Here is a 288358-nt window from a genome sequence, read left to right as displayed (position 1 = left end):
TGAAAAATAACAATTCATTGTAAAATTTACAGTGAAAAACCGTAAATTGACATTCCCACAATTCCCTGCGTGACACTTGACATTTTATATATTTTTGTTGAAATAACTCTGTTTCTTCTTAGTTTTTCTCATTTTTTTCTAATCAGTTATGTACATTAGGTTTTTATGTTACATCTAATGTTGTTAAATTAATGTTTATTGCATTTTTAAAATTTCATGCATCTTACCATGATGGTGTTTAGTGTGTGTGTGAATGACACTGTGTGCACCTTCTATATATGAGTATTGTCCTCCTCAGTCTGTGGAAAAGCTGCTTGTGATGAACTTTGATTCATCATGTGACTCTTATCACCACTGTGTTTGGTGACTGTCAGTGTATTATAAAGATACAAAACAGATATTAGTACTTCATTAGGTTGGTAAATTAACATTAGGTCAGTTAATGAAATATGTTATTTTACCGTAAATTTTACTGGGATTTTTTTTTACAGTGTACTGAAATCCAATGTTATATATGTTATAATGAAATATACATTGTGGCGACCAGGGCGGGCGACAGCCGTGAGGGAACGGCGCGAGGCCGGTGGCGCAAGTGTTAATGAGCTTCACCTGGGAGGCGTACTGGCCTTGAGTCCCTCACGGAGGAGCTCCGGGAGCATAAAAGGAGGAGCGACTACCGTGGAGGACGAGAGAGGACCAGGCCTGGACTTTATTTTATGTTTTATTATGTTTGTGTGGCCGGCAGACGTCCGCGAGGGTCTGCCGGCATTACTTTCGTTTTGTTCTATGTTTATTTTGAATTAAAAGTTTTGTTGAATGTTCGCCGGTTCCCGCCTCCTTCTTCCCACATCTACTAACCTTGTTACATACATATTTAAAATGTAAAATTCACATGTAACTCCGTAAGTATGTTTACGGTTTGATGTCATTTTTACAGTATTGTTCTGGTAACCACAGCTGCCGGTATTTTTCCGTAGAAACAACAGGATTTTTTTTACAGTGTAGTTATTTGTCATTGTGTACCCTTGTGGAAAAAAAGTGCACTTTAGTATACTTTTATAAAGTGTACTTATTGCAAAAATAATATACTTTAAAAGAGCACACTTAAGTGTGAATTAAATGTAATGTTTTCATCGCTTAAGTGCATTATATCTGTACTTAATTTCAAATATATCACATATTAAGTTCATATTAAATGCAATAAGTTGAACTTAAGAGTGATTTTTTTGAACAACTTAAGTGGTACTTTAATACAACTTTATGACAACCTTCGTAATTGCTTCTAGTACCTTTAAAATATAGTTGAAGTGCACTGCCCAATGCACTAACAAGCAATTAATGTGAACTAAAATATATTTTAATATCAGATATCAATACACTTAAGTGTGAATTAAATGTAATGTTTCATCCGCTTAAGTGCAATCTATTTGTAATCAATTTCAAATATATCACAGATTAAGTTCATATTAAATGCAATAAGTTGAACTTAAGAGTGATTTTTTTGAACAACTTAAGTGGTACTTTAATACAACTTTATGACAACCTTCGTAATTGCTTCTAGTACCTTTAAAATATAGTTAAAGTGCACTGCCCAATGTACTAACAAGCAATTAATGTGAACTAAAATATATTTTAATATCAGTTATCAATACACTTAAGTGTGAATTAAATGTAATGTTTTCAGCCGCTTAAGTGCATTCTATTTGTAATTAATTTCAAATATATCACAGATTAAGTTCATATTAAATGCAATAAGTTGAATTTCTGAGTGATTTTTTTAAAGCACTTAAGTAGGACTTTAATACAATTTATGTACTTCAAAATATGGTAAAAGTATACTTCAGAATGTACTGACAAGCAATTAATGCAAACTTAAATATACTTTAATGTAATTTACATGTACAGTATTATATAATTTAATACATTTGCAATTACATTTTTTGTACATATAATAATGAAGTTACAATTTAGTATATTTCAAAATATTACAATCAACACAAATGCAAATTGAAACCCTCTACATTTACTGACAAAATAATCTCTAAAACAAATGCACAAAAACCTTTTTGTTGATGCACAAGAAAAACCCAAGAAACACTATACACAATCACAAACAATTACAACACTTTAACTCTTATTTAGAAAGAGTCTGGAGGACAGTGAGGCTTATATGCACTATAATTTTCTCCATCACATACAAAGGTACCTAAACCTACCATCACAATCTTTCTGCATTTTTACATTTTCAGATAAAATCATTCTGTATAAGATGATAAATAAGATAACACCCATGAATTAATACAAACAAAATGTAAAGAAAAGATTCAAAACTTTGGGTAACACTACAATAATTTTCTATTAGTTAACTACTTTAGTTAACATGAACTATGAATGAAAAATACTTTAAGCATTTATAAATCCTAGTTAATATTACGTATGCATTATTAAAATCAAAAGTTGCATATGTTAATAGATAATGCACTGTAAACTAACAGGAACAATAACTATACATTTTATTAACTTGAGAAAAAAAAAAATTATTGCCTAATGTTAACAAATATTGATAAATACTGTAAAAAAAAAAGTCAATGCACATAGTTAGATAATGTTATCTAATATATTAATTGATGTTAACAAGCAAGACCTTTTGTAAAGTGTTACCTTTTGTAAACCTTGTTACTTATAAGCTCTGCAACCCTTACTAGCACAAACATTAAACAGGACAAAAAGGTTTCTTCTAAAATCTTACTCCAGCATTACAGTGAATGTAATTTTGAAAAGAAAAAACAAAACAAACAAAAAAACAATGAATTCCAAAGACACAAAAACAAGAAAACCAAAATTGTCTGTCACCACCTTTTTTTAAGTTGTATGAAAAAGTGTCAATGTCCCAGAAGCTCTTCATCGGCAGAAAACCTTAAATGTCCATGAAGCTGCGAACCACCTCTACACAGTATGCATAAATGAACATGTTCCAAAGAGGCAAGAAAGTAAAAAAAATAAATACCTGGAGCAAAAAAACAAACAAAAAAGAAGTTTGAAGAGTCAGTCCATTATTATAATTGGTTCAATCGAATGAAATCAATAGATATAGATATATATACAGAATTCCAAAGTTTATATACACCTTTGTAGGTTTGAAAATAATAAAAACCCATTTGGTATTCCCTAAAGGCAAAGAGTTGCTGATAGTGATTGAAGCCTGTGGCCAAGATGTTTACTGTGTACTGATAATGTCCTCCACTTTAATACCAGTTACAGTGTGAAATAAATATGAATGAACATCTGAAGGTATGTTACAAGATACAGTACAACTGATCCATAACACGTCACATTTAATCGCTCAATCAGTGTTTCAACGCGTGGAAAGACGTCAATAAAACAGCTTGTAAACAATGTCATGTAACATCACATTTACTTCAGAAAAATCATATTCAGCATAAACTCATTAGTCAGCTATAGAGAGGAGCGTTCTGCTAATTATATGCACCACGTTACATATTCATTATAATTTTATTTTAAATATTTTTTTTTATAATTAATTTATGTATTTAATGATTGAATACATAATTTATGACAGCTACAATTTAAATGTTTATATTTCAAAAAACAATTTAGAGTAGAAATATGATTATGTAATTCTAAAGTTTCTAATTCTTAATCATAACTTTATTATAAAACAAACAAATCATACAAATTAGCATTGTATTTGTTTCTTTATTTAGTACTTCCCTGATGAAGCAGTTTATTCTGCAAGGTGTAAGTAAACTTTTGACCGCAACTGCATCATCCAAGATGAATTACCTCACAGAGAGAAGCTCCTTCACATTTCCCACAAACACCAGGATTCCAGTGACCACACCATCTTCACTGACACTGGCCTTTCAAAATAGAGAACATTTTTATAAACATTTTTATACTTTACAAGGAATTAAACATAACTTTATCAATTACACAAATATAGATAAATAACCCAAGGCCCAAGCAAATTGAGGGGTTTTGCTTTGAAAATAATTATATAATAATATCATTCTATATAAATATAAATATATAATGATTAGATGGGGATTTGTAAGTGCACAGGTGAGAATTTATTACTTGCAAACAGAAAAGATTCAAAGCATTTAAAAGCTATAAGGACAGTTGATGGCAGTGTTTTAGCTTAATTAATGGAAAAACATGGAACATCACCTCATCAATACAGGTCTTTGATTCCACACAGCTTGCACTGTATCTCCAATAACAAATCTGTACTGATCCTACAAAATGAATATATATAAAACAACAGATAAGCACAAAAATATTACATATTACAAACACAAACAGTAATTGAACAACTAACTTTTCAAATGCAAAAAGAAAAATAGATTATAAGCATTAATGGTGGTTATAATAGCGATTAAATGTATATAATTGTCTTTAAATGTTACAAGATCAGATCTTTGAATTTAGTTCTGCAAATTTAACTTAAAGTCATTTAAAATGATTTAAAAAGTCAGAGTTCAGTGTTCTTTAAACACGCCCACACACGCGACCACGTTCATATTGTATAAGAAATTATTATAATGCAATCATAAATAAATTACAGGAAACATGATTAATTCACCTCCATATTGCGATTAAACTAAATAATTTACACTCATAAGAACTGCTATGTTCCGGTGAAAAAATAAAGATAAAGGGAGCATATATCAAGATACTTACTTGCTTCTTTATTTGTAATACATAACGTCTCATTTGTAGTCATCCAAACGTGCGCTCTTTTGTTTTCTTCTTTGATCAGCAAAGTTGCCTCGCGCATCGCGATCACAGAAAGATGGCTGAAGGTGCATTTTTCAAACTCTGGTGAAGTAATGCGCCGTCATGACGTAGTATTGTGGCGCATGCGCATGATTAAATTTGTTCAAGTTTTAAGTTTTTCTAATTCATTGTTGTAGTTAGACTGTAAGTTTACAGAACGTGACTCATTCACCTATCTGAAATTAAATAATTTTATAGTTTAGTCTGATTAAAATTAAATGTATTTTTACTGAATATGAATTCAAATTATTTTTTAGATCTGTTAAACTTTTGCTTGCAATTAAATAGGTTTAATCAACTTAGAACAACAATGATATTATAAGTATTATACAGATATGTAAAGTACAGCACTGTTGCATTAAGTATCACAAATACAGCACTCCGTAAAAAAAACAAATAAATAAATAAATAAAAATAAAAAAAATTTATGTCAAATATTATGTAGAAAACTGACACTAGTCGAGTTTAGAGCAGGAGCTGGTGATAAAAATTTCAACAATAAGTTGTACAGGATTATACACTGTAGAAGCAAGTGTTTTGAAATTCAGAAAAATAAATTTCAAGTGTATTAATGCACACAGTATTTATCAAAGACTAAGCACATTTAAAATACATTAACAAATGTCATCTTGGACAACACACTTAAGTTGAAATTAAAATAAATTATTTTATTTTATATTATGTGCTTTAATATATGTCAATACATCAGAATAAGTTTACTTATTTAAAACACTATAAAGTCATAATTAGGTAAAAATTAAGTGCATTTTTAAAAAGTGCTCTTAAGCATGTTTAGAAATATTGTCATGAAAGTGTACTTTCTTCAAGTACAACTTAATAAGTCATTGTTACAAAGTGCATTTTTAAAAAGTGCACTCAAGTGTGTTATTAAACATTGTCATTAAAGTTTACTTTCTGTAAGTACAATTAATAAGTCATTATTACAAAGTGTATTTTTAAAAAGTGCACTCAAGTGTGTTAGTAAATATTGTCATTTAAGTGTACTTTCTTTAAGTACAGCTTAATTTGACATTATTACAAAGGGCATTTTTAAAAAGTGCACTCGAGCATATTAATAAATATTGTCATTTAAGTGTACTGTCTTTAAGTACAACTTAATTTGACATTATTACAAAGTGCATTTTTAAAAAGTGCACTTAAGCATGATAATAAATATTGCCATTAAAGTATATTCTATTTAAGTACACTTAAGTGGCCTTTAATTTTAATTATATTGTATTATCTGCAAGTGCACTTTTTAAAAAGTATACTAAGTACACACAAAGTACACTTTCAATACAATTAAGTGCACTTCTTTTTCACAAGGGTAGTCCTGGGCTGTAGTAGGCTAGCAGGCTAGACTACATTTGGGATAGAAAGCTAACACTATTATCGTCAGAGATAAAGACAGAGACAGAGACCATGTTTACTTTGAAAATCTAGTGAGACTATTTAGGCCTGCTAATACTATACTATACATTCTTTGTGTGATAGCTATAGTTTCTAGTCAAATGATTTTGACTTGTTAACTTTATGTGTCTAATTGACATTACAAAAAGCACTGTGTTTTAGTTGAAGATGCAAAAAAAACTGTGGAAAAACCTCAGGGATACCTATGTGAGGAAAAGGAGAGAGGAAAAGGAAACTAAAAGTGGACAGGCTGGAAAACAGAGGAAGAGGTGGAAGTATATGGAGTGCATGAGCTTCCTCGAAGCTTCTACTTCTTTCAGAAGGTAGCTGTAGCCTGTTCAGTTATTCAGATTTATAAGCTTCTTCTTTTTTCAAGTTCTTTGAAATACAGCAATGAAGTTGAAAAATAATGCAGAGTTTGTACAATGAGGTGGCACAGGAAAGTTTACAGAATGCTTTTGAACAGGGTCTGCAGCAGTCTTGAGGAGGAGCAGCATTCGGTAGATGATGCAGGTCAGGGCACATCTGAGAGCGAGGGAGAGCCTTCCTGTCCACCTCCTCAGAAAAGGAAATCTAAAGATTTTTTTGAGGATTATTTAATGAGGAAAGAGGCCAAGGAGGAGCAGAAAGTCAGGGAGCAAGAGGAGAAAGATGAGACCTATAATTTTTTAATGAGCCTGGCCCCAGCCATGAGAAGGCTGCCTTCAGAGAGGCAGTCCTGGCTAAAAATTAAAATTCAAGAGATGGTTCATGAGGTGGAGTTTAGCTTTCCATCTACGTCAGCGTACACTGTCCTATAAGTTTATTTTTTTTTATATTTTGTGGTTAGTTATTCTTATTTTGTGTCCTCATAAAAGTTCTGTCTGTACTTGTTTAGTTATACATTTCAACAAATAAATTATAATCAAGACATTGGTGTTTTTTCACTGGCTTTAAAGGTCTTAAATGATACAGTATACAAATACAAGATTTACTTTCATGAAATACATTTACATTTAACAGAAAACTCAGATGATTTACTTTTTGAACAATAAAAAGTAATCATGTTATGTTTACGTTTTTTTTTCAGGGCCACCTGCGCCACCAGGAAGAAATTAAAATTTTGGAACATCTCAGTTGGACTATTTAATTATGCAACCCCTTTAAATTAAACATCTCCCTTTGATTGCTTTTTATCAAATAATTAAAGTTGATTATTTTTAAAATTAATTTTACCCTAGACCAAGAATTACAAAACATTTTAAAGTGAAAAGCCTTTAAAGAGTAGAAAGTTATAGGCCTATATGAACTACAACTTTTGATGTTTTATAGACTTTAAAAGGGAGTAAATTAAAGGGATAATTCACCCAAAAAATGAAATTGTGATGTTTATCTGCTTACCCCCAGGGCATCCAAGATGTAGGTGTCTTTGTTTCTTCAGTAGAACACAAATGATGATTATTAACTCCAACCGTTGCGATGTGAATGGTAGCATGTCTAGCATCAGCTATCAGATTAAAAAAAACATGCACAGACAAATCCATATTAAACCCTGCGGCTCGTGACGACACATTGAGGTCTTAAGACACGAAACTGCAACGGTTGGAATTCTTCTTCATCTGTGTTCTACTGAAGAAACAAATACACCTACATCTTGGATGCCCTGGGGGTAAGCAGATAAACATCACATTTTCATTTTTGGGTGAACTATCCCTTTAAGAACTGGGGTTGTCAATAGAAAAGGAAAACTGTTGTATAAAATGGATTCACAATGATAAGCGTGCTGTAGCGTGCTTTGTTAAATGCAGCTTTGGAGGCAAATACAGTGTGCTTATCATTGTGAATCCATTTAATGCAACAGTTTTCCTGTGTTCAGAAATAAATCAGAGCCATGTCATTGAGGGAAGCCTCAGTTCACATGAGAAACCTGACATGGAACTTGGCCCGCAGGTGAGTTAAAATAACGTCTGAATGTGTCCCACACCCTCAGTGCCTCAGCTGATGCCCTGTTCCCTCGAAGACCTTTAATGTAACCCAGCTCACTGCCCTCTGCGCCATCAGTACTGTCAGGCTCTGCACCGTGGTTCCCATTGGCCCTTCGCAGGAAGTTGTGCAGGATGCAAGTTGCCTTCTCAATGCTGTCAACTGTCTCTGGAGCCACTTGCAGACGGCGCTGGTAGACTCTCCAGCACTGGCTGAGAATGCCAAAACCATTCTCAACTACACATCAAGCCCTGGAGAGCTGGTAGTTAAACACACGCTGGTCATGTGGCAGATGTCTTCCAGGGTAGGGACGGAGGAGAAAAGTTTTCAAAGGGAATGCCTCATCTAAAATACCTTGTGAATGTTTATTTAAACTATAGGTCTAGCAGTTAAACTTCTATCTGTAGTCCATAGGCATACAATTTCCCCACTGTGGGACAAATAAAGGTTTTCTTATCTTAGACAGAAGCCTATTTATAGCCTGGGCTACTCACAGTATATGTGAATGGGTTTCTTTTCTGTAAACGAAATGTCCAGTAGATGTCACTAGCTATTCAATCAACATTAACCTTTTTTATTTTTATTTTTTATTTTTTTATTGACATATAAAGACAAAAATGACAGTTCAAAGAATTTAACAACAATAGAATTATAAGCAAACACAAAAACAGTAAGGAAACAAACGAGAAAATAAATAAATATATGAACAATGGAGAAAACAAACAAACAAAAAATAAATAAATAAATAAAAATAATAATAATAATACAAAAAAAAAAAAAACCCTATGAGCCAGAGGTAATATTAACTTAAATTATACTGAAAAAAGAAGAGAAGGGTCCTTTTTTTTTCTTTTTTCTTTTCCCTTTTTCCTTTTACCTTTCCTTCTTCTTTGAACATCATAAAAAGACATAAATATTATACTTTGTGCACAACGAATTGGACTTTAGGGCTTTGACATTGCTGGAAGAGGAAATAGTGCCCAAATACCATTTCAAATCTTGACAAAAAATAATAAAAAGAGGTTTAAGAGACAAAAAACACTTACACTTATGTATAAAAAACTTGGCAAGAAAAATAAATAGATTTATAAGAAAGTACTAGTCTTTTAGATTTTTATCAGAGTTATATAATCCAAATAATACATCCTTAAATGTCAAAGAAAATTTTTCAAAAAAAGAAGCATGTATAAATAAACTAAATTTCTTCCAAAAAATAGCTACATGAAGACACTCCCAGAAAAGGTGAGGGATAGACTCATCTTCCGCCCCACACAAAGAGCATAGAGAATCCTTCTCAGGAAACATTTTTTGGATATAAAGATTGACAGGGTAGAAACGGTGTAACAACTTAAATGAAACCTCTTTAACCTTATTAGTGATTAAATATTTGATGGGTAAAGACCACACTTTCTTCCAAGGAATATTATTAAAACAATTACTCCAATAAGATATTACAGAAGGGACAGTGATGATATCATTCTGAAAGAGTTGTCTAATCCTTCTATTCCTGAGAGAAGGACTGGACAAAAAACAAACCTTCCCTATTGTTGTCTCAAAAGGACGAGCCCAAGAGGTAAAAAAAAGGTTTAGAGTCTCCTGAGTTTTTTAAAAGAGCAATATCTCCACTAGGGATAGCTGTTACAGACACGTCAGGTTCCAACGTCACCCAATCACAACGCACGCTGTCTCCAGAGTACTGATCACCGCCACCTGCACCTCATCACCTCACTCATCAGCAGCACTATTTAACACACACGCACACAGCACTCGATGTCCAGTCTCGTTCGCATATACTCAATGTGATGCTTACCTTAAGGACTCCTCTTCGTATACTCACCTGTCTCCAGCGTCTCTCCTTCCCTTCGTGTGCCCTGTCTGCTGTGTGGGTGTGTGTCAGCCAGCTCCAAGTACCTCCAGCAATCTCCAAGCTCCAACGTACGTTCTGGAGGATTCCACCGCTCACGTGGTTCTAGGGCGCCCCTGGTTGGAGCAGCATAACCCAACCATCTCCTGGAAAACGGGCGAAATCCTGAAGTGGGGCGACACATGCTTCTCTCAATGTCTGACTGAACTCCCGGTTCCACCGTCTCCTTCGCTTGATCTCTCTCTATACGCCACGTCCATCGAAAGTCCAATGGAACAACGCTCCATCGACATCCCCAAGTGTTACGCCCCCTTCAGCAATGTCTTCTGCCCGCAACGGGCTTCCAAGCTGCCTCCACACCGGCCATGGGACTGTGCCATCAACCTGCTTCCAGGTGAACCAGTGCCAAAGGGTAAGATATACCCACTTTCCATCCCGGAGGAGAAGGCCATGGAGGAATACATCAAGGAAGCCCTCGCCCAAGGTTACATCAGGCCGTCTACTTCCCCTGCTGCGTCCAGCTTCTTCTTCGTGGCTAAAAAGGACGAAGGCTTGCGGCCCTGCATTGATTATCGCGCCCTCAACAAGATAACAGTCAAGTTCCGGTATCCCCTTCCTCTCGTCCCAGCGGCCCTGGAACATCTCCGTGGTGCTACTGTGTTTACGAAGCTGGACCTCCGCAGCGCATACAACCTCATCCGGATACGTGAGGGGGACGAGTGGAAGACCGCCTTCATCACCCCTACCGGCCACTACGAATATCTTGTCATGTCGTATGGTCTGGTCAACGCCCCCTCCGTATTCCAGGATTTCATCCATGAGGTGCTCCGGGAGTTTCTCCATCGCTTCGTCTTGGTGTACATCGATGACATACTCATCTACTCCCGGAGCCAGGCCGAACATCGCCGACACGTTGCGGAGGTCCTCACCCATCTTCGCCAGTTCAATCTGTTCTTCAAGGCAGAGAAATGCTCCTTCCACCAACCTTTCGTCTCCTTCCTGGGTTATAACATCGACCACAGTGGCATCCGGATGGACAAGAGGAAGGTGGAATCCATTACCAACTGGCCAGAACCTACCACCACCAAGGAATTACAGCGCTTCCTCGGATTCTCCAACTTTTACAAACGGTTCCTTAAAGATTACAGTTCCATTGCACATCCACTCACCAGCCTGCTCCGTCATAAGCCCAAGTCTCTGTCCTGGAACTCAGCAGCAACCAACGCCTTCAACCGTCTGAAAGAGGCTTCACCACCGCTCCCTTACTCATCCATCCAGATCCCGAGAAACAGTTCATCGTGGAAGTGGACGCCTCGACCACTGGAGTGGGAGCGGTGTTATCTCAGCAGCAGGGGACGCCAAGTAGACTCCATCCATGCGCCTTCTTCTCCCGCAAGCTCAGCCCGGCGGAAGTCAACTACTCCATCTGTGACAGGGAACTTCTTGCAGTTAAGCTTGCCTTGGAAGAGTGGAGGCATTGGCTGGAAGGAGCCAAACATGCGTTCCTGGTGCTGACAGACCATAAAAACCTTGAATATCTTCGGTCTGCTAAGAGACTAAACCCAAGACAAGCTCGCTGGGCCATGTTCTTCTCCCGTTTCAATTATACCATCTCCTACCGTCCAGGTACCAAAAACATCAAAGCAGACGCCCTCTCTCGTCTTCATGCTCCAGAAGAAAAGACCGAAGAACCCAAACCTATCATTCTGAGCTCTCACATTGTGAGTCCCATTACCTGGTCAGAAGAGACCATCCCCTCCTCCAATGCCTCCACGAACCCTCCGCCGGGCTGTCCACCCGGCTTGCTGTACATCCCACGGACACGACGCAGTCCCACCATTCACTCAGCTCACACGTAGCTTGGCACTGGTCACCCGGGGGTCAATGAGACCCTCTCGTTGCTAAAAGAACGCTTCGGATGTCAGAAGGTACGTGCAGGGGCTGTCAGGAGTGTGCCATCTCAAAGAGTCCTCGTCATCTGCCATCTGGGAAACTCCTTCCGCTGCCCGTTCCAGATCGCCCAGCTGACCTTCGACGCTCCAACACCCTGGTCTTCCAACCGGTCAGATGGTTTGGCTGTCCACCCGGGATATCAGACTGCGTCTGCCCTGCAGAAAGCTGAGTCCCAGGTTCATTGGCCCATTCCCCATCGTTAAGCAGGTCAACCCAGTCACCTATCAACTCCGACTTCCACAAGGGTATCGTATACACCCCACTTTCCACGTGTCACTACTGAAAGCTCACCACCCTTCTGTTCTTCCCACAAGACCTGACATGGCTCATCCTGGAGGACGGAGCTGCGTATGAGGTCCATGAGATCTTGGACTCCCGGCGTCGTGGTGGTCAGCTGGAATACCTAGTGGATTGGGAAGGATACGGCCCCGAAGAACGCTCCTGGGTCCCAAGAAACGACATCCTGGATCCCAGCTTACTCCAAACGTTCCATGACAGTCACCCTGAGAAACCGGCACCGCGGGGAAGAGGATGACCACCACGACGTCGGTGCGGGCCGTGGAGGGGGGGTACTGTCACAGACACGTCAGGTTCCAACGTCACCCAATCACAACACACGCTGTCTCCAGAGTACTGATCACCGCCTCCTGCACCTCATCACCTCACTCATCAGCAGCACTATTTAACACACACGCACACAGCACTCGATGTCCGGTCTCGTACGCATATACTCAATGTGATGCTTACCTTAAGGACTCCTCTTCGTATACTCACCTGTCTCCAGCGTCTCTCCTTCCCTTCGTGTGCCCTGTCTGCTGTGTGGGTGTGTGTCAGCCAGCTCCAAGTACCTCCAGCAATCTCCAAGCTCCAACATACTTCTACCTGCAAAAGAAAGGACAGTAACTATTCCTCATATCACCTGCTCAAATTCAACTATTACTAGTTCACTCACCTGTTTGTTGTTGCACGCTCTACTGTGGTCAATAAACCAACCATTACCTGTTACCTCTGTATAGTGTCCCATACGGAATCAGAATCAGTCAGAAATTGCTTCAACCAATTGATCTTAAACGTATTATTTAAAGAAGCGAAGTCAAGAAAGTTAAGACCTCCCTTATCAAAGCTATTTATGACAACAGATTTTTTAAAGTAATGTCTCTTGTGTTTCCATAAAAAGTCAAAGAGCATTCTATCAACCTTCACACAAATTTACTTATCTACATACAAGGAAAGAGCAGGGTAGGTCAACACCTTCGGCTTTAGCGAGAAGAGCCCTTCCCCGTAAAGATAAGTCCCTTTGGAGCCAGGAGTTAAATTTTTTATCAGCTTTAGTAATTACTGGATCAAAGTTTAATTTTCCTCTCATTTTACCATCTTTACAAACAATCACACCCAAATAACACACTTCGGTCTTAACCGGAATACTATGCAGGAAAGAAGCAGAACAAGACTTTAAGGGAAGGAGTTCACATTTATTTAAATTAAAAAATAAACTGGAAGCTTTAGAAAATAGTTTAATTAGATCAAGAGCGATAGGGATCTGTGAGTCATTTTTTTAAAAAGAGTGTAGTATCGTCGGCTAATTGGGTTATAAGAATCTGTTTATCAGCTATATTAATACCTTTTAGTTGACTAATCAACAGAGAAGTAGTAAGGAGCTGAGCAGCTAGTAAGAACAAGTAAGGCAATACCGGACAACCCTGGCGAACCCCTCTAAACACATTAAATCTGGGAGAATCTGCCAGATTTAAGATTAATTGAGCAGTTGCCATTTTTGTATAAAGTTCGGACAATTTTGCAAAAGAAAACACCAAAACCAAATTTATACAGGGATTGTAAAATAAAATCATGTTCAAGGGAATCGAAGGCTTTATAAAAATCTAAAAAAAGAATAAAACTTTCATCGCTAATCAGATCATCATAGTCTAACAAATCTAAAACTAGGCGTATATTATTAGCAATATGCCTGTTAGGAATAAAACCTGACTGAGTTTCTTCTATTATTGTACCCAGAACACGTTTCAGTCTTTTAGCCAGTAACAAAGCTAATATCTTATAATCACAATTTAACAAACAGATTGGACGCCAGTTATCAATCAATAAAATGTCTTTCTTAGGTTCAGGTATTAAAGTAAGTAATCCCTGTGATAAAGTAGGTGGAAGTGTTTCGGAAGCAATACTCTCCAAATACATATTAAGCAAGAAAGGTGCTAGCTCTAGGGAAAAGTGTTTGTAAAGTTCGGCTGTCAGCCCATCTGTGCCCGGGGACTTATTGTTCTTAAGAGCTTCAATAGACTCACTTACTTCATCAATGGATATATCTTTATCGCAGGCGATCTTATCTTCATTAGATAATGTCCTAACATCCTTCAAAGACTGGAAAAAGAACAGAGCTGAGTCCTTGCAGTATTTGGATTGGTAAAGATTAAAATAGAAGCTTGCACAAAATGTGCCAATTTCCGTAGGATCAGAAATAACAGTACCATTGATATTTAAAGAATTAATAGTTAAACTTCTATAATTATTCTTTTCCATTCTGAAGAAATATGCTGTACTTTGCTGTACCAAATATCATTTTATAATGAAAGTATTGAGAGGCTTTGTTAATCACATACCTTATTTCAGGCGATTTAGCAAAAACCCATTCAAAAAACCCATTGACTTGACGGCGTTGGAACCAGAAGTCCTAAAATGTTAACTCGCTTCCGGATTTTGCCTACAAAAATGCATCATCCCTGAGGCACTCTATTGCATTTCTCAGGAGATTACAGTTCTTGTGGGAGTACATTCAAGTCGCTGTAGGCTATAGACTAGGATAACATAACCATTTGAGGTAAAACTTGTTGATTTTTTTTTTTAAACCTAATTGTGTCCGTGACTATGGAAAGTGAATGTGCTGCTGTCAGTTTGACTGTGGCACTTAAATTTTTACATTGTGACTGGAAACATCATAATATCAACACTTGAACATGACAATCAGTGACTTGATATTAAGAGGACAGCTCACCTTAAGCAGACTGCCAAACGCTGCTCCGGATCGATTGGTTCCCAGAAATTTGTGGTTTGTTTCGTCAGATGCGGTGCCACTGTCTGGAGGAGCTACTCAAATTGTCCCATGGACATTCTAAAGTAAGTACAGAACCGGCCATGATAAAGTTTTAGCTCCTGTACAAGATTAGCGTACTCCCCCTCAGACTCTCTGTTCTTTAAGACTGGGTGCACCCAAAACCTTCTTTTCGGTCTTTGAAAAAAAATGAAAAGCTCGTCTTCACAGGATGATGATGTGTCCATGTTGTTTGTCCTGAGAAGTTAAAGCGGAACTCAGTAAAATTTGCGAAGCTCCCCCTACAGGTTCCTCGTAAATACTCCAAGCGCAGCTCTGGACTACAATGACTACAACGCTCACCAGCGCAGTAGTTTTGCAAATACAGTACAAGAAATCTCGATGGAGGTGGGTAATTTTCGAAATTGTCTTATAAAGTCATAATATATACATTGTTTTTGAATTACCGTAAAACATTTTGTCACTCTCGCGTGAACGTGAACATGAGGCGAGATTGTGTCGGGTCGGCGCAGCTCAACTTGCAAGTGCTGTTTTTTGGCGTAGATGTGCCAGAGGGAGTTAGTGCTCGCCTCAAACACACCACTAAAAGTCAATTAACCATCGTAAGGACTTAGAAAACTATTTATGAAGGTAAAAAAAGTTACTTAGTTCTGCTTTAAACTGACCAACTTTTTCAACAGGGTGAAGATTATTTTGTTGAAATATTTTTTTTTTTTCATTCAGCTGTCGCTGTGAATGTTTTGTAATCTTTCAGAGCACAAACGTCGCAAATTCGCGTCGCAGCTGATGTGAATGGTTTTGCAAACTTGTAACAGTCCATAGTTCTGTTCCTATGGGTTTAGAAGGTTGCAGTACTACTCCTGGCCGCTAGGGGCCCTAAGTGCTCTGCTCCTCTAGTTTAAATCCAGGTGAGGTAGTAGAGGAAGGGAGATCTGTTTTGTGAAAAGGAAGCATGGCGTTCTCTTCCAGTATTTCCAACACAGTAGAGTCCAGATTGAGAAACAGTTGTTTCAAGCTCAATCAAAAGGACTCTTTATATTTGGTAGTTAAATACTACTAATATGTACAACAATGATGTGAGGAGCATTTCCACTGGGGGTCTACTACACAGAACCTTATAGTGGATCTTTTGGGATTATTCGCTACTCAAGGACTGAAGCGTTTGTGGAGAAGCACATGGTGAATGGTTAACATTAAGCCTGTATATTTGATACCTTAACCTGTATTCATCTCACACAGAAAGGTCAGTCAGACTGCCCTGGATGGGGATGAGGCCGTGCCCAGTGTAGACTTTTCAACTGAGCCTTTCACTGTACTGAGAGAACCCCTGAAAGATCTCATCAACACCTTCAGTGACCTATATATTGATTCAGATGAGGAAAGTGAGAGAATTATGGACAATGTACATGACATTCCAGACGATTCTCAATTTCCACCTCCACCACCACCACCGGAGATGGATCATGAATCAAATAACGACCCATCCAATTCAGTCACATCCAAGATCGAACACCTGTCTGAACGGTTCACTTCAATTGAAGACCAGCTAGCAGATTTCAGCCAGCGGGTGAGTGAAAATGTTGCTTTTAATGAGTTTGAAAACCGATGTAAAATCATATAAGAGAGAATGTCATATCGGTTACAACGTGAGTGTGATAAAGTAAAGAAACAATTAGAATTGCTTGTCCAGGAGTTAGGTCAATCTGTTGTAGACTGTTTGAAGAGAAGAGATCGTCAGTTGGAGTTAAGATTTCAATCACTGGTGCCATCTACATCCACTCCAGACACCAAGTCTACAATTTCGTTTCTCCAGTCCAAACAAAGAAATGTAACTTACAGTATGCAATCCAGTCATTTACCGACTCAGAATAGCCAAACCACTGTGCAGTATAACCCCCCAGTGAAATTGGATTTTCCCAGCTTTAGTAGTACCCAAGAAGATGACCCTGTGGTATTTATTGAACATTGTGAAGAGTATTTTGCTGTGCGTCCCCTTAGTGATGGTGAAATCCTCGCTTCACTCTCTGCTGTACTCAAAGGTACCGCCAAGGACTGGTGGATGGCAGAGCAGAGAAATGTGCACAACTGGAGGCAGTTTAAAGAGAGTTTTCTGCACTCTTTTTTAAGTGAGGATTATGAAGATGTTGCAGCAAGGAAATTGTTGGAGAGGAGGCAAGGTACAAAAGAAAGCATCAGAGATTTTGCATTCCACTATCGTGCATTGTGTCTGAGGTGGAGAAAAGAAATGTCAGAAAAAGAAGTGGTGCAAGCAATCCTGAGAAATTGTAATCCACGACTCGCTAGTCTGCTACGCGGAACCATCAAGGAAGTAGGAGAACTAGTCAGGATTGGAACCCAGATAGAAAGAGATTTTGATGAATCTAAAAGATATTGGAATCAGGCTAATGTGGAAGAGCAGAGGAAGAAAGTCACCACAGTTCAAGAACCTCAGTGAAAACCTCTACATGCAAGCAATCGAGTAGTACAATCCTTCCAAAGTTCAGTACAACATGACTATAAAAATATCGCCCTTTCTATAATTTTACAAGATCGCCATGGTTGACATAGGAAGTACTTTCTCACTGATCCAAGAGTCTTATTGGAGACAGTGGTGTCACCAAGAGCAGTACCAACCCAGCGACGGACAATCCTTTCTATTGGCAAATGGACAAAGGCAGACTGCCAGGGGTAAGGTAAAATGGAAGTGTGAGGTGCAGGGACAATCGGTAGACCTGACCCTTTTTGTTATGCAAGACGCTGACCTGACAGTACCGATCATACTGGGAATGGATTTTTTGTTAAAGACTGGAATGGTGTTAGATTTTCAGAAAGCCCAGTACAGCTTACCCATAGCAGAAGGGGCTATGAAAGCAAATTATTTCCCCTTTCTCCACCATGACATCCACCCCACTATGCATTTTTACCTCGCCATTGCCTCACCTACCTGCAATGATGAAACTCGGCAGAACATACACCAACTTGCACTGGCAGCAAACACAGATCAACGGATAAGAACAGAGTTGGAGAGTCTGATGTTAAATTGGCCTACTGTTTGTACCCAAGACATTGGTCGGACAAACCTTGTTAAACACTGCATCATTACTACTGATGAAATACCGGTAAGGCGACGTGCATACAAGGTATCCATTGAAAAACAGTAATTCATTGAAGCACAAATACAGGATCTACTGAACAAAGGGATTATTTGACCATCAATATCTCATTGGGCTTCTCCGGTAGTGGTAGTTCAAAAGAAGGATGGAGGATCCAGACTTTGTGTTGATTACCGGGGAATGAATGCCAAGACAAACTTGGATGCCTACCCCATGCCCCAGATACAAGATATTCTGGAATCACTAAATGGAGCCACTGTCTTCAGTACGCTGGATCTCAAAAGTGGCTACTGGCAGTTGGAGATGGAGGCTGACAGCATTCAGAAGACCGCTTTTGTAACTTCTACAGGGCTATATGAATTTCTTTGTCTTCCTTTCGGCCTGAAAAATGCCGCTGCTTCTTTTCAAAGGCTAATGGAGCATGTACTCAGAGAAGTCAAAGGCAAGTGTTGCATGGTATATATTGACGACATCGTTGTATATTCCAAAACCATGGCAGAACATCTGCAACACCTCCAACAGGTCTTCACTTGTCTCCATAAAGCCGGACTCACACTTAACCTTAAGAAATGTAACTTTATCCAGAGATCACTTGCATTTCTTGGTCACATAGTTTCAGACGAAGGTGTAAAAACAGATCCCTCTAAAGTTTCTGCCATCAACTCATTCCCCATACCTCAATCCATTAAGAACGTCCAAAGGTTTTTAGGATTGGCAGGTTGGTACCACCGCTTTATTTCCACTTCTCAGAGAAAGCTGCACCACTTCATGCACTCAAACAGAGAAATTCAACCTGGATCTGGACAAAGCAATGTCAGCATGCATTCGATACAATCAAGAAGGATCTGGTACAAGCACCTGTCCTAATAACACCTGATTTTAGCAAGTCTTTTCGAGTTCAGACCGACGCAAGCAATATCGGCTTAGGGGCCGTTCTTACACAGGATGTAGAAGGAGAAGAGCATGTAATTGCTTATGCCTCCCGACTGCTCAGAGGAGCAGAGAAAGCATATGCAGTATCTGAGAAAGAGTGTTTGGCCGTAGTCTGGGCCGTAGAAAAGTGGCGACCATACCTTGAAGGTCGACCCTTTGAAGTAGTCACTGACCATGCTGCCCTGACATGGGCTTTCCAACACCCAAAGCCATCCTCTCGACTCATTCGTTGGACAATACGTTTACAAGGATTCCATTTCACCGTGAGATACAGGAAAGGACAGTGCAACATTGTACCGGATGTATTGTCCAGAACCCAAAATCACAATGCTCTGCCTGATACGATCTTTATGGTGAATACTTTCAAGACCATGCCAGTGTATCTCACTCAAATTGCCATATCACAAGGTAATGATAGTGAAATTCAAGAGTTGATTTCCAAAGCACAGAACCAGCCAACGCCTGCTGTTTCACGAATTCAATACATTGTGAAAAATGGATTCTTGTTTCGCAGGGTGCCGGATGGCCAGAAAGGACAGAAATTCCAACTGGTTATTCCATCCATTCATCGAGAAGCATTTCTGCAGTACGCCCATGACAACCCACTCAGCGGGCACCTGGGAAAACTAAAAACACTTCTCCGACTTCTAGAGACAGTATACTGGCCTAACATAAGAGTTGATGTGTGGAGATATTGTAAAGAGTGTCACATTTGTCAAAAGTACAAACCTTCATTGACCAAGTTGTCCGGATATTTGCAGAGTACTCCAGTTGTTGAGTCTGGGTACATGATTGGTGTTGACCTCATGGGTCCTTTCCCCAAAAGTGCCAAACAAAACGAACATCTTCTGGTTACTGTCGATTACTGTTCCAAATGGGTGGAATTGTTTCCTTTGAGAAAAGCCAAAGCACCTCAGATAGCCAAGATTCTTGTAGAAGAGATCTTCACCAGATGGGGAACTCCGGCCTATCTAGTTTCTGATCGAGGGGCGCAATTCACTTCTCACCTTATTAACTTGTATGCAAGCAGTGGGGAGTGGTCCAAAAGTTGACAACGGCTTACCATCCTCAGACAAATCTGACAGAGCGGGTTAATCGTAACCTGAAAACCATGATTGCATCTTATGTTGTAGAGCAACACCGGCAGTGGGACAAATGGTTAGCTGAATTCAGATTTGCCATTAATACTGCTTGGCATGAGAGCACAGGACTTACACCAGCAGAAATAGCTCTGGGGCGTAAGCTCAAAGGACCTATGGAGAGAGCTCTTCAACAACCACCTGACCCCAACAGCCCTGCTTATCCCATTCTCGACCGACAAAAGGAACTCATTAGCTTAGTGAAAGAAAATGTAGAACGAGCCCAAGCCAAGCAGAAACGGTACTATGACCAGTGACGAAAGCAGACTCTATTCCAGGTCGGAGATATTGTTTGGGTACGGACTCACCCCTTATCCAGAGCAGATGATGGTTTTATGGCCAAGCTTTCCGCAAAATGGAAAGGCCCTGCAAAGGTGGTTAAACGCTTAGGTCCAGTAAATTACTATGTCTCGGTTTTATCTGATCCCACTAATGTTGATACTTACCATGTCCAAAATCTCAAGACATATCATGGTTATGACAAGTCTTCCACTGAGCCGCGGGGTATGTAACAGTCCATAGTTCTGTTCCTATGGGTTTAGAAGGTTGCAGTACTACTCCTGGCCGCTAGGGGCCCTAAGTGCTCTGCTCCTCTAGTTTAAATCCAGGTGAGGTAGTAGAGGAAGGGAGATCTGTTTTGTGAAAAGGAAGCATGGCGTTCTCTTCCAGTATTTCCAACACAGTAGAGTCCAGATTGAGAAACCATTGTTTCAAGCTCAATCAAAAGGACTCTTTATATTTGGTAGTTAAATACTACTAATATGTACAACAATGATGTGAGGAGCATTTCCACTGGGGGTCTACTACACAGAACCTTATAGTGGATCTTTTGGGATTATTCGCTACTCAAGGAATGAAGCGTTTGTGGAGAAGCACATGGTGAATGGTTAACAGGTTGGATTATTGGTTGAGGCTCACTGAACTATAAATCATCGTCATTTTTATCCTCATCATTAAGTTCAACGGTCATTCACCCAAGGACAGTTGGGAGTCTGGAAGGACAATGGACAGATAAGGGTTCTTCATTTCAAAATTCACTTTGTTTGCAGTGTTGATTGCCTTTATGCCTACTGTTGTTTTTGCCCATTCATATTGTTCAATAATAGTCTGGTATTACGCATTTATCTGTGTTGGTACGAACTTTATTTCATATTTTCGTTGATCATGATCGAACAGTATTTAAGGTGCTTATATTAAATGTGGTTGGTGGGCCCCTCCCTTAACTTATCATTAGCTGTGCCTTTTAAATAGTGGAGGACAGTTATAAACTATTCGCTTTTTTGTTTTGCTTTTCCGTTACATGTCCGGTGTGAAACGGCTTCCAGACACTCCTAACAAGAAGTCAAGTCAAGTCAAGTCACCATGCACCTGTAATTGACTAATTCTCTAGGATCAAGTTGTGGTTTTTTAATAAGAGGTTTAATAACAGCCAGCTTAAAAGTTTTTGGTACATATCCTAGTGATAAAGATTAATTAACAATATTAAGAAGAGGATTTATGACCTCCAGAAGCATCTCTTTCAATAGCTTAGTCGGTATAGGGTCTAACATACATGTTGTTGATTTTGATGATTTAACAAGTTTAGACAATTCTTCCTCTCCTAAAGCAGTAAATTAATTGAATTTTTCTTCAGGGACACTACAATGCACTGTCTGACACAATACTGTAGTAGACGGTTGCATGGTTATAATTTTTTTTCTAATATTATCAATCTTGCAAATAAAGAAGTTCATAAAGTCATTACTGCTGTGCTCTTTGGAAACATCAGAAGTTGAAGCTTTATTTCTTGTTAATTTAGCCACTGTATCAAATAAATACCTAGGGTTGTGTTTATTTTCTTCTAAAGGTTTTGAAAAATAGGCAGATCTAGCAGTTTTTAAGGCCTTTCTGTACTCAATCATTCTCTCTCTCCACGAAATGCGAAATTTTTCTAGTTTTGTTTTCTTCCAGCTGTGCTCCATTTTTCTAGTTGCTGTTTTTAGGGCCCGAGTGTGCTCATTGTGCCATGGCGTTGGATTAATTTCCTTAATCTTTTTTAAAACGCAAAGGAGCAACTGAATCTAATGTGCTGGAAAAGACAGAGGAAATAGTTTCTGTTACAACATCGAGGTATTCTAAGCTGTCTGGTATGCTAAGACGATGAAACTGATCAGGAAGATTATTTATAAAGCGAACTTTAGTGGTAGAAGTGATGGTTCTACCATATTTATGGCAGGGAGGCAGTTTAGCCTCTTTGACTAAATGTAGTATACATGAGACTAGATAATGATCTGAGATGTCATCACTCTGCTGAAGAATTTCAACGGCATCAATATCGATTCCATGTGACAATATTAGATCTAAAATATGATTATGACAATGAGTGGGTCTTGACACGTGTTGTCTAACACCAATAGAGTTTAGAATGTCTGTAAATGCCAAAAAAGTCTTTTTTACTATCCACATGGATATTAAAATCACCAACAACAAGGACTTTATCTGCAGCTATAGTACTAATTCTGATAGAAAATCGGCAATTTCTTTGATAAAGTCTGTATGGTGTCCTGGTGGCCTGTATACAGTAGCCAGCACAAATGTCAACTTACATAATGTTATGTAAAGCACCATCACTTCGAAGGAATTATATTTGAAAGACTTCTGGCTGATACTGTAAATATTACAAAAAATTACAGCAACACCTCCCCCTTTGCCTTTCTGATGAGGATTGTGTCGATAATCATAACCTTGAGGACTAGACTCATTTAAAGTAATGTAATCGTCCGGTTTTAGCCAGGTTTCTGTCAAAACAGCACATTTAGATTATTGTCTGTGATAATATTGTTTACAATAAGTGCTTTTGAAGAAAGTGATTTAATATTTAACAACCCAAGCTTTATCATTTGTTTATCATTATTATCTCTATTTTTTATTTGTTGAACATCAATTAAATTTTTACCATTAAATGGGTTTGGAAGTTTTTTGTTTTTACTAATTCGTGGTACAGACACAGTCTCTATGTGATAATATCTAGGTGTAAGAGTTTCTATGTGTTGGGATTTATCTGACTTCTATAACGTGAGGCAGCTAGCAGACATCCAGGAAGTCCAGGTAAGAAGGGCGGAGGTGAACAAGGGGGTGGGGTGGAGGGCCAGATCCATGTAGTGGAAACCACAGATGCAAAAAGAAACCTAGCAGACAGCCAGGGTGGAGCAGGTTAAACAAGTGGCCAGGGCGGAGCAGGCCGGGCAGATGGCCAGGGTGGTGCAGGCTGTGCAGATGGCCAGGCAGACCGGCTTGAAGACCCCTATGGCAGAGCAGACAACCACCACGGCAGTGCAGACGGGCTTGAAGACCACCACTGTGGAGTAGACGACCACCACCACAGTGCAGACAGGCTTGAAGACCCCCATAGCGGAGCAGATGACCACCTCGGCAGTGCAAACAGGCTTGAAGACCTCCACGGCAGAGCAGATGACCACCAGGGCAGATCTGGCAACACTGGAAACCACCATGGCTGATCAGGTAAAACTGTAACATGAAGCACAGAGAGATTAGTATTGGCCACTAGGGCCATAACAGGACAGGCAGAGAGCTCAGGAACGCCCTCCAAGGTTCTGACAAGAACATCCTCTCTGGTTGTATACAGGCAGGCAGACAGTTCAGGAACGACCTCTGCAGTCACGTTGAGGCATACAGGAACCCCAGGGACCACCTCTGTGGTCGCACCCGGGCAGACAGGGAACTCAGGGATGACCTATGTGGTCATATCACGGCAGACAGGGAGTTCAGGGATGACTTCCATGGTCGTATCAGGACAGATAGGAAGTTCATAGATCACAAGGCTGGGCTCTGGGACAGAAGTGAACTCTGGAGTGGACTCATGGACTGAGGTGGACTCTGGAGCAGTCTCATGGGTTGGAGTGGTTTCTGGAGCTGACTCATCTACTGAAGAGCAGTGCACGGCCCAAACACACAAAATGGCCATAGCCGTAACGGGTAACACAATTGACAGCAGCAACACCTCAAACTCCCAGACTTGACATTACCACTGGGATGCTCGCTGCTCACACCAACGTCAGTGGTGTGTCCTCCAGACTTGAAGCCAGTCTCCAGAGCTTAGGGAAAGCCTTACTGTCTACATGTGCAGTGCACCGGGAACACAGATGTGGCACCCATGATGGCTGAAGACTCTGGTGAGGCACCTGTGAAGGCTGGAGACTCTGGCATAGGGTTTGTAATGGCTGGAGGCTCTGGTATGGCGACCATCTTGTCTGATGACACAGGTGTAGCGGCCATGACAGCTGGAGGTTCAGGCGTTGCAGCCATCTTGTCCGAAGACACAGATGGAGCGGCCATCTTGTCTGAAGACAATGGCTTGGTGGCCATTACAGGACGAGACTTTGACATGGCAGCCATCTTGTGAACAGGCTTGGAAGTGGGAGCCATCTTGTGAACAGGCTCTGATGCAGGAACTAGGACGAGAAGGTACATAAAGCACAGGAGTGGCAAAAGTATTATTACTGGGCATGGTGGTGATCTTGATGTGTCAAGCTCCATTGCCATTGGATGAGTGCAAAGTCAGGCAGGTCAGTAATGACCAGAATGACCAGAAACAATGGATGCAATCACCAGAAACTTTTGTGGTCTTCGAGGGTATGATTAACTTGACATAAGCGGACGAGACGTACTGCTGGATCCATGGTGGCGAAGTCTTCTGTTACGAACTGCCCAGGGACACGGGTAAGGTAGAGGATCCAAATTCAGGTTTTATTTAAAGGGTAATCCACACTCAAGGTCAAAAACAGGCAAAAGGTTATAAATCCACAGGAAGGCAGTCCAAAAAAACATAAAGCAGAAACACAGAGGCAGACAGGGAAATCCAGGAAACAGGCAAAGATCAAAATCAAGAACACAGGAACAAATGAAAGAATGCTCAGGACTGCAGTTGAAAACTAGACAAGACTTTGCAGGGAATGGATAAGTTAACCAGACTTATATAGGCAGAGTGAACAAGGCTAATGAGCTAAACAAGGTAATTGTAGAATATGTGTGTGTCATATTTATTCATGCATGTTCAGGAGCCAGATGTTTGAAAATGGACATGGTAAGGGGGTGGAGAGCAGGTGTTATGTTCTGTGGAGGTCACACATTAAATTGGTTCATCATAAAGTTATCACACGACTCCTCTGTTTTCTGCACATCTACGTACATGGTGTCAGAAGCTGGAACGATTCAATTTTCAATTCAATTCACATATATTTGTATAGCGCTTTTCACGATACATATCATTTCAAAGCAGCTTTACAGAGAATGCATGTCAACATCACAATTTAAAGAATGCAGTTAGCAAATAATGTAATAGTTTAGGCAATTAATTTTATCACTGTTAGCAGTTTAACTGAACTTAGAAGCAATGAGCTCCTGGAAAAATGAATTACATGAACAATAATTAGGATAGAAATTGTGCAATGTGCATGTTGATCCAGATGATTGCGTCTTCTGAAGTCCTCGCAGGAGTTCTCTTCATAGGTGTAGGTCATCTGAAGTCTTCTTAAGAGGCTGGATCCAAACTGAAGCTGATGTCCTCTCTAGTCACCGAACAAACAGAAAAGCAAATGGAGAATAATTAGCATAGCTGCTGTTCATAACATTAAGCAAAGATATGTGCAATTGATCTGATATGAGATGCATTATGTGAATGCTTGGCTAAAGAGATGTGTCTTTAATCTAGATTTAAACTGGGTGAGTGAGTCTGAGCCCCTAACATTATCAGGAAGGCTATTCCAGAGTTTTGGAGCCAAATGTGAAAACGCTTTCCCTCCTTTAGTGGACTTAGATATCCTAGGTACAAAAGTCCAGAGGTTTGTGATCTTAAAGAGCGTGAAGGATCGTAGGGCGATAGAAGATCAGTTAAGTACACAGGAGCTAAACCATTTAGAGCCTATAGGTCATTAGCAATACTTTATAATCGATACAGAACTTAATGGGTAACCAGTGTAGAGATGATAAAATTGGTGTTATATGATCATATTTTCTTGACCTGGTAAGAATTCTAGCAGCTGCATTTTGTACTAATTGTAGCTTGTTTATTGAGGAAGCAGGGCAACCAGCTAATAATGCATTACAGTAATCTAGTCGAGACATCATGAAAGCATGAACTAACTTTTCTGCATCAGAAATAGATAACATATTCCGTATCTTAGCAATATTTCTGAGGTGGAAGAAGGCTGTTTTTGTAACATGAAATATGATTTTCAAAGGACAAGTTGCTGTCTAATATAACACCCAGGTCTTTAACTGTCGAGGATGGAGTAACAGTACATCCTTCTAAATGCAGGTTGTAGTCTGAAAGATTCTGTGTACAGGTTTTTGGCCCAATAAGTAATACTTCAGTCTTATCTGAATTTAATAGAAGAAAATTACTAGTCATCCAATGTTTTACTTCTTTAATACATTCTGTCAGATTGGATAATTTAGAGTATCATCGGTATAGCAGTGGAAACTAATTCCATGTTTTCTTATATTATTGCCGAGTGACCTAAACCACCGTAATGCCTGTCCCTGAATACCAGTGTAATTTTGTAGTCGATCTAGGAGTATTTTATGATCTATAGTGTCGAATGCAGCACTGAGATCAAGTAACACTAGTATTGAGATACAGCCCTGGTCAGAAGCTAGGAGTAAGTCGTTTGTAATTTTAATGAGTGCAGTTTCTGTGCTATGATGAGATCTGAATCCTGACTGAAATTTTTCATAGATACCCTTTTTTTTGCAAGAAGGAGCACAATTGGACGGACACCACTTTTTCTAGTATTTCAGACATAAATGGAAGATTTGAGATGGGTCTGTAATTTGCTAATACGTTTGGATCTAACAGATTGCTGACAAATCATGGCTCAAAATCTGCAGCTCATAGATCCGCTCGTATTTGATGACGACATCGCTAACAACTGGCTGAAATTCAAGAGGGAATGGGACATATACTGCAAAGCAGGGCTGTCGGTCAAATCAAAAAAGGTGCAAGCTTACACTCTCCTCAATTTAGCTGGTTCATATGCCCTAGATAAATATTCATTTAAGTAATTTCACTTTCATGAGGGTGAGGACAAAGAGGATCCTGACACGTTAATAAAAAAATTTGATGAGATATGCTTGCCAGAACGAAATGTGATAATGGGCAGACATGCATTCAATATCACGGTGCAAAAACCTGACGAAGGTATTCAATCTTACATGGCCACTTTAAGACTATTGGCTAAAAAATGCGACTTTGGCTCGCTAACTGATGAACTAATAATGACACAGTTTGTGCTCAACTATTAAAGGAAAAAGACGACATTAGAATCAGCAATCAGGCTATGTTTGCTGTTTGAGCATTCAGAAAGGAGTACTAAGGAGCTCAAGAGAGAGGCTGAAGTGTGTGCAGTGCAGCAGAACAAAAGGCGATGTAACAATTGCGGGGGTGAGTACTCTATGGAGCGCAACAAATGCCCAGCTTTTAACAAACACTGTAACAACAAATGGAATCACAACGCTAAGTTTTGTAGATCCAAGCCTCAAAACATAAGTGGGCGTATGGCACCATTTAGTGGAACTGGTGAAAAAAACCTACACAGAGTAAATGAAGTGGAAAGTGAGGTCCACCAAGATTATTTTCATTGTGAAAGTGTTGACCTGCTTGCAAACAAAGAAAAAATATTCACCACTCTCTCAACAACCTGTAACAAGCAAGTCAAGCTAAAAATAGACACTGGAGCTAAATGAAATGTTATGTCTTTATCCACTTTGCAGTATGTTGACCCACAACGCCAAAATTGACAACTCAAACAAAGTAAATCTGATAGCCTATGGTGGTCAAACAATTCAGACACTGGGCACTGCCACCCTTTCAGGGGGAAAATTTTTATTCCACATAGTGGATAGAAATGTTAAGAGCCTGTTGGGTCTTCCAGACAGCATGAGGTTAAATCTCATACAAATTAGCCCAGAAGTACATGCAGTACAACAACAGGCTCCTGAGATAAGAGATTATTAGGACTTGTTTCATACTGACACTGTTGGTAAGCTTCCCGTCATAAATCATGTGCGCCTGGATGAATCGTGCATCCTACTGTGTGTGCCCCCAGAAGGATCCCGCTGGCCATGAAAGACAAAGTTGCACAAGAGTTGAAAAGAATGATCGGACTGGGTATTATCTCGCCAGTGGAGGAGGCTACTCTGTGGGTACAGTATCTGCCATGGCAGCTGCAGTCAAAAAGGATGGTACGGTACGCATATGCATTGACCCTGTACATCTTAATAAGGCTCTCCTGAGGCCTCATCACCTGTTAAAGACTGTAGCGCAAGTGATTACTGATATGCCACAGGAAAAGGTCTTCAGCATTTTAGATGCAAAGTGTGGATTCTGGCAGATCCCTCTGGATGAGGAATCATCGAAACTCACAACTTTTATTCAATATTCAATTTGAAATGTAATATGCAAAATGGCAATGCATTTCTGTATTTAACTTTACATTTTCGTACCCCAAGTGCAATCATTTCTGATTTGCAATCTCAACAACCATTAAAGGGATACTTCAGGATTTAGCATTAAGCTTTGTATTAGTAGAATACCACTAGTATTCTCGAAATACCATGCTTTCCCCCTTCATATCAGCCCGAGATGAGAGATTTATGCATTTTTATTCTGTAAAAAAGCCTCCGATGACGCAAAAATCGTCATTTTGCGTCATCGGAGGCTTTTTTGGCCAGAGGCTTAAAACTACAGCCAGTAGTTCCACATGGAGGAACAAGAGACGGTTAGAGCAGCTGCTGCAGAACTGCTTGGAAGTCGGGAGGAAGAGCCCAGGCAGACTCAAGCTGGGGCGGACTGGTGGTGTCAGTGCTCTCGCTGTGCGCCTATGGACAGTGAAAGAGAATCCTATTGCTGTCGCGAATTTCAACGATGCCATTTTCTTCTGGACGAGATCACCGAATCCGTTGATGAAACGGCACCGCTAGCATGCGTAACCGAGCACCCTAGTTGGCGTGGTTTGGGCGTGGCCTCGCAAGGGCAGCAAAACAAGTGCATTCTGGGAGTTGTTGTCTTTCATCCACATTAGTCAAAAATACATTTTCTGCCTTTTCTCAGTCTAGAAAGCTCCAAATTCAAAAATAATTTCACATTTCTACTACATAAATGACCAATTTTAAATACACATTCATCTTTCCAGGGGTGAAGTACCCCTTTAATGAATAGTTGGTGAATTCAGTGATATTAAATAGAAATCACAGTATCTGAGAACCTAGACTTTATAATATCATGTCTGTTGCATGTATGTTGTGTAGAATCCATTTGTTCATTATTCTACTCTTTACAGTCTTTACTGTCAGAGTTATTCAATATGATTATAGCTTAAAAAGAATGTTAGACACAAAGATTTACTCCAAAAAAATCTACACTGCTCAAAAAAAGAAAAAAATTAAAGCTGCAAGCAGTACGGTGGCCGAGAGAGCTCAACGCGCTGCAAATAAAGAAAACATCTTCATCAGTTTGACAACACACGCGCTGCAAACTCCACAACACTTCCCAGATAGCAACAGACTCCGGGGCGGATCCGCCTTCAAGTCGCCAGCTCCGCTGTACGCTCAGATTCAATTCGGCAACGCGCACAGGATATGCCCCGCCTCCGCACAGCGCACTGTCAACTCGCGGACTCGTTACAGATGCTGGGCGGATTCACTTACCGGACGCGCCTTTTTTCAACTGTCGTCGTCACTGAATCCTTCTCCTCACCGTGGAAAAGCTGGAGCCGGCAGGTCGGTGAAGACTAAACACGGTAAGAAAAGTTAAAATATGGTTTATTTGTTCAGCTGTATCCAGTAACATTACCGTTCATTGCTTTGTTTGATGTTTTTAAAAATGACTGTGGCCAAGTTAGCGCTTAGTGTCATTAGCGTTACTTAGATTTGAGTAAAAAAATAATTTGGCTAATAACCTTTTTAGTAAAACGCTATTTGGACAGAATTTCTTTATCTTTCTGGGAGGTGGGCTGATTTTAATAAGCTGTTCGGGTTTCGGTCCAATCCTAAACGCAAATTTTCACTCCTTTCCAGTAAAATAGCAAGCGAGATAAGCTAATGTTAGGCCTAACGTTACCTGTTCTTTTCACTGAACTTCTAACTTAGTTGTTTGAGTCTATTTTTTTGTTTACATGAGGTGAAGAATATATGTAAAGTTGTTTCAGATAATTATTTCATATCCTATTAATTCATGATTAATAAATTGCCGTGTGTGTGTGTGTGTGTGTGTGTGTGTGTGTGTGTTCTGTTGCAGCTTACAGCTCATTCAAGTGCCGCCAGTGTTTTTGGAGTATTTCTTCTTTCTATTTCATCTTTCATCTGAGGAAAGTAAGATTAAAAACTGTTTTAAACTTGATTTAGCTAGTTCTTTTGTCAAATACTGATAATGGTCCACAACTACAGCTTTTAACATGTAATAAATGTGCCGTTTTAAAAGATTTATACCTATAATTGATGGGTTAAAGTTTAAAAACCCACTTGTATCAGTAAACTTTAGTTGTAGTATACTAGTTTGAGTCTATTTTTGTTTACATTTGACAATTCTCCACCTCATGTAATGTTGTTTCAGATCACTATTTCATATATTAATTCATAATTAATAAGTTACTGTGTGTGTGTGTGTGTGTGTGTGTGTGTGTGTGTGTTCTGTTGCAGCTTACAGCTCATTCAAGTGCCGCCAGTGTGTTTTTGGAGTATTCTTCTTTCTATTTCATCTTTACCAAACGTCTGAGGAAAGTAAGATTAAAAACTGTTTTAAACTTGATTTAGCCAGCTATTTTGTCAAATACTGATAATGGTGCACAACTACAGCTTTTAACATGTAATATTTGTGCCATTTGAAAAAATTCATACCTATAATTGATGGGTTAAAGTTTAAAAACCCACTTGTATCAGTAAACTTTAGTTCTAGTATACTAGTTTGAGTCTATTTTTGTTTACATTTGAGAATTCTCCACCTCATGTAATGTTGTTTCAGATCATTATTTCATATCATAGAGAGGAAATGTCATTTCCGAGCCATGAGATTCAATCAAAATATCTTAATTTGTGTTCTGAAGATGAACGAAGGCATTACGGGTGTAGAACGACATGAGGGTAAGTAATAAATGACATTATTTTCATTTTTGGGTGAACTAACCCTTCAACTATAAGAAATTGACAAGATTTTTGTTACATTTTCTATTTTATCCCGTGCAACTGTTGGGGGCCATGACACAAAATGTGTCACAAGGAACATCCTTTCCCGCATTCAACCAGATGGAGTCCAAGAAGTTCCTCCTGTGTAAGTAAATGTAATAAGTTTTGCCTGGCTAAAAAAATTTAAGTACATTTATTTTTTTTGCCAACACATAACTTTTTTTGTTGTTGTTCAAAATGTATGTAACGAGTGAGTTCATATTGGGACTATTTCAGACTGGTTCTGGTCGGCAGCGCTGTGGAGTAGCACTGTATCTGTGTGACTCGTCATAGACATAAACAGAGAGAAGTAGCTCCGGCTATAATGTTCTTCCGCAAGATGCATGTAGTTCTGTTTATTAACCGCTAGAGCACCAAAAGTTACATAGTGTACCTATAAATGTCAGATAGTACACTTTTGTTTTTAAAGCAGTGGTTATGTGTATCCTTTTTAAAAAAAAAAAAAAAACTGGTAGCTTCAATGTGAATTATTTTTTAAATGAAAATCTGCTTGTGTATTACAGGTGCTGTGAGAAAGAGCCATGTATCACGTACCACCACTGATGAAGACATTACAAAACACAATACGAAGTTTCAGCCTGGCAGCTGATAGGGGAAGCTCCAGGAACCGTCCCACTGTGAGCACCCAACAGTAGAGTTTCAGAGTATCATTGGCTATGTTTACATGCACCGATTTTCGTCAATCTGAATTAATTGAATCTGATTGCAGATCTGTTTACATGTACTATAAACATTGTAATCTGATTCAAATATCCGTTTATATTTGTTTTATATACATTCCGATTAAAACTTTGACGTCATGTCAATCACACTTGCGGTAACCCGGGTTTCGTCAACAGAGTCAGAGATATTGTCAAATGCAGCAAATCTTGGCAATATTAAGAGGATTTGGTATTTCCAATTAATGTAGGCCTGTTACATACTTCTAGTCTATTATTATTACTATTAGGTTAGGCTTCTTTCTTTTATTATTAAATTAATATTATAATAAATTTGCCCCACAATTTCATAGCGCATCGCCGCATAACTGACGTGCTCTGAGGATAATATAACTTATAAGATTAGGCTATTAGCTATCTTTGAAAATGATTTAAACTTTTTTTAGGTCTGATATAATGAATTATAGGCCTATAATTAAAGTTATTAAGAATGTCAATGAAAATTAAGCGCAGCTTTACTTCAAGCACTGACTTTAAAAAACAAACCACCTGTTTAACACGAAATACTATTATTCTCATTTGTTTCACTAGCCTATATGTACGGCCACAAGTGAAATAATGGAATAAATTTAGACAGTTACATAGGCTACCGTTACCAGCATTTTATGTTGAAATTAGTCTCTGAGAATATGCTTTGTTAAAGCAGCCTCAGACAGCTCCGTCACTTTTTACTTTCACTTTTGTGGTGAATTCTGACCGAGTTTGAGGCTTTTTCATCAGCATAACTCTTGCGCAAAGTTTGGACGTTGCTTCTTGTGTGATATCCACTGGCTCCCCGTCTTGTCTTAAAACGGAAGATTTCCAATATTGTGACGAAGGGATACATACGCCACTGCCTGTTGACATACATCTTTACAACTAAAGACGTGAACGTTAACTTTAAATGCTTGTCAGCATTGCACTGTTGTGCCCCAGAGGCTTCTGAATACTATTGAGAAAGTAGTCGGATTCAAGTGTTTACATGGTTATTTTTTGCTGTTTGATCGGATTAGAAAAGGAATAAACCACCCCTTCCAATCCGATCGAAATTTCATTCAGATCGATTAAGGTGTTTACATGAACGTTTTTCAATCCGACTGAGCAGTCAATCCGATTACAAATGGATTATTTGGGTGCATGTAAACGTAGCCAATGTTAACTTCAGTATTTTGAAGTGTTCATTTAAAATTGCAACAGTTACAATAAAATAAAGAAGGTTCAAGTTTATTTTTAAATAAATGTTTTAATTGTTTTTATTTCTATTCAAAGAATCTAAAAAAAAAAAAAAAAATCCAGTTTCTACAAAAAAATGAAGCAGTACAACTGTTTACAACATTAATAACAAAAATGTTGCTCGAATATTTACTCTTAAGTGTTATTTTTCATTAAATAAAAAATGTTTTTGGTACAATTTATGGTTGCATTTCATTTTCTGTAATTCTATTCAATACCTATTAATGTACATAAATAATAAAACTATAAAAATAGTAATAGTAATTACATACTGTAAATATATTTACAAACTATTTTTATAGTTTTATTGTAACTGGCTAAAGTTTTGAATGATTTCATCATGTTTTATTAATATTAATAAAGGTAAACATTAAATATTCAAGCTTTTATAGAGCAATCCAGTCTGTCTGATGTTGGTCCATTAGATTTTAAATATTTCTGTGTAGCCAGTTTTGGCCAGAATACTATTTCGAGAGAGATCTGAAAGGTATCCAGACCAAATGAACCACATAAACGGGTCCAGATCGGATCCGCGGCGGATCAGCTGCTTCATAAACGGGTCCGTATTGGATCCGCGGCGGATCAGCTGCTTCATAAACGGGTCCGTATTGGATCCGCGGCGGATCAGCTGCTTCATAAACGGGTCCGTATTGGATCCGCGGCGGATCAGCTGCTTCATAAACGGGTCCGTATTGGATCCGCGGCGGATCAGCTGCTTCATAAACGGGTCCAGATCGGATCCGCGGCGGATGAACTACTTTATCGGTGGACACGGGGCGGGCCTGTTCCGGATCTGAACTGGATCCGCAATCCTTATCTGTTCCGGATCCGCTGCGCTGTGCAAGTGGACTCCGTTCCGGACCCGTTTTGCGGATCCGTTCCGGAGCTTGTGATACCTCCGGGGCGGATCCGTTGCGGAGTCAGTTTGCTATCTGGGTTACAAATAGTGAAACGCGCTGCAAATAAAGAAAACATCTTCATCAGTTTGACAACACATGCGCTGCAAACTCCACAACACTTACAAATAGTGAAACGCGCTGCAAATAAAGAAAACATCTTCATCAGTTTGACAACACATATGCGCTGCAAACTCCACAACACTTACAAATAGTGAAACGCGCTGCAAATAAAGAAAACATCTTCAACAGTTTGACAACACATATGCGCTGCAAACTCCACAACACTTACAAATAGTGAAACGCGCTGCAAATAAAGAAAACATCTTCATCAGTTTGACAACACATGCGCTGCAAACTCCACAACACTTACAAATAGTGAAACGCGCTGCAAATAAAGAAAACATCTTCATCAGTTTGACAACACATATGCGCTGCAAACTCCACAACACTTACAAATAGTGAAACGCGCTGCAAATAAAGAAAACATCTTCATCAGTTTGACAACACATATGCGCTGCAAACTCCACAACACTTACAAAAAGAAAAACGCGCTGCAAATAAAGAAAACATCTTCATCAGTTTGACAACACATGCGCTGCAAACTCCACAACACTTACAAATAGTGAAACGCGCTGCAAATAAAGAAAACATCTTCATCAGTTTGACAACACATATGCGCTGCAAACTCCACAACACTTACAAAAAGAAAAACGCGCTGCAAATAAAGAAAACATCTTCATCAGTTTGACAACACATGCGCTGCAAACTCCACAACACTTACAAATAGTGAAACGCGCTGCAAATAAAGAAAACATCTTCATCAGTTTGACAACACATATGCGCTGCAAACTCCACAACACTTACAAAAAGAAAAACGCGCTGCAAATAAAGAAAACATCTTCATCAGTTTGACAACACACGCTGCAAACTCCACAACACTTACAAATAGTGAAACGCGCTGCAAATAAAGAAAACATCTTCATCAGTTTGACAACACATATGCGCTGCAAACTCCACAACACTTACAAATAGTGAAACGCGCTGCAAATAAAGAAAACATCTTCATCAGTTTGACAACACACGCGCTGCAAACTCCACAACACTTACAAATGGTGAAACGCGCTGCAAATAAAGAAAACATGTGGAGTTTGCAGCGCGTGTGTTGTCAAACTGATGAAGATGTTTTCTTTATTTGCAGCGCGTTTTTCTTTTTGTAAGTGTTGTGGAGTTTGCAGCGCATATGTGTTGTCAAACTGATGAAGATGTTTTCTTTATTTGCAGCGCGTTTTTCTTTTTGTAAGTGTTGTGGAGTTTGCAGCGCATATGTGTTGTCAAACTGATGAAGATGTTTTCTTTATTTGCAGCGCGTTTCACTATTTGTAAGTGTTGTGGAGTTTGCAGCGCATATGTGTTGTCAAACTGATGAAGATGTTTTCTTTATTTGCAGCGCGTTTCACTATTTGTAAGTGTTGTGGAGTTTGCAGCGCATGTGTTGTCAAACTGATGAAGATGTTTTCTTTATTTGCAGCGCGTTTTTCTTTTTGTAAGTGTTGTGGAGTTTGCAGCGCATATGTGTTGTCAAACTGATGAAGATGTTTTCTTTATTTGCAGCGCGTTTCACTATTTGTAAGTGTTGTGGAGTTTGCAGCGCATGTGTTGTCAAACTGATGAAGATGTTTTCTTTATTTGCAGCGCGTTTCACCATTTGTAAGTGTTGTGGAGTTTGCAGCGCATGTGTTGTCAAACTGATGAAGATGTTTTCTTTATTTGCAGCGCGTTTTTCTTTTTGTAAGTGTTGTGGAGTTTGCAGCGCATATGTGTTGTCAAACTGATGAAGATGTTTTCTTTATTTGCAGCGCGTTTCACTATTTGTAAGTGTTGTGGAGTTTGCAGCGCATGTGTTGTCAAACTGATGAAGATGTTTTCTTTATTTGCAGCGCGTTTTTCTTTTGTAAGTGTTGTGGAGTTTGCAGCGCATATGTGTTGTCAAACTGATGAAGATGTTTTCTTTATTTGCAGCGCGTTTCACTATTTGTAAGTGTTGTGGAGTTTGCAGCGCATGTGTTGTCAAACTGATGAAGATGTTTTCTTTATTTGCAGCGCGTTTCACTATTTGTAAGTGTTGTGGAGTTTGCAGCGCATATGTGTTGTCAAACTGATGAAGATGTTTTCTTTATTTGCAGCGCGTTTCACCATTTGTAAGTGTTGTGGAGTTTGCAGCGCATGTGTTGTCAAACTGATGAAGATGTTTTCTTTATTTGCAGCGCGTTTCACCATTTGTAAGTGTTGTGGAGTTTGCAGCGCATGTGTTGTCAAACTGATGAAGATGTTTTCTTTATTTGCAGCGCGTTTCACTATTTGTAAGTGTTGTGGAGTTTGCAGCGCATGTGTTGTCAAACTGATGAAGATGTTTTCTCATTTGCAGCGCGTTGAGCTCTCTCGGCCACCGTAAAGCAGAGATGAAAGGGCCCTCGCACCCGGACTCACCGCCACCCAGTGGCCTTAGGAAAACTGTGAACATTGGGTGATATTCATTTAAGCGGATGAATAGAGGAGAAATATGACAAAGTCATTTTGATGGTCAAAGTCATATACAAATGTGTTTCTGGGAATGAATTGCAGTGAAAAGCATGCCATTTCCTGTTTCCAACAGGTAGCGCTATGACTAACTGAATATTGGCATATAGATGTCTTCAGGCCAGGATTCTTATCACACATGTAAAGTTTGGGGCAGATCAGACACTGTATGCCTGAGTTACAACAGTGTCCTCTTTCATGGCGAAAAATCAGATTTTATCAGGCCGCCACGGACACGCCCTTCAGCAAAAACTCAAAATCTTTGCAATATAACATCGTTAAGGCGTTAAGATTAGACTGACCATATATGATGTGGTTCTGGTTAAATCTCTATGAGGAATTAATCACAGTGTGAAACAAGTCATTTCCTGTTGCCAACAGGTGGCGCTATGACTGTAACTGAATATTGCCATGTAGTTGTCTTCAGGCCAGGACTCTAATAAAACTTTTTAAGTTTGGGGCAGATCGTACATTGTATGCCCAAGTTATAACAACATCCTGTTTCATGGCAAAACTTCGAATTTTTCAGGCCGCCACAGACACGCCCTTCAGTGAAAAGTAAAGATCTTCGCAATTTAATGTCACAAAGGCCTTTAGATTAGACTGACCAAATATAGGAGGAATCCGTTAAAGTAATGCCAAAAACTGCAAAAATTTTGCAGAGAAAATTCTAAATATTTCACTTCCTGTTGGGTTTTCAGATTTTGCACCCAGGGGCACGAAGGGCGCTTAAAGGGTAATTTCACCCAAAAATGAAAATTCTGTCATTTATTACTTACCCTCATGCCGTTCCACACCCATAAGACCTTCATTAATCCTCGGAACACAAATTAAGATATTTTTGTTGAAAAACGGGGCACCAATGGCAGGGGCTCCGTGAGGCCTGCATAAGGAGCAATGACATTTCCTCTCTCAAGATCCATAAAGGTTCATGTGAGTTCATGTGAGTACAGTGGTTCAATATTAATATTACAAAGCGACAAGAATATTTTTGGTGCGCCAAAAAAAACCCAAAATAACGACTTATATAGTGATGGCCAATTTCAAAACACTGTTTCAGGAAGCTTCGGAGCATAATGAATTTGCGTGTCGAATCAGCTGTTCGGAGCGCCAAAGTAACGTGATATCAGCAGTTTGGTGGCTTGACCCGTGATCTGAATCATGATTCGATATGCTGATTCATTATGCTCCGAAGCTTCCTGAAGCAGTGTTTTGAAATCGGCCATAACATTCCCTATGGCATCTCCAGAATATTTCATGTCTGTCACATGTGCTCAGTGTGAACCTGCTCTCATCCGTGAAGAGAACGGGGCACCATTGGCAGGGCACAGGTCACAATAGAAGACGTCAAGCCCTCATGCCACCCCCATGAAGTCTGTTTCTGACAGTTTGGTTCGAAACATGGACACTAGTAGCCTGTTGGAGGTCTTTCTGTAGGGCTCTGGCAGTGCTCCTCCTGTTCCTCCTCGCACAAAGGAGCAGATACCAGTCCTGCTGCTGGGTTGTGGCCTTTCTACCTCCCAGCACTCCTTAAATTCATAAATATCCACATTACCGCCTCAGAAATTACTAATTTTTAATCAATAAATATAATTAGAATAAGACACAGAGCCGTTACAAATCAAATGAAATCATTAACAACAAAATTCATCTTTGCACTGCAGAAGTGGCACAGAAGACGCATCTGAATTGCTAAATTACAAATGCATAAATACCATTGAAAATAATGTTTTAAAAATATTTTTTTATTGAATGTTTGTATAAAAGCAATATCATGTTTGCAGTCATGCTCAAATTTGTGAAAACATCTCTCTTGTGATATATCACATTATAATACAAAATCCAGTATGAAGTACTTTTTTGCAACTATATCTTGAATTTTTTGAGCATTTGTATTAATTTTGGTGAATTTTTTTGACTCAATCCCTCATTAATTTCTGAACCGGCACAATAAATAAATCAAATTAGAAGTAAATTATTGATTGCATTTGAAGCAGTAAGTTTTACATCCAATCACATTAATGATGTTAATAAATAAATCAGATAATGCACTAGCAATTTTTGCAATATCCCAGCAGTTGTGGTCTTGACCAGTCTTGAAACAAAATCCTGAGCGCTCTTAAGCCGAGTTCAGACTGCACGATTTTCAAAGTAGTCGGGTCACTGTTCTTTTCACACTGCATGACTATCTTGGCCAGCATTCATTCGCTGCTGTGTTCAAACTGCACGATGGATCGGCGATAGAAGGTTTCACACTGCATGACTTTACAATAGGAAGAATCGCCGACAACTCTGTCTGGCATGCAAACTATGTTTCACAACCAAACACACGCGAGATGTGACAAGGAAACAACGCGATATCACGCGTGCAAGACCGGAGTTATTATTATTATTATTATTAAAAATGGTAGCCCACAAGAAGCTTGCAATACAAATTGACTGTGCGCTGATTTGCAGCGAAAACAAGAAAAAGAAAAGAAGAATATGGAGGAGGAAATGGTTAGGGAGACTGTGGATTGTGTGTCCTGCAACGAGAGTTGGAGGTAAATAAATAACTTTTCAATGTGCTGCTGTTGTGGATGGTCAAGCAAATGTTTGTGCTTTGTTTCTGTTTGATAGAATTGTAATGTTTATCTGAAACGAAGCCATGCTTGCTGATATTTTGGTCTATAATTTATATATAATATGTAATAATAATATAATCTATTAATTTTTAAGTTTAATCATACTGTGATAATTGAGTATTTCCTTAATTTTTTTGAGCAGTGTATTTCAGAAACACATTTGATTGTTTTGTTGTTGTTGTTGAACCTATTCTTCAATGTCTCTATCACAGTCTCCTCTACACTGACACAGAGCTGTGCACTTTAAGGAGGCTTTTTTTGCAGCCACAACTTAAGAGTGGACTGGCTTGCCTGTGGAAGAGTTGACCTCAATGGTCTCCAATCGCTTTGGTCCATCCAACCCCAGACTGAGATGGCATATTTGGTGCCATCACAAATGTTTTTCCCCAACAATGTCCCAAATGCCACCCACAACTGCTCAATGTCCAGCTCTGACACATGTGTAATGGCTAGGACCACGACATCTGTGTCCACAGTGCACAAGGTGACCTTTTTAAATCCTTTCCTTGCAGAATCTGTCACATGGAGTAGCATCCTTCCCTCTGCCTCTTCATGTATGAAGGCAATCTGATTTTATTCTTGTGCAGGCCAGTGTGCCAAAACAGAAACTGAAGACTTTCTTGCTGTCTCATGGTACACCAGTTGTCAATGGTGACACGCAGATAGTCTTGAATCAGTGTACTGATTGTAGGTCCATATCATAAGGATGTGGAGACTACTGGCAGTTACAAATCCAAGGCCCTTCCTGTGTTCTATGCCTTCACTGGGTGTGACACAATATCTGTATTTGCAACCAGGGGCAAGAAGATAGCATGGGATACCTGGAATGCAGATGACAACAGACTAAGGATGTACTGGTGCAGCACCTCAAAAAAGCAGTGTACCAAGGAGAACAAGCACTTGAGGTGGCAACAGACTGGGGTTGGTTGGACCCAACCATTTGGAGACCATTCCCTCCAAACATGCCCCTGTGGGGCCCATGCTGGATTTTTGCTGGACAGTGGGCTAAGGCCAGCCCACACCAAACTTAAACAGGCCCAGTGCGGGCTTGCCCAGGCGAATCCCACAGCTTTGGGCTAACTGCGGGCTCTCTGTGAGCAGTCCACACTAGCAAACTGCCCACATTAAGCCCATGATGGCCCAGTGTGGGCTAGCCTCTTCAGGCCTAGAGCAACTTTTGTACCTCTAGGCCCATAATAAGCTGAAAAACACTGTCACATGACTAGCAGCAACAGAACATTAAACGCTAACAGATCTGTCTAGATCTCAACATCTTTACATATTACAATCCAGTTTGACTATTTCTTTCATACAAAACCTTTAGATGTTGAAGTTTTATAGAAAATAGTACATTTTGAAGTCACTGTTATGGATATGAGTGTTTGCTTTAGTTGGGCTCTTGACCCTTAACTTAACAATCCAACCCTTACCCTCTCCATTGACTCTCCATTGTATTGTGTGAAGCTGCCTCCTTGTCATTTCTGACTTATAACAAAAAAAACGAACAATGTCTAAAAGCTGCTATATATGTGACAGAGTGTACAGCTGTTGAATGAAGAGTTTGTGCCACACAATTCATTTATGTTGTTCTGACCTCTTTATGTGCCTGTCTTGATATTCAAGAAAAAAATTTTTGGAGGAAACATGAAATATTTTTAATGTTATTATAGATTATAGAAGATTTTATATCTACATATATCTGAAAAGTAATAACAAGTCTTCCCAACTAGAGTCCAATAGGGTATATGTCGAATGGAAAACTGGTCTCATTGCATCCGCTTGTCAGAGAAAGTGTTAACAGCAATATGAACTGATGGCATATTTATGGACTTTTAAGGTAATCAGTGAAACTACAAAATTCACATTGTAATAGGTGTTTTATTCTATTAAATATCTGAGGAAGAAAAATTAAAAAAGTTTTTAAATATCAATCTACATGCGGGGGACATCAGTTATGCTCATCTTTGCTTGCTCCTTTTAATTTATCTTGAAATAAAACAACAATTATTTTTAATGAAGCACATGCAAAAGACATAAACCGGAAGTAATCTGATCTGTTTTACAGAATATGGAAGTGAGATTGGGCATAACCCCTATAGAGTCCAATATGTAGGTTTACTATAGAAAAGCTAAATGTTATTAAAATGGTGACTGACCAAAGCCATTGGCTTGGTCTGCCAGAACAGTTAGCACAGTTCCCTATTTTTATATCCTCACTGCTTATTTCCATATAGTGAAAATGAACTGAAATCCAAAAATGACAAAACCTCTAAAAGAGCAACACTCTGCTCAACATTTTCTTTTGTGCTCCACAGCTAAAAGACCGAAAATCATGAAAGGCAGTGAGTAAATAATAGCATTTTAATTTTCTGTAGGCTAAAGAAAGTTAGTCCATATTTGGTAAATTAATGCAATACACTGTTTTAGTTGCACACAGAAACTCAGAGGCCTTCTTTCATTGTAATTTTAAAGACACAAGGGCAAAAGGAAGAAAACTGTATAGGCTACATTACAAGGTAAGTGGACTGAGACCAATTTTGGACCAACTATTGGACCAAAAAGAAAGTCAACTTCTTGGGATAGATGGAATGTAAAATGAACTTTTATTAAGTTCAGTTAAAAAAGGGAAATGAAGTGGGAAGACGCCTGCTAGCCAAAATGCTGTCTACATAGGGTAAATCACAAGCGATTGAGACACAGCCGCAGACTACGTCACCGCTTAATTTCCTCGCTTCACATGTAAAAACACACACCTGAGCGCTGAAGCAGGAAGACATCAGATGAATGTAGACATCTTTCGACAGGAAACCCGTGACGAATCGTTGTGACAAGAAACGATAATAAGCGACTGATCTCGATTTTTACCAGTCAATTCGGTTGACACTACAGCTAAAGTGGATTGGACCGCATGCGCGAGTATCTCACATCAGGATCCCTTTAAATCCATCAGAAATGGGTTCATGTTTTTTTCTTTTCGCGTTCTTTCTTTTTATTCTCGGTGATTTTGGCGGAGAAACCCAGAGCGAGATATCTGCACAAGACCAACAGTGTGTAAGAACTTTCACGGCTGGTCGGGAAGACTTTGTTCTGGACACGGAAGAGTCGATCAAGGATGGGGCCGTTTTCCTGGCGAACCCGAGCGTAGAGCGTACGCACGAGTGCACTGTTAAGTGCTGCAGAGATCCAAGATGCAACCTTGCTCTCGTTGAGGACGGAGACGAGAAGATATCCAACAACAGCTGCTTTCTCTTCAACTGCTTATATAAGCATACATATGTCTGTAGATTTATTCAAAAGCAGGGGTTTACAAATTATATATTGGATTCAGTCTATGAACATTACCTTAACGGCCGCAAAAGTGGTAAATTTTATTCTATGCATTCATATTTTTGATTATGTTGTGAAACTTTCGTTTCATGCTGACTTTAACACAAAATGAATTAATTTTTTTCAGCCTGTTTTGTCCCAGTGCTCCAGCATCAGTGTACTATAAGTGTTACAGTAGTTAATATTAATAAACTTGAGGTCTCCTTCAAACATTTTAAGAATCTTTGTTTTTTTGTAATTTTGTATAGGGGTACATTGACTAATTGCATTCATCCACAAATACTTAAGGCACTGTTTGGGGTCCCTCAGACTGCCACATTAGTGGAACCCTCTGGAGAATCTCTTGGCATCTTTTGAAAGTGCCTCAGTGTACTCATGATGTATTTTCAGGTTTTATAGGTTCCATTTTGGCAGGCCCGGCGTCAAGGGGGGGCTTGGGGGGCTTAGCCCACCCTGCGATGATCTCAAGCCCCTCCTTTCCCAAGCCTGGCAGAAGAGAACGTAAAAACGTAATTAAATAAGTACAGTGTGACATAAAATGTGATTTGTAATTTCAATTAAAAACAAAAAACAAAACGTTACTCATTTTAAATTGAATCGAGTTTTAATCATACCATAACCACAAAAAAAAAAATCAGGCAAAAATATGACATGACTATAGGACTGAAGGGGCTCGCACACCGGACGCGAAGCTCAGCGCCGCGACACGTCTTTAAAATTCGAACGCATTGTTTTCTATGAGTGTTTTCTATCGTCGACATTCGACGCCTGTCCGCGGCGCCCAGCTACGACTCGCGTTCGGTGTGCGAGCCCCTTGATGATAGGCGGAGATTTGCTACGACTCTACTGAGAAGTAAAGAGTAAGCGCCGCAGACTCCAGCTGTTCTAGCAGGTTGGTGTTATTTTATTTATTATTAGAATGCGTTTATAACGTTTATCACGTCATCTTATTTTAATCCTGACTTTTAAAAAAAATGTTTGTTTAAAGTTTGAACCAGTTCTGATGGCATCGGCCCAGTGCAAAATCATAATACATTTTTATTCTTTGCGAATAGTGACATAATTAGTAATACTAATCACTTTGTTTTATAGGCAAAATTAAATTATATCGATACCAAACGCCCACTGACACTCACGCTATGTGCACCCTCGGGCAGAAGGGGTAGCCCGCCCTGCTAAAATGTCCTGGCGCCGGGACTGCATTTTGGGTGCCTAGAGGTTCTCTTAAGGGTTTTGATCTGAAGATACCTGAAATGGTACCTCTGGTATCTTTTCATTTTTAGCTATATGTTAAAGATGTATTATTTGTCTTTAATTAAGCAAGGTGCAATTATGTTAATTTTATTCTTATTGAAATCGGAGTGATTGTCATTTCAACAATATTATGACTATGACTATTTTTCTTCAGATAAGAAGGACAAACCTCCTATTGCCAATGCTGGACGGGATGTGGTGGTCCAGCCTCATGAGGAGGTATTTCTGAATGGCATTGAGAGTTGGGATGATATGAAGATCGTAAACTACCATTGGACCCTCATCCGTGGAGCTGAATCTGTCAAGGTGGAGGTATGAGAATATGAGCAGTCATGTTATGATATTAATGTTGATGTGGTTATGTTATGTTTCCAGTTATGATGGTAAGATTAATTTAAAAAGAATTATCCCTTTAACTACGACTAATGATTATTTTAATTCAGCAATTAGGTGGAATGAAATGTCAATTTTTAGAGCATGTTACCCAATGTGATTTAAACTGCTTTAGCTACAAGACCCTGATCGGATGTCAAGTGGCAACAGACTTCCGTTCATTTACTTTGTGCACAAAGGTCATAATACCCAACATCTGATCTGTTTCAAAACAACTGCTCCACAGAAAACAGAATTGCCGGACCAGATAAAGGTGTCCAACCTCATACCTGGGGTGTATGAGTTCAAACTTACAGTGACGGATTCAGCAGACCATTCTGATTCAGCTAAAGTCACCGTTTTGGTTCTCACTCCTGAGCAATCTGAGCGTGAGTGTTATCTTTGATTCTTCTTTTCCCAACCACTCCCAGACTTTTACCTTTATGAATATGGCTCAGGGTTTAACTCACTGTAAATGAGAAACAAAGCTATTATTATTTCATTCCTCTTTTATGGAGTTGTTCTCCTTCCTGTGATGTGTGTAAATGTTTAGGAATACCATAGTAAAATAGTTGAGCCAAATGGAACCAATTGTAATGAATCATCATTCAGGCTGGGATCTATTTGCATGCTTTATTGAACAAGATCGTAGTCGTACAGGCAGGGTAGATCAGGAGCAGACAGATATGATACAGGACAGACAGAATCGTAATCAGGAAACGGGCAACGGTCAGGGCTGGCAGAGAATACTCACAGGTCAGAAAACAAAGCACAAGTCAGGGATAGGCAGCAGAGGTTCATAAACGATGATCAGCAGGTTCAGCAACAGGTAAACAATCAGACAATAGAATAAGTACATTGTACACCAGAATTGTACACCACGGCATAGGGGTGTAACGATACGCTCAGGTCACGATACGGTACGTATCTCGATACGGAGTTCACGATATGATGCGTATCATGATATTTTGAACAAAATGAAACTGAAATTCAAACAAGATTTATTAAAAAACATTAACAAATTTCAATAATTTTCCTTGTTGTACATACAAGATCACATTTCAATAAAATAAATAAATATAAAATTAATAAAAACCTTCTGTATTCAAATTAACAGTTGAATAGGGCTGTCTGTCACTGAAAAAAAAATGTTAAATTTAACATGAACTTAGAATTATGAAAAGGGGCCATTCACATATCGCGTCTAAAAACGCGTGGAAGGCGCGGCCGCTTCTCCTTCTTTCCAAAGCGCTTGCGCTCCAGTGGCGTCGGTCGTTGCAACCATGAACTGAGCTCTCCAAGAGGATCAGGATGTTTCTGCAAAGGATAAATGATTTCTAGCCCTTGCATTAGTTTTACTACGAGATATATTGATGGAGATAAGATATAAAAACCACCATGTACAGCTATGATCAGCTGTTCAGCTGAGCTTTTGATGTTTTGTTACGGAAAGGCCGTAGCTGATCGGTTGATTCGTGTCACACGACCTGTGGTGCGCTTGCGGCATTCTGAGAAGTTGAGAATTGCATGCGCGTCGATCCCATTATGAGCGCGCCTGCCGCGCGGCTACATTTAAAAATAATAACTGACTTGCATGCGGAAAAGACGCAATATGTGAACGGCCCAACTGAATTTCTTAAAGCAAAGCATCGCAAGCGTCTTTTGCTTTTCTGTGAGCACAGCTGTTGCTGTGCACTGCGGTGAAAGAAAGCCACAACTTTTCTCACTCGACCATGCAAGAGACTGACATGAGAAACGTTTAAACCTGCTTGCAAGATTTAATGTGTGCCCGAAACACTTACTGAACTAGAGAGCTGATTGAGACACACCATCTACGATAAATCGTTACACCCCTAATACTTATAGTAATTTAAAAATGTGATGGCATTGGATCTGGACAGGAAGGATAACTCTGAGAGTTGGAAGGGGTGTGTCGCGATTCTGCCTTCTCACATCGCGATACAGGTTCGTGGACCTGCGTATCGCGATTTCGGTTTCATATCGTTACAGCCCTACCACGGCAATACAAGACTTCGCTTCTAACTGTGGTGACAGAGAGTCTTTAATAGTCTTGTTAACAAGGTACAGCTGGTGGGTAATTAGTTCAGGACAAGGGCTGATGGGAAATGTAGTGTGAGAGAATGTTAGTACTCGGGTGAGGGCTCCCTCTGATGGCCAGAGGAGGGAGTTACGGAGTTCGTCTCTGTGACACCAATAAGTAGTCGATTAACTTGGAAAAATTGTCTACTAATCTAGATTATACTTTTTGAACTTGTCATTGTTTACTATGAATATTGTTGGCTGTTATGACAAACCACTTGTGACTTTCCTTTTTTGTTAGTCGTTTTGGATAAAAGCATCTGCTAAATGAATAAATCTAAAAAGGAAGGAGATAAAGTTTTCAGACGTCTAAATGTTGTAGGCTTACAAATAACTCCATAATGTAGTGATATGTTAGAGATGACTCTCTGTTTTTATTGTTTGAGAAGGCTTACCGCTCCCTCTATGATTGTGCAGAACCGGTTTGACGTGTTACACGCTTTGAGTCACAGTTGCGCAGTATGGATAACTGCTCTGCGTTAACACACAATTCAGCAAGGACTTAATGAATTGCAGCAAATAGCAAAGATTAATTAACATGTGGCATTCTCAGCCTTCTGTAACCTTTCTAATATAAAGGCGATGGTCTTCATTGTGTGGCAGCGTGACAGTGTGAAAAAGATATTGATAATGCATTTTATAGTAAATTGCAATAAAACACAAGGAATGAACTCAGTGAAGAAACAGTACATTTACAGTACATTTAGTAAAACCACATGTATACTGCAGTATAAATGAGGTCAGTTTTAGCAACTAGGTATTGAATCATCACATAAATTCTTTTTACTCACTGTCTAATTACACTGTTTATGTGATGTATCCATGTCTGGTTCATGAATACAACAGCACATTTGTGTGATGCAATATGTAATTACATATTATTGTTTTTTTTGTTGTTGTTGTTTCTTCTGATTCTTCTTCTTCTTCTTTGCTGTTTTGATGATATTCCTCTACTTTGATGTTTTACCAGCGAAGACATAATATCAGAGTGACCCCAACATCTATGAATATATTGCATTGCAAAAAATATTTTAATTGGTATTTTCATCTTGTTTTCCAGAAAAAAAATGCATAAAACATTTACTTTACACAAATTTATTAATATTGGGGAATTGTTCGTTCGTTCGTTCTTTCTTTCTTTCTTTCTTTCTTTCTTTCTTTCTTTCTTTCTTTCTTTCTTTCTTTCTTTCTTTCTTTCTTTCTTTCTTTCTTTCTTTCTTTCTTTCTTTCTTTCTTTCTTTCTTTCTTTCTTTCTTTCTTTCTTTCTTTCGGCATAAATCATACAAAATTTAGTGAGGGTTACAAATTTTGACAAATTTTTACAAATTTTAGAGGGTTATGCTACATAATAATACTACTACTACTAATAATCTGTACATTTTCTGAAGTGTTGCCGATCATGGCAGTATCTAGGGAAATGTCACTTTGAATATCGGGTAGAAGTTTGCTGTGGAGCACTTGCAAGCACCCTTCTGAAAACTAAAATCCACGGTCTTGTGGACTGCACGTGTCGTAAAGGGATAGTTCACCAAAAAAATTAAAATTCTGTCATAATTTACTCACCCTCAGGTTGTTCCAAACCTGTATGAATTGCTTTGTTCTGTTGAACACAAAGGAAGATATTTTGAAGAATGTGAGAAACTGAGCAGTTCTGGGGACTAGGGGGACTTAGTTTTTTTTTTTTTCTACTATGGAAGTCAATGGTGTCCCAAAGCAGCATGGTTACAAACTTTCTTCAAAGTATGTTCCTTTCTGTTCAACAGAACAAATAAATGTTTACAGGTTTGAAACACATTGAGGGTGAGTAAATAACAGAATTTTCATTTTTGGGTGAACTATCCCTTTAAGTCCACAAGACTGCTAGTTAATATGAATTGTGCTGTTTGGGAAAGGGCCATTCTCTTTTTCCTTTTGATGGTTGATTACAATTAAAGGATTAGTTCACCCAAAAATGAAGTTTCTTTCATTAAGTATCGTTCATGCCATTCCAAACCCGTAAGACCTTCATTCATCTTTGTAACACAAATTAAGATATTTTTTGATAAAATCCAAGAGTTTTTTTTTTTTTTAATCCCCCATAGAAATCAATGTAATTACCATATCCAGGGGCCAAAAAAGTAGTAAAAACATTGTTAAAATAGTCAACGTGACTACAGTGGTTCAACTTAAATGTTACGAAGCGATGAGAATGCAGTGCAGGCTTCCGGGTTTTACGTCACAACTCGTTATTGGCCAGCTTCTGCAACAGCATCACACGTATGCGTGTGGTGCTCACCAGGGTTGCCAGGTTTTCATAACAAAATCTGCCCAATTGCTAGTGTTGTGGCAAAAATCAACCCGACTCTACTGCATAAGAGATAAACACGTCCAACTGTCTTTCGAAAGTTTTATTTCTTGCAAGAAAGGTCAGGCAGTCATACAGGCACACAGGTAGCTGCAGAGTGTAAGACAAAGAACGAAAGCTTCCCCTCACTTTTATATCTCTAACCTCCAAGGCTGAAGCCTCTGTCCTTTTACCATATTAGGATCATCTCTTAGCAGCTCTAACTTTCCACACATTGTTAGCACAGACATGTTTTTAACATACATCTTGCATGTTCCCATACCATATCTTGCTCTTTCTATTTCTAACATCTACGTTAAACACTGTGTTAAACATTACTACTTAAGCCAACATCATACCATGTTCCATAAGCATTATTTCATAAGAATACAGGTAAAAATGTTATGAAAAATTAAAATTTCCACAACAGTTCCCCCTTATTAACATTCATTAATAATCAGTCACTACATGTTTCACTAGGATCAAATGTATAATAATAAAAATATTAAAACAAGCAAATCTAAGTTATCACATCACCTTTATACTCTTCATCTCTGATCTTTATACAAACAACAAATTAAGATACAGCCACCCAATCATAGAGCTAACAATACGGGGTTCCCCTGGTAAAATTTGCATTCCACGGACTAAATATCAAGTTATTTGGAGTCACTTCAACCAGCGGACATGGAAAAACAACCCACGGCAACAGTTTAGAGTAGCCCAATTCTGCGGGAAACGTGAACAGCGTTGGCCAATTGTTGAAAAGTCATTATTTTGTTTTGTTTTTATGCACAAGTATTCTCGTTGCTTCATAACATTAAGGTTGAACCACTGTAGTCACGTTGCCTATTTTAACAATGTCGTTACTACTTTTCTGGACCTTGAATGTGGTAATTACGTTGATTTTCTATGGGGGAAAATACCTCTTGGATTTTGTCAAAATTAATTTGTGTTCCGAAGATGTTCTTACGGAGGTCTTACGGGTGTGGAACGACATAAGGGTGAGTAATTAATGACAGAAATTTCATTTTTGGGTTAACTAGCCCTTTAATTGCTCACCCTCATGTCGTTCCAAACCTGTAAGACTTTTGTTCATCTTCGAAACACAAATGAAGATATTTTTAAATAATGGTGTTAGTTTTTTCTGTATCAATTCCAGTGCTAGTCCTCATTCTTTTGAAGTGTATGCAAGGTCAATTTGCAGCGCTAAAAACAGTGTGTCGACAACACGACCAAACTCTTCCAGGCCTCAGCTACAACTCCAGTGTCAAAGTAGACATTGTTTGTGGGCAGCCAATGAAGACCATAGGCAAATTTGTTACATTGTTACGTAGGTATGTAACAGAAAGTCAAGTCATCACCTTTATTTATATAGCGCTTTTTACAATGCAGATTGTTTCAAAGCAGCTTTACAGTGATAACAGGAAAATAATGTAACAAAGTTTGTTTTGGCTGTACAGCAGCTCAAGAAGAAAATTGTCATTGTCCAGCTTAAGTTCAGTGTTGATTCATTTCTGATGTAAAAATCATTACTTAATTTATCTATACAGCAGCTCTGGATAAAACAGTGATGTCATTATTCAGCTCAGTTCAGTTCTCATACAATGGTGTCAGTGCAGGCAGATCAGTAATATTGTTGTTGAATATTAAGTGTACCCGACTAAGCAAGCCAAGAGGCGACAATGGCAAGGAACCCAAACTCCACCGGTTCAGAAAATGAGACTGGAATTGCTGACATCTCGTTTTGGCAGTTCATAATCTATTCTTTCTTTCAGGAAACAATAACTTTATTTGTTGTGCACTATTTGTTGTGCACTTTGATCTTTAAAACTTTGCAGATTACAAAAACCATTATATTACACACAAAAAGCATGATTTGGCCACTTTAATACAAACAATGCCTTGAGCACATTAGGAACTTTGTTTACACCTCTGCATCTTGAACATGTGCCAAAACCGTTGTTCCCATGTGCAGGTTTCAACAATATCTTGAAAATGAAAAAAATTAAATTTAAAATGAACTTGCAAATAAACATGTCATGTCATGTTCTCAATAATCTTGCCCCTTCATAATTATCTGACCTTCTTCATATTTACACTCCTGCTCGTACTTTAAAATCATCTTCTGCACTCACTCTTGTTCTCCCTCGAACTCGGACTACTTCTATGGGGTCATGTGCCTTTAGTCATGCAGCTTCTTATTTAATCAACTTGTTGCCACAGGATGTGCGAAACAGTGAAGGTCTTCATGTTTTTAAGTCTGGCCTTAAGACCCATATTTGTAGGCAGGCTTTTATGTGATTATTTTTATACTTGTATCCAGTCTGTCCAGGCTGTAATAATGATTGTGTAATGATAATTGTTTTATTGTGCTTTTGTAAGGTTGGGTTTAATAATAATAATAATAATAATAATAATAATAATAATTATTATTATTATTATTATTATTATTATTATTATTATTATTATTATCATTATCATTATTATTATTATTATTATAACATGGATAACATTATTAAATATTATTATTATTATTATTATTATTATTAACAACTACACAAGCAAGTCAAGTCGCCTTTATTTATATAGCACTTTATATAATAGTTTCAAAGTAGCTTTATCATACAAGTAACAGGTATTATCGACAACAGGCCAGAATTTTGAGATCACAATAGACGTGAAGGACTATAATTTGTTAAGCGCTCACTCAAGCACTGAGGAGCTAAACCATTTAGTGCTTTGTAAGTAAATAGCAAGATTTTAAAATGTATACAGTGTTTAATAGGGAACCAATGCAGTGCTGACAGAACTGGACTAATATGGTCATACATCCGGGTTCTAGTAAGAACTCTAGCTGCTGCATTTTAGACCAGCATGCAGGGCAATCACACAGTACAGCATTACAATAATCTAGCCTTGAGGTTAAACTAACTTTTCCGCATTCGTCATTGAGAGCATTTGTCGTAATTTAGAGATATTTTTAAGTTGGCAAAATGCAATTTTACATATGCTAGAAATGTGGCTTTCAAATAAAAGGTTGGTATCAAAGGTTCCTAACTGATGATGATGAATTGACAGCAGTCATCAAGTGTTAGACAGGCCGAGGTTTTTGCGCATTGTCTCCTATGGCGAATTGATACACAGCTGCCTCCTCTCATTCACTTGTCTCATTCACTCCGGTTGAATAGTGCTTGTATTGTGCATAATTTTAGTCATTATGGCAGGTTTCGTGCTCACACCAAAAGTGTGCGAATCACTGATCAATATGAGTAGCGGTCTCATAACATATGGCAGATTCTCAAACACCTCACGATTACCAAATTGACTTCTTTTTCATAGCTTATTGCGCTTAAAAAGATTCCTGTCTTGAGTAAATACTTGAGAGGAAACGCATGTTGTGTAACAGGTAAAAGTATGTTGGATCATAAACTCTTAAAGTGACAGAGGTCTAATATTCCTGCTTCTGTCTTTCATGTTAATCAAAGAACAAATGATAAAGAGACAATCACTCACTGCTCTTAACTGAGTATCTTTTGTAACTTTAATTGTAAGCATGAATATTTTATTTTTTACAAAAAACTATTGTTATTTTACATTCATTTCTGTAGTATTTCTTACCTGAATACTACTGCTAGACCCACATGAAAAACTTAAAGCCATGTTTATTTAATTTGTCTCTTTATTCTATTGTATTTATTTGTGCAATCATATCATGTAGTTTAATGATTTAAATAAAGCTTCCCTGTGCTGTGTGCAAGTTATTGAAATAGAATTACCCAAATTACCCAGATATAGTATATCAAAACACATTTTAGTTCATATTTCATGGTGTCTCAAAATGGCATAGTTGAGTACACTTAGATGTTCTTAAGATTATCTCAAGAAGTACTAAAGAATCATTTTTAGTATATTAAGTACAAAATTAGCGCTTGAAAATAGAGCACTTTAAGTACATTATAGAAGTGTACGTGTTTTGTTTATTTTTTAACCTGGGTTTTGGAGACTCCAGGTCGGATGCCATTCTAGAAAATGATGGCCTCCACATAGGCGTAATTTACGGGTGGGACATGTTTTTGCCAGCGTCAATATTGTCCCCACCACTTTTTGAAACGTCTTGCGGCATGGTTGTACCCAATACAAAAGAAACATGTCCATTTGATAAGCAATTCATTCATTTGTTAAATAAGAAGCAATTTGGCACTGCAATGTTTTTTTATTTATTTTTAAATCATGTTGAGTGTTTGTTGCCGCTGTTATCAGTGGCAGGACAATGTTCTCTTGTTCTCTTCTCAGTCAAGTCAAGTCACCTTTATTTATATAGCGCTTTTCACAATGCAGATTGTGTCAAAGCAGCTTTACATTGATAACTGGTACATTATTTTGCACACCAGCTCTTAAAGAATAGTGTCAATGCAGGCAGATCAAAGCATTGTTGAATATCAAATGTCAAGTCAAATGTCAAGTGTCCCCTACTAAGCAAGCCAAAGGCGACAGCGGCAAGGAACCCAAACTCCAATAGGTGACATCAGGTGGCAAACAAGTGGCAAATAGGTGTTAAAATGGAGAAAAAAAACCTTGGGAGAAACCAGGCTTAGTCGGGGGGCCAGTTCTCCTCTGGCGAACAGTGCTTTGTTACGACTCCGGTTGCTATCATAAGTCCGATAGGATCGCAACATTCAAAGTATTTATTTCAGTTCCATCCAGTTGAGGATCGTATTCATCATGCCGGTATGGACGGTTGTTGAGGAGCTGCGCCACTGGTTGTTGTGTTGATGAGGCCTTCACAGTGGATGATCTAGTTGACTCAATTTCTGCTGATACTTCAGGGCTGCGTTGTGGTCGTGTCAAGGCACAGGTCCTTGGTCTCACCTGGATAAGGCCCAGATCCGGTTGACTACGGTAAACCTCGGGATAAACAGAAAGACTAATATTAGCATAGATGCCATTCTTTTTCTGATGTAACAAGTACATCTGGTGTTATAGGAAGTGCTCCTTGTTCCGACTGACCTAATTTATGCAGCCTAATAATCCTTTAACGGATTTGAAAAAATAAATTGATAATGTGTTATGTGTGTGCCAGGTTAAAGAGATACGCATCTCTTTAACCTGGCATACACATAACACATTATCAATTGAACCAATTTTAAGTCTATTTTAGTCTAGATTTAAACTGACAGAGTGTGTCTGCTTCCCAAATACTGCTAGAAAGATTGTTCCAGAGTTTAGGTGCCAAATAGGAGAAGGATCTACCGTCTGTGGTTGATTTTGATATTCTAGCTATTATCAGCTGGCCTAAATTCTGAGATCGCAATGGACGTGAGGGACTATAATGTCAGGGTTCTGTCACTTCGGTCTTGTTTATTTCTTGGTTTTGTGACAGAGCTCTGACACTCCCGTTCTTGTCGTGTTTTTGTGTGAGCGTACGGTCTCGAGTGTTCTCGGGGCTGTGCGCTCTCTTGTCTGCGTGCCTTGTTTCATGTTGGGAGCGTGGCGTTCGGATCCCGGCACTCGTGTCTAGTTTGGTTTCGGTTTCGTGTCGGGATTCGGACACTCGCGCTCCCAGTCCTGTCTTTATTGTGAGCGCACGGTTTGTGTGTATGTTCACTTGCCGTGCGCTCTTGTCTCATGTTTTGTGTAGCACGCGGTGATTTCCACCTGCCGCGTGCTTTCATGTTGTGGTGTTGTCTTGTGCAGCACGCAGTCTGTGTTTCACGGGCTGCGTGCTCTCATGTTGTCTTGTTTTGTGTGAACACGTGGCTTATGAGTTTTCATAGTCACGTGTTCATGTCTCGTCTTGTGTAAGCTCATGGCTTGTGATTTGTCTTCATTGGCCATGTGCTTGTGTCTTTGTTTTGTTTTGGTGTGAGCACATGGCTTGTCATGTGTTTCTTTGTGCCATGTGCTCTCATGTCTATTGTCTTGACCCCGCCCACCTTGTTACCTCATTATTGGTTGATTTGCCCCACCTGTCCTCCCTCATTACCAGCCTTGTTTGCTCTCCTATTTATTCTCCTTGTGTTTGCAGTCCTGTGCTGGTTCGTTGTCGTTTATTCTGTCGTATTTCTCCTTGTGTGTCTTCAAGCCTAGCCTAGCCTAGCCTAGTCAAGTCAAGTCCCTGTCAAGTCAAGTCAAGTTTAAGTTAGTCTGTTTTCCCCCTCGGGGTTGTTTTTGTTGTGTTTTTTGTTTTATTTTTTATTATAAATAAAAGCCCTCTTCCCTGCAATTGAGTCCTCGTCCTTCCATACCTGACATATAATGCTTTAAGAGCTCGCTCAGGTACTGGGGAGCAAAACCATTTAGTGCTCAGACTGAAGCGCTCATCTTCGTATGAGAAGACTATCACTAACTCCGTTGCGGAGACTGGCTATTTGTTTCTGTGAACATGCACACAAATGTGACCCTGCTCTTGATATACAATCACTGATGAGAAAAAAGTAATATACTGTTTGAGGGTGGATTAGAACCCAGAACCTACCTGTCTGTTGTAATTCTCAAATCAAATATGGCTTCAGTTGTTGCAAGTTGAATGTCAATAAGATAAAACATCTATAGTTCTTGTATGTCTTGCTACCATAAAGCATAATGTCAAACCCGCAGCATATTTTATTGAAGAGCTGCTGCAGATGGGAAGATTCTAACCACATTTATGGAAGTTGTGAATGCAAACGCATTTTCATTATCTGCATTCAGCTACATATATTACTTGTGATGTACACTGCAAATAATTGTAAACTGTATCACTCTGCGTGGTCATTCAAGGGCTGTGTTGAAGGTTTTTTAGCTTTTTCTTTTTATTCTGTGACAACAGACACTATGATACTGTGATCTGCTCACCCAAGTTAATCAACAGTATCTTTTTATTTATCATATTTCATTTGATTACATACAGAACTTTTTCTCAACATGTATGCTCTTCTAATCTTTATTAACATCTTTAACTGAAGGGTTCGTAAAGAAGGAAATGTCAGAAAGCATTCTGAATTATGCCTTAATACTTTGGTAAGTATTTGGTAAATGATAAAAGTTTGTTTACACAACTGAAGGTATAAAAAGGTGGAATTCCTGGCTTAAAAATAGTATTATCCGAAAATGAAATGCATGTTACATTTCAGTCCCTGTTCATAATGTGGGGAAGGAGGAGGTGGGAACCGACTGAATTTAAACATAAATTTTAATCAAGAAATAAAATTTAAAACAAACCAAAATGGGTGGCAAGCACTTTTTAGCCCACTGCCGCACACAAACATAAAAGATCATCTGTTCTCATGGCTCTCTTCCCCGTCCTGCTTGCCAGTCAAGAGAGAGTTTTGGATTGGGCCAGTGGGACAGCTATGTTTTCTTTTCTATCTTTTACAAAATCTTTTTTTTCTGTTGTTCTTATATGTCATGACTCTAATCTATACCAATTCCCACTAGGTCACTGTTTGATCCCTAAAAAGGAGGGACCCTGCCGAGGTTCTTTCCCTCGTTGGCATTACAATGCTGCATCTAGCAAGTGTGAGCGGTTCTTCTTTGGTGGGTGTAAGGAGAATAGCAACAACTATCTCTCTGAACAGGAGTGTTTAAATGCCTGTAAAAACACAAAAGGTAATGCAAATCTCATTGTTTTGTGGCAGTGTTGTAATATAGGTTTAAAGGAACACTATAGGAATAAAGGAAATAAGTCTTCATTTATGTATGTTATTCCAAACCAGTATGCAGCTTTTTTTCCTTCAATGGAATACCTAAAGAGAATTTTTAAGAATCTTAACTTGGTGATTTACTACACCTCATGAAAACGTCCATACTACTCTTCAACTCTTCTGAAAATGTAATGAAATTTTGTTCTTTATTAAATATCTTTACCTCTGCTGCAGTTCTTCAAATCAAATGTGTCGTCAGTGCTTATATAGCATGACATCAAAACTGTAGAATATTTAATTTAAAGAGCTGCTGCAAATGGGAAGATTTTCAATACAAATTCAAAATTCCCCTTTGGTGTTTAACAGAAAAAATTACAGCATATGAGTGCAAAATGAGGGTGAGTAAATAATTTTGGTTGAGCTGCTCTATATGGCCATGCAGACATTTTAGAGAATGCTGTGCATGCAACTTTTTCTGTGTTCTAAAATAACATTACCCCTGTGCACAAAGCAGGTCCATAGAAAATAGTCGTAACACTGTACTTAAAGCCTTTATATATATAATGCATTATTAAAGTATTTTTGTAATGCACCTTATAATGCATTGTATGAGCTCATGAATGATTGTAACCACAGTTAAAATACAACATAATACTTGTTACGCTTTTAGAAAGTATAATACATTAAAACACATGACAAACAACCATTTTCAGATGTAACAAGGAATCTGCAAATATTATAATGCATATTATGGTTACAGTTATTTATGAAAAGATATAATGCATTATAATGTACATTATGAATACCTTCATGATGCACTATACATTCGGGTGACTTTAGAGAAGAACTTGACTGGCCCCTACTGAACCCTTCCAGAACATCTTTGGGATGAATTAGAGTAGCGGCAAGCTCAAAACCTGACCTCACTGATGCTTGTATCTTGCACATTTAATTAAATTGCACATTAAATTAAAATGTTCCCATCATTTACTCGCTCTCATGCCATTCCAGATGTACAGTGGGTACGGAAAGTATTCAGACCCCCTTAAATTTTTCACTCTTTGTTATATTGCAGCCATTTGCTAAAATCATTTAAGTTCATTTTTTCCTCATTACTGTACACACAGCACCCCATATTGACAGAAAAACACAAAATTGTTGACATTTTTGCAGATTTGTTAAAAAAGAAAAACTGAAATATCACATGGTCCTAAGTATTCAGACCCTTTGCTCAGTATTTAGTAGAAGCACCCTTTTGATCTAATACAGCCATGAGTCTTTTTGGGAAAGATGCAACAAGTTTTTCACACCTGGATTTGGGGATCCTCTGCCATTCCTCCTTGCAGATTCTCTTCAGTTCTGTCAGGTTGGATGGTAAACGTTGGTGGACAGCCATTTTTAGGTCTCTCCAGAGATGCTCAATTGGGTTTAAGTCAGGGCACTGGCTGGGCCATTCAAGAACAGTCACGGAGTTGTTGTGAAGCCACTCCTTCGTTATTTTAGCTGTGTGCTTAGGGTCATTGTCTTGTTGGAAGGTAAACCTTTGGCCCAGTCTGAGGTCCTGAGCACTCTGGAGAAGGTTTTCGTCCAGGATATCCCTATACTTGGCCGCATTCATCTTTCCCTCGATTGCAACCAGTCGTCCTGTCCCTGCAGCTGAAAAACACCCCCACAGCATGATGCTGCCACCACCATTCTTCACTGTTGGGACTGTATTTTACAGGTGATGAGCAGTGCCTGGTTTTCTCCACACATACCGCTTAGAATTAAGGCCAAAAAGTTTTATCTTGGTTTCATTAGACCAGAGAATCTTATTTCTCACCATCTTCGAAAACTCCATCCATATAGACAGGTGTGTGGCTTTCCTAATCAAGTCCAATCAGTATAATCAAACACAGTTGGACTCAAATGAAGGTGTAGAACCATCTCAAAGATGATCAGAAGAAATGGACAGCACCTGAGTTAAATATGAGTGTCACAGCAAAGGGCCTGAATACTTAGGACCATGTGACTATTCTAGTTTTTCTTTTTTAATAAATCTGCAAAAATGTCAACAATTCTGTGTTTTTCTGTCAATATGGGGTGCTGTGTGTACATTAATGAGGGAAAAAAATTAACTTAAATGATTTTAGCAAATGGCTGCAATATAACAAAGAGTGAAACATTTAAGGGGGTCTGAATACTTTCTGTACCCACTGTATATAACAAAGGTTTTTAGAAGAATAATCCATCTCTGTGCATCCACATATTGCAAGTGGATGGGTACTGTAACACAGTTCGTAAATGTGGGAAGAAGGAGGCGGGAACCGGCGAACATTCAACGTAACTTTTAATTCAAAATAAACATAGAACAAAACGAAAGTAATGCCGGCAGACCCTCGCGGACGTCTGCCGGCCACACAAACATAATAAAACATAAAGTCCAGGCCTGGTCCTCTCTTGTCCTCCACGGTCGTCCCTCCTCCTTTTATGCTCCCGGAGCTCCTCCGTGAGAGACTCAAGGCCGGTGCGCCTCCCAGGTGATGCTTGTCATCACTTACTTTACCGGCCTCGCACCGTTCCCTCACGGCTCTCGCCCGCCCTGGTCGCCACATACCCCCATCGCCCCTCGCAGGCCGGGGGGTACCTCCGAGACTGCGCTCTACACACTATTCTTTCTCGCGGTGCCATGCGGTGGCACTGGACGCTCGGTGGACGGCCCGATCCTCGACCGCCTCCTGGCGGCCGGCGATGGCTCCTCCGACTGAGGGCAGCCGGCAGCGAGTCCCCCGTCCCCTGCTCCTCCCCTTCATGGCGGACGGCAGCAGGCTCCGGCCCACGGCAGACGGCGGCGACTCCTCCGCTCCGCTCCCTCCAGGTCCAGGACGGCAGCCACCCCACCTCGTCCCAGGAGCACAGCATCCGGGTCTCCGTCCCACCTTTCACAAGGCTCCAGCCCCACCGCCTCGGGCAGCCTCTCGTGGTCTTCACTTCCGCGCTGCCCGAACTCCGCAGCACCGCGATCCCCCTCAGCAGCGAGGGCTCTCCGACAGCATGTCCCTCCTTCCTCCCGGGTTTCGGCACCAATGTAACACAGTTCGTAAATGTGGGAAGGAGGAGGCGGGAACCGGCGAACATTCAACGTAACTTTTAATTCAAAATAAACATAGAACAAAACGAAAGTAATGCCGGCAGACCCTCGTGGACGTCTGCCGGCCACACAAACATAATAAAACATAAAGTCCAGGCCTGGTCCTCTCTTGTCCTCCACGGTCGTCCCTCCTCCTTTTATGCTCCCGGAGCTCCTCCGTGAGAGACTCAAGGCCGGTGCGCCTCCCAGGTGATGCTTGTCATCACTTACTTTACCGGCCTCGCACCGTTCCCTCACGGCTCTCGCCCGCCCTGGTCGCCACATACCCCCATCGCCCCTCGCAGGCCGGGGGGTACCTCCGAGACTGCGCTCTACACACTATTCTTTCTCGCGGTGCCATGCGGTGGCACTGGACGCTCGGTGGACGGCCCGATCCTCGACCGCCTCCTGGCGGCCGGCGATGGCTCCTCCGACTGAGGGCAGCCGGCAGCGAGTCCCCCGTCCCCTGCTCCTCCCCTTCATGGCGGACGGCAGCAGGCTCCGGCCCACGGCAGACGGCGGCGACTCCTCCGCTCCGCTCCCTCCAGGTCCAGGACGGCAGCCACCCCACCTCGTCCCAGGAGCACAGCATCCGGGTCTCCGTCCCACCTTTCACAAGGCTCCAGCCCCACCGCCTCGGGCAGCCTCTCGTGGTCTTCACTTCCGCGCTGCCCGAACTCCGCAGCACCGCGATCCCCCTCAGCAGCGAGGGCTCTCCGACAGCATGTCCCTCCTTCCTCCCGGGTTTCGGCACCAATGTAACACAGTTCGTAAATGTGGGAAGAAGGAGGCGGGAACCGGCGAACATTCAACGTAACTTTTAATTCAAAATAAACATAGAACAAAACGAAAGTAATGCCGGCAGACCCTTGCGGACGTCTGCCGGCCACACAAACATAATAAAACATAAAATAAAGTCCAGGCCTGGTCCTCTCTCGTCCTCCACGGTCGTCGCTCCTCCTTTTATGCTCCCGGAGCTCCTCCGTGAGAGACTCAAGGCCAGTGCGCCTCTCTCGCGCCGTTCCCTCACGGCTCTCGCCCGCCCTGGTCGCCACAGGTACATACCTAAAATCTGACACTTCAAAAACCATGCAGAAAGAAACAATTCAACCCCGGTTGATTAATCTTCTTAAGCAAAACGATAGGTTAAAAATATTTTTAAACTCTCATTTCCATACCATGGGTTCATGCTTGATGTAACACATTGCAAAGCTTGATTTTGCAATTTGATGCAAAGCTGAGTTTTCTGCTTCTGCATCACTTTACGCTTCGCAACTTTCTGCCATTTACATCAAGCGTGAACTCCTGAACCCACATTTAAAAGTTGGCCAGAAGTAGTGGCTTATACACACACGTCTGGTTCACTATCCTTGGAGGGACTCTCCACGCATTTGACGCATTTTGATGTTAAAAAAAGGTCCTGTATACTTGCATTATATGGACTTTTTTATTTTTGGTTGGAGTTTCCCTTTAATTTCAAAAGCATGGCATAAAATCATTATTTCCTCTCTATGCTACTGTAATAGTTCACACTGTTTTGGTCTTAACACTATAAGCTGGCACATGGATGCAGAGATTTGCCCTAATTCCTATGCCAGTGCATCAGTGAGGTCAGGCACTGATGCTGGGTAAATGGGCTTGGCTCAGTTTGTGTTCCAGTTGGGTTTCATGTCCATGACTTTTGCAGGCCAGCCAAGTTCATCTACACCAGACTCCACACAAAACATCTATAGGGATCTTGCTTAGCATTCAGGTGCATATTCTGTCCATAATAGAAAAGGGCCATGGCCAATCTGCGGCAGCAATGTTGAAAGGACATCGTTTTCTTGGATTTGTCCTCACAGAAATTATTAGAATAAACAACCCCATTAATTAGAAGGTGCCCACACACTTTTAACCATGTGTATTCCTTTAATCCTTTAAAGGGGCTATATGTAAGATTTTTACTTTAATAAAACATAAAAATACCCCAATATGTTTGCAGATATTTAGGAAACATGCTAAGTTCACCTACATGTTTCTCAGAAAAACAATGCTACAGCCAGATATTCTACTTTGAAATGTGCGTTCTGTGTCGGAATGTCTGTCTTTGTTTTGGTCTGTGCGAAACCGTGTGCTGCCAGTTTATCCAATAGTATTTCGACATCACAGGTTGCCAGTTGGCGGAAAACAGCCATGGAAACCAGCAAACAAACTGGGTCAGAGAATCGCAGATTCTACCCAACCTAAAAAGCCTCTGCATCCATCAAAAAATCTCTATGAACGACAGCATATTAAAACAGATAAATCAACTCATCAGCTTACAGTGTGTAAGTCTCCTCAGCTTTCATTGACAATTGCGCTCCCTCTTGTTGCGTGTCCTTGGCCACCCGCGTCTTTGAACGAGGGGGCGGGGCAAACAATATTTAGAATTTGGACTGCAGTACCTATTTTGACCACTGGGTGTCATTCCTACATAGAGCCCCTCTAAGACATTTCCTTGATTAAATCCTCAATTTCTCATGGACTATTAGTAAGTAATGTCTTCTCAAATGTTGTCTGTCTGCAGTAAACTCTGGTGGAGAGTCGAGAAAGGTGGTTACTGAAGGTATATTTGCTATCAATCTCCCCTCAGCCAAATACTGTACTGTGTATATAAACTTTCCCTAGAGCAGTAGCCTCAAACTCAATTCCTGAGTTTACAGTTATACAGTTTTGCTCCAACCCTAATCAAACACACCTGATCCAGCTAATCAAGGTCTTCATGATTATTAGAAACATTCAAGCAGGTGTAAATTGGAGTTGGTTGGAGCTAAACTCTGCAGGGCTGTGGCCCTTGAGGAACTGAGTTTGAGACGACTGTCCTAGAGTTTGTTGCTCATCTCATTCTGTGTTTTTGTCTTTGTGTGATACAGACTGTTCTTCTTCATGTGGAGAAGACCAATTTAAATGCTCTAATGGCTGCTGTGTGAAGAAAGAGTTTGAGTGTGATGAACAGCAGCAGTGCAGCGACGGTTCTGATGAGGAGAACTGTGAGCAATGTGAGACACTGCACCATAACCACACACACAAACATGACTCATGACGTGCTCAATTTTTATTTTGACTTCTTTGACTTTTTAGTGAATAAAAGCCTGAGTCGACTACTTCAGATTGGGGTGAATAAAAAAGGTGAGTTTTATGCATCGCTGAGAAATTATAATTGAATTGCCATGACACACCAAGCCAATAGTGGGCCATCAATGAGCGCCTGTCGGGTTTGTTTTTGCAGTGTGTTCCACACGTCGGCTGTAGTTGGGCTCATGTTGGCAGCAGTTTGTCCGACTGAGCATGTTGAATCGCTGTCAATTAGAGAGATCACTCTGATTGTTTTTTCAGTCTAATTAATGAGTCCGTGCACGAGAATAAAAGCACAAGTGATGAAAAGCTTAGCGAAGAACTCAAGACGGCACAGACAAAGGCTGGTCTTATTTTACATCATCTTACCTGAGCATTACGCAAATATTTTCATAACAACATGAGTTGACTGGAATGAAGAAAGTGATCAGAAATTATTGATATTCAAAATGGTAAGCAAGAGCTGCATTGAGTAATTCACTTCAAAATTTAAACCACCATATGTAACTCACTCTCATGTCATTTGGAAACTTTATGATTTTTCTTTCTTTCATGGAACACAGAAGAAATTTTAGTAGAATGTCCTGGCTATTCTTGTCTATATAATAAAAAGTGAATGGGGCGGTCAAGCTGCATTGAATATAAAACAAGACAGCCCATACAAGTCTTTTGAAGCAATTTCATTGCTTTGTGTAATGAACAGACCAAATTTCCCTCCATATTTGCATTTGCATATTTTATGAAATATGGCTTTTAGATGCATTGAGCAAAGTTTGATTCTCTCACATCACATAAGTGATCATGACAGCATTTTGAATAAGTGGAAATGCTTATGAGATATGAGAGCTATGGCATAGTGGAATTTTAGGGTAGACTATGTCTATATTATTTATTATTGTTCCATATTACTATTGATTCTAGATAAACATGTTTTCATTGATCAACTTCTAGTGTTTTTTTTTGTTTTGTTTTTGTTATCCCACAAACAGTTTGTGCATTTAAACAAATTGCTTATTTCTTCATAAGCTTTAATTCTCTTCTAATCCTGATCTCCTATTATGATGGTGTAGCCCACTGCACAGATCCCCCTGTTACAGGCCCCTGTCGAGCCAGTTTTACTCGTTGGTACTATGACCCTCTTAACAAAAAGTGTCATCGCTTCACCTATGGTGGCTGTGATGGCAATGACAACAACTTTGAAACGACAGACAACTGCATGAACAACTGCTCAGGTGTCACAGGTAATGGTGTTCAAGTCTAAACAACAAGATATATTAGTGATGATGGCTGAAGTATAGATTTGATGTATGTTTCTGTTGTCTGTCTTTGTAGAAAAGGATGTGTTTGCCAGAGGATTGTTTGTAATGGGTGACGAGGAACTAGGGGAAACCCGGTCCGGTAATATCTAATCATATCATATATATATTACAAATGGGTCATATATATATATATATATATATATATATATATATATATATATATATATATATATATATATATATATATATATATATATATATATATATATATATATATATATATATATATATATATATATATATATATATATATATAATCTTAAAATAATATTCTTGTACCTCATTGCTTTTTTTATTAAGCATAAATACATTTTTGTGAGGTTTATAATTAAAACCTAATTTGAGATATGCAGGGTGAAGCAAGGAAAACTACACCTTACCTTACATTTAGATAACAAGGTGATATAATGGATGGCACTCCTCACTTTGTGGAGGTGGAAAAACAAAGTTCTTTATGACCTGCAGTATTTCTTGTATAAAGATTTAAATGCAAAAGAAAGGCAGGAGAGTAAGCTGTTTTTGTTCATTTTAAGTTTAACTTAAAATGTTTGAAATTTTTACATAAAAGTAGGCTGTTTAAATGTTTTGCCACTTGCTTGAGCTACTTAATATATCCCTATAGAAGTAATGAACTGAATAATCTGTTTAAATTTAGTGCATTTACATGTGTATGTCTATGAAAGACTGTGTAACTGTACTGTGTACAAAGATAATCACAATGCTGAAAAAACATTTTCAGGAGCAACTTTTGAAATAAAAATAATGAATAAAGATGTGTTTGTGATATACAGCCATGGATCAGTTGCACACTGCAAATGCGTCATATGTGAAAGCACGTTGAGCCTGTGCTGCTTCTGCACCGCATACTTGCAGTATACTGCAAACTGAGTATGTGTGAACCTGCCATTAGTTCAAGCAGTGCATGTTCTAGACTATTCTTTTTTTTTTCCTCCCTCAGCTTCTGTTGCCCTGGCTGTGGTTTTGGTTGTGGCCATCTTGGCCGTTCTGGCTGTGTTGGGTTACTTTTTCCTCAAGAACAGGAGAAAAAAACATCAGCATCAGCGCGTGGCCACCAGCAGTCCTCCAGTAGCATACGGTGAAGAAGAGCAACAGATGGTCTACAACAGTACCACTGCCAAAGCATGACTCTATCATCTTTAAAACATTATGGTCTGCCACTCAGATCTACTGTAGGCTGGCTGCAGTGTAGGATGGGTCATATGAATAATTCCTTTATTAAGTATCTCAGTTACGGGTTCCTGACCTTAACGTGAAGCCATATTACATGTTTGGTCACTGAACGAGGTCTTTTATCTCAGGCTTTAATGAACAAGGTGTTTCGTTTTAATGTGGATATTTAGAATTAGTGTATTATGTTACATTGATCAGACCCAAGTGTCTGTGTTTGTGAAATGGCATAAGAGAGAGTTTGTAAAGTAGATATTGGATCTTTGTAACTCCTTAAAGATGGTCTTCTACCATCAGAGAATTTTATATTCTGGTTTTATAAGCACTTGACCAAAGATAATCTTTTTGTTTTATTTGTCTTAAGATTTTTGAAGGGAGTAGAATTTCTTGAATTATCTATATTGAAATTTGTTACATTTTTAATTACATATAATTCATGGTTTGACATTGTATATTATTTGTCCCATGAAACAATAAGTTCTTGTTGCACCAAATGTAAAATGTCTGCCAGGTGTTTATTAAAGAGAACTTATTAATTTGTGAGCTTTTTGCGTATTTTTGCTTGTTTCTCAATATGGGTCACATTTCGATGATGACAATGACATCACTGTTTTCTGTAGAGCTGCCTTATAGCTGAATTGAATTCATTTCATAATTGATGGACTTTACACCGTTATTAAAGCTAAACACTGACACTATTTTCCTTTTTAGAGGTGTTTTACTACAGAATTTAACTATTTGCATCATTGAATTTTCCTCTTTATCCCTGTAAAGCTGCTTTGAAACAATCTATAGTATAAAGCACTATATAAATAAAGGTGACCACTTGACAATTCATAGTTTTCAGTTACTGACTTACATGGGGGACATGGAGGGCAAAACAGCCTTAGAACTGCAGCACAGGCCTGTACATTTTCCATCTCAAAAGAAAAACAAACGTGTGGACAAAATGCAAGTTTTGGGCACTTGTGATCCATATACAGCACATACTGCATTATTTCAATCACTAGACAGTTGGATATTTTAAAACGCTTAAGGTGAAAAACACTTAAGGTGACTTAATGTACTAAATCAGCATTTAATTTCTATTTCTAAAAGTTATGAGATTGTGCTAACCTAAATATTAATCCACTGGTAGACCTCGTTATGTTTGGTAGACAGCACAATAGCGACATCTATTGGCAGTAACGAGTCCCAGTTGGCAGTAAACATGCTTACAGGACAAGCAGCAATAAATTGAATTTAGTAAACATTTCCATATAAGTACTAACGTTATAACGGGGTAGAATGAGCAAAAATAAGGCATAAGAAAATGGGCCCATCGCTGTTGCTTGAAAGTTGGTTGCAAGTTACAAAGGGATTAAAAGGGAATCTAATTCTTATGTTTGTTCATATAGCTGCAGAAAACGCATGTGATGATGAACCTGTTACTTTTCTTAGCGCTTATCATACTGGTCATCACATTTGTTTGTGGTTATAGATGGGGATTTTTATTGAATATTTTATACATATTGTTGACACAAATTTACATTTGCATGTCAGATACTTTGGAGTAAATAAAATAATAATAAATAGATTAAAATGTATACATTTACAGTATTCGTGTACAAACATGTAATTGTTTCAGTGTACAAATAACAAGAACGCTAATAATAATGAATGGGGATCAGTATGAGACGTCAAGCTTGAGGAAAGATTTCCTGCATAATTATGCATATTTCCTTGATACTGACCTGGTTTCTTTCTTGTCCACTACTAGAAGACACAATTTCTCCAATATAAAAGTTATAGCTAATCACCTCAATGTATGCTATATACCGTATGTTGAAGGCTAGTGTTTTGTCAAAATTCACCATCATGTTTGTAATAATTTTGTAATAATTAAAAATATAACTACTAATCATTTTTTCTCACTAGGATTGTATATCATAATAAAATTACATTAAAATTATAACATGCCAGTGACCTTTTCTGTTGTTATGTCTTGTATTTTTTCATTTATTTATTTATTTATTTTTTTGTTAACTTCTAACTTAATTCTTCACCTTGAATTACTTGATCAACACAATGGTTTTAGACAAAAGCCAAACATCCACCCAATGTTTCCATGGGATCTGTCACTTCAAAGCAAGTCCTGACTTGTTCGGTCTTGTCTGAAATGTCTTAACTAAGAAACCAGCCATTATAATATCATCACTGATCTCTCAGTGACCATACTGAATAACAAAGCAATCTGATTTAAATGATAATGTTTGGCTCTCAACTCAAAGGGATAGTTCACCCAAAAATGAAAATTTTGTCATCATTTACTCACCCTCAAATTGTTCCAAACCTGTATGAATTTATTTCTCCTGCTGAACACAAAAGAAGATAATTTGAAGAATATGGGTAACCAAACAGTTGATGGACCCCATTGACTTCCATAGTATGGAAAAAGAAATACTATGGAAGTTAAGGGCCCCCATCAGCTGTTTGGTTACAAACATTCTTCAAAATATCTTCTTTTGTGTTCAACAGAGCAAAGAAACTTAGTCAGAACAACCTGAGGGTGATTAAATGATAACAGAATTTTAATTTTTGGGTGAACGATCCCTTTAAATATCAAGGTTAATTTATTCATTAGGGAGTGGCACGTTTTATAAATTTAAAACACCAACAAAACACTGTATAACTCAGATCAGGTTGATACAGTTCACATGATGGTTGTCATTCTTTTTCACCCTGTTGTTCCATTTTTCTTTTGCTTGATTTTTTTGGGCCAGGATGTGTGCATGCTGATTTGTCATACAATGAGGCAGAGTCTAAGGTTTCTGAAATACCATGTTTACATTCTTACTTTTATCGATTCCCTAAAATGAGCGAAAGTGTGTTCTTTAAACAGATGTCCTTTCTTAATGTGGGGTGTTTTGTTTGCCATGAGTCATGTAAGAATTAACTTCAAGACACATAGTCTTCCAGTTTTTCTGGTTAAGGACAGTTGACATGGGAACAGAATTCATACACCTGTCCTGCTGGTTGCGTTGGTTGACAAACACGTTTGTGGCATGTCTTGGCGTGTTTTGTTTTAATGTTCATCTTAATAATGACATATTTGTAGACTGTTATGTGAAAAGACTGTATATTTATAACATGAGTAAAATAACGGTTGCATATAAGGCTACGTTCACACTGCAGGGCTTAATGCTCAATTCAGATTTTTTGAAAAAATTCAATTTTTTTGCAAGGCCGTTCACATTTTCAATTAAATGCGATCTTTTGTGATCTCCTGTGTGAACGTGAATACATGTGGTCTGGCCGTTCAGACGGAGGTCGCATTTCAAAAGATCGGATACGTATCGGATTCAGGACCACATACCCAAGTGGCCTGGGTCACATTTGAAAAGATCGGATCTGTGTCGTTCAGACTGTCATGAAAAGATCAGATACAGGTCGCATAGGGGCAAAAAAAATCGGAATTGGGTCGTTTCAGCCTTCAGTGTGAACGTAGCCTAAGAAAGCTGTGATTAAAGGGACAGTTCACCCAAAAAAATATCCCATGATTTTCTCACCCTCAAACCATCCTAGGTGTATATGTGTATATATTTTCTTTCAGACAAACACAATCAGAGATATATTTAAAAAATATCCTTAGTCCTCCAAGGTTTATAATGGTTGTGAATGGCTGCCCAAATTCTCTATGTCATGACATAATGTAGAACGTCATGGCATTGTGTACTACATCGCAGAAGTTAGCGCTTTTTGGATATATGTCGAATGCATATGGCTGCCGTGCTGGATGCTCGTTATTTTACTTTATAGTTTTAAATAAGGATACTTGTCTTACACAAATGCATCGTTTCACTTCAGAAGGCCTTTATTAACTCCCTGGAATCGTATGGTTTAATTTTTTAATGAATGGATGCATTTTTTGTCTTCAGTATTTGGGCAGCCATTCACAACCGTTATAAACCTTGGAGGACTAAGAATATTTTTATCTCCGGTCATATACACCTGATGGCTTGAGGGTGAGTACATCATGGAATAATTTTCATTTTTGGGTGAACTATCCCTTTAAGATGACTCATGAGACATACTTCCTGAGTTTTATCTTTCATTAAAGCATAAACTTTTGCATCATGCATTTTTAAGTCCCAAGAGTCATAAATGTCTGTTTGTCAATCTATACATAAACGTTAGGACATTAAAGGGACATGGTGCCATTTGTGCCTGAAAATTTCAGTTGCTACTTTCTAAAAGTGTCAGAAAGATCAAACTTTTATTTTTAAAGTTGGAAAAGTGACATCTCAACAGGGTTGAACTAAACACCAAATCAATCAATCAATCAATCAATCAATCAATCGATCAATCAATCAATCAATCAAAACAACGTATAGTGAAAGCAGAATGTTTTAATTTAAAAGCTACATTCAGGTATGTTTCATTTCTTTATTCTAATTAACCCATTAAAATGTAATGATGATGAATAATGTGGACATGCAAATTGAAATATTTAAAAAAAAATTAAAAAATAAAATTTTAACAATAAAGAAATAGTATGCTTTAAATGTGTATAAAATATTAAAAATCGTAAAAAAAATATTTATTTAAAATAACTAATTACTGTTTCAATACAGTTAAGTAATTATTATCGTATGCTCTGTTAAAAGAATTTCATGAGCGCGCAAACGCACATCGACACTGACGCGCACACATCCTTAAACAGACGCGCATGCGCACTCGTTGACTTTCGAAAAAAGCGGAGTGTTACAGGAGGCGAACATGATCATGCTGTCATCATTACAGCTACAAGCAACAAACGGGGGAGTTTGAGCAGGACAACCTTTTTTTATTGTCCTTTTGTACCTCGACAAGTCTTTTTTTCGTGCCACAGAGACTTTGTTAACATAAATGCAACTTTATCACGGACTGTTTGGCTGAAGTCTTTCGAAGCTTTTAAACTTTATTTCTCTTGTATTGGTAAGTGCTTGTATGAGCTATACCTTACGTTCCTAAACTTTATTTTATGTTAAAGGTTTTAGTTTTTATCATGCTTTCATTTTGTAAATGTGTAAAAAGTTATCTACCTCCACTGATGTTTTCCGGGAGGAATGTAAAGTATGTGGGCATTGTATTCACAAGCAAACTGCAAAAGTTGAAAGTGTGCGTTAAATGCCATATGTTCGTCACCCGAAAGCGACAGTCACTTGGATTGTGGATGACAGCTTCGAGAATAAATATTTGCATGTTATATACGCTATATATTTTATTCTTTTAACTCACCTCTTAGTTTAAACCTTTGATGAGATGATTTGAAGCTTTGAAAAAGGTGTTGAAAATAAGACGATTTAAAAACCTTGACTGACTAGATATAGACCTATATGCAGCTCTGTCGAACAAGAATATATAGCATACACAGTGTGGATTAAAAGTCTGATACAATATTGAATATTTTAAACAGAAAAGTTGTGATGTAAAATCAAGTATTGCCTATATTTCAAATTCTGCACTAGGTTACTCAACAAAAGAACTATTTCCTCTCTAGTAGATTAAGCAAACACTTTAGCAGAAAAACCACAGAGGTAGAAAAACCTCTGATCGAAAGACTTGCCACAGCCTATCAGTCTATCAAACAAGATAACAGTTGTTTCATAAGTTTCTACAGGAAAGAAAACAGATCTGCAGGAAGACCTTCAGTTGTATAATGCATGTAAAAGATACATTTCAGCCAGAGAATTGTGAAAGAGGCAGGATTTGTGACTCAATCTCTGAGGAATGTTCTCAGTTATTAGGACATCTTTACAAATATAAAGCTCCTGCCAGTTTTTATCATGTCACTATGGGCTTTGTACATTTCATTATGTGTTGTAGATGCAAAAACAAAAATGCCTTGAACTACCATTAAAGCTCTTTTACCCACCTTCACTGCTAGGCACATTTGCGCGTCTACTGGATGTGTCTAAGGCTATGTTTACATTAATCCGGATACATTTGAAAACTGTGTTTTCAATTAAAAATGCTCTCCATCCACACTAGCGTTTTCCAAAAGTTTCTCATCCACACTGAAATGTCGGGAAACACTAAGTTTACCTGACTGTGCATGTGTAGAACCTCTTAAAAGTTCACTGAGATCATACAGACAGAACAGACATAATCAAGTTTTCATGCTATTCTTCTGGAAGGATCATATTATTTAGCAAAATATCTCACCATTCACTGATTCGTCCAGGTCACACTCAACCACCATTATATGTTCAGTCTAAAATGTAACTGTCCTCATGTTTTGCCACAGGACAAATTAATTGCAGGACTGTGATATTTAGAGTGAACAAAGTAAGATGTATTTAGCAACGATGTGAAAGTGAATAGCACATAACATGCTCAATACTGAGATATCTGGCAGTACAATGTACACATGACATGACTAAACATGCATCATCATTTTCGAATACCTCTGTTTTCAAAGTCCACACTACAACGCAAAAACTGCATTTTCAAATGTATACACTTCCCGTTTTCAACAAATTCAATTTTTGCAGGCCAAAACGGAGAGAAAAAGATGATGTTTTAAAACAAAAACGTATTTGTGTAGACAAGACCAAAAAAAATGTGGTCAGCTGCCTACCTAGCAGCATGTTTGGGCATCTTTAGTTATGAGTAGTCAGGCGTTTAACTTGTCTGGTCTTTGTTGTAGCTTATTCTGGTGAAGAGACCTGCCCACCTGACAGGAATGGAGCATCTGTAAAGCAACCAACCACAGCTTGTTTTAGTTGTATGTTGAGTTTAGTGGAGTTTATCCAGTGATCAGTGATCAGATTGTAGCCAGCACTTGTTATTTCTATGTGCACCAAATGTTCAAGTCCAGATAAGCTGTGAGCTGAGGTGATGCAGAGTATGTCTAAAGCCTCTTACACACAGATATTTTGGAAAATTTCTGGAGAAGTTGTTCTGTTATTGCAGATTTTTGTTCATTCACACTACTAGAGCTTTTCATTAATCTGTGGTCTTATTCACATGCATCCCAGACAGTCCTGTAAAGTGTGACATCTTATGTACTTGTCAAGTAAACCTGCTCTTTCATCAACACCACACACATCCCCTACAATTTTCAGGAATAAATGTCCAGTCTGAATGTAGCTTGTGATGTTCTCAAATTCTGTCTAGGTATTCAGCTGATTAGGTTTGAGATACCAGCCACTGGTTCTTGGCACTAACAGGTTGGGGAAGTCTTAGTTAATGGGTCCCTTGTGAGAGTGTGTTAAACCTGTGATAGAATTGTAGACTCACCCAGTTCCTTTTCCAGTCCTGCCTCTGGCTGAGTGCCAGACAGCTTCTTTCATTTCCTGATCCTGGACAGATAAGGAAGGAACACTCTGTTTAAAAATGCACTTGTCTCCAGTTTGTAGGCAAATCCTTGCTTAAAGAATCATAGTTTTTTTAATGTTGTTGTTTGACTCCTGTTGTTTTTTGAAGTTACCATAGATACCATAGATAATGAGTGGTTAGAAATGGGTCAGTGGTCCAAAAGATGCAGCATTGGGTTCCTGTTATAACCACAGTTTGTCCCTTTTATCACCAGGACAACTTGATGTCACTAAACAAACTCTGTTTATTGATTAATATTTGCCTTAGCCTGATATTGGAGACTTGTTATTTGACTGTTAAATCTGCTGCTCTTTGAAATACACAATCAGTCAAAGGTTTAGACATACCTTTTCATTCATTATTATCACTATTTTTCTACTGTTTACAATAAGAGTAAATCAAAGAGTCATCAAAACAATGAAATCATACTAGTGAGTGTTTGGTAATTATGTAGAGGACAACAATTATTTTATTTATTTTCTAAAGGAGTTCCTTTGTATGCTGGGCACTTTTTAGGCAAGGAAACCATTTCAAATAAACTAACTACAACTTATTTTAAGCATTTACAGTAAGTGTACACCTTCATATCAAAAGGTCTTTAAGATCATGAGAAACAAAAATTCTACCAAAGATGCCCAAATCTTTGACTAGGGGTGGTATTTATGTTTGTATTGGCTGTGTCAGGTTTTCTGAGCTATGACCAGAACACTGAAACACAATCAGCGGAAGTACAAACAATAGGATGGTGTTTGGTGTTCCTTAACCCTTCCATTTATGTGGATTCATTGTTAAAATGGCTCTATAATGCTGAACCTTAACCACAGCAAGCTGTTTGGACTGCTTGGAACAAATGTTCCTCAGTTCAAAGAAAGGGATTTGACAGTACTTCAAACTAAAGAAATTTTCATTTAAATGAATTTCAGGGTGATATGTTTGGTTTTATGAAGAAGCCTAAGCTAGAGAAGAGAGTTTATTATTGATTTTTTGTTATTGACCTCATAAATGCACATAAGAACATTAACCCAGGGTTTTACTGATGTACAGTGTAAAATCTTGAATACATTTTTAAAGTATGAACAGTGTGAAACTTGAAACAAACATAAAAATTAAGTTTAACCAGGGTTTAGAACAGGGTTCTCAAGTCTGCCCCTCGAGATACTTCCTGCAGAGTTTAGCTCCAACCCTGATCAAACTGTGGTTTTCTAGTAATCCTGAAGTCCTTAATTAGTTTGTTTGGGTGTGTTTGATTAGGGTTGGAGCTAAACTCGGCAAGAAAGTGGATCTCGGGGGGCCCGAGTTGCCCACCCCTGGTTTAAAATTACCCTGGGTTAACAATTTCAAGTGTAAAAATCCAAATATGAAGGAAAATATGAAGTTCCGTTTATGCCTAAGAGTTCATAAGGGAACTATTAACTTATCAGAGAATTGTCAATATAATAATAATAATAATAATAATAAAACAAACCAAAAAAAATCTCTGAAATGTAATAAAATTAAAGACAAAAAAAAAAACAAGTGGATATGCAAAGATGTTTTTAACATTTTTAACATTAGATCCACCTTTTTTTTTCCTGCATGCGTAATTCTGGCCTGACTCATAGCGGAATTATCCTTTATGATCTCTGGTGTTTCTAGTTAAATTAGCATATCCAAGTTGATATGAAAATAGTTTAAAAAGTACATGACTCCATAGTACCATAACTTTACAGGGTCGCATTGACCGTCTTTTGTCAGAGCCTCACCCGTCAACGTTTAATGAGTGCATTGATTACATGAAGCTGCCCGAAGTTAGCTACATTGAAAAGAGATGGGTGCTCATATACAACATACAGCTCGCGATCAGGTGAATTTCGGGGCGGGTTATGTCCTCCAATTGATAAGAGTGCACATATACTTGTTAGAGGGTGTATTTTAACTTAAAGGTGCCCTAGAATTAAAAATTGAATTTATCTTGGCATAGTTAAATAACAAGAGTTCAGTACATGGAAATGACATACAGTGAGTCTCAAACTCCATTGTTTCCTCCTTCTTATATAAATCTCATTTGTTTAAAAAAGACCTCAGAAGAACAGGCGAATCTAAACATAACACCGACTGTACAGTGTTACGTAACAGTCAGGGTGTACGCCCCCAATATTTGCATATGCCAGCCCATGATCGAGGCATTACACAATGGCAGCCAGTATTAATGTCTGGATCTGCACAGCTTAATCATCAGACTAGGTAAGCAAGCAAGGACAATAGCGAAATATGGCAGATGGAGCAATAATAACTGACATGATCCATGATAACATGATATTTTTAGTGATATTTGTAAACTGTCTTTCTAAATGTTTCGTTAGCATGTTAATGTACTGTTAAATCATTTAATAAATGTGGTTAAAGTTACCATTGTTTCTTACTGTATTCACAGAGACAAGAGACGTTGTTATTTTCATTATTAAACACTTGCAGTCTATATAATTCATAAGCACAACTTCATTCTATATAAATCTCTCCAACAGTGTAGCATTAGCCGTTAGCCACGGATCAGTCTCAAATTCTTTCAGAATCTAATGTAAACATCCAAATAAATACAATACTCACATAATCCGACGCATGCATGCAGTATGCATGACGAACACTTTGTAAAGATCCATTTTGAGGGTTATATTAGCTGTGTAAACGCTGTTTGTGCACTGTTTAAGGCAAGCGCGAGCTCTGGGGAAGGAAGAGCGCACGATTTAAAGGGACATCAACCTGAATCGGTGCATTTCTAATTATTCCCCAAAATAGGCAGTTAAAAAAAAAAATAAAAAAAAATCTATGGGGTATTTTGAGCTGAAACTTCATAATGGAAGCTCTTTATGAAATAAATGTTTTTCTCTAGTTCACGATGGCCACAATTATTGGCACCCAATTATTGCAACGCCCTTTTCCCAAGATAACAGCTCTAAGTCTTCTTCTACAATGCCTGGTGAGTTTGAAGAACACCTGACAAGATATCAGAGACCATTCCTTCATACAGAATCTCTCCAGATCCTTCGGATTCCCAGCTCCATGTTGGTGTTTCTTCTCCTCAGTTCACTCCACTCATTTTCTTTAGGGTTCAGGTCAGGGGACTGGGATGGTCATGGCAGAAGCTTCATTTGTGCTCAGTGACACATTTTTGTGTTGGTTTTGATGTTTGTTTTGGATTTTATCTGTTACTATTTGATAGAATCCATGATGCCATGTCCAGGACCTCCAGCAGAAAAATAGGCCCACAACATTAAAGATCCAGCAGTATATTTAACCGTGGGCATGAGGTACTTTTTATCCATGTGTGCACTAGGGCTGGGCGATCTATCGAATGCTTTTGTCACCGCATTTCGTCAGTAAAGCCGGTTCCCTGATTACCGCTAAATCTCCATCACCTGCTTTCAAATATAGCAGCATTTAATAGACAGAGCCGTAGTTCACTGATAAGCCACGCAATATCGCGTTCAATATCGACGGCGATTCATATCAATATTGAACGCGATATTGCGTGGCTTATCAGTGAACTACGGCTCTGTCTATTAAATGCCGCTCCATTTGAAAGCAGGTGATGGCGATTTAGCGGCAATCAGGGAACCGGCTTTACTGACGAAATGCGCGTGACAAAAGCATTCGATATATCGCCCAGCCCTAGTGTTCACCAAACCCATCTGGTGGGTTTGCTGCCAAAAAGCTCTTTTATTTATTTATTTTTCTTTGTTTCATCTGACCATAGAACCCTAGGTCCCTTTTGAAGTTCCAGTCTTGTCTGACAACTGAATATGCTGGAGATTGTTTCTGGATGAGAGCAGAGGATTTTTCTTGAAACCCTCCCGAACAACTTGTGGGGATGTAGGTGCTGTTTGATAATTTTTTTTTTAGGCTTTCTGAGACTCAAGACTCAACTAATCTATGCAATTCTCCAGCTGTGACCCTTGGAGAGTCTTTGTCCACTCAAACTTTCCTCCTCACCATGCATTAGGACAATATAGACACATGTCCTCTTCCAAGCAGATTTGTTACATTTTTAGTTGATTGTACCTCTTAATTAATGCCATGATAATAGAAATGGGGATTTTCAATGCGTTCACTTTTTTCTTACAGCCATTTTCTATTTTGTGTAGCTCAACAATCTTGCTGCACATCAGAACTATATTCTTTGGTTTTTCCCATTGTGATGAATGATTATGGGAATTTGGCTTTCGTGTTTACACATATTTGTACTTCTGTGGAACAGGAAGTCATGGCTGGAAAATTTCATGCTCCTAGTCACCCTGGTATGCTAAAAAAATATAAATATGAATGGGAATATACTTCAGAGATATTTTACTCATAATCATTTCTAGGGGTGTCAATAATTGTGGCCAACATGTATTGGAGAAAAACGTATATTTCATAATGTGTGTTTCCCTCCACTTTCAATTGTTTTACTTCAATGATAGGTTAGAATTTTGTGAATTTTTTTAAATGAAAGATCAAAAGGATAAACCATGCAGATTTATTTTCACAGCCACCTTTGCTCATATTTAATAAGGGTGCCAATAATTGTGGAGGTCACTGTATCATCGTGCATCCCAAACCTGTCCCGGAGTGTAAAATAAAAAGTAAGTTTGTAAGTTAAAGGGCCCCTAAAGATATTTAGTTGCTCACTTTCGTTTGGAACACCCCTAAAAAACACCCCTTCTGTCACATCCTGTCAGTTCCGGACTCCAATTCCCATCATCCTCCCTGCCGGTCACATGCACACACCCCTGTCCAATCACCAGTTGCCACATACACCTGCAGCACATTACATGGACTATAAAGCACACACACACACACACACCACCTGGTTGCTAGGTCTTGTTTTCCCAAGTGTTGCATTTCCAAGCGTTATATCTTGTCTACCTGTCCTGTGTTACCGTTCCTGCCTGTCTCCTGTTTGTTGACCCGTTGCTGCCTGTCCTGACCATTGCCTGCACCCTGACTACGATTCTGCCTGTTCCTTGTTGTTCCCGTTTGCTCCCGTTTGACCCTGCCTGTATGACAACACTCACTGTAAATAAAGCTTTGCATTTGGATCCCTACCTGAGTCCCGCCTTCGTTACAGAAGACCTAGCCAACCAAGATCCAGCAGCTTTTCTGAGCATGTCCAGCCTCAGCATGGACCCGGCATGGTGTCTCGTCAGCCTACGTCAAGGTAACAGTACTCTCGAGGCACATATCCAGAAATTTTTGGAGATTGCTAATTTATCTGATCTGCTGGACCACACCCTCATTGACTTCTTTACATATGGTTTAAACGAACCATTAAAGAACTGCTTGCTTACCAATGGTCCCCGAGGGTCGCTCACGGAATTTCTGGACTTTGCCCTGTTCACTGTCGGTTCACTTTTTACTGTGGATATCGCAGAGGAATGCGACACCACGGTGAATCACGTCATGGCGGCCGCTAAAGAGAACACTCACAAAATGGCGGCTACCACAACAACATCACATCACGTCTCCGCAGATCGCCCAGAGCAACGTCACGCCTTCGCTGATCGCCCAGAGCAACGTCACGCCTTCGCTGATCGCCCAGAGCAACGTCACGCCTTCGCTGATCGCCCAGAGCAACGTCACGCCGCCGCTGATCGCCCAGAGCAACGTCACGCCGCCGCTGATCGCCCAGAGCAACGTCACGTCGCCGCTGATCGCCCAGAGCAACGTCACGTCGCCGCTGATCGCCCAGAGCAACGTCACGTCGCCGCTGATCGCCCAGAGCAACGTCACGTCGCCGCTGATCGCCCAGAGCAACGTCACGTCGCCGCTGATCGCCCAGAGCAACGTCACGTCGCCGCTGATCGCCCAGAGCAACGTCACGTCGCCGCTGATCGCCCAGAGCAACGTCACGTCGCCGCTGATCGCCCAGAGCAACGTCACGTCGCCGCTGATCGCCCAGAGCAACGCCACGTCGCTCTCAAGCTCGCCGGTTGCAACGCTCTCAAGCTCGCCGGACGCATCGCACTCAAGCTCTCAGGATGCATTGGAAAAGATGGCCGTTTTGCCAGTGCCCACGGGCAAGATGGCCGCCCCTACAGTGTCAGTGAACAAAGGGGTCGTTCCAGCCGTTGAGTCCGCTCCAGAGCCCGTTTCAGCCAGTGAATCCGTTCCGAGCCCGCTCCAGCCAGTAAGTCCCCTCCAGAATCCGCTCCAGCCAATGAGTCTGCTCCAGTCAGTGCGCTTCCTGTCAGTCCCGTCATGGCCAGAAGGACTGTGTTCGCGTTCTATGTTCTGGCTGTTTTGCGGGCCTGGAGAATGCACTCAGGCTTGTTTGACCATGGACCAGTCTGCCAGCCCGAGCCCGCTGCCGTCCCGGAGCTGTCCGCTCTCCCTGACACGGCCACGGAGGCCGTCACCGAGCTGCCCGCTCTGCCTGATACGGCCACAGAGCACCCTTGGTCGGCCCTGCCACCACCGCCCAGGCCATCTGCCCTGCTGGCGCCACCCAAGCTCCTTGCCCATGAACCCGCCAATGCCTCCGTTGATTTCCCAAAGAACTTTTTTGGGGGGGGCAGTATGGGTGGGTGGGGTGCTTGTGGGTGGGGACCCTGCTCGGCCACTGCCGTCATCGGCCTTTGAACTATTCTGGCCGTTTATGGACCCTGACCCGCCGTGGTTACCCAAGCCGCCCGACCTGCCGTGGTTACCCAGGCCGCCCGACCCGCCGTGGCCGCCCGAGTTCCTGGACCTGCATTGGGGACCCCGTTCCTGTCTGCATGCAGGTCTCCAATGCACCCACCCTCCCTCCCTAGCTGTTCCTTTTACGCCGCGAGGAAGCGCCTTCCGGGAGGGGGGCGTTATGTCATGATCACCGTCTGTTCCTGTCAGTTCCCGGACTACATCTCCCATCATCCTCTCTGCCACTCACCTGCACACACTTCACACTAATCACTAATCACAACACCCAGCTGCAGCTCATTACCAGGACTATAAAAGACTCTTACACACATCACCTCATTGCTAGGTCTTGTTTTCCCAGTGTAACATTTCCAAGCGTTTGTCCTGTTTATCCTGTCTGTGCCGATTCCTGTTTCTGATCCCTTTCTGGTTCTACTGTTCGGTGATTGGTAGCTGCCTGTCTTTTGACCACTGCCTGTTCTCTGACTACATTCCTGCCTGTCTCTGATGTTCCTGTTTGCCCCGTTTGACCATGCCTGTACGACCACGCTCAACATTTAATAAAGCTTTGCATATGGATCTCACTCTGAGTCCCGCCTTCGTTACACCTTCTCAAAGTCTCCTTCTTGAAGTGCCCTTCAAAGGCGCAAAAATGCCATTTGGAATTTGCCCAAAATGTGTGGGCGGCCTCCAGGAGAGGTTTGGGCATGACTAGTGCATCAGCTTTCTTGGAAGCAGTGATCATGGCTGTGTGTAAACATGCTGAGAGATGTCTATCTGGGCTTATTTTAGATTTCTGCGTGTCTTTATCCTGTGAAAATCACTTCCTCTGTTAGTTACCTTCAGTAACTGTACTGGACAGAATTCCTTGGAAGCTTAACACCCCCTGTCATGCTGTCTGCTTTCTGTTCAGACTGTGGAATATTAGTGAACTCTCTACATGATGGCACACAATAAGGAATGGTATGTGTAAAAATCATGTATAGCCTACACTCTCAGAAAAGCTCTCATTGGGGCGGTACCCTTTCAAAAGGCACTAAGATGTACACTTTATGTACTAATATGCTAATAAGTTACAAATTGTACCTTTTGAAAGGGTTATAAATGCAGTTATTTTTTGTGTTGTGGACTTTATGTAAACATTGTTATGTGAAATAGCTTATTCAGGACAGTGCTAAATAAAGGATCATGAAAATCAGGTTATCTTTCTTATTTTGTTAAAATTATTAACATTTTTGCATATTCTGCAAGGGGTATGTAAACTTTTGACCTTAGCTGTAAGTTCTACATTTACTAATACATTATTAAAATCAAAAGATGTATCTGTTAACATTAGTTCATACACTGTGAACTAACATGAACAATATTGAACAATTGATTTTTTTTTTTTATTAACTAAACATTAACAAAGGTTAATAAATGCTGTAAAATATATTTCTCATAATAAATTAAGGTTAACTAATTAATTAAATTATGTTAATAAATGAGACCTTATTGTAAAGTGTTCCCATTTAACAACACTTGAGAAAATTATTTTCAAGTTCCTTAGTATCTCACAGTTCAAGTATATCCAGGTCAAAGGAGTGACAACCTGTTCAGCAGAAATGCAGCTAATTTCATTGGTTAAGTTTACAGTGATGGGTAGGTTTAGGGATCAGTGTTAGGCAATCACTGTGATTGACATGACCAATAAAAACTTTCCACTGAACTGGTTTGTGGAAAATATCACGCACAACAGTACATTCTCTAAATTCAATCACAAATATGTTGTTGTGTCTTCTTTCTAAGGCTGCACCCTCCGGAAGTCGCATTTATCGGCCGCATACTTCATTGAGGTTGCCTCATTTTGGAAAAGTAACCATTATATTGCAAAGTAAGAAAGAACTTACAATGATTTGTGCCTCATGCAGAATAAATCAATTGTATAATGTTTACTTTTCTGAAATGAGACATCTTCGATGACATATGTTGCCAACAATTGTGACCTCCGGAGGACGCAGCCTTTGAAATAAGACAGCTTATGTGGGACAGCATTGGAGTACTAGTCGTGTTTGATTAGAAAAACATGCTGTTGGGGGTTTTCCAGGATCAGATTGGGAACTGCTAAGTGGGGGACCCCAGACAACATTCACACATTTTGCTCTTATCATTAGTTCTTTAAGGAATACTATCTGTCCTACTTCGTCTGACTGGGAAGGCCAAGTTTCTGAAAACCTGTGGTTGTTGATATGTAGGTGTAGGCAGTCATGTTGATGTTTTGGGTTTCAGAATTTCAGAGTGAGACCTCAAATGGTGTGCTTGTGTTATTCTGAGCTAAAAAGTTCAAGTAGTTTAATGCAAGGCTTCTGAGGGGACACAATCACATTATATGATGAACAGATTTAACTTAGTTCATTTATTTTATTCACATATAAGCATTGATCAGCAGCACCTAATCTTAGTGCACATTAAAATATGGTAAAAGGAAGCTCAAATGTTCTTGTTTGATGTGCAAGAACCAACGAGTTTTGTTCTTGCATATCACGTAATATTCACATACTTAAAGCTTGGCTTTATGTATGTGCATTGATCAGTGTTCATATATGAATAAACAGGTTACATGCTAGACTAAAATTTGCATCCTGTAATGACATTATTGCATATAGATGACTTTTTTTTTTTTTTCAAAATATTGCCTTGTTGCACGCCACTATTTGTTATTTTTGTGTCTTCTTGTCAATATGCATAGGTTAGTGTGGTGTCACATAGAGGCTCCCAGAATAGGCCCTCTTGTATCTGTGCTTTGCCTTGTCATGTGATCTGGCACTGGGCTGTGAGGGGCTGTTTGTTCATTGTTGTTCTCCAGCTGTGTCATTTAACCCCTATCCCTCTTTTTTTAGCCAAGTCTGAAAACAAGATTTAGTTTCTTATGTCTCCATGTCACATCATGCCTGCTTTTCGGAGCTTTAGGAGTCACTTCAACATGGTAAGTCTCATCAACACTTCATGGGTATGTTTTTAGAAAGTCAACCTAAACTTATAGTTATCTCTGCATGTAAAGAATGGATAGGTGAAATAGATGGAAACCACAGGAGCAGATTGAGTTTATCTCGCCATCACAAAATGTCACCCTCAACAAACCACTATAGGCAAACCAGATTTCAGAGAGGAAAGAGTATACCCTTCCACAGTGTTTGAAACCTTGGTCTTGTGAGCTAAAAGTAGTAAATTGATTTATGGCTCATTAACGTTGTAGCAGATTTAAAAGATGGGAATTTTGGAAATCCCCTACAGTATGATAGGAGAATGTTTTTTGGGTTTTTTTGGATTTGATTTAGATTGTGATCTGTTTTAATAACCTAACCAATGCTGTAGGCAAGCATTAATGATTCAGGGTAGCTACAGGCTGTATGACCATGCATAAATTTATGTTTGTTATGGGTTATGTTATTGCCTATGTTATTGGTTAAAACATAAGTTTATGACTTTAGCCATGACACCAAGACAAGTCATGATTATAGCTGTATAGCCTTAATCACTGACATGTTACTGTAAGGTCTGAATTATTAACTGAAGCTTGAAGCAAAGCTTTGCATTGCCATAATAAATGATTACAGCATAAATGTTAACATTATTTGTCTTTTCCCTGCCTAATACACAGAGACAACTAAACAATGTTTTAAAGTATTATTTTCAGTGATCCTTTTCAGTGAACAAAAAAATACTCAGTTTGAGTGTGTCATTGTTGCAGTCATTCATCTTAAAAGCTGAGGGGTGTAATTTCTGTGATGATAGTGGCGTGAAATGGGAATTTCTAAAAACAAAGGTTGTTTTCAGACAAATTTCCTGAACAGTCCCCTAGTCTGCCATTGGCTTAATAGACAGATACTGTAGTCCTGCCTCAGAATGGCTCTGTTTGGCTGGTCTGGCTGTTTAAACAAACAGAACTGTGTTTTAATAGCATGACAGAGCCACAGTGTTTATGCTTTCTGTTTGCACTTCTCAATTAAGCTGGGATAGGACAAAGTATTTTAATAAAAAAAATAAATAAATAAATAAAAAATGATACACTTCACCTTTAAGGTGGCTAAGGATGATGGCTTTTTGTGATAACCTACAGTACTTGGGGGATAGTTCACCCAAAAATGAAAATTCTGTCATCACTCACACTCATGTCTTTCCAAATCCATAAGACTTTTGGGTAACACTTTATTTTACAGTGCCGTAGTTACACGTTACTACATGTACTTACTATAGTAATAACAGTAAATTATGCATAATTACAAGTAACTAACCCTAAACCAAACCCTAACCCTAACTGTAACTCTATAGTAAGTACATGTAGCTAATTAATAGTACTCAGTACTTATTTGAGTAATTACAATGTATCTACAGCACTGTAAAATAAAGTGTAAACGACTTTTGTTCATCTTTGAATCATGTAAGATATTTTTAATAAAATGTGAGAGGAGGGACGAGTTCATTTACCCAAAACTTTGACTTTGGAAAATTCAGAATGTCAAGGTGAATGTAATCAAGTGCTTTATTCCATGTCTTCTGTAGAGACACGATCATTTTATACGATGAACAGATTTATTTATACTTGAAGTATGGTAGAGCTTCCATTTACCATATTTGACATGCTCTATGTATGTGTTTTTCAGTGTTTATGAATAAAATCCTCTGTTTATCATACAAAGTGATTGTGTCTCTTAATAATAACCTCTATTCATATACATTACTTTTACAATGTATTTCCAGAGCGTAAAAGTTTTAAGTGAATGGACTTTTTAAGTGAAAAGTTTTGAGTGGAGGGACAGAAAACATCTTCAATTGTGTTTTGAAGTCTTATGGATGTCAAACAACATGAGGATGAGTGACTGATGACAGAATTTTCATTTTTGGGTGAACTATCCCTTTTAAGCCAGGGTGTTAACAAACCATTGACTGGGTGTAATCTTCCAAAACAGTTACATAATAGGTAAACTACTTGGCCAAAGGTATGTAGACACCTCCTAATTAACAGATTTCACTATTTCACATACATCTATTACTTACAGGTGTATAAAATCAAGTATACAGCCATGCAATCTCTTTATGATGTACCTTTTTGCTCCTGTGAAAGTCATGCAAGCATGTGTTGTCTTGCAAGACACAAAACTAGACAAATCCTAATTATCAGTACACTTTCCAAAATGGCTTAAATGCAGCATATACTTCATATACATTTGTATTCTGTATGTGTGCATCACACAACGTATGGAAATAAACAAGATTTAAATTGGATGAGAAAAAAGGAAAGTATGTCTGAAAATACAAATTTACCTCCTCTGGCAAAACTAATCCATTTGGAATAGGACTACAGTTTAGTTTTGTTGACCATTTCAATTTCTCTCCCTGACCCTTACAATTAAACAAGCTGATTTTACCACTGCACCTTCAGTACATATCATTGTTGTATGTTACTGAGCTCATGATTGTGGTGTCAAAAAATTTTAATGATCATAATTTAAGTAAATGGTCTGGATAGACTGGAAATATTTTTGCTAGTTAGAGCATGAAGACATGAAGAAATTATTCCAAGTATTTTAAGAATTGTGGTATGATGTTTTACTTTGATGTTTACTTTGAAGATTGATGTTGACGTTTGTGGATTATCATTTTTATGTTAGACATTATACAATACTATAGTATTAAAGTGGGGTAATAGGCTTTGGTTTCAACATGTAGAGGTTAGATCACAGCTGTGTGCTGATCCAAGCAAAGCTTTTGACCCTCAGTGTCAGACAGTAGAAGGAAATGATGAATGGAGACTGGAAAGCATCATAGCATTTATTGTGCTTGTGGAGGAGGAAAATGTTTCAAGAGGTTCTTAGATGCTGTGGCTGTTTTTTTTTTTTTTTTTTTTTTTTATTGGCTGGACTGCAGATGAATAGTTCTGAGTAATGTGTACATATATGTGAAGCCATATAATAGATGAGCAAGCTTAGTCCCACAGAAGTAAATAAGAGAAATTAAGTGTCTTTTTTAAAATTTAATCTTTCTCCTATCCCAATTTAATATTTAGAGACATCTATTACTAAACCATTTGTAGGTTAATTTCTTTTAACATTGTAAATGCTGTGGATCTATGGTACCATAGAGCATTGCTGTGATGGTTTGAGCAGTCAAACCAAAATTACCTCACTTAGTGTCATGAGTTTAGGACAGTACTAAAGTGTACCCTGTCAAATGAGGAGGTGCATTCTGAAGGAATGTTGTATTTTATGGACTGATAGATGAAAAGAAAGTTGAATTTATTAATATTCACAGACGACAACATACAGTATGAGCACTTCTTTTTCACCAAACGAACACCTTGCCAGTATACACACACCTGTGAGCGCATATCATTTGAATTTTATATTACAAGTTGCAATGTTTCCTGGTAACCATAAACAATGAACAATTACACTTTTCATTGGCACATTGCAATGCAAAAAACTAATGGTGATCCGTCAGCTTTGATATTCCTCATAATGACTGACTATTTAAATGTTAGCAATATCTACATTTTTCTCCATATTGTGTTCCAAAAACACAAAACAAAAAAAACCTTTTTGATTATACTAAGATTAAACAAGTGGACTTTAGTTCAAACCAATCAAGCCAGTATTCCTTCACTTCCATATGGCTCAAATCTCTTTTGGCAGTTGTGACATAAATACATATGCTGACTGTTGACCAGTGCTGCACAGGTCAAACAAATGACCACATGAAAGGATAAATGACAAGGGTGTTCTGGTTGGCAGGATCATTTGTTTCTAAGGAAATGGTAACTGGGTGTGGGATCCTAATGTTCCTTTAGTTTTATGGCCTGTCCTGAACCAAAGGAAATGGATTTATTTTCATAGGTCCATCATAGGCCTAAGTGTGCTTTTGGTGCAGTTATTGCTTGCATTTTACTATGAAACAACTTTCTATATATTTGCTTTAATTCCTTAACAAATGACAAAGTGAAGAAAAAAATGAATATAATGTCAACATAGTGTATCTGAGTCCTAGACAGTCCTAAGAAAACTATTAGAGAGTTTAGGAGCCAGGTAGGAAAGGATCTACCTCCTTTTGTGGATTTTGAAATTACTATTAACAGATGAGAATTTTGCAACTGTAGTAGTTGCGGAGCTGGGCCATTCAAGGCTTTGTAAGTAATTTGCAAAATTTTAAAACTGGACAATGTGGTAGCCAATGTAGAGATGATAATATTGGGCTGATTCTAGTTAGGATGTTTCTTGATTCTTCTTGAACCAGCCAGAGCTTATTTATAGAGCCATCAGGACATTCACCCGGTAGCACATTACAATAATCTAGTCTGGAGGTTATGAATGCATTAATAAAGTTTAGCATTGTTTTTGAGATGAAAGAAGGCCTTTCTATGAACATTAGCAATGTGACCATTAAAAGACAGCTCAAGCGTAACACCCAAGGGCCGGGTCCACGAAAATCTTCTTAAGAAAGAAGTTAAGAAAATTCTTAAGATAAATTCTAAGACGTTTGTAAGAATGTTACTAAGTGCAATTCTTGGAAAGTTCTCAAATATTTTCTTAAGAACATCTACATTTTTTTCTCAAGAAGAAAATTAAAGGCTTTGTCATTTGATTAAAGGTGGGCATTACTGAACTTCATAAGACTCGTCGAATGAAAAAACACCTCAAAGCCTGTCTTTTTGCACTGCCTGCAGATTAATCATAATAAGTGCACAGACTATTTTTGGAACAATTGGCTTGATAGGAGTTAATCACTCCTTAAAAAAAAAATTCCCATTTATTTGCGTCTTTCTTGCTTTCTCTCTAGAATGAATGCGTCTTGTATCTTTGTGCTGCCTCGCTAGTTGCGTCTTGTATCTTTGTGCTGCCTCGCTAGTTCTAGCTATAGTGAACACATCGTACATATATGCATTCTTTCTAGTGATTTTCCTGATTGATGTGTCATTACTTGTAAACATTCCTGTTACTAGTAATATGTATTACATGTAGTGTTTTGTTGTAATGCTTAATATTTGAAACAACCCAATAAATTCATTAAATATCTTATCTTTGGGATTTAAGACAGGTTATCCTAACTTATAACTAAGTTATTTGATGATTAAGTTACATTATGATGATTTTTAACATTTTAACTTTTTAGAACATTCTTAAGTAAAAGGTTTTTTGGAACAAAAAAAAATTTCTTTTTTTTTAAGTAAGAAAATAAGAAGAAAATAAGCAGTTAAGAAAAAACTAATTAAGAATATTTCATGAATCTGGCCCCAGGTTCTTAAAGGGTTAGTTCATCCAAAAATGAAAATTATGTCATTAATGACTCACCCTCATGTCGTTCCAAACCCGTAAGACCTCCGTTCATCTTCGGAACACAGTTTAAGATATTTTAGTGACGTCAGCTGGATAAAGTCGTAGTGTTTGTTATTTTTGGACCAAAATGTATTTTTGATGCTTCAACATATGCTAACTAACCCACTGGTGTCACATGGACTACTTTGATGATGTTTTTGTTTCCTTTCTGGACATGGACATTATACCGTACATACATTTTCAATGGAGGGACAGAAAGCTCTCGGACTAAATCTAAAATATCTTAAACTGTGTTCCGAATATGAACGGAGGTCTTACAAGTTTGGAACGACATGAGGGTGAGTCATTAGTGACATAATTTTCATTTTTGGGTGAACTAACCCTTTAACTGCAAAGAATGACAATAGTAAAACCATGAGATACATATTATATTCTAGCATCTTTTGTGTAGTGGCATTTGGTCCTATGGTTAAAAACTCCATTGAAGAGCCTCTTTGGGTCATGTAGAAATAAAAAGCTGGGTGTTGTTAGAATATCAATGATAATGATAATGTTCCCCAAGGGAAGAACAATGGAAAAAATCAGGGGGCCTTACCTAACTTGTTTGTGCTGACATCTCCTCATTTACACAAAATCATAGGAGGATCTAAACCATGCCCACAAATGCCAATGTGATTCTCAAGCCTATCCTACAGAATGTTGTTGTCTATCTATGGTATCAAAGGCAGTGTTAAGATCTAACAATCAAAGGATGATATAGCTGCGATCAGATGATACGAGTAAGTCATTTGTAACTCTAACAAGTGCAGTCTCTGTAGTGTGGTGGGGCCTAAATCGTGACTTAAATTCTGCATAGATATAATTTCTCTGCAGATATGAACATAGTTCATGTGAAGACAATTTGTTCTAACATTTATGATATAAATGGCAGATTTGAGATTGGCCTATAATAAGTTAACTGTGATTTCTTCTGAGGAGTTTTATTATTGCCAACCTGAAACATTTTGAAAGAAAGCAAAGAGTTAATGTTGAGAAGAGGTTCTGATTACAGGAAATGCCATTTTCAGTAACTTAGTGGTTAAAGGATCTAACATTCACATTGTTGGCTTTGAAGATTGGATAAGTCTTGTTACTTCCTGTTATATGACATTGAAAGATTTAAATTGCTCATAGTGAGAGGATGGAGATAGAAGTTTCTTTCTGATGGCCTCAGAAATTCATACATTCATACTGCTATGCTGTGAAGGGAATATCAGGATCTCTCATAGGTTTGTTTTTTCTCAGTCCGGCTCCTGTACTGAATTTATATATATATATATATATATATATATATATATATATATATATATATATATATATATATATATATATATATATATAAATTAATATACTGAATTAATATTCAGTATATATATATATATATATATATATATATATATATAATATACTGAAACCTAACATTGCAGCTTTCACAACCCATCTGTAGTTAGAGACACTATTCTTCCAGGCACCCCAACCTCTAAATTCGTACTCCTCCACCTGCACTCCATTTTACCATGGTGTGAGGCATTTGTTTTTTTTAATTAATTGAATAATGACCGACAAATCCAGTAACAGATTCCCAATCAAAGAGATTCATCTGATGACTGAAATCAGAGCAGTATATTTGTCTGACAAATGTAGTCAGGATCCCAGTCAGGGTGACAGTATTAAACAGGATTTCAAAGGATCAATTAACACAAAATACCAATCAATGAAACACCATGGACATGCTTCGGTCGACTGGCCATCAACAGGAATTAGACCGTTTTTGCTTCAAACATACAATTGGCAACTGTTTTTTGTTTTATTTTGGCCAAACTGCATTGCAATCACCAAAAACAAAAATTACAAATACAGAATTACAATCCAACATTTAACATTAAAATATAATATTAACAAGTAACTAAAACTATGGTAACACTTTACAATAACAGTACATGAATAACCATGAACTAATACCTGAATTAATAGTTACTTCAACATGAACTCATGATTAGTTAAGATATGAACTAATGAAGAGTGATCCTTAACTACGACAGGAGTCATAGGGATTCATGCATGAAAACAGAAGCCTTAACTATGCGTTAATACATGTTTGATAATTAATGCATTAATTAACATTTAGGGTAAACTAAATCAAACAGTCTCTATAAGAAGGAATAATACATATTTGGACTTTGAAATAAATTTAAACAATTATTGTCAGAATTTAAACTACTGACATCAGCAGCTTCATTATAAACATCACTGAAAGGCACAGGATTAGTTTGCCATTATTTTCACTTATCCTCCTTATCAAACATATAAAATACTAAATACACTATTTATCTTAAAAGGTCTTAATCTGTTTTGTGATATTCTTTCCTATCAAACAAAACTACTGTGACTTACATCAGTTCCTGAGGAATCGGTTCCCAAAAAAATAACCAAACAGGAAACATGAACTAAGGTAAGGGAGCGTTTGCTGGTATCAGATTCAGAAGATCACTCTCCATCCAGACGCAGGCCGTGATCATACTGTACCTCCATTCTCTGACTTTTTGAAAAGTCACACAACATCACTTAACTGGGCTGAATACTGTTAGTACATGTGTGTTTGATAGTAAGTTAATGATAATCATGAGCTGAATTTGGTAAGTAGTTAACAGTGAATTAATTATGATTGTGCCCCCTCAAGTAAAGTCATGACATAAGTATACATTAACCAACCATTAGTTGATGTTAGTATATGCTTAGTTAATAATGATTGTGCCCCCTCAAGTAAAGTCATGACATAAGTATACATTAACCAACCATTAGTTGATGTTAGTATATGCTTAGTTAATAATTAGTTAATTATGATTGTGCCCCCTCAAGTAAAGTCATGACATGATGCACATATCACACATCATTAACTAATATATGAATAAATACTATAGAGTGCCATCCTTATTCCTTTACATCCTAAACAGTTTCTGTTTCTGTACAAAAAAACTAAAATAAAAAGTATTTGTATTTTATTTTTATTTATATAATTAAACATATATGGACTTGAAAGCAAGCCATAAACATACCTGTAAAGACACAAATAAGGCACATTTACATGTAAAATAGCACGCGACCACAAGCTAATGCTAATCAAAGCATATACATTTAAATGACAAAAATACAAATACAGTTAATAACTGCACATAACCTCCTGAAAATCCCAATAAAACATACATGTAAATATGTCTTTAATTATTAATTCGGCTTACCAAAGCAGTCAACATTTACTGGTTTAAAATGCCAGCAACACAACAAACGCGGCAAGAGAACACCTAACGTGCGCCACTAATGAGTGTCCCGCCAGAAACAAACCCTACATACTTTAGTTCCGGGAATAAACTATGACTATATATCTATGACTAAATATAAATGAACTGTAAAAATCAGAAAACAGTTTAGATCAAATTAAATTTATTAGTGGTAGTTAGTCTATTTTCCACATTTGATTAGACAGATCTATGTAATTAATGGCTAAATAATCATGTGCCATTGCAATTATTTGTCACAAAGCTGCAGATGGCAGATTATGATATTACAGTGTAAATTATGACAGTATTAAATCACGTTTAATTCAAATTCAGAGTACTTCTTGTTTACTCTTATGGAGGCTGATTTATTTAGTTTACCCCTAAATGTTAATTAATGCATTAATTATCAAACATGTATTAATGCGTAGTTAAGGCTGCTGTTTTCATGCATGAATCCTTATGACTCCTGTCGTAGTTAAGGATAATTTTTCATTAGTTCATGATAAGTTCATATCTTATCTAATCATGAGTTCATGTGGAAGTAACTATTAATTTAGGCATTAGTTCATGGTTATTAATGTACTGTTATTGTAAAGTGTTACCAAAACTATAATTACTTATGATGTGCTAGATGATTATACAATCTAATCGCTATAGGGACAAATGATTTATTATACCTTTCTGTTCTAATTCTCTGTTGTAAAATTCTGCCAGTTGACCTGTTACTTCTCACAAATTTATAATATAGAGGGTGAGTAGGGTCATTAAGAATTTGGTCAGTCTTTTTTGAAATAAGCTCATTATACAACTGAGCTGCCGACACCTGGTCAATTCCAATGATTCCACTGGCCATCTTAATCATGCGCTGCAGTTTCCTTTGGTCCTTAACATGCATATTGCCAAACACACAGATGAGGCCAAAGGACAGAACACTCTGAAGTAGACTTTTATAAAACATTTCAAGAATGTGCTTTTCTAATCCAAAATTATGTAATTTCCTAAGGAAGTACATCCGCTGGTGCAGTTTCTTAGTTTTGTTCAGTGCACATTCATTAAAAGTTAATTTAGAATCAATTTCAACTCCTAAGTATTTATACATTGAGACCCTCTCCACTAATTCACCATTGATGTTAGAGGGGGGAATTATCATACTTTTTTTGCTAAAATTTATAACCATCTCTTTTGTTTTCTTCACATTGATTTCCAGAAAATTTTCAGAACACCACTGAGTGAAACCCTGCAATTCTCTCTGAAAACCACACACAGAAGAAATGTCCGACTTTAAAAAACCAACCAATGCTGTGTCGTCAGCATATTTAAAATAAGTGTGAGATGGAGAGGAAGCTTGACAATTATTAGTATATAATGTATAGGATAGGCGACAGAACACACCCTTGTGGTGCCCTGCATTAATCATTTTTGAGGACTTTGAGGAATTAAATCTGACTTTCTGACTGCGATCTGTCAAGAAGTCATAGATCCATAAAATCATTTGGGGATTTACTCCCAAGTGCAGTAATTTTCTCACCAACAAGTGGGGTTGGATCGTATTAAAAGCACTACTGAAATCAATGAACACAATCTTGACCCGGCTCTGAGCATGTTTAAGGTGCTCATGAATGCTGTTAATCAAAGATAGCAGTGCATCCTCAACACCTCTCTCTGCACGATATGCAAATTGATTAGGGTCTAAAAGGGGTGAAAACTCTTGAAGAAGTTGTTTTAAAATTATTTTTTCAAAACATTTCATAACTGCAGAGGTAAGGGCAACAGGACGCAGGTCATTAAATTCCTTAGGTCTATTGTTTTTAGGCACGGGCACAATTAGAGATTGTTTCCATAAGCTGGGAATAACGCCTGTATCTAATGACCGCTGAAACAACCTATGGAAAGGCTTTGCCAACTGATCAGCACACACCTTTAGTGTCCTGCAGCTGATACCATCAGGTCCACAAGCTTTACGGGGATTTACACGTCTAAAATAAAAATTGACCTCGTCCATGGGGATCTCAATATCTGTACCCTTCATGTCTCTTATTTCTGTAATGATCTCATTCTGTTCAGCTTTAAAAATCATATATATCAAATCATATATATGTTCATTTGCCATATTAAAATTATTCTCTGCTACCATTGAATGCTTCTTGGGCTTATATTCTGTAATAGATTGGACTCCCTGCCAAGCTCTCCTGACATCACCTTTAAAGAAGTTTTCTAGATTTAGTTTATATGCTGCTTTACAATCATTTATTTTACTTTTAATCTTTTTCTGCACTATCTTTTTCTCTTCTCTACTTCCTCCTGATTTAAACACACGCTTTTTCTCATTAAAAAGTTGCTTTAACTCTGGAGTAACCCAGGGCTTATTATTAGAAAACATCTTAACAGTCTTTCGGGGGATGATTGTATCCTCACAGAATTGTACATACCCCGATATCGCGAATGCCGCATCATTGACATTATCAGTCACTACATTCCAATCTGTGTACTCCAGGCAATCCTGAAGTGCCTCAATAGCAGCAGTGGTCCAGCATTTAACCTTCACCTTTTTTGATTTCTCACGTCGAAAGCGGGACACATATATTGGTGTATATAACTGATATATATATATATATATATATATATATATATATATATATATATATATATATATATATATATATATATATATATATATCAGTATATCATATATCAGTTTAATCATATTATGGTCTGAATTCCCCAAACCGGGCAGGGCCTTAGAGTAGAATGCATCTTGGATGTTTCCATAACAAAGGTCGAGGCAAGCTTTATTGCGCGTTGAACAGGTGACATATTGTTGGTAACTAGGTAAAAGTTCCTTCAAACTGCATGAATTAAAGTCACCTAACAAAAAATTGGCTGCGTCGGGAGCCTCTTCCTACGCTTTAGTTACAAGTTCATGAATCGTAGTAGCAGCCACCAATGTATCGGCGGAGGGCGCAATATACACAACAAACAGTCTGATTTGGTGTATTTCCCTTGGCAAATGATAAGGCCTTAAGGAAAGCGCTAAAAGTTCAATGTCCTTCGTACAGATCTGATGCTTCATCGTAATATGGCCACTTTGGCCAGGGTTACAGTATGTATTATTGACAAACACGCACACACCTCCACCTTTCCTTTTCCCGGAGTTCTGGTTGCGACCCATCCTCACCAGCATGTAGCCCTCTAGTTCGACCGATGAATCAGAGCCTGTCTCAGTGAGCCAGCTTTCTGTCAGGCAGATAAGGCAGGATTGCCGGTATTCGGTAAGGTACTGAGTGCAGGCCAGCAGCTCGTCTGCCTTATTCCTTAGGCTTTGGACATTGCCGAACATAACAGTTGGAAGTGGTTATCTGTAGGGCTGTCTTTTCACTCGTTCCCGGATTCCTCCTTTCCTGCCACGTTTCCTTGCTTTGACGTTGTTACCTCTGACACATTCCGGTGGTAACAACGATGTATCATAGGGATGAAATCGCATTGCAGGGGATTTAAAATTTAGCAGGAAGTCTCGTGTGTAGGTGATTCCCGCTCCCTGGTCACTATGCATGTAGTGATTGTAACCGGCCGCATAAGTGATCAAAATCACCAGCAAGATAACTAAATTCAGCTTCATTCTGAGCCCTGAACATTCATCTATCTAAGTAAAAAGACTTACTTTGACCGCCGATATTAATGAATTGTAAAACAATTTAACAAAACAAACAAACACAGCTAAGGACGCGCAAAGAGACCGTGTCGCCGCTCGCGCATGCGCCAGGCTTATTAAAAAGTTCCTCTCGCCTTCTAACTAGCCTGGTTTCTCCCAAGGTTTTTTTCTCCATTTTTGACACCTGTTTGCCACCTGACATCACCTGTTGGAGTTTGGGTTACTTGCCGCTGTCGCCTTTGGCTTGCTTATTTGGGGACACTTGACATTTGATATTCAAAAGTGTTTTGATCTGCCTGCATTGACACCATTGTATGTGAACTGAACTGAGCTGGATGATGACATCACTGTTTACTCCAGTGCTGATATAGATAAATTAACTAAATTAATAACTATTGTTTCTTACATCGGAATGAATCAATACTGAATTTATTTAAGATGGATACTGACACCATTTTCTGCTGTGCAGCCAAAATTATATAGACCAGTTATCACTGTAAAGCTGCTATGACACAATCTGCATTGTAAAAAGCGCTATATAAATAAAGGTGACTTGACGTGACTTGACTTCTAAATGCAGCTCTGCTTTGTGTAGAGAGGTAACTGAGGATATGCTATATTGTTGCTATATTGTTGTCCACAAGCACCACCTGTCAGAGAGTGAATCTGCATGAGATGTTCACATCTTATTTTTCTTTGATTTACAGGAGTGAGGCCTCAGTGCCATGCCAGAGAAATCCCATAGCACAGTCTATGACGTCCCAATGGGTGAAGGTAAGACACCACCTCTCCTCTGTGTAGAAATTTTGGAGTAAAACTTCTCACAGCCAGAGCAAACATTTAATTCATTACTCATCACAATTCAACTTGTACACAATGTACTTTTGCATAAGATCATCATCATTTTTTAATATTTTTGCAGTACAGAAGGCAAATATCATATATAGTTTATCATGAACTTCTTTCCAATTAATATTTTTTTGTTGTTTAGAAGATGTTAACTTTTGACCATCATGTTTCAGTGAATTCTATCGAATATTAAATTCAGTCCAAATCATTTACCATACATTGATAGAGTTGCACCAGTTGGCTGGTTAGAATGGTTCAATTATCCCCTTCTGGTAGATGCTGTAACACAATAAAACAGATTTTCGAGCACTGAAATGACTAGAGTCATCATCTCATATGAGTGTACATCATTCGTTGATGTGTTAGACACTTTTAAAGGGGTGATGAACTGAGAAATCACATTTTCCTTGAGCTTTTGACATATAAAAGGTCATCATACTATAAGAATATGCTGTAAGTTTTAGAGCTGAAAACTTCATTGTTAGTCCAATAAAAGCTTTTATTGACACCAGACCCAGCAAACGACAGGATTTTCAAAGTGGGGATCTTAGACGTCAAAGGGCAGCAAGCACTGCCTCGCAGAAGAAGATCAGCGCCTATTTCATCACTGCCTGTTTAGCCCCGCCCACCGATTCGTGCATGACATGCAATAGAATACGTAGCCTGAAGCCCTATTTGGACGGGATTAGTTTTACGTGGGGAGGTGGAGTAAAGTAATTTTACCTCAGGATGTCTGTAATATTAATTGGCCAATTCGCACGGGACAAGACATCTCAGTAAAACTAGCAGAAGTGGGAGGGGTAACTCGATTTACGCACCGCCGTCACCTCCCTGTTGTCATGTGGGTATACGTTGCTTCCTGATACAATGTGCGAAAACACATATAATCTAAATATATAAACTATAAATAACAGTTAGGTCCAATTTATTAATTAAATTCTGATTGGATTATGATGGTAATAGGCACTTGGCTAAAGATAAAATTAGTTTTGTGCCTCTGACAATTGCTTTGATCTTCTTTTTGCTCTGAATGGTATATAGAAAATACTTGAGGATTGCCACAGACTTGTCCCACCACCTACAACACAAATGAATGTTTCTTCAAGTGCTTCCATGCTTGAAAAATGCACAGAAAACTACTTTTAATCAGGAAATGACAGAATTTTACCATACATATTTACAGCGGGTCTATTCGAACGGGATTAGTATTACCTGAGGTAATTTTTCCGGAACTTTTTACAGAAGGTAAAAGTCGCCGTAATCTTTATTGACATTGTCCGTAATGATTACCAAGATGGCACATTCGGACGGGACTAAAATCACTGAGAAGCTCTGGTAATAATTACTTTACCCCCACCTCCCCATGTAAAACTAATCCTGTCTGAATAGGGCTTAAGTAACATAGGCCTATGTGGTGCTAAACCAGATCGAGCTACCAAGCAATAAACATGCCGTTGAGGATTACAAAATATTGTGCAGTGCCTGGACTTGACAGTAATGTAACATGTAAGTAACTGTGTTAATTCTAATGCCTGATCTGATATGTAATGATTCATGTACAGTCAGATGTTGTTTGTCTGTGTGTCAGTAAATCAAACCCATGACTAAACGTCAACTTGCATTGTTTCTCTTAGTAAGATGAAAAAAATCTGTTACTTAACGGTGATTAAATTATATAAAGAAAGCAATCAAAGAAAGCTCCCTTTGCAATCGTTGGAGCAGCGCGCGCTGAAGCTGTCAATCAAACAGCGCGAGTTTATCAGTGACTGGCGCGTAAAACGTACTCTGTTACGAACGTAACCTCAGTTCCCTGAGATATTGAACGAGTACTGCGTATGGGGAAAAGCTCCTTTTTTCCTTGATACTGAAGCCTTTTTCAATAATGCAGTGTAACTGCACGGCCATTGGTTCAAACTGGAAAACTTTTTGAACCAATGACAGTGCGGTGGAGCTGCGTGAGCCTATGGCAAGTCTGGCTATATAAGCAAGCATTTCGCCATAGGATTTCAGGTCAATCGACTGAATCGATGACACTAAGTCGTACAGCCCCGTGGCACGGCAGTAAATGCAGTACGTTCGTAACCGAGTATTTTCCCTTTCGATACTTCACTCAGACTGTGTATGGGGAATGAATACAATTCCGCCTTGCCATGGAAGGGAACGACTGAACCTATCTTGGACACCAGAGGGGTCCAGAGGATAAGTAAGGAGGCCGAAGCCGTCGAACCCTCATGTTACAAATGCTAAGAAGGGAGCTGGCTCTCTTCAGTAAATGAGCATGACTGACAGGGCTACTGGAGGATGTCAAATCATACTGACCCGGGCGTGTGTAACGCTGGAACGTCTAAGTTATAGAACCTGACAAAAGTGGACGGCAAAGACCAACTGGCCACCTCACAGATGTCTTTGATAGAGACACCACTAGACCAGGCCTACAAGGAAGCCATACCTCTAGTGGAGTGGGCTTGTACTCTTATGGAGCAATTGAAATGGTGGCCGAGAGAGCTCAACGCGCTGCAAATAAAAATAAAACACATGCAAATAGAAAAAACACCAGCAAATAAAGAAAACCTCTTCATCAGTTTGACAACACATGCCCTGCAAAAGTCCACAACACGTAAAAATAGACAAACACACTGCAAAAGTCCACAACACATACAAATAGTGAAACGCGCTGCAAAAGTCTACAACACATACAAATAGAGAAACGTGCAGCAAAATTCCACAACATTTACAAATAGTGAAATGCGCTGCAAAAGTCCACAACACTTACAAATAGACAAACGCGCTGCAAACGTCCTCAACACTTACAAATAGACAAACGCGCTGCAAAAGTCCACAACACTTACAAATAGACAAACGCGCTGCAAAAGTCCACAACACTTACAAATAGACAAACGCGCTGCAAAAGTCCACAACACTTACAAATAGACAAACGCGCTGCAAAAATAGCACATACCAGGCCCAGCGATCTCAAGCCCTTCTGCGATGATCTGAATGATGATGAGGAAGATGATGATGATTAGGCTACTTTTAGAATTAAATTAATAATTTAATTTGCCCCACAATAATTTATAGCACATCACGCATAACTGACGCGCTATAAGATTAGCTAACTCCTCATTTTTAAAAAACTACTTGTAACACCTACATCTCTTCTCATTTTTTTTTTAATACGTATGGGCCACAAGAGAAATATTAAGAAATAAATTAAGGTTAGTGTTATCAGATTATGTTGAAGTAGAGCTCATCACTTTTGTTTTTAGTTTCTCTTTCTGCAGTGAATAATTGACTGGGATATGAGACATAAAATCAAGTAAATTATTTAAAGGTGCCATCGAATGGAAAATTGAATTTACCTTGGCATAGTTAATACATGGAGTTCAGTACATGGAAATGACATACAGTGAGTCCCAAACACCATTGTTTCCTCCTTCTTATATAAATCTCATTTGTTTAAAAGGGGGGCAGGGAGCGTGAGGATTTAAAGGGGCCGCATGCTTAATCGGTGCATATTTAATGATGCTTCAAAATAGGCAGTTAAAAAAAAATATTAAAAAAAATCTATGGGGTATTTTGAGCTGAAACTTCACATACACATTCAGGGGACACCTTAGACTTATATTACATCTTGTAAAAACTGCTTCTAGGGCACCTTTAAAAATATACATTATTTATTATTAATAATTTATTAATAATATTTTTAAGGCAAAAATAATATCCCACAAATCGTTTGTCCTGGCGCCAGGACTGGCACAGACAACAACGAAAATGTTATAGGGAACCAAATGACGTACCTGGCTGGGATTGTTCAATGTACTCATGGTGTGCACCTGAAAAGTGAGTTTTTTTGTTTATACTTTTGTTTGTTAACATTCTGATTGTATTTGCATTATGAGCAGGCCTATTTGCAGCGCATTTCTCTATTTGTATGTGTTGTGGACTTTTGCAGCGCGTTTCACTATTTGTAAGTGTTGTGGACTTTTGCAGCGTGTGCCAGTGCACAAAGGCATCCAGTTGAAAGCCCGCCATGGTGGTTTATTTAGGACATCACTGTTATGCTGTCTGATCGGACCAAGACGTGGTGTCCCTTCAGGACCATCAGAAAGGTGTGAAGGGCTCAACACACTGCTAGCCTCTCCAGGCTGTTGATGTGTAGATGGCTTTCTGGCTATCAGATTGAATATGTATCATGAGTCTCACCTAAGTCAGGGGAGAACATCATGTCAGTTCAACTGAGAGTCAGAATAAGCTCGCTCTCATGCTCTCGTAATGAGAGCACTCGACGAACGCAGTTTGCGGGGGTGGACCCTAGCATCCTCTGGTACGGTGACATGATGAATTCCAGGCAGCTCACTGCCATCTAGAGCGAACACAGGGGTAGGATCCTCTAACTTGAGAACAGGAATGTTTCTCTCCTGGGCCCAATCCTCATCCATGAAGTTACCCTCCGATCTCAAATCAATGAAGGCTTGACAGGAAGCAACGGCACCAGCCCAAAGGAGGGTGACAGGAAGAGTGGTGACAGTCCTAGCAGGAGGGGAGTCTGAAGTAGCGCTCGACAGTATTCCCCGATCTACTGGCGAGCGCTTCCTTTTAACGGACCTGAACGGCCGCAGTACGTGCATGGCTGTGCAAAACACAGAGCTGGCCCTCGACAGGGGCAGTCTGAACTCCCGCCACCTGCACGGGTTTAGGAAACAGTGCAGCTTTGAACGGCATCTCAGCAGCAGGAGGAGGAGTCAATGGTTCAGATGGCACATCGCAGGCACGGCGCCGTAGGTCAGATAGCTTGTCCAGTCTGATCGCTAATCCCACCAGCTGATCAAATGCTGCGGGGACTTCACGAGCATTGATCTCATACTTGAGATCGGGGTTCAATCCTTCCAGGAAACGAGCAGTCAGGGCCGGTTCATTCCACTCGCATGTTGCAGAAAGAGTGGAGAATTCGATGGCGTAGTCAAGAACGGAACGTTTCCCCTGGCTCAGCACAGCAAGCAGACGAGAAGCTTCTTGTCCAAAAACGGATTGATCAAAGACCTTGATCATCTCCTCCTTGAAGGCGATGAAAGTCTGACAACTAGCAGCCTCCGCCTCCCAGACAGCCATAGCCCAGTCTCGCGCCCTTCCAGTCAAAAGAGAAATAACAAAAGCAATCCTGGCGCGGTCAGCCACGTAAGTAGAGGGCTGAAGAAAAAACAACAACTTCACGCTGGGTCAAAAAGGCTCGGCATTTGGTTGGCTCACTCGAATGCTCGTGGCAGAGAAAATTGAAACGGTGATTCAAGTCCGTCATCTGGGCAGCGAGACTCTCCACTGTGTGTCAAGCTGCAGAGAGCTCTTGCTCATGTCTGCCCAACAAAATTCCCTGCCATCTGACGGCTGAACAGACGGATGCCAAATTTGCCGGGTCCATAGTGGTCGGGTAATTCTGTTATGCGACTGCAGAAGACCCAGAGGCAAAAGGGAAAGTTCACTGTCCCACACAAAAAACAGTACACAAACAGACTGCCAGGCGTCGAATAATAGCACGCTGCAAACGGAGAACAAGAGGAGAAGTGTCAGTTCATCTCCTGAAGGAAGCCCCAGTTAAACTATGGCTCGGTGGTCGATCTGGAGTGTCTCAGGGGACTGATGGAGAACACCAAGGCCGGTGGATGGATGAAACCAGGCCTGCAGAAAGAAGTCTCTGATAGACGGAACACGAATTCAGTTACTGGAATTGTCACTGGGACTGGGACCGGGACTCAAACTGATAACACACACAAGGAGAGAAATAACAAGAGCAAAGAGCAACTGCGGTAGCACGCCATACTAACAGTATCCAAGTGCACACACATTGTTTAATTAAATATTAACTAAATTAATAACTAGTGATTTTTACAAAGGAAAGAATCAGTACTGAACTTAAGCTGGACAATGACACCATTTTCTCCTAGAGCTGCTGTGCAGCCAAAATTGTTTGCCAGTTATCACTGTAATGCTGCTTTGACACAATCTGCATTGTAAAAAGCTATATAAATAAAGGTGACTTGACTTGACTTATTGAACAAATACACACATACACACACCGTGAACACACGCCCGGAGCAGTGGGCAGCCATTTTTTGTTGCGGCATGGCCAATCCTAAAAACAAAAATCGGGCCACCCCACTCAATCCCCCCCCCCATTCGCTGAGCCCATTTGATTGTTTTTGACACGCAATCTGAATCATGATTTGATACACTGATTCATTTGTGCTCTGATGCTTCCTGAAGCAGTGTTTTGAAATTGGCCATCACTAAATAAGTCATTATTTTGTTTTTTTTGGGCGCACCAAAAATATTCTCGTCTCTTTTTAATATTAATATTGAACTACTGTACTCACATGAACCGATTTAAATATGTTTTTAGTACCTTTATGGATCTTGAGAGAGGAAGTGTCATTGCTCCATATGGAGGCCTCACGGAGCCATCGGATTTCAACTAAAATATCTTAATTTATGTTCCGAAGATTAACGAAGGTCTTACGGGTGTGGAACGGCATGAGGGCAAGTAATAAATGACAGAATTTTAATTTTTGGGTGAACTAACCCTTTAAATATTTTACATCAAAAATTAACAGCAACGAACATTCCTTTATTGAGGATTTCCTTCTCCAACAGCGTTTTAGCACACCACTTTAATCGTACTAAAGTGTTTGTGTTAGGATTGCTTTGAAACGGACAAAACTTACAAGTAAGCCTGTATATATTTCACCATGTTATTTCAAATTAATTTTGTAGCTTTAGTCTCACCAGGTCATCCCAAAGAGTTTAAAGGGATAGTTCACCCAAAAATGAAAATTCTGTCATTAATTACTCGCCCTCATGTCGTTCCACACCCATAAGACCTTTGTTCATCTTCAGAACACAAATTAAGATATTTTTGATGAAATCCAATGGCTCAGTGAGGCCTGCATTGAAAGCAAGTTAAAGGATTAGTTCACTTTCAAATAAAATTTTCCTGATAATTTACTCACCCCAGTGTCATCCAAGATGTTCATGTCTTTCTTTCTTCAGTCAAAAAGAAATTAAGTTTTTTGATGAAAACATTCCAGGATTATTCTCCTTATAGTGGACTTCAATGGCATCCAAACGGTTGAAGGTCAAAATTACAGTTTCAGTGCAGCTTCAAAGGGCTTTAAATGATACCAGACGAGGAATCTTTTCCTGCTTAAAAAATACAAATAAATAAATAAGGGTCTTATCTAGCGAAATGATCGGTCATTTTCAAAAAAATGTAAATGTATATGCTCTATATCAGGGATGGGCAACTTCGATGGTGACGAGGGCCAACATTTTTTCTCCTTGATACCAGGGGGCCAGATTACTCATCCACACTCACACCTTTAAACCGTCTTAATCAATTTACTTTTTATTAAGGGAAATGAATGTATAATTAATGTAATTTGTTTTTAAAGATTTTATGAACTGTAATACAAGTGGGAAACTTTGTTTTCAGTTGACAAGCAATTTTAACTTCTTTATTAACAATATTAACATCTCAATGGCATTTTCTGTAAATTTGCAACAAACACATGTACAGTCTGTTTTGATTACAAGCCTAGAGAACATTTTCAATTCAACCTCATTAAAGTGTTTATTTTAAAATAGTTGTTCCATATAGCATTATCATAATCCACATCCACATTTTACCATGAAAATACTATTTTAAAAAATGGACATAAGAACATAATTAAGTGCATGCATTCCTGTCATTCATTTGGTAAATGGATTTTGTTGACTGTGCATTTTATCTTTTACAAGCGCAACTCTGACGTCACATGTGTATGTGTATCTTTCATACTTCTCGTTAGCCGCTTTTCCGCTGTGGGGTCAAACCTTTCTCTTTGCTTTACTTTACCGTTCCATTCCTTTTTCCACTGTGGGGTGATAACGGAGCTCTTCAATCGTTGCCTTGGTAACGCAATAGTTTACACACGAAATGCGATGTAAATAGTGACTGCGTTATGGAGGACATTATCAGTTTCTTTTAATTGTATGATTAATTTGTGTTCACGTTGCTCAAATATCATGTTTAGTAAGCTATGGAGAAAACTGGCAGCCAGGCAACAGTCAGGTGACCGATCCTGAGTGGCGACGTCACTGGCATTCTAGCAGTAGCCTACTGTGGTTTGAAATTGTGCTGTGTTGTAATTTTACCAGGCTCAAGTAAAAATACAACTGGAACCATTCCTTACCATTCTTAGAACCGCTCGGCCCAAGCTAATTTTTGCTCATTTTAGTACACTAACATTAGCACATATTCACATCCTAGATCCTACGCTGTAATATGGGGATCGCCTAGAAATGGCGACCTCTCCTGGTTTGATTTAGTAGTAACATCATAAGCTAAACGCAATCTTTCCATTACTTACTTTTCAAATGTTTTAAAATTGATCACCCGACCCGAGTGGTTCAGCGTGGGCCGCCAGTTTCCCATCCCTGCTCTATATGGAACGAACGGAGCGCCATTTCCATTTTTTCTGTAAGTAGAATAGGGAAGGCATAGGACATACAGCGTAAGCTTTTTGAAGAATACGAAAGTGTGGTTTTGGCGGAACAACTTGAAAGGCGATCATTTGTTTATATAAAGCATATACATTTAAAAATTTTTTTCGAAAATGACCGATCATTTCTCTAGATAAGATCCTTATTCCTCATCTGGTATCGTTTAAAGCCCTTTGAAGCTGCACTGAAACTGCACTTTTGACCTTCAACCATTTGCCATTGAAGTCCACTATAAGCAGGGGCGTAGTTTGTGGGGGGGATGGGGGGGAGGTCACCCCCCCAATATTCAAATGCTTCAGTTACAACCCCCCCAATATTTCAACATGAAAATCACAGCAGATCAAATGAAAAATATGTAGAATTCATTTATTTTGTAACAATAATTTCGTTTGTATTCAAATATGAGTTTGTCATAATAAATTAGACAAAAATATTCTCCCCCTCCATTGAACCGATTGGTAACGCCCAACCAACGCGCCTCGCTCTTTCACCAAAACAACGCGAGTGGAGCTGTACTGTTTGAATGAGACAGCGCGGGTAGCACCAAAAATGAAGAGAACCGCTGCCCAGCCAACTATATTAAACCGCTGGTCCGTTAAAAAGAATAAAGCATGTACTGAGAAGGAGGTATGAGAATGTTTTGTAATACACTCATATTTTAGCTAGCTAATCCATTACAATGTAGCCATAACTATCAGTGTAACTGTAACCAGTTACCAAAACAGCCGTCTGTTTTGTTTGTTCATTTTTCAATAGTGTCTGTAATGATCAATGACAAAAATATTCACATCGGTGTTTGTTTTCTTCCTAAATTAATCTGACTTTTGAACGAATTGGCTGAATGAACGATTTAAGTGACTCACTCACTCAATAAAAAAGCGAATCGCTGCCGCCTACTGGCGGTTTCAATATTTAACATAATTTCTTTCTTTTTAGAATCACCGTTCCCTTTCAGTCGGTCACGTTCGACGTACGTCAGTAGTGACCGACGAATTGGGATATCGCTAGAGAGCCCCTATCAGCTTCGAGAGAACTAAAACAAGCCAATGGAATTGGCGTGCGATATTTGCATAATGCGCACCTCCCCTAACAGGTGGATATAAAAAGGGGGGCAGATGCAATCGCACTCTGTCTTTCGCTTCGTAGCCTACCTGGTGTCCTGCGGCTGTTTGAACTTCAAGCCTCTGAAGAAGTTTCGGCGCTTGTGTTGGTGTGACGACGCCTGCAGCGAGGTCGCGAGTTGGAGTGAGCCGGGTGGAAACATCCACTGTTTTCCCAGCGTTCCGCTGTAATTCCACTGGTTGGTCTGCGATTTGGTCTGGTTCCTCCTGTGTTTTTCTAAACACGTCGTGACGCTCCCTGTGTGTCTCGACACAAAAGAGCTGAAGTTTCCCCTTCTAAAAGAGCTTCACAGACAGACACTGCGTCTTTTTCAAGATGTCATTCTGTCTGTGCGTTTCTGGAGGCGGTCGTTTCCTATTCTCTCTGACGGCCACGATCACTTTCTCTCATGTCTGCTTAGTGTGCTGAGACTGTGTTTGTGGGTGGTCATATTTTCTTATGGAAATATGTCCACGTCGGCGCGTTGTTTGCTCGCCTTTCTCGTAAGGGCTTGAGCGCTCAGCGCGCCGTGTGCCGTCGAATTGCCGGCTGACAGCGCGCGTTGCCACGGCAACCCTGCGCGCTGTCTGGCGCTCTAGATGCACGGTCGAGACTCGGCTGCCTTTTAATGAGGTGGAGTCCCCTCACTTATTCCCCGATCTAGTTATTTTTCTGAATCAGAAAAGTGCTACTTTGGTTAATAAGCCTGGGTGACCAGAGGATCACAGTGGGGCAATACCCGCCGACTCATTCTCCGTGGGCCCCCCACTCCTCTAGTGCATCGCAAACATGTTGTGACTATGTTCGTGGGTGGATCATGTTTAGATACATGGCCACGTCGGTGCCCAGGGTGCCGTGTGTCGTCCAGTTGGGCGGCCACGTTCACTGTCCAACATGGCTGGTAGCTTCTGCATGTGTTGCTGGTCCTCCTTAAAATAAATATGGAGGACCTAACATCTTAGTCAGGGCTCCAGCAGAGGATCAGATGTCGACTGCTACATTGGAGAGAGTATTGTTGGGCTCTGAACATGAAGATGAGGCTGAGCGTCCCACGGTTGTGGCGTGCTCATGCCGAATCGGATTCAGACTTGGCAACCATGCTTTCCCGGGCCCCTGGGGGTGTCGTGCGACGCGTACTCGCCTTGCCGCGCCCCTGGCTTAGCCCGGATGTGCATGAAAAAACTTGGCAGTTTGTGGCCTTTTTTGGCGTTAATATGGAACGCCAAGAGGGTCATAATCTGCACTACAAGTTTTTTCTCTCACTACCCCCTAGGGTGGGGTGGCAGTGCTACGGGCACACCACCTCTGCCCTGCATGAGTCTTGGCCCCTGGCAAGTCTGCAGTAGGTCAAAGCACTCATTGCATGTGGGTAGTTCTGAGTCGGGGTTGAGCTACGCAGGATGCAAATCAAAGCGCAGGCCCCTGGCCAGACAATGTCCACCATGGTGGTCCAGAAACACCCCTGGCGAGTCTTGCAGCCTGTTGGGTCTTTGGGTCAGCTGGGACAAGAGCAAACTCGCCCCCGGGCAGAGGATCTCTTTTCTCAGTCTCGAGCTAGACTCGGTCGCCTGGATTGTGCGCCTCTCTGAGGAGCGCGTCCAGTCGGTGTTGAACTGCCTGAGTTCGCTCAAGCGCAGGATGGCGGCCCCACTGAAAGACTTCAGAGGCTCCTGGGGCATGTGGCATCTGCAGCCGCGTTTCGCCGCTCAGGTTGCTCCATATGAGGCCGCTTCAACACCGGCTCCGCGACTGGGTCCCGAGATGGCCATGGCAGCGCAGCACGCTCAGTGTCCTCGTGACACAGAGCTGCCGCCCTACCCTCATCCGGTGGTCGGACCCTTTGTTCCTGCGGGCGGGAGTACCCCTTGGACGCTGTGGTCCACACAGATGCCTCTACCACCGGATGGGGGCCATGTACAACGGGCATGCGGTTCGGGACTTGGACGGGGCCTTGACTGCATTGGCATATCAATTGCCTCAAGTTGCTAGCAGTATGTCTTGCACTGGGCCGCTTCAAGGAGCTGCTGTCAGACAAGCATGTACTGGTCCGCTCGGACAAGCACGGCGGCCGTTGCGTACATCAACCATCAGGCTGGTCTACGCTCCCGTCGCATATCGCAACTCGCCTGCCATCTCTTGCTATGGAGTCAGAAGCATCTGAGGTCGCTTCAGGCCACTCATGTCCCAGGTGTGCTTAACCGTGCAGCCTACGAGCTCTTACGGCAGCCTCCAATTGCGGGCAAGTGGCGGCTCCATCCCCAGGCGGTCCAGCTGATCTGGCACTACTTCGGCGAGGCCCAGGTAGTCCTGTTGCCTCCCCAGGAACTGCCCTCGGCCAGTGGTTTTCCCTGACCGGCGAGTCGCTCGGCACGGATACCCTGGCACTCAGCTGGTCCCGGGGCCTACGCAATATGCGTTTTCCCCCAGTGAGCCTTCTCGCACAGCTCCTGTGCTAGGTCAGGGAGGATGAGGAGCAGGTCTTGTTAGTGGCTCCATATTGGTCACTCGGACCCGGGTTTCGGACCTAATGCTCCTCACGACAGCCCCTCCTTGGCCGATTCCTCTGAGGAAGGACCTCCTGACTCAGAGATGGGGCTTCCTATGGCACCCGGCTGCCTTTTAATGAGGTGGAGTCCCCTCACTTATTCCCCGATCTAGTTATTTTTCTGAATCAGAAAAGTGCTACTTTGGTTAATAAGCCTGGGTGACCAGAGGATCACAGTGGGGCAATACCCGCCGACTCATTCTCCGTGGGCCCCCCACTCCTCTAGTGCATCGCAAACATGTTGTGACTATGTTCGTGGGTGGATCATGTTTAGATACATGGCCACGTCGGTGCCCAGGGTGCCGTGTGTCGCCCAGTTGGGCGGCCACGTTCACTGTCCAACATGGCTGGTAGCTTCTGCATGTGTTGCTGGTCCTCCTTAAAATAAATATGGAGGACCTAACATCTTAGTCAGGGCTCCAGCAGAGGATCAGATGTCGACTGCTACATTGGAGAGAGTATTGTTGGGCTCTGAACATGAAGATGAGGCTGAGCGTCCCACGGTTGTGGCGTGCTCATGCCGAATCGGATTCAGACTTGGCAACCATGCTTTCCCGGGCCCCTGGGGGTGTCGTGCGACGCGTACTCGCCTTGCCGCGCCCCCTGGCTTAGCCCGGATGTGCATGAAAAAACTTGGCAGTTTGTGGCCTTTTTTGGCGTTAATATGGAACGCCAAGAGGGTCATAATCTGCACTACAAGTTTTTTCTCTCACTACCCCCTAGGGTGGGGTGGCAGTGCTACGGGCACACCACCTCTGCCCTGCATGAGTCTTGGCCCCTGGCAAGTCTGCAGTAGGTCAAAGCACTCATTGCATGTGGGTAGTTCTGAGTCGGGGTTGAGCTACGCAGGATGCAAATCAAAGCGCAGGCCCCTGGCCAGACAATGTCCACCATGGTGGTCCAGAAACACCCCTGGCGAGTCTTGCAGCCTGTTGGGTCTTTGGGTCAGCTGGGACAAGAGCAAACTCGCCCCCGGGCAGAGGATCTCTTTTCTCAGTCTCGAGCTAGACTCGGTCGCCTGGATTGTGCGCCTCTCTGAGGAGCGCGTCCAGTCGGTGTTGAACTGCCTGAGTTCGCTCAAGCGCAGGATGGCGGCCCCACTGAAAGACTTCAGAGGCTCCTGGGGCATGTGGCATCTGCAGCCGCGTTTCGCCGCTCAGGTTGCTCCATATGAGGCCGCTTCAACACCGGCTCCGCGACTGGGTCCCGAGATGGCCATGGCAGCGCAGCACGCTCAGTGTCCTCGTGACACAGAGCTGCCGCCCTACCCTCATCCGGTGGTCGGACCCTTTGTTCCTGCAGGCGGGAGTACCCCTTGGACGCTGTGGTCCACACAGATGCCTCTACCACCGGATGGGGGGCCATGTACAACGGGCATGCGGTTCGGGACTTGGACGGGGCCTTGACTGCATTGGCATATCAATTGCCTCAAGTTGCTAGCAGTATGTCTTGCACTGGGCCGCTTCAAGGAGCTGCTGTCAGACAAGCATGTACTGGTCCGCTCGGACAAGCACGGCGGCCGTTGCGTACATCAACCATCAGGCTGGTCTACGCTCCCGTCGCATATCGCAACTCGCCTGCCATCTCTTGCTATGGAGTCAGAAGCATCTGAGGTCGCTTCAGGCCACTCATGTCCCAGGTGTGCTTAACCGTGCAGCCTACGAGCTCTTACGGCAGCCTCCAATTGCGGGCAAGTGGCGGCTCCATCCCCAGGCGGTCCAGCTGATCTGGCACTACTTCGGCGAGGCCCAGGTAGTCCTGTTGCCTCCCCAGGAACTGCCCTCGGCCAGTGGTTTTCCCTGACCGGCGAGTCGCTCGGCACGGATACCCTGGCACTCAGCTGGTCCCGGGGCCTACGCAATATGCGTTTTCCCCCAGTGAGCCTTCTCGCACAGCTCCTGTGCTAGGTCAGGGAGGATGAGGAGCAGGTCTTGTTAGTGGCTCCATATTGGTCACTCGGACCCGGGTTTCGGACCTAATGCTCCTCACGACAGCCCCTCCTTGGCCGATTCCTCTGAGGAAGGACCTCCTGACTCAGAGATGGGGCTTCCTATGGCACCCGCGTCCCGACCTGTGGAACCTCCACGTGTGGTCCCTGGACGGGATGCGGAGGTTCTGGGTGATCTCCCGCAGGCGGTCGTAGACACCATCACTTCCGCTAGAGCTCCTTCACGAGGAGCCTCTATGCGTTGAAGTCGAACCTATTCGTTAAATGGTGCTCCTCTCGCAAGACGAGAGGACCCCCGATCATGCTCGGTCAGATCTGTGCTTTCCTTCCTGCAAGAGGGCTTGGTGCGAAGGCTGTTTCCCTCCACCCTCAAGGTGTATGTTGCCGCTTCGCTGCACATCTCCATGCAGTTGATGGCAAGCCCTGGGGAAACACGGTCTGACCATCAGGTTCCTGAGGGGGGCGAGGGGACTGATTCCTCCTTGCCCACCCTCCTTACCCTCTAGGGATCTCACCTTAGTTCTTAGCTAACTTCGGCGTCATCCCTTGAGCCTTTGCAATTAATCGAGTTAAAAGTACTGTCTCTTAGACCGTCCTCCTGGTTGCATTGGCCTCATGTTAAGAGGGTAGGGGACTTGCACGCATTTTCGGTCGACGAATCGTGCCTGGAATTTGGGCCTGGGGATTCTCACGTCTTCCTGAGACCCCGGCCTGGATATGTGCCCAAGGTTCCTACCACTCCCTTCAGAGATCAGGTAGTGAACCTGCAAGCGCTGCCTTCGGAGGAGGCAGACCCAGCCCTAGCTTCGCTCTTTCCAGTTCACGCCCTGCGTGTTTACGTGGATAGAACTTGAAGCTTAGGACCTCAGATCAGCTCTTTGTCTGTTACGGAGACCAGCAGAAGGGAAAGGCTGTCTCCAAGCAGAGGATGGCCCACTGGTTAGTGGATGCCATCGCCCTGGCTTATGTTCCCAGGGCGTGCCTTGCCCGTTCGGGTTGAGAGCCCACTCCACCTGAGTGGCCTCTTCCTGGGCGCTGGCTCATGGCGCCTCGCTGACAGATTGTAGAGCTGTGGGCTGGGCGACACCCAACACGTTTGCTAGGGTTTTTAGCTTACGTGTAAGCTGGTTCTTCCCGTGTACTCGCTTCCACCAGCCGGTAGACGCGTTGAACCTGTGCTCGTGTCGGCTTGCAATGCCACTCCCGCCCCCTGGGCAGGATATGTGCATCTGTTGACTCCAGTCGTGTTCCCCGTTCGGTGAACCCTGTCGAGTTCCTCCACCTCCACCTTCGGCTCGGGCATTGCGGAGTGTCTGATGCCAGACCAACATCCATCTTCGATGTTGTCTGTTGGTTGGGTTCCATATGTTGCAATCCCTCTACGTGAGTGATTCCATATGTGTATTGTCCACGGTTACTCCCTACAGTGAGCCCGTGTCTTTCCCTTAGCAGAGCTTCTGCTTTCTCCTGTCAGATGAGTCTCCCCCTACTCAGGTGGAGCCATCCCAGGGACTCATATGCGTTCTGCCCTGCGGGCCAGTCCATATGTTTTCCATGTAAATTCCTTCCCCTCTGGGTAGGTAGTGGTTCCGCAGCGTTCCTTTCGGGTTCGCTTCCCCAGTGTAGTCTAGTTTACTTAGTGGGTATATCGGAACAGCAGTAGACTTCCCGGCGTAAGCTCGCCCCCTTCTCCGTCCCCTTGGTGCGACGGTCGGCTAGAGCCTGCGCTGGGCACTGGAAGGGGTTTCGTAACTGTGGCGTTTTAGTTGGGATCCCAATTCATCGGTCACTACTGACGTACGTCGAACGTGACCGACTGAAAGGGAACGTCTCGGTTACGTATGTAACCCTCGTTCCCTGAAGGAGGGAACGGAGACGTACGTCCCGTCGCCACAGTTTCTGTACCCTCGCTGCAGTGCGGACACCGGTTGTCTCCTCAGCGAAAAACAGAGTGCGATTGCATCTGCCCCCCTTTTTATATCCACCTGTTAGGGGAGGTGCGCATTATGCAAATATCGCACGCCAATTCCATTGGCTTGTTTTAGTTCTCTCGAAGCTGATAGGGGCTCTCTAGCGATATCCCAATTCGTCGGTCACTACTGACGTACGTCTCCGTTCCCTCCTTCAGGGAACGAGGGTTACATACGTAACCGAGACGTTATGTTAGAATTTGATGAATGATTATACATACATTTCATAAAGTTCTGATAGATAGATAGATCTACGCCCTTGACTATAAGGAGAATAATCCTGGAATGTTTTCATCAAAAACCTTAATTTCTTTTCGACTGAAGAAAGAGGGACATGGACATCTTGGATGACACTGGGGTGAGTAAATTATCAGGAATTGTTTTTTGAAAGTGAACTAAACCTTTGATTTACACTTTAAAATGCCCAGAAAGGTACTAAAGTTATATTTAAAACAGTTCATGTGACTACAGTGGTTCAACAGTGGTGGTTATGAAGCGATGAGAATACTTTTTGTGTGCCCCAAAAAAACCCCGACTTTATTCAACAATATCTAGTGATGGGCGATTTCAAAACACTGCTTCATGAAGTTTCAAAGGTTTACGAATCAGTATCGTATCAGTGGTTTGGAGCGCCAAAGTCACGTGATTTCTGTAAACGAGGCTTTGTTACTGACATACTGACATTAGCACTAGAGGCAGTAAAACTAGGGTTGCCACCTTCAATACAGAAAAATAAGGGACGCCTGCCGCAGCGGGGGCCACACCCCTCGGGGCCACGATGACCACAGTCCCGATGGCGTGCCAGTGGTGGTATATCATAACTTAAAACATGTTTTCATAAAAATATTAAGATTGATACCATTGGACATTATAAGAGATATCTGCTATTGAAATCAGTGTGAACAGATGCACTCAGTCTCTCACTATCACAACTTAAGTGGTCATATTCAATACACAGCTATGACAATAATAAACATAGGCCAACAAAGTGTGACTGAGAACACAAAAAAATAAGCTTTTGGAGGAACTTGTGAGATGTGAACCATATTTTATTAACTTATTAAATTAACAGATCCATAACTTAGTAATTATAAATTGAACAAATTGTAAATTGTCAGTTGTTGTGAACAAAGATTTTGGCTAAAATATTTGTTATTGTTTGCAGTAACACCATGCAAACAGTGAAACCACACCTTAATAACTGTAAATGATATAATATCTACGAACATTTCTTATTTAAGTAAAACACTTAACAACATTTTTATTATTGGTATTATTGGTTTTATTATTGGTAATAAATATATTTATGTATTTATTTATTCCATTTTTATATTGTCTATTGCTAATTCTATAGTATTGAATGATGCATTTTTTTTAAAAAATTGGTTAAGCATAACAAATATTTATTTTATTCACATAGGTACTATATTTTGATTAAATATGTATTAAATATATCTCCTATCTCTTATTAAAGTAATGCTTATGTGTCTGACTGTACAAATTAACCTTAATAAACAAATCATACCATAACATGATTAATGCACATCATTAACATTATTTCTTAATAGGCAGCATATGAATCTAACGTTATCAATCAAAAACTTGAGGTGATAAAAAAAAAAAAAAAAAAAAAAAAAAAAAAAACCATTACACTATCTGCCTCAGAGAACCGGCGAGGCGACGTCCCGCCCTCTTCTGACTCTGATTGGCCGTGATTCACGGCCCATGAACCTGAAACAAACCAATCAAACCATGATGGCAGCGAGTATTACCCAATCGGGCAGAATAGGACGTGTCTTCACACAATGCGGGTGGGTTGATTTGCATAGGATGCTGCATAATGTGGACCTATGTAAAGTACGGGACAAATCGCGTCATTTTGGCTGTAAATACGGGACGATTCCATTTTTCCCGGGACGGGTGGCAACCCTAAGCAAAACAGCAACAACTTTTATTCTTTTTCACACAATTATAATTATAATTATAATTTCACACACATTATGATTACAGGGACAGATTATTAATTAGTAAAGACTTATTTTTGCACAGTTCCTTGCACAATAGGCCTACTGTTGTGACCTCAAAACACTTTTACCATAAAGCGTGATTTCTAAATTTATACTTTTTGACATTTGCATTACATAACCAGCACCATATGTGTGGATTTTCTGACATAGCTCAGTAGCTCCCCTGGTACAGAATTGCACCTATGATGTGGAGCACTTGGGTTAAAGTCCCATGAAAAAAATCATCCTTGTGTTGCATTCGAAATGCTAGTGCTGTCTCATTCAAAAGAACACATCACCCAAAACACGGCATGTCACAATGGGTGATGAGTCGAACAAGATACAATAAGTATTTGACAAAACCCTTGTCCTAATGCTTCTTGAGGAAATTTGGAATTTTTAATGAGTGCGTTGCTTCTTTGTTTGTAGATGAAGATTGCTGAGTAAATACTTGAATTTGGTACTGTTCCTCACACAACACAATCATATGGATTCTGAAAATTTGGATTATAGTGCAAGAATAAAATTGATTACTTTTATGACACTATACTTTTATTTATAGGGTTACATTTAATGGTGTATTTGTGGTGTACATTATGGTAATTTTTTGGTCACAGCATTTTCAAAAAACTGCAGTGTCCCACAGCAAACAAAACAAATATTACAATAATATTATTATTATAAATATTATTAAGTAATGGTTGAACAATTACAGAAATTGTATTAATTTAAAAATGGCACCAGAGGTCACACAGAACAGTAAATGTTAGAATTTCAAAATACGTAAAAATAAGCCAGCCGCGTTTATGCGATTGAAAACAAAATCTTATTGATCATAAGTACAAAGGAATCAACTGATTAAGGCCATTAATTAAATACAGTATTCATAGTTCAAATAAATTGGAAGTTGTTCATACATGAATTATTTATATTTAAGATGCTGTCAATGTTGTACATTTTAAAGATAAGTAAATGTATGTGTGGTAGAACCACGTTACGTAAAATACATACAAATACACATGAGATCACGTTGTACTGTACATTGTGATTTTCGTCAGTCTGCAGCAGCGGTACTCAAAACTCTGTTTTGAGAGCATACACACAGGACAAGACCATAGGGTTAATCAAGGCAACAACAACAAAACCTTTTGCTAGGTGAGCAAAAGTGCATGTTTTGAGCCATGAGCAACAGAGAAGTGCACATGCCTTGGGTTGTTTTTAAAGCAGGTAAATGGATTAACAGACAGGATTATCTGGAGGTGAATTGAGAGACTTTACATGCTGTCTGCTCTGGTTAGTATAAACCCAAGCTTTCACATGTGAGGGCCAGCCAAGTGACATACACTGTAGTGTCCTATTTCGGATGCATGTATTTCGCTGTATTGTTATAAGTCATTGTTGGATATATGTTTGCCAATTTTGGATATTTACCTACTTTAAGGTGAATTTAAAGAGCAGTGTCACTTGAAGAGAGCTGTGTTACAGGTAACAGTTGTTTTTAGTATGTTTTAATATTCTTTTCTTTTTTTTTTTAAACAAAGCAGCATTGACATAGATAATTTAATTGTTCAAAAAACTTCTTCAGAGGCCATTTTTAGTTTTCAACCAACCATTGAACAGCATACACAGGATTGTGGAATATCATGCAATCAAGGACACATGCTGCCTCCAAAAAGCCATGACTTTATTCAATAATTGACAATTGTACCTTATTAAATGGGAAGCATAAATTATAAACATCCTAAATTATTCAAATAATTTGCTGTGAGCTTGTTAGCACATTGTGAACTGTATATACTCCAGCTTGTATTTTCATAGTCTTTGTTTGTGTGCTCTTCCAAAGCAACCACCTGTTTTAGCTTATTAGAGCCTTTGTAACACAAAACACATAAGCACACAGCATGTGTTGCACAACAGTACAGTTCATTATCATTAGTGTTATGTTTTCTACAACACATTGTGTCTTAATGAATTCTCAGGTGAACTGGAAGTTGTCTCTCAGCTCTGTTGTTATGCATTGCGGTGGCTATGTGAGTGAGTCGCGGGACTCAGGCTCTGTGTGTGTGCTGTAGCTGTCATTTCTGCACAGCTGAGCCGTGAGTGATGTGGTGTTGTCTGTTCTAATAGGGGGTGGGACACCACTACTAAGTCTAAACTCAGTAATTGAATAGATATTTCACTCTACGACTATTCTACATCTGCGGTGTGGAGGACACCAGGCAGTGAACATTGTAAGGTCGATTTACCTCTGTCATGTGATCTGTCAACTGTATGGCTGGAGATGGTGTTTGTCTGTAGACTCCTTTAAATACATTGGCAGGATTTTCCACCCGTCAAGTTGTGTGAACCTGGATGTCTTGGAAATCTCCAATTTGAAAGACAAATCTCTACATGAAGGTGTGTGAAATTTGTTTTGTTTATTTGTTTGTTTGTTTGTTTTTTTAGTTAGCTAGATTAGACTGTGTTCCAACTGTAACCTGTTTACATTTTAAATTTAAAACAGTATATCATTGCACTAAAACAAATCTCAATCAGTTTTGGATGAAATGAGATTTAATAGGACTTAATGTTATTTAATTCATTACATTATATGCCAATTTGTTGAATTTAATTATCTTCGTTTGAGTTATCTTCAATCACAAGTTAATTTTAAAGACATTACATTATACATTAATAGACAGCTTTAGTGATCAGAACACTTTGTAATTGTCCTAAACAGATTGTACGTTTTCATTCATTTCACACAAATTGCAAATCATGTGAATCCTTTTCTCAAAACACTATGCACAAAGTTCTCAAATGTTTTCATAATAGTTAGTACTTCCAACCAATACTTTAATAAATCAGGAAAAAAACGATCACAGCTTTTTTTATTTGCTTTACACAATTCACAAACATTTATGTACCATTTGTCCAAACAAAATGCTATGTCCATGTCAAACAAAAGACATGGACATAGTGAAAGTGGACAGCAGGGTGGAAGGGGAGGGAGGAGAGGTGGATTTCAAATGAAATCAGAATTACTCTAATTCAGTGGTTCAGGTTTCCCTATTTGAGGGTATGGGGGATCCTGGATTCAGCCCCCAAATTTTATTTTTGGTTAATAAGAAATTCAAGATAAAATACTTTGGCATAATGTTATGGTTGAATATAAATGCAAACAAAAGTTGTTGAGATAATTGAAATACGTTTGCTCGGCAATTTGTATATTCTCAAATGTCAGGGTGGCACAACTGCAAATATTTTATCAACTGACAAGGTAATAACGTTAAGCCTGATAATGTAATGCAACATCCCTAGGACCCCAATAGATCTTTGTGGGAGAGCAAAAACGGTTGCAGATATCGCTCAAATACTGATTAAAAACATCTCATCTCAAGTATGGGTAGATATATATTTACAAATATTTGGTTGTACCACCTGACAAAAAAGTAAAAACAAAAAAACAAAACAGCTGTTTAACTGTTTGGCAAATGTAAGAGTGCATTTAGATCACTGTGTTAACTGTTTTGAGAACAGGTACATTACCTTGGAGAACTGTGTCAAATCGTTTGAGGAAAAAATGTATAAGCTCTTCACGAGTTCCCAGCTGGCCAAAATACCATCATATGCAAGCTACGCATACACAACAAGAACATTTACCTCAGCACACAGCATTGTTTTGGATGTTTGGTAAGTTCTGTCTCAAAATAGGCAATACGTCATAAAATTTCACCAGTCAGGTTGAATGTGTCCCTGTGTCTTTAGGTTCGGTATCTTTTGGTTCGGTGATAATATTGCCAATCTGAACACTTATCGGTCCAGGACTCAATAATTTTTTTTTTTTTTTTCCTTTTTGGTCCGAACCAAACGAACTGAACTACAAGTGTGAACGCAATTAGAAGAAGGTGTTAGAAGAAGGTGAATATTTCGTTTTCGAGCCCTTTTCGTTAGGATCATTATTATATGAAACTTTGACAAAAAAATACTGTCATTATCATCTTGTTTTTAAAGGCCCTTCTAGGGACGAGTGTTGCAAATTAGCCTTTGCTACAAGCACTATGATACTTGCATTAGATGGCTGCTGTTTAAGGTTTATGTATCCCTATTCAAATAAATCATTATCCCTATTCAAATAAATCATAAATAATTAAATTGTAGATTTACAAGATATCACTTTTTTTTTCTAAGTTAAAGTTTTAAAGTTATATATAAAACCATTTTTGGTATGTAAGGAATATCACAAGCAAGAGGGTGTTATGGTTTTATATATAAGCACTGCTTGAGTTGTAATAGGAGTAACAAGGATGATATTGCATTTATTCAGCAGTTCAACAAACACACAGTTAATATTGAGTATCTTACATTTAGACACAGTATTGCCAGATACTTTGTCTGTTGTTGCTCCACCAACAGAAATATTTCCAAAGAAAGCCACAGCAGAAATGGTATAATACCAAGCAATAAACATTAGTGGTGTTTTGTTCCTGAATGATTCAGTGTTTTTGAACAAATCAGTTCAGATTTAATGACTCATTGATGAAGAAATCACCCCATCCTCTCATTCGCTGTAGTGGATGTCATATTGTCCACTACATGAGAAAAGAGTGAATGAAAATAAGTGAGCAGTTTTGGACCCTGATAAATATCTGGCACTGGAGAGGGACATACACTGTTCTTTAAAATTACATTTGGACACCACTACAAAATAGTGAACGGGGCAGATTTCTGTGTTGTGGTGTATATCACCATTTTTATTAATGAACCAGCTGAATGAATGGTTTATTCCCTTATGAAAGAATGGTTTAAGAAATTGACTCAATTGAGAAAGAATTATTGTAAATGTATTTATTTATTTATTTTAAATAATTATTTGGTATAAATTGACAGCTCCAAACATATTGATAAAAACTATGTTTTAACTGTACTGTAACTGTAACTGTAAACATAACAAAAAGTTATGTTTTAATTTCATGTGCATGTTTTTGTTTCTGTGCTTGGGTTTGGGTTGGCATTCTGTCGTTTAGGTCATTCCAAGCCCGCTGAGCAGACAGAAATGTTCTTCCTTGGATACAATGCTCGTCTCTGTCTTTATTAAACAACAATGAGTCTGTGTGCACCGCTGAAGCAGAGGAAAAAAAAATGTAACCATGTTGCCATTCTGGGCTAAATAACGAAGCCGTTTCCTATTTTAAGGTGTTAAGGTGTTTAGCTGTTAGCCAGAAGTTGTTTTTTGTGTACAACGTGTCTGTATATTTTTGCTCATTTTATTAGTGTCATGTTAGCAGGGCAGGTTGATTGCAATAGATTGAAAGAAAAAAAAAAGTCTCCTAATGCAAGTTGTGTTACTGAAAAGGATGTATAGCAGGACATTGGAGTATTATTATTATTTTTAGGGTGCTAAAGAGGATGTTTTGTTTTATACTTTTTTGCAATATTACTGTCTTTACTAACTGATAAAAGACTATTTATTAGGTGCACTGAAAGGAATAATAATAATATACATCATCTGTGCACGAGGTAGGGCCTTAAAAACATCGATGATCGCGTAAACGATTGGCCCTCTGGCTTGTCAATCACTGCTGTAACGTTCCTTGTGAGAGACGTGCGCGGATTGGCCCTCTGGCTTGTCAATCCCTGCCGTAACGTTCCTTGTGAGAGACGTGCGCGGATTGGCCCTCTGGCTTGTCAGTCACTGCCATGACGTTCCTTGTGAGAGACGAGCGCGGCTGCGCGCTCCAGTAACTTTCAACACTCCACAGGTGCCGCATTTAATGTTTTTGTCAGGAGACAGGAGTAACAACTAGTGTTGTCAAAAGTACCGACTCCGGTACCTATCGGTACTGAAATTTTAAAAACGTGACGTTTTGAGCGCTGTTGAGCGGATTCATAAACATCTCTGATTGGCCATTGTGTTGATGCGCTCATCGGATATGCCTGTGATTGGCTACAATGATCAATGCATGGGAGCATTTGAAAGCACACGGAAGTGTTTGAATTTGAAAGCGTTTTGAAAGTGGGAGCGCGAGCGATTGAAAGCAGGCGTCTAACAGTGGACCGATCCGCGATAGACGCCTGCTTTCAAACGCTCCCGTGTGTATCTGTGTAAACGCTTAGTGAAGAGATCACAGACATATCCGATGAGCCGTGAAAACAATGGCCAATCAGAGATGTTTACGAGTCCACTCAACACGCTCAAAGCATCACGTTTTTAAAATTTCAGTACCGACTAGGTACCGAAGTCGGTACTTTTGACAACACTAGTAACAACTGCAGATTATGAGTTACCTGCTGTGAGTCCGACATAATGAATCCACTAAAATGACACAGCGAGCAAATGCCGGTGGTAAACACTCGTGTTCCAATACTCGTGCACAAGTTTTGGGAGGTGTTCCCATGAATTAAACTGTGAAGGAGGGGGGTTGTTCTTATGCATGCGCTCATTTCAAAAACTGAGTAACAGTCTTTGGTTTCTCAGTCGACGAAAAGATCCTCTTTAGCCCCTTTAATTCTTGTAATACTGATTATCTATGTTCAATATAAATGAAGAGCCTCTTCCTCAAGAAGATTATCCAAAACAGATTCTGTCTATGCTTGAAATGGCATACTGTTGTAATGGGGCTGGATTCACAAAAATCTTTTTCAGGAAGAAGTCAAGAAATGAGTTTGCAATTCTCAAATATTTTTTAAGAATCTTTTTTCTTCTTAAGAAGAAAATGACTTCAGTGTTTTCTGATTGTATGCTGGTTCTTGCTGAAGACACGCTGAGCAACTCTTGTTTCTGTGCTGCCTGTAAACTTTTCCATTGCAACTGGCTTAACAGTTCAGCACTCAGTGTAACATTTTTTTTTTTTTTAATGTTTGTATTTTAATTTTTTTTTTTTTTTTTTTTTTAAAGAGCATTTCTCAAGATTAATAGGTCTGTTGCATTCATTTGCACTTCTTTTGGTCTCTCTAGTGAATGTGTCTGGTATCTGTGTGTGTGCTGCTAGAGCAATTGCGTCCTGTGTATGGGCTTTCTCATATGTTCTGAATACTGCAGAAAATTATGTTATGTTATTACCCATTTAGGATCAGCATAGGATCAAATTAAATTTACAAAAGTTTTTTGTTGCTGTCACTTTAAGACCGAATGCACAGATCTAATATATTGACACACATCCGATTTTCTCCCAAATGTTTACATTCACTTAAGACAATAACCAACTGTGTTTATGTGAACCTTTGTATGTTTTTTGCCGTAACCTTTCTTGTATTTAACATTTTAAGCACAATAAGACACTAAAGAGAACAATCTAATATCATCATATTGCACAACCCTGAGATTAGCTATAAGAGTAATCCAAAAAATAAAAATTAGGTTCCTATATAGCTTTTTTGTTGTTGTTACTGAAATTTGAATTCAGCAAAAAGTCATGATCATGACCAATATTGGTTTTAATTATCAAACATTGGTAACAATTCAGAGAATTTGACTATAGTAGTAATATGTATTATGTATTAAGAAAAGTTAATTATCCTAATTTTAAGAGGATATATTGATGGTGATTTTAAAGAACTTTCTTTTGAAGATTGTTTAGGGAATTGCCCAATGTTTACCCCCACCCTGCTGTATACAAACAATTTGTCAATTTGTATGTGTGTGTGTGTGTGTGTGTGTGTGTGTGTGTGTGTGTGTGTGAAATGTGGGGGAATGTTTTCCGTGGGGTTTCACAAATTGTCTTGTTTGAGAAAAACAAAAATATACAGTTAAGGTTGTCCACACCAAGGATATAGTTCTAAAAATTGTTCTAAATGTAAAAAAATAGCACAGCACAACTATAACAATAATAACACAGAGAAACGATATTGTCTAGAATCACTTTCAGAATGATTTTTTTCCAGCTGATGAACAATAAAACATTGACAGCCAATCAGAATCCATCCGGCTTTAAAAAGCTTAAGCATTTAAAGCATCAGGTGACAAAACTGCAGCGTGCACTTACACCATACAACAGCAAATAGAACCCATTAAAATCAGTGATGCTGTCTACACTTTATGCAGTGTGGCACGGCAAATTCTCAACAGCAAACTGTTGCCCCATTCTATTTCTGATATGGTTAAAGGGCTTGCGCTTCTTCTGATAAGAAGGCCAAATGGATTTGCAACGGTCGTTTTGTTGCGTCCAGTGTGGACAGCTTCTAGATGTTGCAGCGTAACGCAATGCGACAACGGTTGCGTCTAGTGTAGACATGGTGTTAGAATAAACAACAATATCGCACAATATTGTCCGCTGGTGTGAACGCTAATATATAATTATCTTTATAGTTATCGTTCTTGGTGTGAACGAGCCTCAATGTTTACTTTTTGTTCATTTTATTCAATTGAATTAGTGTGGCATCAACTGCATTTACAGTTGGTGATTTTTCTATAATCAGTATAATTTGGCAACAGTTCATTGTTTTTCTGCTTCGGCAAGCAATTTGGGTGCACCTTTGCTAGAGCATGAAATCGGCCACATGGTACCTAACCAATGAGAATGTGGAACGAAGACAACAATTCATAACAATGGAGCATAGGTGCATAAGCTATTGTGGATCCACCTAAATCCCTCCATAACTATAACAAATTACAGAATACTTACGTTTGGCATTGGAATAATTAAAGGACAAGGATGACAAGGAAAGTTATATTAATGTTAATATTAATAAGCAATCCCCATGCTCATTCTCTCAAATTTCTCAAAATGGGAATGCTGAGCAATGAGCATTCAGATTTTATATGCACTGCATGCCATTGATACACTTACTGTACTGTAGTCTTGGCCAAAGTATTAAATATCATGTAAAATGTGTTGAAGTGAGGCCTGTAACAATCGCCGTCTGCTCCTGTCACTCCCCGGACTACACTTCCCACAATTCTCCCTGTCAGTCACATGTTCACTCCACACCAATCACCTGTCGCCACATACAGCCATGCACACACTCCTCACTGATCACCACACCCAGCTGCAGCTTGTTACCTGGACTATAAAAGGACTCTCACTCACACCATCTAATCGCGAAGTCTTGTTTACTGTTGTAGCAATTCCGAGCATTTTTACCCTGTCTGTCTGTTGTTACTGTTCCTGCCTGCTACCCGTTGTCGACCCATCGCTGCCTGTCTTGACCCTTGCCTTGTCTGCCGTTCTGTGAATGATATCTGCCTGCCTCGATCTACTGCCTGTACCCTCACTACGATTCTGCCTGTCCCTTGCTGTTCCTGTTTGTTCCTGATTGACTCTGCCTGTACGACCATTCTCACTGTAAATAAATACGCTGCACTTGGATCCCCTGCCTGAGTCTCCCATTCGTAACAGAAGACTTCGCCAATACAAAGATCCAGCAGCTTCTCCGAGCATTACCAGCTTCAACATGGACCCAGCAATGTGTCTCATCAGCCTTCGCCAAGGTAACTCTAACCTCGAGGATCATATTCAGAACAATTTGGATATAGCTTACTTATCTGATCTGCCGGACTGTGCCCTCATTGACTTTTTTTGTTATGGGTTAAACGAACCACTGAAGGGCTATTTAATCACCAACGGTCCCCGAGGATCATTCGTTGAACTTCTGGACTTTGCCCTGTTAATTGGTGGTTCACGTTTTACTGTGGGAGAATTCTGACACCACAGAGAATCATGTAATGGCCGCCGCATCCACATCAGAGAACACTCACAAAATGGCGGTAACCACAATAACACCACCAAGTCAAGTCAGCGCTGATTACCTTGAACCAAGTCACGTCTCCGCTGATCGCCCTGAGCAACGTCACGTCTCTGGATCAGTCAGAAAGTGGCTAGGATTGCCTTCCAGTGTGGCTGATCCATCGCTGATTTCAACACGAGCGGCTGGTATTCACAAGCATACACCAGCCGTCTCATTCTCAAGCCTGCCGGCCGCGTCGCTCTCAAGCTCATCTGTTTCAACGCTCTCAAGCTCGTCTGTTTCAGCGCTCTCAAGCTCATCCGTTTCAATGCACTCAAGCTCGTCCGTTTCAACGCACTCAAGCTCGTCTGTTTCAACGCACTCAAACTCTCTGGATGCGATGGACGAGATGGCCGTTTCGCCAATGCCCACGCGCAAGATGGCCGCCCCTTCAGTGTCTGGAATAGAAGGGGTTGTTCCAGCCATTGAGTCTGCTCCAGAACCCGCTCCAGCCAGTGAGTCCGCTCCAGCCAGTGAGTCCGCTCCAGCCAGTGAGTCCGCTCCAGCCAGTGAGTCCGCTCCAGCCAGTGAGTCCGCTCCAGCCAGTGAGCCTGCTCCAGAGCCTGATCCAGCCAGTGAGTCCGCTCCAGTACAGCCTGCTCTCCTGGTCTGTCCTGTCTTGGCCCAGAGGGCTGTGCTCACTTTTTATGTCTTGGCTGTCCTGCGTGCATTGAGGAACTCGAGCCCTATTGACTTTGGAGCAGTCTGCCAGCCCGAGCAGCCCGCTGTCGTCCCAGAGCAGCCAGAGCAGCCCGCTGTCGTCCCAGAGCGGCCCGAGCAGCCCGCTGTGTAACTTTCATAATTGGTTGGCTGATGTTGGATTTTTCACTTTATACTCTTATTTACACCTGTTAAATTTTGTATATGTTTGCAGTCATTTAGTGTTATTTAAAGCTGCTGTCCACAACTTTTTTTGTGTTCAAAATTGACAAAAATTATGTAATGAGAACGTACAACATGAATCCATTTTCCAAACCGTGTTTTTATCTTACCCTGAATCATTATGGTACACTTATAATAAGTGTTTATATTTGGACTATTTCAGACCGGACTAGTAGGAACCGCCACAGAGTATCACAGTATCTGCGTGACTCACCATAGACATGCACAGAGAAAAGTAGCTCCGGTTACAATGTTCGTCTGAAAACACGTGCAGTTCTGTTTATTAACCGGCCAAAAATTGCGGACTGCAGCTTTAACTTATAAAACTATAGCATTAAAATACAGGGGAAAATATAAATACAAATAAAAAAAACATAAATACAACAACTGATTTATGCTGCACACATAGAGGCTTTAGGTTAATCATTTGGCAAGTACAGATACAGTCCTAGAGACAGAAACAGTGGCATGGCAATGTTTGTCACCATGTCAAACACACTGGAGGGTTAGGAAGTCATCCTATTCATATTGAATTCAGTTTTAGAATTCTTTTTCCAATATCCATTACAATAACAGGAATATTGTTGGATGTGTTATTATGCATTTGTGGTCTCCAGTTGGAGTGTTTGGAAAGCTTTTGTGAAGTTTGGCTTGACATTGACAGTGCTGGAAAAAGAAACAGTCTTAGCAGTTCTCTCTTACCATAACAGTAATTATCATACAAAGATCGCCAGTTGCCTCAGATTGTTATTGTTTATGTTTACTGCAATCTATTACCATGTAGTTCTTATTTAATCTTGTAGCATTAGAAGGTTTTAAGACTGCAGCTTCAATGCTTGACCACTGTTCATGATAAAACTTGGTTACAGTGACCAGTAATTTCTTAATTTATGTCAGGAGTGCAAAATAACATGCAAAGTAAATCAATAGTTATCCGGTTGTTAAGTCTGACGTCACATGGCAGCGCTTCCGGGTCCTAACGCTCTATATCATACCACAAGAAAACAACAAATGGTGCTAATATACATACACGATGTGGTGTAATACTACAAAAAATATATAATTACAACCTTTATCTCCATATCAAAATTCCAGATGGCCAGACAATGATTCATCTTTTATAAATCATTAAAATATTAATATCTGTGATGCTGTGAGCACGGAGACTGTTATGTAGACTGTAAGTATTTAAAATGTTTAACTTTTTTAAATGATTGATGTTTAATATGAATAAATAGCACTCATAAACGGCCGTCGATGGCATTATCAAGTGAAACGAGTCGAGGCTTGGACCCGGAAACGGCGTTCCTTACGTCACGACTTAACAAGCGGATTGTGCATAGTTGAATAAATATCGATATATTTACATATATTTAATATTTCTTTAGACAGAATCATCTAATAAATTTCCACTAAATTTTGCAATCTGATGAGCATTACCAGCTTCAACCGCTGGTTTTCCTGTTGCCCTCTCTTGGGGATCACTGTATTTTTATACAAATAAAATGTTTACATTAGAAATGCTAAGAAGATGTAGCGTTTAGCTTATAATAAGCTACAAATAATATATTTTTGCCTCATATGATTTTGCCATATTTCATTTTTGCCAGGAATTAAAATAAGGCAGTGAGAGACAGAAGAACAGAGTGTTCAGTGGATGCTGAACATGCCACTTGATCAGCTGACAAAACAGTTTTTCAAAAACACAGAAAAAAACATGTGAAATTACATGTGATCTAGGACCTTTATCCACTTTTTATTAATATTTGCTTCCAGTTATTTTAGCTGTACAAAAATGGTCCTGTATAATTAGACTGGTTTGTTTGTAGCTTGTAGAATTGTTTGGTTTCCTGCTAAGATTATCATAGCACCTAAAAAGATTGCTTCTCGATCAAATCCTGGGCATTGATTGTGCTACGAGTAAATTAGAAAGACTGGTATTTATTTATTTACTTTTAACTAACCTAAGTACCGGTACTCTTGACACCCTTAGTATAGATATTAATGGACAGAACTGGCCAAGACCTGAGTCTATGATGTCCTCATGGCTTTTATGCCCCTAGGGACCGCTAGCCAGTTCAAAGCTAGTAATAGGTCAACAGTGACGTTTATCTTATACCCCACTGGCTTCAGAGAAAGGCTAGTAAATGGAAAGCTTGCTTTTAATTCAGAACAGTTGAACTTTGTGTCCTACACTCAGAATTCCAGGGCATACTGTTACATTTTAGTAGTTGAAATTTGACTATTTAAGGGATAAAAGGTTTATTAAAGGTGATTCTTTTTCTTTTATATTAAAATACTTTCTCATACAGCTTAATATGCAGAGGTATTTCATGCAATTACAGATGCGGCATTTTGACTGTACTTTTGCATGAGTTGAGAACACATTTCAAGAAAGAGTCTGAGTTTGCAATATATTTCCTCCTTCCTAGCTGGATGGATGTGTCTGGATGTGCTTAAATGCACAGTAAGGATTTGTGTTGTATAGTCTATAACACATGCGCACGTCAATAAACCCAAAGAACACAGGTTAATGTTTTTACATGCCGGGAGAAATCAGGGTAAGGGGAAAAAATCTAGCTGTGTCAATTGGTTTATCAGTCGATCAGCAGCTGACTACAAGAATATTAGCATAATAAAACCAGCATGTAAAATGTCCCAGGCTCTTTGCCCCACCCTGCCTCATATTACAGTAACGTTAATAAAACTTAAATACATTAGCTTGTCCATGGACACAATTTCTGCCTGAGTCCCATTGGATTGCTCTCCATCGGCTGTGGAGGTGAAGAAAGCAACTCCCACTCATCATGGCATCATCAAGCTATGACTTTGTTATTGTTTTGAATAAGCAAACTCTAGCGGCAAAACATATGTACTGTACTTTGCCTTTAAGATATATAATTTGTATTTGTTTCATGACCCCTTTAAATCACATTAGCAAGTTCAACCAATTAATAATTACATTTTTTCATCATTCTTTCTCCCGTCATTAATGAGTAACTACACAGGAACAAATGATTAACACAATATTAACATCCTACTGTAGTAACTACTAACTAGCAACACACTTCGGTTAACAAATTCGTAAGTAATAGCAGTAAATTAGTAAGTAATAGAATTAAATGCTGTAATTCACTATTAGCTGATCAATAACTACTATTTTTTCATATCTCCCAGAGAACTTCTACTACTATTATTTTATTGTGTTTTGTTGCACTGTGGATAAAGAGAGAATCTGTGGGTGGAAAAGTGGTATACTGGTTCTTTTATTTTAATATTTATTGTTCTGTGGATGGAACACATTTATAGAGTGATTCTCAATATAATTGGCCTCCTTTTTTGACATGATCCAAACAAGAGCATGTGCAATTACTTTAGCCTCTCTGCTTATCTTGCTCCCTCTCTTTAAAAACTCCTTACTGGTCACAGCTGGTCTGGGGTCTTTTTTCTTTTTTCAGAGGTACAGACAATCCAAATGGAATTTAGAGCAGATAGTCATGTGAGTTGCCCAATTCTTCACTTACAGATTTATCATATCAGTGTTGGTTTAATCTAAAACATTTTAAATCTTTCTAGTAATCTTGGATTTAAACAGTTCTTTGTTGTATTATTCCAAGTCTGTAAATTTATGGCAACCTGTAAATTACATAGATGTGGTTAGAAATGAATGCTCACATCAAGTTGTATTGAGTCCAGCCACCTTTTCTTGTTCTTGGCAAATGTACTTTGAAGGAAGAGACCTAGATGGGTTTTTCACTGCAGTCTTTGCATTCCTTAAGTCTTACTGTGCTACAAATGATTATCAGTTTCTCAACCCTTTTATGAGCACAGCCAAGCACAGTCATTAGGGCCTCCCTCCTTGTAAAGAAGCGTGCAATATTTGTTCACATGAGCTGGTGTGTAACAGTTGACTTTAAATCAGTTGAGAAACCAGTGCCATTGTTGGACAGTACCTAGAAACCATATTGGGAAACATTTGAATGAAACTAGAAAAGAGTATGAGAACATCAGAAAGAAACCTAGTGAGCTGGAGGCAAGTTGGCACCAATCCATAGTTTTTTGGTCCATTGTACTCTTGGGGAATGGTTCGCCAACCACATCTAAAAGTTGCTACCATTAAGAGTATTTGGGAAGAGAGATGGTGGTTTACTGCATTTAATCTCAGGTTATCACAATGGTTTGGTAAGTCTAGAGGCTTTACTTTTCCTCTTTGTGGGCTTTTTTGCCCTGAGTCACTTAGATTTAGATTTATTGGAACACTCTGAATTTCTACCTTTCAAGAAAAGGATTGAAGGGCACTGCTTTCAAATTCAGAGTCTTTAGAATCTTTAAGGTCTCTGACTAGAGGTCATTTAAAAATATAGGATTTATTGAAATCTTTTTTGCATTACTGAGTTTGTTTTGGTACATTCTTAACTAGCTTTTAATTTGGAAAGCTGGCAGGTAAAGCAATGCAGTAGTCAAGTCTTGAAATTATGAGCTTGGATGAGGAGCTATACCATTAAATGGTCTGATATTCCTGATGTTGTACAGTGCAAATCTACATGACCTGACCATTGTTAAAATGCTTAGTTGGTCATCAAACAATATCTTTGGGTTATTTGCTGTCCTGGTTGGTGTTAGTGTTGTAAACCCGAGTTGAACGTTGATGTTGTGGTCAACTAATAAATCTACAGGGATTACAAGGAGTTATAATCGCAATGTGGAGCTGAGGATGACACTTCGCTCAAGGCAAGATCAGTCATGATGTTGTCAGTCAGTCAACTCAAATCCTCTAGCTTCAAACGTAGAGTCCTTGGACCTGCTTTCTCAGCCAGGGATGCCAATCATCTGTAAATCATAAGTCATAAGTGTTATCGTAACCTGAGACCAGTCATTCTGAAATCCAAACCAATATGGTGGGTTATATAATAACCACATGTGGCTCCTACACTGTAAAAGTACTTTAAGGTCTACATAGACAGCAACTCTGCGTGCCACACAAATTGTGCCCCTTATTTAAACGGAAGATTTGACTAGCAGTTCATTCCATTGGAGTTCAACATGATACACTAAGCATAAAATGTGTAGTGTAAATTAGTCCATTTTAATTAAATATGATTGAATTATTTCAGTTGTTTTTCATACTGAAAGACCAACTGAACATCCAGTCAAGACACTGTACAAAATAGGAGTTAGTCTCAAACTGTAGGACATTTATTCACACAAAGCAGTTTGGCTCAATAAATGTGATTTAAAAAATGAAGCCATATTATTTGTTTTATTGACTTTGTGGCATTGTTTATTTGTAAATGCTTGTCCATTTCCATAGGCTAATTCTTTTTTACACACACAATATCATTGACCACCCTCCAACGGTTTGGAGATATAGAGGTGAAAGTCCAGTTCAAAGCGTAAATGGGATGGGCTGGCAGGAGACGCCAGTGCTGTTCGAAAGTGTTTACTTTCAAAATGCTCGTATGGAAATGAAGGTCCTGCTGTTGACCTCGAGATTACTTTTATAGGCTGGGAGACACTGACTCTGAGCAAGTATGGGTTTATTGTTTGTCTGTCTTGACAGGTTTAATGAATCTTAATTTGGACCTTAAGAAAGTGCTTTTAAGAACATATCTGTGAAGGCTGTAATTTAATGAGAAACTCTTCATATCACAGGTTAAATGAGGTACATATTGAACATGTTCTGCATAATAAATCAAAGTTATATATGGTGGCCTTCCTCTGGTAGATCTACACAGATTATTTTCTTTCGTTTTTGTAATATTGTCCTTTTGTTAGGTTCAGTTCTGATCAATGTGGTTGTGAGATCATTGCCTAGTTGGTCAGAGTATATGTCAATATGCTTTGCGTTATTACTTGATCAGATGCCATGCATTAAACTCTTCCTGTTCCTAATCTTTTGACATGCACAAAACATGAATTTCAAAAGGCATGCATGCATTCCTGTCATATCAAACTGAATGGTAGTTTTGGATGAATGTCTGTTGTGAATTAAATTCAGAAATTTTCTGTTTGCAAATGTGACTGTTTCTTGCTAACATATTTATCATGTGCACAGTTTGGGAAAGTATGAGTAGTTTCATGTTTAACCAGATACCAACCTAATTAAATAGGACTTTCTTAATACTTATTATTTGAATGATCTTTCAGGTAAATGCTCAATTTTGCAGTCATGGCAGATATACCCATGTATATCTATAACGTCATCTCTTTGTAAATCCTAGAACTGATAATACTGTGCCATTTAGTTTAAGAACAGAGTAAAATTTTGTTGTCTTGCTTCATAAACTATGTGTTGTGTATTGTATATTATGCAAAAATATTACATAATAGCTAAATGATACACAAGTCCTATACAGAGTCTGACAGAGATTTCATAGGATGGGGTGTGCAGATAACTACAATCATTGAGTAAGACACTTATTTGTTTTGTTGGGCTGTCTATGTCATGTACTATATTTCATGATTTTTATAGAATTGTATTGAATGTCATGAACAAATACAGAGTTCATAAAAGTTAGTTAGGGTTGAATGGTATGACCAAAATCTTATATATCAGTACATGTTAATTTTCACATGTAGATGGTTATTTCGCGAGCACCCAGCTTGATGAAATTAAAGCCACAATTCCATGTCTGTGACCATAATGACACCTGCAGTGATTACTGAGCTGTGATGAGCTGAATAGAAAATTACTATTTAATAGCTTAACATCAGTTCACAAATTAAATATACACAAAATCTGAAAATTGTTGCTGCCTTCTTGTTCAAGTCCTAATTGCTTAAACTTGAGATTTATACATGATTTTAATAAATGTAAAATACAGTACAAGTGTTGCACGATATACCAGTACTAGAGAGGTATTGCGATACCCTGCTATTAAAAATGGTACGATATGAAATTTTATTAGTACCAGTACTTTAAGAATGACAGGATTCTAATAAGAGCTGTATTTCTCAATTTTCGTCAATGTATGAAAGCAGTAATCACGACATCTGTGCAGAGCTTTGCTTCCACTACCTGCGGGGAGTAAAATATATCCGCGCAGTGCATGACAAAGAAAGCAACAAAGAAACATTCATGCATGAGAAAATAAAGCGCGGGACACTCGCCCTCCCGGACTCGGACCTGAAGCGCACGCCACCATGCACCGAAAGCCACATATAGACAGCATGCAATCACAGCTTCAGGTATCTTTTGTGGATTATTGCCTTTGAATGGTCAAAAATATTCAAATGCACATCCTGGCGAATATTTACGGAAACAGTCAACTGAGTCGGGAGTATTTACTAGTGAACAAAACAGTTGAGAAGGAAATAGGATGTGTTCCAGTGTAGGGGGTCCATGCAAGTCTTAAAGGGACAGTAGCCTAATAAACCAAAATAGAAAATCACCCAATGCTTGACTGAATAACTTTAATATATTTTTTAAGATTAAATAAAAGATAAATTAATTAAATTAAGTTAATATTAAATATTAAATTAAATTAAATTAATATTAAATAGACCTACTGTAACCTGCCTACCTGAAAAATGTGAAGCCCTGTTTACTTCATTTGTATGTTATATAGAATGTCATATTGTTTGATTTCATCTTTGCTTTAGTAACAGATAAAATAAAATAACTATGTTGTGATTTATAAAATTACATTTAAAAAAAATAATAAATGACTCAAAATGAAATAAGATTTTGGTCATGTCACCCATCCCTATCCCAACCTGTTTAGAATATTAGCATGATTGATATTTGATAATGTGATTGTTGCAAACATCACTTTAAGAACGTTCACACGGTGGCATGTTTGTTTATTTATTTATTTATTTTTAAATAAATGGGAGGGAATGGTCAAAAAGCAGGCCAGGAACACTCTGGACAAGTGATGAAAAGTGGAAAAGTGTTTTTTTAATTTATAAAACAATGAATTTTAAGTTCTGTCATATTATTCAATTACTTTTACAGTTTTAGTTTTTTAGTATCGTGACAACACTATACAGTACATGAACATAAACATAAAAAAATACTATTCTACTGGTTCTTTTTTGCCTAAACCAGCAATTAATCTAAAAGCATTTTATATCAGCTACTCTTACATTTTCACACAGTAATACATCCCAGTGGATTTTAGAGGGGATCCATTTTGTTACATAATTACCATTTGTAATTTAAGATTAGTGTTCTAATGGAAAAAGTAGTTTTAAAATCAAATGTAGTGATCTTTAAGATAACAGCATGGTGACTTTTGGCTACTTGTGTAATAATTAGTCATTTCAGTTCAAATATTGTTGCCCTGTTAAAAATATATCATGCTTTGTTGTTGGTTTGATTGCTTCTATTGTTCTCCTCATGTGTAACTCACTTTGTATAAAAGCGTCTGCTAAATGATTAAATTTAAATGTGTGAGAAATGCATTGTGATTGTCCACAGTGTACAGATAAATCACTCTCTGTGTACCTCTGTCTCTTATTTGCCATTTCTTCTTTAGAATCACCTCGGTTGTCCACCGCCTCTGTTGGCAGTAATGATCGGGCCTCCACTGCTACACTGTCCGATTGTTCTGACTTCACAGATGTCCAGAGGCCCGTAAGCTTGGTCTCCACCATCTCATCCGGGTCTGGTTCCTCTCGGGACGGCGTTCTCCTGTCAGGTACCCCATCTGCTGGTGTGCCCATTGAAGACAATGTGGATCTGGAGTTAACACCTGCTGCTGATTCAAATGAAACTCAGGGCACTAATCTCGCCCAAGCATCCTGTCACTTTTTCCAGCAAAATAGCAGCAACACTGTTAACAACAACAACAGCTCCTCCGTTTCCAACACTTTCTCTCCATTTGCTGCCAACACCATGGCACCCAACCCTGAGCTCACCTACTTGGACCGTGTGGTCATGGAGATCATTGAGACGGAGCGGATGTATGTGAGAGATCTGCGGAGTATTGTAGAGGTCAGCAAGAGTCTTAACCTTTCCAAACATTTTCAAACAAATAGGGCTGGGACGATACATCAATTCTCGATCAATACAATGAATCTGGATCAGTCTTGATATTTTCTCTCTCTAATCGATTTTGAGCTTAGTTTTAACAGCAGATGGCATTCTAGGCTAGTTTTTAACGGCACACTCTCATAGTGATGGGAAGTTCGGATCATTTTACCGACTCAGACTTTTGAGTCTCGTTCAGCAAAATGAACAAATATTTTCGTAGTAATTTCGTTCATTTTAGCAAAATGGAATTAAAATGTTACGTGTTACTTCCCCAAAACATCTACTAATACAAATGATCACACTACAAACGATACAAAACTACAATGCTATAAGATTCAGAAATGATTAATTAATTCTTTACCTGGGTCTTTAGTTTATGATAAGCTGATTAAGCTCACCTCACTTCTTGTCTGACAAGTCTTCGGGTTTAAGTCATTCCTTAATGACGTGACAGGCAGCCCCATATGCTAAACCAATGCAGTCTGAGCCGCAAAGAGAATTGATTAGTTAATTTCATCAGTCTTTCGGGTTTTTGAGTCGTTCCTTAAACACATGACAGACCCATACACTAAACCAATGCAGTCTGAGCCGGAAAGAGAATTGATTAGTTCTTTTCATCAGTCTTTCGGGTTTTTGAGTCGTTCCTTAATCACGTGACAGACCCATACGCTAAACCAATGCAGTCTGAACCGGAAAGAGAATTGATTAGTTCTTTTCACGAGTCTTTCGGGTTTTGAGTCGTTCCTTAATCATGTGACAGACCCATACGCTATTTCTGACATTTCTGTCACTGTTTTTGTTACTGTTTCTTGAGGATCTGTGGTGTGTTATTATTTTATAAGTAAATAAAGCCCTGTTATAAATAAAATATTGATTAATTTATCTTTTTGTCTGTCTATCTGTAAATAAACACTAGGCTATATAATAATATAATAATCCAAGCCTACAATAGTATAAGTATTTATAGCCTAGTTTGTTCATTTTGACTCCAATTTTGAGTTTGCTGGTATAATAATTGCTTTTCCTAGGCAGACTTGACATATTGGTCTAATATAAGTATAAGAAGATTGCTCAAAAAGGACATAATGACATAAATTAAAAGCAAATAACATTTTGAATTTGAATTATTAATGTTAGTTTAAAACATTAAGGTTATGATAACTTCAGCTTTAACAGTTGTAACCCAAACTGAAATAAAACTGGAGAGTTAAAGTTATTTACTTAGAAATATAATGTGCTTGGGTCACACAGCCTGACTGTATTGACTTCATTGGTTTAGCGTATGGGTTTGTCACGTGATTAAGGAATGACTCAAAAACCCGAAAGACTCACGAAAAGAACTAATCAATTCTCTTTCTGGCTCAGACTGCTGAAACAGGTGGACTACTACTAGCAGTACAGAACCAATAGAATATTGCGCATGTGCGACTGAACGAATCACCCCCCGAGACGACTCTTTCTTACCGAGTCACATTAAAGATTCGTTCAAAATGAACGAATCGTTCAAGAACGACACATCACTACACTCTCAAACGCTCATGAAGAAGACTGCTGGTCAGCGCTCGTGCGTTCGGCTGAGTCATGTAAGTGGTTAAATATACTTGCACCTCGGCTCAGAATGCCTTTATGATGCGCAGTCCCGGCGCCAGGACATTTTAGCAGGGCGGGCTACCCCTTCTGCCCGAGGGTGCACATAGCGTGAGTGTCAGTGGGCGTTTGGTATCGATATAATTTAATTTTGCCTATAAAACAAAGTGATTAGTATTACTAATTATGTCACTATTCGCAAAGAATAAAAATGTATTATGATTTTGCACTGGGCCGATGCCATCAGAACTGGTTCAAACTTTAAACAAACATTTTTTTTAAAAGTCAGGATTAAAATAAGATGACGTGATAAACGTTATAAACGCATTCTAATAATAAATAAAATAACACCAACCTGCTAGAACAGCTGGAGTCTGCGGCGCTTACTCTTTACTTCTCAGTAGAGTCGTAGCAAATCTCCGCCTATCATCAAGGGGCTCGCACACCGAACGCGAGTCGTAGCTGGGCGCCGCGGACAGGCGTCGAATGTCGACGATAGAAAACACTCATAGAAAACAATGCGTTCGAATTTTAAAGACGTGTCGCGGCGCTGAGCTTCGCGTCCGGTGTGCGAGCCCCTTCAGTCCTATAGTCATGTCATATTTTTGCCTGATTTTTTTTTTTGTGGTTATGGTATGATTAAAACTCGATTCAATTTAAAATGAGTAACGTTTTGTTTTTTGTTTTTAATTGAAATTACAAATCACATTTTATGTCACACTGTACTTATTTAATTACGTTTTTACCTATGGTTTTTACGTTCTCTTCTGCCAGGCTTGGGAAAGGAGGGGCTTGAGATCATCGCAGGGTGGGCTAAGCATAGACATATAATAAACATTATATTTATTATATTATATTTATTTATTATATGTCTATGGGGCTAAGCCCCCCAAGCCCCCCCTTGACGCCGGGCCTGATGATGCGAGATTTGTAATTCGCTTCAAACCTTTCGAACTTTATGAATGATTATTTTAGGTTTAAGTGGTGTGTGTAAAGGAACTGGCAGTGTACGAGTGTTTCTAAAGCACGTATAATAGTGCCATCTGCTGTTTTAAAAACTAAGCTCAGAATCGATTCGCGAGAGAATCGTGATACATCGGAAAATATCAGAATCGCTCCAGATTCTACGTATCACGAGTCGAGATTCGATGGATTTCCCCAGCCCTACAAACAAATGCTTGTTTTCAAGTGTCAATCGATTAAAATGTGCAAAAATTTAATAAATTACATGATATGCTAGATTAATTAATCATATAATAATCACAGTTAATCACATATATCAAGATTTACTGAGAATGAAGATGAAGATAATTGAAAAATGAAGATAATTTAAAGCAACACATTGTTGTAGACAAGTAAATCATTCATTAGTTATTATCAAATCATTGACTATAGTCATTATATTGTATACATTTTACAGTTTAGTTTGTCTCAGGTAGACTTGGTGGCAAACTGCAATTTTGTAATTGTTGGTCTGGGAATTTTTTACTACGATCATTGTCTGCTAAAAATCATGATTTCTAAGTTTATCCACAAATTTACCTTTTATGTACAGTAAGAAGAAATACCCCCACAAACTCTCTAGAGTTAGTTTCAGAGTTTTTGGACACTAAGCAGCTTTCCTGGTGTAAATAGCATGTGATATTACAATAACAAAAGCACAATAGCAATTGATGTTGTTTACAAGCAGTTTTATTGACGTTTTTCAACGGTTGAAACATGATTACATTATGCATGATACATGATACATTTCAGTAAGTTGCATCTTTCAACATTCCTTCTGAAGTTCATTCATATTTATTTCATGCTATAACTAGTAAAGAGAGATGATCAGTTCACGTGCACTCCGTGTTGACTGACATGCCACATTATAGAGGATCAAAATGGCATTTATTGTTTGAATTTTGTGATAAAATTGACAGAATTTGAAAGCTGAGACCTTGTTCTTATCATAATAACATAGCTTATTAGATTATTGGACAGGAGGTGTGCACTTTTTGTCTGAATGTTGGATATTGGATATTGGATACCCATCTTCAAACACCTCTGATTCGTTTTTTAGATAACCACCGTGATATCCAGGGCTTGTATCTGCCGAAGAAGTGAAAAGAAGTTTCACTTCTTGAAACAAAACCCAACTCAGAAACTGAAAAAAGCTGTTTTTTGCCCCTAGTGTGGAAAGTTGTAGTAATCGATTCCTTGCAGAATTTCCTGAAATGTTGTGCTAATGAACACTGTTCAACATATCACTCATCTGCCATGATGGAGTTCCGCTAAAAATACTTTTTTAGAAAGAAAGCACATTTCTGGAGCTTTGTGAAATGTCAACAATGAAGATTACAAAAATGAATACATTTTTGAATTAATATTAATGACAGAATTTTTGGGTGAACTAACCCGAATGACTGATTTGAATATCGCTACCAGTTATTTACTTAGAGTTAGCATGAAATGAAAATATTTTCAAAAATAACATATTGATCTTATTGTTAATGATTCATCTATGCATACGTTTAATTTTTTTTTTTTCTTAATTTTTTTAACTTAATGTAATTTCATTAAAATATAACTCAATCTTCCGGTGAAACAACAGACTTCTCTCTGGTGATGTATTGCGGATTTCTCAAATCGTTTAGTCTGCTTAAACCCTGCCCCTTTCTTACAATCACCTGCAAGCTTGCATTCAGAGCTGCATCCATCCGTACAACTGAAGAATACAACCATGTCCCAACCTTACACAGTAGAAAAGATCTGCTGATACATCCGTTACATTGCAGCTTTAAGCTGATTATTCCATTAGGAGGTCAGTTCAGTACACTGGCATCAAGATGGGTGTGTGGTTAAACCCATCAGGTCATATCAAGTCTCATACTTCATGTTTAATTCCCATGCTACTTTATTCACACTTGAGTAAATTTTTTCTTTAGTTGTTGAATGCATTTGAAGTGTAGAAATTTCTTATTATGACTTGTTAGCAGCCAGGCATCCTGTGCACTGGGATTATCATGTTATATAACAACAGGTTTGACAATTGGATTGTGCCAGTTGAGTCCTCCAAGTACACAACACAATGTCACACAGCTTGAAGTGAGATTACAAACAGTCATGAGGTGTAAACATAAAATGCATTATCACATACTTAAGTTGAGTTTAAAAGGACCACATAAACATGCATCACAATATCATTATTTATTTAAAAGTATACACTTTGAGAGAATTTATCACATTTAAATTTTAATTTATTTGAGAAAATGAGTGGACGGATACATGACACAGCCCTGAGATCATGCAGTCCTGAAAATATGTCCACATTTGGATTGAAGAATATGTAGGATTTGAGTTTGTATGTAGGGCTACATGATTATGACAAAAAAAAAAAATCTATTATTTCTGTTGATATTATAATTCAGATAATTTATTTACGTAAATTGAATTTACAATAAAAGACCTATTTTGAGTGGCAACGGCATACTATATTATTTATGTAGACTACACCTCCTGCTGTATTTATCAGTAAATAAAGACTAAATGGTAAACTTAACATTGCCAAATTTAGAAAGCATTAAAAACAAAACTATTCAATATTAGAATGCTTAACTCCCTTTATAATCACCACAAGACTACACAGTGTTATACAGTTTTAGCCTTGTGTTTACAAAGTATATAAGCTTTGTTAATTACAGCTTTCTTTCTTGCTTGTACTTGTTTAAATTGCTTAGGTGTTTCCCATAAGCATGTGAAACTTGTGAGGTTTCATTTTCACTTGCCTCATGCAGTTGGTTGCCGTGGCTTTTAGTCAAATTTCTTTCAGTATTTTAGTCAAAAATGTCTTTCAGTATCTGCATGACAATACTTGTAATAGTCCAGGCAAGTTGAGTTATGAAGATTATTAAAGGGGGTCTGGCGGATGATTGTATGCACTCCAGCGGCACCAAGTAATGACTTCGGGGGGTGCTCTAAATCCTGCCACACCATAGAGCAACTCACATAGTTTTCCATTAAATTACAGTTTGTCCCAAATCTTTATTGTACTCACTGACTTCACCCATAGACAATTTTTCAGTAACAAGTATTTTGTTGTTTGACAGATAGAAATTGCATAATACAGCCTGATTCTGATATTTCCATTTGTGCTGTTGCACCATTTCTTTTTGTATGTTTGTTTTTGTTGTTGTTTTGTTTTGTTTTCAAACACAATCAAAATGTTAAATTTATAACAAGTATCCGATTCCTGAACTTAACTATCCAATTCCAGAATTGGAATCGATTTTCGATTCCCAACCCTAGTTAAAATGTTTTCTCATATCTTGGCCTTAGTATGCAGAGACTAAAAGAATCCTGACCAATCAACACCAATGACGTGAGATTGATTTGGGTCAGTCTGTTTGGCAGGCAGTCATTTAAAAATAAAGTGTCAACCAATCAGTGTAAACCTGCAGTCTTTCTAACAGCTTGACTCAATCAATCAGTATCTAATTGCTCTTTACCCGAGCCTCATCTGAACTTTGCAGTTTATTCTACTGAAGGACTGTGTAAGGATTGATGCCAAATGTGCTTACATATTCTCAAACTAGTGTCATTTCTGTCTGTGGGATTACATTGAAGCTATTGGAGTGAAGGACTTCAGCAACTGTCACATGCACAGAGAGAGCCGAATTATGTAATCCATTAAGGGAAGGAATTAAGGATTTATATTAGAGATGGACACTCTATTCTACCCTCTACACTCTACCCAGCACTAAATAAGGCCAGTTTCTGATCAGAGCTCGAAATAAAGTGTTTTAGTGGCTTATAGTGGACGTCATCATTTGAGATGGCTTTTGTAAATTTGCGAATTTTAAATACATTATAGTTTTTGTGAAATTCTACAGACCCTGATGTTAATTGTGGGTGTATTAATCTTGTTTACAAACAGCTGTCCTAATTTGTATTCTAATTGTACATTTGAAATCAGCCATCAAAATGATAGACTACTATGGAGTAAATATATAAAATGTATAGGAAGTATAGAATTTGGTTTAGTACTATTATGTTGTTTATTTTAAAATAAGACGTCATTTCAGTCAGTGCTTATATATATAAAAAAAAAAATAAAAAAAAACCCAAAGGTTCTTCTCATTACTTATCCTTTTTTTTGTGATAATCATGGAAATCAAAGTGGTGGCTCTAGGACTTTTTTCAATGCTGTATTTATTGCATTTTATTTATTAATTTTCTTTTAATTTATTAAAAAAAAACTATACATTTATATGGTCACATTGTAAAGTGTGCACAGTTAGTAAAGTTACTAAAGCACACAGTAGTTAGTAGTAGACATATATTATCAATTTCACTCAACACCTCTTTATTATTTTATTATCTTATCAGCTATGTTTTTAAAACTTGTAATTCTTTCATCTTGTCACATTTTAAAAATGTGGCATGACAATCTGAAAAAGCAAACAAGACACAACGATCAAAGATAGCTAGGGTGAACAATTTGCAAAAATGTATAATAAAATCTGCATTATTTGAAACTCCAAAAACATCACGGGCTTTGGAAAGTACATCAGGGTTTTATCTTCTGAGTTATTCTAAAATGTGTCTGAACTCTGCTGTCTTTTTTTGATATTAAATTCACCATGAAATCAAATAATTGAACAATTCTTTTCTTTTTTAAAAATCAAAAATTTTTCTATGCACATCCTTTTTAAAACAAAAACAAAAAAAAAACATATGTCCTCGTAATCTTTCAAAGGGTTAGTTCAAAAATGAAAATTCTGTCATTAATTACTCAACCTTGTGCCATTCCAAACCTGTAAGACTTCCGTTATAATAATATAATATATTTTAGTTTAAAACAAAAAAAGTGTTTTTTAATGTTAGTGACACTAAGTTTAAACAGGAAAGTCTTAGGAAATTCTTGGGTGGGCTGTGCTGGTGCTATGCAAATTAGCCCTGCCCTGCTTTCATGCAAGTAAAAAATATTCATATTTCTCTTGCAGGATTACCTTGCTCACATTATAGACACTGGAGATCTTTCCATCAAGCCAGAACAGGTGTGTGCTCTATTTGGAAACATAGAGGACATCTATGAGTTTAACAGGTAAGAACCCATATGGCAGCCCAATCAATCAACACCAGCACCAAAAAGTCAATTTATTTTTATTATATTTATTAAAGTGTGTACAGACATAGGAATGCAACACCTTTCCATAGATTTTGTGTACAAAGTATCTTAATTTTGCAACATTTTGATGTTATTTTAATTTCTTATTTGATAACAGTGAATAAAGGCCTTTACACCAAGAATGATAACTATAAAGATAACTTTATTAGCATCCACACCAACAGATTCTTTTTATTGTAAGCGCGCACTGCAGTTATGTCGTCTGCTGAGATGAAGCTCATTCCTTACTCCTAGCCCTGGAAAATTGACAAAAACTAAATTTCTGAATCTTACCCCATAATTGTAAGTATCTAAGCTAAATACAGCTTTTATACAAGAAAAACTTAATTTTACCTGGTTTATCTGGTAACGATAAAGCAGACATCACTGCAAAGGAGGCTCTCAACTTGAATATCTGAGAGTCTCAAATTTCACCCTCTGACCAGTAATAAACTCTTATGTTAATAAGTCGCAGATGGAATAGAATGAATGCCATGGAAACAAGTTACATGAAATAATTCCTAGTATAAGAAGGTTTTTTTAATAATTTCAAATCAAGGTATGATCACTTGGTGACAACTAGTAAAAACTAGGTGCCATTTAGGTCACATGGTTATTTACTGAAAGGTGAAACAACCATAATGCCTTTTATTCAGAGAAATGTTTAACTGATATATTTAAAAATGTACTACCCGAATGTATTTTAGAATTTGTATCTTGTTTCTTAAATGTCTTATATAGTTATTTGTTTTATAGATTTTTATTGACTTTGGTCTCACCATATAACCTTATAATAATAATAATAATAATAATAATAATTATAATAATAATTATAATAAATAAATAAAAATAATATAAATAATAAATAAACAAATGTCATCTGCCGCTTTAAATGCTGATGACTCCATTTCCAGTTCCTCTTTGTCGTTACCATATAGCTATATCGTATGGTGTGAACTTCCTGAGTCATATAGAATAAGAACAATTAATAAAACTTTATAGTTATCATGTCCTTGATGTGAATGGCCTTTAATACTTAGTTATTCCTCAGTTTTATTGTAGAAACAGTAACTTTGAAATTTTGATGGAATCTCTGCTAACTTTTTTGTTTTAGCAGTTAGTGTTGCAATGTAGAAATATTTAGCTCTGATAGGAAAACAAAAAAAAAGAGCAGTGTATCTTATCACAGTATGAGTAATATTTTACAGTAATAATCTCATCATATACTTATTTTGCTGGAACTGAAATGAACAATTATTTATGTATTAAAGTTGGCATGAAATGGAAGTGGCAGTAGTCTTTTTTTCCATATTGTGACATATCTCTGAGTGAAACGGCTTCTTGAACAAGAAAAAATGTAGGGTGGGATTCAGGACTTGATTTTGTCCATGGGAAATTTATTGGATCATTGGATGATTGAGGTTTGCTATTGCTGTGAGGTGAGTGACAGGTTGTCCCATCCTTGCGCCAGTAAAAACATCATCACAGAAGAGAAGGGATGGTGGGGAGAAGAGAAGAGAAGGGATGGCCGAGCACCGATGGTGTGAGGACCCTATTGTAATTGCTCAGTCAATTATTATTCTTCTCCGAAATTAATCTTACTTTTGAGGGCCTAAACATGCTCAAAAACTCATGAAACTTTGCACACGCGTCAGAAGTGGTGAAAATTTACATCTGATATGGGTTTCAGAATTAGGTGTGGCAAAATGGCTCAATAGCACCACCTACAAAATTTCAATTAAGCACCCTTCTCGATACGTTTCACATACAGGTATGAAATTTGGTAGACATGTAACAGCCCAATACCAACAGCAAAGGCCCTGGGTGCAAAATCTGAAAACCCAACAGAAAGTGTGATATTTTGAATTTTGAGTTTTTGCCATTTTCAGACGTTGTACTTTAACAAACTCCTCCTAGAGCTGTAATCAGATAAACATCATATTTGGTCAGTCTAATCTAATGGCCTTTGCAACATTTAATTGCGAAGGTTTTCTTTGAAGGGAGTGTCCGTGGCGGCCTGACAAAGTTTGATGTTTCGCCATGAAACAGGAAGTTGTAACTCGGGTATACAATGTCCAATCTGCCCCAAACTTCATGTTTTATTAGAGTCCTGGCTTGAAGACATCTACATGGCAATATTCAGTTAGTCATAGTGCTACCTGCTTTCAACAGGAAATGGCATGCTTTACACTGTAATTCACTCCCAGAAACGCATTTAAATATGCCATGAAGTAACAAGCATGTTAGAAACACGTTAAATAATGCAACACTTGGCTAAGTGCTAAAGTATGAGATTAACGCCCGAAACAGGAAGTTGTTGTAACTAGGGCTGGGCGATATATCGAATGCTTTTGTCACGCGCATTTCGTCAGTAAAGCCGGTTCCCTGATTGCCGCTAAATCCCCATCATCTGCTTTCAAATGGAGTGGCATTTAATAGACAGAGCTGTCTATTAAGCCACGCAATATCGCGTTCAATATCGATATGAATCGCCGTCGATATTGAACGCGATATTGCGTGGCTTATCAGTGAACTATGGCTCTGTCTATTAAATGCCGCTTCATTTGAAAGCAGGTGATGGCGATTTAGCGGTAATCAGGGAACCGGCTTTACTGACGAAATACGCGTGACAAAAGCATTCGATATATCGCCCAGCCCTAGTTGTAACTCAGGCATACAATGTCCGATCTGCTCCAAACTTCACATGATTGATAATAGTCCTGGCCTAAATACATCTACATGGAAATATTCAGTCACAGTCAAAGAGCCACCTGTTGGTAGCAAGAAGTGTGGCATGTCGAAATGACTTTGCCATAATTCTCCTGTATTTACTCACTTACATGCATATCGCCCACTGTTCACTGTTTTCCTAAGGCCGATGGGTGGCGGTGGCCCGGGTAAGAGGGCCCTTTCATCGCTGCTTGCAGCTTAAATTAAATATTGAAATAATATTTTTAGTTCACGCTTGTTTGGTTGACTGAAATGTTACTGTTGTGCAGTTAAAGGGAATTTTGGGAGTTTTTACTGGCCATGAATCTGTATTTGAAAATGTACATGAAACTGCATTTATTTTGTCATATTGTTTTTTAGTTTGTTCAAAAAAAAAAAAAAAACCTCCTCAGTTGTCTCAGACCATATTCTTACTGTTGTTTTTTATGGAACGCATTCAATACAACTATACAACAACAATAATATAATAGTAGTAGTAGTAGTAATAATAATAAATAATCATTATCATTTATTATTACTGAACTTCATCTCTGCAAGTTCAGTGTAAAAAAAACTTTTATTATGCCAGAAAGACCAGGGGAAAACCTTCAGCTTCTCATTTGATTTACTGTATAGCAATTCTTATTACAAGATTGTTGTCATGTTGTTGTTTTTTTCAAATTCACATTATAAATGGCTAAAACTCACTGCACTTGCCTTTGCAATTTTTACTCATGTTTGTGCATTTGGTGCTGGCAGAGTGTTCATTTTGCACTTTGTATACAACTATTATTGAGCTTCGAGTCACTCTTACCTGTGTGCCTAAATATTTTTTCAGCTGCACATAGTGCTCATTTTTATTTACAAATGACTAAGTGGGTTGCACTGTAGAGCCCTGGGTTCATGCCTAATTTTGTAGCTTTATCCACATTTGTAATGCATGTTCCTTCATACACAAGGCACAGAATTGGCATGTACAATGGTGCTTATGTTTACACAGAGCCCCTTTGTTCAAGAATGCTCCCTGCTTTAACATGATCTGAAAGAGAAAAAGAGAAGGGAGAAGCCATTATAACAGTGGTTTTCAATCCTGCTCCTGGACCCACCGCTCTCTTTTATCTGAGAGAGAAATCATTTGAGATATGAAATCATTAATCTTTAACTTCATAGAGCTCTCTCTTAATGAGCTGATGATCTGAATCTGGTGTGTTAAATTAGGTATATGTAAAAAAAAAATAGCAAAGCTGTGGGTCACCAGGACAAGGATTGAAAACGTCTAGGTTATGTATGTAACCAAGTTCCCTGAGTAGGGGAACGAGACACACACAAGATGACTGTGCCACATCTGCCTCAACTCCATCACATCTAGTTCCTCAGAACTAGAGTGGGCCAATAGCATGCTCTCTGCCGGACCAGAAGTGGCTGACGAGTGGGTATCCTGAGTGGGCAAACTCAATCTGCGAGCCCCACAATCACAGTCGCCACGCTGCCTTGGCAGCAGCGGGACCTGAGCTGTGGGGTGCAGACACCTGACTCCCATCCCCCATAAAGAGAGCCAAGCAGCAGTGGTGCTGTGAGCACAGCCAGACCCCTCGAAGGCTGACTGAGCTTGTTCCGCTCTTAAACAAATTATGGACAAATCATGTGTCATTTGGTGTGATAAACCTCACACACAGCATAACACATCTCCCCAATCTGCTGGTCATAGTTTCTTTTTTATTAAACTCCTGACAACAGACATACAAACAGATATTCACACACACAAAGAAACGGCTTCCTGATGACAAAGAAGCTGATGACATCTTCTCTAGGCATCCTTTTATAGTCAGCTGATGCGCCTGTTATGTCACCTGAATGCGGTAGCCAATCAAGATTGTAGTGTATCCACATGCTTGAGACACGGGCTCACGCGAAGAAGCGTTCCTATATCGTGAACTTGGACACAGTATAAAAGTTCCACTTTGAAAGGGAACCACTGCACTACACTGTCTAATAGCTTATCTGTCTTAACAAAATATTACCCATTGATACATTTTTTCATGTAATTTCTCATGACTCCTTTTCATATTTTAATTTACATGCATTTATGTGCATTTGTTAGATGTTTTGATCGAAAGTGATTTGAAGTGCCAGTATATTTAGTCAGTATGTGTGTTCCCTGCGAATCAAAACACATGACTTTGCCATTGATAGTGTCTTGCTTTTACCTGAGCTATAGGAAGACTGAAACATTACAGTTTTTTACAGACGCTAGGACACATTTCTCAATAGGTCACTTTTGCAAAACTCTTCACACAGTGAGCACAACAGAAGTCAATGTGGACTAAACTGAGGATCAATTATTATTGTTTTGGCACAAAATGCATTCAATGACTACATCTCTCAAATTTCATGAATTCTTTTCTCACTCAGACACAACAACTGCCAAAACTCTGTGTACGTACAGGCCAGTTTGCACATGCTTACATACTGTTTTCAAAACTGTTAAACTTATGTTCAAAACAATAACATAATACAAAACTGAATAAGACAGCAATTTGCTACATTCCTACAGTAATATTTTAATAAAATATATTTTAAATCTTAAAATTAAATGCTATAAAACAATTGAATTGTATCTGTATCAGTGGATGGTGTGTATACAAATTCTTGTATTTTGGAATTATAAAAAATTATAAAAATAAATAAACGACATAAAATATTGACGAATTCTGCATCATGTCTGATTCATTTCAGTATATTGCAGTGAATTATAAACAGAGATGTGTCCTTGTTTTACACAAGAAAACATTGTATAATGCTACATGTTGTTAGTGTTTTTTAGGTCATTGTTTTGTGGGTGACAAAGTGTGTTTGTCGGCTGTCAACCTTTGCTAGTGTTCTGGAAGAATAAGTTGATTTGAGACCTGAATAAAGTGTTTTGGTAGTTGTAGTGCATTTTGAATGTGGAATAAACTGCTTTGCCAAAATGAAAGTTGGTTAGGAGAACTGTGTGAAGAGTTTTGCAAAAGTGACCTAAGTATTGAGAAATGTGTCCTAGCGTCTGTAAAAAACTGTAAAGACCCCAAGAAATCACTTTACTGGTGCACTTTTCTTCATTCTATTGGAACGTGATTTCTGTGGCACATGTTGACGGATTTTTCAAATAGCCAATAGGCTTTAGGTAGGCCACAGGTACAAGAACCAAGAACCATTATTTGGACAAAAATCTGTGTAGTGGAAAATGGTCAATTTGATCAACAATATTTTTGGTCCATTTTCCAGGAAGGTGCTGTGACTCAAGGTTAAAGATTCCACTGAGATGTGTGTTATTTTTCTGTCAGGTATTAGTGACATTTTTTGCATGCTATTCCATATAAAACGCTTGATGGAGACTTAAACACTGATTCTGATTCCAGTTTGCATGGATCCGCGTAAACGACTAATAATTATGTATTATGCAGGCTAGACAAGTAATTTGGCGATGTCACTTTGTAAAGAAAGATTACGTGTGTGCACATACACATTCAGATACACATACCTATAGACTAAACAAGTAAATGAACGGCAAGAACGCATTAAAAGTGTTCTGTTTTAAGTTAAAAAGGTGTCATTTAAGCGGCCCCTAAGTTAATAATTAATGATTTTTACAACAGAAGTCATTCAATAAAAAAAACTTACTTTAGCTTGATAATAACTTTTTCCTAGAGCTGCTGTAAATTCAAACAATCTCTGTCTATTAATTTTCCTAGTATCTCCTATTATGTATTGTAAAAAGCACTATATAAATTTAGATGACTTGACTTGACCTTTCTTCACCTAACCAGTAATTAGTCCATTGTTTTTGAACATAATTGTCTCCTCACCTGTTGTCAGGTGTTGGGCTACCCCAGAGTGATACTTTTCTCCTCAATACCATACAGTAAGTAAGTGAGTGAATGATTGTCATATTTCTGTTTGTCCTTCATTACAAATGCATGACAGAAAGTGTGGACATAATTTCCTTTGTTTGCTGTGGTGTGATGTCAGCTAATCCCTGAGTTGGGCTTTCAAATCCATTTTAAACATGGATTGAACCTAAATATGAACAGGAGATTCAGATTTCTTATACCAGTGACAAAGAAAAGGTGTCTTTTATCATGGCAAGTTTTTAAAAGGAATAAGCCACTTACCAGTGTTCATCAGTGATTTTACTATTAAGGAGATTTAAGGCTCTCCTTAAACACACTTATGGACACATATATAGATTTGTAAGAGATGTTCTTTTCCATGGACCATGGATAAGAGGATGACTGACTTGGCTTCTTTTCTGTATCACAAGGCCTTTTGCCAGCTTAACGCTATAATGACCTTATGAGTTTTTCTTTACAGTGTGCAGAGCATGTGGTGTTTTAATGAACATTAGTTTGATGTTTTGGGGTTTGTAAACATGTTTTCTCTTTCTTTTTTTAGTGAGCTGCTTCAGTCACTGGACATGTGTGACAATGATCCTGTGGCCATTGCCAGATGCTTTGTGATCAAGGTGAAGTTAAAACTGGCTCAGTACCTTTTATGGCTTTAGATCTGATCATATTTCAATAATGTTTATGTGTGACTAAACAGGAAATATAATAAGTGTTATGATTTATGGGTACACTGTGTAACTTTTTTTGTTCAGAAAACAAAACTTACAAAATTTATATAATGAGAAAGTTCATCATGAATCCATCTTCCAAACCACATTTTTGTCTTATCCTGAATCACTATGGTATGTCTGTAATAAGTGTTTATATTCCTACTATTTTAAGCTGCGCAGGACGACACTCACTGAGGAGTAGCCCAGTACCTGTGTAACTCGATGTATACATAAACAGTGACAGTAGCTCCGGCTACAATGTTCTTCAGCTAGATGCTTGCAGTTTTGTTTATTAACTGCTAGAGAGCCAAAAGTTACATAGTGTACCTTTTAATTATTAAATTCTTCATCTTTACATGGAAACAACCTAGTTTCCAGAAGAATAGTATGCTGTGTTTGCATTGTGTGATGTGAATGTGTACTGTTAAGAAAAGCATTTACTGATTTATTTTTTTTTTTTTCCCTGTATTTAGCGTGAATATTTTGACATCTACACACAATATTGCACCAACTACCCAAAGTAAGTTGCAATAAATGACCAAAGTAACGCGTAATGTATAATATTGAAAAGTCTTTGGCTAGGTTGTCAGATTAATGTGGTTTCCTACATCAAAGAAAAGCACCATTGGTAAAATTATTTACAATAATATGATGCTGTCATTTTTGTTTAACCTTGGGCAGCTAATGTTAAAGTTAATAAAATAAAAAAAACAAATACTACTGTGATGTGTATTTAAAACTGTAGTTTATAATATTAATACACTATAATTTTTTAACATTCCAGTATTGAGAATTAAGGGCAGAGATGCCCGATCCAGGTCCCGCCATTAATACTCTTTATCACAGCAATTAGATATTTTTTCTTGTTTTCTGTAAAAAAAAAAAAAAAAAAAAAAGGTTTTTGCTTAAAACAAGCAAAATTATCTGCCAATGAGATAAGAAAAATAATCTTGTTTCTGTTTGAAATCTTGTTTCTTGTTTCTGTCCCAAACAGAAACAAGATTATTTTTCTTAAAAAAAAATAAACAATTAAAACATAAAACATTTATAAAAAATACTAAGTGTTCAAGGTCCAATTATTTCTCTGGCAAAGCAGCGTGCAGCTCTTCATTAAGATGTCATGACTGTGATTGTAGAGGCTATCGCCTCGTTCAGATAATGTTGCACAATTAAAATGAAAAACGACACACACTGTATCATGTAAGTATAAATAAACTAAAAGTTTTAAAGTTTGACGTTTTATTGTTGAAATAGTTTAGTTCAAATAAGTTTCATTTCTTGTCAAAACAATGTCTGTCCATTATTTTCTGACAGCCACGCGGAGAGATGGGCAGGGATTTATATAACGTCGCCCTCTGAATGTAGATACGATGGCTGGATTGCGTTTATATTACAATGAGATCCGATCACAATGAGTCCTCGACTACCTCTGGGCTAGGACACGCTGATTGGATAACATTCCGATCAGAAGCGTGTTTACACTTGTATTTTAAATGTGTATGTGGACAACATCCGGATACAGGTTGCATGTTAATGCCAAGTGTAAACGCAGCCATAGAGTCTCTAATGTTCTGAACCTGTAGGTTATCTTTACAGTATGTGCTGCTCAATACTGTTGTTTGAAGCATTATTTATTTCCCTTGTAATCTTTTACTCATTTATAAATTATCAGAGGGTTATTATTTAATGTTGTAGGTGAGTTACTCTTATCGTTTGTATAGTGACATATTTTTTAGTGTGTACTGTGCTGTTATTTTCACCATTCATACTCTCTCCTTAGCTCTGTGGCTGCTCTAACAGACTGCATGAGAAACAAAACTCTTGCCAAGTTCTTCAGGGAGAGGCAAGCTACTTTAAAGCGATCTCTGCCTCTGGGATCTTATCTTCTCAAGCCTGTCCAGAGGATCCTCAAATATCATCTGTTACTTCAGGTTAACCAACCATTCCCAGAATAATACTATAATAGAATAGAAAAGGCTTCAAATCACCTGCTTTGAGCAATGCATGTATTATTATATTATGATCATTTTTGTTGGGTTATGATAGTTTTTTTTTTTTTCATTGTATATTGTTACATTGTGCTACACCTCTTCTTGTGCATTTACAAGACAGTTATTGAAAGAGTTCATAGAAAAGGGCTAGATCAGTTGTACTCAACCAAGATGGATCACAGGTCTGTTGTGATGGACAACAGGGGATAAAGAATGCAAAATGCATAAAAGGGAGCATTTAGAGGGTAGAAAACACTACCAGCATTGTTGTTGGCATCAAAATCTACAGTATTTTAGGGCAAATACATTGATCAATTTATAAGAAATCACACTTCTGCTGTTGTTATACAATTACAAAATTGTTCTATTTAGCCTATGTCATGTAAAACAAAAATGTGCATCTTATGGGCTTCCACAGTTCATGGTAATGTCAACAGGTGTTGTGATTATTTTTATGGACAATTTTGGTAATTTAGGTCATTTAAAAAATATGGCTTGTGAAGCAAAGATTGTAAATATGAAGTTAATGGTTATTGTTTTTTGTTGTTGTTGTTTTTTATGTGTCCTTTATATTGTAGGAGATTGCCAAGCACTTTGATCCAGAGGAGGAGGGTTATGAGGTGGTGGAGGAGGCCATATACACTATGACTGGTGTTGCATGGTATATAAACGACATGAAGAGAAAACATGAACATGCTGTTCGTCTTCAGGTAGGCTCACAAACACAAACAAAAAGTATGTGTTATGTGCATGATTCACAGCTCTTGTTTGTTTTCAGCATATTTAATTAAGATATGAACTAATTTACAATATCTGTACTTCCCTCATCTATCTCAGGAAGTCCAGTCTCTGCTCATAAACTGGAAGGGACCTGATCTGACTACATATGGAGAACTGGTTCTCGAGGGCACCTTTCGTGTCCATCGTGCCAAGAACGAGCGTACACTCTTTCTCTTTGACCGCATGCTCCTCATTACCAAACGAAGAGGAGAACATTATGTCTATAAGACCCACATTTCGGTATGACAGCTTCCGCATTCGTAGAGAAGTACTTAATTTTTCCATTCACGTCTAGTCATGTGAAGTTGCCATGGAAATTGTTTTCTCTCTTGTTTCTCTTTCCTCATGCAGTGCTCAACTCTCATGTTAATTGAGAGTGCCAAGGACTCGCTATGCTTCAGTGTCACTCATTACAAGCATCCCAAACAACCTCATACTGTCCAGGTGTGTCCTCAAAGATTTGTGTCTTCACATGAATAAAAATCTTTTATTTATAAAAGGATAGTTCTGCCACTGTCATGTTGATACAAACATTTTGTTTACACAAATGCAGAACTCTTTAAAAATTCTTTACGCAGCCCTTGCCATACTATGACATAGTGACTATGTCTGTCTAGAAACAGAAAAACACAGAAAGTCTTATAGAAAAAGTCATTCCTCAGTGCTTTGGTCATCTGAAGTGGTAAGATAGTAATATGACACTGCAGACAAAAAAATATATATTTTTCTCTTTTTCACACAAAGCTATCCATATGGCTTCAGAAGACTGTCCATATACTGTGGACTACTTTAATGATGTTCTTGTTGGAGCTTGACAGCTCAAGCTCACTATGAACTGTCATTGTGATGAAAATTCTGGAATAGGGTCTGGAAAACATGGAATGGCATGATATTGAGTAAATAATGAAAGAATATTTTTTTTATTGAACAACTATTGTTGATTCTCAATAGGCTAGAACAGTGGAGGAGAAAAAATTATGGGCTCATCATATTAAACGGCTCATTCTAGAGAACCATCAGGCTGTGATACCACAAAAGGTGTGTAATGATTAAACAGCCTATTCTTGGGTTTTGTATTTGAAAACATAAAATTCAGTTTGACATTTTGGATGTTTCTCTTTTAGGCAAAGGAAGCAATCTTGGAGATGGATTCTATTTGTAAGTATTTAAAACCATTCATGAACACGTTTCATGTTTCATCCTTTAGTTTTTTAACAAGTGTAAAAAATAATCATGGGCCTGTTTTTTTTTTTTTTTTTATAAATTTAAGACAAAAAGTATAGGTACAGCCCTGAGAGACTCAAAAAGTCTGTGTCGTGCCAGTCAGAGGAGTTTTCTAACTCTAGACAAGGCCGGAGACAGTCAGGTAGGTGCCCAATACACTGTATATCTTGCAATTATAAAACTTATAAACGAAAATCTTGAAATTATTTTATTAATTTACATTTTCCAATGGACTGCTACTTCATTTTCCACCAGAACCGTCTAAAGAGATCTTGAAGAACACTACAGGTAAATCTGCATGTGTCCATTCTGTTCTAAATGGATATAAAGATATCATTTTGATATCTTTAAATAAAAAGTTCATTAGTGTTAGCTGTTGGCATGTCATAAAGATACAGTGCAAAAAGATTTTTCTAGTGCATTTTCTAGTGTAGTAAAACATTTTTATTTCCAAATTATATTGTTTAATTTAGGGTAAATGTTTAACTGAAGAAAAGAAAAACTAAATTTCAGAAGAAAAATTTTGTTTTAATGAACTCCCAAAATGCAAAACCTGAAAATCCATGTTGTATGATTTGAGAATGGAAGCAAAAAATTCTACAAACTATGGCTAATGTCACTAATTTGCTTACATTTCTTTTAACTCTTCTATTCTTTTTCTTTTATCTGGCTGATCTGATGTCTGGGTAAATTCTTCAGCAATACTGAAGGTAAGAAGCCAATAAATCAACCAAATGAACATTTAGAATTGTTTGTCAACAGTCATATGTGGTTAATATTGATAAAAAACAAAAATAAATGCCTAAAAACACACATTTGTCAACATCAAATGACAAGAAAAAGTGTACAACTGTACAAAGTTGTTTTTGATGTTTACTTTGTTGTCCACAAGCTTCTTGAAGTGTTAAACAGGGGTGGGAAAAAGAACAAATACTTATTAGTAATTGGGGAAAAAAATCATTAAACCTACTTCAAAAAGTACATTATCAGAAAAGTTATTTACGTAAATGTATTTTAGTAAATGTAGCACTTTACTACCCACTTCTGGTTTTAGAGTGAGCTCATTGAACAGCTTGCAAGAAGTAGAGCACCTTTATTCCCCAAGGGGAATTCTTTCTTTTAGTTTGGGTCATGTCCTTGTACCTCATAAGAAGAAATCTTTGTTACTTCATTGTGACCCCAGCATTCTGACACCGAGGGGACATTGCCTGCTGACAAGCGGCCTTTACAAGCCACTTCTAGTGTTAGCTCTCTTGGCTTGTGCGAGTCTTCAGCTGAGAAGCCTGTTGCACGAGAAGAATACTCTCTTGAAGGCCTGATTCCCAGTGATAATGAGGAGCCAGTCCATAGCTCGCCATCTCTGAAGGGCAGGTTGATGCAAGACAATGAGGACGAAGCAGAGGGGGAGGAAAGTGACTCTGACGATATTTTAATGGAGGACAACCAGGTAGCTGACTTTGCCAGTTCCATGTTGGCTGCCATTTCCTGCTGGCACTATAGAGCCAGAGCTTTGCTTTCCATGGACTTCACAACGGTGAGGTTCTCTGCCACCAAAGGGATTCTGTCATACCTGACCTGCAACTTGACCTGCATGTCTGCCAGACCTCCCTACCATGTTGCATGTGCTCTCACAGAATACCTTAATCCACTAACCGCTCGTATAGGCAGAAGCTAACTCTGTAGATCATCAGCACTGCTACAGGAACTAAACAAAATTGTAACAAGGAATTACCTTATTACAATTTAGCACACAATGCATATACTGTACGGTACTTATGATTAATTTTGTTCACTGTTTTGCTTTGTTTCACTTTGTTGAGAGAAACTTCTAGTAACAGTGTTATTATTGTCAATGATAAAAGTTTGATCAACTGTTTTTCAATGCTAAAAGTTATAATAATAATAGGCCAACCCATCTGTTTCATTTAACATAGAATATTATTTTCAGGTCTGTGCATATGATCAGACATGGATCAAATATCAAGATTCAACAGCAACAAGCATCTGTCTATTTAGAAATGTATTCTCATGCTCCACCCCATTTTACTTGCATATGCAACTTTAATCGTACTGCATGTTTATGAGGATCTCTATGAATTTGACAAATCTCACAAGCATGTGTACTACATATTTAAGCATGTTTTATTGACCTTGTAAAATCAATAATTCTTTAAATAGTTTTAGGTTGCCCCTTTTTTCAGTGTTCGTTTTAGTGTGCCACCCTAGAATTTTTACTATGTCATTCTGGCCACCACAGCAAAAATTTCCTGGAGACAGTCAATACAAAACACCCCCAGTCAGAATTGTTCTCTCTGATTGCATGCACTCTCATACTTGCAGAATAACGAGAACCTTGACTATATCATGAATAATGTGATGCTTCACCAGATGACAAGTTTTTATGGTTTTCCATATGAAATTTGAGGGATTTGTCATGATTTCCTTTTGTGATTTTAAATTTTCACAATCAGTCCCTCCAACCTCTGTGTCTGATGGCTATTCATGAGGAGCGGTCCAATGAGTCCAATGAGATTTCAGAAGCACTTAATAAAGTGTTACAGTCCTGTTCCGCAAATACATACTATGTACTTATTATTGCAATTACAATAACTAGGTACTAACCCTGAACCTAACCTCAACCCATGAAATTACCTTAAATTACCAAGTACTTTCTTAGATTTTAAATATTGTACTTCAGGGACATGTCAGTAAGTGCATGTACTGTAAAATAAAGCGCAACCAAGATTTCTATATGTGTGTGGCTCTCTAGCGCAATGTCACAGAAACACAAAGTAATATTATTTTGAAAATACTTCTAACTAATGACCAGGGGCCCAGGTCATGCCAGGGGCACCAGCTGTGCATAAGTTACAACTTAGCCTAGTTTTGAGATATAGGAGCACATAGTTACAACTTGCTCTACTAAATTGGCACTACTAACTATTTTTGCATTGCACCATTACACTTAGCTGAGATGCATCTCTGTGTCATAACAAAATATTTAAGGAAGCCTCCAACCAGGAGTAATGGTTGGAATACAGTGCTTTGGTCATCTGAAGTGGTAAGATAGCGATATGACACTGCAGACAAAAAAATAATAATATTTTACTCTTTTTCACACAAAGCTATCCATATGGCTTCAGAAGACTGTCCATATACTGTGGATTACTTTAATGATGTTCTTGTTGGAGCTTGACAGCTCAAGTTCACTATGAACTGTCATTGTGATAAATTCTGGAATAGGGTCTGGAAAACATGATATTGAGTAAATAATGATTTTTTATTTTTTATTGAACAATTCATTTAATAGTTGATTCTCAATAGGCTAGAACAGTGGAGGAGAAAAAATTATGGGCTCATCATATTAAACGGCTCATTCTAGAGAACCATCAGGCTATGTTATTTATGATTAAGTAATATTGTATTTTCATGGAAACATATTTTTACCATTTTTTACATGAGGCAAAAGAAGTTAGAATCAAGGATAAACTGAAATTCACAGCATTTCAACACAACCTTTGCTCACATATTTGAAGGCTGCTTTCGGATCATGGAGGATGAACGTCATATTATTCAACTACATTATGCATTACTTTACATATCTTACAACCTACTAACTATGTTCTGCCTTAAGAACAAATGGTGCAATGAAATAGTTACAAACTAGCTAGTAGTTACTAAGCCTCTAGTATGGAACTTGCGTTCCAGTCTACAAACTTACAAATTGCTGGTGCAACCTTTCCCAGGCCCAAAAGGCAATCTGCATGCACATAATTGTGCAGAAAAGTCCACAGAGTTCATTCAGAATTGCACTACCCATCATTCACAAAGTTTTACATATCCTCCGCCCCTTGTGTATTTGTTAACACATTTTGCCATGCTAACAAAACATTTTCCTCCCAAAATCAGCACAGAAAATGTTGGAAAATTATACTTCATCTGGGCTTGCTAATGATTCTAACTGAGAATAATTTTCTTATTGATACTGAGAATAATTGTCTCATTGATACTTATATTGCTTATATAACAGTGTAAATATTCTTATGCATTTATTTTAATTGAATTGTTGTCACACACCCATAAATGCCAAAAACATGTTTTTATGTTAGGAAGAAGAGGGGTGTGAGGTCACTGAGAATAATTTTAAAAGAGAAAATGGCCCATCAGTTGGCCCATCATATCTTATGGATGAAAAGTGTATCTCAGAACAGGTGAGTTGTTTATGTAACTTAATTATTATATAATTATATAATATAATATATTACTTAATTATTATAGAATTGTACTTATTGGTTATAAGTTAATTTAGTAAGTATCTTACTAAATTAACTTAATTTACCCTCTCTTCTTACCCTCTCAAGGAAAAATCTCAAAACCTGAAAATAGCCTCTTACTGGGGATCCAATGAGAAATTAATGCCAGACACCTTTTGTGATCCAGAGTCCATAGAGATGGACCAACAGATCCCAAATATTCAGGATCTGGAGTCGGCAAGGGAAAAAGATGATCAGAAAGGTCCCAAAGAAGAGACAGAAGAGGCCCCATCTCTGTTACAGCAAACTGATACACCTGGTGATTCTTCAGAGGAAGAGGAGGATGTAGAAGAGAAATCAGACTCCACTAGCATCCTACCATCATCTGTGCTTGATAAGGCCAGCGCCATTGTGGAACACTTTGTCTGTACCGCACGACGTAGTAGCATAAGCACAGATGAAATGCGCTCCCTTGGTTGCCCATCTCCACGTCTTCCCAGCAGGACTGGAAGCACTCTAAGTCTGGGAGATGCCCGCATTGCTAGCACCTGCTCTGAGTCACATGGCATTTCATTGACCCAGGAAGCCCCTCCATCATCAGACTTCATGATTGGGTCGTCAGGGGACGACAGTCTTTTTGACTCTGATCGAAGCATCTACAGAAGAAGGGATTCGGTGCTTTCCCAGCAAGATCAACTACTCATTGACAAGATAAGGAGCTACTATGAGAATGCAGAACACCAGGATGCTACTTTTAGCCTAAAGCGTAGAGAGAGCCTCACTTACATTCCAAGTGGGCTTGTTAGAAATTCTGTTAGTCGTTTCAACAGCATTCCTAATGATAAAGGCCTTGACCTAGAGAAGACCAACAGTACATCTGGACCTGATAAAGCTATAGAATCTCTTTTTGTTACCTCAGCTCTATCAGAGACCAATTTGAGTGCAAATTCAGCCTCTCTGGAACATCCTGTTATCAGTGCTTACACAGATTTCACTAGGTTTGACTCTGATGTTGATGTTTTCATGAAACCTCAGTCCATCTATTACCAAACTGAAAGTCATCCGGAAGAGGTTTTCCGTTCCTCTTCTGAGATGATCAAAGTCTGGCAAGATATGGAAAGAGAGGTCACTAGATGTCAAGGGGACCTCAAAGCACTGAGGCCCAGAGAAAGTCCTTTTTATAGAGGGACCAGTCCCAATCTACCCAGGAAGGATCCCAACCTTGGTAAAAAGACAGAAGCCAAAGGTTTTGATGGACAGGTTATATCTGAAGATTCAAATCTGAGCACTATAAGAGAGGAGTCCTTCACACCATCACCTTGTAAAGAGAAGGAAAACCATGCAGCCAGTGAGAATGATGTCATCAGACCCAGACAATGGGAGGATGAAGTTAGACCTCTTAGAGCTCTAGCCCCCCAAATTATCAGGCTGAGAGCAGAAACTGAAGATGAGAGAGACACAGGAGCTCAGTCAGCAGAAGATGTTGATTCATCCCAAAACAAAGTTTTTCATCTTGCAAGGAAGTACAGTCAACGCATTAAGTGCACACAACCAATGCTAAGACAGAGGAGTCAGGAATCTGAGGATACATGGTTGGCCACGAGGAACCATCTATCGGTGGTGGAAGAAAAGCCAGAGAAGGAGAACAAGGGTAAGATGGATCAGACTTTTACTATAATTAAATGACTATAATCAAATCTTTATTTTAAACAGCATTTACAAACAATTTTCTTCCATACCACAACATATTTCATATCTGTGAATATAACACATATCTGTGTTTGCACCAATCTAGACAATCTGTCTTTTTGTGCATTATTAATGAGTCTTTTTGTGTATTACTAATGAGGAATTGAATCATTTACTTTGTTCACTAAATCAATATTCATGATCATTCATGCCTCTTTGCATACAGCCTTTCTAACACAATATATTGATTTAAAATTTGTAAGACATGTTTGGTTTTTTGTGAATGTGTGTGCTGGATGATTTTTACAATGTTTTGTGGCAAAAAGTCTAGGCTACAAGATCCATGTCTCAAAAGTCTTGTGAACAAATATTCAATATGGTATTTATGGTCTAATTTCAATTACTTAAAAAAATCACTTACCATGCATAAATGTAATTTTTTCAAAACTGCAAACTTTTACATAATATTTTTGTATCAGAGTTTGTGCTACATACAATGTAATCAGACTTTAGCCATTAAAATGTTATAAGTAACAGACATCAGCACTAATGTCAGGGCATGTCAAAACATCTCCAGGGCCCAGAAAAGACCTCAGACCCCAGAGGGTTAAAAACACTGATGCTTTTGAGAACGAAATGCCACTACTGTGTGTTGCTCAAAAACATGCTTCAGCTTTTTTGACACTGTTCATTTAAAAAAAATAAAAAATAAAAAAATAGACAAAAGGCACACTGCGACTTTGTGCAGATCTTCAAAATAGCATTATTGTGCTTGTATGACATTGATCAAGTGAAGCGGGATATTAACAATTTAGGATTGTGACAATTTAGTGTTCCATGCCAGAATAGAGCTAATTAAAGTACAAGTACCTGGACAAGTACAAGTATGGCTGATAATAACTTTGAGTTATGCTTGTGTTGGTTTCCAGTTTGAAGTGGTTGACATCTTTTCTCTTAATTAATAATTTAAAAATAATTTTTAAAAGGGGACCTTTTATGCCCCCTTTTAAAAGATGTAAAATAAGTCTCTGATGTGTAAGTCTCATTCACCCCAGAGTGTGAATGTGAAGTTTTAGCTCAAAATACCCCACAGATAATTTTTTATAGCATGTTAAAATTGCCACTTTTTGGGGGTGAGCAAAAACACGCCGTTCAGTGTGCTGCGCAAATGAGCTGCTGCGCTTGACCTAAGAGGGCGGAGCTTCAAGAGTTGTGTCCCGTCTCAGGAGTCAGTCAGGATGCGCTATAATGTAAGAAACTGCAAATATATGCTGCATGGAGATAGAACAGGTGTAGTTTAGTATAATTACTGTTATAGCTTATATTGTCTTCTTGCTTTTATCCACTATATTAGTACAAGCCTGTTTATCAATGAGTTTTATAACATTTATTGTACTTCACACAAAATATGAAGCGTCTCTTTTCATTCTAGAAATCACTGTAAGAGCTTAATAAAACAGTGCAAGTGTGCATTAAAATATTATCCATAAACTCACATTCTCTCCCTTGCATTATCATCAACATACATAGCAAAGTACACAGAAACACTCATTACAACTAACAGTAAACAAAAAAGATCTTATGCCTTTTCAGGTGGGGCTTAATAAACTGGTAAACTTTATATTTGTAAATAAACTCTGATGAACTGTAATAAAGTGCTCTCACCATTATTACTGCCGTAACCACTATCAATCTGGAGGCTATAAGCTGGATCATGAACAGTTTGTACTGATCTATCCTTGAGTAACAAATTTTTAGCACAAACTCTGTTTTGTATTTTCCCTTTGTATTGACATTCGTTCATAAAGCAGTCCGGTGTGAAATTATTTGCGTAGACATAAATTAATTTCAGTAGAGTTTAGGGAGCATTTTCTTCAAAAACAAAATTATTCCACCTCATCTTCAGTGGCTTAGATTTCTGGAGTAAATTGAGAGAGCTATGTGGATTAATCCATCCAGCTACAGAACACATAAAACGCTTGGGAGACATTCTCGTCACTGCAGCAATGGCCGACTGTGTACAACTTGCTGTGAACTCATTCAGGGCGGTTCTATGTTAAAACGACAAGTGTCTGTCAACATTCGTGGGTGGGGCCTGTGCCTAATGTGAAGTCACATTGCCAGGAACCTGCAAACTGCTTGTTCTGAGACACTGCTTATGATTTATGGGGATTAAAAAAAAAAGGAGTGGTTGGATTTTTATCATTATAGGGTGGTTTTGTACACACACTGCCAACACACATTTATGTCCAAACACCATGCATAAAATGATCTTGTGTTTTGCTGCTCCACTTACATTTGGCATTTTGATTAACAGGTAAACCAGACTTGATGCTGTCCATGGCTGCAAATGATCAGGCTGATTATGATAGACACCAGAAGTCCCAGGTTATGACTCCCAGCCCAGTCCACACTCCTAATTCTGTCAGTAGCCCAAAGGTCTTGTCCCCACATCTGTCGCATTCCAGGAGTCCTATTAGTCCTCCACCTGAGAACTTCAACTGGCCAGATGTCCGTGAGCTTCGCTCAAAATATGCACACATTAGCAGCTCGTCTTCTCAACCACTAGTAGGCCAAAGTCGTTCTGTGTCAGAGAGAATGTTCGATGGCAGTTCTAGAAGACATTCTAGCTGTTCTTCTAGCCGCTTAGTTACCTCTAATGGCTCCACAGACTCTTCAATTAACACGTTTTATCCAGGAAAGGATTCGGGAGAATTGCTGACTCGAATACATCGTGCTGGTTCTCTAGACCAAAAATTGGGTAGTTTGTACTTGAGTGATCTGCATAATCTTCAGAGTAAAAGCAGTGGCTACTATGTCTCTGCTCAAGCTACCCTTCCAAATGAGAAGAATATAATTGTAGTTGAGAAAGTACCTAAGGTTACACCATCAGTAGAGATGGACCTACCTAACAAAGAGTGCATGAAACAGGAAATAACAACAGATGATGGCTACGTCCAAATTCGCTCACCAACTTCTCGTGAGAAGATCTCAATTATGGCTGTCATTGACCGCTGTCGGGCATATCAAGAGTCAGAGGAATACCGTCTGAGGGAAGAGGGAGCATCCAAGACAGAACAGTTACCGAAGACTGAAAGGTGCAAAAAACTTGAGAAAGCTCCATCCCCTAGAGAACACATAGATGATGTTGTTAAAAATGCATTGGATTCTGGGAAAAAGGCTGACGCTAGTCAACACAGCGTTGTCAAGAACCTCCGAGAAAAATTTCAAAACATAAGATAAAATCACTTGTTTTAAGGTACATGTATTTTATGTTTCAGAAATACTACAAAGTTGTTGGCTTCATTCATTTTTTTTATGTCTTGACCACTGAAGGTATGGTCAGCACATATGCTGTAGCCAAATAAATCATTTGGCAAATTTAAACCTCAAAACTAATATTCTTTACATTTTGCATGCTACTTTACTGGTATTTTTGACACTGATTTGTGTTGCCTACTGTTAAACCTAGAAGAAACCTTTGGATTTTTTTATGGTCTGAATGTCAGGCAGAAAGTGTAAATATTGTACATTCTTGTACATGCATTCATTCTGTTGTACCTTTCAAATATTTGATTGTAGATGTACATGTGTGTGTTTGGTAGTTATTTTACATAAATGTAAATGTAATGACATTCTTCTTTATGATTGTTTAAATTTTGGCAAAAGTATCTCAATTCATGTAATACAGTAAAGTCTAGTCTATACTTGCAGAGTAGTGTTATTACAGTCTAGATTCTAAATGGAACAGACCACTTGAAAACGGGTTTTTACTTAACTTTTAACTAGATGGCATGCATGGGACAAGTGTTATTTTCCTTTGTACCTAGGCAGTGGATTTAGGAATAGCTCTCTTTTTGTCTAGGTAACTAGATGCTAATGTTTAAAGACATAAGAACAAGTAGTACAGTATGACAATTTTAATTATTCCTTAAAATATTAAGCTTACCATGTGTCATTGTGGTGCATGATATATCTGCCACTAACGCCAGATTTTGGGTAATGTCACAACACTGTTGGTTTAGCAGCCCATGACCAATGCTGATGGACTGGTCTTTGCGAAATCTGTAATTTTCTTCATAACAGATCTCATTGATCATTGTGTGTGTGTGTGTGTGTGTGTGTGTGTGTGTGTGTTATTTATTAAGATTCTATCTGACTTAATACAAATGCACCAAGAAATAATGTTCATAAAGAGGAAAGTCTGGAAGATTCACTCTGTAATAAAAGCGAAGTAAATTCAACTTTGCAAAGACTTGCACTAATTTTTCATGTCCCGTTTTATAATGACTCTGGTCTGTAGGCCTCAATGCAAATCTTATATAGTCAAACCAAGAGCATTTATGCCTTTTTTCAACAGTTTCCAAGGATTAAACAAATTAGAACTTGATAAAGCCTCAGTGTCCATTCATTTTTTGATTTTAATATGATATTCTTATGCAAATGTTATTCAGATATGAAAGTCTTTTAATGAAGGTTTTCTTCATTCTACGTGCAGCATACATGTATGACAACATTAACCATCTCTGAGCCATGGTAACATTTGCAGCAGGTCAAAACATGTAACAGCACCTCATACCTCATACAATATTTACAATTTGAATCCCTCACCCAGCCAAAGTCATACAACATGCTTTGGATTTATAAATTTATCAAAATTCTAAGCGTTTGAACTAATATAATTTTCCTTATGTTTGATTATAGAACAATTGCAGAATTACAATATATAAATATGTTTCTAAATAATAGTTCTAAATGTCTAGTTTTATGTTGCACCCTTTCAGAAAATCATTGATCAATCAAACGATTTGTGCTCTAAATATGCACACTGAGGCATTTTACAAATGGGAATAAGTGATGTGTAGGAATATTCCTGAATCATGAATGGCAAAGGAATAATCTTACATGATCTTAATTTCTCAATTAAGTCAATTTACTTGAACTGTAAATGTACTCTTACTAAATACCTGACAATAAACAAAGAGGAAGTTTTCATTTTAAAAGGCAATGAAAGTACGCCACACAATGGCCGCATCTGGTAAAGGCATTGTTAACAAAAATGACAAAATATAAATCTGAAAATTAATCGATTATAATTTCCAACCCATTCTCCTCGATATGTTTGAAGATGATTAGTATGAAACTAATTAAAATACATACTTCAAAATAAAATACATTTGTATCTTTCTATCTTGGTCTAGAAAGTTACAAATGTATTTTATTTTTAAGTATTAAAATATATTATTTTAATACTTCAAAATTTAAGTATTCTAGGATGAAGTATTTTTAGTCAATCACTGTGAAATTGGGTCTCCACAGTGGTCTCTACTGTAAGTTCAAATGTGTCCTTACGCAAGGTTTATGAGATCCACTGTCATAAGGAAAAGTGCATACGTCTACTTTTGATGTGAAAAAGTGCTTAGCACCACGTCAGGGTCTAAGGCCGTTTATCAGTATGAACGTTGGTGTGGATTTTAACTTACGCACACTCTAAAATCAAATCTGTGCCTACGCATGTTTTATAAACGAGGCCCACACCAGTCTTCATTTGGTATTGCTACAATTACTTTTAAAAAAATCAATTTTTTGCTGTCAACAATAGACTTGTATTAAAAAGTGTTAATGAGAAAGGTGGTGACTCCCACATACGTCCAACAATATATTATTATCCTGGATCTGGATATGTTTATGGAAGCCTCTCAAAATACACAAATACTCAAAATTGCTAAGAGGTATCATGAACAACACGTTTTCATCTCAAATAGATTCTCTCCACTAAAGTTTTTTTCTACTTTTTTCTATTTATTTTGTGTAGTTATAAAGTAGTTTGTTTCCATTAAAAGCAAAATGGTTGTTAATGGCTTAAATAAATTTATTACAAATTAGATGAAAATTGCAATACATTTTGGATGTCAGTGACATCTGTTAAAACTTAAAATGAATTTACATTACTCTGTGTTTATAATAAAAGAAAAGGTAGAGAACCAAATAAAATGTTAGCAAAAGCTGGATTTGGATTTGAGCTCATGATGTTTGATTCAGGTTGATTTAAATAGTGTAGATGTATGAGTCATATGAAATGAAACATGGATGTCGAACCTGTGTCATCACAAGATAATTGCTGTGTTACGAGTTTGGAAGTTCTACTAGCATCAATGGCAAAGCCAAATTACATATGGCACACATGCAATAATTCCAAAATAATTATTTCATTTGCATACATCAAACCATTCATAACACTCAGGTAAAAAAAGAAACTAACTAAGAAACTTGTAGAGCCTTTTTAACATTGAATGGTAAAAAAAAAAAAAAAAAAAAAAAATAGAAATGCTGTAATGGAAGATCACAATTACAGACACAAAGCAAATACAATTCAATACTAACATGGTGTCATTTACTATATAATGCAATGTGTTGATGGGACGCTGGTAGACAGATGTTTTAGTTGTATGGTTCACTGCACATTCACATTGTTGTCATCAGACCTTTGTTGTCTCAAACTACAATAGTTAGGGGAAAGTGGGGGAAGATGCCCCCCCTTAAGAACAATGTGCATTAACTTTTAAATTGTAACATATTTAGATATGTTTAACGTGAAGGATGATAATGCATCAGCCAATGTCTTAAGTGGAATAAATAGAAACATTTGCTAATTTAGTTCTTATGGCACATGTAAAATTATTCAAAGAGGTCTTATTAGGGTAAGATGGCCCCTACCTGGGGAAACTATGAATGTATAAATGATATTGACCTTATTATTTGTGTAATTTTAAGTGTCATTATTGTAAAATACAAAATCAACTATTCTGTTTAAAATTGTGCATTATTTTGTTGAACAATTGAACAAATTATGATTTTTAATATATATAATAACTTGCAATACATTTACCAGTTTCAGATTAATCTCTTTGAACTGGGATTCTATTATTTATATACAGGCATATTAATATTTACATATTTAATTGGCCATATTTTAATTGAAGATATGTCATAATAGCAGCACTATGAATTCAAATGTAATAATTTCACTCAATTAGGCTATGGGTTTTATTGAAAAACTTCTGACATGTACATTTGATTCATGGAATTATTGAATAGCAACTCCATGGATTACAATAGGTATTAAATAAATAAATACATACATACATACTAGTAATAACATCCCACTCTGGGTAAATTCAGGCGGGCATCTTACCCCAAAGGTCTAATTTTAACTCTAACCATTCTAACCATTTGGTTAAACACTGTTTCCAGAGAATTTGGCTGAACATCTTACCTTACTAAAATGTAGGGTGAATTCAGGGTGATTGGGACACTTTTTCCAAGTCATTTCAACAGCAAAAAGTGTCCCAATCACCCTAAATTCACTCAACAATTTCCTAAATTGAATATTACCGACATTATTGTTGTGGATCTCATTCAGGATATTTAAACATCATTTTGATGCTTTTAAAACATTCAAAATCACAAATACATAGAACATATGACACTTAAAGAATACACGGCTAATGTAAACGTTGGGGCGATAGCCTGATACATCCAGCTGTTTTTTTGTTGTTGTTATTGTCATCAATGATAGCTCTTTGTCATCCATTATTGTAAAAACAATCACTTTGTTGCATACAATCATAAAAGCATATGAGTGGGGCAGGGTGAAGGTAACCCATTTTTCAACACTTCACAGCATCACACGATACTATTATAATCTAGCAGTCGCTTACACGCATAAACTTAAACACCCTTATCACTCCAGACATATATGGTGTGTTTGCAAAACTATGGTAACCAGGAGGACACTTGTTCGGTTCACTTAGTTTTTTCCTGGCCATGAGATACTGATTTTTGGGAACACCATAGCATGTTGAGCCCACGACATATTAATGTGAGTTGACTGAACATTAGCTGAGAAAGTTTTTTCTTTAAGAAAAATTAACATGTTCTGGCCTATATATCCATGTATATAACCAAATTAATTGATATTGAACTTGAATAATGAAATTTGGGCCAATACCACAATGTTACCAAGTCTGTGGATTTCCTGTGGAATTGGGTTACTTTTAAACTGTTGCTGTTTGTTGATTTTTGTTTTAAGGCGCTCTTGTGGCCACAAGAAATCCTCAACATAGGATCTTGTGGCCACAACATATCACATTCCCACAAGATAATATCTCATGGCTACAACAAAAGTGGCTACTACAAAAGTGAACTGAACATGTTCCCTCACAGTCACCGTACTAAAACATTTATGCCAAAGTTTGATTACTTTAAACAATATTTTTGATTACTATTAACAATATTTTAACTTGCTATCTGGGAATTCAACAGTAGCCATATTCTCAGAAGCAGCAATATTCAATTAATAACTTTGATAGCATTATATTTAAAACTGGTAAATCTTTTTTCTTTTTTTTTTACAAAGCAAGCTAATGGCAATGCCCTTGTTGAAGGCAAGTACTAGGTAGTGTGTATTCACCCTTTTTTTCATGCTGTAGATTTGTAGCAGCCAAGTGCATTTCATGATTGACAGTGAACATGGAAACAGACGGCAACACAATACCCACGCATTCACTCAATCATGAATGACAACATGGCATACGGACAATCGTTCAAGCAAGCCACTGATTACAATTGTTGAAAAGAATAATGTTTACAACCTACTTTAGCTTGTGAAGTGTGTCTGCAGTCTTAGAGAAAGCATATGACGCATATTTGCACCACAGATAGTCTCACAATACTTTACAAATACGCCATGAATATGGCAGTCTCCAAAGAGATGTGCAGTTGTTTACTATGCTTATACTACATATCGCCCTCCCTCAGGCCCTCTGGGACTTCGCTTTGCACTTGCATTGGTATTAGAGGAAGTGGGGCCGGTAAACTCCTTGGAAGCAGATTTGCTCTTTCCCCTGGAAGAAGTTGCCATAGGGGGCAACTTTAGGATTCCTCCAGGCTCAACAATAGTGTTGATCACTAAGGAATAGCAAAGAAGACAAAACACAAATGGATATAGAGAAAACAATAGAATGTGTAACAAGGTCAAAGTTAAATATCTAAGGCTAATAAACTCACCCTCAAGTTGTCTCTGGACTCTTCGCAGTTCTTGGAGAATAGATGAGATTTCCTGCTTGCAAAGCAAGGAAAATAGATTACAAAATCTCTGAAATGAAAGTCTGGTCTTGGAAATTGCCTTTAATCAGGACAGAACTTACCTTATTAGATGTCTTAAGGATGGGAACCTCATTTTCAGCGTTGATTTTTGCTTCTATTTCCTCCCAGACTTCAGTCTTGTTATGAAAAAGAACTCTAAAAGAAACAATATTCGTAGGACAGTACAGACAAAACACGTGGGGCCGTATTCACAAAACATCTTAAGGCTAAAACTAGCTCTTAACTTGCCGATTTAGGAGAAAATCCTAAAATTAAGACTGACACACCCATTATTTTTAAGAGTCCTACATTTTTGCTCTAAAAGTATTTCACAAACCATTTTAGCACTAAATCTATCTCCTAAATCTGTGAAACGTTAGTAGTAGACAAGAGAACTCCCACTAAGTCACTAAGACCAAATCACAAACAGTCCTAATCCACCCAAAGACACTTTACACCATTGAGGCAATAGCGATAGAGCCTTGGGTGCTAAACCTTTTCTTCATAAATGCAATACATTTTGATTTATAGATTTGAATCTACGATGAGATGCCAAAAATAAATCTTTAACAAATAAATAAATATGAAAACCACTGCCACAGGTAATTGGACAATGAGTTCACATTTACAGATGATTGAATAGAGAAAATGTATTTGGTGTACTGTCCAAGGGGATTGAGGGCTCTGAGCTTGGAATTTAGCCCAAACCCAAAGTTCTCCCCGTATCCCCAGCCGAGAGTGAGGAGTGGGGTGGTGGAGGGATGCAGAAAATAGACGAGAGCTGACTCGCCTACAGTTACTTCGACAGTGTATATATTCCTCCTCTCAAGCTGATTAGAATCGTTTGAATGTGTTTCTCCCAAACTTTGTTTATAAAACATAATTTGTCACTTCAATTCTGCATTCTCTTGAGATGCAGACATCCAAGAGGTGGTCCACAATTAACTATATATACTAGTTTAATTAGTGACACTTAGCCTACATTCTAAAACCTTTATTTGAATATGGCAACATTTTTATTAAAAAATATTTGTTTGAATAGGGCAACATTTGTATTTTAAAACCTTTATTTTAATATGGAAAGTGACACCTCATTCTACAATATGTCTATGATTAAATCGCTGACTCCTCCCCCATCAGCCAATCACTGTGTGTATACTCCATAGCAACAAGGTCAACCCCACCCTTTCTCTAAGCTTAAGAGTTCTCTCTATTACTTAGACGTTCTTAGCTAAGAGTTTTCTCTTAAAACCTGCTTTTCTCACAAAGCTGTTGAGACAAACTTTTACTATTTAGGAGAACTTTTAGTGGTACGATAAAATGTTTTGTGAATACAGCCTCTGGACACTTTGTTCTAAAGAACATCAAAATGCGTTGTGCTTTTAAGGTCTAGCATTGAAGCTATCTACTGTATATGCTAGTGTACTCCTACAAAATCAATCTTTAGCAGATACACAATGTTGTGGTGAAAATGGGCCAAAAATTGATGACATCCTGGACTACACATATTTTCACATATTCTCTTCAATGAGAATCTCCAGCTAGCAAGTGGTTTATAGTTATGATGTACCTACAGCCTACTGACTTTTATATAGGAAATATTTTACTTCATACTTCATTTTCTCAGCTAGTTGCTCCGTGTTCTCTCTGATCGCCTGGGAGAGCTGGGAGACTGGGTTCAACATGAGATTGTCCAGAATTACCTGTGATTAAATTAAAAGTCAAAGGTTAAAATTATGTAATTGTAATTTATCTATGCCGTATCTGAGAGACACTGCCATTGGCTATGCAGGTTGTAACACCCTGAGCAAATGACTAATGGATCAGTTTATTTGTGTAATGAGCAAAGGATTTGACCAAATTTGACCTCTTCACGGTTCCAGGGACGCCGTCTGGAACTGTCATGGTCGTTCATATTTGAATCCTGGTCTATTGGACTAGTTGAGCCTGGAGGAACCTTTTGATAGTTCAGACTTGCCTCGGGTATATGCTGTACCAGCTGTAGATTAATCAGGGATGGGAAAGCACCAGTAAGAACACGTGGACATGAATTGCAGGTTAAATTTGATGTTAACAGACAAACATCTCTGACCTCAGATTACAATGGAAGCTTCAGAGATAAAACTCTGAGAAGATATTGGTATCATCATGCTAATTCAGTTGTGAATAGCAAAGGGTTCTATGTTCACAGTCGCCATAGCAAATTTAATTCTAATTCCTCCATGACATAGCAGGACAATCTCCTCAATATGAACATAAGCTGTTTTGTGAACATACAGCCTTAGGAGTGAGTTTGGAAGTGAGGTTCCATGCATTAGGGAATTCCCTCATGCAAATAAATCAGTAAGGCAGCAGTTTCAACAATGGGTTCCAAAGCTGGACATCAGACAGCTGTTAGTACATTGATACTGGTTCACAGAGAAAATATTTTAATTTTGGTCAACACTTGGTGATAATGAGTGATGAACTCAGCACCTGAGGTAACAGGAACCTCTGTAATGATGCAAATGGTCTCTGCACAAAAGAGAAAATATACAACAAAACGCAAAATTGCAAAATTACAAAAAAAACTTTTACCTTAGTCTTAATCCTTTTTTGGACACAATATAATTATCATGAGGTGTACTTCACCAGGACTCACCAACCAAACATGCTTGGTTACCTTTGACTTCAGCATTTATCTACAATTTTTTCTCCTTGTTTTGCTAATGAGGAGAATGCAAACATTTGCAGCATGTTCTGCTTCATACTGAAAAGGTCAATGATGGGATGTCATTTAACCAAGCAAACAAACTAAGGTTTGGCCTACCTCCTCTCTGGTCGAGATAGTAGATGCAGGGGTATTTGGGATGGAGCTTGGGGAAGTGGTAGCTCCTATGCCTGAGGATGCCTGGGAGTCACCATCCCCTGCTACATCATGGATTTCACGTGCAAGAATGGCAAGATCTTTGGCCAGGTCTTGACTCAGCCTAAAGGAAACAAGTATAAATTGAAAATAAAAAAAAATAAAAAAAATCATGAATCATTAATATGCATGCACACAGTACCTAATACATTAACATAAAACACCAAAAAAAATAAAAATAAAAATAAAAAATTCCAAATAACCTGGCAATCTCTGCACTATGAGTAGACCAATTCTGGAAGTGTTCATTTTGAGTTTCGTCCTCTTCTGTTTCCAAAGAGCCACATTTTAGCCTCATCTGAACAGTCTTCTGTGGTGTCTGTGTCTGAGTTGAAGCTGAGGCATGGGAGCGTTTTTGCTTAGAGTTGGAATTGGTCTCAAACTCCTCCTCTGAGGTAGAGGAATAGTCTGAATCCTTTTGTCTACGGTGGGAACCTCAAGTTTTAAATAAAAAAACCAGGGAAATGATCATTTCTAATTCAAGTATCATGTTTGTGATTTGAAACATCAAAGTGACAACATTGTCAGTGATAATGAAAAATTTATGCCACTCCAGTGGTCTTGTCTAGAACTGTAGTTAAGAGATCTAAGGCCCGGTTTCACAGACAGGGCTTAGCCTAAGCCAGGATTAGGCCTTAGTTCAATTAGGATATTTAAGTAGCTTTTATAAAGGTACACTAGAAAAAAAATACTGGTGTGCATCTTGAGACAAAACAATAGCACTGACATATTTTAGATATGTCAGTACAAGTTGCTTTCAGTTAAAACAGCTCAAACATGCATTTTATTCTAGGACTAGCCTTGTCTGTGAAACTGGAGGCAATAGTATAAAATTGACAGATAAATTGTAAGATACTCACCAGCTGTGCTACTGTTTTTAACTTGGTTAGAGCGGGTACGAATGGAGGAATATTTCCCCACTGATGCAGTCCCTTTGCTGGTAGCCTGCCTCACCTCACTTGAAGCCCCTTTCCTCACAGTATTACTCGCCTCTGTAGGTCGGTTGGAAATGCCATGCTTGCTTGAGGTGGACTCATTGTCACTTGGAACAGTGAATGATCTAGTGCGTTTCCGAGGCATGGCAAGAATGTCCAGCCTTGAGAGTTTCTTGCCTTCAGCAGGAGTCTTACTGTGATCGGAGCTTTGAGATGCATGGTCCGTCTCTGCACCCTCATTGTCTGAGGCCTCACCTAGTCGAGCTCGGCGGAGCATGGAGGCACGGGTTGGTCTTGGGGCTGAAAGGCTATTGGATCGGGTCAGTACCTGATGGCTTCCTTTGGTCACCTTATTGGGTTCCTCCTTCTGCAGGGATACAGTGAGTTTTTTGCGGTTGTTGGCCCGTGAACTTGACTCATGGTCAGAAGCAGCAGCTTCAGGCCACAGCTGTTGACCATGCTGATTATCTGAAAGGTCTAAAGAACCACGGTTACCAGCACTGCGACGAAGTTGGAGCCGACGACTCATTTCAGTTTTACTGGTATTATCTGCCGAGGCATGATTTCTGCGTTTTTCTGATAGCCGTTCACGGGCTGTAGGTTGCCGTGCTTTGTCTTGTGCAGGTAAACCGGAAGATAATTTCTCTTTACGCGGGTCACTTGCAGATGTGCGCTTCTTAAGTGCACTGACAGGAGCATTTTTACTGCTGACCATGCTTACAGTACTGGCGGTATCAACATCTGAATCACCAGACAGGGAGTCATCTTGTGCAGGAGAGCTTCCTGTTTTTAAACGTTGACTAGATCCAGGTACCTTCTCTTCTGATGATGCCAAAGATTTCTCTGCTTCCTTAGGAAAGGGAAATGTATCTTGGACAGTTTCCTCTGTATCCAAGCTTCTCAAAGCAGGATGACTAGAGATATGTGGTAATTTCTTGACTTGAATGTTGTCACTTGGCCCATCTTTGGTAAAACTCTCCTGCCGAACAAATGAGGTTGAGGTCTCTTTGGTGGGCACTACATCCCTGGTATGTGCCTGAAGGTTCGGGGCTGACGAGTTGGGCTTCACTGGACGCCTAGACTCATGGCCACTCAAATGTCGTATCAAGACAGTGGTTGGAGGCATCTTAGGAGAGTAGTCTCTCTCTGGCTGTGAAAGAATTGGACTTTTGGATGCATCTGACTTGCATGAACCATCTTCAGAACCAATATAAAATGAGGTGGGTTTGGGAGTGGGTGGTGGCATCTCTCTTAACCCTCTAGAATGGTTTACATTTTCAGAAGGTGAGGGTGTTGAAGTTCCTCTCTCTCCTTGGCTCCTTCTACTCCTATCAAGGACAGAGCTGTCATCTGAACGGCTGGTGTCACTCAAACTGTCTGGGTCCACGTCATCTTGGACACGAAGCCTCTGAGTGCAGTCCTGCTGCTGTGGTGCTCTAGAACCTTTCTCTGGTGGTTCATGGTCCAAGTTTGTTTCATGCCGGATCAAGATACTAGGGGTTGTGTTCTCAAGTTTTTCTCCTGGTGGAACCTGAGGAAGTAGCCTTCTGGTCCTGGAACCTTGACTGCCCTCTGATTCTGAGATATCTGAGCTTTGACTAATCATTAATGTCACTCTATCATCTTCAAAATCAAAAGAGTGAAAATTGTTATTTTGCTGGCCTATTCATAATGATATTAAAATTTTTATTGAAATGCCAATTTGTTCAAACACCACTTGTGATTTTCAATGAAAATACCTCTGTCTGCAGGCCCACTATGGGGTGGAATTCCCATAGATCCTTGTGTAGCCCCAGGATCACTATAAGTGTCTGCTAGGCTGGCCCAGCGTGAGACCCATTTAGGCCCTCCTACACCTGGATGTGCCTAAATCACAAAGGGCAACAACTGACAATCATAATTGCATTAATTGTTCACTATTTACTGACACGGTTAGGGCAACATATCTGTAATGAAGGACAGCACTGATGTCAGAGCAGTACATTACAATACCTGCAGTGAGATGACTTGGTCTCCACCATGGCCCTGTGATGATGTCGACATTACATCAGCTGCCATACTGTGGCTATGACTAAAGAATAGTTGCTCATCTTTACCATCATCAATCACAGGCCTATAAACTCCAACAGTCTGACCACTGTATTCTGGTGCATCTAAAACACCAAACACCTGTGAAATGTGAACAAATATGATTTACCATGTTTCTAAAAAACTACTGTCTTCCATTGTTCTGACCACATTGGTCAAACAGGTAGTGCATCCCAAATTCACACCAGCAGTTGAAACAGAAATTTACATTTCAGACAACTCAAACATTGTAATCAGTACATTGCTTTGAAAGTGCCACAGAGCCACAGTTTTCTACTCTTACCATTTAACTTACCAATCACATACTTATAGTATCTGTAGGGACACTATAAGATACTATACTATTAATCACACTATAATCAAATGTGATTGGAGAATTTAACACCAATTGTAATACAGTATGTATACTATATCTATAGTGTCTATAGTAACTCCCAAAAAAAGAGAAAAACTTTGTCACCTGGTCAATCATACTTCTAGCTTCCTCCACTTCCTTATCTTGTGACTCTGTCTCAATTGTGTAGGTACCAGCGTCACTCAGACTGTCCTCCTCCTCAGTTCGGGTCACCCTTGAGCCCTTAGTTTCAACACCACTAACTAATAGTGGTGAAAACTGGGGCACAGATGACCCAGCTGAGCAGATTGGGGAGGCACTAGAAACTGGACACCTTCCAGGGGCTTGAGAAGGGACAGAGACAGGTGAGGATACTGGGAGAAGAGACTGGGATAATGCAGGTAGCTGAGAAGGAGAAGACGGGTACGACACAGAAGAGGGTCCAGAGGGTTCTGCTGGGGAGGGTAAAAGAGTGAGTGATGGAGACATCATCACAGGTGGGGCAGACATGGGAGGTGGGGAAGTCTTTCCTGTATCCTTCAAGAACTCTGCAGTAAATTCCTGAGCAAGATTGGACTTCTTGCCCACACTCCCAAAAGGCTTAATGGAGATTGCTGGTGAAGAGCGAGACGAGGTCCCTAATAAAGATGTGCTGGTCCCATTGTCTTCTGTCTTCTCTCTCTTCAGTGAGCTTGACCGCTGTGAACCTCCATGGCTTGAACCTTTCAATGGAACAGTGATTTGCTGTGTTGGAGGAACATGCCCATGCACAGAGGCTGGCCTTTCCCCATGAGCCAGACCTTTGCGTCTCTCTAGTTTGGCCTTCAATGCAGAGTAGGAATCAGCATGTGCAGAGTTGTGGGTAAAGGACTGTGACCGCTTCTTTCTGGGATTATCATCAAAGAACTCAATAATAAAGGCCTGCTGGGTGTGAGGCTCAGTGTGAATTGGCTTAACCTCTGTCTGGGGAGGAGAGGAGGCTTCTTGTACATGATGAGCCTCACTTTCATCAAGATCACTTTGATGGTGTTTGTGTGGTGAGACTGACTGAGGATGATGAGTTTTTGGTATTGACTGCTGGGACAGAAATGATTCTGATGGTTCGGATGTCTTTAATTGAGCTGACTGGTGTGACTGTACTGATGATTGTGATTGCATGGAATGATGGGACTTGCTGCGTTTTCCTTTCATTACAGGGTCTTCTGAATCACTCTGGGTTCCATCTTCATGATGGTGTCCTATTAAGATTACAAATTTAGTGTATATTATGGCTGCCAATCTAATGCATAAATGCAGTGCAACTAATTATAAAGAAAATAATGTGATAAAAATTACTGCAATTAATCATTCCTCGTAGCCTATATGTCAATTCTATAATAATTCTATAATCATTTTTTGCTAAAATCAAGACAATTGAAGCTTGAAGCAGAATCTTCATGTTTTTGCAAAGACTACAGCCAGTTTACCTCACCTAGACCTATTCAGAGCAGGCAGAACAGCCACAGAATGAGTAACGAGGTATTCACATAGGACACGTATATATATTTTAGAATATTATGCATAGAACATTTGGTATCAGTGGGTGTTTTAAGGTAGTGTAAGATGTCTCTTACCTTTGAGTGTCCGAATATGCATTGCTAAGTCACTCTTAGTGCTGTACACATCCTCACAGGGTGGCCGCCTGCACATCATTCTAACATCACTCTGCACAAGCCAATCAGCCACCTTGCTCTCAGCTGACAGAACCTCTGTGGGTGTGGCTGTCAAAGAATTACTTGGCTGCTGCTTGCTACGCTGACGAGAGGAGAACTTGGTCACATGATCCTTGATTTTAATCTTTCCTGGCATGCAGTCATCAAACTCGATAGTAAAAGAAGCATGACTTTGGACAACTGGAGGTGTAGAAATCAGAGGAACGTTGGTGTCTTTGGTTGGGATGTCAATCAAATCCGTCTCTGGGGACTTGGGATGCATATGGAACTCCTTTGTTGGAATTTCAAAATAGCTGGGCTCTCGATGGTACAGATAGGTTGACTTGGCCTGGCTGTCACGAATCTCTTGAACAGAGACGTTAAATTCATCCTCAGCTGTCGGGGCTTCCTTTGTGATCTCTGTCGACAGACACCCACACCATACTGTAAACATGGTAATAAGACAAATGTCCATATCAAAAACACATGAAAGTGGCCGTAAGGGAGGACAAGTGCTTACCTGAATGATTGTCACTTGACCTTCGTACTTCATTGTGTCCTCCCTTGTTCCCAGAGTCCTCCTCACCCCACCATGATGGCTGGCCATATAATGGTGTTGGTCGGGGTACAGGGGACTCTGAAGTGGAACACATGTAAACCCAGAAAGAGAAAGAGAGGGTATGAGAGATAAAGAGAGATGATGAGTTACTTACCATACTAATCATAATTTATTCAACAAGAAATTCTTTAACACTTCATCACTGTCACCACTGCTGGAGTAGCTCTTACAGTTTACTATAAAACAAAATATATAGATTATCATCCTTATTCCAAACATCTAGCATACTGGAACAATCTGTATTATATTTTGACTTTAGAAAATGTGTTAGCCATATGACCAATCAGTATATAACCTAAAACAAGTTTTCTTGTGGAAATCTGATATACTGTCCTGTAGATGTCGTGTATACTGTATACTTTTATACTAAAGTGTCTATATAGGTGCTGGTCATATAATTAGAATATCATCAAAAAGTTGATTTATTTCACTAATTCCATTCAAAAAGTTAAACTTTTATATTATATTCATTCATTACACACAGACTGATATATTTCAAATGTTTATTTCTTTTAATTTTGATGATTATAACTGACAACTGAGGAAAATCCCAAATTCAGTATCTCAGAAAATTATAATATTACTTAAGACCAATACAAAGAAAGGATTTTTAGAAATCTTGGCCAACTGAAAAGTATGAACATGAAAAGTATGCATGTACAGCACTCAATACTTAGTTGGGGCTCCTTTTGCCCGAATTACTGCAGCAATGCGGCGTGGCATGGAGTCGATCAGTCTGTGGCACTGCTCAGGTGTTATGAGAGCCCAGGTTGCTCTGATAGTGGCCTTCAGCTCCTCTGCATTGTTGGGTCTGGCATATCACATCTTCCTCTTCACAATACCCCATAGATTTTCTATGGGGTTAAGGTCAGGCGAGTTTGCTGGCCAATTAAGAACAGGGATACCATGGTCCTTAAACCAGGTACTGGTAGCTTTGGCACTGTGTGCAGGTGCCAAGTCCTGTTGGAAAATGAAATCTGCATCTCTATAAAGTTGGTCAGCAGCAGGAAGCATGAAGGGCTCTAAAACTTCCTGGTATACGGCTGCGTTGACCTTGGACCTCAGAAAACGCAGTGGACCAACACCAGCAGATGACATGGCACCCCAAACCATCACTGACTGTGGAAACTTCACACTGGAACTCAAGCAATGTGGATTATGTGCCTCTCCTCTCTTCCTCCAGACTCTGGGACCCTGATTTCCAAAGGAAATGCAAAATTCACTTTCATCAGAGAACATAACTTTGGACCACCCAGCAGCAGTCCTTTTTGTCTTTAGCACAGGAGAGACGCTTCTGACGCTGTCTGTTGTTTAAGAGTGGCTTGACACAAGGAATGTGACAGCTGAAACCCATGTCTTGCATACGTCTGTGCGTAGTGGTTCTTGAAGCACTGACTCCAGCTGCAGTCCACTCTTTGTGAATCTCCCCCACATTTATGAAAGGGTTTTGTTTCACAATCCTCTCCAGGGTGCGGTTATCCCTATTGCTTGTACACTTTTTTTCTACCACATCTTTTCCTTCCCTTCGCCTCTCTATATTAAAGTGCTTGGACACAGAGCTCTGTGCACAGCCAGCCTCTTTTGCAATGACCTTTTGTGTCTTGCCCTTCTTGTGCAAGATGCCAATGGTCATCTTTTGGACAACTGTCAAGTTAGCAGTCTTCCCCATGATAGTGTAGCCTACAGAACTAGACTGAGAGACCATTTAAAGGCCTTTGCAGGTGTTTTGCGTTGATTATATTAAGTCTGATTAGAGTGTGGCACCAGGTGTCTTCAATATTGAACCTTTTCACAATATTATAATTTTCTGAGATACTGAATTTGGGATTTTCTTTAGTTGTCTGGTTATAATCATCAAAATTAAAAGAAATAAACATTTAAACATGAAATTAGTGAAATAAATCAACTTTCTGATGATATTCTAATTATATGACCAGCACCTGTATTACACACAATGCATGTTAACAATTACAATAGAACAAAAAACAATAACCATGTGTAAGCTTATCTAGAAATTAAATACATCATCTGAAATGTTGCCCATTAGTATTACTCTTAGCATAATCTATGCCCTGTAATGTAACAAATATTATTAGTTATTTTTACAGTTTCTATTATTATTACTATTATTTCAATATTTTATCTAAAAACTCAAAAAAAACCTCAAAAAAAAAAAATCATGTTGATCTCCCAATTTTAGTTTCTGTAAAATTAAATCTGATAATATTATTTGTAATAAAAGATATAAAAGATAATAGATATGACATATATAGGAAGATATCTTTAAGGATTATCTAGTATCTGTCACCTGACCAAAAGCTCAACTAGGAGGGGTTTACAAACAAACCAGGCCACTGTACTGCAGTGTTACAGATAAACAGAGATTAACAAATACTGTAGATAAGAGACAGAATCTTATTGTTAGATATCCTCTGTACTCCACGTTACAAAGCATTTTGTTTTATTCTTTTTATCACTCTCTCAATTTATTTTTCTCCTGATTTTTGGTCATTCTTTATCACTCTCACCTGTGAGACTCTTGCGTTCAGAACGCTCCAATTTGGACCTTTCTTCCTGCAGGTTCTGTTGCTTGCCCTCTGTAGATTTTATGCCCATCTGCAGCTGACTGGTGTACTTCTCATGCTGACACAGAAGGGGGCAGCGCACCAAAATATTAAATGGATAAAACATACATAATTAGTTTTTATATAGATCAGGGGTGCCCAACCCTGTTCCTGCAGATCTACCTTCCTGCAGAGTTCAGCCAGAGATTATATATTATAAGGAGATTCTCATCTCATATGAATCACCGTTGATATTGAACACGATATTGCGTGGCTTATCAGTGAATTACGGCTCTGTCTATTAAAATGCCGCTTCATTTGAAAGCAGGTGATGGCGATTTAGCGGCAATCAGGGAACCGGCTTTACTGATGAAATGCGCGTGACAAAAGCATTCGATATATTGCCCAGCCCTAGTTGGAACTAAACTTTGCAGGTGGGTAGATCTCCAGGAACAGGGTTGAGCACCCTTGCTATAGACAGAAAATAAAATAGACACATACACAAACAGATAGAACCATACCTTGAGGGCCTCTTCAGGGACTTTATGTTGACTCTTTTCAAGAATATACACATGTGAATGTGCTCTTAATGTTAAGTCAGTACATTACAACTTAGATGTATATAAATCTTAAAGATGAATACTTAAGCAGACAGGAGCCAACAAGGCTGTGACTCATTCAAATCATGGTAAAAATCTCATCAAAATTTTGTACAACAAACTGTCTCAACCAAATTTAACGTTTCATGTTTTGGCATACTTATGAAAACTAAACATGAAAAAGGATATCATATCCAAAACGAACAATGTCCGACAGCTTGAGGGTTATGTATGTTTGGTCTGGAATTCTCAAGTCATTCACAAAGGTCTGAAACAGGAGAAGAATATCAAGTGATGAATATGTGAATGAGATATTGAAATTCCACAGTAAATGAAGGCAGATTGTAATGGAAAATGCTTTTGCCTCAGAAAATATATATAACTGTGCTTTAACTTCAATCCGACAGGAATGAGGAACATCAAAAATAAAATAGTCAAGATTTAAAGGGGACATATTATGCAAAATTCACTTTTATAAGGTGTTTGAACACAGACATGTGTCCACAGCGTGTGTAAACAACCAGCCTATAATGGTAAAAATCCACCCTTTTTTTATAATCCCCATTTATCATTTTCAATCTCTCAGAATGCTCTGTTTTATATTTCCCCCTACTCCTATGTAAGAGTAGGGAAACCCCACCCATGACTGGTGATCTGCCCTTTTAGCATAGACCAGGGATTCCCAAAGTGTGGTATGTGCACCCCCAGGGGTACGCGAGCTGCCACCAGGGGGTGCGCGAGAGGTAAAATTTAATGGCGGTCTGTTTTTTTTTTAAGTGGGATTTTTCCATACTATAAAAAAACATGAACAGTAAACATTTCCTTTGTAATCGCTTTTATTTTAAATAAAAAACTATAATTTATTAGTTTTTGATACAGTGGTTCTCAACCTGCGGCCCGTCACGAATGTAAATGCGGCCCGCAATATGCCGACCACAATTAAAAAAATTTAATTATAGCATTACAATTTATTTTTGTTTTTAAATTTAAACTGAAGTGAATTAAATAAATATAAATGAGCTATAATGCTTTATTTATATATGACCTGATGTCACCTGTTGGAGTTTGGGTTCCTTGTCGCTGTTGCCTTTGGCTTGCTTAGTTGGGGACACTTGACTTGACATTTGATATTCAACAGTATTCTTGACATTTATTCAACAGTGCTTTGATCTGCCTGCATTGACACTTGAAGAGCTGCTGTGCAGCAAAAATGATGTACCAGTTATCAATGTAAAGCTGCTTTGAAACAATCTGCATTGTAAAAAGCGCTATATAAATAAAGGTGACTTGACTTGACTATTTGTCATATAAAATCATTTTGGTGAGCATTTTTTATTTTCAGACATCAGGCAATGGCGAAATCACTCAGTTAACGAAACGAACACTTACAAGTGCACGCTTTGGAAGAATTCAAACAGTTGCCATTATTTTTGTAAATTTAAGCCTCAAAATGGTCAAATTTGTTATTAGAGGAGAAAAACTAAATGTGGAACATACAAAGAAGGAACACATGCAAACAAGAAGAGTCGCAGCATCAGCAGTAAAGGTAAGAAGAATCAGTTTGCTGTTAATAAGCGAGATGGGCAGCCTTCCTGTTTGCTCTGTAGTAAAGTACTAACTTTACAAGCAAAACCTACAATTTCAAAAGACTGAACTGTGAATTCGATGTGTTTGTTTGGGGTGGGTTTGTACAGGATGTACCAAGTCTCATAGACTCCTGGCATCCGAGCCACTGAGGAAACCGTGGTTGAATTTAATTTTTGAAGGAAAAGTGCTGGAGAATATTGGTAAAATTTTATATATTTGCGCATGACTGCTTCACCAACGAGGGTCAGTACAATGCTGGATTTGCAAAAAAGTCGTTTCTGAAGGATGGGTCAATAGTCAAGTCATCCTCATTTATATAGTGCTTTTTACAATACAGATGGTTTCAAAGCAGCTTCACAGTGATAATAGGAAAATCAATGGACAGAGATTGTCCATCAATACCAATGCTTTGTGCTCTAACTTCATATCCAAGTATGGCACTTGTGGGATTACAAATTTAAGAATCTGTATAAGATCTGCTGATCCTACGTCCTGACATAACATCACATTAAATACTAAGGTGAAGTACACTGTATTTAGCATTTTTAAGGTAAAGATGACATCAGATGAATGATTCTTTTAGCAAAGTTTCCAGCAAGAGGTTTATGCCAGTTCCTGTTCTCTTTATTGTATATCTAATGAGTCAGATTACTGAGATTCTCACCTTTTGTCATTAATGGCTCTTGGAGCCCCTGTCCTTTTTCTTTGAATAGTTATGCTGATTGGATTAGGACTTGCGACACTCTAGAGTCTGTTGTGGGTTCCTATACCTGAATACTTAATTTGCATGCTTTGTTTAAGGTCGTCTCCCAGGTGCTTTGTCTCAATCCCTAAGCAATGCCCCTCAAAATGTATATAAACTTCAATGTACACTGCCTTACTTAGACTTGGATGACTACAGCAACGCACAGCACATTTCTCAATAAAGAGTAACTTCTGCCTGAAAGATATCCCAACGTCTCCTGGTCTCTACTTCAACGAGGAAAAAGGTTCCTACACACTTCATATTTTGTGAATGTTTGCAAATTTCCTTTCTGAATGAGCTTTCTAGAATGCTGTATGGTTAATGTGGCTCTCTGTGTTCACAGAGACTAAGATATGTCGTTAGTTTTATCACTCACCGCCTGCGTAATTCATAAACGCACATTTATTATGCACTGTATTGTGCCCTAACCTATACAACAACTTATAGATTAACATGACGGTACATGCTAGTCAATGAGTTGAATCAACGTAACTCCACAACAATTACATAAATGTATTCACTAACCATTCAGAAACATCCAGGTGCATTCTAAAAGTTGCAACCTCTTCCTGAGTCTCTCCATCTGTGTCCGACTCCGGTTCAAACATGCAAGGCTACAGTAAACAACTGGTTATTTCTGACATTTTGGCTGGATGACATTCACCTGTTTTGTTGACGGAGTATACAAAGCTTGGGTAAAGGATTCCGCCATCTTTTTGAAGGGGTGCGGGGAGCCGCAGCTCATTTGCATTTAAAGGGGGACACACAAAAACAGCGTGTTTTTGCTCACCCCCCAGATAATTTATTACAGCTTGCCAAATTTGCCCATATTTGGGTGTATTTTGAGCTGAAACTTCACAGACATATTCCGGAGACACAAGAGATTTATATTACATCTTGTGAAAAGATTTATATTACATCATATGTCCCCTTTAACAATATTCATAGTACAGAAACTACTTTTGTGTTACACAGAAGAAATACATAGAGATTTAGAACGATATGGGAGTGTGAGAGAATGATAGATTTATTTATTTTTTGATATGTGAACTATCCCTCTAAAGAAAGTTTCCAATCCTAAATATAATAATACCTTTGTCATTGGGACTGGGTCTAATTCAAGGGTAAATTGATCCTCTCTGTACTGCACTAATCTCTGTACTGTCTTTGCACTCATGTTTTTATGACAGTATTCTTACCCCATTTAAACTTCCAAGATCCTTGACGAGGTGCTCATCTGTGGCAGGGTTATAGTTGATAACTGCATGCTGTTTATCCACACTACGAGACTAAAGGGCAAAAAGGCATCTAAATTAGGCATGTTGATAATTCTTTAAAATATTTTCAACAAATCCGTTTACCGCTTTGCTCACTCCCTTACAAAAAAGAAGTATACATCAAGTTCATTTTATCAATTATACTTTTTCAAGTATATTTTTAAGTATACTTTATGTAGTAAGTATACTAGTATAAATGTACTAGTAGTAAATTTGTAAGTTTACTATTTTAATACTGCTTGGGACTAAATTGTCCCAACTGAAGTATACGTTTAAGTGTACTATAAGTGTAACAGTAGTAAACTTTAAGTACACAACTAGCGCACAGCTACGTTTCTCATTTGTACTGCATCTGTACTACAAGTAAACTTATAAGTATACTAGTAGTTTACTATTTTAATACAAGTTTAGTATATGAAAGTACACTTTGAAATATACTCTCAGTAAACTACTTGTTTAGTTCAAGTATACTTGTAAGTTTTCTTTAAGTGAACATAACATCACACTTATAGTTTATTTTTTATGTATTATTTTTGCACTTTAAGTACTACTATGTTCCTATTTAGGTATTATTTTTTATACTTGAAATACCTTTAACTGTACTTTAACTCTTTCCATTTTAAAAATATTTTTTTCTAGATTCATGAATCCTTTTTATCAACACTTAAATGTGGGTAAGTTTCATAAAAAAATTTAAAAAAAAGTTAAAAAAGTAAACATTTTAAATAAAAAGCTGAGAAAATAATTTGTACTTAAGAAGTATACACTTGAATAAACTTCATTTTCGTAAAGGGTGATTATATGATCAAGTGAACTCATGAAATAAAGAAACGCATGTTGCAGGTTAGTTTACTGGTAGACGGCAAAATCCTCAGGGTTACATGAACGGCTCAGTTAGTAGATTACAAGTGATGATTGGTATGTGCACAAAAGTTGTTGAAATCCGCAATTGCTGAAAGTGCTTGCAATCTTTAAAACTCCAGTCCTGGAGGACCAGTGTCCTGCTTTGGTTAGGGTTAGAGCTTTGCTTTCTGAAAGACAGTAAAACTTGCCATCCAGGAGTTGAAGAGCCTGACAGCAATGACATACTTTTTTACACTTTACTGTCAGGACCACTATTGACAAATATGATTGATGATTGCATAGAGTTTGTATTGGCTGTATGGTTCTGTTCTGAGCAAGAACTCGCTGCGCATTCCATGCAGCCTGGTGTGGATAAGAGCAGGGAGAGCAGCAATAACTCCCCTTAGGGTAACAGAACAGAACCAAAATAAATGTGCAGATATCATTAACGTCAATAATTTAACATGTACACATTTTTCAAGAATTAGTTTGATTCAAGGGGAATCAGAAGGCCAAATCCTGACTGATGAGAGGAGCTGGGGATGGAGGAGGGTAATTAGCACCTGAGAAATGCGATAGCTACTGATAATACTGAAGTGCTTATATATTGATGCTGTGATAGGCGTCATATTTCTATAGGTAGACGTGAGTCACCTGGAAGTCAGCTGATCCGAGCTTGACTGACGTGACCTGCCAGAACTGAAACTATACGCTTAATGTTTGGAGACAGTGACTCACATGCAAGTTCCCAAATGTGAATGACAGGAAAGTTGTTATTAACTGTAACATTGAAAGATCTGTTATTAAACAAACTGCTTATGATTATGCTTTTATTTTGCTTTTAATTACTCGTAACACTACAACAAGGTTCAATAGTTAACATTAGTTAACTACATTAGTCAACATAATGAACTGCACTTATACAGCATTTATTAATCTTTGTTAATGTTAATTTCAACATTTACTAATACATTATTAAAATCTTGTTAACATTAGTTAACGCACTATGAAGTAACATGAACAAACAATGAACAACTGTATTTTCATTAACTAACGTTAATGAAGATGCAATAACAAATGTAGTAAATGCAATAACAAATGTATTGCTCATGGTCAGTTCTTGTTAGTTAATACATTAACTAATGTTTAACTAATGAACTTATTGTAAAGTGTTACCTAATTAGTTATGAAGCTAGTTTCAGGTAGGACCATCATGGATTTCCTGCTGGTTTATGCTGAATTTTTCAGTAGGGATGTGATTGGTTCTCATGTCTCCATGTTTAGGTTATTTAGTTTAAAGGGTTAGTTCTCCCAAAAAATGAAAATTCTGTCATTAAGTATGCACCCTCATGTTGTCCCAAACCCGCAGTTCTTCGGAACACAAATTAAGATGTTTTTGAGGAAATCCAAAGGTTTCACATACCACACATAGGCAGCAATGTCATTGCATGTTTTGAGGTCCAGAAAGGTATTAAAGACATCGTTAAAATAGTCCATGTGACTACAGTGGTTCAATCTTGAATGTTATGAAGCGACGAGAATACTTTTTGTGTGCAAAAATAACGACTTTATTCACCAATTTCTTCTCTCCCCTTGTCATTCTCCTATACTGTTTATGTAGTGAACCAAGTGCAACGCTCAGAACGGCAACTCATTATTGGCTAGCTCCTGCGTCAGCATCACACGTATGCGTCATGCTGCTCATGTGTACAGAGTCGGCCAATACAGAGTTTTTTGTGCGCAAAAACAAAACAAAAATAATGACTTTATTCAACAGTTTCTTCTTTCCCCTGTCAGTCTCCTACGCTGTTGACATAGTGAACGCAGTGCAGTGCTTCCGTGTTTACATCCGAATGCCGGCTCAGTGTTCACTATGTAAACAGCACAGGTGAATGACAAGGGGAGAGAAATAGTTGAAGTCATTATTTTTGTATTTTTATTTTTGTGTATTCTCGTCGCTTCATAACATTAAGGTTTAATTACTGTAGTCACATAGACTATTTTAGCCATGTCTTTAAAACCTTTCTGGACCTCAAAAGATGCAATTACGTTGCTGCCTATGTGTGGTTCAAAAACCCTCGGATTTCATCAAAAATATCTTGTGTTCCAAAGATGAACAAAGGTCTTATAGGTTTTGAACTACATGAGAGGGAGTACTTAATGACAGAAATTTCATTTTTGGGTGAACTAACCCTTTAAGAGCAACAGCCAGAGGTTTTCAGTGTATGACAATTTAAATTTTGGTCTGCTCCTCACACAAACCTATTATATGGCTTCAGAAGACATTACAGTACAGTATAGTACAGTACAGTACCGTACAAAATAGCCGCAGCCTGAGTCTCAAGCTCAAATATGTTGTGGCTGTTATAGCGTCTTGTTTCCGCCAAGGAATAATAAAAAATACACAAAAAAAAATACAAAAGGTCTGCCTTTTTTCTCACGCAATTGCAATCTACAGTTTACAAAACTAAACAGGTCAAGCATTTACTAAGGCATGTTACAAAAGAAATTTGTGCAAATTTGATCTTTTTTGCATTCTTGATATGATAGTTGAGCAGCACATTATACTCCAGACTTTGTGGGATCCCATTAAACAGATCAAAACTGATAAATTGACTCATTTGGATGCAACAGTGGACATTAACCTGGCTATTCAAAGCAGTCTGAGCAGTATTCAGAATACTTTTTTGTTGTAGTATTTTTATTAGATGAATATAATTTAACCACCTAAGACTAATCTTTACACCAGAGGCTCACACAATAAAATCTTTCATGCAAAGTCCTTTATTATGAAATACATAAATACATTGTTCAAAAATGGACTTGTGTTATCCACTTCAGGAAATTGTTTCAAAGTGAGCACTGGGTTTCGGCTCACACCATTGGACCATTACTGACACAAGTTCATAAATCTGTTCTCCCAACAACAACATAACACAACACAAAATACTCCAGCTGTAGTGCTAGCTTTGTAGACCATTTAATCTGTTTCTTACAAAAGATATTACAGGTAGATATAAATAATTGCAGATAGTATAGATTTTCATGTTCAAAATTCAGCATATTATTTTGAAGAAATATATGTTGTTATTAAGCACATTCTTCATATGATTTTAAAAGTATGAAAACTTGAACATGCTGGTGTTCAGCCATTAACACTACGCTTTCACTATAACAATAGCTGCTATTATGCCAACAGTCCCTGAAGCTTTCACAAATATGGTGGTTAAGACACACTTTTTATACTTCAAGGGAAGGAAGGGCACATGAAAAACGTACCTGCAGCATGAGCTCGCAGTCCTCCCGGCCAACAAAGATCATTTCCCGTGGCAGACGGTGACGAGTACCAGAGCTGCTGACCAGGAACCATGATGTCACACTCATCTTTGTTGCTCAGAGAAACCCCTTTGCATCCTGTAAAAGATTGTGTTTCTTGAGAAGAAATATAGGTTTTATTTAATATTTTAATACTAGAACGAGAAAACAGTCAAGTAAACCCATATGTCTTGTCAAATCACATGAGCTGATGATGTCATATTATATAAGTACTTCAATAAACATTGACAGGTTAAAGAACAGGACAGTTTCATTCGTTTTCACTGACCAGATTCAGTGTTAATATCCATAAGGACACATCTCACATTTTTCAGTGGTTGAGAACTGGACTAGAAAAAAATATAGACCTATAAATATATATATATATATATATATATATATATATATATATATATATATATATATATATAGAGAGAGAGAGAGAGAGAGAGAGAGAGAGAGAGAGAGAGAGAGAGTGAGAGAGAGAGAGAGCGAGAGAGAGAGAGAAAAAACTGTACCACAGTTCATTATATCACAAATGTTGAATTCAGTGCAGCAAAATTATTAGCCAGAACCAGTGATGTATAGGTTACACCCTTGAAGTCTATTCCACCTGAGAGCCTTAGACATAACAGGTTAATTCAGCTAAAGTATTACAATAAATTCAGCCTCTAAGCTGATAATTATGATAACCATTATGTCTCCATCTTCCAGTAAATGACAACAACAGAATTGTGGTAAATGTAAGACAGAGTTTCCGAATTTTAGACAGCACTAGTTAGTGAGCTGGTAGACAGCAATGTGCTGCATGTTAAGCCTTCAAGAATTCACCTTAACTAAGACTGTAATTATATAACCATTATTTAATCCTCACAATTGTACAAGACTTCATGAACCCTAACGTATAGATAATGCGTTCTTGTTTTAGAGTTCGGCTTGTATAGGTTCTTCTCAAAATGTATGCTTAACAATTTGCATATTTGTTGAAAGTGTTAAGACGTTATTAGATAGACAGCTGTCTAGACATGTTACGTCGGAATAATATTTTTCAGATATTTATTGAAAATGAAGCCTAGCTGTTTCATAATAATAAGGGATGATTTAGATTTCTAAAAAGCAGATAAAAAGTTTATTAAAGATTTTTTTTCTAAGATTTTTAAAAATGTGCCAAGTCCTAGGTTTGATATTTCAGGAGGCCTGCACATATAATTCATCTTTCATCTGTTCGCCTCAAAGAGACGACAAAAGCGCAGAAAATATTCGTGTAATACACAATCAGCCTGCTTATTTTCATTCTATTAGTGGACAATAGGATTCAGCATGCAAGTATAATTTTGTGTAGGCTATTTTATTACACACTTGCATTAAATCGGGCCTACGTCTGCTCCATACGATCATAATAAGTGACTCTGAGCAGCAATGGTTAGGTGATGGAGAATCAGCTGCCGTCGCACCATCACAAGAGAGGCACCTTCTGCTGCCTTATTAATTTCTATCCTTCTCAATAACATCAGACATGAATGTTATAACAAACTACACACACTATAGGCTAGTGTACATGCCAAATCCACGAATTCACAGACATTTAGCCATATTGATTATGGTAGCAGAATTAAGATATCTCCGATCTGAATTTATTCGCGTAATTTAACCGCGTGTTGAACTGTCAATACATATGTACAAGAATCGTTATCACGTAGCAAAACATGAACCTTTCTGCAATGTGAAACGGATAAATCTAGTACGCATCTGCCCTTTTATCTACAGCCTCTGATGATGCTGAATATCCGCCAACCTTACCTACTATACTCCAGATGCGCTGATCTCAGATAAACAAATGAAATGTCTTCTTCTTGCTTTCCTTAACACGATAGACGCTTCCCCGGCTACACCGTTATTCAGTGAAATCCAGTTTAAAGGTCGTGGATTCTCATCAGTGTTGTGGCTCCACGTAGACTACACCCTCTAGATCATGCTGTCATGGCATCTGCGTCCAGTGCCGCCACCGGTGCATGTGTACAGCAGAGCACTGCAACACCACTGAACTAGACCGCATCCGAGTCGGGGTTCAATATGAGGACACGGATTTTTCATTGGATACAGAAAATATATATTTTTATGCTGAATATATAGTCACATTTGCTATGAATGAGCAATTTAGCAATATTCATATTATGCATCCGAGTTACTTTCGAAAATTTAACACTTTCAAATAATTTTTATAATCATTGCTTCATTGTCACGGGTTGATGCAGGCAAAGGACAGATTTAAAGGCATAGTTCACCCAAAAATTAAAATTCTTTTATCATTTACTCATGTTCCAAACACAGAAGACCCCATTGACTTCCATTTTTTTTTTTTTTTCTTTCCATACTAAAGAAGTCAGTGGGGCCATCAACTGTTTGGTAACCCATATTGTTCAAAATATATTCTTAACAGATAATGGATCTGGATGTTTAAGGAATAACAGATTGGTGTATGGCTCTGTATGTTTTTGAATTGCTCTCGTGGCACTTTGATGTCTGTGCAGCTGCTTCAAATTGATCACATATCAGGACCAAATGAGAAATTAAATTGGAAACAGGTGATCATAATCAGTAACTATGGAAACCAAATCAGTTACTATGGAGATAAATGACATGGGGACTAGACTCAGGGGGTGCGTCTCAATCAGCTCCCTAGTTCAACAGGGCTGTCTCAATTGCAAAATCCTTCACTCTCTAAAAAAATCCCACAATGCACAGTGAAAACCAGGGAGCATCTCACTGTTCCTTTACCGGTAGTTCTTAAGAGTAAAACATAAATCATGCAAGACAACCCACCACACATAATGACATGGGATAGATGTTTTTATTTTGTAAAACAAACAAACAAACAAACCACTATTTAATTATATTTCTGGATAAACATACATTGCTAAACAAGTAATAAACATAATGTAGCTAACATTTATGGCTAAAATGTTTCAGGGATATGTAACAATCAAAGTAGGCCTATTTATCATAATGTACGTTTAAATAACAAACAAGTAATTTCAGAAAGATGTTGTTCATAAATACCAGTAGTGACTCTGTACTGTAGATGTTGCTATGTTGCCAGAAATAGAGCTATCATTTCCCCAATATGTTTTGAGTCAGTGTCCTGAGCAAATTCGTGTACGTGATATACTGATTCACGACCTGGGCAGCTGATTGGGAAAAAAACCCAGGGAATGAACTAAATTCAAAGAACACAGACAAGAAGTGAAAATTTATAATACTAAGAGACAGTTTGTTACTACTGCATGTTAATATACAATAAAATAAGAAATGTCAAATGTCATACTGCTTTGTTTCATACTGTATAGCCCATGTTCTTATATGTATTACAATGCTCAATAAGAGATGTTTGCTAAAAATTGAAATAGTTAAACATGGCACAATACTTTGATTCATATATATGTTCATAAATGTGTTAGAATTGATGCTTACTTACATGAACTGATCTCAAAGCAATCCCATGACAAATACTGTATATTCTCAATTTCCTAAGCATAATAATTTTTCCCCTTAAGGTGTGAAATTCATCAACAAACACAAGGAGATAGTCTTTAATCCAAAAAATGTTTATATATATATATATATATATATATATATATATATATATTTTTTTTTTTTTTTCCACAAACATGGTCTAGTTTTTTTTTTGTCTTTCAGTCAGCCCTTTGCTAGAAAGAAGACAATAACTCTAACTAAAGCTTGTGTTTTTTTAGAGAAACATTCACAATTTTAGAATGAAGAGTATCAATATTTAATTTTAGTGAAGTAGAAAAACATAAAATATATAAAAACAAAGTAGAAAAAAAAAGAAAAATATAGAGATACACATTACACCAGCAACCAACAATCAATATTTTTTGGGGATTCATTATTAAAATATGGACCAAAACCATTCTAAGAAATGTCTGGTCTGTGCAAATTTTGTCCAATGTTTATCTAAAATGCTGAAACCTGCTTATTCATTGTTATGTGAATTTTTAAATATGCTACATTTGCAAAGACTTGCAAAAAATGAATTTGCAGCTTATTCATTGGGGGGACAAATCATATAATTCTTAAATTAACTGCAGTGCTATTTTCAAAATGAAGGGTCTGGAAAGTTTAGTTAAAAATTCCTTGAAATGCAATTCTTACATGAATTCATATACAACATAATAAATATTGGGTACCAAGAAACATAAAACAAATAATTAAGCAGATAGATTGTTTGACAGTTTTAGTTCGTTTATGCAGAGTAAATATTTCCTGCTACAATAAACTCACATGAAGACAAACATCAGTATTGTTTCTTGACAATTGGGAGTCATGAATGTATGAATACATTTCATAGACAGATCTTATAAATTATAAACTGCACTGACATACAAAAGAATTTCCTTTATAACCACTATAGCTGAAAGCTTCAGTTCATGGCTGTAACGTTCAAGCAAATAATGCTTCCTCAATGGTGCAAAAACAAAGATTTTCTGAATGGAGCTGTTCTGTTTGAGAAAATTCTCAGTGGTTAACAGTATCTTGGCAAATGCATTGGATCTTTTGAAAGATCATTCTAATAAAAGGGAATCAAAACAAACTTTTTTGAAACGTATATGCTCCAACACGAGTCTCCATCTGTAATTAAAGGGATAGTTCACCTAAAAATGAAAATTCTGTCATTAATTACTCACCCTCATGTTCCAAACTCGCAAGACTTTCGTTCATCGTCGCAATGCAAATGGAGATCTTTTTGATGAAAACTGAGAGCTTTCTGTCCCTCCATAAACAGCTTACGTACACAAGAAAACATGCTTGAGCTTCCGTTTACCACAACTGATGTGTGAGTTGAATGTTTATGTGAATATAAGCCTAAATTCAATCTTTTCATCCTATTAAGTGATCAAATCTCTTTAGAAAATGTGGACTACTCAATTCATAAGAATTAGTTTTACGATCTCTTTATGAACTTTTCGAAGAGTCAAAGTGGTAGTTGCATAGCTCGGGGGACAGAATCTTTCAGATTTCATCAAAATGGATCTTCATTTGTGTTCCGAAGATGAACAAAAGTCTTACAGGTTTGGAACGACATGATGGTGAGTAATTAATGACATTTAATTATTAATGAAAATTAATTAATTTTTGGGTGAACTATCCCTTTAATTACTTCTTTGGTATTCAGGTAATATTGTGTCCTCATAGGACACAAACCATGATACACTACATTCATATGTAAGGACCACATTTTTAAGTACAATTAAAAAGGAAAGATGAGAAGAAATTAAGTAATACGGGTTTGGTACAACATGGTGAGTAAAGGTGAGTAAAGATTAACAATTTTCATTTTTAGGTGAAATATCCACTATCCTTTCAATTTAAGAAACAATGTGCATTTGTGAGAAGCTAGCTAAATGTTTAATAGAGAATTAGACTGAATAATAACCACTGGTGAAATCTTCACAGTGTGAATTCCAGTATGGGAAGGGTGTTACTACTTAAGAAGTGGAGTGCAGCAATGGCTGTGGATAAGGTATTAGCAGTGCCACAGGGGAGTGTTTTGTGCAGAAACTGTGTGCATGTGTGTTATTAGTGAGGAATAGTTTGCCCCAAAATGAAAATTCTGTAATTTATTCAACCTCATGTTGCTCCAAATGAATCTGTATGGCTTTCTTTTTTCAAGCATGTTTAAGAATACAAAGGTGGAATGTTCAAAAATGCTCTGGCAACTGTTCCATATAATGGAAGTGAATGGAGACTGGGACGGTCACACCGTGGTTACACAAGCATCAAAATGTGACATTGTCAAAAGAAAATTTAATCCATTCAAAATAGTGATGCTGTCTACACTGGATGTGGCGTAGCCAAAAGAAAACTGATGCCCCATTCTATTTCTGGCATAGTTAGACATTGTTAGACTGCAACAATGCAACATTGCATACCAAAACTAGACCAAAATTAGCTGTGAGCAAACTGACATGCATATATATGTGTGTTTGTGCGTGTGATGCCATAAAGTAGGGATGGGCATTTTTCCAAAATATTGTATTCGAATATTTGGGCTCGTAAAAACGAATATTCGAATATTCGTTTATTTAAATTAGGTTAAACGAGAAAGACGTTATTGTTTTATATTCATCAATATTTTGTAACCATTTCTGAACAAGCTTACGATTAGGCAATATACACAACAAGCTTACATTATGTCTTAAGGTTTTTCTTTTAGTTCAAAGCATTAAACAATATGTGTAAACAGAAAATACTAAGAACAAAAGCATTTAATCTCAAGCAGTACGAGCGGGGAAAATACTAATAAAGCAGACAGCGCCAGTTATTCTACAAAACGTACATAATACACTCGAGTCAGTATATGGTTATCGTTTCACATGTTCATGTTGAGAAAAACAATAATATCCACATGCTCGGGTGAGAAAACGAGCCGTGCTGACAGACGTTGCAGAAACACGATAATAATAATACATAACTGTGTGCTAACCTAAGTTTCTAACAGTAGCACTTTGTTTTCTGTTCGTAAATATATCTCTCTCGACGAAATTTAAAGGAAGCATACGTCTCAAAATCATTTTGCTATCAGAGAAATTATCATCTTGGCTTACTTGGGGATAACTTACAACTGCGCTTACCTGTCGTGAATGTAAGTAATGGACGGCTGTCTTTCCTCACTCGACGGGTGTTTAGATTTCATGTGCTTTCTCATTGTGGTGTTGATATTATGATAACTCGGTTTCATTAATTAATTTGATCAAAAGTAATTTCATTTTGTAAGATCATTTTCATCTAAGTAATTCCAAACTTTGCGAGGCAGACGACAACATGTGACGATCAAATAAAATAAACTTGTTAAACACGCTCCACAGCGCCACCCGGTGCATTTAGTTATAACTGCGAGTTTTAGTGCTTAGGATTTATCATGGATTCACTGCATTTACGGCCAGCAAAGCAACATAGTAAAATTCGAATAGTATTTTTATTTTTCGAATATTAATTACAGAACGAATATTCGACTATTTGTGCACATCCCTACCATAAAGCCAATATCCCTGTATCTCCTGCTCCAAATTAAAGCAGTTCACAGTGAAAGAATTTAGACAAAATTGCCCATCTTTTGCTGCTAATTATTTATTATATTTATATTATATGAATTATAATTATGTGTAATTCATAAAAGATTCATTTAATTTTTTTATATATTACATGAATTGCTGAATATATGAATGAATTATATGAATTGACAATTAATATTAAACTTTGCATTTAAATTAATATAATATATAAATATAAATACAAGCTTTAATATAAAGCTTTTAAACTGATTAAGCTTATATGTTTTCTTTTGAGCTCTTCATGAACCTATATAAATTATTATTTAAATTCAGTTAATTAACTTGCATTAATATAGTCAGGTATTTTTTTCAGCTGCCTTCTCAAACTTTCGCTGCAGCAGCAGTGTTTATTCCTGCTTTGTAAATGGGTTTAAATTCATGATATTTTTCATAAAGATCTCTTAATATTCAACAGAGAAGTGAATTGGGCTGCTCTCTCACGACAAGTGAATCAAACTGATGCTCTCCATGTTTGGTGTGACTGGCACATGGAACATCACACTCTGAGAAACTCTGGATCAAACTCTGAGTTGACAGAGAACATTTATATCAATCATTGTGAGGCCACTGAACTTGATGTAAACCAGGTTGGGTTTGTATGTTTTGTCAAAACCTACTGTGAAACTCAAAGTTTGTTCAACTAGCTTCATGCAACAGTGTTAAACTGTTGAAATGACGTAGAAGTTTTGCCAGGATATTAAAAAATCTGTTCCAAATAAGGAAGAAAGTCATACAGCTTTGAAATGACATGAGGGTAAGTAAATAATCAAAGAATTTTAATTTCTGGGTCAACTATTTTTTAAGGGGTTCTTTATGCTGTGCCACTGGCAGAATATGAGAACTGAGGAAAGTGGGGTCTTCTATCACTGTCAAAGGACTCCATGTTTTCATCTGGAAAAAAAAGTTGTACTTAAAACAACACAGATAAAAAAAAATGACCAATGAAAAATGAAATGTATTCTTCTAATACATTTTATATCCTTATAGAGCAACCTGTAAATCACCACTAGATGGCGCCTTCATTATCAACCAAATATCTGTTAATTGAGAGTTTTAGCATGTAGTGTAAGACAGTGTGTACTGTAATGTCACCTTGGCCTGGGGGTGTGATGGTGATAGTCTGCCCTGTAAATTCCACGTCAAAATAGCGAGTGTCTGTCTCTGAGGTTACCTGGGGCTTAAAAGGTGGAACAAGCTGTGGAGAAACAGAAAAACAATATTATAGTGACCTTCATTTATGACCTAAATGTATTTTGTCAATGACTACATGCTATCATTATTCACCTTTTTCTCATAAACATCTTGCCACTCAATGCCTTCAAAGAACTTATGCTGCATGATTTCTTTTGCATCCTCTGGACCTCCACCTAACCTGCAAAAAAAAAAAAAAAACAAGAACAGATAAACAAACTTCAATTCACCTGAATAGCCAGATTCCCTTGTTACCTTTAAGGCCTCTTCCAATAACAACTTTCAGAAAACTGTTAACTAAATCATACACTCATACACAAAACTATGCTTTCACTTATTTTTGACAGTCAAACATTTCTTAGTTCTATGTTACAACAAAGCACCTCTTTCACAACAATTCCTTAAAACATAGCAGGGCTTTTCACACTTTAAATAGTTTACCCTGTGTCATTCTAAACCCATGGTAAATGTAATCCTGGGTTTGAGTTATTTTGCTTCACACTGTAAATTCCTAAACCCTGGGTTAACGTTGTTGTTTGCATATTTGCAGTGTCATTGTCATTAAGTGGATGAACGCAGGACAGACCATTTACATAAAGGCTCTAGCATTACATATCCTGATATTATATTTTGTTGATTGTACCATCAAGTTTTTCCTGAATGGACTTTTCGGACTATAAAGGTAAAAATAAAATTACCCACTTCTAAATTACAGTTGGAAATTGTTCCTCTACCCAGGGTAAGAAACAGCTGTTTAGAAAGACACTAACCCAGGGTTAAGTGCAGTGTGAAAAGCCCTATTCTGATTCACACTGTAGGCCTATTTGCCAATATTATTTGGTCAGCTAGTCTGAGCTGGTTTTAGATGGTTTTTGACGCCTCTTTTTGCTGGTCAGGCTGGAAAACCACCTGGCTGACAAACTAAAAGACAACCAGCTTAAACCAGCTATTTACAATTTAAACAGGCTAAGACTAGCCAATCAACATAGGTTTCATTTTAGCTGTTCAGCAGGGATATATAATAAAAAGTGTTTACTCCATTCAGGGTTGCATGTAAATTGCAACAATTCAAAGAAATTAAAATCTACTAAAAGACTCACAGACTTCCAGGTCATGCAATGAATCAATTACTTGAGAGAAACACATCCTTCATTTATCATGAATTCTTAAAACAATGTACATTGAGGGGACCAAACAACACTAAGAGTGACTTCACAACATTCAGAGGTCTCACACCGCTGTTTTGGGTCTTTCTGGAGCAGTCCTGACAGCAATGATTTTGCCTCAGGCCCAAGTGTACGAGGGAAACGGATGTCATCCATGAGGATTAATTCAAAGAGCTTCTCATGATCCTGGTTGTAGAAGGGCAACCGGCCACACATCATCTCGTACATAACAACACCCAACCCCCACCAGTCCACTGCCCGGCCGTAATCATTGTCCTCCAGAACCTAAAAAAAAAAAAAAAAAAGCAACAGAGAACCTGACCCAAAAACTTTAAATCTGATCATTTCAAAAGTGGGGCAAATGGGTCAAGATTTTGCTGGTTAGCATGGTAGATTGACATAACTACATTATTTGGGCAAAAAAAGTGTGTTTGTCCACTGACAAGCATTCAATAGCTGCTGTGTGTTCTGACAACATAATTTATTTTTGCCATGGCACTGTGCATGTACCATCAAGTATCTGTGCAAGTGGTGCAATCAGCCAATCTGCCTTGTCATGAAATAATGTTTTCACATTTCCAGTGTGATTAATGACATAACAGAACAGATGATTTTATGTGGAAATGGTTAAAGTTGATGGTGCTATATTTTATCAAACATATTTCTAAATGCTTGGATGATGGAAGTTATTTCAAGTCAAGACCATTTTTATTTTTATTTTCACAATACACACTGTTTCAAAACAGGTTTATAGAAATCCAAGATGTCAATGTTTATAATACCTTAATGCCTAAGTGTCCACATTTAGCAGTTTTGAGCTGGACAATAGGATAATTTACATGATGATAAAAAAATCAAGCAGTTGAGATTTGCTATTTAGTACATATCGTTTTATGTGAGCATGCTATTTAAGAAATAATCCACAGCTAGCTGTGCATTAAACAATTTTAATGTACAACATGGAGGCAAAGAACCACCTGACGCGAAGTGGAGTGCAGTTACGTATGTAACCCTGGGTTCCTGAGTAGGGAATGAGACGCTGGCACTATAGGAACACCCTCCAGGTGAAATGACTGTCTGACCTTAGAAGCGTAGAGCCTCCTAGTAGAAGGGGCTCTTGCATTCAAAATGGTCTCTGTAATTTCTGATGAAAGAGCAGATCTAATCAAGATACCCACCAGTGAGAGTCTCACTCTGTCATCACTTTCCTCAGAACTCCTGGAAGCAGAGTTACAAGTGAGAAAATAGACCAATCGGGAGTTTACGAAATAAGAGAAAAAATGGAATAGGAAAAAAAAAATGTCTTGTTGTGCCTTTGGATGTCAGAATTGGGATAAAATATCAAATGGTCTTCATTAGCATCATCAAATACCCCTTTTCCACCAAGGCAGTTTGACTGCTTGTTCGGAGCCAGAGCCTAGTTTCAAATCAGTTCTTTGTCTTTCGACACACAAAGCACCAGCTCCGAACCAGAAAAAGTGGTTCGTAAGTAGCACCAAAACATTGCTGGGCTAGAAGTAAGAACCGCTTGCATCAGGGGCTGGGGGCCGGGTTACCCTGACCAACAAGAAACTTGTGACCGCCATTTTTGAAATAGCAGCTAATCGAGCTAATAGCAGCTCGATCGTAATCTCAGTCTATACAAATTACGGCGAGCCGTGTTTGGATGCTGATGTAGGTTCGCAAAGCCATGAGCATCAACAGTAGTGAAACATCCGCGATTGTTGATAGAAGGCTTGTTCGAGATGCACCGGAGCAGCGCGGACCGATTCAGCGGCTGCCGCGGGTCCGCAGGAGCGTTTGTAGAGCATACGTCTCCTTGTACTTTTGGATCGTTCTCGCAGAGCTTTGATGTTTGATGATTTTCTCACAGTTCTGACTTTTTTCTCATAATTTAGATTTTATAGCTCGTAATTATGAGTTTATATCACAATTCTGCTCTAAGCTTCTGAAGCCCTGCGTGCGTTCCACATAAGCACGCAGAGTGCGAAAAGGACAAAGCAATGAAAGGGCTGGGTCTGCCTCCTCCAGTGGCAGTGCTTGCAAGTTTACCACCTGGTCCCGGAAGGGAGTAGTGGGAACTTTGGGCACATATCCAAGCCGGGGTCTCAAGATGACGTGAGACAAGGCCGGCCCAAATTCCAGGCACGATTCACTGACCGAAAATGCTTGCAAGTCCCCGACCCTTTTAAAGGAAGCGAGCACGGTCAGGAGCACTGTCTTCAAAGATGTTTGAGCTCAATTGACTCAAGGGACTCGAAGGGAACTCTCTGTAGGCCTTGCAAGGATGACAGAAAGGTCCCAAGAGGGAACAAGACAAGGCCTAGGAGGATTTAACCTTCTGGCGTCTCTCAGGAACCTGATGATCATGTCGTACTTTTCTAGTGACCTACCACCGACCACATCGTAATGTGCTGCAATGGCAGCCACATAGACCTTCAAAGTGGAGGGGGACAGCCTCTGCTCCAAGCCACCTTGAAGGAAGGAGAGCACAGAGCTGACCGGGCATTTCAAGGGGTCTTCCCGGTGGGAAGACTTAACTTAGAACCTGCTTAGAACACAAGACTCTAAACGGAAAAGAGATTTAAAGTAAAAGAAAAGGAAAGTGAGTAAAATTTGGATGGCTTGAATGAGCTGCTTGTCTGTCCTTTGTCTTAAGCCCAAATCCTTCTTTGTTCCAGGATTAGTTACTATAGTCTTCAGCTTAGTCCTTGTCTTAGTCTTGTCTTTGATCTAGTCTTCTATTGTCTTTGTCATGTGACTATTAAATTTAGGTGTTTGTCCCACCTCTGTGAGGAGTTCTGACCAATCAGGTATTGTCTTTTTTCAAAGGTGGCTTTTCTCCGCCCCAATCATAACCTCGGGCCTCTGGAATTGCTGGTCTCGGCAGAGAGCACTGTTTAGACATGATTTCTATTAAATGGAATATGATACATTTTACACAGATTTCATTCAAGCCATGATTTGAATGGAAAAAAGAGATTTAATACATATCAAACAAGAAATACTTTCATTCAAACATTCAATAGTTATATAGTTACATGAGTTGTGGGTGTTCTAAAACAAAACTGGTCACATATAGCATGTGTAGACATGATATAAAATTTATGCACTTAAAAGATAAGTCCATTTAAAATTGTTTGGAACAATTTGATACAGTTTATTTGTGTCTCTGTGAGTTTTTCTGTGTCATTCATAGGTCACTCAGAGAAAACAGGCCTGCATTGTCTCTGGAGATCAAAGACTCTTTATCTTCTTGTTGCTTAAATTGTGTTGTCTTTTCGAACATTTGGTTTCTACAAATGGCTTAAAATTTGCCACCTTTCCTTCAGTCAGGAAGCATGGGTGCCATAAAAGTACTTAGCAGGGGGTTGTTCTGTGGACGGACTGGAGCAGAAAATTAGATTCTCTGAGCTTGGGTTTCTGGAATTATGTTTTGAAAGAATCATCTGAACAATTCATTTGTCTGGTTCGTCCTCAGTCCTTATATGTGCATCGCCAAAATTGGCTCCAAATCAGCTGGACCAACTGGGGATGGAGTCTCCATTCCCCCGGGAGCGTGAGCTGTTGTGACAGCCCGTCGGCTGCATGATTGAGCTCGCCAGGGATGTAAATGGTGCATAGCGACTCCAGAGGAGGAGATGGCAGGCGAGTTGCGACACCCTGATGGTTGATGTATGCTATGGTCGATGTGTTGTCTGTCTGGACCAGTACATGCTTGTCATGCAGCAACGGTCGAAACCGGTGCAGGACAAGGAGTACGGCAAGCAACTCAAGGCAATTGGTATGCCACCGTAGTTGGGGTCCGTTCCAGGAGCCTGAAGCTGTATGCCCATAGCATACAGCACCCCAGCCGGTGGTAGAGACATCTATTGTGACGACAACATGCCTGGACACTTGTACTAGGGGCACCCCGGCCAATAGAAAAGCAAGGTCCAACCATGGGCTAAATGTACAACAACAACTCGGTGTGATGATCACACAGAGTGTGCCATAGTGCCATACTCATCTTGGGACTCGGCTGTGCAGCCAGTGCTGAAGCGGTCTCATATGCAACAATCCAAGCAGCATGACTGCGGATGCCATATGCCCCAGGAGCCTCTGAAATTGCTGAAGTGGAACCGCTGTTTTCCATGTGAACGTATTCAGGCAGCTCAGCACCGACTGCGCATGCTCATTGGATGACTGAATCCAACTCCACACAGAGAAAAGAGATGCTCTGCAAGGGGGAGAGTTTGCTCTTTTCCCAGTTGCCCCGAAGCCCTAACTGGCCAAGGTGCTTGAGCACCAGGTCCCTGTATTCGCACAACTGATCTCGGGACTGAGCCACGCCAACATAGATGGCCACGATCGCTGTGTCACATGCCACTTTGCAGGTAACTGGAGAGAGCGATGAAACAACCGTAAGGCTCCGAAGCAAAAGTATGAATGAATCACCCACAGAGGAAAACACTGGAGCTCTGAGCATCACTTTGAGCACAGAATAAGTCATGATCTCCAATTTTAATGTTACAACAAATTCACAGCTTGTTTGACACAAACAATGACAACTTGACTGCTGTTAGAGAATGTTTCCCAGATAATCAGCATCAGTTTTTCATGATTGTCTGAACTTAGTCAACAGTTTTACAGCCTGTTCACTGAAAAAACCTGCTCAGTAGTCTAGACCTAGTTATATTTTCGTTATCACACGATGACTGACATTTTGTCACATTAAACATCTCTCTCTCGAAATAGGCTTAATAATTTTATTAGCACTAAATAAATTATAGTGTATTACATCATCAATGTTATTGGTCACTTTAAAAATCATGTCATGTTGTTGGATATTTGTCATTCTTGCCTGTCTGTAAAACTTGAGAGCCCTGGTTTATGTATATATATCTGGCCACTGTATTTGGCCATCTGCTAACGTCTTCTATCCACTCAACTACACGGATCTGATAGCCGGATACCATTTGATAAAGTCAACTTTTTAAAATAACTTGATCTCTCTGTGTTGCTTAATCTGCTCGCGAAGCTGTAGATATATATATATATCACTTTCAGAGTTGCTAACACGTTAGAACCTATGGGGAACAACACCACTTCTGTGTGCCAAAATGCGCGCGCATACGTTGCTACGTCATCATTGTGTACAAACAGTAAAAGGGTCTATTTATACCCGGATGTGCTGGGTGGGTGTGGCACGTCATATAAATCTCACTGGCCAATTCCCATTGGGTCGTTTTGTAAGATTTGGAGGTGATTGAGGCTCCCAAGCAAGACCCCATTACATCAGTATCGACGTAACATTGAACGTGACTGACTGAATGGGAACTGTCATTTTCTGCCACCAGGTAGGCTCCGCCCACAAAAAATGTCATCACTGTTTGTAAATATCTAAATGGTCTATTGTTGCAGTGTGAGAAGTTTGTAGGGATGGAGTAGCTCTGACAGATAGCTTGGTGACTGGTTATTTAGGGATTTAAAAACAAAAAGAAGAATTTTAAATTAAATTCTAAAATGTACATGTAAATTTGCATTTTCTTTTGAGAGATTTTTCAGCAGCATTTTGCACTAGTTGAAGACAGGCAATAAGCGCATGGATCGCAATCTCTAAGGTTTTTTCAGAGAGCGAGGATCTAATCTTAGAGAGGAGACATAGCTGAAAAAAAAAAAAAGAACTAATCACAGAGTTTATTTGTTTTTCAAATGTGAGATTCTGGTCCCAAAAAAGTTTTTAATGCAGGAAGAGGTAAAACGAGTAAGGTAGTCCAGGTCGACGTTTTTGCTACCAGAGCTATGATGGGGGCCAAAGACTATAACCTTGGTTTTTGATTCGTTCACGAACAAAAAAAATTGTGAGAGAACCACAATTTCACTTAATCTAGGCATACAAAAAGAGATTCAAGAGCAGCATCTGAGTTACGTTTCAGAGGTAAATAGATTTGGGTATCATTTGCATAGCAGTGAAATGATACACCATGTTTTCTGAAGATGGAGCCCAGAGGAAGTAAATACAGAGAAAAAAGAATAGGTGCAAGAATTGAACCCTGCGGTACTCCACAAGAGAGTTGAGTAGGTGATGAAGAGAAGTTGCCTAATCTAACAAAGAAGCTTCTATTTGTCAAATAAGATTTAAACCAACTGAGGACAGTTCCCTGAATGCCCACAGAACTTTCCAGACAGGACAGGAGAATTTTATGGTCAACTGTATCAAAAGCCGAGGTTAGGTCTAATAGTATCAAGATCACAGATTCACCAGAGTCAGTCACTAATAGTATATCATTAAAAACCCTTAATGAAGCCGACTCTGTGCTGTGTAGAGGCTTAAAACCAGATTGGAAAGTTTCAAAAATGTGATTTGAGCTAAGAAAAGATTGCAGCTGAATAAAAACAGTTTTTTCCAAAGCTTTAGTAAGAAAAGGAAGAGTCGAGATAGGTCGAAAATGATTGAAATCACTATCATCAAGTGAAGGTTTCTTGAGAAGAAGAGTGACAGTAGCTTCTTTGAGGCTATCAGGGATAGTCCCTGAACATAAGCATGTATTCAGAAAAGACACAAGACGTGGCCCAACTATATCAAAAAATTGTTTCAAAAAATGAGGAGGAAGAATATCATTAGGACAAAAAGTAGGTTTCAAATGATCAATAATTTCTCTGAAAGACTGAAGAGAAACTGGGTCAAAAACACTCCATATGGCTGGAGAACAACAAAAGTCAGGTGAAACATCAGCCACTGGTTGCAACTGAGATCTTAGAGCAGTGATCTTCTCAGAGAAAAACCCAGAGAAACCTTTACATAATGACACTGAGGGATTGGAAATCACATTCACAGGAGGATTTAAAACAGAGTTTAACACAGAAAATAAAGCTTTGGAGCAATTATGATTTTTAGCAATTAAACTAGAAAAGTACTTAGACTTATCAGATTTCACAGTTTTCTGAAAAACACCAAGACAATTTTTAAGCATTTCATAAGAAATTTTCAATTTGTTCTTTTTCCATTTACGTTCTGCACTTCTACAGGCTCGCCTCAGAGTGTGGATGTTATCATTAATCCATGGTTCTGTTTTGATTTTAGACTTTTTAGGTTTAAGAGGAGCAGTGGTATTTAAGACCTCTAAGCAAGCAGTATTAAACAGAAGATGTTGTTCTGCATCTAAGTCTGGTAAGGATGACTCTAGGGACAGAGACAAAGACACCTCGTTGAAGGTGTTGGTAAAGTCATCTTGAAAATGGGAGGAAAAGAAACAAGCCCATTGTACAGTATGAGTAGTGATTGAACTTGACTGAGGAAGAGGCACAGTAAACAAAACAGGCATATGATCTGAGAGCAAAGATGTCAAAAACCTGAACATTCGTGGTGGAAAAGCCAAGTCCATGAATATGCGTAGGATCTTTCACCCACTGAACCACGTTAAACGAATCAATGAGATTAAAAAACTCCATAGTAAGAGGTTTAGACTGACAACACACATGAATATTAAAATCACCCAGCAGAAGAATATAGTTATACTTGGTTACACAGTCACTCACAAATGTAGTAAATTCATTAATAAAATCTTTTACTAAGTGAGGAGGTCGATATACCAGCGCTAATAGAATGGGAACATCCCTTCCCATTCAGTCAGTCACGTTCGACGTTACGTCGATACTGACGTAATGGGGTCTCGCTAGGGAGCCCAATCACCTCCAAGGATACAAAACAAGCCAATGGGAATTGGCCTGTGAGATTTACATGCCGGGCCCCTCCCCCGGCATCCGGGTATAAATAGGGCCGGCATACTCACCTTCATTCATATTTTTGCTTCGGAGCCGATCGGTTCAGATCTTTCCATCACCTCTAAGAGTGAATTTCTTGAAAGAGCAAACAGCAATTTTAATTGCTACAGGACCTTCCTGAAAAACAGCAATTTTAATTGCTACTGACTGTTTGTTCCGGTGGCCTGCTCAAAGTCTCTCCAGCTGTGGGAAAAGGCACGCTCAGCGGTGGGGGTGACAGCGCGCTGCCCACAGCACGGTGCTACGCCCATCCCTGGGTGCTTCGGCTAGTGAGGTTTTCTGAAAGAGCAAGCACGGGCGATCAGCGTCTTTTTCAAGATGTCTTTTCGTCCGTGTGTTTCTGGATGCGGTCGTTTCCTGACCTCCTTTGACGGCCACGACCACTGTCTCACGTGTCTGGGTAGACCGCACGCTGAGTCAGCGCTCGTGGATGGTACATGTCCTCACTGCGAGGGCATGTCCATGTTGGTGTTGAGATCGCGTCTCTCCTTCTTTAACACAGAAGTGAGAGGCCCCTCTGTCACTACCCCAGCGCCAGCGGCTGTAGCGGCCGCTGGCCCGGTTAGTGCTCTGGGAGATCTGAGGATCACAGTGGGAGCCACTTCGTCGGGTCCGTCCCCACGAACCTCCCACTCCTCCACAACACCATGTGCTGTCGAGCTGCCGCCTGCTGTCGCAGGGCCCTCTTCGGGGGTGCCCCACGTCACTTTCGGCGCTCCGGAAGAGGATCGGATGTCGATCGCTGCATCGGGGAGTGGGTTGAACGGTTCAGAGTCTGACGATGACTCCGAGCTCCCGCCCTCCAGGGTGGCTGTTCAGTCAGAGGCGGACTCTGAGCTAACAGCCATGCTTGCCCGGGCCGCCGTGGGCATCGGGCTCGAGTGGAACCCTCCACCGTGTCCCGAGCGCTCGCGGCTGGATGATTGGTTTCTGGGTTCGGGACGCAGCTCCCAGCCGCGTCCCAACCCAGTGCCTTTCTTCCCGGAGGTGCATGAGGAGCTCCAGAAGACCTGGCTGGCACCTCACACTGCCAGACTACGGTCTTCTGCCTCCCCCACTCTCACTACCCTCGATGGTGGAGCCGCCAGGGGGTATGTGGACATTCCGCAGGTGGAACGTGCGATTGCGGTGCACTTGTGCCCGCAGTCCGCGGCCACCTGGCGGAATCGTCCGCGTCTCCCGTCCAAAGCGGGTAAGACCACGGCCGCTCTCGCGGCCAAGGCTTACTCCGCTGCTGGACAGGCGGCTTCTGCCCTGCACGCCATGGCGATCCTGCAGGTCCATCAGGCGAAAGCTCTGAAGGACCTGCACGAGGGTAGTGCTGAACCAGGGTTGCTGCAAGAGCTGCGCGCCGCGACCGACCTCGCCCTCCGGGCGACGAAGGTTACGGCACGCGCCGTGGGTCAAACGATGTCCACCCTGGTGGTCCAGGAAAGGCATCTTTGGTTGGACCTGGCTGAGATGAGGGAGGTCGACAAAGCGCGCTTTCTTGACGCCCCCATCTCCCAGGCCGGCCTCTTCGCGACACTGTCGAGGACTTCGCTCAGCAGTTCTCGGCAGTGCAAAAGCAGACGGAGGCCATCAACCACATCTTGCCCAGGCGTGATGAGGCCACCAATCCGCCTCGGGCTGTGTCTTCGCCTGCTCCTCGCCGAGGGCGTCCTCCTGCGGCTCCGGCTTCTGTGAGGTCGGAGTCTTCCCATCCTCCTCGAGCCACCCGCAGGAAGGCCACGCCCCCCGCCCAGGCCGCCAAACTGCCTTCCAAGAGGAAGAAGAAGGCAAAGAAGTGGCCCTGAGACGGGAGACCCGGATGTTTTGGAGATTGCCTTGGAGACGATGACCGCAGCGCTCCCTCCCCCGGGACAGGGCCCGGAGGAAAATCCTGTGTTGTGTTTTCTTTCTGTTCCGCCGCTGGCCGCAAGGCCACATTTTCAATAAAAGAGCAATTTCCAAAACCTCTGGGTCATATAAGAAGGTCTGCGCTGGGGGTGAGCGAGCTTTCGCTCCCTCTCTCTCAGCCATTCCTTCCTTTGCCACGGGCAGGGTCTTGGCGCCCCGGGAACGCAATGCCTTCCCACGCCACCCTGCCCACTTGGAGCCATGTGAGTGGACCCAACTCAGTCTCGACTTCGGGACGCACTGCCTCCCGAGTTGGGCCACAGTGCTCCATGCTGCCCCCCCATGGGTACTTCTGTTGTCCGAATGGTTCCACTCGTACGGAGCTTGGGGGCGTGGCTACGCCTTGTCCTGCGGGCGGAGATTGCGGTTCTTTTGGCGAAGGACACAATAGAGCCTGTCCCTCCAGCCGAGATGAAGTCTGGGTTTTACAGCCCAACCCAAGAAAGGTGGGGGGTTACGACCAATCCTGGACATGCGTGTCTTGAATCGGGCCCTTCACAGGCTCCCGTTCAAGATGCTCACGGTGAAACGCATTCTCACGTGCGTTTGCGCCCAAGATTGGTTTGCAGCTGTCGACCTGAAGGACGCGTACTTTCATGTCTCGATCCTTCCTCGACACAGACCGTTCCTACGGTTTGCGTTCGAGGGGCGGGCATATCAGTACAGGGTCCTACCCTTCGGGCTGTCCCTGTCTCCTCGCGTCTTTACCAAAGTCGCAGAGGGGGCCCTTGCCCCGCTCAGGGAAGTGGGCGTTCGCATCCTCAACTACCTCGACGACTGGCTCATTTTGGCCCAGTCGCGAGAGCAGTTGTGCGAACACAGGGACCTGGTGCTCAGGCACCTCAGCCAGTTGGGGCTTCGGATCAACCGGGAGAAGAGCAAGCTCTGCCCCGTGCAGAGCATCTCTTTTCTCGGTGTGGAGCTGGACTCGGTCAATATGACAGCACGTCTCACCAACGAGCGTGCACAGTCGGTGCTGAACTGCCTGAACTCGTTCTCGCGGAAAACAGCGGTCCCACTGAAACAATTTCAGAGGCTCCTGGGGCATATGGCATCCGCAGCCGCGGTCACGCCGCTCGGATTGCTTCATATGAGACCGCTTCAGCACTGGCTTCACGACCGAGTCCCGAGGTGGGCATGGCACCGTGGCTCACTCCGTGTGGTCATCACACCGAGTTGTCGCCGCACATTCAGCCCGTGGTCGGACATTGCTTTTCTACGGGCCGGGGTGCCCCTAGTGCAAGTGTCCAGGCATGTTGTTGTCACAACAGATGCCTCTGCCACCGTTTGGGGTGCCATATGCAGTGGCCAGTCGGCGTCGGGGTCCTGGACGGGACCCCATCGCCATTGGCATATCAACTGCCTCGAGTTGCTGGCAGTACTCCTTGCGCTGCGCCGGTTTCAACCGCTGCTGCAGGGCAAGCATGTACTGGTCTGGACGGACAACACATTGGCGGTAGCGTACATCAACCACCAAGGTGGTCTACGCTCCCGTCGCATGTCGCAACTCGCCCGCCATCTCCTTCTGTGGAGTCAGCGCGACTCCTACATCCCGGGAGAATGGAGACTCCACCCCCCAGGTCCAGCTGATATGGAGCCGGTTCGGGGAAGCACAGGTGGACCTGTTCGCGTCTCTGGAATCCGCCCATTGCCAGTTGTTTTATTCGCTGACCGAGGGGACCCTCGGCACGGATGCACTGGCACACAGCTGGCCCCGGGGCCTACGCAAATATGCGTTTCCCCAGTGAGCCTCCTTGCACAGACACTGTGCAAGGTCAGGGAGGACGAGGAGCAGGTCTTGCTAGTTGCGCCATACTGGCCCAACCGGACCTGGTTCCCGGAACTCATGCTCCTCGCGACAGCCCATCCCTGGCGCATCCCCCTGAGGAAGGACCTCCTCTCTCAGGGGCAGGGCACCATATGGCACCCGTGGCCCGATCTGTGGAACCTCCACGTGTGGTTCCTGGACGGGACGCGGCAGACTTGAGTGGCCTACCGTCCGCGGTAGTCGACACCATCACTTCGGCCAGAGCCCCCTCTACGAGGCGCGCCTATGCCATGAAGTGGAGTCTGTTCGTTGAGTGGTGTTCCTCCCGCCGGGAGGACCCCCGGAAATGCCCGGTCGGTGTTGTGCTTTCCTTCCTTCAAGAGGGTTTGGAACGGAGGCTGTCCCCTTCCACCCTGAAAGTCTATGTGGCCGCCATCGCAGCACATCACGATGTGCTCGACGGCAAGCCACTAGGAAAGCACGACCTCATCATCAGGTTCCTCAGAGGCGCCAGGAGGTTAAATCCCCCTAGGCCTCGCCTCATTCCCTCCTGGGACCTCTCCGTTGCCCTGAGGGGCTTACGGGGAGCTCCCTTCGAGCCCCTAGAGTCAGTCGAGCTGAAACATCTGTCTCTCAAGACAGTGCTCCTGACCGCGCTCGCCTCCTTCAAGAGGGTTGGGGACTTGCAAGCATTTTCGGTCAGCGATTCGTGCCTGGAATTCGGGCTGGACTACTCTCAGGTTATCCTGAGACCCCGGCCTGGATATGTGCCCAAGGTTCCCACCACTCCCTTCAGGGACCAGGTGGTGAACCTGCAAGCACTGCCCCCGGAGGAGGCAGACCCAGCCCTTGCGTTGCTGTGTCCCGTTCGTGCGTTTACGTGGACCGCACGCAGAGCTTCAGAAGCTCTGAGCAGCTCTTCGTCTGTTTTGGAGGTCAGCAGAAGGGAAAGGCTGTCTCCAAACAGAGGTTGGCCCACTGGATAGTGGATGCCATCGCCTTGGCATACCAGTCCCAAGGCGAGCCGTGCCCCCTCGGGTTGCGAGCTCACTCCACTCGGGGTATTGCTTTTTCCTGGGCGTTGGCGCACGGCGCCTCTGATGCAGACATTTGCAGAGCTGCAGGCTGGGCGACACCGAACACATTCGCGAGGTATTATAACCTCCGAGTGGAACCGGTGTCCACCCGTGTGCTTTCTACTCGTAGTTAGCCGTGGGTGTTCGCTTGCTGTGCCATTTCCCCTCGGGAGAGGGAATGCGAGCACTTTTTCCGCTCCTCAGTTCAGTTCCCCGTAACGGCGAACCCTGTGGAGTTCCTCCTGCATCTTGTGGCGACCAGACATGGCGGAGGCGTCTGGCGCTAAGTCCAGTACTCGTGTGTATGCCCAGTTGGTCTGCCCTTGTACTGGGCTAGATGCCCATATGCCGTGATTCCCCTCGGGTAATCCCATATGTGTTTGTCCACGGTAAGGTTTCCCTGACGGTAAACCCGTGTCTTTCCCTGGGCGGCTTCGTTTTGCCCCGTCTCTGATTGCTAGTCATTCCTCCCGAAAGGTAGGACCTACATCAGAGATCTTCCATATGCGTTACTGTTCTCAGACCAGTCCATATGTGTCTTCCACACGTTACCTCCCTTCGGGCAGGGTGTGGTCTCCGTAGCTTTCCCCTCCTCGGGGAACGCTTTCCTGGCGTTTTTGTTGTTGCTGGAAAACGAGGGATTGAGTTCCGAAGCACTCTCCCCCGTGGGGTAGGAACAGCAGCTCCGACTTCTCCACGGTAACGCCCTGTCCTCTCCATCCCACCGTTATGGAAGACATTCCTGGGCTTACTCTGGGCGCTGGAGGGTTGCGAGTATGGGCCGCATTTGCATTTGGCACGCCTCAGCCTGCCAGCACCTGCCTCCCTAACACTCGTAACGTGGTCCAGTTGCTATGGCGTTTTCCACAGGACCCCATTACGTCAGTATCGACGTCACGTCGAACGTGACTGACTGAATGGGAACGTCTAGGTTACTATTGTAACCCCCGTTCCCAGAAGGAGGGAACGGAGATGTTACGTTCCCCTGCCATAGCTTGGAGCCACCGCTGAACGGCCAGATCTCGGCTCCTCAGCAAAAATATGAATGAAGGTGAGTATGCCGGCCCTATTTATACCCAGATGCCGGGGGAGGGGCCCGGCGTGTAAATCTCACAGGCCAATTCCCATTGGCTTGTTTTGTATCCTTGGAGGTGATTGGGCTCCCTAGCGAGACCCCATTATGTCAGTATCGACGTAACGTCTCCGTTCCCTCCTTCTGGGAACGGGGGTTACAATAGTAACCTAGACGAATCCAGTCGCAGTAGCAACACCTCAAAGCTGCTGTAGATAGGAGATGGGATTGAGCTGCAGTAACTACTAAAACTGTTCTTTAAAATAACCGCTAGACCACCCCCACGACCCGAAGAGTGGGGAGAGTTAAAAAATGTGCAGTTAGCCGGAACTAATTCAGAGAAAGGACTCAGATCACCAACCTTCGTCCAAGTTTCTGTAATACAAATGAAGTCCAAGGCGTGGGTAGTAAAGTCGTTTAGAATGAACGTCTTATTCACCAGAGGCCGAGCGTTAATCAGAGCCATCCTAGAAGTCGGTGCAGAGATAACGGGAGTAGATGCTTTATTCAAAGAGCGAAGATTCTGAAGAGTAGCTCCACCACAGCGAACATGGATAGAAGGGTAGCGGGAAATCATCGAAGGAGAATCCGTGAGAATAGAAGGAGAATCCAGAATGATGGGCCGAAAGCCAGCGAGCAGGTGGATCCAGCCAGCGCCAGTCGGCATAATGACCACTGCCAGGATTTTGCATCACAGAGATGGAAAGGCTCAGCCCCTCCGCGCTTCCCGCATCTCCTGCGACGCTTTTTGCGGGAGACATCATGAGGCCATCTGTGCAGATAGTCTGGAATATCCAAGACAAGGTTTGGAAAGCACGATTGCGATCCAGCCACAGAGCTTCCTAATTCTTGAGTTGTAAGTTGTCATAAAAGTGTCACGAATATCCAGAAGTAACTGGCGTTCAGAAACCAGAGGTGAGTAGCAGTTCGACACAGATAGAAACACAGAGATAACAAAAAAAGAGCAGAGACACCAGACGGTATGCCTCAAACGTCGGCGCCATCTTTTTTCTCCATCCAACCTCGAGGGTGTTCCCATAGTGTCAGCTACTGACAAAGCATCGAGTGAACCTATGAAAGGGAACTTAAATTTTTCAAAAAAAAAAGGAGGGTGACAGTCCAGGAGCCAGAGGGAAATTTTGTAAAAAAATAAATAAAAAATAGAGATAGAAAAAGAAAATAAAAAATGCTTCTTTTGTTCCTCGTTCCTCCTTGGAATTCCTTCTCTATTCAATGTTCATACAGAAATTATTAGAATATATTTTCTAACTATTAGCGTATGGAACTCATTTCACATCAAATGTTTTATTACCTCTGGAGCGAGATACTCTGGTGTACCACAAAAGGTCTTCATTGTTGCTCCCTCTGTAATTCCCTCTTTACACAGGCCAAAGTCTGTGATCTTTAAGTGGCCATCTTTATCCAGCATCAGGTTCTCCAACTACCACAGAATAATTATATTCCTTATAATGTGATATATCTGTTTGATAGTGATGCAACCAGTAGCATTATACTATGGCCGCATTTACATTACATGGTTCAAGTGACACAATTTCCGATTTCTTCCTCCCGTGTGGGACAGATTGGACCCACGAACGTGTAAGCAAGAAAAAGCACATGGATTTCGATATTCTCAGATTGGTTTCAGGCCACAATCATATGTGGAAATAAATATGATATGAATTGGATAAATGCATTTGCGTCTACCATGTAAGTGGACAGATCGGATATTCCCATGTCAATGTGAGTCATACGTCAAAAAAAAAAGCGACGGTGGTGAATGACGTCAACTCAGGTGGAGACCAACTGCGATCACATGTCTCTTTTCAATGGAATTGCTGACCTTTAAAGAAGGTGCGGAAAGCAAAAGCTTGTATTATCATTTTGTCTGTGTTCATTGTGCCATTTTTAATTTTTTTTCGGCAAGTTTTTCCACATCAGTACGTATACTTTGGGTTGTTTCGCCAAGTGTATAGTGTAAATGTAGATATTGGATATGGATTACTTTTAAAAGAAGATATAAGATGGTCAACAACGATAAAAAAAATGGATATAGTCAACAAATCGGAATTGGGCATCAAGAACTGCAGTGTAAATACGGCCTAAATACACTTTTCTGACAAGTCATTTCACACATTTATGTTTCATCCTGTATGGAATTCATTATTTTTTATTTTTATACTATATTTTTCGATTTATCTCACCTTTAGGTCTCTATATACCACGTTTCTCTCCGAATGAAGGTAATCCAGGGCTGAGACAATCTCTGCCCCGTAAAACTTTGCTCTCTCTTCCGAAAAAACTCGATCTCGTGATAAATGAAAGAAAAGCTGTAATAAAAGAACAAATATCAAGATGCATTGGAATTGTGAATATTCTGGGGTAAAGTGGTTTATAATTAATACACATTAAACATTTGATTGTGTGCAAAATATTTAAGTATTATATTAAAATATTATTTGGTTAGATTTAATGAACAAATTCAATCATTGCTAAACTTCACCTTTACAAGAGCTCACCTCTCCTCCATTTGCATACTCCATGACAAAACATAATCGGTCATGAGTCTGGAAAGAATACTTCAGACCCTGCAACACAGAGGTGACATTAGGTGCACATAATTTTTCTGTTTTTTATACATCTTATGTGTTCAAGAGAACAAAGTTGCTGAAATCAGGGAAGAAACTACGTTATCGTGTTATCTTGCGTTCAGATGCCTGATGTTTGGCTGGTTAGTCTCGTTATCCAATCACATTCTCTGTTGAGGCAAAGTCACTTAAGTTTTTTGTTGTGCATCAAGGGATTTATTCAGTAAATGCATTTCCATCATAGTTTATGCGCATGTCTTCTTATCAGATAACAAATTTATCCACCTCAATCGAGCGCATAATTTTTGTATGGACATTTTTTAAATTCCATTCCATCCAGCATTTTTTTGTATGCAATATTCTAAAATGCGCATAAAAATAGGTGGATAGAAACAAAGCTGTCATGATTACCAATCCTGAAAATCCCTCTGTTCACCACCGGAGGTCTCTTTCCCCTGAATATTGATTCAGACTTCATTTCCCAGCAACCCACATACCTGGACTGATTACACACACCTGAACTCCATTTCACAGACTATTTCAGCGCTGAGCAATCCACACTCTGGTTAACATTTCTGAGCACTTATTCCCTATGTTGTTGACTGGTTTTGACTTTTGCTATCCTTGTTTGTTTTTGATTCCTGCTGCCTGCCTTTTGACCCTGCCTGTCTGTGGATTACTCTGTATTTGATTGTTGCCTGCCCTGACCTACTGCTTGTATGACTATGTTAACCATTTTGGCTCATCCCTCTCTTTTTTTTTTTTTTTTCAAGCAAAAACTGTGGCAATTGTAAGATACTTGCAATGCAAAACAGTATAAGGAGCCAGGCAATATACACAGTTTTAAAAGTATGGCCAAAAGACTTGAGCATTTTCTGATTTTAAACTTGGAACTCTGGTTCTTTTATAAGCGTGTCATTGCAACCACAATTTTTTAAGAGTTGAAATTCTGTTCTGTGGTTAAAAAAAACAAACAAACAAACAAACAAACCCTTATGCCAAAGTCGATAGAACTTAACTTTTATTGAATCTGGAATGTACCATAAATGAAATTTACTAGTGAATAAACCACTAATTCTAAAATGTTTCTACTTTGATAACATCTGCTTACAGTTAAGAAAGGGTGTTTGGAGTTCTGGAGGACCCGGTTTTCAGTAAGTGTGTGTGCTACCTCATCCTACAAATAAATAAGAAAATAACTTTTTAGAACTTCTTATATACAGTACTTACAATTTATGTATAATTAGAAAAAAACATTGTACAGGTAAATACACAATGCAATTTTTAAATTTACTGGAAGAAAATGTAGAGAAAATAAAAGCAAAGAACCTACTTTTGCTACTATCACATCCTTCTTGAGAATTTTCATGGCATAATATTTGCCCGTGGCTTTTTCCTTCACTAGTATGACCTTCCCAAAAGTGCCTTTCCCCAAAAGTTTGAGGTATTCAAAGTCATGCATTGTCTGCACAACATAAAGAGAAGTCTTTGAGAAATAGTTTTAAATGCATATCCAATGAATCACAATTATATTAGACTTTTTTTTTCAATATTTCATTCCTTTTTCATCATCTTATAGTGTTTTTACTTATAAGATAAATTATTTTCTTTAAGAAAAGAATAAGAAAGTATTTTAACATACTCATAATCATAAAAAAACTTCATTCATACTCACTTCATCTTTACAATTTTTATAGTAATAGTTAAGAGAGGACCAGAAATTATGGGGGGGAGATTCAGGCCTAACACTCCGGCTGTAATCCTACCACTTTGAGTCGAGGTTTGGACAGGTACATCTCCATGTCCATGGGGTCAGGTGAAGAGTCCATTCTCTCTTCCTCCTGCTTCTGTAGACTATCTGCCACAGCCTGGATGGCCTTTGTCCACTCCTCCCTGCAGAAAACAAAAAAAATCACACAGGATAACTCTTCTTTTACAGCTTTCTTTTGTCCAATGAGAGTTTAAAAAAATGTACTTTAAGGAACTTGAGGAGTGCTATCATGAATTTAAGCAAAACAGTTTATACAGTAAATAAACTGTACTGCATACTGTTCATGAATTTGACAAACCAACCTTTCTTCTGGGGTCTCAACATGAAAAGTCCGTTCAATAACAGTAGTCCACTGAAGGCACCGAATAATAAAAGTGTTTGTCTTCGGTCGCTCCGTCTTCATCAGCTGACATTCTGATAGAATACAAGAGAGAGAAAAAGGGGGTGTGCATTTTGGTTATTTTGAGGTTCTTAAGTGAGGTTGGGAAAGGATGCAAAAAGGGCTAGATGAGGGAGAGATTCTTTTTCACCTGTAAATTCTCCCCTGCAAACTGTTAAAACAAAATGGATACCTACGCGCCACTGAGAAGTTATTGAGTGGAGTTTCCAGCTGGTCAATATCTTGCGGTCGCTCTTTGTACCCAATAAATGTTCCATCACTCTTGAGTAAGAAATATCTTGGTCTCCATGTCTTTATGTATTCTCCTAAAAAGAGAGTGCATTTAGATTAGTAGAACATCTTTAACAAAAAGCTTCTAAACATAATACATAAACAATATTATGAAGCCAAGTTTTAAAGTGAAGGCATAAAACGGTAATGAAAAATCTCTGTGATATAGAGTATATGATAAAAATACATTACTGTTCAAAATCCATTTGTTTAATCAAAAATGCAGGAAAAACTAATATTTTGAAATATTATTATAATTTAAAATAACTGTTTTCTATTTTAATATGTAATGTAATATAATTTATGCAAAGCTGAATTTCAACATCATTACTCTCAATCACATCATCATTCTAATATGCTGATATCTCAAGAAACATTTCTTAATATTATTAATGTTGAAAACATTAATATTTAGTGGAACTTTGATGCATTATTTTAAGGATTGTTTTGATGAAAAGAAAGTTCAAAAGAACAACATTTATTTGCAATACAAATCTTTTGCAGAATTTTAAATGTCTTTACTATAAATTTTTATCAATTTCACCCATTTTTGTTGAATATCGTGTACGATAAGTATCTGCATAATTTACATGAAATACATGTAATGGGGTAAGCAAAATAATCTTAATCCAAACTGAAAACAAGATTATATCTTATTTTTGGTTTGAAATAAGATTATTTTGCTTACCCCATTGGCAGATTATTTTGCTTGTTTTAAGGAAAAACTCACTCAATTTTGACTTATTTTTCCTGAAAACAAAAAAAATATGTTTTACTTGTCAAGAAAATGCTTCTTGATTCAAGAACTTTAAGATATTTTGACTAGAAACAAGACAAAAGCTCTAAGTAAGAACAGCATTTTTAAAACAGCATTCTGTACATTTCTTATTTATCTATTTAAGTGAACTGCAGCAAAGGTGTTTAAAATGATAAAAAATACTAGAAATGGTAACCAGTAACAGCACATAACATATACACTTTCTGTTTAACATTCATATTTTTCAAATGTTAACTTAAAATCTTGAGGGGTTTATATTAATGGTTCTCAAACCTGTCCTGGTGTCACAGACACGTCAGGTTCCACCTCCCTCCAATACCCACGCACTCAATCACCGGAATACTAATCACCGCCACCTGCACATCATCAGCACTGCAATCACCACCACTTCAAAAACCCCGCACTCACACACAGTCACTGTCTGGTCTTGTTTGTACTACAACCACATGTGTACTTACCTCAAGGACTCCTACTTGCTACTTACCTGTTTCCAACGTCTCCAGTATTCCTCGTGTGCTTCTCCAACTGTGTGTGAGTGTTCCCTGTCTTCATTCTCCAGCATGTTCATCCTGATTCTTCCTACAATCAATGAAAAGGACAGTATCATCATTCTACCATCACTACAGCTTCAATATTGCCATATACTCACCCATTTCTCTGCTGATATCAACAAACATACTTTACTTGCTTTTACATCTGCCTCTCTGTTGTAACAGAAGACCGGACCATAACAACTGGATATCAGCATGAGTCAAGTGGACCCGTTTCAAGAGCTCGTTGACGCTTTGCGCCAAGCACTCACCCCACTACCACTGTCACCTGCTGCCGCTTCCGCATCCACTTCTTCCACTCCTCCACCTGCGATTCATGCCAGTCCCATGGCCAGGCCAGCGCCCTACTCAGAATCGGCGGAGGATTGCAGTGGATTCCTCCTGCAATGTGAGTTGGTCCTGGAGATGCAACCGCATCTCTACCCCACTGATACTGCAAAAATAGCGTTTATCATCTCTCAACTGCAAGGAAATGCTCTTCACTGGGCAGATTCTCTCTGGACTCAGAAAGGCTCCGTCAAGTCATATTCCTCCTTCGTCGCCCATTTCCGTGAGGTTTTTGGAAAACCCCTGGCTGATTCATCTATCAGTGAGAAACTCTATAATTTAAAACAAGGATCCAAATCTGTGACTGATTATGCCTTGCAGTTTAGAACGCTAGCCGCTTGCAGTGGATGGAATGAACAAGCCCTCATCAGAACCAGCCAGTGAGCCCATGCAAGTGGATAATTCACGTCTTTCACCCTCTGAACATCAAAGAAGGCTGACCCTGAATCTATGTCTATATTGCGGTGCTCCTGGGCATGTAATCTCCACATGCCCAATTCGTCCTCCTCAACCAATGTTGAGTGCCATCATTCCCTCCATTAAGAAGATGAAACCACTCACTACTGTTGTAAACCTTACTGCTGTTAATGTATCTGTTCCAGTGGTGGCGCTCCCCGATTCAGGGTCAGCAGGAAACTTCATCTCAGGCTCCCTCTGTCAAAACCTCGCCCTCTCTGACCATCTATCAAGTCCACTCCATCACGGGCAAACCCCTGAGCCGTAAAAGGATCAGCCGCTGTGTGGGACCCCTTCAGCTCTGTGTGGGTATTCTACACGTTGAGGATATCCATCTGCTGGTTCTGGAGGATTCCACCGCTGACGTGGTTCTAGGATGCCCATGGCTCGAACAACACAGCCCTACCATCTCCTGGCGCACGGGCGAGATCCTGGAGTGGGGCGAACACTGCTTTTCCAATTGTTTCTCCGAGTTTCCAGTTCACAAATCTCCATGTTCCAAGAAGATCTCCATCTGCACTACTTCCATTGAAAGCCCCAATAGAGAAACGCTCCGTTGACATCCCATCCTGTTACGCCCCCTTCAGTGACGTCTTCTGCCCGCAACGAGCCTCCAAGCTACCGCCACACCGGCCATGGGACTGCGGCATCGATCTGTTACCGGGTGAGCCAGTGCCTAGGGTAAGGATCTACCCCTTCAGTGCCGGAGGAAAAGGCCATGGAGAAATATATATCGAAGAGGCCCTTAACCAAGGATACATCCTCCCGTCTAGGACGGAGGCTTGCGGCCCTGCATCGACTATCGCTTCCTAAATAAAATTGCAGTCAAGTTCCGGTATCCACTTCCCCTCGTCCCAGCGGCCCTGTAACATCTCCGTGGTGCCACTGTGTTCACAAAGCTGGACCACCTAAACGCGTACAACCTCATCCAGATACGCGAGGGGGACGAGTGGAAAACCGCCTTTGTCACGCCCACCAGCCATTACGAATATTTGGTCATGCCCTATGGTCTAGTCAACGCCCCCTCCGTATTCCAGGATTTCATTCATGAGGTGCTCCGGGAGTTCCTCCACAAGTTTGTACTGGTGTACATAGACGACATCCTTATCTACTCCCGGAGCCTGGCCGAACATCGCCACCATGTTGCGGAGGTCCTCCAACGCTTACGGCAATTCCATCTATTCCTCAAGGCAGAAAAGTGCTCCTTTCACCAGCCCTCAGTCCATTTCCTGGGATACTTCATAGATCGCAGTGGCATCCGGATGGACGAGGGGAAGGTAGAAGCCATCAAGTCCTGGCCCATTCCCACAACCATCAAAGAACTCCAACGTTTCCTAGGTTTCGCCAATTTCTACCGCAGCTTTATCAAGAACTGTAGCTCCATCGTCCACCCACTCACCAACCTCCTCTGTCACCAGCCCAAGTCTCTGTCCTGGTCTGAAGATGCCACCAACGCCTTTGAAGCCCTCAAGAGTGCCTTCACCACCGCTCCCCTCCTCGTCCACCCAGACCCTGACCTGCCATTCGTCATGGAGGTGGACGCCTCCACCACAGGAGTGGGAGCGGTGCTTTCACAGCAGCAGGGGAAACCAAGTAGACTCCATCCATGCGCCGCCTTCTCCCGCAAGCTCAACCCAGTGGAGGTCAACTACGACAACGGTGACCGCAAACTCCTGGCCGTCAAGCTTGCTCTGGAGGAAAGGAGGCATTGGTTGGAGGGAGCCAACCACCCTTTTCAGGTACTAACCGACCATAAGAACTTGGAATACCTCAAATCTGCTAAAAGACTTAATCCCCGTCAAGCTCGCTGGGCCATGTTTTTCTCCAGATTCAACTTTACAATCTCCTATCGTCCAGGCTCCAAGAATATTAAGGCGGACGCCTTATCCCGTCTCCACACTCCAGATGAGAAGAATGAAGCTCCTGAGACCATCCTCCCAAAGTCTATCTTCGTGAGTCCTATCCAATGGTCAGAAGAAACTTTATCCTCCTCCAATGCCTTCTCCTACGCTCCACAAGGTTGTCCCCAGGGCCTTCAGTACATCACCCGGACACGACGCACTCCATTTGTTCACGCAGCTCACTCATCACTTGGCACTGGCCACCTGGGGGTCAATGAGACCCTCTCGATGCTTAAAGAGCGCTTCCAACATGGCCAGGGATATCAGAAGGTATGTGCAGGGCTGCAGGGAGTGCGCCATCTCCAAGAGCCCTCGTCATCTGCCAGCCGTCAAGCTCAATCCTCTGCCCGTTCCTGAGCAACCGTGGTCACACCTGGGAGTGGATTTCATTACGGATCTCCCAGCATCGGACGGTCAAACCTGTGTCCTCGTGGTAGTAGACTGCTTCTCCAAGGCCTGCCGTTTAATCCCCCTGAAAGGTCTACCTACCGCCTTAACCACAGCAGAACTCATGTTTAACCACATCTTTCGATATTATGGAATCCCCGAAGACATCGTATCAGACAGAGGGCCCCAATTCATTTCCCGTGTCTGGAAGGCCTTCTTGTCCCTCCTGGGTGTGACCGTCAGTCTGTCATCAGAATACCATCCTCAGACGAACGGGCAGACGGAACGGAAAATCCAGGAGATTGGCTGCTTCCTGCGTACCTTCTGTCACGGCCACCAGGACTCCTGGAACCAGTTTCTGGGCTGGGCCGAGTATACACAACTCCTTCCGACAGCCTTCCACTGGACTAACACCCTTTCAGTGCGTACTTGGCTACCAACCCCCACTGTTCCCCTGGGACGGGGAACCCTCCAACGTTCCTTCAGTCGACTACTGGTTCCGGGAGATCGAGAGGGTATGGGACTCACTCACCACCAACTGCAGAGAGCCCTGCGCAGACGCAGGATGACAGCAGACCTTCGGCGCTCCAACGCCCCATCCTATCAGCTGGGGCAGAAGGTCTGGCTGTCAACCAAGGACATCAGGCTGCATCTGCCCTGCAAGAAGCTGAGTCCTCGCTTCATTGCCCCATTCACCATCACCAGACAGATCAACCCCGTCACGTATCGTTTGCAACTCCCACCTCAGTACTCCAACCTTCAATGTCTCGCTCCTAAAACCTCACCACCCTTCTGTTTCTCCCTCCACAGAACCTGACGTGGCAGCCACCGAGCCCCCCCTTCGACTCATCCTGGACGACGGAGCGGCATACGAGGTTCGCGAGATACTGGACTCCCGGCGCCGTGGTGGTCTTCTGGAATATCTAGTTGACTCGAGGAGCGCTCATGGGTCCCTAGAAACGATATCCTCGATCCAAATCTTCTGCAAGCATTCCACGTCAGCCACCCTGACAGACCTGCCCCACGCCCAAGAGGACGACCACCACGACGTCGGGGTCCTCGGCCCTCAGGAGTGGGCCGTGGGAGGGGGGGTACTGTCACAGACACGTCAGGTTCCACCTCCCTCCAATACCCACGCACTCAATCACCGGAATACTAATCACCGCCACCTGCACATCATCAGCACTGCAATCACCACCACTTCAAAAACCCCACACTCGCACACAGTCACTGTCCGGTCTCGTTTGTACTACAACCACATGTGTACTTACCTCAAGGACTCCTACTTGCTACTTACCTGTTTCCAACGTCTCCAGTGTCTCCAGTATTCCTCGTGTGCTTCTCCAACTGTGTGTGAGTGTTCCCTGTCTTCATTCTCCAGCATGTTCATCCTGATTCTTCCTACAATAAACGAAAAGGACAGTATCATTATTCTACCATCACTACAGCTTCAATATTGCCATATACTCACCCATTTCTCTGCTGATATCAATAAACATACTTTACTTGCTTTTACTTCTGCTCCGCGCCATCTCTGTTGTAACACCTGGGGACCGCTGCACATTTTGCATGTTTCCCTCATCTAACACACCTGATTCAACTCATCAACTAATTAGTAGAAAATGCAAGAGTTGAATTGGGTGTGTCTGATAAGGGAGACATACAAAATGTGCAGCGGTAAGGGGTCCCCAGGACAGGTTTGAGAACCACTGGTTTATATAATGGAAAGTTATATAAAACTCCACGTCAGGGTTATAAAAGGCAAATAATTTAGGGCTGCATGTACACGATATAACGTTTTAGCATCAATATCGCAATATGGGTATCCGCAATGTCAAGTATATGGATCGTAGTTGATCAGTACGGACCAGGCACCACGATTCAAAATGCATGTGATTCTCAGATTAATTGCAAAGTTTAACCATCATAGAGCGAAAGTTTATCATTTGCACGTGTTTTAAATCCTGTCAGTTTAAACTTTCAAGCAATTTTAAACCATTTGTGTGTAAGAAGATGAAAAAGAGAAATTCAGAACTCACGCACTGTTTTCTTTGCGTGCACACAGTGCTACGCAAACAGCATGCACACACCAGTTGCCGTTCTCTATTTGTGCTTAAATGCAAATATACATGCAAAATTATGTCAAAATGCCCGTCTAAATAAATAAGGTAATAAGGTAAATCTGTGCTATTGAGGCACCATTAAATATGAACTAAAATGTGCTTTTAATATACTATCTCTGTATTTAAAAAAAATATTTAGATACTACTTATAGTACATTTGAACCCATAATGTACTACAAGTGGTAACTAAATATATTTTTTAAATACAGAGATAGTATATTAAAAGCACATTTTAGTTCATATTTAATGGTGCCTCAATAGCACAGATTTACCTGAAGAACAAAGCACTGTTTATTTCATTTGTATTTTTGTTCTATTGTATGGAAGTAAATTAATGCCAAATGTTTTTGAAATAAAAAGCTTGTTGAATTGCTCTAACTGAAAAAAAAAAATGCATTACATTAGCTGTACTTGCATTTAGATGCACTGTATTTTTAAGGCTTGCATTTTTATGGGATGAAATTCAACACAGTCGTATATTTAAGCTGTGAATATTTCAATTAAAAATATTTCACACACATTTTCATTATTAAAAATTAAATAATTCATATTCACATTTCAAATTTCACTTCCAAGATATTTATTCTGTTTAAAAATACAACCTATAAAATTCGACTAGCAATTTTCAGTCCATTTTATTTCACTTTACAAATTCGCTTCCACAAATTCAGTGGCTCAAATTCGGCAGAAAATTCAACATTTCACATCCGGGAACTGCAGGAAGAGCAGTAGAGTGCCGATGCATCATCTCTATCTGCTGTTAGTCTTCTTCACCAGCAGGTGCCGCTAGCGGCTGTTTAGGAAGACCAAAGCAACGCTAGTAAGTCATTCATTCATAAAAACGGATTTACAGAATTAGAGCAAGCGGTAAGTGAATGTGTGATGATTATCAGGGCCAGTATAAATGCAGAAAAGCTGATAAAGACACAAAAGCTGCATTTATGTTTAATTCAGTGTCTTTACGCTTACTTTCCCTGTGTAGCTACAGCTTTCTCTACAGTGAACAAGATAACGTTATTGCCCGATGCTGGTGTATAGATCAAACGTTAAATCTGAGATAGACATATATTTCTCTCTGTTGTTTAGTTTCCTTAACTTTGTATCGCAGCGCTGTGTTGTAATACTAGGGCTTCCCTCATCCGTCATAGCTGCCATCAGGACATATAAACTCTTAACACAGCTTAATGGACTCGTACAGTGATATAAAAGACCAAACTCGCACCTCATTTGTGATGTAGGTTAGACTATATAGGCTCCAAGAAAGCAGATACTGGCATAAAGTTGATTTGATGCTGAACGTTTGATTATGATATTCGCAAATTTAGGGACCGTCTCTAAAGTTACGACATTCTGTATTCACGTTTCTACCTTCTACCAAACTCTTGTAGACACACATGCACATATACATATTCAAACACACCCCACTCAAAGTACATGCATATATACTATTTCTTTTTTTTTTTTTTTTTTACACGTTCATCACACAATTTTTTTTTTACTTTGTTCATTTTTTATTTTACCTGATCATAGATTATCCTGCTTATACAAATTTTAAATTAAATGTAGAAATAAAATTAACTAAGTAGAACTAATTGTGTGATGAATGTGTAAAAAAAAGAAAAAGTATATGTGCATGTACTTTGAGTTGAGTGTGTTTGAATATGTGTGTGTGTGTGTGTGTGTGTGTGTGTGTGTGTGTGTGTGTGTGTGTGTGTGTGTGTGTGTGTGTGTGCTTTTGTTTATATTACATTGTGGGGACCAAATGTCCCCATGATGTAATATAAACCTGAGTTCACCTACATCGTGGGGACCAGCCAGCGGTCCCCACAATGTAAATGGGTTTATAAATCATATAGAATGAGTTTTTGTGAAAAAGTAAAAGTTTGCACAGTTTCCTGTGAGGGTTAGGTTTAGGGGTAGGGGCAGGGTAGGGGGATAGAATGTACAGTTTGTTCAGTGTAAAATGCATTGAAGTCTATGGAAAGTCCCCACAATTCACAAAAACAAACATGTGTGTGTGTGTGTGTGTGTGTGTGTGTGTGTGTGTGTGTGTGTGTGTGTGTGTGTGTGTGTGTGTGTGTGTGTGTGTGTGTGTGTGTGTGTGAGAGAGAAGGGTGCATCACTCTTCGACCTGGCACCTATAGATGAACACTTCACAGGTAGTTTTGGTGATTGTAAATCATTCTCATCAAATGCTATTGAGCTTTAAATTATGGCATTTTTTTTGTATGATCCAATACAGTAGTGAAATACATAGCAATCTTTACATATTACTTGACAGTTTATTTGGAAACACTTTACAGTAAGGTTCATAATGTATTAACTAATGTGAACTATCCATGAGCAACACATTTGTTGTTGTATTTGTTAATCTTTGTTAACGTTAATAAAAATACAGCAGTTCATTGTTCATGTTACTTCACTGTGCATTAACTAAAGTTGACAAATACAACTCTTGATTTTAATAATGTATTAGTAAATGCTGGAATTAACATTAACAAAGATTAGTAAGTGCTGTAGAAGTGCAGTTCATTGTTCGTTCATATCAACTATTTAATATAAAGTGTTACCTTTTATTTTAATAAACATCAAAAATCTAAAAGGTTTGCATTATACCTGACACCTAGATGAACAATTTACAGTTGGTTTTGTGACTAAGTCATTCTCTTTAAATGCTATTGAAGGTAGAAACGTGAATACATAATGTTGTAACTTTAGAGACAGTCCCTAAATTTGCGAATATCATAATAGAAACTTTCAGCGTCAAATCAACTTAATGCCAGTATCTGCTTTCTTGGAGCCTATATAGTCTAACCTACATCACAAATGAGGTGCGAGTTTGGTCTTTTATATCACTGTACGAGTCCATTAAGCTGTGTTAAGAGTTTATATGTCCTGATGGCAGCTATGACGGATGAGGGAAGCCCTAGTATTACAACACAGCGCTGTGATATAAAGTTAAGGAAACTAAACAACAGAGAAAAATATATGTCTATCTCAGATTTAACGTTTGATCTATACACCAGCATCGGGCAATAACGTTATCTTGTTCACTGGAGAGAAAGCTGTAGCTACACTGGGAAAGTAAGCGTAAATACACTGAATTAAACATAAATGCAGCTTTTGTGTCTTTATCAGCTTTTCTGCATTTATACTGGCCCTGATAATCATCACACATTCACTTACCGCTTGCTCCATTTCTGTAAATCTGTTTTTATGAATGAATGATGACTTACTAGCCGTGATCTCGTCTTAAACAGCCGCTAGCGGCACCTGCTGGTGAAGAAGACCAACAGCAGATAGAGATGATGCATCGGCACTCTACTGCTCTTCCTGCAGTTCCCGGATGTGAAATGTTGAATTTTCTGCCGAATTTGAGCCACTGAATTTGTGGAAGCGAATTTGTAAAGCGAAATAAAATGGACTGAAAATTGCTAGTTGAATTTTATAGGTTGTATTTTTAAACAGAATGAATATTTTGGAAGTGAAATCTAAAAGGTGAATATGAATTATTGAATTTTTAATAATGAAAATGTGTGTGAAATATTTTTAATTGAAATATTCACAGCCTAAATATACGACCATGTTGAATTTCAGCCCATAAAAATGCAAGCCTTAAAAATACAGTGCATCTAAATGCAAGTACAGCTAATGTAATGCATATTTTTTTCAAATAGTGCAATTCAACAAGCTTTTTATTTCAAAAACATTTGGCATTATTTTACTTCCATACTATTGTATTTATCTATGCTTGTAATTTGTTTATTATTTTCTATGCAGATTGACTCACCTACAAAATTACCCCAATCATTGTAGAATGATTAAGCTATTTAAGTCATCTGGGTATATTTTTTTCCATATTACAATAAATATCACAGAAAAACAATGTCAGTTTTTTCCAGTATCATGCATCCCTAAAATTTACTTCAACTAGAAAATGTTAAATGAACTGGGATTTGAAGGGTCTAGAAAGCTAAAATATCTTATGGCACCTGTAAAATTTTGTCTAGGCCAATCTATCTTATTCTGTTACCACTTGTAGAGGGCACTTAAGTTATTACTCATTACTTGTCATCTTACTAAAAAAACAGGATGATATGAGTGAATAATTAGTGAATAAATACATAATAATTAAATGTTGTATTAGAGGTTTACAATCAGGAAATAAGATGTAAACTAAATAAGTCAAATTGTACTATTTCTATTCTTGTAAACTACACAAATTTACAGTACAACTGTCACTGGCTGTTCTCCTTTAAACCACATAGATTGCAAGTCCACACATACGACTAGTCCATTTCTTCTTGCTGGGAAAGTACCCGGCACTACTTTCAGGTAAATAGTGAAGGGGCATCCCTGAACCCCTATAAAAGAGAAAGATGAGAATTTTCTTTATTTGATGAGCTTATCTAGAGCCATCAAAACAAACAGGAAACTGCTGTTTAGTTCTGAATAACTTATTCAAGATAAGGTTCACACAAACTCAACTAGAGTGAAAAAAAACCTAAGATCAAATAAGAGCAAGACTGTCTCTGTCAAATGCCAGAGTTCACATTATTAATCAGTCGAGAGTAGTTGCCACCTACACAAACCTGCATACGATTACTCAAAAAAACAAAAACAACACTAAGAAGTCATGACTGATGTTGGTGTTTGGGGTTTTATGGTTGTATTTTCATTTCTTTGTCTTTTTTTTTTATTTTAATGCCGCCATATGTGGGACTTCTGGTAACTAAGAGTCGGATTCTTGAAAACAGGAAACGACACAAAAGATAGCGTGGCCACACAAGCAGTTTAAAAATGAGCTACTGCTTTTGCTGACTCATTTCTGCACTGATATACACACACAAACACATGCACAGTAAGATCATATCACATGATCGTCCAGGGAGTGTGTCAGGTTTTAACTGTGTGACAGAAAATAACCTTTTTATTAAAAGGAAATACTATTCATTTATGTTACTGATAATTTATTTTATAATAAAAACTTTTTTTACTCATAATAAGACAATAAATGTTCTGCTTGAATACATTGTAAATAATTGTCCAGTCTCTATGTTAAATTAGGCAAATCTTACCCCTCATATACATTTAACAACATGTAACATCTCAGCAAAGTTCTCAGTTGCAATTTTGATTGGTTAATAAAAAAAATAAACAAAACTATAATAGCCTGGAATTTGAGCTATCCCAAACATCCAAAGAAACGGTCTATGGATTTAACACATGGTTGAATATTTAAGACCCTATTTAGCATCAAGCAAAACTCTGCAATTCAAAATCCAAAATAAAATCCAGTATTAGATATGATTTGTGTCAGCAATACATTCTTTCATCAGGTAAAAGTCAAGAAGTTCCCCTCTGCGAAAGATCAATCTTCACTAGCAACATTTGATCTAAGCAGCTGTCTGTGATGAAAAACAAACAGCCCAGCTCATTTGTGTGTGTATACTTAATCAACAAGTTTGTGTGAAAACTTTTCTGTTCCAGATTAAGCACAGCCACAGTTTGCACTCAATGACTTCCTTCTGCTTAAGGACATCAAGTAAGTTTATAGACGGATGAGCAGAGGATGTTAGTTAGTTAGTTAGTTAGTTAGTTAGTTAGTTAGTTAGTTAGTTAGTTAGTTAGTTAAGGGGATTATGAATAAGTCTTTAAGAAAAGCATCTCTGAAAACAAACAAATCCCAAATCCCATATGTCAAAATAAAGTTGAGAAAAACAAATGTGTGAAACCAACAGAATATATTCAATACAATGTCCTGCATGCCCCCAGGGCTACACATAGAGGAAAAAATAACTTCCCAAATCCCTTGTGGGCAAAACAAGCCTGCCGCCACACTAAGCAGCATAAATCCAGGCAAAGGCAGAGCTGCTTTTCATCTGGGCCTAAAGTGCCATTACGGGTGGTGTCTGTCTGCATAGCTGAACTGGAATGACCTTGCCTAGAAGCACACAGCCCTACACTGTCCGACAGTCCATGCCTCATGGGCCCTGGCAAACTGAGGCTAGCAAACACTCTGAGTGCCTCAGGGATTGATATTCAGCCCTTTTTCTGTTTTCTGCTTTGCCACACCCTCTGTTTTTTGTTTTGTTTTTTTTCTTGCACACTGTTGCGTCTGCCTTTTTGGCCCAATGACTCTGATGCTCTGTGGCTTGCAAGGACAGACATGCGCTCAAAATTTCCATGCTTTGAAAAGCGCAACACAGTATTATCCTCTTACTGACACGTACCGTTGGAAATTTTACTTGAGAAAAATGTGATATGATGATGTTGTTGGCTAATGTTGAAAATACTGAGTAAATGACAAAAGTAGCAAAATATAAAAACTGATAAAAGAAGCAGAATGGCAACTTTTGTAATTGCTATAGGCACACACAGTCTTTTACATTGTCACTGATTTGTCACCGTTTTAAATTAATTCCTATGGGAGTTGAGTTTATGCTTGTGCTTGCACAGTAAATTATGGCACTGACAGTGGATCGTAGAAAGTGTTGAGAGATGTCGAGAGCATCCAAAAGTTGAGAAATCCTGTGCAAACAGCTGTAAAGTTCAAGTAGTGATGTCTGTCTTGAGTGTTTAAAAATATGCAGATTGTGCAGGAGTTTCTGCTGGATTTAATGCTTAAATCATATTATTCACATACTGGATGCTTTGCAGTTGTTACACACATATATATATATATATATACACATTATATATATATATATATATATATATATATATATATATATAAATGTTGTGTTGTGGGATGTTATATATATATATATATATGTTAAATATCACAATTTAGGGTGCTTTCATTGTGAGTAGGCGACTGGGTTCACAAAATGTGTCAACATTTTTACTTTGAGCATTCCAAAACAAAGCTTGCATCTTTCCAACTGTAATAGCGTGCAAGTATAATCATTATATGTGCTGAATAAAAAACATCAATTAAATATGCATGCTACAAGAATAGACTGTAAAAAAATATGGACGTAATGTCCATGACGTCACCCATAGAGTTCTGAACAGCAGTTTTGAAGCGAAAATGAGGCCGCTGCCATCTTAACAGCACGTGACCGCACGTCACTCCCGGATAAGGGAAAATGGGCAAAGAGGCAGTACGTGGTGGTAGCCCATGTGACTGGTTGCTGAAACCACGCCTGCCTAGATCGACGTGACCATGTTAGCAGGAGCTATCTATCTTACCATCTAAAGTATTAATAAAGATAACAAGCTATATCATTAGAAAGTTATAAAGGTTTACTGTTAATCTATGTTGTTATTTATTTTATTTTTTCTTTTATAAGATATAGATGCTCCAACTCCAGTAATTAATTTGTGTCGGGTGTGCAAATAACAACAAAAAAATCAAACGGAACTTCATACCTTCATACCGAGATGAATCCAATCCGTGGCACTTGGTAAAATGTCCATTGCAAAACAAAACACAGTACTTTTTTGTCCACGAAAGCGTTAAACCCATGAAATATTGATATATAATCCCTTGTTTGCATCACATTTCTTCTGAATGATCTGCACAAACAAATGAGCTCGTGTCCAAAGTATAATTTTTTAAAATAGTACAGCAGTTTTAGCTATAATATCCAAGCAGTGCTGTCAGAGTTTTATATCCTCTTGCTAAGAGGATATAGTCATTGTAGTAAATCTCAGGAACTTTTAGCCAATGCCAAGACGATCCAACAACTTGTGTTCTGTTTATCTTCCGCATGCGAGCACATCTACACAGACGCACATCTGTCTCAACTATTAATGCAGCAAGCCATATTTTATAATTGTATTAAAAAAAAGAGAAAAAAAGCAGAAACACGGCAGAGATGGAATTAGCTGAGGTAACATGACGGCTCACAGACAGCAGCGGCATACCTGTCACTCAAGTGACCACCACGCCCTTAATTATGCAGAACTTTAAGGGCCCTATTTTAAAGATCTAAACGCAAAGTGTAAAGCGCACGGCGCAGGTGCACTCAGGGCGTGTCCAAATCCACTTTTGCTATTTTAACGACAGAAAAACGGTCCGTGCGCCGGGGCGCATTTTTGAAATGGGCTGTCCCTATTCTCTTAATGAGTAATGGGCATAACGTTCAATAAACCAATCAGAGTGTCATCTCCCATTCCCTTTAAGAGCGAGATGCGCTCGCGCCATGGCGGATTGCTATTTACATGGCGGAATTTGTTGGAGGAAAAGCTGAATGCTTTTGAAGCGAAGAAACCGATCTGCTCGTGCGCGAAGTTAAAGCGGGCTTGCAAATGCAGGCTTTCAAATAGCTTGCATCGATTATTTTACTTGATATGAGGTGTGCACTGCAAACACAAGCATTATTTATGATCGTCTCCGTCCAGTCTGTACGCCGTATTGCTTTCAACCACAATTATCTTTTTGACTTCTGTGAAGGAATGTCTGCCGGGATCTGGTAAAACTTTAGTTTTGAACCAAAAGTTCTGTTCCTTCTATTCTGGCAGCCAAAAACACAACAAGACAACATTTTAAAGTAAAAACCTCAAACTTTTAGCACGCCCGCTATTAGTTCTTATTTATATTTTGCCTCCAGCTAGAGCGGTGACGTCACAGTGACGTAGGCGATTAAGGGGTCTATTGGCACGATTGTTCAATTAATTAGCCAATTTCGTTCATCATTATAAGTAGTAATAGGCTGAATTGAAAATAGGTAGCCTAATTCTAATACACGCAATGACTATTGATCATTGCATTTTTATATTTATGTAGCCTACACAATAATATTCTTTTACACTGTAATCCTTTTGTTTTTAATATTTGGCATGTTTGTGTGATGCGCATCCTAATAAGCAAAGTCAACGCGCACTGTGGACGCGCCCAGAGGCGCAGTTTCTACCAACGTGCTCTAACAAAAAAATATTGTGCCATTGACTTTAGAATTTAGAACAGGTTTGAGTTGGTCTATGGCGCAGTCTATTTTCAGCTCCTTAAAATAGCAATGCGCCGGCAATTTGCCTGAACACACCTCTTTTTTAGACCAGCACGCCCATGGGCACACTAACTGGCACAAATGCATTTACTAATTTAAGGACGTGGTGCTGAACGGGAAAACGCGAACGGCGCCGGACGCAAACTAGCAAACACACTTACGCTGCGCCTTGCGTCGTATTGTGACAGGTGTATTATAGGGCCCTAAGGCTTATTATAATTTAAACGGTTGAGTTATAAAAAAAATTCACCCCCCTCAGAGTTGTCATGAAGGGCAAAATTAGCTATACATACCAAAACCACAATTTGAACCAGACTGTAAAGATGTTTTTTTTCTGCTGTAAACTTGGCCATTTTAACATGGGCATTCTGCTCTCTTCTGCAGCCTGTCCCTAGTGGCCAGTCAATGAATCGCAGTTTAAGTCACTTCCGTATTGGCTTCACGAGAAACTGGGGGAGGTTGCCGCTTGGCTACAAGACACCCCAAAGCGAGTTTTGCCACTGCAGTGTATACACACTGTGAATATTACTGCTAACAGGCAGTGGTGTGAGGTGGACTTCTAAAATGTTGAGAAAGTCCCTCTTTATGTTTTTTTTGTTTTTGTTTTTGTCATTATTAAATTCATTTTAAATAATTCATTTCATGTTTCATTTGATAGTTACACCCGAAATATACCATAATATTTTTGCATTTTATAATATTTATATAATAATATTTTTCATATTATTGTCTGATCAAGCTGTTGCATTTTGAAACTTTTTACATTACCTTAAGTAATAACTAAAATATACTGAAAAAATTTTTTTTACTGTAATTTTGTATTTGCTGCCAGTTGTGGGGGGGGGGGTATCTTTATTGACATTTTAATGTAGAAATGTATACTTTGTAATTCATATGAAATGAACAGTAAACATACAGAATATAATTGTTTGACAGTTCATAACCACGAGCCGGATAAAGACACTATTGCCTTCTGTGGAGCTGCTTTATAGTTGAAATGAATTCATAATTGAAGAACTTTGAACTGTTTTTGAACTGAACTGAAATCAACACAGACTCAAGTTGAATTAAAGCTGCAAGCAGCGATGAAAGGGCCCTCGCACCCGGGCTCACCGCCACCCGTTGGCCTCAGGAATACAGCGAACAGTGGGCGACATGCATGTGAGCGAGTAAATACAGGAGAATTATGGCAAAATCATGTAAAAGTGCCACACTTCCTGCTGCCAACAGGTGGCGCTACAGCTAACTGAATATTGTCAAATAGGTGTCTTTAGGCCAGGACTTTTATCACTCATGTGAAGTTTGGGGCAGATCAGACATAGTATGCCTGAGTTACAACAGCTTCCTCTTTCATGGCGAAACATCAGACTTAGTCAGTCCGCCACAGACATGCCCTTCAACGAAAACTCAAGATCTTTGCAATTTAACATCTCAAAGGCCTTAAGATTAGACTGGCTATATATGATGTTGATCTGGTTTAATCTCTATGAGGAGTTAATCACAGTGTAAAAACATGTAATTTCCTGTTGCCCCCAGGTGGCGCTATGACTGTAACTGAATATTGTCATATAGATGTCTTCAGGCCAGGACTCTAATAAAACATGTGAAGTTTGGGGCAGATCAAACATTGTATGCCCGAGTTACAACAACTTCCTGTTTCATGGCGAAACATCGAACTTTGCCAGGCCGCCACGGGCACGCCCTTCAGTGAAAACTCTAGATCTTCGCAATTTAACGTCACAAAGGCCTTTAGATTAGACTGACCAAATATGATGTTGATCTGATTAAAGCTCTAGGAGGAGTTTGTTAAAGTACAACATGTGGAAATGGCAAAAACTGCCAAAATTTTGGAGAATAAATTCAAAATATCTCACTTCCTGTTGGGTTTACAAACTTTGCACCCAGGGGCTTTTTTGTAGGTATTGGGCTGTTACATCTGTCTACCGAATTTCATAACTGTACGTGAAATGTAGCACGAAGGGCGCTTGATTGAAATTTTGTAGGTGGCGCTATCGAGCCATTTTGCCACGCCTAATTCTGAAACCCATATCAGATGTAAATTTTCACCACTTCTGACGCGTGTGCAAAGTTTCATGAGTTTTTGAGAACGTTTAGGCCCTCAAAAATGTGATTCATTTTGGAGAAGAAGAAGAATTGGCTGAGCAATTCCAATAGGGTCCTCACACCATCGGTGCTCGGGCCCTGTAATGATGATATTTTCTTCTGTAGAGCTGCTTTACAGTTGAGTTGTTTCATCATTGATGAGCTTTGCAACACTGATATTGAAATAAATTGAATTAACACTGAAGTGAATAATGGCACTTTTGTCTTTTGTAGAGCTGCTTTACAGCTCAAATTGAATTTGTTTAATATTTAAGAATTTATGCTTTGAAATAATCTGTACTGCATAAAGTGCTACATAAATAAATGTGACAATTTAATTATGAACTTATAATCACGAATACTTTTGTTTGCAAAAAAACAAAAATGAACACGCATGTGTTGTGCTCATGTGAACAGCGCCGGAGATTGACAAGGAAGAGAAGAAATTGTTGAATAAAGTTGTTATTTTTCTTTTGATTTTTTTGCAGCCAAAAAATATTCTCATTGCTTCATAAAATTAAGGTTGAACCACTGTAGTCTCACAGACTATTTTAACGATAACTTTGCTACCTTTCTGGGCCTTGAAAGTGATAATTACGTTTATGTCTATGGGTGGTCAGAAAGTATTTCATCAAAAAGATCTTAATTTGTGTTCTGAAGATGTGTAGGGCTTATGGGTTTGGAATGACATGAGAGTGTGTAATGACAGAATTTTCATTTTTGGGTGAACTAAGCCAAATTATTGGTAATAATGGACCCATTATTATAAAACTAACCCATTATTGGTAATAATGGAAACAAACAAAACAACATTTCTCTTGTTGCTCATGTCTGAAAATGGAGGAAACCCTCACAGAATCTTTACCTCGCTTATGTAGCCATCCTTCCTTCACAATGGCAACATCACTCATTGTGGCTGGAGAGAAAACCCTCTTTTACTCGGACCAGGAGCAGAAGGTGGGAAGTGCTTGGTGTCTTCAGTCTAGACATTCAGCATGACAAGTGGTCTGTAGGAAACAGAAGGGGGAAAAATGCTGATCTTTTTTCACCAAAAGATATAGGAACATAATAGTTATTTATCCAATTATAAAAAATGACTAATTATTTATGACCTAGTCAAAGTCACTTAAAGGGATGGTTGACACAAAAATGAAAACTCTGTCATCATTTACTCACTCTCAAGTTGTTCCAAACCTGTATGGGTTTCTTTCTTCAGCTGAACACAAAAGATATTTTGAAAAATGTTGGTAACCAAACAGTTCATGGTCCCCACTGACTTCCATAGTATTTTTTTTTTTACATACTATGGAACTCAATGGGGTCCATCAACCATTTGGTAACTTATAATCTTCAAAATATCTTATTTTGTGTTCAGCAGAAGAAACTCATACATGTTTGAAACAACTTGAGAGTGAGTAAATGATGACAGAATTGTAATTTTTGGGTAAATTATCCATTTAAGATAATATTATTGTAGATGTATTCCTCTGTTTCAGCTTAAAGTGGGCTTGCAATTTTCATAAATGGGACTCTTACAGAATATATTTATATTGTGTCTGTTAAAAAGAAAGAAAACAACACTGCAAAAAAAAAAAGAAGAAGAAGACGAAGAAAAAGAATGAATCTACACAGTGTTTTCACCAGACCTTTGCCTACTTTACAGCTCTGCACACATTTGGCATTCTCTCATTATTTATTTATCTGGTAATTATGCAATTATGCATTATGTTGTATGCATTATGTATGCATTATTATGCATTATGTATAGCTGGTAGACCAACATAGCCATGCTCTTCACCATCAAAACTTGTGTGACTGGGCAACAAACATGTTCAAAAAAGGGTTTTCAGACCATAGGTATGCCAAAACCTGCAAAAAATCCCTTTATAATTTCCAATTAGTGGAAGAGACATGTACAAGCTTTATTCCCCACCTCATTATTAGTCTCCTCTCCCAAAAAAACATTGTATCTGGAACTTACAATGCCTAGCTTGACTATGCCTAACCTCATATGCTTATTATTTACATATGCATAATTCCCATTTAGACATGTGATACTACCGAGCTTAACAGTCCCTGCGATCAGGTCCAGATGAAACCAATGGAACACCTGTATGTGGCAGCATGAACTGGTCAAACTGGAATGATCTTTTTTACTTTTACACAAAAAAAAAAAAATATTTCAGTAATTTTGATAATTTCAATTGGAATTCTAATGACCCATAGCCATTGTGCATCCACTACTAATATTGCTATTTATAGCCTAAATTCATATAATATTTTAACTTTTGAATGATTTTATGTAATTTTAGTGTTTAACTCCATTCATGAGTATGACATTTTTAATCAAAATTTGTGTATTAAATGGAAAGCAGAGTTTAAAATCATTCTGTTTATGTCATTACTTCATTCACACCAATAAAAGAGTGCATAAGCATGGTCCAGAGTCAATCATAAAGACAAATTGACAAGTTTTGCAAATTAACTCTTTAAAAGGCACAATGGTTAGTTACAGTATAGTATTTGAATGAGCCGTGTCAACAGGGGAATAGCTTTGACTGTAGTTTCTGAGTTCTGTCTATTAAAACCTGCTGCCCTTGATGCACCCCACAGCTATGCAGCCTCCGGCTGCTTGGAATGCAGTGAGAAAGAGCGGCATTCTACTGCCTCAGAGCTGTCTGAAACAACAACCCTATGTGAACTTCCCTCCCCCTACCTCAGTGATCTTCAGGTACTCCTCTGATACAAAACACACATGCATGCACAAAACATACCATCACTAACCCTGGGGTGGCAACACATGTGAGAAGCAAAGGCTGCAAGCCAAAAAAAGTTAGCTGACATGCAATCACATAATCTATGAGAACATAAGCATACACCAAAAATACACACTGAAGAACCATTTACTCACAATGATGGCAAGCAAATGCAAAGGTGCACACAGACCTACAACTCTTAGGCACAACTACCTTCTCTAATGTCTTTGTCTGTCTGTCTGTCTGTCTGTCTCACACAACCCCAAACGCACCAGGGAAGTCTAATGTGTGTGGTGCTGCCACTGCAGCTTGTCTCTGAAAACGGCCCCTCCCAAAGCCGCCACGCTGCGGGAGAAAAAGAGAGGGTAAAAAAAGTGGGCGGGCGACCAAAGCCTGTGCTCAATGCAGCAGTCCATATGAACTCAATGGCCTCACAGATGGTCACGTGGCACAAATAAAGCGAAAGAGTGAGAGACAGAGGCCACCCACTTCATTCAACATTTCTGCTCTTACTTGTGGCTCAGTGAGAGAAAGAAAGGGAGGAAAATGCATCAGTCACCCCGGGTTTTAGGAGCGCTTAAAAACATATTTGGTACACAGAATTGAGTTTAACTTACATGTAACTTGCATGCCGTATATACAGTCTGTACAGTACTGGTCAATAGTTTGGAATCATTAAGATTTTTCCGTAATCATTTACGATCATTTCGATTTTTGAAAGAGTTTGATCAAAAATACAGTAAAATATGATTAAAGTAATTGTATTCTATTTTAAAATATTTTAAAATGTTATTAATTCATGTCATGGCAAAGCTGAATATTCTCCAGTCTTTAGTGTCATGTGATGTTTCACAAATCATTCTAATATGCTAATTAGGTGCTCAATTATTATTGGCACTCAATTATAAATAATGGTTGAAAATTGTTTTTGCTGCTTAATATTTTTGTGGAAACCATGATACATTTTTTCAAAATTCTTTTTTGAAAATTCTTTTCAAAATTCTTTTTCAAAATTCAATTTTCTGTGACATTATAAATATCTTTACTTTCACTTTATCACTTTAATGTGTTCTTGCTATTCAGTATTAATTCAGTATTCAGTATTGCTATTAAAGTATTAATTTCTTTTTTTTAATCTTACTTACCCCAAACTTTTGAATGGCAGTTTCACAGTTTGCACGAAAAATATTAATTAGCGCAACTGTTTTTAACATTGATAATAATAACAAATGTTTCATGATCAGTAAAATAGCATATTAGAATGACTTCTGAAGGATCATGTGACACCGAAGTGTAATAATACTGAAAATTCAGCTTTGTCATCACAGGGATTAATTAAAATTTAATATTTAAAATTTAAAATACATTATTTGTTAGCAAAAGAGATTTCTTTCAAACACATAAAACAAATCTAAATTATTCCAAACTTTTGACCATTAGTGAATGCTAGTACCATGGTTGAAAAATAGATACTTAGATGCTGCTCACATGAGTCAATATTTACAATTCATTTACGACAATTACTTTGTAAATAAATAATTAAGGGAGTATTATTTACAAGATCAAATGTTCAAATACATCTCCAGAATTCTGAATTATTCTGGACAAGACAACAAGGCCCGAATTACTGCTTTAAGAGCACTATTTGTTTTTATGTTCAGTTAGGCTACTTAGCAACCACTACACTTCTGGTTGAGAATGGACCACCTTTAGAGAGAGAAGTCTGATTTTTTAGCCTCAGGATAAGAAGGTTTCTTTTAAGAATTTATTAAAAAGGAGGACATGATTGCTCTCTCAGCAACTAAACAGCCAATGAGCAGTGGGTTTTGACTAATACATTTAAGTAAAATTCTAAATTTCTCAGACGATTAAATGTTGATGGGATGTAAGAAAAGTCATGAGGCATCCCATGAAACTATTAAAACTAATAATCTAATTCATAAAACAATTAATACCTCTTTCCGACTGAATAAATCCTGTCCAATTCACACAATTCTCAGGGTTAGCTGGTTTTAGCAGACATTTATAGATTTATGTCAAACATTTATGACCGTTTCCTACATTCTAAACATCTGTTTGAGAGACTCCAAAGAAAACATTCCTCCTGGCGACTGGACACTAAACTTCAGCTTTGGTTGCCACCACAAATGTACAAATGTCCACCTCAGACACAAAATAGGCTAACATCCATCCCTGTATATGTAAATTATGCATTTTGGTGATGAATGGCCACTAGACCTAAATAAATAATTGCTCTAAATGAAATAAATAGCTAATATGATTTGAAATAAATTACAAAATAAATTAAAATAAAATAAACAAACATTTGTTAGTTTAGGCTATTTAGAACAGTTCTGCATTAGGCTAATCAGCTGTTATACACTGCCCTAAAATAGCAAAAGAACTTAAGAAAATGTGATAAATAATTTACTTGACCATATGATTTTTGACTTCTGAAAAATAGTGCAAAATATTTCAGTTACCATTACAGAGTTAAAAGTTGTGTAAGCTCGGGCAACTTGAGCGGTCATGCAGTTAGATGCATGAGGAACCCATCTCTCATATGATAAACATGCGACAAAAAATCTCTATATCCACATTTGTACAACATCATGTCATACCCCAACACTTCAGATGCGACTTCGGCTCATTTCACAAATTCTTCATGCTTCTTATTGTACATCTTATTTCCATCATGTTGTGGGTAAAAGTATGTCCTGCAGAAGTTACTCTTCCCGCTCTTATTATCTCTCTCCTCGGCTTGGCGTGTATTTCATCCACCTCGTTTGGTTTTCCCTTCGTTCGTTCGGGATATTTCAGTGTGATGCAGTAGTGAGCATTGAGTTGCGCAGGCAGTGACGTCAGGTTGTCTTAAACAGACCCAACATTTCCTCAAAGAGACTGTATAATAATACAGGAGTTCTTTAGTACGGAGCCCGGGAAGTTACCTGGAGGATTGGAAAAAAGACACAGCGCGCAAGTTTACATCTAATAAGGTTAAGGAAGTCCACTTTAAAATACTCCATAAAATCTATCCTGTTAATTTCACAATTTCTATATATTATGACATTCATGCTCTTTTTGTTGTACTTTAGAAGAAGCAGGTGCCTTTTTTGTAATATAACCAAGCAATTTTGTGCTGATTATTATTTAAATTTTTTTTCAGTCCTACAGAAGTATAAACTCTTTTGTTATAAAAGATAATTTTTTATTATGAAATCCCGGAGCTCATATGTCTTGAATATGTTATCTCATTTATCCATATCTTGAATATGTTGCCAACTACTTATTTGGTAAGCTACATTTTTCATTCATAAACAAAACATACGGTTTAAATCTCCATTATGTCTTCCACTATTTCTTACTGAATTTAATTTTCTAATTTCATCCCTCAGGCGGATAAACAATGATAAAAGTGCCAGATTTCTGATGCTCTATTGGAAATTTTATTTAATTTTAATACTGCGCTTTTCTTAATTTATGTATGTAAATCCATGTGTTCACTTAATTTTGCTCTTTATATCTTATTCGAGATATAAATATGATTTCCCTGTTTATACTTATTTGTTCTGCAATAAAAAAAAATTATAAATTAATTAAATTAAATTAAATTAAATTAAATTAAAAGAGACACACAAGCTTACAATGTTCCATTTTAAGATATGGGAGGGTGGAACTTTTCAACCAAATAATGCTGGCCACCAGGGCTTGAAATTAACTTTTTTGCTCACCAGCCACTGTGGCTAGTGGTTTTCCAAAGTTACTAGCCACTCAGCATTTTCACTGGCCACAATTTTGATGTTGATAAATTACATTTTATATGATTAAAGTTGACTTTGTTATGCTTAAATTACTTTATTTCGAGTCATTTTACTTGATTTAGAAGATTTAAAACCCTTTCAAACTTTTAAATGCAGATTGACCACCTAAATCAAGACTACATTGTATATCAGCTGGTATGTACAGGTGGGCAAGAGGTGGACAATATGAACATGGGCTAATATGAGAAATTTTATAAGTTATTTGTGTTAGGCTATATAAAAGAACAAAGAAGCCAATTACAAAAACAATATGCATTGGTCACTGCATTTTTCAGATACACTAGGTTTATAGATACACATATTGCCTACATTTATTTAACATCTTTTGTTGTTTGATTAACATTAATGACCTATTTAATTGGGCAGCTGAATGCATGGACGTAACTGACGCATATTCAGTTATTACTCACCTGTTTACGTCCATTTAAGCCATAACCGACTGTACACGCGAGATACTCCACACGATGGACTTTTAGACATCTGTGTGCACGTGTATTTGGCTACTTAGGCGCGAGGAGAACTGATCACGCTCGCGACAGAGTGCTTCTGTTGTGTGTCATTCAGCGCAATTCCGCCTATCCCTCCTTCACTAACTGCATGTAAATAACGAATTGTGTGATTGGATTGTAATGTTGTGCTACGACGATCCTTTGGCTGTAAACTGAAATTATATTCAACCCGCCAAATTGGCTAGTGGGAGTGGCTGTCTTACCCGCCACAGCTGAAATCTACCCGCATTTGGCGGGTTGGCGGGTGTTAATTTCAGGCCCTGCTGGCCACTATTGCCTCGTTTCCACTGAGCGGCACGGTAAGGTTCGGTACGCTTTTTTTTCCGTATCCATTGTCAACAGTTTTGAATGGTACCCTAATTCCGAACCGTACCACTTTTTTGGGACCCTTTCCTTGGGGTACCAAGCACAACAGTACCGTACCAAAAGGGTGGAGCTATACTCTGCAGAACGTTGATTGGTTGACAGAGAATCGTCACTTGCGCGTGCTACAAGGGGAATGACAACACAAGAGGCGCCACACACAAATGTGGTTCAGACAACTCGTGCATTAATTATCTTCACTTCATGTAGGCTATATAACAAAACAAAATATAAAACACAACCCTGCCTCTTTTCGTTTTTATTTAAAAAATATGAAACCTATTAATGTGTGGTTCAGGCAATATGTGCATAATATACTCTGATTATCTTCACTGTATGTAGCCTATAATAAAATGAAATAAGACAAAACAACCTTCTCTTTTTGTTAAATGTAAGTTTTAATTATCAATAATAACCATTATAAATAAAATATGAGAAGCTATACAATAAGAAATAAAGACAAGCAAACAATTCAGTCAAACGTACAGCGCACTACAACGGTAAAGTTAAAGTTATAAAACTTAATTTTCCCCTCGGCCAAAACGATTTGCCCGGGAACAAATTATAAATTCATGAGACCAAAGATTGCCCGTTATACACAAGATGAATGATATCTTGTTTTTAACCATTATAGCCAGCGGCTAATGTCAGAAGGACTAGCCGAGGTACAGCTGCTCTCGGCTGGGTACATGAGCACCGAGTGCCCGGTGATCGCCTGGATCTCACAACTCCGACAACGTCAGATCAAATTTTCTAATAGGCGCTATCTTTATAAATTAACCACAGATTTGACATTTAAACAACTACATTCTCGACTGAAAAACTTTTAAAACTACATTTCATGACACAGTAAAATAGTTTTTAAATTACGCGGGGTTTCTCCTCTGCTTGCTGGTATGTGCTGCGGCATGGACGTCTGATCTTTGAAATCTTGATATTCTGAAAGGCTGAATGCAAAACTCGTCTTCTTTTTGTGACAGACAGCCTCAAGCCGAGAAGAAAGAACAAGATCTGCTGTAGTATGTCCTCCATTGTTGTTTACTATATCGTTTTCTTCTTCGTGCGAATGACGTCGATCACTATTTTCCGGCTACACCACGCCTATACGCCAAGGGTACTGTTTGCGGTGGAAACGCAAGCCTGATCAAGGTGTACCGCTCCGAACCGTACCGAACTGTACCGAACCGTACCGCTCAGTGGAAACGAGGCATATGAGTAGTGTAATCAAATGATCCCCAAAACAGTGCTAAAAGGGTGAATTATTGATCAATTATTGAAATTATAGAAATAGGCTAATGCATTCATAACTATTTCAACATTAGCTTTGAGATGAGTTTAGGGATTTATAGGGGTTTAATTGTGTTTAATTGCATAGCCTAAATAAATTATAAAAAACTTTGTAACATTCAGCCAAATCGGATGAGTCGCAAGACTTAAAATGGGGTCAGATTTTACTGTGTGAGTTTGCTAGTGGTTAAAAGAATGAGACATAAAACAGTGATAAGTTTAAATAAGAATTGTGTATTTACAATATTCACAGGAACTTTAAAACAACACAATAAAACCAGGAAAAAACTCAGTCTGTTAAAAGAATACAGTCCCAAGTACCATACCCTAAAACAGTCCAAGAATCCTAGCTGATAAAGTCTCAATGTGAGTGTCCACCGGTGTATATACAAATGTCCACAGTAGTGATAATCCAAAAGTTGTGACTGTTAGTGAGTCTCTTGTTTGTTTGCCATGCTGCTCTCTTTATACAGATGTTTTACCTGCTTCCTGTCATGTGACTGGTCACATGACAGGCAAACCAATCATTTCTTAAAGACATACACACTTAAAATGTTAAGAGGACTAAAATGGATTAAAACACATGTAAACCAATTAAAACTCTATTATACATAAAATCATTGTAATAAATAGAGCGATAAAACATGCATTTTGTGTGACAGTGTCACATAGTCCCCCCCCTTAGCCTACGTCAACACGGGGAAGAAACTAGTCTCTTAAGAATACTGTCAACCATTGTCCATAAAATGGGTATCTTCTTTAAAGTGTGTCTGAAAATGTCTTTGAAATAAATTAGCTAAAACTAGGCATTCCCATGCAGGCACTAGTTGGTTGGAAGGAACTGGGGAACCATTACAGAGTGGAGGTAGTTGATACCAGCCTGGGTAATCCTGGGTAGGTTGCGCAGTTCCTCCCTGGTGCTTACTGTACCCAGCTTTGCTGGCATGCCACTCCCCTCGAGCATTCCTCCTTCCTTGCTTGATGGTTGGTGTGGGTGATGATGCAGGGTGACAAGATGGTTCTTTGTTCTTTCTGTTGACGTTACACACTCCGCAGTCTCCCACATACCGCCAGACATCCTTACGGACCGTTGGCCACTAGGCGACCTCCAGGATGCTGAGAGTTTTCAGCTGACCATGATGTCTCTCTGTTGTCCTTTCGTGGAGGCTCTGTAGCGTTTGTTTGATCAAGGCCTTTGGGACGACAAGCTGCAGTCGGTACTGACTGCCCTTGCACTGGATCTGTCGGTACAGCAAGCCCTGGTGGTTGATCACTGTGATCTTGTCGGTCTGGGGTGTGGAAGAGATGATGGTGAGTGTGTAGTCATCCTGTTGTGTGCTGTTGGCTTCCTCACTGGAGAAGGGTAGAACAGAGAAGATGTGGCTGACATCTGGCCCTGATGATGTCTTGGTGCAGCTAATTCCTTGCTCTGTTGTGTTGTCTGTCTGTGAAGGTGTTGAGATGGTGGAACAGTCAGTGGGAGGTGAAGAGGTGTAGATGGTGGAAGGCACAGGGTTGGATGTCTTTGCAGGAGTTGGGACAGTGGCTTCCGGAAGTTTCTTTTCCTTAAGTTGTTTAGCCCACTGTTTGTCTCTCCTCCGAAAACACTCAACAACCTCTTTTTCTAATGTCGCCATAGCCTCTTTCACATATTCCTCCATCTTATTGAATTTTACATCCACAGACTCTCTAAAACACATTTCACGGTTTAAATGACTTTCAACAGAGTCTTTAAAATCCTACTCCAGTTTTAAAACAAGGTTCTTAAGAGAAAGTACTTGAGCACGAAGCTGTTCACAGTCACACTGGTGTAAAATCCGTTCATCATTAAAATTAGCAGGTGCTTTAAAAGGAGCAGCATTACCAAAATAAGTTGTCATCTTTTACCACTTTCTCAACAAAAACAAGTTTTTAAAATCTTCAACGTTCCCCGTACGGGCCACCATATGTAACATTCAGCCAAATCGGATGACTCACAAGATTTAAAATGGGATCAGATTTTACTGTGTGAGTTTGCTAGTGGTTAAAAGAATGAGACATAAAACAGTGATAAGTTTAAATAAGAATTGTGTATTTACAATATTCACAGGAACTTTAAAACAACACAATAAAACCAGGAAAACTCAGTCTGTTAAAAGCATACAGTCCCAAGTACCATACCCTAAAACAGTCCAAGAATCCTAGTGTGCTGATAAAGTCTCAATGTGAGTGTCCACCGGTGTATAAACAAATGTCCACAGTAGTGATAATCCAAAAGTTGTGACTGTTAGTGAGTCTCTTCTTTGTTTGCCATGCTGCTCTCTTTATACAGATGTTTTACCTGCTTCCTGTCATGTGACTGGTCACATGAAAGGCCAACCATTCATTTCTTAAAGACATACACACTTAAAATGTTAAGAGGACTAAAATGGACTAAAACACATGTAAACCAATTAAAGCTCTATTATACATAAAATCATTGTAATAAATAGAGCGGTAAAACATGCATTTTGTGTGACAGTGTCACAACTTGACAGATCATTAGTTAGAAATTTCACAGTCCCCTGGTTGAAATAGCTTGGCTTGGCTACAGTTCACTGATCTATACTGGGACATGTTGTCACTCTTTGGGGTAGGTTGCTAAATAGCCTACTCAAGAATAGTAAAACAATTATGAAACAAAGCCATTGTAAATGTTAATGTAGAACAGTGTTTCTCAAGCCTGTCCTGGGGATGCCCCACCATTGCACCTTTTGTATATCTCCCTCATCTAACATGCCTGATTCAACTCATCAGCTCATTAGTAGAGACTGCAAAATCCCCAAATGGGTGTGTCCCATAGAGAGATATCCAACATGTTGCAGTGGTGGGGGATCCCCAGGACAGGTTTGATAACCACTGATTTAGAAAAATATTATTTTGGACAATAAGTATTGTATTTATTAAATTACAGTATATATGCTTGTAACATTTAAACACGTGACAATGATTTTTCATAAATCACTGACCTGAGATTGATGAAAAATGTCCTTGTCTTCAGAGCATAGTTCAATACTGAGATATAGCCATATGAGAATATCCCCATGTAACAACTCATTTCTTATAAATAAATGAATACAAGCCTATTAGGTTTCATAATCTACAGGATTTGCGTGTATAATATTAAAATAAACTAAGTCATACAATTTGTTTCTCCTTCTTTTCACTATGCCAATAATAAAGAACAATATAGCCTATTATTTATTATTATCAATAATGACAGAAGTAGGTTTTTTTTTTTTTTTTTTTTGGGTTTGGTTTTGCAAAAAAAATAAATAAATAAATACTTATTCGCAATGCAACAGAACCTTCCATACTGGGCTGAGATTATTATTTTTTATTTTAAAAATGAGATCTTTACTGTAAATGTGCTGTATGTAATTGATCTTGATTCATGCTTAATTCGGAACCATGTACTACTCTTACTGTTTCTGCCATAGAAAGATATGGTAAAAGTGTTGTAGTAGCACTAGTATGCTAGTAATTCAGCATCAGTTTAACCTGTTTCCAGAGTTCTTGTCCTTTGAGGTGGTTGCCATTTAACCCTCTATGGTACTGTGTTGCCTCAAGGCAACATTGTACCATAATTGATTTGCATAAGGCCATACAGCAGGGGTCTCAAACTCAAATTGGCGGGGGGCCGTTTCTGTGATTGACACCTCATAGGAGGGCCATATTAACATTCAAGTGCAAGAAAGTGCAACATTTCAGAACATTTATTTTCCTTTGCATTATTTCTCATTTACTTCAAATTTCATTAGGCCTACTAAAATATTTTTATACGTATATTATAAATATTTTATTTACATACTAAATGTAAACAGCAGTGTCTCTCTCATTGTTAGAGTGTAATATAATTATATAATACTATTACTAATATAATACTATTAATTTACTAATATAACACTAATATAATACTATTAATTACAATAGTCTGGTGAAACCTCACATCCAAAAAGGTGCATGGAATAAAAAATCAGTAATTTAGAAACAAAACCAGCAACACTTGTGGCGTGGAGGAGCTATATATAAACTTTATTTTGCCAAAAAATAAAAATCTGTCATTGTTACATACATTATTAGTTTTTAACATCTAGTGGAAGTATTTTTCCTTATTTTATGTTAGCTTAAATAACATTGAAAACTTGCACTGAACAACCCTGTACTGAACAAATACAATCCCTGAATGCATTTACACTCTTCTGTTTCTTGAGACACCTGGCAGCGCATTTGTCCAACCTGCCGTTTGAGCATCGGTAATGTTTAATGGTTGCATCGGACGCGTTTCGGTGGTTTAAATCGACGCTCGTGAGTTAAAGTCGAGTGCTTTTACTGTAATTTAGGCAAGCGCGCTCATAATAGAAGCGACACGGTTGAGAGAGCGGCTCATGGTTGCATAGCAACGACAGACGCCACTGGAGCAAAAGCGCTTTGGAAAGAAGGAGAATGCGGCGTGGCCGCTTATGTGACGCGATATGTGAATGCCCCCATAGAACGGCAACTTTTTCTTTGCATATCAGACAGGTAGCAACTAGAGAATAATAATAATAACTAGAATGTACATTTCCTGAAGAAAATGTGAATGGTGCTTGCAGTGGCAAAACACCGGACTCGGTTGCTAGGGTGCTGTAATTGGTTGCTAGGGCGTGGCTATGAAGTTGCTGTGTCACTACTTATTGGCTGGCCGAATCAAAAGAGCCCAGCCCCAAGTCTCTACGACCTTCTGATCCAAAGATATGATCTCACAGATTTGGTCCCCATGTTAAGTCTATGGGACATTTTTCAGACGATTTTTCGTATGCTGTGCGAACAGCGTACACCCGATCACTTAGAAAAGTCATAGCACACCTCTCCTCAATAAGCCGGTCGATTTGACACCTCATTTGTGGGTCTACGTCAAACGGTGCGGGACGAGTTACGCGCCAAAGTTTTGTTCAGGTGAATAGTAATTACAATACTAGAATGTACATTTCCTGAAGAAAATGTGAATGGTGCTTGCAGTGGCAAAATTTGGCACTCTTGATTAGCATGATGCTAACATAATTACGGTCCTGCTAGGATGTTTTTATCAAGATGCTAACATGATTAGCATGTTGCTAACATGATGTTAACACCTTCAGCATGCTGCTAACATGTTTTAAACAAGGTGCTAATCATGTTAGCATAATGCTAGCAACATGCTAATATGATTAGCATAATGCTAACATGATGCTAGCATGATTACCATGTTGCTAGCATTATTTTAACAAGATGCTAATCATGTTAGCATAATGCTAGCAACATGCTAACATGATTAGCATTATGCTAACATGATGCTAGCATGATAACCATGTTGCTAGCATGATTTTAACAAGATGTTAATCATGTTAGCATAACGCTAGCAACATGCTAACATGATTAGCATAATGCTTGGCATGATGCTAGCATGATTACCATGTTGTTAGCATGATTTTAACAAGATGCTAATCATGTTAGCATAATGTTAGCAACATGCTAACATCATTAGCATAATGCTAGCATGATGCTAGCATGATTACCATGTTGTTATCATGTATTTAACAAGATGCTAACATGATTAGCATGTTTGATAACATGATGCTAACATGATTAGCATGCTACTAGCATCATGCTAACACAATTAACATGCCACTAGCATTATTCTAACACATTTTTACTAGTTTGTGTCATGTTTAAACCTTAAGCTAATCACTATTAGCATGTAGCTATTCACTGCTAGCATGTGTAGCATGGTGGAAGTCCAGTTTGCTAGCATTAGTCAAAAGAGCCAACCGCCATGTCTCTATGATGCTCTGATGCAGAGATATAGGTCTTGCTAAACAGTTGCTAGGGTACTCTGTTTGGTTGCTAGGGAGTGGCTTGGCAGCTGCCAATGATGATACTCCAAAGGCTGCTTGACAATATAAACCAACACCCATGTCTTTACGATGTTCTGATGCAGAGATATAGATCTTGCAAAACAGTTGCTAGGGTACTCTGTTTGGTTGCTAGGGAGTGGCTTGGCAGCTGCCAGTAATGATAAACCAAAGGCTGCTTGCCAGTATGAATGATATAAACCAACCCCCATGCCTCTATGATATTCAGATTTGAAGATATCTGCCTATGCTTTGGGTTGCTAGGGTGCTCTAAAATGGTTGCTAAGGCGTGGCTATGATGGCTTTAAGGTTATTTGTGATTGGCGGTTTGCTGCCTCGAGTCAAACGAGCCCACCCTCATGTTTGTATGACACTCCTATCCAAAGATATTCCTTTGATCTTTTTCAATGGAAGTCTATGGAGCTTGTTACTAAGGTACTCTCTATGGTTGCTAGGGCGTGGCTTGATAGCTTTAAAATTATCTTGATAGACTGATTGGTTGCCTGAGTAAAATGAGCCCACCCCCTTGTCTCTATGACATTGTGATCCAGAGTTATGACTTGTCAAAGTTCGTCCCAATGTTAAGTCTATGGGATTTTTCGCCAGATTTTTCGCCCGTCGGACGAACATCGTACACCCGATCGCTTATAAAAGTCATAGCACACCTCTCCTCAATAAGCCGGTCGATTTGACACCTCATTCATGGGTCTAGGACAAAAGCTGCGGGAGGAGTAGCGCGCCAAAATTTTGTGTGGAATAATAATAATAATAACTAGAATGTACATTTCCTGAAGAAAATGTGAATGGTGCTTGCAGTGGCAAAACTCGGCACTCTTGATTAGCATGATGCTAACATAATTACCGTCCTGCTAGGATGTTTTTATCAAGATGCTAACATGATTAGCATGTTGCTAGCATTATGCTAACACCCTTAGCATGCTGCTAGCATGTTTTTAGAAAGATGCTAATCATGTTAGCATTATGCTAGCAACATGCTAACATGATTAGCATTTGTTGCTAGCATAATGCTAACACCCTTAGCATGCTGCTAGCATGTTTTTAGAAAGATGCTAATCATGTTAGCATAATGCTAGCAACATGCTAACATGATTAGCATAATGCTAGCATGATGCTAGCATGATTACCATGTTGCTAGCATGTTTTTAACAAGATGCTAACATAATTAGCATGTTTGCTAGCATGATGCTAACATGATTAGCATGCTACTAGCATGATGCTAACACAATTAGCATGTTACCAGCATGATGTAACACATTTTTACTAGTTTGTGTCATGTTTAAACCCTAAGCTAATCACTATTAGCATGTAGCTATTCACTGCTAGCATGTGTAGCATGTTGGAAGTTCAGTTTGCTAGCATGAGTCAAAAGAGCCAACCGCCATGTCTCTATGATGCTCTGATGCAGAGATATAGATCTTGCTAAACGGTTGCTAGGGTACTCTGTTTGGTTGCTAAGGAGTGGCTTGGCAGCTACCAATGATGATACTCCAAAGGCTGCTTGACAATATAAACCAACCCCCATGTCTTTATGATGTTCTGATGCAGAGATATAGATCTTGCAAAACGGTTGCTAGGGTACTCTGTTTGGTTGCTAGGGAGTGGCTTGGCAGCTGCTAGTAATGATAAACCAAAGGCTGCTTGCCAGTATAAATGATATAAACCAATCCCCATGCCTCTATGATATTCAGATTTGAAGATATCTGCCTATGCTTTGGGTTGCTAGGGTGCTTTAAATGGTTGCTAAGGCGTGGCTATGATGTCTTTAAGGTGATTTGTGATTGGCGGTTTGCTGCCTCCAGTCAAATGAGCCCACCCTCTTGTTTGTACGACACTTCTATCCAAAGATATTCATTTGATCTTTTTCAATGGAAGTCAATGGAACTTGTTGCTATGGTGCTCTATATGGTTGCTAGGGCGTGGCTTGATAGCTTCACAATGATCCTGAGAGACTGATTGGTTGCCTGAGTAAAATGGGCCCACCCCCTTGTCTCTATGACATTGTGATCCAGAGTTATGTTCAATACAAAATCCCTATGTAATTTCCCATAGTAGGAAAAACACAGTACTTCCTGGTTCATGGGCACGGCTTCACCATAGTATGTCTATGGGGCAACTTTGGGCAGCTCTTGCGCCCCAGGGGTACAACTTACACCCCATTTTGAGGTATGGTCTGAGAGAGCCTATCAGGCTCTTCAAACGTGGTAACCCACATGTTTCTATGAAATTCTCGTTAGGAGCTATTACTCATCAAAGTTTGTCCCAATGCAAAGTCTATGGGATTTTTTTCGCTACTTTTTCGCCCGCCGGACGAACATCGTACACCCGATCGCTTATAAAAGTCATAGCACACCTGTCCTCAATGAGCCGGTCGATTTGACACCTCATTCATGGGTCTATGACAAAAACTGCGGGAGGAGTAGCGCGCAGAAATTGTGTCCAGAAGAAGAAGAAGAAGAATAATAAGTATGCAGAAGAATAAGAATGGAGCTTTGCCTTTGGCAAGCACCATTAACTAGAATGTACATTTCCTGAAGAAAATGTGAATGGTGCTTGCAGTGGCAAAACTATGCTAACATAATTACCGTCCTGCTAGGATGTTTTTAGCAAAATGCTAACATGATTAGCATGTTGCTACCATGATGCTAACACCCTTAGCATGCTGCTAACATGTTTTAAACAATATGCTAATCATGTTAGCATAATGCTAGCAACATGCTAACATGATTAGCATGGTTTTAACAAGATGATAACATGATTAGCATGTTTGCTAGCATGATGCTAACATGATTAGCATGCTACTAACATGATGCTAACACAATTAGCATGTTACCAGCATGATGCTAACACATTTTTACTAGTTTGTGTCATGTTTAAACCCTAAGCTAATCACTATTAGCATGTAGCTATTCACTGCTAGCATGTGTAGCATGTTGGAAGTCCAGTTTGCTAGCATTAGTCAAAAGAGCCATCCGCCATGTCTCTATGATGCTCTGATGCAGAGATATAGATATTGCTAAACGGTTGATAGGGTACTCTGTTTGGTTGCTAGGGAGTGGCTTGGCAGCTACCAATGATGATACTCCAAAGGCTGCTTGACAATATAAACCAACACCCATGTCTTTACGATGTTCTGATGCAGAGATATAGATCTTGCAAAACAGTTGCTAGGGTACTCTGTTTGGTTGCTAGGGAGTGGCTTGGCAGCTGCCAGTAATGATAAACCAAAGGCTGCTTGCCAGTATGAATGATATAAACCAACCCCCATGCCTCTATGATATTCAGATTTGAAGATATCTGCCTATGCTTTGGGTTGCTAGGGTGCTCTAAAATGGTTGCTAAGGCGTGGCTATGATGGCTTTAAGGTTATTTGTGATTGGCGGTTTGCTGCCTCGAGTCAAACGAGCCCACCCTCATGTTTGTATGACACTCCTATCCAAAGATATTCCTTTGATCTTTTTCAATGGAAGTCTATGGAGCTTGTTACTAAGGTACTCTCTATGGTTGCTAGGGCGTGGCTTGATAGCTTTAAAATTATCTTGATAGACTGATTGGTTGCCTGAGTAAAATGAGCCCACCCCCTTGTCTCTATGACATTGTGATCCAGAGTTATGACTTGTCAAAGTTCGTCCCAATGTTAAGTCTATGGGATTTTTCGCCAGATTTTTCGCCCGTCGGACGAACATCGTACACCCGATCGCTTATAAAAGTCATAGCACACCTCTCCTCAATAAGCCGGTCGATTTGACACCTCATTCATGGGTCTAGGACAAAAGCTGCGGGAGGAGTAGCGCGCCAAAATTTTGTGTGGAATAATAATAATAATAACTAGAATGTACATTTCCTGAAGAAAATGTGAATGGTGCTTGCAGTGGCAAACCACCGGACTCGGTTGCTAGGGTGCTGTAATTGGTTGCTAGGGCGTGGCTATGAAGTTGCTGTGTCACTACTTATTGGCTGGCCGAATCAAAAGAGCCCAGCCCCAAGTCTCTACGAACTTCTGATCCAAAGATATGATCTCACAGATTTGGACCCCATGTTAAGTCTATGGGAGTTTTTTCAGCCGTTTTTTTTGTACGCTGTGCGAACATCGTACACCCGATCGCTTAGAAAAGTCATAGCACACCTCTCCTCAATAAGCCGGTCGATTTGACACCTCATTCGTGGGTCTACTACAAACGGTGCGGGACGAGTTACGCGCCAAAGTTTTGTTCAGGTGAATAGTAATTACAATACTAGAATGTACATTTCCTGAAGAAAATGTGAATGGTGCTTGCAGTGGCAAAATTCGGCACCGGTTGCTAGGGTGCTGTAATTGGTTGCTAGGGCGTGGCCATAAAGTCACTACTTATTGGCGGCTTGATAGGCCGAGTCAAAAGAGCCCAGCCCCAAGTCTCTATGACCATCTAAACCAAAGATATGATCTCTCAGATTTGGCCCCCATGTTAAGTCTATGGGAGTTTTTTCAGCCGTTTTTTCGTACGCTGTGCGAACATCGTACACCTAATCGCTTAGAAAAGTCATAGCACACCTCTCCTCAATAAGCCGGTCGATTTGACACCTCATTCGTGGGTCTACGACAAAAACTGCGGGACGAGTTACGCGCCAAAGTTTTGTTCAGGTGAATAGTAATTACAATACTAGAATGTACATTTCCTGAAGAAAATGTGAATGGTGCTTGCAGTGGCAAAACTCAGCACTCTTGATTAGCATGATGCTAACATAATTACCGTCCTGCTAGGATGTTTTTAGCAAGATGCTAACAGATTAGCATGTTGCAAGCATGATGCTAACACCCATAGCATGATGCCAGCATGTTTTTAGCAAGATTCTAATCATGTTAGCATAATGCTAGCGAAACATGCTAACATGATTAGCATAATGCTAGCATGATGCTAGCATGATTACCATGTTGCTACCATGATTTTAACAAGATGCTAATCATGTTAGCATAATCTTTAGCAACATGCTAACATGATTAGCATAATGGTAACATGATGCTAGCATGATTACCATTTCTTTAGCATGTTTTTAACAAGATGCTAACATGATTAGCATGTTCTAGCATGATGCTAACACCCTAAGCATTCTGCCAGCATGTTTTAAACAAAATGCTAGTCATGTTAGCATAATGCTAGCAACATGCTAACATGATTAGCATAATGCTAGCATGATGCTTAGCATGATTACCATGTTGCTAGCATTATTTTAACCAAATGCTAATCATGTTAGCATTATGTTAGCAACATGCTAACATGATTAGCATGTTGCTAGCATGATGCTAACACCCTTAGCATGCTGCTAGCATGTTTTAAACAAGATGTTAATCATGTTAGCATAATGCTAGCAAACATGCTAACATGATTAGCATAATGCTAGCATGATGCTAGCATGATTACCATGTTGTTAGCATGATTTTAACAAGATGCTAATCATGTTAGCATAATGTTAGCAACATGCTAACATCATTAGCATAATGCTAGCATGATGCTAGCATGATTACCATGTTGTTAGCATGTATTTAACAAGATGCTAACATGATTAGCATGTTTGCTAACATGATGCTAACATGATTAGCATGCTACTAGCATCATGCTAACACAATTAACAGGCCACTAGCATTATTCTAACACATTTTTACTAGTTTGTGTCATGTTTAAACCTTAAGCTAATCACTATTAGCATGTAGCTATTCACTGCTAGCATGTGTAGCATGGTGGAAGTCCAGTTTGCTAGCATGAGTCAAAAGAGCCAACCGCCATGTCTCTATAATGTTCTGATGCAGAAATATAGGTGTTTCAAAACGGTTGCTAGGGTACTCTGTTTGGTTGCTAGGGAGTGGCTTGGTAGCTACCAATGATGATACTCCAAAGGCTGCTTGACAATATAAACCAACACCCATGTCTCTACGATGTTCTGATGCAGAGATATAGATCTTGCAAAACGGTTGCTAGGGTACTCTGTTTGGTTGCTAGGGAGTGGCTTGGCAGCTGCCAGTAATGATAAACCAAAGGCTGCTTGCCAGTATGAATGATATAAACCAACCCCCATTCCTCTATGATGTTCAGATTTGAAGATATCCCCTCTATGCTTTGAGTTGCTAGGGTGCTCTAAATAGTTGCTAGGGCGTGGCTATGATATCTTGAAGGTGATTCGTGATTGGCCGTTTGCTGCCCCGAGTCAAATGAGCCCACCCTCATGTTTCTATGACACTCCTATCCAAAGATATTCCTTTGATCTTTTTCAATGGAAGTCTATGGAACTTGTTGCTAAGGTACTCTCTATGGTTGCTAGGGCGTGGCTTGATAGCTTTAAAATTATCTTGATAGACTGATTGGTTGCCTGAGTAAAATGAGCCCACCCCCTTGTCTCTATGACATTGTGATCCAGAGTTATGACTTGTCAAAGTTCGTCCCAATGTTAAGTCTATGGGATTTTTCGCCCGATTTTTCGCCCGTCGGACGAACATCGTACACCCGATCGCTTATAAAAGTCATAGCACACCTCTCCTCAATAAGCCGGTCGATTTGACACCTCATTCATTGGTCTAGGACAAAAGCTGCGGGAGGAGTAGCGCGCCAAAATTTTGTGTGGAATAATAATAATAATAATAATAATAATAATAATAAGTATGCAGGAGAATAAGAATGGAGCTTTGCCTTTGGCAAGCACCATTAACTAGAATGTACATTTCCTGAAGAAAATGTGAATGGTGCTTGCAGTGGCAAAATTCGGCACCGGTTCCTAGGGTGCTGTAATTGGTTGCTAGGGTGTGGCTATGAAGTTGCTGTGTCACTACTTATTGGCTGGCTGAATCAAAAGATCCCAGCCCCAAGTCTCTATGACCTTCTGATCCAAAGCTATGATCTCACAGATTTTGACCCATTGTTAAGTATATGGGAGTTTTTTTCAGCCGTTTTTTTCGTCCGCTGTGCAAACATCGTACACCCGATCGCTTAGAAAAGTCATAGCACACCTCTCCTCAATAAGCCGGTCGATTTGACACCTCATTCATGGGTCTACGACAAACGGTGCGGGACGAGTTACGCGCCAAAGTTTTGTCTAGGTGAATAGTAATTACAATACTAGAATGTACATTTCCTGAAGAAAATGTGAATGGTGCTTGCAGTGGCAAAATTTGGCCCCGGTTGCTAGGGTGCTGTAATTGGTTGCTAGGGCGTGGCTATGAAGTTGCTGTGTCACTACTTATTGGCTGGCCGAATCAAAAGAGTCCCTATGACCTTCTGATCCAAAGATATGATCTCACAGATTTTGACCCAATGTTAAGTCTATGAGAGTTTTTTCAGCCGTTTTTTCGTACGCTGTGCGAACATCGTACACCCGATCGCTTAGAAAAGTCATAGCACACCTCTCCTCAATAAGCCGGTCGATTTGACACCTCATATGTGGGTCTACGACAAACGGTGCGGGACGAGTTACGCGCCAAAGTTTTGTTCAGGTGAATAGTAATTACAATACTAGAATGTACATTTCCTGAAGAAAATGTGAATGGTGCTTGCAGTGGCAAAATTCGCCACTCGGTTGCTAGGGTGCTGTAATTGGTTGCTAGGGCATGGCTATGAAGTTGCTGTGTCACTACATATTGGCTGGCCGAATCAAAAGAGCCCAGCCCCAAGTCTCTATGACCTTCTAAACCAAAGATATGATCTCACAGATTTTGACCCATTGTTAAGTCTATGGGAGTTTTTTTCAGCCGTTTTTTTCGTCCACTGTGCAAACATCGTACACCCGATCGCTTAGAAAAGTCATAGCACACCTCTCCTCAATAAGCCGGTCGATTTGACACCTCATTCATGGGTCTACGACAAACGGTGCGGGACGAGTTACGCGCCAAAGTTTTGTCTAGGTGAATAGTAATTACAATACTAGAATGTACATTTCCTGAAGAAAATGTGAATGGTGCTTGCAGTGGCAAAATTCGCCACTCGGTTGCTAGGGTGCTGAAATTGGTTGCTAGGGTGTGGCCATGAAGTCACTACTTATTGGCAGCTTGATAGGCCGAGTCAAAAGAGCCCAGCCCCAAGTCTCTATGACCTTCTAAACCAAAGATATGATCTCACAGATTTGGCCCCCATGTTAAGTCTATGGGAGTTTTTTCAGCCGTTTTTTCGTACGCTGTGCGAACATCGTACACTCGATCGCTTAGAAAAGTCATAGCACACCTCTCCTCAATAAGCCGGTCGATTTGACCCCTCATTCGTGGGTCTGTGACAAACGGTGCGGGACGAGTTACGCGCCAAAGTTTTGTCTAGGTGAATAGTAATTACAATACTAGAATGTACATTTCCTGAAGAAAATGTGAATGGTGCTTGCAGTGGCAAAATTCAGCACCGGTTGCTAGGGTGCTGTAATTGGTTGCTAGGGCGTGGCTATGAAGTTGCTGTGTCACTACTTATTGGCTGGCCGAATCAAAAGAGCCCAGCCCCAAGTCTCTATGACCTTCTAAACCAAAGATATGATCTCACAGATTTGGCCCCCATGTTAAGTCTATGGGAGTTTTTTCAGCCGATTTTTCGTACGCTGTGCGAACATCGTACACCCGATCGCTTAGAAAAGTCATAGCACACCTCTCCTCAATAAGCCGGTCGATTTGACACCTCATTCGTGGGTCTACGACAAACGGTGCGGGACAAGTTACGCGCCAAAGTTTTGTTCAGGTGAATAGTAATTACAATACTAGAATGTACATTTCCTGAAGAAAATGTGAATGGTGCTTGCAGTGGCAAACCACCGGACTCGGTTGCTAGGGTGCTGTAATTGGTTGCTAGGGCGTGGCTATGAAGTTGCTGTGTCACTACTTATTGGCTGGCCGAATCAAAAGAGCCCAGCCCCAAGTCTCTACGAACTTCTGATCCAAAGATATGATCTCACAGATTTGGACCCCATGTTAAGTCTATGGGAGTTTTTTCAGCCGTTTTTTTTGTACGCTGTGCGAACATCGTACACCCGATCGCTTAGAAAAGTCATAGCACACCTCTCCTCAATAAGCCGGTCGATTTGACACCTCATTCGTGGGTCTACTACAAACGGTGCGGGACGAGTTACGCGCCAAAGTTTTGTTCAGGTGAATAGTAATTACAATACTAGAATGTACATTTCCTGAAGAAAATGTGAATGGTGCTTGCAGTGGCAAAATTCGGCACCGGTTGCTAGGGTGCTGTAATTGGTTGCTAGGGCGTGGCCATAAAGTCACTACTTATTGGCGGCTTGATAGGCCGAGTCAAAAGAGCCCAGCCCCAAGTCTCTATGACCATCTAAACCAAAGATATGATCTCTCAGATTTGGCCCCCATGTTAAGTCTATGGGAGTTTTTTCAGCCGTTTTTTCGTACGCTGTGCGAACATCGTACACCTAATCGCTTAGAAAAGTCATAGCACACCTCTCCTCAATAAGCCGGTCGATTTGACACCTCATTCGTGGGTCTACGACAAAAACTGCGGGACGAGTTACGCGCCAAAGTTTTGTTCAGGTGAATAGTAATTACAATACTAGAATGTACATTTCCTGAAGAAAATGTGAATGGTGCTTGCAGTGGCAAAACTCAGCACTCTTGATTAGCATGATGCTAACATAATTACCGTCCTGCTAGGATGTTTTTAGCAAGATGCTAACAGATTAGCATGTTGCTAGCATGATGCTAACACCCATAGCATGATGCCAGCATGTTTTTAGCAAGATTCTAATCATGTTAGCATAATGCTAGCGAAACATGCTAACATGATTAGCATAATGCTAGCATGATGCTAGCATGATTACCATGTTGCTACCATGATTTTAACAAGATGCTAATCATGTTAGCATAATGCTAGCAACATGCTAACATGATTAGCATAATGGTAACATGATGCTTAGCATGATTACCATTTCTAGCATGTTTTTAACAATATGCTAACATGATTAGCATGTTGCTAGCATGATGCTAACTCCCTAAGCATTCTCTTTAGCATGTTTTAAACAAAATGCTAGTCATGTTAGCATAATGCTAGCAACATGCTAACATGATTAGCATAATGCTAGCATGATGCTAGCATGATTACCATGTTGCTAGCATTATTTTAACCAAATGCTAATCATGTTAGCATTATGTTAGCAACATGCTAACATGATTAGCATGTTGCTAGCATGATGCTAACACCCTTAGCATGCTGCAGCATGTTTTAAACAAGATGTTAATCATGTTAGCATAATGTAGCAAACATGCTAACATGATTAGCATAATGCTAGCATGATGCTAGCATGATTACCATGTTGTTAGCATGATTTTAACAAGATGCTAATCATGTTAGCATAATGTTAGCAACATGCTAACATCATTAGCATAATGCTAGCATGATGCTAGCATGATTACCATGTTGTTAGCATGTATTTAACAAGATGCTAACATGATTAGCATGTTTGCTAACATGATGCTAACATGATTAGCATGCTACTAGCATCATGCTAACACAATTAACAGGCCACTAGCATTATTCTAACACATTTTTACTAGTTTGTGTCATGTTTAAACCTTAAGCTAATCACTATTAGCATGTAGCTATTCACTGCTAGCATGTGTAGCATGGTGGAAGTCCAGTTTGCTAGCATGAGTCAAAAGAGCCAACCGCCATGTCTCTATAATGTTCTGATGCAGAAATATAGGTGTTTCAAAACGGTTGCTAGGGTACTCTGTTTGGTTGCTAGGGAGTGGCTTGGTAGCTACCAATGATGATACTCCAAAGGCTGCTTGACAATATAAACCAACACCCATGTCTCTACGATGTTCTGATGCAGAGATATAGATCTTGCAAAACGGTTGCTAGGGTACTCTGTTTGGTTGCTAGGGAGTGGCTTGGCAGCTGCCAGTAATGATAAACCAAAGGCTGCTTGCCAGTATGAATGATATAAACCAACCCCCATTCCTCTATGATGTTCAGATTTGAAGATATCCCCTCTATGCTTTGAGTTGCTAGGGTGCTCTAAATAGTTGCTAGGGCGTGGCTATGATATCTTGAAGGTGATTCGTGATTGGCCGTTTGCTGCCCCGAGTCAAATGAGCCCACCCTCATGTTTCTATGACACTCCTATCCAAAGATATTCCTTTGATCTTTTTCAATGGAAGTCTATGGAACTTGTTGCTAAGGTACTCTCTATGGTTGCTAGGGCGTGGCTTGATAGCTTTAAAATTATCTTGATAGACTGATTGGTTGCCTGAGTAAAATGAGCCCACCCCCTTGTCTCTATGACATTGTGATCCAGAGTTATGACTTGTCAAAGTTCGTCCCAATGTTAAGTCTATGGGATTTTTCGCCCGATTTTTCGCCCGTCGGACGAACATCGTACACCCGATCGCTTATAAAAGTCATAGCACACCTCTCCTCAATAAGCCGGTCGATTTGACACCTCATTCATGGGTCTAGGACAAAAGCTGCGGGAGGAGTAGCGCGCCAAAATTTTGTGTGGAATAATAATAATAATAATAATAATAATAATAATAAGTATGCAGGAGAATAAGAATGGAGCTTTGCCTTTGGCAAGCACCATTAACTAGAATGTACATTTCCTGAAGAAAATGTGAATGGTGCTTGCAGTGGCAAAATTCGGCACCGGTTGCTAGGGTGCTGTAATTGGTTGCTAGGGTGTGGCTATGAAGTTGCTGTGTCACTACTTATTGGCTGGCTGAATCAAAAGATCCCAGCCCCAAGTCTCTATGACCTTCTGATCCAAAGCTATGATCTCACAGATTTTGACCCATTGTTAAGTATATGGGAGTTTTTTTCAGCCGTTTTTTCGTCCGCTGTGCAAACATCGTACACCCGATCGCTTAGAAAAGTCATAGCACACCTCTCCTCAATAAGCCGGTCGATTTGACACCTCATTCATGGGTCTACGACAAACGGTGCGGGACGAGTTACGCGCCAAAGTTTTGTCTAGGTGAATAGTAATTACAATACTAGAATGTACATTTCCTGAAGAAAATGTGAATGGTGCTTGCAGTGGCAAAATTTGGCCCCGGTTGCTAGGGTGCTGTAATTGGTTGCTAGGGCGTGGCTATGAAGTTGCTGTGTCACTACTTATTGGCTGGCCGAATCAAAAGAGTCCCTATGACCTTCTGATCCAAAGATATGATCTCACAGATTTTGACCCAATGTTAAGTCTATGAGAGTTTTTTCAGCCGTTTTTTCGTACGCTGTGCGAACATCGTACACCCGATCGCTTAGAAAAGTCATAGCACACCTCTCCTCAATAAGCCGGTCGATTTGACACCTCATATGTGGGTCTACGACAAACGGTGCGGGACGAGTTACGCGCCAAAGTTTTGTTCAGGTGAATAGTAATTACAATACTAGAATGTACATTTCCTGAAGAAAATGTGAATGGTGCTTGCAGTGGCAAAATTCGCCACTCGGTTGCTAGGGTGCTGTAATTGGTTGCTAGGGCATGGCTATGAAGTTGCTGTGTCACTACATATTGGCTGGCCGAATCAAAAGAGCCCAGCCCCAAGTCTCTATGACCTTCTAAACCAAAGATATGATCTCACAGATTTTGACCCATTGTTAAGTCTATGGGAGTTTTTTTCAGCCGTTTTTTTCGTCCACTGTGCAAACATCGTACACCCGATCGCTTAGAAAAGTCATAGCACACCTCTCCTCAATAAGCCGGTCGATTTGACACCTCATTCATGGGTCTACGACAAACGGTGCGGGACGAGTTACGCGCCAAAGTTTTGTCTAGGTGAATAGTAATTACAATACTAGAATGTACATTTCCTGAAGAAAATGTGAATGGTGCTTGCAGTGGCAAAATTCGCCACTCGGTTGCTAGGGTGCTGAAATTGGTTGCTAGGGTGTGGCCATGAAGTCACTACTTATTGGCAGCTTGATAGGCCGAGTCAAAAGAGCCCAGCCCCAAGTCTCTATGACCTTCTAAACCAAAGATATGATCTCACAGATTTGGCCCCCATGTTAAGTCTATGGGAGTTTTTTCAGCCGTTTTTTCGTACGCTGTGCGAACATCGTACACTCGATCGCTTAGAAAAGTCATAGCACACCTCTCCTCAATAAGCCGGTCGATTTGACCCCTCATTCGTGGGTCTGTGACAAACGGTGCGGGACGAGTTACGCGCCAAAGTTTTGTCTAGGTGAATAGTAATTACAATACTAGAATGTACATTTCCTGAAGAAAATGTGAATGGTGCTTGCAGTGGCAAAATTCAGCACCGGTTGCTAGGGTGCTGTAATTGGTTGCTAGGGCGTGGCTATGAAGTTGCTGTGTCACTACTTATTGGCTGGCCGAATCAAAAGAGCCCAGCCCCAAGTCTCTATGACCTTCTAAACCAAAGATATGATCTCACAGATTTGGCCCCCATGTTAAGTCTATGGGAGTTTTTTCAGCCGATTTTTCGTACGCTGTGCGAACATCGTACACCCGATCGCTTAGAAAAGTCATAGCACACCTCTCCTCAATAAGCCGGTCGATTTGACACCTCATTCGTGGGTCTACGACAAACGGTGCGGGACAAGTTACGCGCCAAAGTTTTGTTCAGGTGAATAGTAATTACAATACTAGAATGTACATTTCCTGAAGAAAATGTGAATGGTGCTTGCAGTGGCAAAACACCGGACTCGGTTGCTAGGGTGCTGTAATTGGTTGCTAGGGCGTGGCTATGAAGTTGCTGTGTCACTACTTATTGGCTGGCCGAATCAAAAGAGCCCAGCCCCAAGTCTCTACGACCTTCTGATCCAAAGATATGATCTCACAGATTTGGTCCCCATGTTAAGTCTATGGGACATTTTTCAGACGATTTTTCGTATGCTGTGCGAACAGCGTACACCCGATCACTTAGAAAAGTCATAGCACACCTCTCCTCAATAAGCCGGTCGATTTGACACCTCATTTGTGGGTCTACGTCAAACGGTGCGGGACGAGTTACGCGCCAAAGTTTTGTTCAGGTGAATAGTAATTACAATACTAGAATGTACATTTCCTGAAGAAAATGTGAATGGTGCTTGCAGTGGCAAAATTTGGCACTCTTGATTAGCATGATGCTAACATAATTACGGTCCTGCTAGGATGTTTTTATCAAGATGCTAACATGATTAGCATGTTGCTAACATGATGTTAACACCTTCAGCATGCTGCTAACATGTTTTAAACAAGGTGCTAATCATGTTAGCATAATGCTAGCAACATGCTAATATGATTAGCATAATGCTAACATGATGCTAGCATGATTACCATGTTGCTAGCATTATTTTAACAAGATGCTAATCATGTTAGCATAATGCTAGCAACATGCTAACATGATTAGCATTATGCTAACATGATGCTAGCATGATAACCATGTTGCTAGCATGATTTTAACAAGATGTTAATCATGTTAGCATAACGCTAGCAACATGCTAACATGATTAGCATAATGCTAGCATGATGCTAGCATGATTACCATGTTGTTAGCATGATTTTAACAAGATGCTAATCATGTTAGCATAATGTTAGCAACATGCTAACATCATTAGCATAATGCTAGCATGATGCTAGCATGATTACCATGTTGTTATCATGTATTTAACAAGATGCTAACATGATTAGCATGTTTGATAACATGATGCTAACATGATTAGCATGCTACTAGCATCATGCTAACACAATTAACATGCCACTAGCATTATTCTAACACATTTTTACTAGTTTGTGTCATGTTTAAACCTTAAGCTAATCACTATTAGCATGTAGCTATTCACTGCTAGCATGTGTAGCATGGTGGAAGTCCAGTTTGCTAGCATTAGTCAAAAGAGCCAACCGCCATGTCTCTATGATGCTCTGATGCAGAGATATAGGTCTTGCTAAACAGTTGCTAGGGTACTCTGTTTGGTTGCTAGGGAGTGGCTTGGCAGCTGCCAATGATGATACTCCAAAGGCTGCTTGACAATATAAACCAACACCCATGTCTTTACGATGTTCTGATGCAGAGATATAGATCTTGCAAAACAGTTGCTAGGGTACTCTGTTTGGTTGCTAGGGAGTGGCTTGGCAGCTGCCAGTAATGATAAACCAAAGGCTGCTTGCCAGTATGAATGATATAAACCAACCCCCATGCCTCTATGATATTCAGATTTGAAGATATCTGCCTATGCTTTGGGTTGCTAGGGTGCTCTAAAATGGTTGCTAAGGCGTGGCTATGATGGCTTTAAGGTTATTTGTGATTGGCGGTTTGCTGCCTCGAGTCAAACGAGCCCACCCTCATGTTTGTATGACACTCCTATCCAAAGATATTCCTTTGATCTTTTTCAATGGAAGTCTATGGAGCTTGTTACTAAGGTACTCTCTATGGTTGCTAGGGCGTGGCTTGATAGCTTTAAAATTATCTTGATAGACTGATTGGTTGCCTGAGTAAAATGAGCCCACCCCCTTGTCTCTATGACATTGTGATCCAGAGTTATGACTTGTCAAAGTTCGTCCCAATGTTAAGTCTATGGGATTTTTCGCCAGATTTTTCGCCCGTCGGACGAACATCGTACACCCGATCGCTTATAAAAGTCATAGCACACCTCTCCTCAATAAGCCGGTCGATTTGACACCTCATTCATGGGTCTAGGACAAAAACTGCGGGAGGAGTAGCGCGCCAAACTTTTGTGTGGAATAATAATAATAATAATAATAATAACTAGAATGTACATTTCCTGAAGAAAATGTGAATGGTGCTTGCAGTGGCAAAACTCGGCACTCTTGATTAGCATGATGGTAGCATGATGCTAACACCCTTAGCATATTGCTAGGATGTGTTTACCAAGATGCTAATCATGTTAGCATAATGCTAGCAACATGCTAACATGATTAGCATGTTGCCACCATGATGTTAACACCCGTAGCATACTGTTAACATGTTTTTAGCAAGATGCTAACCATGTTAGCATAATGTTAACAACATGCTAACATGATTAGCATGTTTGCTAACATGATTAGCATGCTACTATCATCATGCTAACACATTTTCACTAGTTTGTGTCATGTTTAAACCCTAAGCTAATCACTATTAGCATGTAGCTATTCACTGCTAGCATGTGTATCATGTTGGAAGTCCAGATTGCTAGCATGAGTCAAAAGAGCCAACCGCCATGTCTCTATGATGCTCTGATGCAGAGATATAGGTCTTGCTAAACAGTTGCTAGGGTACTCTGTTTGGTTGCTAGGGAGTGGCTTGGCAGCTGCCAATGATGATACTCCAAAGGCTGCTTGACAATATAAACCAACCCCCATGTCTGTACGATGTTCTGATGCAGAGATATACATCTTGAAAAACGGTTGCTAGGGTACTCTGTTTGGTTGCTAGGGAGTGGCTTGGCAGCTGCCAATGATGATACATCAAAGGCTGCTTGCCAGTATGAATGATATAAACCAACCCCCATGCCTGTATGATATTCAGATTTGAAGATATCCCCTCTATGCTTTGGGTTGCTAGGGTGCTCTAAATGGTTGCTAGGGCGTGGCTATGAAGTGTTGAAGGTGATTCGTGATTGGCCGTTTGCTGCCCCGAGTCAAATGAGCCCACCCTCATGTTTCTATGACACTCCTATCCAAAGATATTCATTTGATCTTTTTCAATGGAAGTCTATGGAACTTGTTGCTATGGTGCTCTATATGGTTGCTAGGGCGTGGCTTGATAGCTTCACAATGATCCTGAGAGACTGATTGGTTGCCTGAGTAAAATGAGCCCACCCCCTTGTCTCTAAGACATTGTGATCCAGAGTTATGTTCAATACAAAATCCCTATGTAATTTCCCATAGTAGGAAAAACACAGTACTTCCTGGTTCATGGGCACGGCTTCACCATAGTATGTCTATGGGGCAACTTTGGGCAGCTCTTGCGCCCCAGGGGTACAACTTACACCCAGTTTTGAGGTATGGCCTGACAGAGCTTGCTAGCCTCTTCAAACGTGGTAACCCACATGTTTCTACGAAATTCTCACTCGGAGCAATAACTCGTCAAAATTTGTCGCAATGCAAAGTCTATGGGATTTTTTTCGCTACTTTTTCGCCCGCTGGACGAACATCGTACACCCGATCGCTTATAAAAGTCATAGCACAGGTCTCCTCAATAAGCCGGTCGATTTGACACCTGATTCATTGGTCTAGGACAAAAACTGTGGGAGGAGTAGCGCGCCAAACTTTTGTCCAGAAAAATAATTATAATAATAAGTATGAGCAATAATAAGAATGGAGCTTTGCCTATGGCAAGCACCATTAATAAGTATGCAGGAGAATAAGAATGGAGCTTTGCCTTTGGCAAGCACCATTAATAATAAGTATGCAGAAGAATAAGAATGGAGCTTTGCCTTTGGCAAGCACCATTAATAACTAGAATGTACATTTCCTGAAGAAAATGTGAATGGTGCTTGCAGTGGCAAAACTCAGCACTCTTGATTAGCATGATGCTAACATAATTACCGTCCTGCTAGGATGTTTTTAGCAAGATGCTAACAGATTAGCATGTTGCTAGCATGATGCTAACACCCATAGCATGATGCCAGCATGTTTTTAGCAAGATTCTAATCATGTTAGCATAATGCTAGCAAAACATGCTAACATGATTAGCATAATGCTAGCATGATGCTAGCATGATTACCATGTTGCTACCATGATTTTAACAAGATGCTAATCATGTTAGCATAATGCTAGCAACATGCTAACATGATTAGCATAATGGTAACATGATGCTTAGCATGATTACCATTTTGCTAGCATGTTTTTAACAAGATGCTAACATGATTAGCATGTTGCTAGCATGATGCTAACACCCTAAGCATGCTGCTAGCATGTTTTAAACAAAATGCTAGTCATGTTAGCATAATAGTAGCAACATGCTAACATGATTAGCATAATGCTTGCATGATGCTAGCATGATTACCATGTTGCTAGCATTATTTTAACCAAATGCTAATCATGTTAGCATTATGTTAACAACATGCTAACATGATTAGCATGTTGCTAGCATGATGCTAACACCCTTAGCATGCTGCTCGCACGTTTTAAACAAGATGCTAATCATGTTAGCATAATGCTAGCAAACATGCTAACATGATTAGCATTATGCTAGCATGATGCTAGCATGATTACCATGTTGTTAGCATGATTTTAACAAGATGCTAATCATGTTAGCATAATGTTAGCAACATGCTAACATCATTAGCATAATGCTAGCATGATGCTAGCATGATTACCATGTTGTTAGCATGTATTTAACAAGATGCTAACATGATTAGCATGTTTGCTAACATGATGCTAACATGATTAGCATGCTACTAGCATCATGCTAACACAATTAACATGCCACTAGCATTATTCTAACACATTTTTACTAGTTTGTGTCATGTTTAAACCTTAAGCTAATCACTATTAGCATGTAGCTATTCACTGCTAGCATGTGTAGCATGGTGGAAGTCCAGTTTGCTAGCATGAGTCAAAAGAGCCAACCGCCATGTCTCTATAATGTTCTGATGCAGAAATATAGGTGTTTCAAATGGGTTGCTAGGGTACTCTGTTTGGTTGCTAGGGAGTGGCTTGGTAGCTACCAATGATGATACTCCAAAGGCTGCTTGACAATATAAACCAACACCCATGTCTCTACGATGTTCTGATGCAGAGATATAGATCTTGCAAAACGGTTGCTAGGGTACTCTGTTTGGTTGCTAGGGAGTGGCTTGGCAGCTGCCAGTAATGATAAACCAAAGGCTGCTTGCCAGTATGAATGATATAAACCAACCCCCATTCCTCTATGATGTTCAGATTTGAAGATATCCCCTCTATGCTTTGAGTTGCTAGGGTGCTCTAAATAGTTGCTAGGGCGTGGCTATGATATCTTGAAGGTGATTCGTGATTGGCCGTTTGCTGCCCCGAGTCAAATGAGCCCACCCTCATGTTTCTATGACACTCCTATCCAAAGATATTCCTTTGATCTTTTTCAATGGAAGACTATGGAACTTGTTGCTAAGGTACTCTCTATGGTTGCTAGGGCGTGGCTTGATAGCTTTAAAATTATCTTGATAGACTGATTGGTTGCCTGAGTAAAATGAGCCCACCCCCTTGTCTCTATGACATTGTGATCCAGAGTTATGACTTGTCAAAGTTCGTCCCAATGTTAAGTCTATGGGATTTTTCGCCCGATTTTTCGCCCGTCGGACGAACATCGTACACCCGATCGCTTATAAAAGTCATAGCACACCTCTCCTCAATAAGCCGGTCGATTTGACACCTCATTCATGGGTCTAGGACAAAAGCTGCGGGAGGAGTAGCGCGCCAAAATTTTGTGTGGAATAATAATAATAATAACTAGAATGTACATTTCCTGAAGAAAATGTGAATGGTGCTTGCAGTGGCAAAACTCGGCACTCTTGATTAGCATGATGCTAACATAATTACCGTCCTGCTAGGATGTTTTTATCAAGATGCTAACATGATTAGCATGTTGCTAGCATTATGCTAACACCCTTAGCATGCTGCTAGCATGTTTTTAGAAAGATGCTAATCATGTTAGCATTATGCTAGCAACATGCTAACATGATTAGCATTTGTTGCTAGCATAATGCTAACACCCTTAGCATGCTGCTAGCATGTTTTTAGAAAGATGCTAATCATGTTAGCATAATGCTAGCAACATGCTAACATGATTAGCATAATGCTAGCATGATGCTAGCATGATTACCATGTTGCTAGCATGTTTTTAACAAGATGCTAACATAATTAGCATGTTTGCTAGCATGATGCTAACATGATTAGCATGCTACTAGCATGATGCTAACACAATTAGCATGTTACCAGCATGATGTAACACATTTTTACTAGTTTGTGTCATGTTTAAACCCTAAGCTAATCACTATTAGCATGTAGCTATTCACTGCTAGCATGTGTAGCATGTTGGAAGTTCAGTTTGCTAGCATGAGTCAAAAGAGCCAACCGCCATGTCTCTATGATGCTCTGATGCAGAGATATAGATCTTGCTAAACGGTTGCTAGGGTACTCTGTTTGGTTGCTAAGGAGTGGCTTGGCAGCTACCAATGATGATACTCCAAAGGCTGCTTGACAATATAAACCAACCCCCATGTCTTTATGATGTTCTGATGCAGAGATATAGATCTTGCAAAACGGTTGCTAGGGTACTCTGTTTGGTTGCTAGGGAGTGGCTTGGCAGCTGCTAGTAATGATAAACCAAAGGCTGCTTGCCAGTATAAATGATATAAACCAATCCCCATGCCTCTATGATATTCAGATTTGAAGATATCTGCCTATGCTTTGGGTTGCTAGGGTGCTTTAAATGGTTGCTAAGGCGTGGCTATGATGTCTTTAAGGTGATTTGTGATTGGCGGTTTGCTGCCTCCAGTCAAATGAGCCCACCCTCTTGTTTGTACGACACTTCTATCCAAAGATATTCATTTGATCTTTTTCAATGGAAGTCAATGGAACTTGTTGCTATGGTGCTCTATATGGTTGCTAGGGCGTGGCTTGATAGCTTCACAATGATCCTGAGAGACTGATTGGTTGCCTGAGTAAAATGGGCCCACCCCCTTGTCTCTATGACATTGTGATCCAGAGTTATGTTCAATACAAAATCCCTATGTAATTTCCCATAGTAGGAAAAACACAGTACTTCCTGGTTCATGGGCACGGCTTCACCATAGTATGTCTATGGGGCAACTTTGGGCAGCTCTTGCGCCCCAGGGGTACAACTTACACCCCATTTTGAGGTATGGTCTGAGAGAGCCTATCAGGCTCTTCAAACGTGGTAACCCACATGTTTCTATGAAATTCTCGTTAGGAGCTATTACTCATCAAAGTTTGTCCCAATGCAAAGTCTATGGGATTTTTTTCGCTACTTTTTCGCCCGCCGGACGAACATCGTACACCCGATCGCTTATAAAAGTCATAGCACACCTGTCCTCAATGAGCCGGTCGATTTGACACCTCATTCATGGGTCTATGACAAAAACTGCGGGAGGAGTAGCGCGCAGAAATTGTGTCCAGAAGAAGAAGAAGAAGAATAATAAGTATGCAGAAGAATAAGAATGGAGCTTTGCCTTTGGCAAGCACCATTAACTAGAATGTACATTTCCTGAAGAAAATGTGAATGGTGCTTGCAGTGGCAAAACTCGGCACTCTTGATTAGCATGATGCTAACATAATTACCGTCCTGCTAGGATGTTTTTAGCAAAATGCTAACATGATTTGCATGTTGCTAGCATGATGCTAACACCCTAAGCATGCTACTAGCATGTTTTAAACAAAATGCTAGTCATGTTAGCATAATGCTAGCAAAATGCTAATATGATTAGCATAATACTAGCATGATGCTAGCATGATTACCATGTTGCTAGCATTATTTTAACAAGATGCTAATCATGTTAGCATTATGTTAACAACATGCTAACATGATTAGCATGTTGCTAGCATGATGCTAACACCCTTAGCATGCTGTTAGCATGTTTTAAACAAGATGCTAATCATGTTAGCATAATGCTAGCAAAAATGCTAACATGATTAGCATAATGCTAGCATGATGCTAGCATGATTACCATGTTGCTAGCATGATTTTAACAAGATGCTAATCATGTTAGCATAATGCTAGCAACATGCTAACATCATTAGCATAATGCTAGCATGATGCTAGCATGATTACCATGTTGTTAGCATGTATTTAACAAGATGCTAACATGATTAGCATGTTTGCTAACATGATGCTAACATGATTATCATGCTACTAGCATCATGCTAACACAATTAGCATGCCACTAGCATTATTCTAACACATTTTTACTAGTTTGTGTCATGTTTAAACCTTAAGCTACTCACTATTAGCATGTAGCTATTCACTGCTAGCATGTGTAGCATGGTGGAAGTCCAGTTTGCTAGCATGAGTCAAAAGAGCCAACCGCCATGTCTCTATAATGTTCTGATGCAGAAATATAGGTGTTTCAAAACGGTTGCTAGGGTACTCTGTTTGGTTGCTAGGGAGTGGCTTGGCAGCTGCCAATGATGATACTCCAAAGGCTGCTTGACAATATAAACCAACCCCCATGTCTGTACGATGTTCTGACGCAGAGATATAGATCTTGCAAAATGGTTGCTAGGGTACTCTGTTTGGTTGCTAAGGAGTGGCTTGGCAGCTACCAATGATGATACACCAAAGGCTGCTTGCCAGTATGAATGATATAAACCAACCCCCATGCCTCTATGATATTCAGATTTGAAGATATCTGCCTATGCTTTGGGTTGCTAGGGTGCTCTATATGGTTGCTAAGGCGTGGCTATGATGTCTTTAAGGTGATTTGTGATTGGCGGTTTGCTGCCTCGAGTCAAATGAGCCCACCCTCATGTTTCTATGACACTCCTATCCAAAGATATTCCTTTGATCTTTTTCAATGGAAGTCTATGGAACTTGTTGCTATGGTTCTCTATATGGTTGCTAGGGCGTGGCTTGATAGCTTTACAATGATCCTGAGAGACTGATTGGTTGCCTGAGTAAAATGAGCCCACCCCTTGTCTCTATGACATTGTGATTCAGAGTTATGTTCAATTCAAAATCCCTATGTAATTTCCCATAGTAGGAAAAACACAGTACTTCCTGGTTCATGGGCACGGCTTCACCATAGTATGTCTATGGGGCAACTTTGGGCAGCTCTTGCGCCCCAGGGGTACAACTTACACCCCATTTTGAGGTATGGTCTGAGAGAGCCTATCAGGCTCTTCAAACGTGGTAACCCACATGTTTCTATGAAACTCTCGTTAGGAGCTATTACTCATCAAAGTTTGTCCCAATGCAAAGTCTATGGGATTTTTTTCGCTACTTTTTCGCCCGCCGGACGAACATCGTACACCCGATCGCTTATAAAAGTCATAGCACACCTGTCCTCAATGAGCCGGTCGATTTGACACCTCATTCATGGGTCTATGACAAAAACTGCGGGAGGAGTAGCGCGCAGAAATTGTGTCCAGAAGAAGAAGAAGAAGAATAATAAGTATGCAGAAGAATAAGAATGGAGCTTTGCCTTTGGCAAGCACCATTAACTAGAATGTACATTTCCTGAAGAAAATGTGAATGGTGCTTGCAGTGGCAAAACTCGGCACTCTTGATTAGCATGATGCTAACATAATTACCGTCCTGCTAGGATGTTTTTAGCAAAATGCTAACATGATTTGCATGTTGCTAGCATGATGCTAACACCCTAAGCATGCTACTAGCATGTTTTAAACAAAATGCTAGTCATGTTAGCATAATGCTAGCAAAATGCTAATATGATTAGCATAATACTAGCATGATGCTAGCATGATTACCATGTTGCTAGCATTATTTTAACAAGATGCTAATCATGTTAGCATTATGTTAACAACATGCTAACATGATTAGCATGTTGCTAGCATGATGCTAACACCCTTAGCATGCTGTTAGCATGTTTTAAACAAGATGCTAATCATGTTAGCATAATGCTAGCAAAAATGCTAACATGATTAGCATAATGCTAGCATGATGCTAGCATGATTACCATGTTGCTAGCATGATTTTAACAAGATGCTAATCATGTTAGCATAATGCTAGCAACATGCTAACATCATTAGCATAATGCTAGCATGATGCTAGCATGATTACCATGTTGTTAGCATGTATTTAACAAGATGCTAACATGATTAGCATGTTTGCTAACATGATGCTAACATGATTATCATGCTACTAGCATCATGCTAACACAATTAGCATGCCACTAGCATTATTCTAACACATTTTTACTAGTTTGTGTCATGTTTAAACCTTAAGCTACTCACTATTAGCATGTAGCTATTCACTGCTAGCATGTGTAGCATGGTGGAAGTCCAGTTTGCTAGCATGAGTCAAAAGAGCCAACCGCCATGTCTCTATAATGTTCTGATGCAGAAATATAGGTGTTTCAAAACGGTTGCTAGGGTACTCTGTTTGGTTGCTAGGGAGTGGCTTGGCAGCTGCCAATGATGATACTCCAAAGGCTGCTTGACAATATAAACCAACCCCCATGTCTGTACGATGTTCTGACGCAGAGATATAGATCTTGCAAAATGGTTGCTAGGGTACTCTGTTTGGTTGCTAAGGAGTGGCTTGGCAGCTACCAATGATGATACACCAAAGGCTGCTTGCCAGTATGAATGATATAAACCAACCCCCATGCCTCTATGATATTCAGATTTGAAGATATCTGCCTATGCTTTGGGTTGCTAGGGTGCTCTATATGGTTGCTAAGGCGTGGCTATGATGTCTTTAAGGTGATTTGTGATTGGCGGTTTGCTGCCTCGAGTCAAATGAGCCCACCCTCATGTTTCTATGACACTCCTATCCAAAGATATTCCTTTGATCTTTTTCAATGGAAGTCTATGGAACTTGTTGCTATGGTTCTCTATATGGTTGCTAGGGCGTGGCTTGATAGCTTTACAATGATCCTGAGAGACTGATTGGTTGCCTGAGTAAAATGAGCCCACCCCCTTGTCTCTATGACATTGTGATTCAGAGTTATGTTCAATTCAAAATCCCTATGTAATTTCCCATAGTAGGAAAAACACAGTACTTCCTGGTTCATGGGCACGGCTTCACCATAGTATGTCTATGGGGCAACTTTGGGCAGCTCTTGCGCCCCAGGGGTACAACTTACACCCCATTTTGAGGTATGGTCTGAGAGAGCCTATCAGGCTCTTCAAACGTGGTAACCCACATGTTTCTATGAAACTCTCGTTAGGAGCTATTACTCATCAAAGTTTGTCCCAATGCAAAGTCTATGGGATTTTTTTCGCTACTTTTTCGCCCGCCGGACGAACATCGTACACCCGATCGCTTATAAAAGTCATAGCACACCTGTCCTCAATGAGCCGGTCGATTTGACACCTCATTCATGGGTCTATGACAAAAACTGCGGGAGGAGTAGCGCGCAGAAATTGTGTCCAGAAGAAGAAGAAGAAGAATAATAAGTATGCAGAAGAATAAGAATGGAGCTTTGCCTTTGGCAAGCACCATTAATAATAATAACTAGAATGTACATTTCCTGAAGAAAATGTGAATGGTGCTTGCAGTGGCAAAACTCGGCACTCTTGATTAGCATGATGGTAGCATGATGCTAACACCCTTAGCATATTGCTAGGATGTGTTTACCAAGATGCTAATCATGTTAGCATAATGCTAGCAACATGCTAACATGATTAGCATGTTGCCACCATGATGTTAACACCCGTAGCATACTGTTAACATGTTTTTAACAAGATGCTAACCATGTTAGCATAATGTTAACAACATGCTAACATGATTAGCATGTTTGCTAACATGATTAGCATGCTACTATCATCATGCTAACACATTTTCACTAGTTTGTGTCATGTTTAAACCCTAAGCTAATCACTATTAGCATGTAGCTATTCACTGCTAGCATGTGTATCATGTTGGAAGTCCAGATTGCTAGCATGAGTCAAAAGAGCCAACCGCCATGTCTCTATGATGCTCTGATGCAGAGATATAGGTCTTGCTAAACAGTTGCTAGGGTACTCTGTTTGGTTGCTAGGGAGTGGCTTGGCAGCTGCCAATGATGATACTCCAAAGGCTGCTTGACAATATAAACCAACCCCCATGTCTGTACGATGTTCTGATGCAGAGATATACATCTTGAAAAACGGTTGCTAGGGTACTCTGTTTGGTTGCTAGGGAGTGGCTTGGCAGCTGCCAATGATGATACATCAAAGGCTGCTTGCCAGTATGAATGATATAAACCAACCCCCATGCCTGTATGATATTCAGATTTGAAGATATCCCCTCTATGCTTTGGGTTGCTAGGGTGCTCTAAATGGTTGCTAGGGCGTGGCTATGAAGTGTTGAAGGTGATTCGTGATTGGCCGTTTGCTGCCCCGAGTCAAATGAGCCCACCCTCATGTTTCTATGACACTCCTATCCAAAGATATTCATTTGATCTTTTTCAATGGAAGTCTATGGAACTTGTTGCTATGGTGCTCTATATGGTTGCTAGGGCGTGGCTTGATAGCTTCACAATGATCCTGAGAGACTGATTGGTTGCCTGAGTAAAATGAGCCCACCCCCTTGTCTCTAAGACATTGTGATCCAGAGTTATGTTCAATACAAAATCCCTATGTAATTTCCCATAGTAGGAAAAACACAGTACTTCCTGGTTCATGGGCACGGCTTCACCATAGTATGTCTATGGGGCAACTTTGGGCAGCTCTTGCGCCCCAGGGGTACAACTTACACCCAGTTTTGAGGTATGGCCTGACAGAGCTTGCTAGCCTCTTCAAACGTGGTAACCCACATGTTTCTACGAAATTCTCACTCGGAGCAATAACTCGTCAAAATTTGTCGCAATGCAAAGTCTATGGGATTTTTTTCGCTACTTTTTCGCCCGCTGGACGAACATCGTACACCCGATCGCTTATAAAAGTCATAGCACAGGTCTCCTCAATAAGCCGGTCGATTTGACACCTGATTCATTGGTCTAGGACAAAAACTGTGGGAGGAGTAGCGCGCCAAACTTTTGTCCAGAAAAATAATTATAATAATAAGTATGAGCAATAATAAGAATGGAGCTTTGCCTATGGCAAGCACCATTAATAAGTATGCAGGAGAATAAGAATGGAGCTTTGCCTTTGGCAAGCACCATTAATAATAAGTATGCAGAAGAATAAGAATGGAGCTTTGCCTTTGGCAAGCACCATTAATAACTAGAATGTACATTTCCTGAAGAAAATGTGAATGGTGCTTGCAGTGGCAAAACTCAGCACTCTTGATTAGCATGATGCTAACATAATTACCGTCCTGCTAGGATGTTTTTAGCAAGATGCTAACAGATTAGCATGTTGCTAGCATGATGCTAACACCCATAGCATGATGCCAGCATGTTTTTAGCAAGATTCTAATCATGTTAGCATAATGCTAGCAAAACATGCTAACATGATTAGCATAATGCTAGCATGATGCTAGCATGATTACCATGTTGCTACCATGATTTTAACAAGATGCTAATCATGTTAGCATAATGCTAGCAACATGCTAACATGATTAGCATAATGGTAACATGATGCTAGCATGATTACCATTTTGCTAGCATGTTTTTAACAAGATGCTAACATGATTAGCATGTTGCTAGCATGATGCTAACACCCTAAGCATGCTGCTAGCATGTTTTAAACAAAATGCTAGTCATGTTAGCATAATAGTAGCAACATGCTAACATGATTAGCATAATGCTAGCATGAAGCTAGCATGATTACCATGTTGCTAGCATTATTTTAACCAAATGCTAATCATGTTAGCATTATGTTAACAACATGCTAACATGATTAGCATGTTGCTAGCATGATGCTAACACCCTTAGCATGCTGCTTGTACGTTTTAAACAAGATGCTAATCATGTTAGCATAATCTTTAGCAAACATGCTAACATGATTAGCATTATGCTAGCATGATGCTAGCATGATTACCATGTTGTTAGCATGATTTTAACAAGATGCTAATCATGTTAGCATAATGTTAGCAACATGCTAACATCATTAGCATAATGCTAGCATGATGCTAGCATGATTACCATGTTGTTAGCATGTATTTAACAAGATGCTAACATGATTAGCATGTTTGCTAACATGATGCTAACATGATTAGCATTCCACTAGCATCATGCTAACACAATTAACATGCCACTAGCATTATTCTAACACATTTTTACTAGTTTGTGTCATGTTTAAACCTTAAGCTAATCACTATTAGCATGTAGCTATTCACTGCTAGCATGTGTAGCATGGTGGAAGTCCAGTTTGCTAGCATGAGTCAAAAGAGCCAACCGCCATGTCTCTATAATGTTCTGATGCAGAAATATAGGTGTTTCAAAACGGTTGCTAGGGTACTCTGTTTGGTTGCTAGGGAGTGGCTTGGTAGCTACCAATGATGATACTCCAAAGGCTGCTTGACAATATAAACCAACACCCATGTCTCTACGATGTTCTGATGCAGAGATATAGATCTTGCAAAACGGTTGCTAGGGTACTCTGTTTGGTTGCTAGGGAGTGGCTTGGCAGCTGCCAGTAATGATAAACCAAAGGCTGCTTGCCAGTATGAATGATATAAACCAACCCCCATTCCTCTATGATGTTCAGATTTGAAGATATCCCCTCTATGCTTTGAGTTGCTAGGGTGCTCTAAATAGTTGCTAGGGCGTGGCTATGATATCTTGAAGGTGATTCGTGATTGGCCGTTTGCTGCCCCGAGTCAAATGAGCCCACCCTCATGTTTCTATGACACTCCTATCCAAAGATATTCCTTTGATCTTTTTCAATGGAAGACTATGGAACTTGTTGCTAAGGTACTCTCTATGGTTGCTAGGGCGTGGCTTGATAGCTTTAAAATTATCTTGATAGACTGATTGGTTGCCTGAGTAAAATGAGCCCACCCCTTGTCTCTATGACATTGTGATCCAGAGTTATGACTTGTCAAAGTTCGTCCCAATGTTAAGTCTATGGGATTTTTCGCCCGATTTTTCGCCCGTCGGACGAACATCGTACACCCGATCGCTTATAAAAGTCATAGCACACCTCTCCTCAATAAGCCGGTCGATTTGACACCTCATTCATGGGTCTAGGACAAAAGCTGCGGGAGGAGTAGCGCGCCAAAAATTTTTGTGGAATAATAATAATAATAACTAGAATGTACATTTCCTGAAGAAAATGTGAATGGTGCTTGCAGTGGCAAAACTCGGCACTCTTGATTAGCATGATGCTAACATAATTACCGTCCTGCTAGGATGTTTTTATCAAGATGCTAACATGATTAGCATGTTGCTAGCATTATGCTAACACCCTTAGCATGCTGCTAGCATTTTTTTAGAAAGATGCTAATCATGTTAGCATTATGCTTAGCAACATGCTAACATGATTAGCATTTGTTGCTAGCATAATGCTAACACCCTTAGCATGCTGCTAGCATGTTTTTAGAAAGATGCTAATCATGTTAGCATAATGCTAGCAACATGCTAACATGATTAGCATAATGCTAGCATGATGCTAGCATGATTACCATGTTGCTAGCATGTTTTTAACAAGATGCTAACATAATTAGCATGTTTGCTAGCATGATGCTAACATGATTAGCATGCTACTAGCATGATGCTAACACAATTAGCATGTTACCAGCATGATGTAACACATTTTTACTAGTTTGTGTCATGTTTAAACCCTAAGCTAATCACTATTAGCATGTAGCTATTCACTGCTAGCATGTGTAGCATGTTGGAAGTTCAGTTTGCTAGCATGAGTCAAAAGAGCCAACCGCCATGTCTCTATGATGCTCTGATGCAGAGATATAGATCTTGCTAAACGGTTGCTAGGGTACTCTGTTTGGTTGCTAAGGAGTGGCTTGGCAGCTACCAATGATGATACTCCAAAGGCTGCTTGACAATATAAACCAACCCCCATGTCTTTATGATGTTCTGATGCAGAGATATAGATCTTGCAAAACGGTTGCTAGGGTACTCTGTTTGGTTGCTAGGGAGTGGCTTGGCAGCTGCTAGTAATGATAAACCAAAGGCTGCTTGCCAGTATAAATGATATAAACCAATCCCCATGCCTCTATGATATTCAGATTTGAAGATATCTGCCTATGCTTTGGGTTGCTAGGGTGCTTTAAATGGTTGCTAAGGCGTGGCTATGATGTCTTTAAGGTGATTTGTGATTGGCGGTTTGCTGCCTCCAGTCAAATGAGCCCACCCTCTTGTTTGTACGACACTTCTATCCAAAGATATTCATTTGATCTTTTTCAATGGAAGTCAATGGAACTTGTTGCTATGGTGCTCTATATGGTTGCTAGGGCGTGGCTTGATAGCTTCACAATGATCCTGAGAGACTGATTGGTTGCCTGAGTAAAATGGGCCCACCCCCTTGTCTCTATGACATTGTGATCCAGAGTTATGTTCAATACAAAATCCCTATGTAATTTCCCATAGTAGGAAAAACACAGTACTTCCTGGTTCATGGGCACGGCTTCACCATAGTATGTCTATGGGGCAACTTTGGGCAGCTCTTGCGCCCCAGGGGTACAACTTACACCCCATTTTGAGGTATGGTCTGAGAGAGCCTATCAGGCTCTTCAAACGTGGTAACCCACATGTTTCTATGAAATTCTCGTTAGGAGCTATTACTCATCAAAGTTTGTCCCAATGCAAAGTCTATGGGATTTTTTTCGCTACTTTTTCGCCCGCCGGACGAACATCGTACACCCGATCGCTTATAAAAGTCATAGCACACCTGTCCTCAATGAGCCGGTCGATTTGACACCTCATTCATGGGTCTATGACAAAAACTGCGGGAGGAGTAGCGCGCAGAAATTGTGTCCAGAAGAAGAAGAAGAAGAACTAGAATGTACATTTCCTGAAGAAAATGTGAATGGTGCTTGCAGTGGCAAAATTTGGCCCCGGTTGCTAGGGTGCTGTAATTGGTTGCTAGGGCGTGGCTATGAAGTTGCTGTGTCACTACTTATTGGCTGGCCGAATCAAAAGAGCCCAGCCCCAAGTCTCTATGACCTTATGATCCAAAGATATGATCTCACAGATTTTGACCCAATGTTAAGTCTATGGGAGTTTTTTCAGCCATTTTTTTCGTACGCTGTGCGAACATCGTACACCCGATCACTTAGAAAAGTCATAGCACACCTCTCCTCAATAAGCCGGTCGATTTGACACCTCATATGTGGGTCTACGACAAACGGTGCGGGACGAGTTACGCGCCAAAGTTTCGTTCAGGTGAATAGTAATTACAATACTAGAATGTACATTTCCTGAAGAAAATGTGAATGGTGCTTGCAGTGGCAAAATTCGGCACCGGTTGCTAGGGTGCTGTAATTGGTTGCTAGGGCGTGGCCATAAAGTCACTACTTATTGGCGGCTTGATAGGCCGAGTCAAAAGAGCCCAGCCCCAAGTCTCTATGACCATCTAAACCAAAGATATGATCTCTCAGATTTGGCCCCCATGTTAAGTCTATGGGAGTTTTTTCAGCCGTTTTTTCGTACGCTGTGCGAACATCGTACACCTAATCGCTTAGAAAAGTCATAGCACACCTCTCCTCAATAAGCCGGTCGATTTGACACCTCATTCGTGGGTCTACGACAAAAACTGCGGGACGAGTTACGCGCCAAAGTTTTGTTCAGGTGAATAGTAATTACAATACTAGAATGTACATTTCCTGAAGAAAATGTGAATGGTGCTTGCAGTGGCAAAATTCGGCACCGGTTGCTAGGGTACTGTAATTGGTTGCTAGGGCGTGGCTATGAAGCTGCTGTGACACTACTTATTGGCTGGCCGAATCAAAAGAGCCCAGCCCCAAGTCTCTATGACCTTCTGATCCAAAGATATGATCTCACAGATTTTGACCCAATGTTAAGTCTATGGGAGTTTTTTCAGCCGTTTTTTCGTACGCTGTGCGAACATCGTACACCCGATCGCTTAGAAAAGTCATAGCACACCTCTCCTCAATAAGCCGGTCGATTTGACACCTCATATGTGGGTCTACGACAAACGGTGCGGGACGAGTTACGCGCCAAAGTTTTGTTCAGGTGAATAGTAATTACAATACTAGAATGTACATTTCCTGAAGAAAATGTGAATGGTGCTTGCAGTGGCAAAACTCGGCACTCTTGATTAGCATGATGCTAACATAATTACCGTCCTGCTAGGATGTTTTTAGCAAGATGCTAACATGATTAGCATGTTGCTAGCATTATGCTAACACCCTTACCATGCTGCTAGCATGTTTTCAGAAAGATGCTAATCATGTTAGCATAATGCTAGCAACATGCTAACATGATTAGCATGTTGCTAGCATGATGCTAACACCCTTAGCATGCTGCTAGCATGTTTTTAGAAAGATGCTAATCATGTTAGCATAATGCTAGCAACATGCTAACATGATTAGCATTATGCTAGCATGATGCTACCATGATTACCATGTTGCTAGCATGTTTTTAACAAGATGCTAACATAATTAGCATGTTTGCTAACATGATGCTAACATGATTAGCATTCTACTAGCATGATGTTAACACAATTAGCATGTTACCAGCATGATGCTAACACATTTTTACTAGTTTGTGTCATGTTTAAACCCTAAGCTAATCACTATTAGCATGTAGCTATTCACTGCTAGCATGTGTAACATGTTGGAAGTCCAGTTTGCTAGCATGAGTCAAAAGAGCCAACCGCCATGTCTCTATGATGCTCTGATGCAGAGATATAGATCTTGCTAAACGGTTGCTAGGGTACTCTGTTTGGTTGCTAAGGAGTGGCTTGGCAGCTACCAATGATGATACTCCAAAGGCTGCTTGACAATATAAACCAACCCCCATGTCTTTATGATGTTCTGATGCAGAGATATAGATCTTGCAAAACGGTTGCTAGGGTACTCTGTTTGGTTGCTAGGGAGTGGCTTGGCAGCTGCCAGTAATGATAAACCAAAGGCTGCTTGCCAGTATGAATGATATAAACCAACCCCCATGCCTGTATGATATTCAGATTTGAAGATATCCCTTTATGCTTTGGGTTGCTAGGGTGCTCTAAATGGTTGCTAGGGCGTGGCAATGAAGTGTTTAAGGTGATTCGTGATTGGCCGTTTGCTGCCCCGAGTCAAATGAGCCCACCCTCATGTTTCTATGACACTCCTATCCAAAGATATTCATTTGATCTTTTTCAATGGAAGTCTATGGAACTTGTTGCTATGGTGCTCTATATGGTTGCTAGGGCGTGGCTTGATAGCTTCACAATGAACCTGAGACACTGATTGGTTGCCTGAGTAAAATGAGCCCACCCCCTTGTCTTTAAGACATTGTGATCCAGAGTTATGTTCAATACAAAATCCCTATGTAATTTCCCATAGTAGGAAAAACACAGTACTTCCTGGTTCATGGGCACGGCTTCACCATAGTATGTCTATGGGGCAACTTTGGGCAGCTCTTGCGCCCCAGGGGTACAACTTACACCCCATTTTGAGGTATGGTCTGAGAGAGCCTGTCAGCCTCTTCAAACGTAGTAACCCACATGTTTCTATGAAATTCTCGTTAGGAGCTATTACTCATCAAAGTTTGTCCCAATGCAAAGTCTATGGGATTTTTTTCGCTACTTTTTCGCCCGCCGGACGAACATCGTACACCCGATCGCTTATAAAAGTCATAGCACACCTGTCCTCAATGAGCCGGTCGATTTGACACCTCATTCATGGGTCTATGACAAAAACTGCGGGAGGAGTAGCGTGCAGAAATTGTGTCCAGAAGAAGAAGAAGAAGAATAATAAGTATGCAGAAGAATAAGAATGGAGCTTTGCCTTTGGCAAGCACCATTAATAATAAGTATGCAGAAGAATAAGAATGGAGCTTTGCCTTTGGCAAGCACCATTAATAATAAGTATGCAGAAGAATAAGAATGGAGCTTTGCCTTTGGCAAGCACCATTAATAATAATAATAAGTATGCAGGAGAATAAGAATGGAGCTTTGCCTTTGGCAAGCACCATTAACTAGAATGTACATTTCCTGAAGAAAATGTGAATGGTGCTTGCAGTGGCAAAACTCAGCACTCTTGATTAGCATGATGCTAACATAATTACCGTCCTGCTAGGATGTTTTTAGCAAGATGCTAACAGATTAGCATGTTGCTAGCATGATGCTAACACCCATAGCATGATGCCAGCATGTTTTTAGCAAGATTCTAATCATGTTAGCATAATGCTAGCAAAACATGCTAACATGATTAGCATAATGCTAGCATGATGCTAGCATGATTACCATGTTGCTACCATGATTTTAACAAGATGCTAATCATGTTAGCATAATGCTAGCAACATGCTAACATGATTAGCATAATGGTAACATGATGCTAGCATGATTACCATGTTGCTAGCATGTTTTTAACAAGATGCTAACATGATTAGCATGTTGCTAGCATTATGCAAACACCCTAAGCATGCTGCTAGCATGTTTTAAACAAAATGCTAGTCATGTTAGCATAATGCTAGCAACATGCTAACATGATTAGCATAATGCTAGCATGATGCTAGCATGATTACCATGTTGCTAGCATTATTTTAACCAAATGCTAATCATGTTAGCATTATGTTAGCAACATGCTAACATGATTAGCATGCTGAAAGCATGATGCTAAAACCATTAGCATGCTGCTTAGCATGTTTTAAACAAGATGCTAATCATGTTAGCATAATGCTTAGCAAACATGCTAACATGATTAGCATAATGCTAGCATGATGCTAGCATGATTACCATGTTGTTAGCATGATTTTAACAAGATGCTAATCATGTTAGCATAATGCTAGCAACATGCTAACATCATTAGCATAATGCTAGCATGATGCTAGCATGATTACCATGTTGTTAGCATGTATTTAACAAGATGCTAACATGATTAGCATGTTTGCTAACATGATGCTAACATGATTAGCATGCTACTAGCATCATGCTAACACAATTAACATGCCACTAGCATTATTCTAACACATTTTTACTAGTTTGTGTCATGTTTAAACCTTAAGCTAATCACTATTAGCATGTAGCTATTCACTGCTAGCATGTGTAGCATGGTGGAAGTCCAGTTTGCTAGCATTAGTCAAAAGAGCCAACCGCCATGTCTCTATAATGTTCTGATGCAGAAATATAGGTGTTTCAAAACGGTTGCTAGGGTACTCTGTTTGGTTGCTAGGGAGTGGCTTGGTAGCTACCAATGATGATACTCCAAAGGCTGCTTGACAATATAAACCAACACCCATGTCTCTACGATGTTCTGATGCAGAGATATAGATCTTGCAAAACGGTTGCTAGGGTACTCTGTTTGGTTGCTAGGGAGTGGCTTGGCAGCTGCCAGTAATGATAAACCAAAGGCTGCTTGCCAGTATGAATGATATAAACCAACCCCCATTCCTCTATGATGTTCAGATTTGAAGATATCCCCTCTATGCTTTGAGTTGCTAGGGTGCTCTAAATAGTTGCTAGGGCGTGGCTATGATATCTTGAAGGTGATTCGTGATTGGCCGTTTGCTGCCCCGAGTCAAATGAGCCCACCCTCATGTTTCTATGACACTCCTATCCAAAGATATTCCTTTGATCTTTTTCAATGGAAGACTATGGAACTTGTTGCTAAGGTACTCTCTATGGTTGCTAGGGCGTGGCTTGATAGCTTTAAAATTATCTTGATAGACTGATTGGTTGCCTGAGTAAAATGAGCCCACCCCCTTGTCTCTATGACATTGTGATCCAGAGTTATGACTTGTCAAAGTTCGTCCCAATGTTAAGTCTATGGGATTTTTCGCCCGATTTTTCGCCCGTCGGACGAACATCGTACACCCGATCGCTTATAAAAGTCATAGCACACCTCTCCTCAATAAGCCGGTCGATTTGACACCTCATTCATGGGTCTAGGACAAAAGCTGCGGGAGGAGTAGCGCGCCAAAATTTTGTGTGGAATAATAATAATAACTAGAATGTACATTTCCTGAAGAAAATGTGAATGGTGCTTGCAGTGGCAAAACTCGGCACTCTTGATTAGCATGATGGTAGCATGATGCTAACACCCTTAGCATATTGCTAGGATGTGTTTACCAAGATGCTAATCATGTTAGCATAATGCTAGCAACATGCTAACATGATTAGCATGTTGCCACCATGATGTTAACACCCGTAGCATACTGTTAACATGTTTTTAGCAAGATGCTAACCATGTTAGCATAATGTTAACAACATGCTAACATGATTAGCATGTTTGCTAACATGATTAGCATGCTACTATCATCATGCTAACACATTTTCACTAGTTTGTGTCATGTTTAAACCCTAAGCTAATCACTATTAGCATGTAGCTATTCACTGCTAGCATGTGTATCATGTTGGAAGTCCAGATTGCTAGCATGAGTCAAAAGAGCCAACCGCCATGTCTCTATGATGCTCTGATGCAGAGATATAGGTCTTGCTAAACAGTTGCTAGGGTACTCTGTTTGGTTGCTAGGGAGTGGCTTGGCAGCTGCCAATGATGATACTCCAAAGGCTGCTTGACAATATAAACCAACCCCCATGTCTGTACGATGTTCTGATGCAGAGATATACATCTTGAAAAACGGTTGCTAGGGTACTCTGTTTGGTTGCTAGGGAGTGGCTTGGCAGCTGCCAATGATGATACATCAAAGGCTGCTTGCCAGTATGAATGATATAAACCAACCCCCATGCCTGTATGATATTCAGATTTGAAGATATCCCCTCTATGCTTTGGGTTGCTAGGGTGCTCTAAATGGTTGCTAGGGCGTGGCTATGAAGTGTTGAAGGTGATTCGTGATTGGCCGTTTGCTGCCCCGAGTCAAATGAGCCCACCCTCATGTTTCTATGACACTCCTATCCAAAGATATTCATTTGATCTTTTTCAATGGAAGTCTATGGAACTTGTTGCTATGGTGCTCTATATGGTTGCTAGGGCGTGGCTTGATAGCTTCACAATGATCCTGAGAGACTGATTGGTTGCCTGAGTAAAATGAGCCCACCCCCTTGTCTCTAAGACATTGTGATCCAGAGTTATGTTCAATACAAAATCCCTATGTAATTTCCCATAGTAGGAAAAACACAGTACTTCCTGGTTCATGGGCACGGCTTCACCATAGTATGTCTATGGGGCAACTTTGGGCAGCTCTTGCGCCCCAGGGGTACAACTTACACCCAGTTTTGAGGTATGGCCTGACAGAGCTTGCTAGCCTCTTCAAACGTGGTAACCCACATGTTTCTACGAAATTCTCACTCGGAGCAATAACTCGTCAAAATTTGTCGCAATGCAAAGTCTATGGGATTTTTTTCGCTACTTTTTCGCCCGCTGGACGAACATCGTACACCCGATCGCTTATAAAAGTCATAGCACAGGTCTCCTCAATAAGCCGGTCGATTTGACACCTGATTCATTGGTCTAGGACAAAAACTGTGGGAGGAGTAGCGCGCCAAACTTTTGTCCAGAAAAATAATTATAATAATAAGTATGAGCAATAATAAGAATGGAGCTTTGCCTATGGCAAGCACCATTAACTAGAATGTACATTTCCTGAAGAAAATGTGAATGGTGCTTGCAGTGGCAAAATTCGGCACCGGTTGCTAGGGTGCTGTAATTGGTTGCTAGGGTGTGGCTATGAAGTTGCTGTGTCACTAATTATTGGCTGGCCGAATCAAAAGAGCCCAGCCCCAAGTCTCTATGACCTTCTGATCCAAAGATATGATCTCACAGATTTTGACCCAATGTTAAGTCTATGGGAGTTTTTTCAGACGTTTTTTTTCGTACACTGTGCGAACATCGTACACCTGATCGCTTAGAAAAGTCATAGCACACCTCTCCTCAATAAGCCGGTCGATTTGACACCTCATTCGTGGGTCTACGACAAACTGTGCGGGACGAGTTACGCGCCAAAGTTTTGTTCAGGTGAATAGTAATTACAATACTAGAATGTACATTTCCTGAAGAAAATGTGAATGGTGCTTGCAGTGGCAAAATCGCCACTCGGTTGCTAGGCGGTTGCTAGGGTGTTCTGGGTGGTTGCTAGGCGGTTGCTATGGTAACCTGGGTGGTTGCTAGGGTGTTGCTAGGCAGTTGCTAAGGTACTTGGGGTGGTTGCTAAGGTGTTGCTAAACGGTTGCTAGGGTGTTCTGGGTGGTTGCTAGGCGATTGCTATGGTAACCTGGGTGGTTGCTAAGGTGTTGATAGGCGGTTGCTAGGGTGTTCTGGGTGGTTGCTAGGCGGTTGCTATGGTAACCTGTGTGGTTGCTAGGGTGTTCTGGGTGGTTGCTAGGCGGTTGCTAGGATGTTCTGGGTGGTTGCTAGGCGGTTGCTAGGCGGTTGCTATGGTAACCAGGGTGGTTGCTAGGGTGTTGCTAGGCAGTTGCTAAGGTACTTGGGGTGGTTGCTATGGTGTTCTGGGTGGTTGCTATGCGGTTGCTATGGTAACCAGGGTGGTTGCTAGGGTGTTGCTAGGCAGTTGCTAAGGTACTTGGGGTGGTTGCTAAGGTGTTGCTAGGCGGTTGCTAGGGTGTTCTGGGTGGTTGCTAGGCGGTTGCTAGGGTGTTCTGGGTGGTTGCTAGGCGGTTGCTATGGTAACCTGGGTGGTTGCTAAGGTGTTGCTAGGCAGTTGTTAAGGTACCTGGAGTGGTCACTATGGTGTTGCTAGGCGGTTGCTAGGGTGTTCTGGGCGGTTGCTATGGTAACCTGGGTGGATGCTATGGTGTTACTAGGTGGTTGGTAGTTGGCACAGATAGTTACTATGGAGTTTCTATAGAGTTCTTAGCATGTTCTCATCCCACTTTAGCACTTAGCTAATCACTATTAGCATGTAGCTATTAACTGCTAGCATGTGTAGCATGTTGCAAGTACAGTTTGCTAGCATGAGTCAAAAAAGCCAACCCCCATGTCTCTACGATGTTCTGATGCAGAGATATAGGCATCGCTAAATGGTTGCTAGGGTACTCTGTTTGGTTGCTAGGGAGTGGCTTGGCAGTTGCCAATGATGATACTCCAAAGGCTGCTTGACAACATAAACCAACCCCCATGTCTTTATGATGTTCTGATGCAGAGATATGGATCTTGAAAAACGGTTGCTAGGGTAATCTGGTTGGTTGCTAGGGAGTGGCCTGGCAGCTACCAATGATGATACTCCAAAGGCTGCTTGACAATATAAACCAACCGCCATGTCTCTATGATGCTCTGATGCAGAGATATAGATATTGCTAAACGGTTGCTAGGGTACTCTGTTTGGTTGCTAAGGAGTGGCTTGGCAGCTACCAATGATGATACTCCAAAGGCTGCTTGACAATATAAACCAACACCCATGTCTCTACGATGTTCTGATGCAGAGATATAGATCTTGCTAAACGGTTGCTAGGGTACTCTGTTTGGTTGCTAGGGAGTGGCTTGGTAGCTACCAATGATGATACTCCAAAGGCTGCTTGACAATATAAACCAACACCCATGTCTTTACGATGTTCTGATGCAGAAATATAGATGTTGAATAATGGTTGCTAGGGTACTCTGTTTGGTTGCTAGGGAGTGGCTTGGCAGCTACCAATGATGATACTCCAAAGGCTGCTTGCCAGTATGAATGATATAAACCAACCCCCATGCCTCTATGATATTCAGATTTGAAGATATCTGCCTATGCTTTGGGTTGCTAGGGTGCTCTAAATGGTTGCTAAGGCGTGGCTATGATGTCTTTAAGGTGATTTGTGATTGGCGGTTTGCTGCCTCGAGTCAAATGAGCCCACCCTCTTGTTTGTACGACACTTCTATCCAAAGATATTCATTTGATCTTTTTCAATGGAAGTCTATGAAGCTTGTTACTAAGGTGCTCTATATGGTTGCTAGGGCGTGGCTTGATATCTTCAAAGTTTTCCTGAGAGACTGATTGGTTGCCTGAGTAAAATGAGACCACCCCTTTGTCTCTATGACATTGTTATCCAGAGTTATGACTTGTCAAAGTTCGTTCCAATGTTAAGTCTATGGGATTTTTTTCGCTACTTTTTCGCCCGCCGGACGAACATCGTACACCCGATCGCTTATAAAAGTCATAGCACACCTGTCCTTAATGAGCCGGTCGATTTGACACCTCATTCGTGGGTCTAGGACAAAAACTGCGGGACTAGTTACGTGCCGATATTTTGGCCAGAAGAAGAAGAAGAAGAATAATAATAAGTATGCAGGAGAATAAGAATGGAGCTTTGCCTTTGGCAAGCACCATTAACTAGAATGTACATTTCCTGAAGAAAATGTGAATGGTGCTTGCAGTGGCAAAACTATGCTAACATAATTACCGTCCTGCTAGGATGTTTTTAGCAAAATGCTAACATGATTAGCATGTTGCTACCATGATGCTAACACCCTTAGCATGCTGCTAACATGTTTTAAACAATATGCTAATCATGTTAGCATAATGCTAGCAACATGCTAACATGATTAGCATGGTTTTAACAAGATGATAACATGATTAGCATGTTTGCTAGCATGATGCTAACATGATTAGCATGCTACTAACATGATGCTAACACAATTAGCATGTTACCAGCATGATGCTAACACATTTTTACTAGTTTGTGTCATGTTTAAACCCTAAGCTAATCACTATTAGCATGTAGCTATTCACTGCTAGCATGTGTAGCATGTTGGAAGTCCAGTTTGCTAGCATTAGTCAAAAGAGCCATCCGCCATGTCTCTATGATGCTCTGATGCAGAGATATAGATATTGCTAAACGGTTGATAGGGTACTCTGTTTGGTTGCTAGGGAGTGGCTTGGCAGCTACCAATGATGATACTCCAAAGGCTGCTTGACAATATAAACCAACACCCATGTCTTTACGATGTTCTGATGCAGAGATATAGATCTTGCAAAACAGTTGCTAGGGTACTCTGTTTGGTTGCTAGGGAGTGGCTTGGCAGCTGCCAGTAATGATACTCCAAAGGCTGCTTGACAATATAAACCAACACCCATGTCTTTACGATGTTCTGATGCAGAAATATAGATGTTGAATAATGGTTGCTAGGGTACTCTGTTTGGTTGCTAGGGAGTGGCTTGGCAGCTACCAATGATGATACTCCAAAGGCTGCTTGCCAGTATGAATGATATAAACCAACCCCCATGCCTCTATGATATTCAGATTTGAAGATATCTGCCTATGCTTTGGGTTGCTAGGGTGCTCTAAATGGTTGCTAAGGCGTGGCTATGATGTCTTTAAGGTGATTTGTGATTGGCGGTTTGCTGCCTCGAGTCAAATGAGCCCACCCTCTTGTTTGTACGACACTTCTATCCAAAGATATTCATTTGATCTTTTTCAATGGAAGTCTATGAAGCTTGTTACTAAGGTGCTCTATATGGTTGCTAGGGCGTGGCTTGATATCTTCAAAGTTTTCCTGAGAGACTGATTGGTTGCCTGAGTAAAATGAGACCACCCCTTTGTCTCTATGACATTGTTATCCAGAGTTATGACTTGTCAAAGTTCGTTCCAATGTTAAGTCTATGGGATTTTTTTCGCTACTTTTTCGCCCGCCGGACGAACATCGTACACCCGATCGCTTATAAAAGTCATAGCACACCTGTCCTTAATGAGCCGGTCGATTTGACACCTCATTCGTGGGTCTAGGACAAAAACTGCGGGACTAGTTACGTGCCGATATTTTGGCCAGAAGAAGAAGAAGAAGAAGAACTAGAATGTACATTTCCTGAAGAAAATGTGAATGGTGCTTGTAGTGGCAAAATTCGGCCCCGGTTGCTAGGGTGCTGTAATTGGTTGCTAGGGCGTGGCTATGAAGTTGCTGCGTCACTACTTATTGGCTGGCCGAATCAAAAGAGCCCAGCCCCAAGTCTCTATGACCTT

General features: G+C 39.5%; 4 protein-coding genes across 9 annotated transcripts; 2 read left to right on the top strand and 2 right to left on the bottom strand.

The window, feature by feature from the left end:
* The first annotated feature begins 42240 nt into the window (after positions 1-42240).
* spint1b (serine peptidase inhibitor, Kunitz type 1 b) lies at positions 42241-65743 on the top strand. 2 transcript variants are annotated; one of them, XM_067384697.1, is made up of 10 exons: positions 42241-42868; positions 44243-44400; positions 44708-44849; positions 56303-56473; positions 62166-62204; positions 62512-62637; positions 62720-62767; positions 63784-63954; positions 64046-64106; positions 64991-65743. In XM_067384697.1, the coding sequence occupies exons 1-10, from the start codon at positions 42460-42462 to the stop codon at positions 65130-65132; spliced, it is 1467 nt and encodes a 488-aa protein (XP_067240798.1). In that variant the 5' UTR covers positions 42241-42459; the 3' UTR covers positions 65133-65743. The 2 variants fall into 2 exon arrangements, with proteins under 2 accessions (XP_067240798.1, XP_067240797.1); XM_067384696.1 differs by having other exon boundaries at positions 64046-64111.
* Positions 65744-69982: 4239 nt separating this feature from the next.
* Positions 69983-162206, top strand: plekhg3 (pleckstrin homology and RhoGEF domain containing G3). 4 transcript variants are annotated; one of them, XM_067384693.1, is made up of 19 exons: positions 69983-70176; positions 82077-82162; positions 95180-95246; positions 132491-132948; positions 140559-140659; positions 147863-147932; positions 148499-148545; positions 149806-149956; positions 150595-150726; positions 150854-151036; positions 151148-151240; positions 151748-151834; positions 151921-151954; positions 152067-152162; positions 152276-152308; positions 152720-152730; positions 156130-156231; positions 156382-157924; positions 160280-162206. In XM_067384693.1, the coding sequence occupies exons 3-19, from the start codon at positions 95198-95200 to the stop codon at positions 161203-161205; spliced, it is 4116 nt and encodes a 1371-aa protein (XP_067240794.1). In that variant the 5' UTR covers positions 69983-70176; positions 82077-82162; positions 95180-95197; the 3' UTR covers positions 161206-162206. The 4 variants fall into 4 exon arrangements, with proteins under 4 accessions (XP_067240794.1, XP_067240793.1, XP_067240792.1 ...); XM_067384692.1 differs by lacking the exon at positions 82077-82162; XM_067384691.1 differs by lacking the exons at positions 69983-70176; positions 82077-82162; positions 95180-95246 and adding an exon at positions 127335-128192.
* Positions 162207-166511: 4305 nt separating this feature from the next.
* Positions 166512-188608, bottom strand: cep170bb (centrosomal protein 170Bb). The gene is made up of 20 exons (XM_067383408.1): positions 188412-188608; positions 186576-186728; positions 182376-182465; positions 179034-179112; positions 178767-178825; positions 178210-178324; positions 175583-175699; positions 174985-175482; positions 173498-174609; positions 172942-173118; positions 172689-172815; positions 170875-172572; positions 170218-170449; positions 169919-170078; positions 169585-169623; positions 168977-169108; positions 168724-168812; positions 167172-167265; positions 167032-167083; positions 166512-166932 (listed from the first exon to the last, which is right to left on the bottom strand). The coding sequence occupies exons 2-20, from the start codon at positions 186678-186680 to the stop codon at positions 166757-166759; spliced, it is 5151 nt and encodes a 1716-aa protein (XP_067239509.1). The 5' UTR covers positions 186681-186728; positions 188412-188608; the 3' UTR covers positions 166512-166756.
* Positions 188609-193974: 5366 nt separating this feature from the next.
* On the bottom strand, positions 193975-235298 carry LOC137018700 (RAC-alpha serine/threonine-protein kinase-like). Of its 2 annotated transcripts, none has more exons than XM_067383407.1 (14): positions 235204-235298; positions 233158-233299; positions 214619-214747; positions 214345-214456; positions 214038-214164; positions 213605-213736; positions 213383-213448; positions 212203-212271; positions 211888-212013; positions 210996-211124; positions 196172-196386; positions 195029-195116; positions 194837-194939; positions 193975-194635 (listed from the first exon to the last, which is right to left on the bottom strand). In XM_067383407.1, exons 2-14 carry the CDS (start codon positions 233201-233203, stop codon positions 194556-194558), a joined length of 1422 nt encoding a protein of 473 aa, XP_067239508.1. In that variant the 5' UTR covers positions 233204-233299; positions 235204-235298; the 3' UTR covers positions 193975-194555. The 2 variants fall into 2 exon arrangements, with proteins under 2 accessions (XP_067239508.1, XP_067239507.1); XM_067383406.1 differs by having other exon boundaries at positions 235262-235276.
* Positions 235299-288358: the final 53060 nt, after the last annotated feature.

The sequence above is a fragment of the Chanodichthys erythropterus genome, chromosome 4 (assembly GCF_024489055.1).
Source record: "Chanodichthys erythropterus isolate Z2021 chromosome 4, ASM2448905v1, whole genome shotgun sequence".
NCBI lineage: Eukaryota > Metazoa > Chordata > Actinopteri > Cypriniformes > Xenocyprididae > Chanodichthys > Chanodichthys erythropterus.
Note: the sequence above shows the minus strand (reverse complement) of the source record. Positions and strands in the feature narration are given on the sequence as shown.

Bases quoted from the DNA above. Each gene is read 5' to 3' on its own strand.
- spint1b (XM_067384696.1), top strand. From the start codon at position 42,460: ATGGGTTCATGTTTTTTTCTTTTCGCGTTCTTTCTTTTTATTCTCGGT. The intron at 42,869-44,242 runs GTAAATTTTATT...ATTTTTCTTCAG, and splicing joins CCTTAACGGCCGCAAAAGTG to ATAAGAAGGACAAACCTCCT. The intron at 62,638-62,719 runs GTGAGACACTGC...TTGACTTTTTAG, and splicing joins TGAGGAGAACTGTGAGCAAT to TGAATAAAAGCCTGAGTCGA.
- plekhg3 (XM_067384691.1), top strand. From the start codon at position 128,093: ATGGTTCGCCAACCACATCTAAAAGTTGCTACCATTAAGAGTATTTGG. The intron at 128,193-132,490 runs GTAAGTCTAGAG...TTTCTTCTTTAG, and splicing joins CAGGTTATCACAATGGTTTG to AATCACCTCGGTTGTCCACC. The intron at 150,727-150,853 runs GTAGGCTCACAA...CATCTATCTCAG, and splicing joins AACATGCTGTTCGTCTTCAG to GAAGTCCAGTCTCTGCTCAT.
- cep170bb (XM_067383408.1), bottom strand. From the start codon at position 186,680: ATGAGTGTGACATCATGGTTCCTGGTCAGCAGCTCTGGTACTCGTCAC. The intron at 168,813-168,976 runs GTCAAATTTGGT...ATTTAATCACAG, and splicing joins GTCCCTGGAACCGTGAAGAG to GTAATTCTGGACAATCTCAT. The intron at 167,266-168,723 runs GTATGAAGTAAA...TGTTTCTTTTAG, and splicing joins CAACTAGCTGAGAAAATGAA to AGTTCTTTTTCATAACAAGA.
- LOC137018700 (XM_067383407.1), bottom strand. From the start codon at position 233,203: ATGAGTGATGTTGCCATTGTGAAGGAAGGATGGCTACATAAGCGAG. The intron at 214,165-214,344 runs GTTGGTTTGTCA...TGTTTTCTGCAG, and splicing joins GTTGAGACCCCAGAAGAAAG to GGAGGAGTGGACAAAGGCCA. The intron at 213,737-214,037 runs GTAGGATTACAG...TATGTTGTGCAG, and splicing joins CCAAACCTCGACTCAAAGTG to ACAATGCATGACTTTGAATA.